We start from the raw sequence: 238,633 nt of genomic DNA, 5'->3' as shown, positions 1-238,633 counted from the left end.
TTCCTTTTTGGTTGGAAAGGGGAAAGAGTAGAGGGTGACACAGTTTTAGTATTTAGCTCTATAATAAGTATCACTAGGATCATCTTGATAGAGCTGTAGCTGTCAGTGAGTGGGGCAATTACTAAATGAGGGCATAGAAATAACCTTGAATCAAGATTCTGCAACAAACCCATATTTATGGGTACTAGAGAGAATATATTTTGTAGTAAAATATGATTTATTATATTTATGCAGATTTGGAAACTGCTGAACAGCTGGGCAGACAAGTCACAGGGTTGTGTGTGTGGGTATCTGCTTGTGCTTTATCTTCTGCAGGAATACAAGAATTCCTGCACCAACCATTTGCAGAGATGGATTCTACCAGCTGGAGAACATAATAACCTTCCTTTAGGTACACTCATCAAGCATCTGTCCAGCAGCCACCTTAAAGACCCAGCTGCTGCCACACTTACCACGTTTTTCCTCTTCACAGGTGTGTCTTACCCCCAGATTCTTAGAGTGCAGACCTAACACATCCAGACTGTTTCTGCAGTTCTGTGGTCACACAGTTTTCAATTTATTTAACCTCACCATCTTTAGAGCTGAGCTTCCTGAGCCAGATATGCAGATTCCCAGGAAAGCTCCCAGCTTGCTTGGAGAAATCTCTTCTTTGCTATTTAAGACACTGAACTTTTGCCTCTACTCAGGCTGGTGGCTGGTGGTAGCCACAAGTGCTGGCTGCAGCTGTGTGTGCTTGTTCCCAGAACACAGCAATGCATGACCAGCCTGCCTAAAGTTCTCATCAGCCAAGGCTGCTGCTGAGCTCTGCCAGCTAAGCCTGTTTGTCTCACCTATATTCCACTGTAATCCATTGTTTCTGCAGGAGTAAGTTGCTCTGGCATGCTACATAACTGCACTATTTCAATCACAGCACAGAGGATGTTAGCTAAGGGGATTTCACATTCTTTCACTGAGGTGTTACTGAAACTGGATGGCCACAGCAAAGTGGCTGTGGGGCAACTGTTTGTAGCTGTATAAAAGAGTTGCTGGGATGCACAACAGCTGCAATGATTGCCTGCTTAGCATACACCAGCATAATTCATCCTGACAACTCTGACCCATGGCCAAGGCAGGTTAAATGATGTGGCAAACACTGCTCACAGAGAGACATGGCACTGTAGTCCTCCAGCTGGGGCTGCTAGTAAGGACAAAGCCTGTGTAGAAGATGGAGGAAGAAAAGCAAAGTTTAATTGCCAACTCATCCTTTGTATTTATCTATTTCACCTGGGATCAGTATCTTCTAATGGAACAAAGATATTTTCAGAGCAGAATAAAACCAGCATGGACATGAATAGCTAAAAGGCAGGTTGAGGTTCCAGTACCATAGAAATATATTAGAGGGGGCAGAAATTGAACATTTTTTATTTCTTAGTCCCCCTACACATCCTTTATTTGCACTAGAAGAGCTTTCCACTATAGTATTATGTGGTCTGTGATTATCTGTTGAAAGAAAAAGCTACAGAACACTTAAGTCACAACATAAAATCAAGCACCAAGTACAGTGGTCATGTGTTTCTTGTTCTTTATGACTGCTTGTGGTAGTAAATGAGAAAAAAACTTGGCACTTCCAAAGAATTTTAACATAATTTGTGTGTTATAAAAACAATTAATTAAGCTTCTTCAGGAAAAACATCTGTGCCTTTTGCCTCCCACATCTTTCTCTTTTGCAGTCAAGTTTCCAAGTCTGGGAAACAGTTTGTACGAAAGAATTGGGAGAGATTCTCTGACATAGCAGATACAACTGGCAGGAAGGGCCAAAAAAGCTATTGTTGATTTTTTCATTTACATTTTGGCTATTGGATTGATCAAGATAAGGGAAGTTAGGGACTCCTCAGTTGTATGACTGACTCTACAATGATTTACTGTGGGTGGCTTTGTGGTTAAGAACAGCATTCATCACTGCAAATGCAGCTCCAGATCTGCCAGCCCTGAGAGTCCCTGACCCTTTCTCTCTGCAGGAGGAACTGAGGAGCTTTGCTTAATCAGTCCTAAGCAATTTTATAGAGGACATTTTCCTCCTATGTGGCTGAAGTATTTTTCCAGAGAGACATGAGAGGAAGGGAGGTGGTGGACTTGCCTGGTACAGCAAAATTGTTTTTCTTAAACTTGGACAATTTATGAACAGGAAGAGTTTCTCAAGATCTCTGTAAGTGGTCAGCTGATGGTAATATCAGTATAGTTTGATTATCTAAATTAGATCCCAATTGCCCACCTTGGTTTTATAGCATCTACTTTAAAAACAAATTAAATGTGAAATGAGAGAGCAAGCAGAGTCCCAGCTGTAAGCTACAAGTAGAGATCAATTTGAACTATGTAATCTAACACGAAGGAAAGAAGAAGCCAATACATACCAAGAGAGCCAGGGAAAGGAAGCAAAAAGAACCTGACTGGAGAAAGTGACACAAATGAGTTGTTTGTGCCAAATAATCAGATTAACTCCAACTGGAGCTGGGAGATGATAGTCTGCACAGAATTAAGGCCTAGAGCTGCAGAGAGTTATTGTCTGACTTGGGCTGTAGTAAACGAGTTATATGCCAAAATACCTTTGAAAACCTGCTCCTTAAAGTGCTTCAATGTCTTTATAGAATTTGTAAACATCCCACAGTTACTAAAGAAGTGAGCAGGTAGCTCAAGACAAGTAGACTGGGTTTGCAAAACAGCTGGAGAGCAGAAGCTGTGATGGTGACAGTCACAGCTGCCCCAGGAGAGGCTGGGGGGCTCATTTGCTGCAGGCTGATGTCCAAGGATGAAGCTGTGATCCTGGGGGAGCAGCTTTTCATTCCAACAGCTTTGGACTCAGGGGACCAAGTTGAGCATTGTGCTGGCTAAGTGTGGAAGGAGTAGGATGTGCTGATAAAATGCAAATGAAGCTGGGTTGGGGAGGTGTTATTAGGAGGGTTTTTTTGTGAGATATTACGTGTGCAGTGCTGGCTTTCTACTACTAACACATTTCCAAATATCTTCACTTGTGTGGGCTATGCTGTCTCTCTAGCAGGCCTGGACTTTTATATGCATGTTCAGGATAATGAATGTATATTGTATTTATTCCCCTTTTTTGGAATTATTTTTTCTTTGTATTAGAAATCCTTTCACTTTGTTTCGAATCATTAACTAATGTAGATCTTGAAGTGGTATGAGGATTAGCTTAAATATTTTTACTGTGCTTGCTTTGAAGATGTAGAGTACTATTCAAGTGCTAAGATTTAAGTATGGGCTGTGAAGGAAGTGCTGCTGATTGAATTTTTAGAGGCAGAGTGTTAGATAACGCTGCGTTTGTTATTTAAAGGTAAAGTGAAAGCTGTGGAGAACTGCAAAGTATGAATAGCAGAGAAAACTTCTTAATGACTTTGTAGAAAACCATTGACTCTCTTTTATGGATGCTTTAAGACCTCTAGTGTTTGATATGGATTAGGATACTTAAGGGATGGTGATGGGAATGGCAGTCAAAGCCCATCTCTTGGCCTGAGACTATCTGATGTTGTTATGGATGGCAGGCATAATTTATGCTTTGTAGTTTTTTGTAGTAGTAAATTTTGATCCATATATGCAAAGCCAATGGAATAAAGACACAAGAGCTTTACTATGTGCACTACACAGCCAGAGAACAAGGAAATAGAGATGAGCAGGCCTTACATGGAAGAGTTATAATTTTTCCTCTAAATCAAATGCCATTCTGCAGAACAATATGGCACAGATATTAATGGGTTAAAGTATTCTGCTAAATATGCTGTTAAGGCTCCAGGAGAAAAAAAAAAAAAATCACAGTTTAATTCCAGTTCTCTTCAGGGGGTACAAGTATATGGATTGTGGTGTTGTATTCTATGCAGCAGATATAAAACCCATGTGGCAATTTTTCATTCATTATTAAAAATTTGAATGGAAACTTAATAATGTGCATATGCATGTGTTTCTAGTTTTTCTCTTTAAACAGAGAACATTTTAAAGTCTGCCTGAAAACCATTAATGACTCTTTTGGAGAATATGCAATAAACATTTAAAGTGTTTCCTCTGTTAGTGTCTTTTGCAGCCATATTGCAGAAGGTTAAAAACTTCAAGTATAAAATTCTGCCTTCTGTTTTGAGCAGGGATTTTTTGTTTTCTCCCCCAAGAACTGAGAATACTTTTGACTGATTGGAAATGAGTTTTTGTGCTCCCCAAGCAACCTGCAATATAAATTATTTGCATAGCCTTAGTCTTACTGTGTATCACCTGCTATTGTGTGTTCTCAGAAAGACAGTACTTCTTGGATGTGCTGGAACATTTCCAAACAGCCTAAGTGGTAGCTTATCTCAGTTTGATTCTGTGATTTACAAAAATCAGCATAAAGATGGAAGAAATTCTATTTTCTCTTTGTTTCAGCGAGCAGCTTTGTTTCACATAACAGCATGTTACCACATTTCATCAGACATAGAATAATCCTTGTAACACATTCTGAGTAGGATGCAGGAAGGATGTTCTAAAAGAAAGGGAAAATATGTTCTCAGAGGGACCAGCACTTCTGAAGAGAATGAAAGGCCAATGAATAGTTGTTTAGTATTTCTGCTGCCTTTTCCTTCACCTTTCTCCTGAGACTTTGCAAATATATTTTGACAGATTTCAGCTGTCAGCACTGTAGAACATTGAATGCTTGTATCTTGCCAAAAATGTGATGTCACAGTGCAGAAACTATCAATAGTAAGATGTATTTTCTATTTTAAAGGGCTCCCTAAATCATGAAATGGAGTGGAAAAAAATCTAAATTCTTGATTCCCTGATTGCCTAGGCAGAATTTAAGCACTATTTTTGCTGACTAGCTAAAGAAACTGATGCATTATGTGAGAGTGTGCTGGATTTGGAGAACTTGTAACTGAGGTAAAAGTTGCAGCATGAAAACATCCATGTCTGAGGCTTTGCTTTCAGGTCACAGTCACTTGACTTCTGAGAAGAATAAGAGCTATAATAGGTGAAGGCTGTAATCTTTCTAAAGAAATAAATTCTCTCAAAAACTTCCCTATGAGGTTCTGAGTGTTAATCTTGGGGAAAGAAATTCTGGAATTAATTAGTTATATAAGCATATGAGTATTTTTTCCTACATGGAGTATGCTATAAATGGAGTCAATCCAGAATGGCTCAAGGGCTTTTTGGTTTGTTTTGCTTTTATCAGCTTGTAAGGGTCACTTGTGAACTCACAGCTTCAGAGAACAATCACATGGAGGGTCTCTGGCAAACATTGGGAAGACACAAAGCACAAATCTGAAAATGCTCATCAATGGCAGCTTATTTCTCATCTGTTCCTTAGAAGGACAAGAATTTTCAACTGATTTGAAATTTCAGTCATCAGGGTTTGTGAGGATCATCTATGGGGCAAACAAAGAGACAGTATTTTTCTCATAAAACCTTCCCAGGGAGGATCACAAAAAGATAATTAATTCCAAAGGACAACAATTCCAGTGAGATAATTAACTTTTCTCATATGTATGTTATGAACTGCTGCCACAGCAGGACTGAGTGATATAAAGTCCAAATGACACAATAGATTAACTTAGGGGAATTTTGAAAAATGAAATGGAAAACATATGGAGGCAACATGAATGTCTCCTTAGTGTGAGAATCAGACTAGGCCATTACAAAGGGGTGGTACCTCCTTCCTGTAATCTTGCATCATATTTGGTTGGTCACAGACAGGAGTATTGCCATGATTTATATCCCCCAGCTCTGCAGAAAAGACAGTAATTCTTCAGAAACTGAAGGATCCAATTTGAATCATGACTCTGACTATTGAAAGCTTATTTGTTTTAATCACAGCATTTTTCTGTGTTTTATCTCCTAACAACTGTGAATACTTTAGTGGAAAACATCAGTAGTTTAAAACAGTCAATTAAAGTGGAAAATCCAGATAGACAAGCCCAGTCTATTATTCCATTCCAACAAGAAATGGTAGATTGTCTCTTGGTCCATATTAAATATGCTACAGGCATTTGCTCTAGGATGCCCAATGTCTATCAATCCTTTATTACTCTTCTGCTTGAGACTGATTTCAAAGTAAGACAAGACAGGCCCAGGTGATCCTGGTCACCTCAATGTGTCCCTGACAGTTTTTGCTTTATAATCTAACTGGTGATGTGGTCCATACCATTGAATGCTAATATTTTTAAGAATTATTTTTATGTTTGGAGTTTTTTGCATAAAAATAATTTGGTTGTGCCACAAGTAACATGGGAATATGAATGCAATATCTGATTCAATGTATTATCTAGATTGGTGGAACTATTTGAAAATGTAAAAATACATAATGTCTGGCTAAATCAGGTTGAGTTCAGCTATTCTGTGCTATCAGAATGCTGCACTTGAGACTACTGAAAAGGAGAGGAGAGCAGCAAGGTCAGAGAGGGCAAGTTAGAAAGCTCTGACTTGGAAAAGTAATTCAATCTTCTCACCTGGACAGTCACTGTTAAGTACAAGCCCTGAATTGCACAGTTGTAGCTCTGAATGGCATTTAAGAACTGCAGTGAGCTGTTGTGCCAACCAAATACCATGAAGGGGAATGGAGGTCAGTGTATGTGCTTGGGTGCCTTTTGAATTTGTCACTTTAAAGTGTACATTCTCTGAACGCTGCTGTGTGCATGCCCCCAGGCAAAAGCATTCCGTGAGAATGGGAGGGCTCAGTGCTAACATGTTTATTCTCCTATGTTATTTTATGTTTCGTTGCCCTCTGCTGAAGTCTTGACCAAAATGTCGCTTTTCTCCCACGGCAGTGGTTTGCCTTTGAGCCCCCGGGAGGAAGGACGTGGCTACAGAAACCTGAGCCCTCTGTCTGATAGCACAGCCCAGCCCCATCACAAATAATCTGCCTTGGAGGTTGCTAGTGCCAGGCTCTACCACTGTTCTTGTGGTCTATTATTGCCAGGGTGCTGTTTGACTACAAATGCTGTTTATTATCCTTTTGGGAAGGTTTCTTCTCTCTTAGTTTCCAAAACAAATCCAAGTGTTCACTATTTAAATTCTTACTTCATTAGGTAACTAAGCCATTAAACTCTGACAGACAAATACCATGAAACAATTTTGAGGGCTAGTGTGAAGAAACTGAAATGTGTTCACAGCCAAAGAAAATCAGCTAATTGTATGAGGACTTTATATACATACACCCCCAGACATACATGTGTGCACAAAACCAGACATATATATGTACCCATGCTGGTGGCTAATTATGTTGTAGATCATTTAATAAACTCAACTCTTTTGGATCCTTCTCTTCTGGGTTGCAGTGTCCATACAGGAATATCTGATGTGAAATTTGCTAATGAAAGGTGAAGAGAGAAACCCTTCTAGTTTGTTGTGACATGCATCTAGGAATATTTCTGTTGTATGATTCTTATCAGTACTTCAAATACCAATATATTTTTAATTAAAAATAAAACATGTTTATAGCATGTTTTCTCCCATGGCTTTCTTACTGCCTGCAGAACAACACTGGCTGAAGAGGAAAATACTTTTGTTTTTCTTTAAAATTAACAGTTCTATTTATAACTGGTTGTTGGTAATACTATGTGCAAGAAAAAGAAGCAAGCATCCTGTTAAGTGTGGGTATCATGGATAATCCCAAAGAATAATACTGCATGAAAACGAGAGTACACTTGAGGCTAAAGCAGAATAATCTCCTAACAGGGTATTTGCTGCTCAAGACAAGTGGCTCTCCTGATGATAATATAATTAAGAGCTTTTTTTAATAACCAACCCTGCCAGCTATACACTTAGTGGAACTACTGGCCCTTACATAAAAGGTGCTTTGATGTCTGTGTAAGTAGTTGCCACCATCCCTTGAATTGCTTTATGTGCTGTGCAGGTAACCAGTTTGCAGCTCAGCCAGTGCTGCTTTTCAGCCATGTCTTGAACACTCAGTCACAAGTAACAGGCAACAGCACAAATTTGGCATAGAAGATGTTTAAATAACCTTTTCTTAGGAAAGAATTCTGTTCCAGCAAACTGTTCTTTGAGCAAACTGTTAGATTTGCTTGCACTTACCTCACTAAAAATGCAAGTACTTACTGTGAAAGGGGTGGGTGACATGACCACCTAGTGGGGCTTGTTTTTTCAATGTGTAAATAATTTGCTTTTGAAATAAGATGTTCCAGTACTTCCACTTTGTCCTGAAGTGAGAACTGAAAGAGCCAATATAAACCTGGGCTCAAAGAGATTGGGGTGTTTTTTGTACTTTCATCACATGCTGTATAATCAGCCACTGTAGTTAGTGTTCTAAGTTCCTAAACTGTTCAAGAGCAGATTCTGACTTCTGTGAATTACTTTATAGCAGATTTAGGAAATTCCTAAGCAGTTCTTGGTGTTTTCTTTCTCAGTGGGCTAAATCACAATACTGTTTACTTGCATTTCAGTCACAATAAGGAAACTTTCTGACTAATCTTGGAATAGGTGAATTTAGACCTTTCCTGTAAATAGATTCATGTTTTGTTTGAGAATACTTTCCAGTGATTTTCATTGAAAATTCCTTTGTAGTTTTAGAAAGAAACTGCAAATGTGTGCTAAATGCTTGAGCAAATGCCTTCTTGAAATAGTAATTAAATTAATATAGAAAATAAATTAAAACTTTTAAAACTTTATATTTCCATCTGTATCATGGTGAGATGTGTGTGTTAACAGCCTTGTCTCATGCTCTTCTCTCTCTCAGGTTCTTCTGTGCAGACTTGCAGAGCTCTGACCTAGTTTTGTTTTCCTCATGGAAGTTTAGTCATTATTTTTGTCAACTGCAGCAAGAAACAGTTAAACAGAAATGCTGTTTTTTTTGTAAAATGTTGATTGCTCCCCAGCTGATATTATTTCCTCTAATAACCCATCTTCCCTTGCTGTACCAATTTTTTTTCCCCCAGCATTTTCCTGGGTTAATTTAGCTGTGGTCAGCATCCTTGCTGCTGCTTTGAGCTGGCTTGGAGACAGGGAAGTAAGGATGAAGAAGAGCAGGATGGGGAAGGTGGACTGTTGGGGAGAATCCCACATATTTCTACAGCTATTCTCAAGGAGAGACAGGATACTGTGATAAAACTCCAAAAGCTTTGTTCAGAGTACAGCAGAGCTCCTGTTTGAAATCTATTTGGAGCTAAATTATCCTGCCCCTCCAGTGAACTTACTTTGTGTAGCAGTGTGTGTTTTGACTGTGCAAAAGAAAAGCTTCAAGTGATGCAAATAATGGCCTTCTGAAACCTGGATAGAAATAAACTGGGCACACTCTAGAAATGTAAATGTCAGTAAAATCTCAAGTGGGTTTAAGAAACTGCTTTGAAAATTCACAGGTTTGCTCTCACTTAGCCAGGCCTTCTGTTGGGGAAGTTATGTTAAGGAAGAGATTTTCACATTAGCAAAACAGTCTCCATCTCTGTGAAAAAAGAGCTAAACACAAATCTGTCAGCTCTTCACCTAGCCCTGATGCCCATCTGTGGAACTATGGCAGTCAGTGGCCTGGTGCCTTTACCCTTCTAGTATAAATCTTCTGTCATCTTGGAGGAATTCTTGATGCTTCACTTTTGGGATTTAAAAATACTAACCAGGGGAAGGAAGGAAGGAAATGCTCTTGAAGTTGCAATAGGGTGATTTTCTGATTGTCATTTTTCTTTATCACCCCACCATCTATTAAATATACCAAGACCTTTAGTCCCAGCTGAAACCTCACTAATGTTACAGCCCTTAGAACCCTATAGCAAAAGCAGCAAAATGCATGGCTCACAGAAGGAGAGTGTAATGGCAAAGCCTGGGCTCTTCCCAGGCAAATAAAGGGTTCTTCCAAAAGAATTTTTGGAAATTCTTTACTGGTTGCTATTATATTAGACTAAGATTTTACAGGACCACAGCAGTGTGCAGTTCTCTTTATTCTTATCAGGAAAAGATATAGAAATGTTAAATTGCAAAGTAAATTTCCAAGAATATAAAGACTATGTCAGAGCTATGAGCTGAAAGGGCTGTCCCTCCTTCCTCCCACTTAACTTCTGACCCAGTTGCCTCTCAGTTGTTCATGACTTCACCTAACAGTCAGGTTTATTTCTTCCTCCTAATGAAAACTCTCAAAAGATTTTGATTTATTCCAAGGAGGATGTAAATATCATCCTGGACAAAGTTCAGTGGATCTGGCCATGCCATCTGCTTCTGGAATGATAGTTCATTAAGGGAATTACAGGAGAGGATTAGTCCAGTATAATTAAATCTCCTTCTATCCCAACTCCAAAGCTATGCAAATCTATTTCAAGGGCCTTTAACTGCAAAAGATAACTTAATTTCTGATTAATAAAATGGAGGAACTGTGTTTGTAGATAGGTGTTGCATTTGGTGTGTCACAAAAAAATCTAGGCAACCCATATGCTCTGACACTTTCTGGTGCTAGCAGCCATCCTGCTTGAATCTGAACCCCTAAATTTAAATTAAACCACTCTTTAAAATCCTTCATTGACCTTGTCCTGACAGCTTCCTTCCATGACTGTTGCACAAAATGCCAAAACAGGTGTAAGGTAAATCTTAGCTACTAATATGTGGTTTTTTCAGTCAATGAAATCTGGTACTGCAATTTCTCCAAATGTTGTTCTAAATTTTATTAAAATGGAAAGCCAGACACAGTGAATTTATCTCCAACTATAAAGTATTTTCTTTATCATGTACTGCAGCATTATGAAGAAACAACAGAACTATGGGAAGAATTATGTCACATCTTGGTAAGGAAAATCCTAGAAGGTCTCAAAAACAATAAAAATGTTATAAAACTGTCTTATGCTGTGCATAATAAATTACAAGCTCTTTTTAAATTTGATGCTTTCTGGTGGTTTAACTGAAATACTGAAGTTTTATTGAGATTAACACTAATTCTAGTAATATGTCTCTGGGGGAAAATGAAATGAGAAGTGTTACCCACCTGAGGATGATTACAATTATTTTCTTTCCAAAATGTTTACTATTTAAAAGATGTTTCTCTATGCTTATTTTTCCCTGTTCTGAATGGCAACATGCAACATTACTTTTAGTGCAAAAGAAATAGGTTGTTATGTGACCTGCTAACACTGATGGTATGTTCTCAATACTAAGAACAGACATAGAAAAATGAGATGCTGATAATCCTCTTGAAAATGTAGGGACAGGAAGATCTTTACTTGTCATGCACATAAATTTAAAAGATCTGCATTATGAAAACATTTCACTTAGATGTTCTCAAATTGGTTGGATTCAAATTCTGATTCGTGTGCTCTTGAGAATTAGGCTGAAATGATAGAGCAATATTAATAAACTTCTGGAGATATGGAATCTGCAGTGAAAACTTTGCAAAACCTGGTATTTTACACTGTGTCCATAAAGTCTCTTACTTGGCTTAGAGTGATCTTTGGCAGGATTGCATTGCTCATAAAAAGGGTTTTTTAAAGATAGTCAGACTACCAAATCTTAGTGTTTTGTCACTATAGTGGATGCCTGAATCTTCAACTTTTAGTTTGGGGAAGCTGTTAACAGAGGGCTTAATGGCTTTTTGGAAATTCAAAACCAACTTTGAGCAAAACATCAGGGTCACCAAAAGTCATAAAATATCAAAATTAACAAATATCACTTTTGTAATTTTCCAAGGACCGCTGTATGAACTTAATTCGGACTTAAATGGACTTGCCTGAGTCTTTCTGTTTCTTACATTATCAGGAACCTCAAAATAATGTGAAGGCTTTAGGTTGTTTGGGTTTTTCTCTTCTCAAAGTTAGCATAGCAATGGCATACATTCTTTCCTGGTTTCTAACTGAGAAAGAATTCAGTGATAGGGATGGCTGAAGCTGTAGCCTGTTCAGTGGCTGTGTTGGTGGATCCAGCACTCAGTATTAACTAGACTGGAGTGAGGCACAAGACAGGGTCTTCCTTTCTTTGCTGCTCCCACCTGTCAGGGAAAGGATGTGCCCTGTACTGTAGGTCTGGAAGTGGCTGCTTTTGTGTGAGTTGGTTTCTCAGCAGTGAGAGTTCTGGATGATTCTGGAAGTTAGAAAACTTTACAGTGGTATATGACAAGGTTGCCAGTAACAGCAGGGGATGGAATTTGTGCCTCTGACTTCTGGGATACAAAACCAGCATTAAATAAGAAATCTAAGCATTCAAAATTGAAAATGCCAATGGGATTACCTTGGCAGTCCTAGTTATTTTAAGTTATTTAATATCTTAATTGTTGGTCTAATTACCTTCTAAACATAGTTTTAAATTTTATGATTAATAATGTGATTTTTGTTCTGGTGGTTCTGCCTTGTTTATGTTCATGGGCTGGCCAGTTGCAGGTGGAGAGCAGCTATTTAATATTCTGTTTGCTCCACCATGCCCCAGTGTGGCTCTGTGCCACATGTTACTTCATGACAGTGAAAGCACTTCCTGAAGATAGGTTGCCTAATTTCCTAATGGACACTCTTATGCCATTCACTGCAATATGACACCTTGACATTAAAAATTATCACTGCTTTATATGAAAGAAAGTGAGTCACAGGGAAAAGAATTAATGTGTCCTTTTATGCTGCTGTCCAATATTGGGTGCCCAAGATTTTTTTTTTTTTGTTCAGAGCACTCAGCATTTTGTATTAATTAATATGATTAAAATGTAACTCCTATTACCTTCAATTGAAGCTGCAAGTACCCAGTGCATTGGTAAATAAGCCCTTATGGTTACAAATTCCAAGTCTAGAAAAGGAGGGAAAAATAATATCAGTGCCTAGATATTAAATCAGAGACCATTGCAGTGGATTTCTGTTAGAGACAAGCTTAAAATCCACCTCTTCATAGCTGCTTTCAATGATTTAAATCATCAGATTTCTGCAGCTTTTTTTAAAAACCATTTCTCATGCACTGTATAATTTTTTCCAGTAAATGAAGCAGTAATCCTGTAGGAAACAGCATATTCATGTAATGCTGATTTAAACTCATATTTTGCAAGTTTCATCTTTTGAACAAGAAGAGGGTGGACAAACAGAAAAAAAAACCCCAAAACTCACTCCTCACTCCAACTAAAAAAATCCCAAACAAACCTAAAACCCAACAGCAACTCACAATCCCAAATCTTCTTTTGGGGAAAAGAATGGTGTGATCGTGTAATTAAACAATTCTGAGATCTGTATACTCAGATCTATATTTATTCTGTCTTGTGTTCAGTGCTGCAGCTTTGACTTCAAGGCTGCTGTTTGGTCCAACAAGGCAATATTCACATGTTCTTTAATTTAGCAAATACCTAAAGATCCCCTTATACATGCAACTTTTTATTTTCTAGTTCACTGTTACACTGCAGTGTAGACAAATGTTGAAGGCAAGGCTGTTGTCAGCTGTAAACTTGTAAAATTGTTAATTAAAACAATTACATAGGATAGATTTTGTTAAAAATTTGTATGAGAGCAGTCAGATGTTTCAAAATATGCAAAGCTGTTTTCTTGAGTATACACATTAATAAGTTGAGATGGACTGTTCAAAGTATGGAAATGCTTTGCTGCTGGCAACTTCTATGGGTGAAAATAACTTCAATAACAAGATATTTCCTTCACTTTATACCTGGTGAAGTCTGTTAGCATAGGGCACAGCATGAGGGCTGGTTAGAGCCTCTGAAGGCTCCAAGGAGGGCAATAAGGTAGCAGTTTATTTGGATTCTGAGAAGTAAACTCATGATTCCAGAGCTATAAGCAGCTTTTGCTCCTGCTCATGCCATGGCTAGGTAAGACATTACATTTGCCAAGAACAGAATTTCACAGAGAGAATCTTAATGGAAGGAGTAGAGCTGGATTTCAGTATAGTTCAGTTGGTTTCATAACTTAGGAATCAAGTACAGAATGAGGTTTAAAAACAGGAATGGGTTTTTTTGTGACTTTCTGACCATCTTCTGTAAATATCCCCATATGACACCTCTGCTACCAAGAAAATGTTGCTTACTTTTGTGGTTGCACAAATTAAATTATTTTCTGCATGTCTAAACATTGTGGCCATAACTGAACAAAATATATCCAAGACATGAAAAAAAAAATCTGTGAAAACAATTTTTTATTCCTAAAATTATGATAATTATGTTAAAGATCTATTTATAGCATGCTGAACTAATGCTGATTCATATCATTTCCTGAAACAAGACAGTTACACTTGGGGCTAGTTTATATCCTGTTTTGTGATTGTGTGAGCAGGATGTTGCTGAACAAGGTGGCTCAGATCTGACACTGCTGGGGTTGAGACCTTCTAGGTGTTACTTGAGAGTGATGTAAAAATCCACCCTTCCCTTCCCTGCACTGCACCAAAATTAATTCATTCCTGAATTAAAGAATATAAAACCTTTATAGTGGAGAAACTAAACACATCCTTTACTGAAGAACATACAAGAAATGCCTATTGACCAACCACATCCTCTATTTATTCAGCAGTTACCTGCAAGTGACAGAGCATTTTCAAACACATCATTCAGCTTTTAAATGCCCTTGAGAATATTATCTTCTCCTGGAGACTGCAGCAAGTTATAAATTTGTTTATCATACTATTTTTATACAAGCAAAACATCTGGTGGCATAAACAGACACAGCACTCTTCAAAGTTGCTTAGTCTGTTTTAATTAGAGGAAAGCTGTCTGGGACAGACACTGTTCTCTAAGCATGTGGGGATTTTAGTTTTTGTTTTGTTCTGAGTTTTTTTCCCCTGCATTTAAAAAAATCCATTGTTTCTGTTAAAACCCATTTAATTAAAAAATTGCAAATAACAGATGATACACACATTTTCATTTATATAAAAAGAGCCCAACAATCTGTAGTTCAGTGTACAATGATCACTGGTTAATAATCATCTTTGGAAACAGAAATCTGAAGCTCTCAGATGAGCATGCATTGAAAAATAAAATGTCAACACTCTGAAAAGATTACTGATTTGTAGGGTTTACTTTTTTCCTTCTTCCAGGAACTTCTACAGATCTTTGTGTTTTAATCTCTGAATATTCATGCATTGTTAGGTGTGACAACACTTGATTTTTTTTTTTGTTTGTTTTTTGTTTGTTTTTTAGGAATGTTTAGTTGAAAGAAAATTGGGAGGCCTTGATGAGTGTGTTTGTGTGCTTGCATTAGAATGGGGCTGGGGGAACAGCAGAACACGCAAGGGCTGCGAGTGCCGTGTGGTTGTGCTAAATTGTTTCCATGACACTGAGTAATAGTGAGGTGATGAGCTGAATTTCGAGTAGCAGGAATGGTGCTGAGCAATCCCTGTCTCCTGCCAGTGAGACATGCAGAAGTATTCCATGACTAAAGCTTTTTTTATTTTTTTAAATGCATCTGGGTTGTCCTGCAGCTGGATAAGGTTCAGATGAATTGTGCTGAGAAGGAAACTGGGCAGGGCAATATACACTGGCTCTTTCAATAACATGCCCATGGCAAGCTTGCTTTAAGCTGTAAGGATATTCTGAAAAGCAACAGTGGCATTTAGGCAGTAACAAGCCTCACCTGTTCTTCTCATCTTCTGCATTCCAGAATGTAGCAGAGGTTCACCTCTAAAATGAATTACTCAGGCTTTATTAAGCCTTTTTTCTTACCTGGAAAATCAGCATCATTAAGAGTTTTAAATTAAAATTCCATGTAGCATTTGGATATCCCGGTAAGATTTCCTGCTGAAATCATAATCTGCTGTTTTTTTAATCATCTCATCCTCTACCTCTGCCATGGCATTGGGCTGCTGGGCACTTTACATTTGTTACTTATAGTGGTGACTTACAGGAGGTAAGGAGAACTTGATACAGAAGGTTGGGAAGATGAGATCTCTGGATAACAGATCTGTTACTCTGCCACTGGCTCAGGTTGCACCTGAAGGGTGAAAAATGCCACCTTGTGTCATCCTTGTCTGATAAAATTTTGTAGTGGCAGCAAGTGTAAGAATAGGTTATTCCTTTTAGGCACATTTTCCCTACATGAACCAATGATCAGTGACATGACAGCTTTCAGACTTTCTCTAAGCCTGCACTTTTAAAACACAGATGTGCAACTGAAAAATTAACTTGCTGTTTAAATCCGTGAGGTTTTGGCTTTGAAGTTCTTACTGTAGGTGAAAGTGCAGCTTCATCAGTGCCATGGTGCCCCAAACCAAATAAACCAATTGTTGATGGCACAGCCTGCCCAGCAGAGCTACCCACACTGGCAGTACAAACTCCTGCTTGGATGCTGGGATTAATGCTGTATTAATCTCTGCAAATTAAGGCTTAACCAGCCTTTTCAACAGAGGATTTATTTCCTATGACGAAATTAGTTTTTAAGAATTAGGACTGGAAAGGGCTGCTGCCCACACAACCATATTTTCCCCAGGGTTAGTCGCCATAGGGATGTATTGCAAGGGTTGGGGCTAGATGGAAAATGTGAAAGGTCTTTGTCCTCAAAACTGGAAGTAGTGACTTTGTGTGGCCGGCCACAATGACTCAGACTCCAGGCAGATTCACACTGCCTTTGACATCCCTACTAGGCAACAACAACCGTGTTAATTTTGGATAGAAAGTTGCAAGCATGACAGAAATGTATGTGAGCTATGTTTGGCCTAAAGCTCATTTTAAGAGTGTCATAAGTTCAGGAAGCACTTCATGGGACTCATGGAATGATGTGCTAACAGGGGCTCTTTGCTTTTATAATTTGGTAGATGCCTTTCTTCAATTAGCTCAGCCTAAGGCTGGACTTTCTGTTGCTCTTTGTGGTGATCTCAGCTCAAGTTACACCTTCAGTTTTGTCCCAAGGAGAAGGAAAAGTAAAATCTCATATCCCTCCTGAAAGAGAGAGGGAAGGATGGCTGTTGCTGATGTCTAGTAATGATGAAGTATTTTAAAGATAACTTTTAGACCTTTTGTAAATGGATATTTAAATTTCACCACATTTTGCCTGATGTAATGTTTACAATCAAGGCATGTCAGGGATGCTTAAAACAAGAAAACTAGTCATGCCTCTGCCTTTCCTTAAGGAATACAATCCACTGGAAATCCCTCAATGCTTTGGACATGTTGAAATGGTTGACCTTTCCAGGACAGTTTCTCTCCAGTCTCATTCCTTTTATTCTTTACAGCACTCGTAAGGTGGAGAGTGGGAAGGGGGTGGAACATTCTTCATTTTCCTCAGATGAAAAATTCTTTCACGCCCATCACACAGGTGAAAGGAATAGTTTCACTCCAAGGAAAACTAGATTCTTGACTGCTGGAGAGAAAAATAGACAATTATTTTTATATTCAGGAAAGAATGAATTATTTATTTATCTTATTCACTAAGAAACAGAGCTTTGTTACGAAACTCCTTATGAATAACTAGTACTTAAAGACACATAAACTGCTATCCAGTTGGTGGTAACCTCAAATAAAAAAAAGGTTATGCCTCCATTACTTCCACTGTCTTGTCATTTAGATATTTCCCTAAGTTAGTCAACACAGTTAGAAACTTCACTAAGTTCTTTTCCATTATTTTTCCCAGCAATACTACAATTTTCAGCTTAAGACTGTAATTGAACAAGGAAGTGGTGAGAGGTGCTGAGGAGTTTGCAGGACCTGTGTAAGAGTTCAGCACTTTGGATCCTGATGCAAAGGCCAAAACGCTTTGGCATCTTCTCTGGAAATGCACAGGAAGGCAGCTAAGGAGTGTGAGCAGGAGAAATGCCCCCAGGCCCTTCCTGGGGGAGGATTTGTCGCTGCATACAGATGAGGACATCTAGTTCCTTTAGTTTCAATCTACTTACTGCCTTGAGGATTGCACCTGCCTAGGAGAGGCTTGCCAGGCAGGGAACAGTGTTGGCTGTTAAATGTTAACAGGTTGTTAAATGTGCAGCACAGCACTAACCCCTTCTGGCTCCCACACCTTGAGGAGCTCTGTGGTAAATGTTCCTTAACATGAACTGCAGGGTATTGCCTGCCTGTAAACAGGTACCCTGAGCTGCTGCAGGGAGGATGAAGGAATTTATTAAGGAACTACAGGGAATTTATTAAGGGAGCCAGAGAGCCTTTGGTACCAAAGCAGCAGGAGTGAAGCAATGTGGCACAAAAGGAATACAGGGAAGGTGCCAAGTACAGAAAATGCAAAGGGTTCCAAGATGAAGTAATGAGAAGTATTGAGAAAGTGTAAAAAGGGGAGACAGAGACTGCAGGAAAAGTGACAAATATGAAGTAAAACGTTTATGATATACAGAGTATGTTATGTAAGAGAAGAATTTTAATTTGATGAGATTATGTAAAGTGACTTCTTCAACAGCTGAATTTATTCATCTGCACTTTACCCCATTTTCTTATCTTAAAGTCCAAAGAAAGTTGCACAAGCAAAACACCTCATGATCGAACCCAAGTTTTCCATTCCCTGTGATGGATGCCAGCTCTGCTCCAAAAGGCGTGCACAGCACAATGCAAACACCTCTGGTGGGATATTTGGGCTGGTTGCTAATAATGATTATTTCTCATAGGGCAGCAATTTAGACGAAGGGAAGCCCGCTGTACAGCGAAAAGGGCCGCACATAAAACAATACTGCGCTCTAACAAGCAGCGAAAGCATTTTTAAGCCCCAATAAGAGAGAGTTTGGACTCTTCTGCCCAGCTGCGAGCAGCCGCGTCCTGAGAGCAGCGAGAGGGCTGCGCGGGGATTGACGGCAAACACACCGCTCCATGTGCGGGCACACAGAGAGCCCCGGCAGGGCACAGAGAGCCCCGGCAGGGCACACAGCGCCCCGGTAAAGCACAGGCAGCCCCGGCCGTGCCCCGGCGCCCGCCGGAGCCGTGAATCAAGGCCGGTCATGTGACGGAGGCGGCGCCGCGCTGGCCCCCAGCCAGTGGCAGGAGCGATGGGCGGGACGAGCCGGGCAGAAAAAGACTAATATGACTAACGGAGCCTGGATGCGTGGTACCTTTATTTGGATCTACAGGAATGTAGGCTCCAGCAGTTCTGCAGCTCTGCCAGCCTCTTGCCTGACACTGGAACTGCTGCTCACAAAGTAGAATCCTGCTGCTCTTGGGTAGGAAGGATAGAGAAAGAACATGGCCTGCATTTTGAAGGTAAATCTCTATCTGTTGCTTGAATGCATTGTTAGAGAGCCCCTCGCTGCTCAGAGGCATGGATTTGGTATAGCTCTATTGCATCTCGTTGTCTTTTTGAGTACTGGCTTTGTTTTTTAAATGAATATGGAGTGATTCTGCAAGCACAGCTGTGCTCTGCTTCCCTCTGCCATTCTTTCTCATTTTCCCTGCATTGTCAGGACTGTGAGCTAGCGGGAAGAGAAGTGTGTACCGAATAATGGGAGGGGGGAGAGGGGCTCTGGTTTGTCTCAGCTGACTTTGTCTACACTGAATTCCTTCAGGAGAAATAGCACTTGGGCAAGACTTCCAGTACAAAGGACAAAACGGGCAACTTATTTTCTTCTTCTAACCCTGCAGCATTTACTGCTCTTAAAGCAACGGCTGCAGATGTCCACAGCTGTCCCACTGCTCCCTGAGCACACATTCCCCTGCTGAATCTGCTCCAGATCCACATGCTCCACGCATTATAGCTAGTATTTAACCGCATTTTCTAATTAAGCAACCTATTTGATAGCGGGTTTCCCCTCTTCGTGCCAGCGAATACAAGCATAAACTTACCGTGTGGTCACATGCTTTCTCCAGCCTGCTTCCCTCGCCGAGGCAAACGTGTTCGGAGCCCGCATGCCATGGAGCTGGAGTGAGCATCAGTGGCTGGGATTGAATGGGAGGGGAGGAGGCGGAAGTGCGGTCGGGGAGAACAAGCGGCGCTTGTTTCCTCGCAGCGCTGTCACTCGCGGGGCTCTCTGTGCCCGCCCTCGGAGCGCCCCGTTTCGGATCCATTTGTTGCCTGATCGGTTTCAGATACATTTGTTACCTGGTCCGTTTCGGATCCAATTGTTATCTGCCTTGCTGCTTTCTGAGTATATTTCTTTTTTGAGTATATTTGCACTTTGTTTCTTTTAGCGGCTAAAACTGGTCTGCGAATTCTTTGTTGTTTGCAATCTGATCTTCTGGCATAAAGTTGATTATCTCAAACTTTGGGATGGCCTGTCATAGAAGTTGCTTTCAATGTATTAACAAAGTGGATATATTGCAAAACTTTAAAACAGCTTCTGTATAATGAACATTTAGGTGTCTCCGTGAATCCAACCCCTAGCACTACTTTTGAGCATTTAACTTTGGAAAAAGCTTGTTATTTTGCTGCATTCTTTTACTCATTCATTCATTCATTCATTTATTCTCAGCTAGTGGGTCTGTGGTACATGGATGTTTTTTGAGTTGTCTGTCTTGTAGGTTGTGGTAGCTTACGTTAATAAATATGGCAAAGTCTGCTGCAAGTGCAGAAACTTCTCTGAACTAGCAGGTTCTGCGTGGAGCTAGATGGTAACAAACTCCTTTAGTCAGACAGCAGTAATGCAGAGGAGAGTTGTGACTTAAGATAAGATGTGAGCTATGTGCACTCCTGTTTAAACACTCCCTAAATGACTTAGGTTGGATCTGCCAGTGAACTGGAAAACAGAATTTCCTTTTTTTTTTTTTTTTAAATCTGTGGCAAGATGAATGCAAAACTTTCCTTTTGGCCCTGAGAGTTAAGTAAGAATCTTTTACAAGAAAACTCCAGTGTCTCTTTTGCCCTCCTAATTGTTTCCTCTGCAGCCTGCTGACATAGCCTGCCACAAGCATGACTTACAGTTTGAATGGTAATGTAATAAAAACCTCCTGTTTGCCTGGGCCAGGAACTCCATTTGGTTGTTAGTCTGATGGTTAAATCAATAGTTTAATTGGTATTCCTTGACAGACAGCCCTCTTCCAGTTTAATTCCTAATCTTGTTAATACAGGCAGGTGCAAGGATAAAAAGTGAAACAGATCTGAGAAGATTAGCATTGCCATAAGGCAAGCTGGATTTTCTCAGACAAACATCCTACAGGAGTAATTTAAATGTCTAGCTCAAGATACTTACTTGTATGTAAGTCTTTAATGTAATGTCTACAGCTTTTTTCCTAACAAGGAAGTTCAAAATAATATGTATATTTTGACATGACACTAGGCTCATTCCTTCCTGGAAATATCAACTTGCTAGCTGCACCCTTCTCCTTTCTCTAGGGTTTGCCCTGAGTTTGTGTGGAAACAGGAAAAAAACCCAGAAATCTGTAATATAGAGTTGAAGTAAGTGGTGGCACAGTAGATGATGGAAAGCCAGAACAACTGTGCATCCTTTCCACTTCAGCCCTGAGTGTCTCTCTGACTCTGCCTTGTGGCTTGCCCTCCTCTTTTCCTAGATTTTTAACCCCCTGACAATGATGTTGAGACTTGTTGAATATTGAAGTTCCATATGAGTGAGAGTTTAATATAAATGCAGTTGGGTAGAGGTGTCTGTAAAGTGCAAAGAACAGGGGTGGCAGTTAATAATTAACTGAAATTACTTAGAGTGGTTAGGAGTGTGTTAGAAGAGGTGTATCACCTTTAGATCTGAACATCTGCTCATGCTATGACTACTGCATGAAATAATCTCTGTGTGCAGCCTGTGCAAAAATGCTTTGGAAGGGGATTCTCCCTAAGAGTATCTGCTGTCTCCCTGCTGTTTGTTGTGCACTCTTTCTAGGTAAGAGTGATGGGGCTGTTACTGATCATGGCTCCAGAAGCTTTGTCTTCTAGTCAGTACAGGGGCATTCTTAGTAAAGCCAGTCAAGTTATTATTTTGAGGCATTCTCTCATATGTTAAAGAAAAGTAGGAAAGATGCAAGTTCTAAAGTGCATGATGTGTTTTCATTTTCTCTGTCAAGACTTTAAAAATCACTGCAAATAGCTGAGTGAAGTGTAGGCATTTTTTGGAAGCAAACAGTTCTGCTTTTTACTATGGTAGCTGCATGTCACCTTGCCAGCTACTAGATTAGCAGTGATTACTAGTTATGTAGTTACTCTTGTCCCTAATGATATTGAAGTCCCTAATTTCCACTGTATCAGCCAGTGACTCTTGAAAATGAGGACAGATTTCACTCAGTAAATTACTTCCTACTCCACTTCCTGCATAATTGAAAAATAGTACTTCAAAGCATGTGTCATTTTATGATAAACTCAACATGAATTATATCCCCCAGTGAAGACTGGCCCATGATATTTTAAAGCAAACAAGACAGGTAACTTAGTTTGCACATGCTGCAGTTTGCAGGAGATTGTATCTTACCCTGTTCCCAAACTCTTTTTTTCTGAGTGGAAGTTTTGAAGAAGATGATGGAGATGGATTATGTTGTCACCCAAGTACAATTTTAACTGTGTAGGCTTAATGTGGTAGAACTTAATAAACAAAATCTGTGTGTGATGGGCCTGTACTGTGAGGATTAAGCATGAAATCTGGGAAGACACTTCCTTCTGGTTTGTGTGCTGTGTGTTTACTGTGCTGTGAACAATGGAGGTTTCATGTGCCAGGGGCTGGATGTGACCTTCTATCAACAGGGGTCACAAACTTTCACTGAAACTCTGTGGTTTGAATATTATTTGCATAATTTGAGGCGATCGTCTTATCAACACAGCTGATTGAGGGTCCTCTCAAAGTAAGCAGGTGGCCAATTAAAATTCATAGCCTCTTTAATATTTTCAAAATCTAATTTAAACATTGGAAGAACTGTTTTGCAAAGCACGATTTACAGGTTTCAAACAAACAAAACTCTTCAGCACAAGCCTTCAGGCTTGTGACTCTTCTGCAGGATGCTGTCAAAGCTGACAGTACCTGTGTGTTCATTTACAGTTTTTACATGCTTCCTCTCCATGGTTATCTCCACTGGTTTAACTAAATTCACAGGTTGCATTTTTCCCTTCGTGCACATAGTGAACTGTTTTTGGCAGGAATTTTCTTTGAGAGTTTTTTTCCTGAGTGTTTAATGGCCTATGTCTGATTGGGGTCTTCAGACACTGCAATAATACAGATAACATTACTATCTACAGGCATGTGCTCCATCTGCACTTTTGAGACTAAAATAGCAAAGCTGATCTCATTACATTGAATTTTTCACCCTAGCAAGTAGCAGTTCTGAAGGGAGAGGCAGAAGGTCTGAAAGGATCTGAACCCAATGTTTGGATGCTTGTAATCTTGGATTTTTAGTTATTAATTGGACTTTTTTTGACCTCTAGGTACATGACAATAAGTGTAGATATTTCCTCTCAAGTTTCTCTACCATCAAAAGCATGTTCTCTGTTGCTGTCTGCTCTGTTGTGCAGGGTAGGCTGGGTCTCACCATAATTCCATTCTCTACCAGAGATTTGCAGGTTGCAGGCATTTCCATAGAGTTGACCTCTACATCCTGCTTGAATCAGGTCCAAGATAATTCACATTCTGCCTTGACTGTTAAATTGCCTGCAGCAATGTTTATGCATGGCATCCATCCGTTTTCCTGTGCTGAGAGTTGTACTTGGATCCTGTTTGATTCTCATGCTGTGCTCTTTCTTCTGAAGTGACAAGAGATGGAGAGCTCCTTGGAAAAGGAACAAGGGTGACCTCCCCTCCATGTGGGAGGGTGCTGCACTCATGGGTCATTTCCCAGCATTTGCTGCAGGTCTGCTGTAATGTGAGCTCTCTCCTCAGCCTGTCTTAACCTGGTCAACAGTTCTGTGGGCTGCAGCATTTCTCTTGCAACTGGAATCACTCCTAGGATTGTATGGTTCTATCTCTAGGGAGAGAAGTTGTAAATATGCAAAGGTGTGCATAAATGAGCTAGAAAGTGCTAGGTGGATGCACAAGGAGTTACAGAGAAGAGTCAGGATTTCTGAGGTAATGACCAGGTGTTTTTTGTGGATCACTCCATCCTTATTCGTTATGGGTTAATGTTCCCATCCTTTCTCACCCCACCCAACAAAACTGGCTAACTTCATTTTTAATTCTTTCTAATGCTCCTTCTTCATTGGATATTTCTATTTTAAATAAATTTCTTAGAATTATTCTGTTTCTAAATAAAATACTTTTTTTTTTGTTTTGTTTTTTTTTTTTTTTTTTTTTGTTCTACATTGTTTACCTCTAAATTGCTCCAAAGTAAATGAAGCTGCATTAATGAACCTCCCAATGTGCAGGGCTAGGATCTAGGATTTACTGTATCATGGTCCAGTGGTGCTTAATTACCATGTAATGTTTTATGGAGTGCAGTACATGGAATTTTATAATTTGTTTTTTATGTTCGCTTCTTGAAAATTTAAGGGAAATCAAATTCTGAGAAGTATAAAACCACTTTTCAGTCTCACTTGCAATGACCTTAAACTAATCATATTTTAAGGATAATATATTAGCTCCCTCCCAGAAACAGACAGACAGCATCCAGTCAGTCTAGTTGTACATGAGGACTTGCTTTGGTTGAATGAATTTGATTTTGATGCCCATATAGCTGAATCAAGAAAACCTCCAATTTTCAGCACACTTCAAGTGGTTTAAAACTGAAAATTTGTGTCTGACTGGAGGTGTGAAAACTAAAACCACCAAACCAGCATGAAATTATGGTGTGTCTTATACATTTAAGTAGTTATTTGATAAAGCAATAATGGGGAAAGGTTTTCTGTCTAGCAGTTCATCTTTAAACAATGAAGCATGTGTCACCCAGATGTTTTAGGCTCCCCCCCTACCAGGGGCACACTGTCTTTGTGTGCTGTTGGAGCAGCCTGGTTTAAGGAAAGGTGCCCCTGCCCAAATTGATTGGGCCAAATTGCCCAGTTGATTCTGTGCTTCTGTGATTATCAGGGCTATGGAATCACATATTAAAGGGAATTGTCTCAAAATTCAGCCATTTGTGGACTTGTGCATGAGCTTCAATGATTTATATCTTGTTTATTTTTTTCAATTTCAGTTTTGAAGTCCTGAATGCCAGATAACTTGGCATGCCAGAGTATGATATAAACCATCACAGAAAGCAGCAAATTGCTGTACTTTGACATAACATATTGAAATTCCTTGAGATACAGGACAGATGTGCTATTGCCTATTTCTAGTGATATGGCAGCCAAAAGAAAAGCACATCTTGTTTTCTTGCCAAACACTGATGATTAACTTAAGAGAGTGTGAAATGCAGCTAAAAGACCCCATATTTTAGGCTATAATCACATCTATCACAACATCTGTGTGGTTAATTAAAAAAGGCAGAGCTTTTAGCATTTTGTCTGTTCCTTTGCCATGTTTCATTCCAGCAGTATCTTATGTGCATTCCAGAAGTGTAATACTGGACATGGTGATCTTTCCAGGATTTGTTCTCTCATCTTTTCCCATGAATGCAGTATCTATGCAGCAGATTTACTTTTCTTTAAGTGGATTTTTTTCCTGTGGTTTAAAAAGGAAAAAAAGTTTTCTATGTATTTTCCAGGAAAGAAAAGGTCAAATGCTTACACATGAAATGGAAAATTAATTTCTTTATCTTCCTGGTAGCTAATGGATAAATATAATTTTTGGACCAATCTACTTCTATCATAATATAAAGAGCTATTTTGTGTAAGAAAAGATATTGATTCTAAATTTATTTTTGATTTTTAGTTTTACTTTCAGATATTAAACAGATAATTTATTTTGTGGTTGTTATCCATGACACTTTCCCAGCACTTTCTTCTGCCTATCAGCTACTCTCCATCCACATTTGGATTCATAGCACAGAGAGTTGGAAGTGTGCACATACATAACAAGAGGTGGAGGTGTATTTTATCTTACTAGTGATTGAGACTTCTGTGAGACCTCTGACCAGGAGCTGGGAGAAATTGATCTTAGTGGAGATCTGTAAACAAGGTGGGTAAAGGCAGCTCCATTTACTGGATATATTCTCAATAAATAAGGCAAAGCTCTGTCTTGGGTCTGTCATCTCTTAAAGCTGAGGGAGCAGTTGCTTTGCTGTTGTCAGCATCAAATACTCATATGGAATTAATTTGCTGTTGCTTTGGAGGAAAAGTTGCATCTGCTGCATATTTTTGTGGTGGTTCTTGTAAATAATCTGCAGACTGCTGAGAGAAGAATGGCCACTGCTTTTCCAGTGGTTTCTGTGAATGGGAAGTATAAAGGACAATGTGTGACTGTAATCTGTGTTGTGTTCCTGGATCTGTGGACAGAATAAATTATGGCTGGATGAGGTGAGAGTTGCTTTGTGTGATCTCAGGAAATGTTAAATATTGAGCTGCCTGTTCTCTCTACTCCACCCTGCCCCTTCAGAAACGTCCAGTGTTTATGCAAATATTGCCTGTGCACAGTTACATACCTGCTTTTGATTGCAGTGTTCCAAGTTATATTGAGTAAGATATCCTTATGCTGGTGTATTCATATGCTTTCTGGGAACTGTGCAGGTATACTAATTAAAAAAAAAAAAGTGAGCCAACTAACTAAAATTATGTTGTGAGTATGAAATTCATATAAATGGGATTTGTATTTAAAATAATGACAGTATTTTGGTTCTGATTATTTTACCAGAAGCACCTGAAAAACGTGACAGTTTTTGGTTTATGTATTTGAAAGTGGATAAAATATAGTGCTGGATATTCTTTTTCATATTTACCATATTTTGGTTGAGAAGACCAAAGGTGAGGCAGGAACTGAGCTGGAAGGGTTTATGAGGTGAGATCCTGTGAGTGGTGCTGTTCAGGAGCAATGGTTCATATGATGTAAAAGCAGTCCTGTTAAGCAGTTCTTGTTTACCTGCACAGCATATATGGCATGTAAAATTAACATGGGAGCCCTGCACGTGCTAATAATTAAATGAAGCAGTAGCTTCTTATGAAAGATATATTTTCAGCAATTTGCATTAACAATAGGCAGAGGAATGCTGACCTAGGCAGGTAGGACTGCAGGTGTGGAGTTTGGAAGTAATCAGAAAGAACATGTTTATTTCACAGAGCAGCAATTTGTACAGAAGATGTGCAAATGAATTATTTATAGTTCCTGTCTCTTCTAATGATGTGTTCCTTGCAGTGTTCATTTGCAGTGTAGGATTGGGTATCTTATGTCTCTTTCTTCAATTCTTTTTCTTAAAATTCTATGTAATCTCAATACCAGGAAAAGTTTGGCAAGGGAATGTCCCCCTGAGCATGTAACAACATGAAACTTTGTTCCATGAGGTTTGTTGATTTAATTCTAGATAGGAAATGCCAGAAACCAAATACCAACTAATTTTTTTCTTCTAAGTTTCACAGCCTTATGTTAGGCATCAGTCTCCTGTTTCCTCCAAATCTATTGCTTAGCCAGATTTGAACATAATTATTTTCTTGGGATGATGGGCTGCCATTACATTTCAGAAAAAACAATGTGTATTTATTAACCCTTTAATATACAGTGGTACTCTTACTAAACTGTTGAGGCCTGTAGAGTGCTTCTTGGTGTACTTTCATTAATTATTATTACATTATTTTACATTATATCATAAAATTATGTGCTTGTGGTGTATGTATGTATATACTCATCAAAATTACTATGGTCTGGCCTTCCCCGAAAGTGGAAATCACTTTATCTTTTAGATTAATTCAAAAAGATCAGAAGGCTTTTGTGTTTTGTTGTGTTGTGTTCTGCTATGGGATGCAGTTACATCAGAATAAAGTTCCTGTAAAATTTTGTTTGGTTTGATTTGTCAGGGGGCTAAATATTTTAATTCCAGGTTATGTGTGTCCACAATGGGGCTTATGTGGTTATTGAAATTCCTTCTAGTTTTACTAAATTTTCCTACCTCAGTCCTCTGAGCCATGTGGATAAGTTATTTACAAGTTACTTCATGTCAGCTGCTCTGTTATAGTTGTCCTGTGTTTGCATTCAACTCTGACAAGCTAGTCAGGTTAAAATCAGCTGTTAACAGAAAAGAGCTTTCTATTTGTACTTCTGACGTGGAAACAAAAAACCTCAACATTTTAAAAAATGGAATGGAGAATGAGACTGAGTCATTCTGTGGGATCCTTGGAATGTGTAATGTGGGGAAAAAACTAGTGGAAGACACATCTTTAGTAACTGGGGAATGGAAATTCTGCCAAAAGGAAAGCTTTTGTAATTTTTTCCCGTATGATTACAGAAAGAATGTCAGACAGTTGTCTCTGTGTGTCCCTATTCATTTTCTGTCTTTTTTTTCATTTTCTTCAATGGGATATAAAAATATTTTTACAGAAAAAATAGTTTTACCCTACTAAATGTTTTTCTTGAGAATGGCAGTGGGAAGAGAAAAGAATATTTCAAACCAGAGAGAAGAAATGGCACCTTTTGGGGATATTTCTTAAACAGCATCCTTGCTTTATTATTCATGTTCTCTTGGGCAGCATTAAGTTCTCTGTTCATGTTAAAGGGACCTGGAAGTCTGTCTCTGCAGTTCACAACTCTTACTATGAAATGAAGTTTTTGCTGTGTTTTTACTTTGTGCCACTTGCCTGTTCATATTTCATTAAACCAATTAAAGTATCTTAGTGGTTTTACCAGGTCAGTTAAGGTGAAAACAGAGAGCTGAGGACCTGGAAATACCATTGAAGTTCTCCCCATTCTAACCACGCTTCCTCTTGGGAACCCTAAATATGGAGGCTCAGTCGCCTTGGCTGTGACTGCTGCCTTAACCACGAGAACAGGAGAGCCAAGTGTGCAATCCAAGAGTCAGACAGTGAGCACGTGGGCTCTGTCCTGGGGAGCAGCACATCTCACATCTCACCCTCTCCTCAGTTCAGCTTCATGGACTGGCACCTCTGCAGGCCACCTACAGCTGCTCACTCTGCCTCAGCACAGCTCTTGCATAAACTGAAAACACAACTGGATCACAAGAACTCTCTTTGCTTTCTTGACTGTTATTTTTAAGATGAATTAGTTTCCTTAGTATTGCAGGGTTGCATTTGGCCCAGTTGAGAAGGTGGTGCAAGTGTGAGAGAGTAGCCTAGAAAGGGTCAGGAAATCTTTGAGGCTCCTACTACCAAAATACTCCTGCAAGAGTAGGAGCTCATACTATTAATAGAGATTGTTTGCCAGTGTAGGCAATAAGCCCAGGCAGGATCTAGCCACTGTTTAAATGGGACATTATGTAGCAGAAATTCAGCTTTAATCTATGTAGGCCCTGCTGCCCTGAGTTACACAGGAGGCAACTCTGCACAGTTGGATAAATTGGTATCTGCTGAGTGCTGGAATATGGTTTTAGTGTGCTTAGAATGGAAAAAAAGGACATGGAAATAGTGTTCCCTATTTCATGTGATCCTGGTGGAGGTAATTGTTTGTCCTGGGCTTGTAGTACCTGTGTAACCTTTCCCAGCTGGGCTGGTTCCACACTGTCCATCTTTGCTATCTCTGGACAATGCCACTGGGCCATCTCCCATGTCCATAGGTGCCACCACCTCCTGACCTGCAGCCCTGCACAAGCTCCAGGTACCACAGAGTATTTGCATTCTTAACTTCCACACTTGACTGAATGTGGGCCTCATTTACTTAGGAAGCAGTAATGTGTTCTAATAGCACAAATGCTGTAGTTTTAGATAGTAATTGTACCTAAGCAGCCTAACAGACAGTTAGTGACTCTGTCTGTTGAATCTACACTTTTAGGCCCTTTATTTCTTCAGATACAGTCTCTTACTCAGCAAATGAGTGTATATATATCTGTATCCTTAAAATGTTATTTGTTCTTTTATGCTTCCTATTTCTGCAGATCATAGATTTTATTTCTATCACTGTGTTCCCCAAGCAGATTTTTTTAATTAAGAGAATGATCACCCATTATTGTGTCAGTCAGTGATCTTGGAGAAGTTATTTGAAGTCCACTGTACTTCAATAATGTGGCCAAACAAGACTAGACTTGTTGGATCCTGTAAGAGCAAGAGACAACAGTGACTGCACTGTAGGTGGTCTTTATTGAAAGAGTGATGCTTGTCTGACAAATAAAAAATCCTGAATTTGCTTGTGATCTTGTACCATGCTGGATTCTGAAGACATTTTGTTTCCTTTTTTGTTTTCCCAAATGCCAATGATATTCCAGGTTTGACCACTTGTTGGAAAGGCCATGTATTTGTTCCTCTGCTATGTCCCATGGGTGCTTGTGCTTTTGAGACACACGAGATGAAGCTCAGCTGGCATTTTGTTAAAGCTTTACTTCCACAGTATTCTTTGCCTCTTGGTGAGGCTTGTAAAATGAGTATTTCTGAAAATTCAGCTTTTGATATTTGCTGAAACTAATGTTACACTTGGTGGCACTTAGGAATTAACAAGAAGATTGGCTGTGCTTTTTTCCCCACTGAAATCTTGCATAAGACCTTATTACCACTCCCCATTCATTGATTCCAGGGGGAGAAGCTGACTTTGGTGTACTTGTTCTGAATGCAAACTGTGAGAGCTGTTAGAACTCCTCTATTCTGCTTTTTACTTCAGATCCTCAGTTTCAAATCTGCCTGAGGCCATTGCAGTGAGGAACAATTGTACAGTGAAAAGCACATCCCCCAAAAGGCAGATATCATGCAGGTCACAGATACTGTGGAAATGGATTATAACTTGTTTTTACCTTTAAAATCTGCAGGAAAACATTATCAGTGACACTGAAAAGAAAATGGGATTTGTCAGTGTTGCTCCTTTTTAGTTTTTTTTTATTTCTGTCACATCTTTCTCTCAACGGGAAGTCCTAAGCCCCTCGTGAATGAGGGCAGAGAGTTGAATTTCTCTCTGGATCTCAAGGCAAGGTACCATGGCTTGTCAGGATGTTGCTAATGGCACCATTAAGCAACCCTTGTGCTTGCAAGGTGTCTTGTGAAGCATTGCATGAAAGTGCTCTAAAACCAGCTATGGAAAAAAGTCATCCATTTATGGAAATAAACATTCTTGAAAGAAAGAAAATGGAAAACTCATCAGTATGTTAGATAAAACTGTGGGAAGTCTGCTTGGAGGGGTGTCTGTGTGGAACTACAATAAAACAAAAACCTGAATGTTCAATTGAATTTGAAAATATTTACTGGGTGGAAACATTTATTTTCATGTGCTAAATGAAAATGACTTTTGAAATTGTTCAGCCTCCAAGCTCTATGACTCTAGCAGCCTGAGGTGTGTGATTACTAGCCATATATTTCTTCAATCAGTAAAGTGTTCTGTAAACAACTGTGCAGTTTATTAATTTTTAGTTTTATTGTTTATCAGTATTTTATTACTAACTACAAAAAAATTGCTGTTTTCGTAGGATCATAGAACAGTTTGGGTTGGAAAGGACCATTAAAGGTTATCTCATTGCTTGGATCAGAAATGTTTCCCTTTAGTGGACATAGGATTGTTTTGGTTCAAAACAGTGATTAATCATTTTATATAAAGGAGTTATACTTTGTTTTTCAAGTCAACACTTGTGACCTTTCATCCAAGCAAAATGGGAAAAATTGCTTTACTTACATGGCACTAGCATTGCTTTACTTCATCTTTCCTACCATCTGTAGTTGGGAAAAAAGTGAGATTATGGGATCCGTATTGAATCATGGGTGTGGTATTCCAGGCAACTGGGAAAACTAAACTATTTTGCATACTGCTGTGACTACTAGACAGGCAGAGCACAGAGGAATGTAATTGGTAACCAGCTCACTGTCTAGATGATGTTCTTTAATATGCCCCAGAGTAAAAAGCATAAATTATTTTTGTGCTTTAATAGGCATATTTTCTTTCAGGAATTTGAAAATAAATTATAAATTCAGTAAGAAAGGTATTAAAAACTTCAGGGAATGAATCAGGTTTTTACTGATCTTCTGTGAAAAATTCCTTCCTAATATTCCATTTATATGATTGCAGACTATGATAATAATTTAATTAGAATGATACATGTACAGTATTGTTATGTATATGTAATAAACTTGCTTAATAATTTCACTGGTTTTGTACTTCTATTAGGCATCTATTTCCCATGCAGTCCATGAGGAAAGGTAATGAAGTATCATAAAGGCTGTATCCAAAGCAGTGCAAGGAAGTAATTAAACCTAATTGAAGTAATTTCTTTGAACTATAATAGCAGATGCAAAGGATTAATTCAAAGCAGATTAAGGCCAATGCATGCTTTTAATTGCCAGCCTGCAGATAGATAAGTATTACTGTTATTTAAATGAAGTTATATGAAAGTATCCTCTGAAAACTGAGTATGGGAATCAGGTCTAAAAATAGATAGTTGGGTTAGGTTTTGATAAGGAATGTCATTTCTGTTTCCTAATTATTATACTCTGCCAGTCAGAAATGAAGTCTTAGAAATGCTATGTGCATTTTATCAAACAATTGCAATAGAACTGGAAATTAGCCTGGGCTATCCCTGAAGGTATTCTCTGAATGGCAACTTAATCATCAGCTGTGACAAGCCCTTTGTTGGAAATTATAGGAAAAACTACTTTAATGATTTGGAAGTAAAATTACATTACATTTAGAAATGTTACTTGAGAAGCTATACATTTTCTTCTGTCTTAATACTGTAACATTCTAGTGGATTTCACAGTCAATTTTACATTAGAATCTTAAATTTGGCTTATTTGTAAGATAAACAGGAAAACATGGGCTAATATTGCACAGGGGACTGAATATGAAAATTTATATGAAAAGAGGTGAGATAGTTTTTACAGCACATGTTTTACTTTTTTGCAGAACTGATGCAAGCAAAGAACCTTAAACATAAATCTGAAGTTTTGGTTTCTTACTCTTTAGAGCCTTAGAATTGGTGATTTCTTTTCACCTGCAGAGGGATGTCATATATCTTGACTGACTAACTGATCTGTCAAAGTTCTAAGCAGCTAGATGTGAGTACATCCTTTTCTCCCCAGACCCACAATGTGGGGAAAAATAGAGGAGGGAGAGCTGTGAAAGACAATCACCCCTCTCTGAATTTGGCTCATGGGCTGAGTGTGGTGGTAGGAACATAGGGGCAGTCTCTGGCTGCATATGGATGGGAGACAGGTTTTTTACAGCTCTGAAGTGGGAAAATGAGATCAGCCATACACAGACTGGAAGATGCCAACCATTAGGAAGAAATAACTGAATTGTAGTCTTCTTTTGTTTCCTGTTTTATTGTTGCTGTTGAAGCACTAAACAAGTGTGGGCAGCTACAGTAAGATTTACTGCAGAACTGTGAGAGGGACTGCACTTTGAGTGTTTTCTTTGCTCATTTGTAGCTTAGGCTGTTGCTAATTGATGGCACAGGTGGCATTGCACGACACTGAAAGCATAATGCCATAGACAGCATCAGCAGGGTTCCAGGACTCTTCATTGTGAGAGCAAAGAAGAGTTGGCTTCTCCTTTATGTGTTACAACAGGGTTTGCTCTATGTGCGTAGGTTGAAAAAACAGGGCTCCAAATGGTTTGTTTTGTTTTGTTTTGCCTGTGGCTGTGCGGAGACCAGGCTGCTCCGTGTGCAGCCGTGCCCCCAGGCCGTGCCGGGCCTCGGCCTCTCTGAGAGCCAACGGGGGGCACCTGGGGAGCCTCATAAACAGGCTGCCCAAGGCAGTTCTTGCAATGACAGCCTGTCATCTGGCTTAATTAAGGCCTCTCTTCAAAAGAGAGGCGTTTAACTATGGATTTTTAGAGCTTGCCTCTTCCCTGGTAAGTGTAGGCACCCGGTGGAGATCAGAGCTTGCACCTGTTCTTTTCCTTGCCACAGGCCAGGACTAATCCTGAAGTGTGGCAAAACAAATGGAGCAGACTTGTTGGATCCACTTTGTGTCCAATTCTGGGCTTCTCAGTTTGGCAAGGATGTTGAGATGCTCAAACACGTCCAGAGGAGGGCAAGAAGGCTGGTGAGGGGTTTGGAAGACAAGGCCTGTGAGGAATGGCTGAGGGAGCTGGGCTTGTTCAGCCTGGGGAAAAGGAGGCTCAGGGCAGACCTTATCACTCTCTACAGGTGCCTGAAAGCTTGTTCTCTTCTTCCAGGCAACAACTGACAGAATAAGAGGACACAGTCTTAAACTGCACCAGGGAAAGTTTAGGTTAGATGTCAAGAAAAAAATTCTTCACTGCAAGAGTGCCTGGGCACTGGAATCATCTGCCCAGGGAGGCGGTGGAGTCACTGTCTCTGGACATCTTTAAAAGAAGATGGATGTGGCACTCAGTGCCATGGTTTAGTTGATGAGGAGGTATTAGGTCATAGGTTGGACTTGATGACCTTAAAGGTCTTTTCCAGCCTGGTTCATTCTGTGAACTGCTGTGGAAGTCTGTCTGCTGCCCCCATTCCCTAGAGCCAAAAGGAGTCATGTCTGAGTGTATGGGAAGTTGGGATGTGTGTGCCTTCTTTTAATAGGAACTAAAATTAAAAGTGAAAAATCCCCAAAGTCTGAGGTTTCTCCTTTGCAAAGGATAGTGGGAGGCAGATAACCACCCACTAATGTCCTAGATGTTAGAAAAGAAAAATCTTGTGAGTCTGATGTGACTGGGTTTGCCTAGTCAGGAGAACTTAAGACCTGGGGAGTAGATTTTGGCAGAGTGTTACCTCTGGAAAGATTAGAAGAGATGGAAGCAGGTTTTTCTCACAGAAATATAATGGGAAGCATCACAAGCTGCAACAAGGAAAATTCCAACTGACTGTAAGGAGAAAAATACTCAGCAAGACTGGAATATTACTGGTATAGGAGCCTGGCAAAAACAGCCTTGGAAATACTCTAAACTCAACATGACACGGCCCTGAGCAATCTGATGTGACTTTGAAATTAGGCCTGCTTTAGGCAGGAGGTTTGGCAGGATGATCTCCAGAGGTCTCCCAGTCTTAATTATTCCTCAGTTTTATGATTTCTTCAATGCTGCTGCTGCCATTCATACGTTAATTGTAGTTTACCATATGTAGTGGGTTTATTGAAGCATATCTAATAGCTGTGTTAACAGAATCACCCCCACCTGTGCGCAGGCCAAGAATTTTTGGTTCTTTCATTAATCTTGCTGAGATATAGTGTTACCTCCAGAAGGTAAAAACACTGTAAGTTTAATTTACATGTAGAGGGGAGATTGAAAAAGTGGAAGCAGTGGCCCCTCAGTCATTAGTAGAGAAACCATTTGCCAATTGGCTTAGGACACAAATAAATTGCTGTCTGGCTATCATGACTGTGGCATTCTTGATCTTTTTTTAAGGTCTCTACAATTAAATGCAGGCTTCTTCTGAAAGGAATTACAATTTGCATTACTCTTGAGAATGCTTGAAGGATTGTGTTTGGCAGAAAATTTTAATGTGACAAGGTTTTTTGTCCTAGAGCCTAAATTTAATTTGTTCATGCATAATGCACTCAGTTGAGAGTTTTCTGAAGTGGTGGAGTGTAACTCTTCTTTTTCTGCCTGTGTTCAACAAGACAGGAAAATCTAGCTAAACTGATGAGCCTCTAGTAATTTGATGATTTGTCAGAGTGAGTGCAAACTCAGTCCTTTTCTTTTCAGCTTCTCTTTCTGCAGTTCATTGTCTCATCCTGCTCCATTTTTCCCACAAGACCCTATTTAAAACCTGTATTCAGGGTTATTAACTTTTTCACCAAGAAGGTTAAGCTTGCTGTAATTACACAAGAGAGGCTACCTGCAAAGAGGTTTATAGCTTATTACTGGCATGAAAATTCTGTAGAGGTTTTTTTTTTTTTTTGGTATTAGGGAGAAGTGAGGGAATGCTTGATACGTATGCCTTTAATAGATACGAGTGTGATGAACAGGAGTGATTTATTCCAGCTGTCTGTTTCTGCTGAAATCCATACCTTTCCTTGTTTCTCAGGGGTTGTTTTGCAGGCTCAGGAAACTTTGAGTTCTGCTCAAGCCAAGCTGTGCATGACAAGACTGTGTTATTTGAATTTCACAACATTATTGTATTTACTGGTAGAATGTACAATGTTGTTCATGGATTATGACTGCTAGATGTGCCCAAACAAAGTCTTGTGGGTTTCAGAGGAGCTAGAGAAATGCTTTTGTTCTCATGTTACATTTTTCTTGAGGGTTATGATGCAAATATATTGTCGACTTTTTTTTTTTTTTTTTTTTTTTTCTTACCTTAAAATCAACTGTCTGCTTAAGTGCTTACTGGTAAAGTTGTAGAATGTTTGTTGGAATGAAAGGTCAATCACCTGGTGTCTGACGAGTGAATTCATTCTAACATGATGGTCACAATTATTTGTTTCAATGCGATCTTGGCTCTCCTGTAAGCAGCTGTCATTTGTCATCTGGAAGGGTTCAGATGACCATCCTGTGACTAATATGGTGCCATGTTTCATCTGTTTGGATTGAAAGCTAAACTTAGTCCAGGTTCTCAGGCAAAGCGTGGAAATGGTGGGAGTTGTATGCTTTGCACCCTTTGATTCTGGAAGGAAATGATTTATTTTTGTTTTGGCACAAAGACAGAAATCAAATATGCAAGTTCTAGAATTTATTACAAGCATCTCACAGCCACAGAATCAATTTTATTACAATATTTTTGCAGACTCGCTATCAGTGGCCAATATGCACAGTTTAAAGTAGATTTGTTTGTAAGACTGGCCTATAATGTGTGTTTGCATGCATGTCCACATTCTAGTGGACAAGATAGGAAGGGCCAATGTCACTACAGACTTTGTCTCTCATATCTCCCATCTTTCCAGGATATAGTTTCTGGCTTCTCAATGCTTTGTTCAGTTCTTAAACTTTTCTTTTTCTTCTCAGAGATTCTCTAATACAGATACACTATTCTTAATATTTTCTGCATTAGATTGGAGGCCCTAAGTGGATTACTACACTTGACTAGAATAAAGATTCATTTTTAGCAGTTCAGGCCTTCATATTCAACAGCAACAAAATATTCCAGATTTTTAAACTGAAAGGTTGGCATTCCACCTTAGAGAAGCTGTAAATAAACACTACTTTCTGTCAGTTTGTTGGTTTTGCTGCTATTCTGTGCTTAATGGATCAGCATTTTTTCTTCTGTGGCTTAAGGCAAAACTCCTTGTTAGATTTTTCTCCTCTGGAGCAATAGTCAGAGATTTTTCTAGTCCTTTTCCTCACTCCAAAACCTTTTCAGACCTTTTAGTAAAGGAGATAAACTAAAGGAGAAGTGAAACTGTTGCCTTTACTGACGCCTAGATTGAACAATACTGTTATCTCCTGCAGCTCTCTCTGGTATTTTAAGAAATACTTACTAAAAAAAAATCTGACAAAATAATAAACAGACAAGTCAGAATAATGTTTTGTAGTTTGTCTCTCATTTGGTTTTCACCTAAGCAAACAAGGGTTTGATTCAATTTGCCAAGTGGTTGTATTATGTGCAAGTCTTACTTGCCTGCCAAGAACAGGATCTCAAAAGGGTCTTTTTGAATAATATGTTATTTTCTGAGCCATCTACTTAAATTTAGAATCTAGGAAATAGGAGACTGCAGATAATTTATTTACATTTTTATTTTCTAATGGGACAAGGTATTTTTTTTACTGCAAATTGTTTAAGAGCAACAGAAATTTCTGATCAGCTACAAGAATTTGAAGTTTTAGTCTCTTAGATTGAATTCTTATTGTCTAGGCTTTTGCATATTTCTAGGAAAGTTGTGCAAGGTCAGCTCTGACTCTACTCAGATGGGATTAATTAGCCTGCTTTCTGTGAGGCTTGACCTATACTGCCCAGAAGAAAGAATCTCACTTGATTCTTAAGCTCTGCCTTTTAAAGGAGTATCATAACAGAGCAGTATAGTAAGCTAAAAAATATTAAAAATTTGTGTTCTAATGATTTATTCACAGTTTTTGGTTCATCAGGATTGTCTTTCCTGCAGATACATGCAGGATTCTTCAGTTTCAATAATGAGACTAGTGGTTGTCTTGACATAGGGATTTGAGTTTGCCTTAAGCATTTAAAAAATTTTTTTTTAGCCATTCAAGAATTTGAAGGCATTTTATATATTTTGTTGCTTTTGAATCAAACTATGCACTCCAGAGGACAGGGTGGAAAAAAAAATTTAAGATAGGAAAATGATAGGGAGGGAAGACTACTGGGACAGAGGAATAAATACAGTGAGTATTTTGAGCAGTACTGAGTCACCCTACAGAGGTGTTGACAACAGGCTTGCATGCTTCTGTAAGTCAGGACACATTTCCATGATATAAAAGATGCAGCACAGAGCTCCTTAAAAATGAATATTATGGCTTTGCATATTTTATTTCCTACCAATAACCAGATTTGTGGGTAAATAGGCACAACTTCATTAACAACAGCAAGGGTTCACTGGAGTAAGAATGAACAGAATTGAATTCTGCAGCACTTCTGCTCTTATTGAAGCTTCAAGGTAGCAGCTAATGCTCTGCAGAGTGTTTCCAAGAAAAAAAAGCAAGCTTAACTGAAATCAGATGCAGTGACAAAGCTGTGTCCCAAGGTCAAGGTGGGTGGTGGTCATTTGCCAGGAAATGTAGCAGTGGTTGCACCTGCATCTTTTATTTGGGGGCATGACTCATGTTTGAATAATGAAAAATCAAATTATTGCATGCAAATCATAATTTAACAAAACAAACAAAAAAAGGTGTTTAATACCACCTTACTTGATGATTTTTTTTTTCTTGTTGACTTTTTAATCTGCTTGAAAGTGCTGGGGTCTTGATCCTTTACCTGTGTCATATCAAAGGTACTGCACCAGCTTTCTTTCTTGACCTGAGTCCAAAGCACTGCTCACTTCTAAGGCATAAATAGGCTATAGAAACAGAAGGTAAGCTTTGAAAATCTGCAAGGGAAACTAGCAAGTCTTAAGGTAGTTGCAAGAGTTCAATGACAAATAAGAACCAGACCCCTGTTTTAGAGGATCGTTCCAGGACCAGAGAAAACAGGGATTTTACTCTGGAAGTCCCCCAGGGCATGGTGTTCATGTGGTGTTTCTCTACCCTGCTGTTCAGTCCTGCTGGGTATCCAAAGGAATGTCTTCTGTCTGAAGTCAGGGTAGCCTATAAATTGTTAATACATTCATCATAAGCTATGAAGTAGTTACTGCAGAGAAGACTGGTGCTGTTTCAACTGCTGTGAAAATGTGTTTGTTTTGAGGGCTGCATAACTTGGAATAAATGTTTCATTAAATGTGTTATGAATGATGTATTTAACAACTAGAGCAGGTCAATAATATTCAGAATTAAATTTAGAGGGCTTTTATTAAAGGTTGCCTATTTCAGTGGTGAATAGTTTGGTAAGCATGTGGTGCTATAAACAAATGCTTCATATGGTCTGTTATGAGTGCTTTATTAAATGGTTAGTCAATAGCTGCATTTACCAAATGAACTTAATTTATTGTATTTATTTTTTCCTAAGGGTTTCACAGTTCATTATAAATGATTTATTGAACATATGTAAAGCAGTTAGTAAGCTGTGTTCTGCTTCTTAAAATGAATGCATTGCTAGTAGGGCTTGGTATTGCTAACACTGTCATTGTTTGAACAGTGTTTATAAGTTACTAAAACATCATCAGAAAACACAGGTTTGTTTGTGTTTTTTTTTTTTTTCCTTTTTTTTCAGTTCCTTGGAAGTCATTGTAGATGACGTTTAAAACATTTAGTCTGTAGTGTGGTGTTTTCTGTAGTTCACACTTACTGGTAAAAACAGTTGTGGAGAATCATCTGTATGCGTTTCTTAGGCAGCAAGAATGAATTCAACATTGCACATGGAAAAGATGACACTAAAACCTACTTCATAGGAAACCTTCATCTAGGAAAACAATGCATTTTGAAAGTTATCCTGCCTTACATTCCAGCCAAAGATGGTGCTTGATATATTTGAAGATGGATTATTACCTTTCTCTGAGAATAATTTCCTTTCCTTTTTTTTTGTATAGCAAAGAAAACAGCTTTTCTGCTTGAGAGGCCAGAGCAGTCTTCAGTTAGAATAAATAAGGCATATTCTCATATTCAAGCTGATCTTCATGGTTGTGACTAATATTATTGCTAGCTGGGCTGTGAATTTCCAAAAGAACTAATTTGTCTGGTGGAGTAACATTGGTGAAGGAAACAAGAACCTGAAGCAGAGTCAGAAATCCAAGGACAAGGTGGGGCTGGGAGCTGCACAGTCTCTGCTTTGGGGCAAGGTCCTCATCCCATTCTAGCAGTCATGTCTTTTTGTTTCCTTTTCCAGCAGTGCCATGAATTAGCAGGTTTAATTATTCCATTTCTTGGCTGACCCTCAAACTATTTTGAACCTCAGCCAGTTGGTCTCATCACCCTGCCAGTGTGCCCTTACCTTGTGGAAACTAAAGGAGTCTGATTAGAGCTCTGTGAATGGGATTTGTATGTGGGGGTGGCATCTGAGACAGCTTTTAAGCATGCAAAAAGTATTTTTGTTGACATCATAAAACCTACTAAAGGCTTTGTCCGTGGCCAGAATATGGGACTACTGAGCTGAGTATGGATATTTATAAGCAGCCTACGAAGTAGAAAAAACCCCACACTTCATTTTGATTGCTATTCTGTGAAATGGTGTATATCACACATGAATAATTCATAATTTAAAAGCTTAGCTGAAAGTACCTTTAGAAAGTGCAGCTTTGTGTGGATTGTGCCCCTGGTTGTTTAGTTTTTTTTTTCTTTTTCTTTTTTTTTAAACAATATATGATGAAAATTAATTTGGAGTTGTAGTATGGAAGCAGAAACAAATGTAAAAATATTTTTTCAAGGACTATATCTGGAGTGAGCATACAAAATTCTAAATGTAATACCACATGCATGACAGAAGAAATAAGAGTAAACATGAAAAATGCTTTCTCTATAACTATGTCCTCGAAGCAGAGGCAGCAGATAGTGAGAGTGTTGGAAGCATCATGTAGTGCACTGTTATCATTACTGAGAGAGTGCATGGAAAAGCAGGAGGTTGTTCACTCCTTCAGATAAAAATGAACATGCTTGTATGGGCAGTATATGTTGGACTGCAAAGTGTAGATGAGCAGGATTAATTTCTGCTCATGGCATTTCTGCATGCCATTCCATGTTCAAAAAGTGGTCTACAGCCCATAAATTTAAGCTGCTTGATGAGGTATTAGAGATCTTTGCCTCTGTCTTGTAGTTTCTTAAAAAGCTCCAAAACAAAAAAAACCTGTGTGTTTGTAGAACATCTTTCTGTAACTTTTCTCTCCTTTCAGTTTTCCTTCATTTTTGCATTTCCCACAAGTAGTTGCTGCACAGTGTTGCTTGTACAAATTATCTGCACCCTTTGTGAACTAATGACTTGAGTGTGTTGTCCTGAAATCTATGTATAGAAAAGTGCTTGAAGTAAAGGAACATTGTGAAAGATTGGATTTTTTTCAGTTAGTGAGTTCACAGAATCACAGAGTAAACTGGGTTGGAAGGTGCCCACAAGGATCGACTTCTGACCCTGACTGTCCCCCAAATTCACATCCTGTGCCTGAGAGCATTGCCCAAACACTTCTTGAACTCTGTCAGGTTGGTGCCATGACCACTGCCCTGGAAAGCCTGTTCCAGGCTTCACCCTTTGGGTGAAGAAACTTCTTCTAATATCTGACCTAAACCTCCCCTGACACAGCTCAGGCCATTCCCTTGGGTTGTCTCACTGGGCACCATGGAGAAAAGATCAGGTAGCTCAAGCATGGAGGAGAAATACTCTCTCTCTCCTGTTCAGACCTTTGAATTCTAGTTTGACTGTACTGTGATGATATCTTATGGGTATTGTGAGCACACAGGAAATTATCACACCTGTTGTCATTTGTATTGGTCATAATTTGAATTAATCCAGGATGTCCTGTTCAGTTTTTTGTACACTAAAACAAAATGTCCAGCCTGACAGACAGTTTGATACTGGGTCAGGTTGTACATGTACAAGTCTGGCTTCTTCTGTCCTGATTCTTTTCTCTCTTCCCCTCCCATTGGAATGTAAAGGCTGTTCAGGTGATTTCAGTGAATTCAGTCTTTAGGACTCCTTATTATATTTTTTAATTTTGTCTCCTCTCCTCTTAGCTATTTTCTACTGCTGTTAGCAAAATCTGCTTTCTTTCTGATTCAGCAAATGGATATGCAAAACCCTGAAATAACTTTCTCTTTGGATGGTGACAAGACAAGTGCTGCACATGTATTGGCCATGACACATAAGGACTTGAGCCCAGAGCTCGTGAAAGTCAATGGGAAGAAGCTCATTGACTAGATTGGATCTTAACTCAATCCTCTTGCTGGCAGAAAAGGAAGCTCAATGGTGTAAGAAATCTTGCATGTCTGATCTTGCATGAGAAAGCATTTGTGCCTGATACATTAAAAGATTCATCATCTTCTCAGCAGTGTCAACACAACTGTGTGCAGTTCTTCTCAAGACATTGACATTATTTGGGTTAGATTTCAACTTGCACCTTTTATTAATTTCTTCTATGAGTATTCTAATAGCCCATCTCAGAAGCTTTGTATCTTTTTGTATCTGTTTTATGCTCCTGCCTTGCTTTCTCCCCTTTTTAAGACGGTGTGGTATTGACAGATGTTACAATGAGACTCCTGTTTGCTACAGATTTGTCTTGTAGCTGTTCTCACTCTCCATTTGATTTTTCAGCCACCTTGCTCTTTTCCTTAGATCTGGTTTGTCTATTGCTCTCCGTGTTTCTACCACAAACAGAATCTTGCTTTTTTACAATATGGGAATTAAGGTTGGTGATGAACTGCAGGAAAGGCTCTTTGCTTCCTGGTGGCAGAGACCACACAGAAGCATGGTGAGATGTGTGAAAGGTACACACAGCACAATGATAAAATCTGCATTGTCCCAGTCTCTGCAATCTCTGGTAGATGTGTGTTTGTGCCACATTCTGCCACAGAGTGTCCCAGAAAATGGCTGGGAGTGGTGTCAATCTTTTTGGATTATTCAGGGCACATTTCATAGCAACTGCAGTCTCTGGATTTTGTTGTTTGGCTTTTTTTTTTTTTTTTCTCTCCAGTAATCTGTTGGGCATTTTTGCCAGACAGTCTTGATACCAGAGCATGAATGGAAGAAGCTATGGGGAATGTGGGGGAAACAGGTTTGGGGTTTTTTCCTCTTTGTGAACCTGCTTCTGCCAGTCACACATCTACTGCTGTTAGAAGAACTGAAATCTAGGTCCTGAATCTTATAAATTAGGAGTATTAACTAAAAATACTTATCAGTTGCAGAGCCTGCTCTATGAATATGAGGGTTTTTTTTGTGGTTTGTTGCTGTCCTTCCCCAGGGAGCCTGGTGAGAGCTGTAAGGGGTGTCAGAGATAATGGGTATCCAAGCCCAGCATGCGCTGTTAATCAGGCAGCTGAAGAGAAGCCACATTCAGATTGCTGCCAGATGTTTTTCTCTGCACAGATTTTCAAGCTGTGAAGCCAGGGCCCTGCCAGGACTGATAAGGCTAGGCATAAAGTATTAGAGATGGCAGCATGTTGGCCCAAAGGGTAACAATACAAAAGGCTGTCCCACTTGGGGTTTAAAAAAATTTGCAGGATTGCTGGGACTCAGTCTCATTTTTGAACAGAGGTTTAAGCATTTAGGCAGACAATAAGAAATATCCTTGGTGCCTGATTTCTATTTCTCTGATATCAGTGAGAATTTAGGTCATAGGAGCCTGTGTGTAATATGTAAGGCTCCCAAGGCCTCCGAGTTGCTTTTCAAGTATCTTACCTGAAGTGCTGTTTATTTTTGAAGGAGATGGTTTAAACAGGTACTTGTAGATATGACTGAGCATTTTACAGCCGCTGTGTGAGGTGCTCTGAGCAGTGAGATGTGGAGATCTGAGTTTTCTGTTCCCATTTCTGTGCAGGTGCTTTAGGGCAACCAGCAAGGCATCGATGCCTTTCGTGCCATAAGCAGCTCTAGCCCTGTGCTCATGGAGTTTGATGCTCCAGTCATCATGAAGACTATTGTAATAATAAGGAGGGAAATCACACTAATGCACATGCAAGCCTGGCTGTGAAAGGTGAGACCAAAGGTCTACTTGGCAGAAATAAAAGACCAAAGCAAGCATCAGATAGTTTTTCCCCTGCAGTGTTCCAGCTCTCAACAATCCAGGAGGGCAGATGCGGGGGACTCCTGGATTCTTTGTATCAGGGTGGACGCGAGGAACAAGACTCAGACGCTCTGTAAATGCTAAAAGCTACAGTTGCAGTTTATTATAAGGGAGTCTGCAAGGAGCTGCCCGGCACAGCCACGTGCAGATTAAAGAGATAAAAAGGGGGAGAGAAAGAGAGAAGAAGGAGGGTAAAGAGAGGAAGAGAAGAGGAAAAGAAAAAGAAAGAGCGACTTCCCGTTTGTAACACAATAAATCCACTTCCATCATGAATATTCTAATTCCTAAAAACCAATCTAATTCAAAATACTAATTCTATAGCATTTACATACAGCCTATAGGAAATCTTACATTAGCATAGCATGTGACATTCTAAACTCTAAGATCTAATCTTTGGGTGCAGGTCAGTCTTTTGTGTCTTTTGGCCTTGCCCTCTGGCCAAAAGCATTGTTTAGTTAAGAGTGGATTGGCTTCGGTGAGCCATCCCATTGTATACCTGGTTATTCAGTAACTAGGGCTTGGTATCTCAAACGTGGCTTTCATTTCAATTTCATCCATGGTTTCTATATTCCCAGAATCTGAGCATTCATATTTGCAAGATTCCTCAGTTTCATCTTCTCCAACAGGCAGACCTCCTGAGTCAGCAGTGGTTTCTGTTTATTCCCTTAAATGAGCTGAGTGAACTTGCACAGTCTGCTTGTGAGCCCACAGAGTTTTATTGTGTCCTATGTCAACGACTGCCACATGCACAGGGAACACCTCTAAATTCACTTGGTGCACCCTGTTTCAGTTCTTGAAATGGACACTGAAAAACTATCCCTCCTTAGCCTCTTCATACCACTCTGAATATTTTTCCCCAGCTACCTGGAGCACTGGGGAAGGAAGACACTCAGCATAGTTTCTCTGTGCAGTCTAGAGAAGTCTACCATTACCTGAAGAGAAGCTTCTCTTTCAAAGACAGTTGTTTGCAAACTTTTAGTGTAGAAAATAGTACTGTAGCGTTCCATCTGATTAAATATGCCACTCACCTGGGTAACATCTCTAGATATTATGTAGCTCCTGTTGTATTTAAAGAGGTTGATGCACTTTAAAGCCCCAAATGTGGCTCCTGGAGACGGGAAGTTTGTTGTATGTAAGTAATCCATGTTCTCAGTACCTGACCAAAAGGCTGGGAGATGGGAAGTCCTGCATTTTAGTCCTTATTCAGGTCATTTTCTTAAATGTAAGACAATCTGCTTGTATTCACATTTCTCAATCAATATCCCCCCCACCAAATTGTTTCTTTTATCATGAGAATCCACCAAGCAGCATTTTGTAAACACAGAAGGGTGTTCTTTAAGTAATTTTGATATTGCTGATTCTTTGGTTTTTTTTTAATGTTAATATTTTTGATAATACTGATGTTAAACTATCTTCATGTGTATCTGCATTAAGACCTTGTAGTAAATAGGAGAGCACTGCAAAGGCCATATATTATATTTAAATATTAGAGATTTTTTTTGAAAGTTATTATTCTGTTGAAAACTTGCAAATAGTGTCTGTAACCTTCAAGCTGTCTTTTCAAGTCACATTTTGGCTAGGAAGATGAAATTGTGGCATCTAATGGATATAAATGCTTCAATACTGGGCAAATTAAATAAAGAGATAAACATCAAGATCTGTTGCTTGTGAGCAGTGGTTTATAGCCTCCCATTGTCTAGAAAATATATTTTCTTAACTCTTAAAATCTGACTTTTTGATCCTTTTCTAGGTATTCCAAAATCTTAAGCTTTCCAGACAGCAACTTAGATATTCTTGGGCATATAAGGAAAATTAAACTCTGCTGTGAAACCACTTTTTATTACTATACCCACTGGTACTAGATCATATCCCTGGTAGAAGAGTTTTGTTGATGAAAAATACAGTCCAGAAACAGGAATGATAGGAGTGCTTTTGAAATAATGAAGAAGGGTTGTAGTTAATAGATCCATCTATATATGTTTTGAAGCTCCCTTGTCCACAAAAAATAGTCTCCATTTCAGTTCAATAACACTGTATAGCTGTGCATTTATTTTAATGCCATGGCAAGTCTAGATTTATTAAAATAAAACTCTGGATCAAGGAAAGGCATCTTTCATTCCAGTCTCTGTGGATGGGGTCAAGTGACTTGACCTTTTTTGTTCTTAAATTTTATCTTCTGTCCTTACTCGAGGACAATGCTGAGCTGAAAAAAACCCCACACAAAATAGGAAAAAATTTCTCCCAAAACACTACCACCAACATAAAAGCCCCCAAAGCCCTACCCCCAAACAAGTGTCTGAGAAGTTTTGAGAAAATAGTAGAAAATAAGTGTAAAATAATTGGTTTTTTACATCCTGTTTGTGAGCAAGTTGAAGATTTTTTCACAGGAGTCCATACAGAATGGCATTATTTAAAATAGTATGGAATGCATCAAAGTCTTTCTATCCCTTAAATGCCTATGTTTTTCATTGCAAGGTGTGACCTAAATTCCTCACTTCTTCCCTAAAGCAAAGCTTTTCTCTGTGCCACATAAAATGAGGGTTTAAGAAAAGCTGCCTGTAACCTGTCCTTGCAGTGCAGATCCCTTTTGGAGGAATTCTGGAAGTGTCAGGCTTTCTAATTGCTTTCAGCCATTTGTAAGGCCAAGGGAGACCTGTTTGTAACAGCAGCTATTTTCTATCCTAGTAGAAAGTTGCTAACTCAGTAAAATATTGGATCTAATTCTATTAATCTTGGAATAATATCAGAGGTGGTCTTGGTGAAGCCTGTGATCACTGCAATAAATATTTACTTACAGCTCCAAGATGGCAATGCATATTTATTTTTTTTTCATTTACCTTGCAGTCTTCCACAAATTCTCAAAGGCATTTGTTGCATGTAGAATTTGGAAGGAGGTTTCTTTCCAGATAACTCTTGTATTTCTATTTGGCAGCTTTACTATGACCTTTGTCCTAACCAGCTTTTTCCATGATTGTTAACAATTGAATGTTTCATTCTTTGAAGCTCTCTGACTTCCATTTCACTGACCTAGATTTTGGTGGTTGGGATTGATTGCTGGGATGATCTAACTGCTGTCTACTAAAGCCTTAAATACTTTGCTTTGTAGAAAGAGAAGATTATTTCTTAGCTTCTTGTTTAGAGTATAGTCAGATGCTTTTTTAGCTTCAATGTTCGTGCCTGGGGAAGTGACCCAGCTTGGATTTTGCTTGGAAAAGAAACAAAAGTGTAAACTGGATTTACTGAGGCAGCAGACCTATGAGAGATGAGACAGCTCTGTGCCTCGTGCTGTGGGACACCCAAGGCCAGGGGAATTGTTCTTCAGGCAGCTGCTGACAGTGACACTGATGAGCTTTGAAAATCTTTGAGGAAAAAGTGATGGGTGCTGCTCATAATGTGCTGAAGTCCTGGAGGAATGTTACTGTGGCTTTGGAGGCAGTCCAGGAGGGCTGTGTGTTTACATTTGTTTTGCCTTTTTCACTTATTTTCTTTACTTTTTTATTATCCCACCTTAATTTTTTTTTTTTCCTTTTGCTTCTTGGTGTGGTTTGGGTTTTTTCATAGTTATTTTTTTCCCATGTCTTTTGTCCCAAATTGTAAGCAAAACTAGGAAGGCATTATAGAGGTGTATGAAAATATTTCTGTGGCTCTCAGGTGACTAAATACTTCTGCAAATAAAATCTGAAAGTTCGGAGGACATAATTTACAGTTTGGTAAATGGGTTGGAAAAGAGCAAGATGATAAACTTGCTAATAAAAAATGAAGCTTCATTGTTTTTTGACAGAAATAATTTACATATGCTGTTATCTGTCTCTCAGTGTTCACACAGGGAGCACTAAATGTAAATATTACCAAGGTCTGGAAGAGAACATGTAATAATGGAGGATGGATGTGTGTATGAGACAAAGGGAGATAAATATTTGTACTGATCCCAGCCCACTTCTGGTTTTCTTACAACACTGAGGGTATGGACAGAGAGGAAAGGTTTTTGATGGGTTAACAACTGCACACGTGTTCCATTAGGATTCAGTCCTTTGTGGGATGAGAGTACTGTCTTAGTGTCTTGGCTTATGGCCAGCAGTTATCTGAAGATTTAATGAAATTTCATGTTATTAAAGTAGGAATCTGGAAAGGCAGTGAGTGGGTCTGGTATATGGAGGCACTCATAAAATAGATAACAGTTCATGTTATAAATAGCTCTGAACACACCTTGCTGTTTATGTGTAGTATTTTCTCTCTGGGAATCCCCCTGGTGACAGACATGCCCATATCACAAAATATTGTGATGAAGTTGTGCATTATTTTTCATTAGATCCAGCCCGTGTGCACTGGTGGCTGTAGCTGATCATTATTCTCCATATTCATTCTGATGTAGAAGAGCCCATATTGAGTTGCAGTTGTCTTTCTTCTAATTTTTGTGGTTAGCCTCTTGCATGAAAGGGTATCTGCAGTAATTTTGTTTCAAGGTTTGGTTTCATTGCCGTTTTACAAAAGTGAATGTCAAAGATGACAGAACTTGTATTTTTTGTTAGCCTTTCTTTAACCCTTTGCCAGTGCTCTGCAGCATGACATCCCATTTAATTCTGTTGAGGATAATTAATGTAGAGTTAGATGCTTCTTTATATTTGTTTTTATGAGCAGTTTTGCCTTTTAAAAGCTTTGTCCTGAAGTATAAGGCAGAAATAAATGTAGTTGTCATTCAGTAGGACAATGTAGTATTCTAGCTTGTGTGTCTTAAGATTTTTCTTTAAGATATGAGGAATGATTGTTTGTCACTTCTCTTTCACTTGTAATGAATGGTAACATTTCTAATAAATGTAGATTCTCAGTCACATCAAGGGGTTTTAGTAGTTTTGTCAACATAAATGCAGATCTAATTACATGAAGATTCACTTTTTGATACCTTTGAAGAGAGAACCACGAGACAAAAAGCATATATTTTTAGGAATAAGAATTTATTAAGGGTGCTGGAAGCATCTTAACCTGACTTCAGGTTCCTTTATTAAGTGTCTGCAAAGGAAAAGAGGTTGCCAGCACTATGAAGTCTCTTCGACCAAACCTGAAGTCTTGTGGTGCAATTTAGAGACTGTTGTTAGTGGTATTTCATGTAATGGTATGGTGGTAAGTATACTTTTGAATGACATCTGTTGCTAAAGATTCTGTAATTTTAGACTTAAATGTTTGCTGGGTCCTAATTTAGCTGCATTTTCAATTGTTTCTCTATTCATATGATAATCAGGCTGCTCAAGAGTTGCTAATTATTACCACTGTTGTTTAAAGAATACAGTGAGCAAAAGCATTTCTGCGACCAGATGCTTTTAGAGATGTAAGCATTAAGATGATGAAGCTCACATAATTCACAGCCCATCATGTGCCGGGAAATGATTAGAAAGCAGCTAAGCCTGTCTTATCAACCTTCTGGCTAAGAGGAAAAAAAGTCTGTATTTGTAAGCAACATGATAACATTTTAACCAAGAGATGAATGTCAGCATTTCCATAAATCTCCAATTTAGAAAATTAAAATACTTTGGGGGACCATAAAGGGCTGAAGCTGACGTGTAGTTTCAGTTCTGTGCTGCTACAGAAGACAGGCTGTCAAGGACGTTCAGTTTAATTGCTAGGAGGAGGCAAGCACAGAATTAAAAGAATGAGTAACTCTAGTGATGAGGATTTCATGTTCTGTGTGGATTCAACTTGTAGACTCCTTTAGTCTCCCTGTCTTCTTTTATCTTTCTACCTTCACTTCAGGTCCTTCCATCTGCCTCCTTCCCAATTTGTTTTTACCACTCTTCCTCAGTAGCTGTGAGTCTGCTCTACTTCTTGTGCTGACAGCAGCTCTAACAGGCAGCATGTGCGTTTTCCCTGGTAAATCTGGTTTTGCTCTGGCTGCTCGCATTTGGGGCTTTTAGTGAGCACCTGCCAGTTTGCAGTCTGTGGCTTTAGTCAGTATGTTACCTTCAGGCAAGTGTCTGAGATGCCTTTCAGTCTTCATCTTCCTCTGTGACAAAAGATAACTCTGCTACTGACATTCCAGTGAAAATAGACCATTATTTTCTGGAAATTTCCAATTGCTGACTGTCTGATTTGAAGATGGACAATGAAAAGCAAGCTGCCTCTCAATTCGGCTTCCCTTTTTTCAGTTTTCTCCTATCAGCTTCAAAGTGTTGGCTGATATTTTCTTGTTATTTTTATTAGGGTCTGGTATGTGCCAGTTCTGCAGCCTGGAGGAAGTATCACTTCTGCAGAGCTGAGTAGGGAAACACTGGAGGAAACTATTTAGGAGACAAGATAATAAGGAATAGATTATTTTGCACTGATTTGGCTTTGACTTTGCCTGCTCATGTGTCCGTGAGAATAGAAATCCAGTGAAACAGGTTGAAAAAAAAGAATTGCCTGTCAGAAACGGGCAAAGTTACAGGGTGATAAGAGGGAATGTAATTACGTTGTTGCACTTTTGGAACTCCATCATGTTTCAGCATTGCGCACAGTCTGACAGTTCTCACACAAGAGGGCGCTCCGGGAATTTTAAAAGAAATATTAGGCTCTGTTAGGACTCTTGACATGCGTGTGTATTTTAATGTGCCGTTTTCAAAGCTCTTTTGCTTTTACTAAGATTCAGTCTCTGAGCTTTAGAAAGCAGTGTCTCCCTTTTATATTTACCCACACAGTAATTAATAGAAATAACTGTTCTACTATGACTTTTAGCCACTAAATCCACTCAGTGAGAAGGAATGACTGGCAATGAATCTGAACAGCATAACCATGCAGATTTTAAGGGCTCTGTAAATAGTGGGTGTTTACTCTCATGTAAGATGTAGTATTTGAGTAATGTCAGTCAGAAACATGGACTAGTTTTCATTTTTTGACAAAGCAAATCCTTGTATTGGGAAAACACTGTTATATTTCTAGTACCTGGAGAAAAACACCTACTTTTAGGCTAATGCAGTAAAAAGACATTGAAAAGCCAGAATCTCCACAGAAAATCACAGTGGGAAGGTGGTGCTGTGAGGAGTTTTGTTTGTTGCTGTTACAGTGTAGGTCAATTAGCATCACCCATTTCTTACCAATTTCTATGCTAAGTGTTGGTGAGAGACCATTGACTTTCTGGGAAGACAAATGTGTTTAAATCTGGTTCTGATTTTTTTGGAGCTCATGGTAGCAGACTCTTCTCCAGAAATGCACACCCTTTTGCATGAGTTTGTTACCTCCAACCTCCACTGTTTTTAACGGGAGAACACTTGCTTAGCAGAGCACAAGCCATAGTTAAGCACAAGTGTTAATGCATTAGTTTGGTAATGTGGTGTTCTCCTAAGCCTTTTGTGAGTATTGAGACAGGCAATGTTTTTCTCCTAATGTCTGGGCATGCAGATTTTTTCTCTGTCTTTCAGGACAGGAACTGTGGAGGGAATCTGTCTCACCCTCACTTACCTTCCCAGTGAACTATTCTTTGTTTTGCAAAATTAACATGTAAACAACCATAAATGATCCCACTACTAGTGCTACAGCTGTACAGTCCTGGTAAGTTCGAGGATATTTTTCAGTATCTATTAATGTGGGTGATTGCTTTTAGGAGGGTATTTAACATTCAACCTCTATTTTTCCCTGATAATGAGTTTGGTGGCCTAGTAAGCTAATGTGTTAAAGAGTATTTGCTGTTAATTCACTGCTTTTGCATCTTATCTTCTGTCTTTCAGATTCAGTGACTGGCCTTGTTCTTCACCTGTTGATAGGCTTACAGGCCTGGACAGGACCTCTGTCATCACCCCTGTGATCTTGCCTGAAGGCAGGATCAGCTGCATTTGGTCCTTTGGGCTGCTGATTGTCTAACACCTTCCATGAGCCAGACCTTGCAGGCTAAACTGCTCTATTTCATTACAGTCTGAAAATGTCCTTATCGGTCTTGCTGAAACTTAATCCCTTTATTACTTGTACTTTTATGTATTTGAAGCATATCTCATTGTCATCTCTCCTTCGAATTAATGGAAGCATTCACCCTAGCCTTTCCCAAAATTTTTTTAGAATCTCTGATCTTTCTCATTGCTTATCGTTTTTTGGATTCCCCATTTAGTTTCCATTTTTTTGATGTGTGATGCTCAGAAGTGAAAATGATATTTTAACTGATATTTTACAGTCTTGCAGTAGAACAAAAGTATTTGCAGAAGTTTCTGTATAGAGGTCCTATGTGACACTTACTCAATTTCCTTTTTCAGGGCAGACAGAGACACTTAAAGTTGCAAATTGCTCATAGAGTCTTTAATAGAAGTATATTTCAGTTTTGCTATTTTCATGCTCTTAATCAATGAGTTCAGTCTTATGTTTTGTTTGTAAGCAGGCTAACTCCAGATTTTTCAATTGGTTACATGTGCTACTGTCATAGAAATCCAATTCTTCTGTTTCCTCTAAAATGAGGATATCAGAACCGACTTTGTATCATCTGCTGTCAGTTTAATAATATCTTAATACTTTCAGTAGTTGCCACCCCTTCACAATGTAAATCAATTGCTTTATTTATCTTCAGTCTTTAATCCACCATGAGCAGGAATGGTAAAATCTAGGATTTTGTTTTTTCATTTTTTTTCTCTGTTTTTTCTCTTGTAGTTAGCCTGGAAACTAGCAATAATAGTTTGAATTTCTCTCTTCTACATATATTAAACTCCTCAAAGTTTCCCTTTATCTTGACTGGCAAGAATTGAGTTTGTGATTGAAATTTCTCTAGTACCTAGCCATCTTCTTGTCTTAACCTAAGTAATTAGATGTTATGTTCACATGTTGTTGTTCTACTCTTAGACTAGTGTTTTTCCCTTTTCAATGCATTTTTGAGCATAGCAGTAAGCACAAAGCATAGGTTTTTTTCTTGTGTTGTTTTTTGGTGCTTTTTTTGTTTTGTTTTTTTTTTGAGGAGGTGGAATAGATTGAAGGTTTTCCAGCTTCTTGATCTGTCAGATCGAAGTGAGTCTTGTTAAAAAACAGCTTGCCTTTTCCTATTTGTTTTACATTATGTGCTTTTCACCATGAATTGTACCAGTTCTTTTTTGATTCACGTTTCCTAAATCTCTATTTTATATTTTCTGATCTGAGGCCCAGGCAAGCTCAACACATGAGAAACAATCAAAATGTTAATGTAATTTTCAATTACTTTAAGCCCAGCCCTAGTGCTCTCTTCCTAGAGAATGACCTTCATTTTTGTCCCTGCAGGGAAGAAATCTTCCTTAGGCAACTGTAGGCCATAATATGCTACTGTTTTTCAAGCAGAATTCCCCATTGATTTCTTCAGGGATTTCCACTTAAAATGCGACATCACGGCAGAGCTCAGTCTAGTTACATATATCAAATGGAAGGATGCAGTTCACATACATTTTTGAGTCCTGTGTCTAAGCTGCAGTGGCCACTAGAGGGAATGAGAGATCTCAGATGTTTGCATTTCAAAAGAAACATTTTTTTCTCTGGTTGTTTTTAGGTTAATCTCTAAGAAATAGCTGCTAATCTATATTAGCTCTTTTTTTTTTTTTTTTTTTTTTTTTAGTTGGAAGAGAATTATGCATATGCATAAATGTTCATGATTTTTATCTGCTGTGTGTTCTCTAGCTCTTCAACAGAAATCAGGTTGGTCCTAGAAAAATATTTGCAAATCATCAGTAAAAAAATTTAAAAATGATGTGATTAATGGGATTGTGATTCAAGAGATGTGTTTCTTTTCCCCCTCTCAGAGAGCTCTAGAGCTACTGGCAAAATACTGGATTAGTGTTGCAGACTGTTGGGTCCTTCACTTTCAATACTGTCAGACTGTTTATGCCAGCTACTAATGACTATAGAAGAGCAGGCATTTTATGTTACTGAAAAATCTAAATTGCATTCCAGACAGGTTGACACTGATGCTTCAAATTGTGAGTTTGCAAGATGATAATTCCTAATCTCAATAGAAAAAAGGTGTCAGATTCAGTTTTATTAAGGGACTGATTGTGCTTTGCATTTTAACTCTAGAATGCTACAGAAACAATCCACTTCTTTTGGCTCTAAAAGAAATTTCCCTTCACTTTTTTTTTCTGACTGTAAGTAAACATAGTGTTCATAAGCAAATGTGTTCCTCTAAGTTTCAAGTTACCCATTTTCTATAAGCATGACTTAATCTTACATAACCTTAATATTTTCTCTATCTTAGCTGTCATTAATCCTGAAAATGCATCAGAAATTGAGCATGAGGATGTTTGAAGGAGATTGCTGCTCCAAGAAATGAGAACTTCCTTTGGGGGGACGGCATTTTCTGGATTACCATAAGATTCACTCAAACTTTTGTGTTTCTTTGTTTGAAGAAACTGGGGGAAAAACTAGGAATGCTAGAGTAATTTAGTGTTTTCCATGTATTTCCATATAAGGTAACAGAAGCACATATGTGAGTAGAAATGGCAAGATAGTGTGAAGTTTGTCCTTCACATATGCAGAATGCAAAAAAAATCTGATGTTATGTTCTATAACATTTGTTGAGGTTCATATGGATTCTAGTCCCATGTGATTCAAAGGATAGACATCCTGAGTGTGTAATACAGCTAACAAAACAAGCCAAATTGTTTAAATACCCCTTTTAAAGAGGAGGAGGATTGATATTGGTGAGAAAATCCGAATAATGAAAGCTTTTGGGGTGTTTTGATAGCAGCTAGTATAATCATGAAAAGTGGTGATCATGCTGTTATAGCCTTTTCAAGATGAATAATGTTACACTTAAAAAGAGGCTTAGGATGAATTTACTGATAAAGCAAGCTTTTATAAGGTCTTCCATATATAGAATGGTTACTGGCACTCTACCAAATTATCTAAAAGAAATATGTGCATGCCCTAAATTAAATAACTTTAGGCTGTCTTATGACTTTCAAAATACAAACTAATTTAAGAAGAATAAATCTCAGTATCCTTTGTCCTGAAATAACTCACCTAACCTCAGTATTTGTACAGTGTATATTTGGATTGCTTGTGAATATTAACATGATCCAAATTGTTACCCTGTGCAAACATGTACTAAGGCAGAGTGAGGTATAGTCTGTAGTCTGATGGAACTTAAAATGCCAATTAAAAATGATGACTTATTTAATGCCAACAGGCCATACCCTGCAGTGCTTACTCAAGCAAAATTCTAATTGACTCCAGTGGGAGGTTTGCTGAAGTGAGAATGGCAGAGAGAGGAAGAGGCATAAGCAAAGGCATGACCTCAAGTATTACTCCAGGCATCATAAGGGGCAGCATTTTCTATTCCCTGGCACCATCGAGGAGCCTCTCTTGCTTACAGACAAAGATTGAAAGAACAGGAATTTCTCTGCCTATCTGGAGCTCCCTGCAATTGTAGCTCACTTTAGGAAATGTTTTTGGTGAAAGCTGGCTGTTCATTGAAAATTGCAGATTTAATGACAACTCATCATCATAACTTGTATTTGTTTTCACAAATGGACATGGGATGATGAAATGGGGGGTATGACATTAAAGGGAGATGACATTAAAAAGTACCCACGAAAGTAAAACTTTGCAAGAATCTGTTTATTTTTTAAAATTATCTAGAAACAAGATACCTCAAGAAAACAAAGTTGCAAACAAACAAAAGAAGTGATTTCCATCTCTCTTGGGCTGTATTTGTACTATTCTGGTTCTCCATGTCCTGGTCCCAGCAGCCAGAAAAGCCTCTGCATTTCATTGTGAGTTAGTAAGGTATAAGGAATGTCATCCAAGTGATGTTCTGTTTGCTGTCCTCTGTCCATTGTTTGACAAGTACTTTGATGTGCTTTTTGAACTGCAAATAAACTATCTGTTGGAGATTTTGCTTGCTACTACTTTAGATGTGCTCACTAGACAGAGAAGTTGGAAGGTTTTTCTCTGGCTTTGTCACAGGAGTTTTTCCTAAATGTTTTTGACAGTACCAAAAACCCTAGAGAGCAGACCTGATTGATTACTATTGACTGACAGATTAGTTGGTTTGTTTGGGTTTTTGCAGGTAGTAAGTTACTCTCTATTCAGTGTGCACCTATAAATTACAGTGGTTTAGTTACCTTTATTTTTAATAATGCTTTAATTTAGTATGCTTCTTGCACAACTTTACTACTGCTGCATTTAAGTCAGCAGAACAACTTTATTGCAGACTGGTACACATTAAGAGGTCTGTGGTGAGATGTTAAAATTAGTAAAGCCATACTTCTAGAAGTTCTGAAAGCCATGACAGGATAATTTGGTAGACTTGACTTTTTATATCTACATATTTTTAAATGAAAGAAGCTTAAATGTGGGCATTTGTAATGGATTCTATACCTCTCTAGTAGTCTTTGTTTTACCTTCTCCACTTTGTTCTCAGAAAACAGAAATGGCTTAAGTATAAGGGAGCAATGAAAGTTGAATATATATGGTCCTCTTGAACCTCTTTGCCATTTATTGCCAGAAATGCTGGGTATTTCTCCTAATTTACCGTATCATCGTGAGCAAATGATGACTTGCTCAGATTTAGCATCTTTGTGACTTTATTTTTAAATTTCTTGAATTTTGCTAATTATCCTGTGAGATAAGCAGATGATCTATTTCGGGAATAAAAACCTGCTATTTAAATGCAGCTGCTGTTCCAGCAGTGGGGATGTCAGCTGTTGCCTCGGTGGTAGAGGATTTAACCACTGGGCATGGGCATGTCAAAGGCACAGGAAGGGCCCGTGCTCACTTGCAGGTTTGTTTTTTTTATCCTTTTCTGATCTCCATACAAGAGGAGAAATGGCAACTCTGCATTGGAATGCTGAGCCTTAAGTTCAGATAAAGAGCAAATATAAATAACATCTCTGTTTTTACAGATGACATCTCCACCTCTGTGGTATCTTTCTAGCACAGAGTGTTGAAGCTATCTGAAACTCATTTACCTTTGATAAATGTTGGGGGTTTTCTCCTCTTTGTGATCTTGTTTCTTAAATGACAGATATTTAAGAGGAGTGTTTAGTTGATTTAGAGCTCTTTACTCAATGCCATCTAAAACTATGCTTAAATCACTGGAAATTTTTGTAATAGATTTTGACATCAGCAGTACTGTATTTTGCAAGAATTATACTCTAGTAAGATCACTGCCAGATCACTGCTACATATGAGAAAAGAGCAGTTACTGTAAATTGGTTTTTTTGGTAGTAGTGTGACACTCCATTGTCATACTCCATTGTGACTGCAACAGTTGTTACACTGCCATAGATCACAGTTACAGTAGTAAATAAACTGGACAATACCCTGCATAGATTGTGCTTAAAATACAATTCTCATACTGATGAACTCCTGCTCCCAGACAGCTGCTTTAAATGGTGCCACATATTATGCAATTATGCAGTTATTTACCTGGCTACGTTTAGATTTTAGTATTTAATATGATTAAAAACTAGTAATTTTTAAAAGTATGTCTAATCCTGTGATTATTATTAGCTAATTGCTAATTAATAATTTTTTTTTTTGTCAAGAGGATTTTGTAAATAAAGGTGGTAGTTTGGTCCTGTTGTTTTTTTTTTTTTTTTTTAACTTGTGATAGGAAATTTTCATGGACTATTGAGAATATTCTCCAAGTCATGAGATACACTCCTTATGTTCTTTCCTGGAGTTTCTTTCATCAATATACTGCACAAAAATACAGTGCCTTGCTGATCACTGAAAACAAAAAATCCCAACCCACGTGGGCATTTAAGTTCATTTCAACATGTGAACAGACTCTCACCAACAGTTATTAGTACTTACTCAGTGTTTCCTTATCAAGTGCCTTCTACTGAATAATTGCATATCTTCTAGAGGAAAGGGAATGGCAAGGCAGTAATTGCATATAGGCCTTGGATTTAAAGTGATGGTGGTGTTTTGTTCTGTCATAAGTGTGTGTCTTTTAACATGGAGTTGTTAGGAGACCTGACAGCTATTTAGGTGGCTCATAATAAGGGAATGTTTTATGTAACAGCTCTGGTTTTGTAGATCAATTTTTCTATTGAATTTTTGCATTCTGTATCTGAAAATTTAATTTATTGTATCAAAAACTGATTTAAATAGATTTGCAATTCAGGGCTGACTTTGATCTGTCTCACTAAAAAACCGAACAGCTTTATCTTTTCATCATTTTATTTTGCAGATGTATGATAGCTTCAAGTGCTTAAAATCCACAGTGATTTAAATATTCTCTTTATCCTAATCTTTTTTGGTGATTCCTGTAATTTAACAGTGCAGGTGAAATGATGAAAACTGTGCAGACTTTTAAAATATTTTTTTAATGGTTGACTTCATTGTAAACTGTATGAGATTTTTTTGCCTTTGGCTATAGCCTTTAGTTTCAGCTGACTTCCACTCGTGTTTTTTGTGGAGATTGTGCTTTGAATGCATATTTAAATACTTAGCAATGTACATGGGTGTCTGCAGGGCAGGTGACTGCTGCAGTCCTTCTGCTGACATGAGAGGCCTCTAGGGATCCTAAAATCAAGGCCATTTAGAGCTGTATTCCAGGTCAGGAGCAGATGTTTCTAGGGGCTAAAATGTACTCACTTAAAGCATGATGAGTGGCCAATATTTTATAAACATTTTTTTTCCCTTAAGGTTTGCTTCTTGCTAAATATCTTGTGTGTGGTCCTTATAAAGACATATTGTTAACAAAAATGAGTTTATTCTCCTGAAAGGCAGCCTGTTTCCAAGACCTATGCCAACTGAAACATGTCCTACTAATTATGACTGTGGGGAGACCAAGCAAATAAAAGACTGAACTGTGCTTGTGGCAGTCATTCATTGCACAAGAGGACACACATGGAATTATTCTCATTTTTGCTTTCATAGCCTGGGCACTGGTGATTGTTCTCTTTTGCTCTGGTTGTGCACTCTTGCTGTCTGAACTGTCCTGTTGAGCATCCTTTTGTTTCTTAGAGATTGTAAATATTTATTTTCTAGATTTGCTCAGTCTAAAGAATAATAATTATATTTGCTTTGTAGTAACTGTGCCAGCTAATCCATATTAAACAGTGCAACTATACATGTAGACTAGTTTCCAAGGAAACATCATCCCCTCTCCTGCCTCTGAACCCCTCCTGGAACTTTAGAAAGTGAAATGTCTTACTTTAATCACACCCTGTTTTTGCCATCCTAATCCTAAACTCATATTTCCAACAAAATTACAGCTTTTTAAATGTTTGCAGTGCTGTTGTGAAGTTTATCATGCACCAAATGATTTAAGATACTTAAATGGTATTGGAACAAATTAGTGCCTTCATTATGACAGACAACAGATGAGAACATTACACTACTTAGTCTCAGCTTTTTAAACTAAAATACTGTGATTGTTTTCCATCCAGTAGTTCTGTAATTACTCTTTATTTATGTTCACTGTAAGAAGTAAGTTGGCATTTTTTAGTCTCTTTAAATAGCACAATCAATATAAATCTTGCACATTGTTGGGAAGATGATCAATTTCACTTATGTACCCATCTGAGTAGTTGGGTAAAATTTGGCAAGGATACTTTTTTATTGTTTTGATTCTATTGCAAGATTTCATGAGGTAGATTTCCAGAAGTTGAGCATATTTACCAGAGTGCTGATAGGATCTAAGCTTGTAATTTGAGTAGTGTCAAATTACATCCATCCAAATTATGGGTTAAGGAAAAGAAAAGCTGATGACTCACTTAAAGATAGGATTGACCAAGGTTTGCATGTGTTGATGTGGAATTCTGCCTCCAAGATTTACAAAGACCAGAACCTGCTGCTGCAGTTCCACACCTTCCAGAAGAGTGTCTGTCCATTGTTGTTCACCCTGCTTCCTCTTTCCAGGTTTTCCAACTGTGTTGTTTTGCTGCATCTGCTGAGTGGATTTTTCTGGTGGTCAGATGAAATGAGGGAGGTGGTCTGGTCTTTGCTATGGTCTGTTCATTGCTATGGTGACCAAATTCAGATTAATTTCATATCAACTGCAAATATATCAGAAAGTTTTTCTACTGTACTGCCATCTAAGAGAGACAGTAAAGACATGGTGTCCAGGCAGCTTCTATATTTCATTGGTTTAAAAAAAAGCATAAAGTTACTGTATTGATAAAAGATGATGCTTAAGAAAACTGCATTCTGAATTGGAAACTGTGAAATAAAGAATTAGGAAAGAAGATTTTTCAGATATTTTCATATTTCTAACAAGGTGTTTGGAGTTACCCACATGTGGCAAAATGTCAGAATTTTATACATGAGGCATCAGATACTTCATGCAGATGATTATTTAATGATCTACTGCTGGTATTTTTTATTTTATCAGTGCTTTGCTTTTGAAGGGGCTCTCAGTGAAGTTGCACATCTGCAGAGAGATGCAGGCAGAGGCTGCCTGAAGCAGTTGAATCTGTGACCGACTGCTTGTGCCCCTTGGTGCATGGGCTGTGCTGGGCTGAGTTCTGCTGGAGCCAGCTTCTGGGGGTGGAGGTGGGGAGGATCTGGGGAGGAGGGGGATGCTGTTCTCCTGGGATGCTGAAATGATCCCGTGCCATCAAAAGAAAAGTGTTTTCATAGAAGTATTGCTGAGGAGTGAAACTGGTACTTAATGTAAGCACATCCTGTACAGACCAGAGAATGTCTCTGAGAAATGTCACATCTTTGCTCACAGAAGTTTTCAGAAGTCTGGTAAAGTCAAACACACTTCTCCGAGGACTCTTTGCCATTGCTTTGAATTACTCCTGAGGAAATTACTTGAAGGGCTTGGAGAGCTGAGATGGTAAGGAATGTAGTACAGAAATAATTGATTCTTTTGGTTTATTAGGTTGTGTCCCTGTTGTGGAAGTTTTGTCAATAACAATAACACTGTAGAGATGTCTGTCTGCAGTTAGTCTGTAGCTAGATCAAACATTTCATGGGGTTCTAGCTACCTGATTTCTCCTTGAAGAAGGTGATGTATTATTTAATTTGTAACTAAGTCCTGGGACATCTTTAAGAACAGTGTTGTTATTTATCTTTGCTATTCCAGGCAAAAGTCCACTGGTTACATACCACTGGTCAAGCACTAGTTTGAGTTTGTGAAAATCTGGCTTGCTTACAGTTGATAATGATTTTGGAATATTTTCAGAGCAGAATTAAACAATTAACTTTTAAATTTGATTTTAAAGTGTAGTGTGTTTGAAGGAAACCTTTGAGTTTTATGGTGTTTGCTGAGTTTTTGCTTGAGTTCTTACAGAGTAATTTGATTTGTATTTTAAAAATGCATTTACTCTTAGAACCAGCCTACCACAAGAAAAATATTTCCTCAGTTGCTACTCCTGCTTTTTTCTCTAGGGGTAATAAAGATCTGTTTGCCTGGAATCAGTGCTGAGGTGACCACACAGTTAGCAAGCAGACTTACTCAGGGTTGCCCTTTACAGCTGTTTGGATGCTGGAGAATGAAACTGATTCTGTGTTGACATTTTAAATATTTCAGCCCCCCCATACAAAAATCTGTTGCTGCAATTGGTAAGCTGGCTTTTCTGCATTAGTCACATTGTGCAAAGTAGTTTCTGATGGTTTCCTTCAGTCACCTTTATATGGTAAATTAAACTTTCAGTTCTGAGTATCTGATTGTACTGACCTTCACTTCAAGGAGGTTTTTTATTTAAGCTTCCAGCCTTCCATCAGACAGAAACACGATCTCCAATAAAAATAAAATAAACACCTAGTCTTGCACCCTCTGCTTACTTGAACAGAAGTGTTCATAAACATATAGCTCTTGGTTGGGCAAATACAGGCAGCCTGCCGACTACATTTACATTTTAAAATCTACTGCAGTGAGGGTCATTCCAATTCAAAAGAGAGTATTTGGTAAATGAGTTGGCAAGCAGAATGACTTTGTAGTGTTTAAAGGAGCTCTGCCAAGAATTGGCTGAAAAATGCTTGTCTGGTTGCACCTATTGAAATGAGATGGGATTTGGATTTAGTAGAATAAAATACATGAAACTCCCTTAGTCAGTGAAGGAGCTGCCATATTCTAGCATGTAATTCTTTGTGATCTCTGCCTTGAAAATGCCAATGAAGAGGGAAGAAATTTGATAACCAATAGCAGTCAACAAGAAAGTGTCTCATGAATGATGTAGCCCTTAATTCCAGTTACTTTTATAGTTACTCTGTGGAAATTCCAAAACTCTTGTCCTAAAATGCCAGTTTAGAGTAGGCTATGTAGCATATTCAAAATGTGCTGTGAATAGGTCAGGACAATATGAAGGAAAATCACCCTGGAAATAGGGAGATCTAAACCTAGTGAGAGTTGGGAGTTTTTCTCTCACTGTCAATCATGCAGTCATGGGATGCCAGTGTTTGTATCCAAGTGTTTATCTCTTCATCTTGTCTTCTGGCAAGTGGGCTTCAGTGAGCAGCACATTCTCAGTGTTAAGAGCAGCACATTCTCAGTATAGCTGGTTCTTCATTAGAGCAGTTGAGGAATGGGGCCTCTGGCCCAATATTTGTATGACACTTGTAACAAGAACACAATGAAACCCTTTGAACTGTTTGCAGTTCAGATCTTACTTGTAGGAAGTAGAGACTGGAGGTAATTATTGACATTTGTTTCAGATTACCTGTCTCCTGCCCTTCCTAAAAGAAATTCTTTCTCCATTTTTTTTTTTTTTTTTACATCTATTTTACTTGTTCTTCCACTTGCTGAAAGGAACAGAACAGTAGGAAAGAAAAAAACTTTGATTTTTGAATGGAAACCTGCATGACATGGCTAAGAAGTGCACTCCCTTCTTGTAACTCATGGTCTACATCCAGATTAATCAAAGGGACCCTGGAGGTATAAACTCAAGGCTCTTCTGGACTACAGAAGATGGTGTGGTCCAGAGGTGAAAAGCCTCTCCAGAAATTTCCCTGCCACAGTCCTCTGCCACTTACAGTAAAGGAGATTTCGTTCTAATCTGCCACTGCATGATTTGTTTTGTTCTTAATGAGAATTTAGCCTCACGTTTTGCCCTGGTTCAGAGATAGTTCTATGGTCATACTGGCAAAATATGTAGCGCAGTATTAAACTTTTAGTCAGTAGGATTTTTTTTTTTTTCATTAGTTAAAACAAGGTAGGACATCTTTGTGAAAAGATTTGATAAAAAACATGTTTTCTTAGCTGTATTGTCCAGTCCTCAGGATTTTTATGCTTGAAACAGTTGCAAGTTAATACCTGGCAGTAAATACTAAATCCTTGTGTGGTGACTGGCAGATTAAGCACCAGGGATTCCAGTGGAGATTAGACCACACGTTTTGAAAGTGCAGATGTCAGTACTATTTTATGTCACGGTGCTGAGTTTAGCTGTCTTATGTTTTGCATATAAACAGGGGCTATTATATCATCCTTTCCTTTTTTTTTCTTTTTTTTTCTTTTCTTTTTTTTTGGTGTCCCATTTTCTTATTTTAGTTGCTTCATAGTGGTGCTTTTGGCACTGTTCATCCTCACAGAGATCAAGTGATAACTGGTGCAGCACAAACATGAAAGGCAGTAAAAGGCTGTGAGCCCACTACATGAGTTAGACAGGTGGCCTGGTTGAATCTGAGAGGGGAGAAGAAGGAGCTGGAGGATTCAAGAGGGAGTTGAAGTCAGGCAATTTAGTGACAGAATGAAAGTAGGGAAGCAGAGATTAAAAATCTAAATGAGACATGGCTTTGGGAAAGTAGTGTCATATGTGATACTTTTCAGAGCTGCCACCTTTCACCTGGGTTGCTCACAGTTTGCTAGATAATGTGTTTATATATTCATATCAGGTGCACTGCATGAGTATGCTTATGAATCCATGTAAAGTAAGTAAAAGTCCTAAAAGAAGTGGTTTTGGCCTTGAAGCCTTAAAATCAGTGTGGGGAGAAGTTGTGTGCATAAACCCAGCAAAGTGAGAGAATGGATTCTCTTTCACCAGCTAAAAGTAAGATGCAGCCAATTCTAAACAGAACTATCCATATGTAACTGATCACCACCACTCACTGGTGTTGCAGGATCTGCTGAACAGGAACAAATGGTGCTAATAAGTCCAGTGATACTATCAACAGACCTATTGTGTTGCATATGTGTCATTAGTGACTCTTGTTACCTTTCACTGCACCCAAGATGGAACAGTGCCCTAGGGAGACAGTGGCCTTGCATCACTGTGTTTAAGGAGAAATTGTCTCCTTCCCTCAAAATAACTATTTTCTCAGGTTTTGTCAGATGTTCTTTCATCTGTATATACTGGAAGTGTGCACTTAAAGGTTCCTTGGCCTGTTTCTTTCCTCCAGTGAACCCTGAAAGAAACTAGCTTTTATTATGTAGGACTCTGCATTAATATGATGATTATATTATATTTCATACATCAGGGTTTCTGCTAATTGCCTGCCAGGAATGAATTCCTCTTCTGCACTCTGCCTGTTCTTCTTATGTATTTTGACTTTGGTGAAATTAGGGTTCCTTGGGAGCATCAAAACCAGGTTGTAGCTGACATCTGGATATGAAATAGGTCAGGTCAGTGTAATCTCCAGGAAGCTGATGCAGAGAATTCTCTTGCCTCTCTCAGCAGTGATTTGCTTTCAGACCTGTGATCATTCAGGTTTTTCCTCTGGCTTAGCCAGGCTGGAGCTCTGGGAGTGTTTTATCTTTGTGCTGCAGAGGTGTGGTTTGGCTTTTGGAATTTTCTGGAGTTCCTTTTGCTCATTAGCTCCTGACCATTCCAAAGGCTTTGTGTAACACTGGTGCTTTGGCTTTTTCTGTTCTGTAGTTACAGAAGGCTAAGTATTTCACTCCTAAATTGAAGTACATGACTTTCAGCTTAATGGAAGTTATTTGGGTGAGACACAGATGTGATAGAGAGCTCAGACTGGAGCAGACATCAGAAAGGATGTGTGCTTTGCTGTGCAAAAGAAATTTAACATTTTGCAAGTCTGAATCTCAACCTTCAGGTAGCTGAAATTAGGATTAGTCTCCCTCAAGTGGTCCCTTTTGCTCAATCCTTAACATGATTTTGAGGACAAAGTTAATGTTTTGCCTGTGTTTTCTCCAGACTGACTTGTCTTTAAAGAATTATTCTTTTCTCCCTGACTGCAAAGGAGAACAACTCTTCCAGCTACTTAGCCAAAAATATCTGCCAACCGAAGGAATAAGGAACCAAAGAGTTTTAAAAAGCTATTTAACCTTTTCAAGCAGAAGACCATGTCTTGCTTATTCCATATTGCTTCTGAAGTTGGACTTTTTTTTTCTTCTAGCACTGCAGAAACAATTTTAAATGCATAAAACCCAAATTGTTTCAAAGGGAGGTGGATCCTCCAACATTGCAATAATGTTGAAGAGATAGAAACACAATAATTGCAAGTTCTGCTATGCTAAAGCTCTCAGACCTAGTCATCTCTTGCAGTTGTGCCACTTGCAGGAGCTGGAGGGCTTCTTGAAATCTACTCTGCTTAAGCTCATGTTCTGCCTAAACTAGTTTGCTTGGGTTCATTTGGGAAGTGTGGTAAGGGGATTCTTTTTCGCTGCTTGGCCTTCACAGACTCAAGGTTTCTTGCATAAAAAACTATACTTTAATATTATAAAACAGCTCTGAAAAAAGACTCTACATTTCTCCATTTGTGGGATGCAGTATTTATTTAATCTATTACTTAAAAAGTGATATTTTACACTAGATAGCTCTAGTGCTATGAGCACATTCTTGGTACACAGCCAGACTTCCTGGTTTCCCCACAACATTTACAAATGCACAGAGGGGATCTTTGCGTGATTAATACTGGTTTTATCCAAGGCAGTGAAGTCCATTTTCATGTAAATCTTCTGTATTAGTATTCTTCAATAATTAGTCAGAGATGTGAATGGAGCTGTGCTGACTGATGAGTAATAAGCTGTAGCTGCTTAAGGAAAAGACAGGTGAGTCAGCAGGGTCTGAAATGGGACTTCAGGCATGTAAAGCATCCTCTGTGCAGTTCATGGGAGGGGGAGGCAGCAGCAGTGAGCTGTGACCACCAACTCCTGCCAGCAGCAGAGGATACCACCAAATCTAATTGTGCCTTGTGCCATTACCTCATAGCTCACAGGGAAGGAAAGAAGGAAGTCTTTCTGTTCTTGGGAACTTGTATTATCAGGAGAGCCTCATCTTTCCCAATAAAGAAGGAGCTGGATGTAAGACCAAGCAGCTCAGTTGTACTGGATGGCAAGTCAGTTGTGTATAGCTCAGTCTTTTTTTCCTGATGTTACTTTTTTTTTTTTTTTTTTTCTCCAAGCAGCTCTCTGTGATTTATGATCTTTTCACTAGAGTGGTTTCCTGTCCTTGAACCAAACTTTTCACATGCAAACACTACTTTAAGACATTGCTTTTCAATCAGGTGTGTATTTTTTCTCTGGTGATGGTGACCTTCACACACAAAGTACTGACTGTCCCTTTTATAGGAATGATCCTTCAAGCACCATCTCACTGTCCTCATGTTATGTGATTTTCTTTTCATTCACGTACTACTTCAAGGTGGGATGATTGGTAATAAGCTTCGTGCTACCTCTGATGGCTGTATCAAGTTAAAAGAGAGATATTCAGTCTGCATCTTTATTTTGCATCAGCCTCATCTCTCATAAGAGCACTTTGCTGATTGTGTTGTCTCTATGTTCTGAAACTTCATTCTGAGTTTCTGCTTTAGTGCTTTTGTATATAATTATAATCTGTGTACTTCAGTTTTATGACCATTTAATTCAGTTTGTCTCACAGTGGCTTTACAGTATTTTCTTGTGTAATTCTGAGGAAATTTGCATGATGCAGTATATTTAATTGTTTGAACTTCGTGCACGTCTCCTTCTCTATACCTAGTGTTTGCTCTGCAAACAGGGCACTGCATGAATGTTACTCATGCAAAATGTCTCCCAAGCCACTGATTCCTGTTGCTGCCTGCCTCAGTACAGTGCATCTTTTGCTTTTCTGGAAGCTGTGATATAATTATTCTCTGTACCTCAGTGCAAATGACCCCTTATAATAACCATTGCTTTAATGTTTTGAATATTGCTCTTCTGGTTTCCAGGAATACTTCTTTGTATTATGTTCATCCATGTTTTGTACTTTAGCATTTGCTTTTTCCTTGTTTTCTTACTTTCTGAGGTACTGCATGAGTGGACTCCAAGCCTGTACCACACATCATCTCTGTTTGGATGTGATATTGCTCACTGGTTTTGCATCTATCTGTACATCTTTATAATAGAGTTCCTGAGTATTCTTGCTTGTTTCCTGTATTTGTATTTCCCCTTACTAATCTATTGCATGTTAGTTTATAAGATTTCATAATAGCATGACTTGCCATTTCACACAGCTTGACAACTGACCAATCTGCTTTTTCTCCAAATGCATTATTATGCTTTCTTGGTATATGACAGAAATTGTGGATTGAAAATGCTTCTAGAATTCTATATAGGTGCTCCTGCTTTGTGCTGAAAACTCCAAATGCTGTTTGTTGCCTGTGGCAGCCATTGCCCATTACAGATGACAATGTGACTGCTTTTATTTGAGTTCTCTCTGTCAAACTTCACTGCAATTTTTCGTTGTGATCAGAAGAGTTTCCATTTTCTAACTAAATTCCTTTCATGTCAGTCTGCTCAGGGACAGGTCTCTGGTCCATTGTCATGATCACTGTTTGTTCTTTGTGTGTGTGTGCAGGAGGGAGATTCAGTATTTTTAGCTTCTGATATCAGATGTCTGAAGGGGCTAATTCCTTTCTGTCACCAAGTTCACAGCAGGAGAATAAGTGAGGATGGAGCCAAGGAGTCTAATGTGAACTTTTTGCCTGTTTCTGTATTTCTCCCTCTCCTCAAGCACTTTGAAAAGGGAAAGCTGTCTAGATGTTGCCTCATGTATGAATATGCTATAAAATCATAGCAGTGTAATCATAAAACAACAAGCTTGAGACACTATTATCTTTCCTGTTGGGTTTGGCCTTTTTTTTCTTTTTAGTTAATTAGTCTGAAAATGAGTTGAACAGAGACTGGTTACCTCATTAATGAACACTTGTATAATCCTTGGAAACTTGTGAATGAGAAACTTGATTGAACTCCAAAATTGGTGGTAGTGATGGCCATCTTTGTTCATGCTCATTTTCATTTTTGCAACTGCATGTGCTTTTCCCTCCTCACCTGTACTTCAGCACTTTCTTTGCACATAACAGTCTCAAGAGCTTGGATTAAAAAAAAAAAATTGCTTGATTAGACCAATTGTCCATGTAGCTCTGTTCCCATAGCAGCAGCAATCCCCAGCTCCACCATCACTGACTTTGGGACCTTGGAGATACATTCCTGCCCCTTTATCATGTGTTAATGGACAGATTTTGCAAGAATTGCTTCTTTTTTGCTGTATGACCTAGTGGTTGAAGCTTATCACTATTGAACTGCTGTTAGCCCTGAGCACCTTCTCTTAAATGATCTGCTTTCTTTTGCATTTGATAAAATTTGCAGTGCTCACATATTGATGACCACTGATTTATTTTAAAAGTCAAGTCTTCTTCTGCTCTTACTGGTTTTCTGTAATGCTGACATCCCACTTGAAAACACTGATCATAATTCCACAGAAGTGCTGGAACATGGTGTATGTGTAGTCATCTCCAGAAAGGTTTCCCAAGGAATTCACCTTGTGAGTGAAAAGCTCTTTAGGTGTCTCCTTACTGCCAACCTTGCTCTGTTGCCCGATCCCCACTGTGTCCCACTGAGAGGGCTGAGTCTGCTTGTGGTCATGGGCAGAAATAGAAACAGAAGAGATGTTGTTTTTAATAAAAGTTTACTTTGTAACCTTTGGCTTGTTTTGAAATTTAAAAGTTAGTTATTCCTGAAAATAATTTCCTGTCTAATTAAGCTCTCACCTCAGAGTTCACCTCAGAGATGGTTCTTCTTTTTTCTGTTAAAAAAGAATTGGTTGAATTACTCTGTGATTTTCATCTTGGCAGTATCCTCAAAGATTCTTAATTGATCAGAGATGAGCTTTTTTTTTCCCCCCCTTCTGGAAATAGATCAAATTTGTTTTAATCAAGTAAATTCAATCTCGTTGTTCCTCTTTTTGATCTTAAGAGAGCAGTTTCCATTTATTCAAGTTTGTCTAAACTCTGTGGTTCCCTAGGGCACATACATGACCTTCAGTATTAAAATTTGTGCTTGTGACTGGCCCTAGACTGAACCTGTTTATGGAAAAAGTCTCTTTTGTATTCTGTGAGTGATTTGGGTATCATGATTTTCTGCCCTCCTAGGTAGATATACCTCTCATTTTAAATAATATCTTCAATACTGTGTTGGATATAAACTGAAGTTGTCTTTTTTCTCACTGAAGATACTAGCTTTAACCTAAATTTTTAAAGTAAATATCTGTGCTTTGAAAAGATGTCTCAGTTAAAAAGCCTTATGGATGTGGCTGCAAAGTTTGCAGATAGGTGGAAGCATGTAAATGTCATGCATAATTCTACATTTGTCCTGCTACATGTATATGAAGAACTGTATTTTAAATATATTATTGTAATGCTCTGGGTTGTAAAGTGGAGCTTTCTAGTAATCTCATTATGCTAAGGCTTTATCCATCTAAACTAAGGTGGTGGTAAAAACCTAACAACCTTAAGCAGCTAATTAAGGACAAGAACCTCTTGGTCTTGAAATAAAGGAGAAGGAGCACAGTGCTTGTTCCAGGGAGCTTAACAGCAAACTTTATATACATAATTCCATAAAAAATGGATGTGCATTGTAAAGTCACTATATGACTTAGAAAAATTCTCTTCAGAGATATACAAATAGCTTTGTTTTGCTTAATAGAGAAAAAAATATTTTATGCCTGCTAAAGAATATTCCCTGGACTTAATCACTTGGTCCTGTGCAAGTATTTAATATTGAAGACATTATTTTCAGGTTTGGTCTGTAGCTTGCTTATGTTGTAGACGAGTTGCTCTCACATGCCAAAGCATGTTGGCATAGGCAGGGTTTGGTTTGCAGAAATGCCATTGTGTGCAACATTAAAAACTGCAGGTTTGGATGTTTTTTTGTTAAAATTTCTGTGAATGAAGATAATCTCTGAAATTCTGACAGAAAGCAGAAGAGCCAAAGAGGAGGCCAAGCATGGCCAAAATGACCTTATTATAATTGAAAGCTGCAAAGATCTGGCTTTAATTACTGGGGCAAGGCATGGGTTGGGGTGGTTGAAGGGTGATGTTTTTTGGTGTTTTACCTCAAAGCAATTAAAATTTTGGGAGCATTTGAAATCAACAAATTTTTAGCAGCTGTTTGAGGGGGAAAATCATCAAAACTGAAATAGTAGGGACCCAAATTAGTTTGCAGTGATGTGCACACAATAGAGAAATGTGCTTTGGAAATGTTGCTTAGGAAGTAGATAGCTTTGGGACACCTAAGCTTTCATTCTTGAGAGGGAAGAGTCAAAGATGATCCCTCCACCTGTTGGCCCAAGGATTACAGCTGCAGTGATTATTTGCAGAAATATTCTGCAGTAGCAACCAAGATCTATTGATTATTTCTCACACATGTACTGTGGATTCAGAGAGCAAGATGAGCAAATCCTTGTTTTCCTTCTCAGCAGAAATGTCAGGGAACAAACATTGGCTACCTTTACCAGAATTTCTGCTAGCTAATATAAAAAGCTTTAAGGGAATTGGAAAGCTTTATAAACTAACTAAAAGGAAATGTTAGTGGGTTTGTTTGTTTTAAATGAGGCTTGTTTTATAGTTATTATATATGCCCATGCACCAGTATAATTTTTTTTGAGAATTGCACATAGAAAAGTTGGAAATTGTGTTCAAACAACATTATTCTGGTTGTACATTTTATTGCCCTTCCATTTTCCTCTACTGTTACTCACTGCAAACAAAGAGATATTAATTAGTTGATGGTATGTAACACAGGTATTCATGGTGTAGATGTTAAAGGTAATCCTAGAACTGATTTTTAGATCATCATCTTTATTATTTCAAGCAGTTTGTCTACAGTAATGGACAATAACACATTAGAAAATGATGCTTAATTTTTCTTCAAAGTTTTAAAAAAGTATGTAGTGCCTTTTCACTAATTAGCAGCAGGAGAGCAAATTATAGTTATATTAAACTGTGCATGCTATATAAATCACAAATCTTGTTAGCAAATAATTAATATCATAACTGGTAATTTAAAAATTGCCTTAAGCTCTGAATAAGGATTGGCTGTGCACATATTTTAATGGTATTGAAGAAGTAAAAATAGATCTCTCTGGAAGAGAACCTTTCTGGTGGTAGTTAAATTAACTATCTGCTCTTTTATGAAGTAGCAGTGTCTGTTTTAGTTGTGTAATGGTAATGTGCTATAGAAAAGACTGGCTGTCTTTTCCTTGATTCATGGCACTGATTCTAGATTAAAAAAAAAAATATATATCCTTTTTAGAATAATGGAAAGACTGGATTCTATCACCAATGGATGTAGACATCTAGTTCTCTCACTTTTTTTGGCTATTGAGGTACAGATGCATGAAAACTGCATGACTTCTCAGATGTGGATTAATAATAAGGAAGTCAAGGAGATTTTTTTTTTTTTTTTTCCTCCAGCATATCAAATATGTTTGGTATGTATCTGAGACAACAGACAAATTGCTGAGTTGCACGCTCCAAGACTTTCCTCCTGCTGGCTAATGAAGTAGAGCAAGACATAGAAGAAAAATACACCTTTTTTATTGGTTTGCTGTATCTCATTAATTATTTTGTAGATCCTTTCAGTGTACTGACAACCTCAAAATGGAGCCTATGCAAACAGTGAAATGTGGTTTGCAGTGTATGTTGTGTTCTGGGGGTTTTGGTTTTGTTTTTTTTTATTTCTTTGTTTGTTTGTTTTTCCTGGGAGTGTAGAATCATGCATATCATTAATACAAATTACAAACAGCCCACTTACAGTGATGATGTTCCCTTTCAGTATTCCCTTTATGGTTAAAGTCAGTCAGTCTTACTTTCTTGTTGGCCTCATATCCATCCTTGTCTGCTGCTCACAATAGATGGAAAATACTATATGAAGAGCACCTTTATCTTCAAAAATGGTTTATTTTAGTATGAGTCTTAGCATGTTGTACCCTGTTTTATCCAGGCCAGTTCATGCTCTTTTAGTTCAGTCAATTCCTGCTCTCATATACTTTGAGGTCTTCAGAAAAGCATTTTAAGACTGTCCTTACTCACTACTGGTGGCTTTGGTCCAAGAAAAGTATGTTATGCACATATTTTGCTGCTCTTTTGTAATAATGCTGATAATTAATTAAAGACTCTTCCCACTTTGTTGCAGTTAGACTTGATCAAAGACTGATATAAACAGACGTTATGGCTGGGCACTTGTGTTTATTAATCTCTCATAGCTTAGAGGACCCAATTAGAAGAGAAGAACACATAATGATTGTGTGCAATACAGAAGAATAAACCAAATAATTTCTACAACCTCTTTAATTTTTAAGATACTTTCCATTTGGTTAACAGATGTGTTCTGTGTTCTTCAAGCTATTCTCCATTCTGTTTATACATTTTTAATGTTTCTGTAAGCCACAGTGTGTAGGCATTAGATGCAAAATTCGAATTCATGTTCTGGATGGCTTTAAAGGAAGAACTGCTATTTTTCATGTCTCTCTTTCTTTGTTGTTTTCACTCTACCTGTTTGTTTTGTCATTTGGAAGGTGTTTAATGCAGCCTTTGGAGGGATGAGAGATAGCTGTGAAGAAAGATTAACCTTACAGCGACTTGGACCTGTTTTCTTTGTCAGCGATAAAGAGGTCCATAACACAGACTATTCCTGCTAGAATTTGTGAGATTTAGTGGGGGACAATGAAAGGAAAAAAAAATCTCCCTGATGTTGTATCAATCCCAGACAGAACAGGGTGTATGGTATTCCAGAGCAGAAACCATATTCTTAATATATCCTTAATAGACAGAGGAAAAAAACAGATATTTAAAATACCTTGTTATGTTATGCCACACATTTTCCTGTATACATGACTATGATTTAACAAGTCAGCTCTTTGTATGAACTTGTGGGATTCAGTAGAGCTTTCCTGAAGCAGAATACAAGAAAAAAGCAGTAGTGTTGGAAAAGACATTGATTCTTAAACATCTAAAGTGGATTTTGAATACTAAACCAGGTTGGAACAGGGTTAGCCTAATACAATTTTGACATATTCTGTAAAAAAGTTTAAAAATCTGTTTTCAGTTGGGGAAGTAGTATTTAAACTTACCTTTTTCTGTTGTTACCTATTGTTGTGCTAGTTCATGTTCTCTGGGGCCACTGTGCTTTTCCCTGCAGTAGGATTTCAGTGTTCTGTCCACAACTTCCCTGGGCTGAGCACCAAGGTGGGCTGTGTAGGAGACAGTTACATCTTCTGCAAAATAATGTTGGGGGGCTTATTGTTTGTTTTTGGGGGTAGGCAGAGGAGGGGGACAATTAGTATAAAACTATTCTGGCCTGTGCTGTACTTGTTTTGTATGGATTTATCATCTTTGCTATCTGTTACATTAGACACAAAGGTATGTCTACTACACAATTTGAGATCCCCACCAAGAATCCCACCAGCACCACTGCTCCTAGAATATATTGGACTGTGATTATCAGGCTGTTTAATAGTAAACACTTTCAACCAAAAATGCAAAGTTGTCCAACTCACAGAGACATAAACAGAACTTTAGTATTAAAACATCTTTCTGGGTCAGGGTGCATTTCCTTGCTAGACAGCAAGTGTATAACTTCTATTTTTGTTATTTTTTTACTTGCAAATGTCAGAGCAAATGTTGATAAAGGATCCTCATTCACACCACAGATACTTTTTCCTCAATTTTTCCCCAGCTCTAGGTTTTCTAAAATATCATCAGTGTTGCATTCCCACTGAGTGCCTCATTTTTTGGTTCACCTCTTGTATTTTGTTTCCAGTTGATAACAAGACCCAAAACTGGCAATAGGACATGGCCCTGCATCCCTCCTCAGGCAGAGCTGCCCAGGGCTTGCAGGTCTGTGGTGTCTGCTGCAGGTCAGGTTCCAGTGTGCAGCCTGTGAATGAGAGGGCTGCCTGGGGTCTGTCCTGCACAGCATGAGCTCCACATTGCACTCAGGCTTCTCAATCACACTGCTCTCAGAAGTGGCCACATCACGTTGATTTTCTTTTTTAAGTTCCCCACCTTTCAGTGTGTGACTGTTCCTAGAACATCTAATGATGTGGAGCATGATTGATGAGCCCTCGCTAGAGCCACATTCCTGTGATGTAGCTGATGAGAGTAGATTTCTTTATTGCTTTCTAACTTCATCTATGAACTCATCCCACAGTGCTACACTTTTGGGGTATGGTCTGTTTTCTTGAGATGGTTGAATAAGTTGAATAAAGGGATTTAAGAACTGCTAGAAAACATGGAGGAAGTGAGTGTCTTTTGCTTCTTTGTGGGTCATCTGTTCTCCCAAGACACATGTGGCTATGTGTGTTTCTTCAGACATATGATTTGTTTTGAAATACTTTATAACTAAAATTACTGATAGCAGCAGCCACAAGAATAAGTTGGCCTTGTAAATCAATGTTATTTTATAATCCTTCAATAAGAAACTGAGGCAAGGAAGTTTAAATGATACTGGTGAGGACAACTGGCATTGGCAGTTTTTGGTTACTGCTCTGCAGCTTGGGCTCATTGTCCCTTCTGAAGAACACTTGGTAGTTACCAGTGATCCTCTGTTTTAAACAACCTTGCTCTATTCTACTGAAGGTTAATAAAGCCTTTTCTGTTTGCTGATATAAAAAAAAAAAAAAGGAAAAAAATAGAAAAGAAGGCTTAACAGATGACTTTATTGGTAGACATATATTGTAGTTGCTTTGACATTTATGTTTTCCATACTGATAGATGAATGATTTCTGTGCAAGTAAATCAATTGCACCAGAAGTAGTAACACCAGGGTTGGTCTGAAACAACAGAGGTGTTGAAATATTTTGAAATACAATTTAACATGTTTCTCTTCTAGAAGAGTTCAGTGGAGTTTTTGGCTCCTGAAAAACAACAATTTTGCAATCTGGTATTTAATGTAAAAATTCATTCAAATTTCAAGGACCTGCCAACCTTTTTTCTGAAGAGTAAAGTAAGAAATTCACAGATTTTCTTTCCACGTATTTACTGTTCTTTTCTTTTCTAATCCTACTTTCTTCTGCCTGATTTGGATTATTGTAATCCAGAGTTCACTTCAAAATTCAGTCAAATTGTATCTTGTAATTTTTTGTTGCCAGCAGATAGAAATAATTCTTAATTAAAATTATTCTTATCATAGTTATTTTCTTAAGTAATGCATATTTAAAAATGCATTATTGTCTTGAATATTTTTTTAAAATAAATTACAAAATGAAAAGAGAAATAGTGTAGAAAGAATGTTCTAGGAATCGTAGAGATCTTAGAAATAATTAGTAATTCAGCGATTAATTTCATGATTGGCAGTAAGGAAAAAACATTAGTATGTGTTATGACAGGGTTTGTAGGAAAGGTATTTAAAGAGATTTTGAAAAATCTGTACCAGTACTTCTGATGAAAAATTTTGCTTTCACACCACAATTTGAATAGCAAAACATTTACTTGTTTTTGCTGGCCCCCTGTGGATTCCCAAATGATTATTCCATCTTCCCTAACTGTGAAACCGTATGAAATGCTATTATTATAACAATCTACTGTTACAAAATAGCAGTGACTAATATGTAAACTCAAGTGTACAGTGAATTTATAGAATACACCAGTCTTTAAGCTCCATGTGGGCTTTAGGGAATCTGTCCTTTGAGATGACTGTGGAATTAAACTGTGTGTAAAAATACCTAAAGCTCTGAGGTTCCTCCTCTTCATCTGTCTTGACTCAGGTGCTGAGTTTGAAATAGATCTCATTAGACTGATGTAATATTTCTGCTTTGGGAAGGTCTGTACTGAATGGGATTAATTTGCTTCAATTGCTTTGATATAGGTGTCTAATGCCATTTCTGGGACAGAAAAAAATGTGTAGGCATGACACAGCCTTCTTGGAAACACAGCCAGAGACCAAGGCTTGGAAAATGGTGGCAGACACATGTGTTCAGGTAGCTGATGTTCAGCTGTTTTGTCCAGAGTGTTAGTTAGAACAAAGATTGTTAAGGGGAAGTAGCTGACCAAAAAATCAAAGCTGATCAGTTGTAAAAACAGGCAGTGCTGATCTGAGAAGATGAAAACCAGATTTTGGTGCCTTCTCTGGAGGTGGAAAGGAAAGGGTAAAATGGCAAAGAAGGGCCTATAATAATTGTTTTTAAAAAGAGGCATTTTCCTCATTGAAGTGGTTTTTTATTCACCTTTACTTAAGGTTTCCTGTGTCAAAAGATAGCTATGGGAAGGAAAATGCATGGAAATCAGGAGTTCTGCTGATGTCAAGGGAGAAAGCTTTGATCACTAGATTAACTATCCACCTAGAAGAATTCTGTCCCTTGCTCTAACTCGTGTGCCCTCATGAGGTGTCATTCATTGCCTCTGTTCCTGTAAAACTGGAGGCTTTCAGATGAGACATTTCCAAGTATATCTTTCTCTATATAGAACTGACATATCTATGACACCTTTCTTTCAGGTAATGTTTGTTTTGGCACCTTTTTGCTCTGTTTTCTCCCACAGTGTGCTGGTTTGGGGTCTGGGAGGTTAGTTTTTCTGTTCCAGAGATGGCTGGATTTCAGTAGGCTGGGAGAATATAGACACTAAAGCAGTCGAGGTAAAGATAAATAAATCATAAATTAATGTATATTATTCATGTTGTTCTCTTGGAAGACTGCTCAATGATGCAGAGTTCTACTAGTAAGAATCTGCAGTGTTGAAGATTATGAGAATATCTGAATATCTCTCTTACACATTTAAATATGGGTTTTTAAATAACTATTTTTCACATTAGCTAAATGTTACAAATCAGAGAAGTGACATAAAATAATGATTCTTAAGCTAATGCTCTTTACAGTTTTCCAATGCATTCTGTATCACAGAAATTTCTTCAAAATAAGTTCTGCAGCTTTCAAAAGTTCTTGTTTACAGACACATTATATTCTGAATTAGCTTTCTGCAAAATCTTTTGTCTCCTGAAAAGCAAATGCAGTGCAGCTTTTTGTGTGCCCTGTTGTTCCAAGTGTGGCCTCACAGGCAGCCATAAGGCAGTTTCTGAAGGGAGCTGACACCAAAAGCAATGAGCTGCCATGTGTTGTTCCTGTTGTTTACAACCTTTAATTCAAGGTATTGCAGTAAGAAAGTGATACCATCAGCTCAAATAGAATTTTGCTTTTTCTGTCCTTAGAAGTGTCATCAACCTGTGGGGAAACTATGGGATGCCCAGGAAGTTGCAATACAACACACTCAAAGGCCAGAGTAGTAAAACATATTATTAAATGTCAATGAATACATTTAAGCATTGGGATGCAAAAAAGGTGCCTTGTTTTCCAGGCTCAGATTGAAGAGAACAGAAGGCAGCACACAGATCTGTGGCAGAGACACAGATCAATGAAGGACACTTTTAAAAAATGTATACACCTGGAAATCCTTTAAAATGTCTTTTGGAGGACTGGAAGAGATAGTAATTAATTTTGCATTGACTGCTTGTAAAATATACACAATTAAACAAGTGTCTTCAGCCCCCAGGTGATTAAGATTGAGGAACTGGAACAGGTATGAATACAGGGCCATTATCCTGGCAAAGGTGTCCACATCAACACTGAGCTTGTGGGAGGAAATTACCAGTTACAGAACTGGAGCACAGTTCCATTTTTGCTGAAACCTCCCAGGGGATTATATTTTGCCTCCTAAGGGATGAGTCTGGGCTTACAGATACGAGGCAGTTTTATTAATTGAACAGTAGCAAAAATAGTCTACCATTCTTTCTTTGGGTAAGATTTCAGTAAAAGGGCTTATTTTGTATATTATCTGGTGCCCAAAACATGCGAAGTGCAATGGTAAAAATAACTAGCAGTCAAAGATTTATAATGATGCTAGATCTGACACAGTAGGTAAGAATAGCTCCAGCAGAAGAGAGAATAACAGAGAATAAGGTTTTCAAACTACTCATTGGTGCATGAATTTTTTTTAGGGTTGGAAGGATGAATGGTTTATATGTTATGTGGTGAACCAAGCCTTGGGATTTTAATGAGACCCAGACTTTCTCAGACAGAGGAAGAGCAAAAGTTCTGCTTTTGGTGTTATTTCTGGATTGCTATCAATAGTGCAACATCCTAGTTAAAGGCAAGACTAACTTCTAACAATGCTGCTGCTTTATTAGTAAAAAAGTTTGTAGTTTCACAGTAGTGAATGATAGCCAAATTTTGCTGGTCAAGGTCTTAAATGCTATTTTCTCTGTTCTAACTCAACTTCTTTCTTAGTTTCATGAACGTCATGCCAACTTCTTTCTTCAACTCTAATTTCTTCTTGATTTTTTTCCAAGGAGCACACTTGAATAGGAACAGATGGCACCTGATACTGTCAAATGTGAGGGCTTTTCTATAAGTGATTTATAGCTGTGACTCCTTCTGTATTTTGAGCATGCAGCTTTGCAATTTAGATATTATATAGATTAAGTGCTTTGCCTCAGGATCTGCTGCATGACCACACTCTCTAACCACTGTGCAAGGATACAGTTGCTCTTTTGAAGTTTAAAAGTCTTTTGTTATACAAAGCTTGTTTCAGCAGAATGGAACATCGTATGTCATGTAACACATAGGTGAATATTTGTCTTGGTTTATGCTGTTTTCACAGCTTTTGTAATCTTTTCACAGTTTAATTTTACCTTTACTGTCTAAAGTCATGCAGCTCAGTAACAGTTGTGCCTGCACTAAATGGCTGAGTTAAAAGGCAGTATTAATGCTTGGGCAACTCACAGGGGTATATGCACATGTTCTTCTATTTGGATTGCATTAAATGAGTTTTCAGAACCATATGGCAACGTACCTTAACTATTCTTTCTGAAAGAGTCTAACTGTTGCAGCCTTCTGTTCTAATTAGTTACATCTTCTGAGCTTTACCAATTCGCTGGAAAAACTCCACGCTTAATATTGCTTAAATTTTACCCAAATGCCTTTTGTTCATGTGGGTGTATTTTAATATTGTGCCTGTGAAATGCAGATAGCTTCTTAGTTACTTGTTTTACTTTTAATATCTCCCCAGACAATACATCACTATTTGGAAACAGTTACCGTTGTTTATTACAGTGAGAAGTATTTCTCCTAAATAGCTGGGATTTGATGAGCTGTAGAAGTCATACAAATATTCCTTCTTAGAAACAAGGAGGAGATTGCAGAGCTGCAGTGAAATATGTTATCTATGTTCATTCCACCCTCTTGGTGACAGGGAAAAGTGTAACACGTGGGTTTCAAATGGGAATGTGCTAGCCCATCATTTCCAGATGTTGGAATATTCTTCTGGAATATGTTCTTTATAAAGTACTTAATATTATATAAAGGATTTATCATTTATATAACTTCTTTGTAAAACAGTAAAATAATTCTCACTACATTGGAAACATAGCAGCATGTTCTTGACCACTGAGCTGAACTGCTGTATGCACTTTTCATTAGCAACTGGGATAATATTGTACTATCCAGTCTGTTAAAGGTGGAACTATGTCTGCAGTGTGTGCAAATTTGAACTTGCATCTTAAATGGGAGTATAAATTTATTCATTTTGTTATCCAAAACAGTTCAGGAAATGGAAGAAGCATTAAAAGTTGGTTACCATGAACATATGAAGATACATAACTATTTTTTAGAAATCTGTAGGCTCTTTGTGTGTAGAAAAGGGAAAATACCTTTTCATCAGTAAAATGATCAGTTTCATTCTCTTGTTCCCAAAGGCACTATGCAAGTAAGAATAATATAAGATGTAATATCAAATCAATCACATTTACATTTCAAAAGCTTTCTTTGTAAAAGTCCCCCAGAGGGCTAAATTCTGCTAATAAAAACACAAATAAAATAAAATATTTAACAAGCTATATCAAGCACAGGTAGGTTGTGCATATTTTGCAATTCTGACATTAAAGATGAACAGGAAATCAAAAATTTTCAAAAAAAGTTTAAAAAATCTGGTGTCTAAAGATAGGGACCTAAGAATACAAACAGAGCATGGAATCCATAATATCTACTCATGATCAGAGAGGAAAGCCACTGAGACTGAACAGAGATATTGGCCTGAACAAGAGAGAAAAAGTGCTTATGTGGGTGTGAAATTCCACAATACTGCATTGAAGAATAGAAGTGTTGCCTGAAAAAAAAATAAATAGAGCCTTCTTAATTGATTGCTTGATATAAGACTAAAGTTGTAGGATCAGACAGTCAGAATTCAAACATTTTCTTAAATTTATTCCCACATTATCACAACTGCGTTGTATTTTCAGTCAGGCTTTGAAAGGGAATGAATAAAGAGTGGAGATTTATGTTTAAAATGCCTTGCAAGGGCAGGTGGCCTTTGATCCAAGGACATTATAAGCTGGCCTTTTATCATAATAATTTTCCTGCTTTTCTTTAGTATTAAAATGGTTCTTTTTAAAGGGTTTAAACCAGGACAGACCCCCATGTATACACTCGTGTATAATGTTACTGTCACTCCTAAACTTCTTCAGAGCCTTTTGGGTTACTCTTCAGGTGACTTTATTTAAAGATATATTTTTTTTCCCTTTTAATGTTGGAATGCAGTATTTTTTGCCCTGTATTTTTGCTAATAGATATTGTTCTGAATTGGACTAAAACTGTTGCTGCCAGTGGGGAAGCAGAAGATGCCCTTTGTCTGGGAATACCGTTATGAAACAGAGATGCTCTTTTACAGAACAGATGGCAGAGTGACAGCAGCTTCCACTTCAAACAGGAGCAGGCACAGGGTGCATGTGGGCAGGAGATTTCATTGCAAATGATTTTATGAAGCCCTGGATATACAGGTTAGAGAAAGTAGATGGGGTACTGGAGCAGTAAGAGAGGCCTGTATTTAAATGATCAAATATTGTCACAAAATCCCTGGCATTCAAGTTCAGAATAAAAGCCAAAAAATCCTTCTGAACTAAGTGTCAGCTAGAAAGAAGTTTGGTACTCTCTGAGTAAAGAAATTTACCTCCTTTAATTTCTGTTGCATTCAAGGCAAATCTGTGTGTGGAGGGGAGTGGGGTTTGTTTTGTTTTATTGACTGGGAGGATCCTTGGGTTTTTTGCTGCCTTTTTTTTTTTTTTTTTTTTTTTTTTTCTTTTTTAATTATCAGACAGAATTGCATGAGATACTTGGTTCTGTCATAAATTTCTCATCCTAATCAGAATAAACTGCAGCACTCCTGAGCTGGCTGATGAATTCTGTTAAAAAGGATTATCAGAAATATGAATTCTGTTAATTTGCTGTTGTATCTCAGTTGTTGCTGTAAACAAAACCCTTACACTTTCTCCACAGAAGCATTTGATTCCTGATAACAGGAAATGTATTTATGTAAAAGTCTTTGTAGTGGCTTCTGACTTGTGCTGGTCCATGATAAGGCTTGGACTTGGTGGCTGTATGGTGCCCCTGCTAACAGAGTCTGAGCACTTTAATTGTGACCTTTGCAGACATTCAAACACCCTTACATTGACTCATTTGTCCCATGGACATATTGCTACCTGACCCTCTTAATGAATCTCTCTGTTCTGGAAACAATGAGAGCAGACATCAACAGACTATCTAAAGTGAGTTTCTTAATGAGTAAAAAGTCATTCCATCAGTAATGGAATTCACACAATGTGCTTGCCTCAGGATGGGACTCTTGTGTCATTGTATGTTTCCCTCCTTCCACACCACAATATTTCTTTCTTTTCTGGCTGTTTTCTCATAACCTTTCCAAAAGAGCATCTCCTTGCCATACTTCTGACATTTTCCTTGGTGTTGTCTAGTTCTTTTCCTTTGTAGCAGGGCTTTCTCAAATCAGTGCTGTGAGAGATCCTGAGCTCTGGGATGCCTGGGTATCTAACTAGTCTGTGTGTATTGGTGTGCACCAGAAGTGCAGTGGGTGTACATAACTTCTGAGTGTACCCTGACAAGATTTTAATGAAACTTGCAAGGAGATCTGACTGCTGAGAGTGGTGAATAGACAGGCAGGTTAGAGGCATCTGTGACTTCTTTTCTTAGACCAGCAAGCCAAAATAACAAATGAGAGGGACAATGCTGGAAAAATACTGGAATGCTGCTCACTAGTGGCCCTTCAGCTGAATCTCATGTTAGTACAGACTCAATTAGTTCTATTTGTTTCATGCAAGTATTAAGTGCCTTCTGTACTAGTCAAGGCTTTACTGGCAGACCTGTTTTGGCAACTGATGGCTTCCTTGCAAGGACAGTGGTAGGTAGAGCTCACAAGTTTTCTTTGTGTTGAGACCGACAGATCGGGTGTGAATGGAATGGCACACAGGGTCACAACAGCCCCATGCAGTGCTCCAGGCTCAGGGAGGAGAGGCTGGAAGGGTCCCTGGTGTGAAAGGACCTGGGCATGTTGATTGTCAGCCAGCTGAGCATGAGCCAGTGTGGCCAAAGAGGCCAATGGCATCCTGGCCTGTGTCAGCAGTAGCGTGGCCAGCAGGACCAGGGCAGGAATTTCCCCCTGTACTCAGCGCTGGTGAGACCAGACCTCAAATCCTGTGTCTGGTTTTGGGTCTTTCACTACCAGAAACACATTGAAGGGCTGGAGAGGGTCCAGAGAAGGGATGAAGCTGGTGAAGGGCCTAGAGAGTGAGTCCTGTGAAGAGTGGCTGGGGTGACTGGGCATTTTCAAAAGTCCTGGTTGTTGCACTAAGGGGCATGATTTAATGGCAGGCGTGATGGAGTCAGATAAGTGGCTGGATCTGATGATCTTAAAAGGCTTTTCCAAGAGACATTGATGTGATTCTATAAACCAATTGGCAAATAATGGTTGTCCTTCTCTCCAGGCATCCCTTCCTTCTCCCTGCTGCATGCATGTATTTCCTTCCATTTTTTGATTATATGCTAAATTCACATGTCAGCTTCTTCATTCCTCAAGCTAACTTTCAGCCTGGTTTGTTTTTTACCCTTTCTTTTATTTGCATGTATGTGCACAAATTCACAATAGACATGACCAGCAAATCTGTGTCCCCTCCTTCTGAAGATGATATTTCATTTGTATCATGACTTTGCCCCCAGGAGTTCTCACCCTGTGCGTTTGTGTCACTGCTGTCAGCTCACAGACCATTTGCAGCAGGGGGCTTTTTACCCTGGAGTGCTCTTTTGGTGTCCCACAGTACTCTGAATATCAGCCTGTAGTTTGTCTGTCTGTTTGGGTCTGTGGAATATGAAATGTTAAGGTCCATTAAGTTTTTGCAGCAATTGGATTTTTTGCTGGAAGTGGTCTTGGGTATTTTAAGCAATATAAGGATGAGTATAAATTGAGTGGCATTTCAAAGTTTTTTTCACTTGAACTCTTATCTCAATTGAATTGCAGTGAAGTTGTAGCAAAACATTTCATCTAATTGTTAAATAGTTCAGTGGCAGAGCTTGGTTTTAAATGAAATTTGCAGGATATGGCAGCTCATAAAACAGTCTTGGTAGGGGTGAGGCATAGATTTCATTGGCAATCTTTCTGTGGTTTGTAAAAAATTCAGTCATTGGTTTTGAAACAATTAGAACCAATTGATCAGAAGTTATTGTCCAGAAAAGACAGGGTTTTCTCTGAAATTAATAAGAAAATAAAAAAGTGTCAGAGGATAGTGTTTCTTTCAATTTATCTTGCTTTATAGGAATATTATAGCCTTTCCCACTTCCCCTGCAATTTCTGTCTTGTAGTATGTATTTTCAAACCAATGAAATTTTGGAACAGCTTTTGAAACTACAGTGATGAAAAGTGATTTTGTGAGGTTGGAAGGGATGCCCAACTGAGTCAACTCATTTCAGGGTGACATCTTCAGAGTCAGCCTGCTGTGCTCCCTTCATATTTGTAGATTAAATACATCCATACCAAAAATACTCACTATCAATTAGCAGAGCATTTCAGTCATGAAAGTTTCTACAAGGAAGGTGAATTGGTCTTTGACTTCTGAAATAAATGAGTTTGTTTGCTTGCTGGATGGTGTTTTTACTGCAAAACTCAAGCCTTTTTGAGGGAGAGCTGTCTTGAAGTACAATCTGAAATATGTACACTTTTTAATAGTGTGTTTTGCCCACAGGTTACTTTCTTTTTGCTTGAACTATTTTGTTAATGTGCATTAACTTGACATTTGCATCTAAATAGTTTGTAACTCTGGAGAAAATAGGATCAAATGGATGGTGAAAAAGCAAGATACATAGATTTGGCCCAAATCTTGTCCTTGTTTTGCACTTTTCTGTATACCATAGGCTTTTCTTGAAGGCAGGATACAGAAGAAAAAACACTGGCACTATGTGCATCTTTAAGAAAATTGGAAGAAATTGAAATGGAGAATCTGTATGTTTTAAGGGGATGAAAACATATCCTTACTTTTTCAATAAGGGATGCATTTGAGGTAATTTACTCTTATCTCAAGTAATGTGAAGTATGTGAAAGAAATGAAAGGATATTAATTTCAGAACTTACCTTTTATCTGCTGACAATATCCAAGGGTTTCTGTGAACAGTTGAAGTGTTAAGCAGTTCAGGAGCTTGCCTTGCTCTGTCTTTGCTAGGTAAATATAATTTGAGTATTTATGAAAGTAATATTATCCTGCATGGTGTATTTTTACCCTCCTCTTTTCTGTTTATTTACCAGTTATTACAAAGTTATTACAAAGCCAGGAATTCTTGGCCTTGAAAAGTATAAGTTGTGTTTTACATTTTTTGTCATCTTGCTGATAAAAACTAGGGGGTATTTCCCAGCAAATTTATAACAGGATGCTGTTTGAATTTAGTAATTTCAGACTCTGGGCAAAACTAGGTTTTAGTGAAGTGGGTACAGCTTTGACAGAAGTGTATAGGTCCATGATGGTTATGGCACATTCAGTTATTCTGAATATGGTATAGATAGAACTTAGGAACAGTTCCTCACTCCAGATCAGCATTCAGATTCTAAACAGTCACTGCTTTGGCCCGAATCCAAGCCACAGAATTTGAGAAACTGAGGACCCTGGATCCCTCATGTATGGTTCATTTGTGATGGTTTAAATTCTCTAATAGTTGTGGTGCAGAGGCAATTTGCCAGGCTCAGTTTGGAGAACAGGACTAACAGGTACAGCAGAGTTGTGGGCAGGTCTGCAGCCTTTCTCTTGCATTTGAACACAGATCAGTCTCCAATTTCTGTGATGTGCAGATGTACTTTAGAAAATTTATTATTTGCCCTTTGAGTGCTCCCGTTTTTGAGATGCTGGGAAAAAAGAAACCTCAGTCATACAGATTTAGTTTAAAAGCAGCATGTGTCTACAAATATCTGATTCTAGCTGTTCTGGGAAGAGTGCATGAGGTGCCTTTTGTGATTAAATCCAGCATAAACACTGGAGAATGCTGAAACAAGGCTTATGGTAGCTATAACTGGGCTGCAGGAGAGCGTGTGGGAGTTGGAATATGTTGCTAATGTGGAAGCTTTTGCTATGAGAGCAGATCATTCCCAAAGACAGACTATGATAGTTCATCTTAAGGCATCTAAATGGTTTTGAAATTTCTAATCCCAGCCTGTTTGCCACAGTTTAGTGCTGTGTCAGGTTCAGCAGCAAAGACAGCTAATAAGGGCTTTTATGCAGAGCAGTGAACAGTTATTGAAATGTTAGTGGGACTTGTGTGTCAAGGGGGTGCAGTCTAGTCCCATTTCTATTTAAATTACAAGATAGGAAGCTAAGTGATGTGGAGAGGGGTCTGGTTTGCAGGAATGGAGATGGTCTTTCTTATCAGCAGTGCAGATGAATCATCTTTGCTGTGGGACTTATTGTGGTAATGTGATTAATACTATTTCATCTGGAGAAATTTGTGCAGATGCATCTGTTTAAAGAAAAAAAGAAGCTTGCCTCACCATCAGTACATTTCTGAGTAATTTCTTTATTTTCTTTTTCACTCATCATTGGTTTGATGAATCTGAGAATCTGATACTGGTCTAAGAACACAGAATTGATGCACAGCAAGTTGGTATCTGGTTCACAGAGCTGCAGTTTTTAGTATGTCCACAGGATTTAAATACAGCAAATAATTCTGCATGGCTGCATGCCTTTGCATTTTATGTTGCCCTGCCCCATATCTCTGTATGCATTATATCCCTTTGATTTCTTAGCTTTCAGTAGTAAATTGATCAGGGTGCCAGCATGCCTAGCCCACAGTGCATGGCACACCATTTGCTTCCTCTTCAGTTTTCAGAAGCTTAAGCAGAAATCATTGCCTTGATAGTCTGCACTGCTGTTTATATAGAGTACTGCCTGCTTTTGATTTTTAAGACTAAAGAACCAGAAGCTACGAGGGAGTTCTGTGACCAAAAACAAACATGAAAATTTCTGAGATGCAATAGAGAGTCTGTGTTCTGAAAGTAACTAACAGAAGGTTGTTTCTTGCACCTTGGCAATAATGATCTTTAAAGGAATGCTGAATCACTTTGCACAGATTCTTCTTACAGGTTGTGAGAAGGACATGACACTTTATCCTCTTTGTGATTCACCAAATTTTAATTTACCAAAGGCAATTTACAACTTTGTTCACCTCCAGTGGAAGCACACACAGAAAATACTGCACAGGAACTAATTCCCCGCTGAGGAACAGACAGCCCCAGCAAGCAATATTCATCCCTGACACCCCACCTTCCTTCCAAATACAAGATGCTTCATCTGTGCTTTCTCTAACCTAAGTGCTGTGGCATTAAAGGAAACTCAAATGCTTATAGCTTGTCTTTCAGACAGCTGATGACAGTAAAAAAGGCCAAGTTTATTTAATATGTCTCTTGGCAAATAAAATATCAGTTTGAGCTCTCACCATAAATCTTGTAAAGCTCCTTTTGCTGGTGCCTTTGGAAGCAGAATTCTCTATCCATAAGCATAGTGGAGAAAACTTATGACTGCAAGACCTCCCTTTTAATTTGAAAAACATCTGAAAAACAACCTGAAGGGGTGGTGAGACAATATTCTCCTCCTTCTTATAGTCAGTGACAATGAGATCATCCAGTTGTGTTTTCTATTCCTATAAAAATAAACATCCTATTGAAGTATCAGTATATGCCAAACATCTCCTTCAGATCAGCCCCCTGTCTCAGCAATGCATTCTTTGTCTTGCCTCAGGTTCTGGTACATAAAATAAATGAGGCAAATAACTGAGGTCCCCTGGCTTTCACTCAGGGCGATTTCCAGTGGGTGCTTACTAGTCCCTAGGACACTTGGAATCCTGATAGTACAGGGAGCTCTTTAAAGGATTAGGAGACCAGCTAGATGAAGCCCATCAATAACACTATTTCCACCTTAGCCCCAGTGAAGCACACAAAAGCTCTCATTTTCCCCCTGAAGTGTCTCACAGCCAGCCTGCATAGTGCACACACAGCTGATTCCCTGGGGAGGAGCTGAGACACAGGGAGCTGCAGGTAACACTGACTGTGCCTGTTAAAGTGCATCAGGAGAGGATTTACTGTGGTGAACACACTGGGACAACCTGCAAGGAGCAGAGGGAAGGCAGGGCTTGTGTGTCACCTTCTCTCTGTACTAACTGGAGGGAACCTAATGGCTTGTGGAGAATGCTGGGAGAAAGTAATGAACTTTAAAAGCAGTGTCCTTGCTCTTAAACTAGGAGATTTGATTCTAGGGCATGTTGTAGTAGCTGAGATGCAGAGCTTATGCTGTATAAATATGTAGATTAGTGGCTGCTCAAAGACCAAAGGAGCTGATTTGAACCTGGTTCCTTCTGCATGGCAATATCTAACAATAAACTAGCTCCACAGCATGCTGAAATCTGGTAACCTTAAACAAAAGCTAAGTGTATACCTTTTGAGAGAATAAGCAGAAAGAAATGGAGGCCTTGACAGGAGAAAAATAAGTAAAAAAGCAAAAATAAGACACAAGAGAATAAAAGCAGAAAGCATGAAACAAAGGCAAAACCAAATCCACTAATAAGAGAATTGTCAGACAGGAAAAAGAAATAGAGAACAAACAGAGAGCAAGACAGAAGTAATGAGACAGGGGGGAAATCGGATTCAAAATGAAATCTGGTAATAAAAGAACTGTCAGACATAAAACGAGCCAATATATGACAAAGGAAGAAAAAGCCAAAGAGACGGAGCAAGGCAATCTTTGAAGAATTAAGCTAACCAGATGTGGCCTCCAAAGGTAATTTGTACTAAAGTTGATGTTACTCCTGATTTCTAATGAAAGCAGACTCTAAGAAACACATTTCTTTTATGCTCTAAGAAAAAAGGTGTTTGGCTTTTTTTAAAAATAAGAAACTATGCAAGGGAGATCAGAGAGTTTTGTATTACTTTTACAAAATGGTTTTGTAGGTAAGGCTGTGCTGAAAAACAATATGAAACAAATAAACTGTAATGGATCTTGTGGTTTGTGTGTTGAATCTGGTGTGCTTAGTCGCCCACCCTAATGCAGGTTCCTTGACCTAGCTGCATTGCCTTAGTTTCCCTCATTTCAAAGTATACACTGTAATAGAAACACACACATCACTAAAAGTGGAATGAAATATAATTCAATATAATTTGGTTGTGGGAAGCATTTTCTACCTTGCCAGATAGAATCTAAGCTTTTCTTTGAAGACAAAGATGAAAAGAAACCAGTGGAGGATGTGAACCATTTTACTGGGGCAGAATAAACTCATTGACATCAAGGGACCTAGGATTGAAAGAAGGACCACTGATTTGATAGCCTAGCTCAAGAAACCCAAAAGCCCACCTAAAATGCTTGTAATATTGGAATTCTTAAAACTTCTTGTGTCCAAAGGAGTTGGTACAACAAAAAATTAAATACACACGCTGGCAGTGCATGTCCCAGGTATGTGCTGCCTGCTTCACAACCACACCCTCCTTACCAGCAGCACTGGCTGCCTGTGGGAACTTCATGAGAGAGCTTCATGCCCTCTGGGAGCTCATTGTGTCCTTTGCTTACTGAATTTTGGGTCAGATACTAAAATGGGTCCAGCTGAGATGTTAGCAGGGTTTTCATTCTTGAATCTTGCAATGTTTGCTTGCTTTTTTTCCTCCTAAGACATCTGAGGATGGTTTCAGAAAGATACTTACATCTTGTGGTTGCTTTCTTTAACTTGTACAAAATACAAAGCTTTTTCTTCCCATTATGGGCAAACAGTGAATTCTGGTCTGTGCTGATTTATCAGGTGGCACTTACCAGGAGCTTAGCCAAAATTTTCTTGATGTTCAGTATTCCACTTGAAAACTGCTTATTTTATCTCGTTTCTTTTTCTCAGATGACTAAAACCTCTCAAGTAGAAATAAAAACTAGTAATTAAGAATGAATATACATATTTCCTCATGTACTAGAATGTAGATATTTGCAGAAAGTGTTGCTACTTGTCTGATATTTGGATAGAAATACCAGGAATAGCGACTGAATCACTAATACAGACAAACTAAGCAGAAACTAATGGATTGAATGTAAGGTCAGGACTGGTGCAGAAATAAGTCAACCCATGCCTTCCTGTGAACTTCAGTGACCTTTGGAGGATGCTCTTCAGAGCTTTTAACATCCAGTGATGTTAAACATAGTGATTCATCCTACTTTTAGTTTTGAGGATAGCATAGAAGAAGGTACCAGCTCTGTGGACATGACTTCTGGATTTTTGCTTGGATTGGTTTCTGTTTTTTTTTTTTTTTTTTTTTTCTTCTATTTAATTTTTTTTAAAGAGAAAACTAATGCATTTTCTGTGTCTGTGGAAACGGAACACTTACACTGGGATATACTTGAAGCAGTATTTCTAGCCACATGTATGTAGCTATGTGAAAGTTAGTGGGAAGGTGACATTTGGAGAACTCTTCTGAGAGCACTCAGGGTGACAGTAGGGAATGAATAATAGAAGTGGTACTTGCAGAGTTTTCTCTTGTGAGATTTGCCATGTCCTAGGTTATCATGTTTGATGCTCTCAAAGTAGTAGGTTACCTCAAGGTACCTTAGAATTGGCCAAATTGTAGGTTAATCTGCTTGGGGTTCAGAGGAAAGGAGTGGTGGTGGTGGTGGAGTGTTTGTATTTAGTTAGTTGGAGTGAAAAATTTAGAAATGTAGGTCAGAATATGATTCTTATAGGTAAATATTTAGTTTTGAAGAGATACTTCTTTGGACCTGCTTGCAGTTTACAAGATGGTCCTTGTTTGCATTATTGCCTTCAATTGAAAGATTGTTTCACAGATCCCTTGTAAAAGCTTGAATACAGGAAATTTCAGAAGTTCTAGATCTCAGACAATTTCTCAGATGAAATTCATATCATATTTGGAGATGAAGTTAATAATTTATGTAACTGTATTGGAATTAAGCTACTTAGGGTTTCATGTGCTTATAAAGAGACTGCATGCAGAATGATGCCTTAAGGATTAAACTCTTCGTGGTGGCAATAAATAATGCAAAAAATTCAAATATTGAATGCAGAGGAGACTTCAATCAGGCAGAGCCTTGCTGACATTTCTTTTCACACTACTCTGTTCACATTTTTTCTACTGTTGTTCCTGAAACCAGTGGCCTCCTCTTGAGAATTTTATCACGAGTCATATGTACGCTTTGGTGTGATTTAAAAATGAATACTCAACTTGAAGGCAAATTGAAAAAGTAGGAGGGTGGAACCCAACAGGATCAGGTCCCAAGTGAATCTCTGTGCATTTCACTGAACAATTTCTACCCTGAGTTATCATGTAAATGATAATAAAATAGTGGAAGTCCTGTGGGATTTGAAATCAATAGCCAAGAGTAGAGCTACACATCTGTTGCATTTATTTTTAATTGTGTTAAAGAGGGAACTCTTTTATTAGATTTTTTTTTTTTAATCCAGCAAATGACACAGCTGCTTTAATAAACAGTCCAGCAAGAAAGTCGTATAAAAGCATTAAGAAGAATGTGCAAAGACAAGAGTTCAAAAGCTGAAACATCAAGCAGTGACAGAGTTGGTGAGCTGTGAAACCTTTAACTCTGTATTCTTTTGGGTTTCCTATATAATGGAGCTGCTGTAACCTCCATCTACCTGTCAGCCATTATTATTAGCAACAAAAACTGAGCTCAAAGTCTGGAGTGTCTGTGTAGAAACATGAAATAGGGTTATTTTGTGTTCCTAATGAGTAACCTGGGAAAAGCTTGGGCTTGCATGATGGGTGATGCTCCCCCACTCACACACAGAGACCTTGGTAGCACAGTTTCTGACTTTTTAATAAGTATATGTCTTCAGAACCTCTTTACTCTGTACCTGCAGGGGTAAAACTGTTGTTGAGGATTTAGAAAACACTCTAAAAAAGTGAATTATTGCATCAGGGGATGGCAGCCATTGGAATGTAGAAGCCAGACATCCCTTCCCTGGTGTCCCAGGCTTGTCAGTGCCCTCAGGGGATGTAAGGTCTTTTTTCTTCCACCATGTGGCATGCCTCAGGGGAAGCCCTGTGCTTCTGTGCAGGATGTGAAGAGGCAAGCTGCAAGTGGACCAGAGCATTTTGTATGTGATGGGAAATGCTTGAACAGGTAGTCAATTAACAGGCTGGAGCTGTCTGCAGCTGCCATGGAAGATTCTGTCTGGCTGCAAAAGGACTAATGGCTTTAATTTGTGGAGGGAAGGATTTCTGCTCTCTCTGAAGAGTGACAGTGGCAGAAAATCCAAGGGACAGATTTTAGGCACTTCACAGTAAAACACTATTTGACTCTATTTATTTTATAGATTAAAAACCAGTATTTTTTTCAGTGGTGGAAGTTGAGGAGACTGGGTGCTGTTAGAGTTTTAAAACATATATTTTGCACAGGAATGCTAAAGCAACAAGTAAAACCAAGACAATTCAGAAGCAGTGTTATGAACAAAATGTCTGAAATAAAACTGCAGGAAAGCAGAAAGGAAATTAATTGCCAGTTTTTTGTGAAAGATGGACTATTCCCACTCCTGGGAATATAATTTTTAAGGTTTCTAAAATTATAGACTGACAATTCCTTATAGAAAGAAGACAATTTAAAAATTTTAATCATAAAATTGGAAATGAGATTTGCATGGCGAATAGCTAGGAAGTTCTTCATCTTAATGTGAATTGGAGGATTCTTTGCAGGAGTTAGTCATAGCAGAAACTATTTTGAACAGGTCAGTGTACAAGCAGATTCCCAGGCTGTATTACTGGGAAAGATATGTAGCTGGCATTTTATCAGCTACAATCAAAAGTAGCAGGGGGTAAAAAGATGCCTTGGTGGTATAATTGAAGCTCTGTATTTGAGTTGAAGCACTGTTTGTTTTTCAAGAACCAAAATATGATCTAGACTTGGAATAAGGATGCTGTTCCATCCAGTGCAGGTGGGCTTACTGAATGACAGCACTCAAAGAGCAGAACAGCCTTTTAAACAAATAATTGTGATGATGATGAGACCACTTTGAGAGCCTTAGAGCTGTTGTAAACCAGTGGAAATTGTGCCATGGGGTTCAAGCAATACAGTGTGCTGTGAAATTGCTGTGCACAGAGCATGGGCTGATCAATGGAGCTGTGGCATTTCTTCCCAAGGGAAAGAACTCTCCAAAGGCAAGCCACTGAGAATGGAATGAAATGCCACTGACATGAAAGGTGTGAGAGCTGGAATCAAAGCAGGCTTTTCAGACAGAGCACAGACAGTGCACAGGTAGAGGGAGAAGGTTTGCAGCTGGTTCTGTGCACGTTCCAAGAATGCTGACAGTGGAAATGCTTTTAGGGTTCTGTGGGCAGAGGGAGTGTGTGGGAAACCTGAAGAGGCAATGGAGGATAAACCTTCAATATAAACACTGCCAGGCAGACTCCAGTGCCTCCGAGGTCCATGCTATTCAGGAAAACTGTAAGATTCATGGGAGAAGGTTACTACACCATCTGAGTTATAAGGATCAAGTTAATTTTTTTATTTGCCTGCCAAGTAACAAACCCAGACTAGCTGTGTAAGTTAGTCTAGTGTTCCATCACTGCAGTGGTCACTGCCCAAGTCCAGAGAGATGTGAGAATCCAGGTGTGCCGATTCTTGTGTCGATGGCTAGATAGTGATTTCACCTGTTGGCAAAAAGAGTCAGGAAATTGAAATTTGTCCTGATATAACTTTGTCTTATGTTGGATATTATAGAGGAAAAAGGAAGAGCTGCTTATTAGACAAATAGGAATAAAAACTCTTTTTAAAGCATAAGGGTTATTTATTCAGTTTGCAGAAAGCTGTCTGAGATCCAGTGTGGTGCATGTTTTGAAGGCCCATTATTGTCAGTGTTTCCAGTTATATATTACAGAACACTCACATACATCCTTACAGTCCACGGTGCACCTGCAGATTGAGGGTCTACTCTGTGCTTATCCATCCTGTGGTCAGTGTATTTGATAAAAACTTGTGAAACATTGAGAGATAACTGCAGTTGAGTAGCTTGGATCATAGAAATGCTGTATTTGATATTTTCCCCTTCAGTCTACCTAATCCTTAAGTGTGTTAAATGTGGTTGGCTTATGTCTAGATTTAGATGCCTCACCCTACCAATCAACTCTAAATTTAATTAACTCCAGCTATTCTAGTTGGGCTCCAAGTAGCAGGACACCAGGACATTGCATGACCCAGCTAGTGTAGTACCATGTGAAGATAGCACAAAGTGATTATGTGACCACACCCTCAGTGCTACAGAACTCCAAGCATCTCATATCAGTCAGTTGTAGTTCAGTATTATTTATGCCTGTTTTCCTCCCTTTTGCTTTCCCATATTTTCACTTCCTTATCACTGTCAAAATCTGACATTAACCCACATGTGCACTCAGAATCACCAGGGCAGAAATATTTGACATGCTGATTGTAGAACACATTCCAGCATTACAGCAGAGACATGGATGCCAGGATAATCGAAATTTGAGACATGCAAGTACAGAATTCCTTCTCTACTTAAATTTAAAAAAAAAAATCTTCTTTAGTGATTTTTGTTGGAAATTATTGACTACTATGTTGGCTGAAAGCTTGATTCAGTGTTCTTTGCTGAGAAAATTACAGCAAGTTATCTCACCATCTGTGATACTCATGTGGATTCTTCAGAGGAATGGCACAGTTGTTATCAATCAAACTGCTTTATCAAACAGACCTCTGCACTCTGCACTATCTGAAGAGTGTGTTCACAGGACAAAATAGAGAAAAATTATATAATATATTACTCTCCTCTATTTCTTTTTAAGATGCTTGGCTGCTTGATTTACTGCTGTCCAGGAAGGCAGGTTTGCTGAATTCATGTGTGTACAACACTTGAGATGCACATTCTGTACAATACCCTCAGAAAATGCTTTCACTCTGCAATGCCCTCCAGCAGTTGTACAAATCAGAAATGTAAGTCTGTAGGTTGTAATCCTTTAAGACAGCTTTCTCAATCTTCTGGGCTGAGGTATAATCAGACAGCATTTCTGGAACATGCCAAACCAAACAGGAACAGACATTTTCCTACATATTAAATGAGCTTTTTCAATATGCTATCATTAAAATCTTATACCAAGATGTTAATTGAACAACAGATTCTTGCATGCCTGCATCTCTTTTCCTTTCTAAAAATTGAATTTAGGAATAGAAATTACTCTCAAGCCAGCTAGCCAATGTCTGGGAATACAGAACAGTTGTCTCTAGTGAATTTTCTCTGTTTTTCTTTCATTAATTAAATATTCGACATTGTAGCATCCTCATTTCTCACTTGTTTGAACTGGATCAGCTTCCATTCTCAGAACATTTCGTTGCACCAATTCATTCTAATCACACTGCTGCCTTGAGCATGTATTTAATCACATCCCTGGGAATAGAAGCTGTGCAGTTCGATCCACATGTGTTGTACAACCCCAGATTTCAGAACTTTGTTGTTTTGTTTTGTGGGTTTTGTTTTGTTTTTTTCACCTCCACCCCATCCCAGGCTTTTTGTATAAGCCTCCCATGCACCTGAACCTCGTGGAGTGTATTTTGCTCTTCATCTCTAGTGTGATGCCAACATAGCAAGATTGTCTGACAAAATACATTTTTGTCTGCTTATCAGTTTGTAATTTTTACTGTTGATATAAAAATAACACAGTCCAATTAAGATCTGTGACTTGCTGTAGTATGTGCATCTTTCAGCCTCTTGTTTAATTAATAGGATTTAAAAACCTCAGTTTTTTCTTACTCTTGAACTGATTTATTTTAAGTGATGAAAATCAGGAATAGTTCAATTGGCTGGAGTGTGTGAGAGAAAATCAGACTCAGTGCAGTGTGGTTGTGGAACTATTGTTATACATGATTTAACAAATATTTGCATTTTCCAGCTTGGTTGCATTAAAGCATCCTCTGAAGTGAATTTGAGGTAAATGTGAATAGTGGCACTTGGGGTTCTTATGATTTTAGCTGGTCATGTCTGATGAGCTGCTGAAAGAATTTTAGAATTTCTTTACAGCACCGCTGATATTTGAGTAAGCAAGTTTTTCTCCATGTGTGGTGATCTCATGTGCCCTTTATCCTTTTTATACTCTCCTGCTCCCCTGCTCTCTCTTTCTGTACTCTGGACATGCAAGATGGCAAACGATCTGTCAAGTCTGGAGCTACGTGCATGTGCTGGCCAGCCAGCAAAATGTCAAATAGAATGTTGAATAGCTGAGTTGTGCCTATCTGACCTCAAGTGTGGGTGCTGCTGGTTTTTTCTTTTGAGAATTTAATTAAGTCTGAGATAAAAGGCCAGCCTAGCACTCCTGATCATTTTGTCAAAATTTGCAGGTGCGTATTAACTATGGGGAGAAAGAAGGGATAGCAGACAGATAAGTTGCATCCAAATTATGACAAGAAAACCATTCTGTCCACAACAAATAACAAGCCCCCCACTACCCCAAATCCCCAGTATTAGCATATTTTCAATAGTGAGTTCTTATATTAAAGATGTTTACTGCCTGTAGTTTTTACTTTTCATCTAACAGTGAGTTACTTAATGCTTATATGCTTCCAACAAATGGAATGAAAATTGTGTAACATGCACTCATTTTTGGCAACAGTTCAAGAAAAATTCTTTTTGCCTTGGAAGGATTAAATTCTCTCTTACTTGCTTTAAAATGTTCTGCTGGCCATGTTGCTCAATATAGTTACAACTGTGAATCCCCACATGGTCCTGGATTTGTTATAGAATTTACTAAAGCAAGCAGGATCCAGAATTAGAGTGTTTCAGCCTACTTTATTAAATAAGTCCCTAAGAGTCTTTGCAGTTACATTGTACTTAAGTGCTACCAAAAAAAAAATCATTTGACACTCTGAGTTGGATCCTGTCTTAATGTTCCTGTGAAATTAAGAATGTCAAGAAATGCCTGGAAAGAACAGGTGGAGTTATGATAGAGCAAGGATGTTCTTTGTTATCCTCAAGTTTGAAGGTAAATAAGAAAAATCTATACTTTCCAGGCTGTTCAGTCTGTCCTTACTTACAACATATTTTAAAATTGTGCTGTGCAAGCCCATAAGGAAATAACTGGAGGAACAGTCACAGTTGAAGTTTATACAGCCATGCTTATGTGCCTGTTCATCTGTCTGCCCAGTCCTCTGCTCCAAATAACTTCCACATTTCCTGGTTGTCTCAGAGCTACTCACATTCCTTTAAGTTTTCTTTGTGAGAAAGGACCTTTTTCTCACTAAAACTCCCAATGGAAGTTGAGGATCCAAAGCAAGCTCCCAGGCTGAGGAAAGGCAGGCAAAGCTGAGCTGCACCACACACTCTACATACTCTGCCTGGCAGCAGCTGCCAGTTAATCAATGCATATATAATTAGTTAATAACTGCAGTGTATGTGATCTCTGGCTTGGGGAGAGTGTCTTAGAGGACATATTTTCATTATTTCCATTATTCATGGAACATCTTGTAGTGCTAAATGATATACAAGCAGCAGGAAGATGGAAAACTCATCTCTGTTTGATCATAAACTGCAGAAACCTCCAGGGACTAATGAGTGTATTGCTGCTTCGTGCACTCACCAAGCCCAATGACAAACAGAACGTCCACAGCCAGATGCAGATGAGAACTCATCCATCTGTACTCTGCCTATCTTTGATCTGACATTACTATTGGGTAATTGCAAAGGGTGAGCAGTGTATGTGGGCACTAATGTGCACATGCATACAAGGGTATCTCAGCTCTGGTACTTGTTTCTTTAATTTACAATCCTCAGGAAACTGTGAGGATGTCTTACTTCCATTAGTAACATTATCATTGCCGTTACATTCTGGACAAATGCACTGTTTGTAGTGATATGGAATCTTTCCTCTGAGACTCTCCTGTTTAAATATCCTCCTTTTGTTTGAAATAAGACACTTAAAGTTTCATTTTTCCTTTACTTCTGCCTCCTTCAGATGTTAAAGAATAAGGTATCATATTCATTCTGCTTGTAGGAATTCATTCCACTCTCATAGGACCATAAATGCATTGTAAACTGCATGTGTTGGGGGCGGGGGTATCCTCCTTTGTTCTCTTTGTGTGCCAAACGGTTCTACTCCCAGAGAATGGAACATTATGCTTACAATATTTTTATCACGCTATCTATAAAAGACAAGCCATGAAAACAGTGCACCAGAAGGTACAAGATCAGAATAAGGGCCAGTTGTTTTACAGCAGCAGTGTGCTGCTATCCTACACCTTTTAGGTGTGTTTTCCAGCTCTCCTACCACTTATGCTTCTGTTGAAAAATGACCTAGGGAACAAATCCGTATGGTCAGCTCTGGGTGATCAAAGCAGGAGAAAAATCAAAGAAAAGGCAATGAGGACATATGTTTTAAAAAAAAAGGATGAAAAGGGGGGAGGTATGGATAATGAGTTTCTTAACCTCATCTGCAAGCCCCAGTTTCAAATTTCTTTATACTGAGCAGTAGAAGTGGGCTATCAGCAATATGTGACTTTTACTGGAGCAGTCTCTAGTGAGCTCAGATGTCTGTCAGAACTTTGGAGAAATTTTCTGGTTCTTTTGACAAATTTAGGATCAGATTTCTGTAGTGGCTGCTTACTGCACCTGCAGGTTCCTACGTTCAAGCAGGCTCCTGGAGTCACTTTGTGCTGCCAGCAGAGCCTGGACAGAGACTGCTCTTGCCCCCCTGCAGGTAGTGAAGACAACAGCTTCACTAATGAATGATGTGGACACAGGACTGGAAGGATGCTAAGCAAGTCTGCAGATGAAACAAAACTGGGAGGAGTTGTTGACTCCCTTGAAGGCAGGGAGGCCCTGCAGAGAGACCATAATAAATTAGAGGACTGGGCAATCACTGACCATATGAGGTTCAACAAGGAAAGGTGCCAGATTCTGCACCTGGGATGGGGCAACTCTGGATGTACGGACAGACTGGGCAATGAGAGGCTGGAGAGAAGTGCCATGGAAAGGGCCCTGGGGCTGATGGCAAGCTGAACATGAATCAGCAGTGCCCTGGGAGCCAGGAGGGCCAAGAGTGTCCTGGGGGCATCAGCAGCAGCATCACCAGCCAGGCAAGGGAGGGGTTGTCCCGCTCTGCTCTGTGCTGAAGCAGTCTCACCTCAAGTGATGGGAGCAGTTTTGGGTGCCAGAGTGTAAAAAAGACATTAAACTATTAGAGACTGTCCAAAGGAAGGCACAAGGATGTTGAAGGGCCTTGAGGGGAGCTGTATAAGTGGTGGCTGTGGTCACTTTGTTCAGCTTGGAGGAGACTGAGGGGAGACCTCACTGCAGTTACAGCTTCCTTGTGGAGGGAAGAGAAGGGACAGACACTGATCTCTGCAATGTGGTGACAGTGACAGGACCCGAGGGAATGGCCTGAAGTTGTGCCAGGGGAGGTTTAGGTTGGATGTTAGAAAAAAGTTCTTTGCCCAGAGGATGGTTGGGCAGTGGAACAGCTCCCCAGGGCAGTGGTCACAGCACCAAGCCTGACAGAGTTCAAGAAGTATTTGGACATATGGTGTGTGACTCTTGGAGATGGTTTTGTGCAGTGCCAGCAGTTGGACTTAATGATCTTTCTGGGTTGTTTCCACCTTGACATACTCTCTGATTTTGTGATTTCTTCTCAAAAAGAAATCGTGCACCAAATAAAAGGCATTTTCAGACATTTTTGTTCTCTTTATGTTGCTTGCTCTCCATTCATCTCTTGGTGCCTCATGCTTAATAGCCTTGCTAATAAAAAAAGAAAATCAATTTCACTTCACTAGATTTCCCAGAGAGATAGCAGAAAGTATTATTGGTGGAATTTATTCTTGAAACTTTGTTATAAAAGAACTCCAGGCCTTGCTGAGTGCTGCACCAAATATCTCTTACAGGGGATCAAGAGCCATGCTGTGAGGTCCTTCCTGTGACCCTCTGGTGCAAACATTTCATTTTAATTCAGCACATTTAGCATCTGCTAAATAGTTCATCAGAAATACACAGTATTTCCTTGAGAAAAAGTGTTCTTGCTTGGTGCTGTAAAATGTCATAAAATTATAGCTAAGGCAGTGGTGTTATCATGTAGTGTTACTCAGTGTGTGCCATGTAGGAGTTTAACTAGGGATCCAAGGAATGGGGAAAAGGTTCTTTTCCTTTGTTCCAGCCTTTCCTTGTTTAGTCACAATATTGTAAATGTACATCTAGACAGTTTGATCTTTCCTGAAGCCTTGGGAAGCATGGTTTTAGGTTTTTCAGTTCAGTGATCTGCTTTTGTTCTGCACAGTGTCGGTGTTAAAAGCTTAGATGTTATAAAACAACACGTACAGCAGAGCAGCACTTCCCATCCACCCCTGCTTACAGGGTGTTCTGGGAGTCTCTGTGCATGGGGAAACTGTTCTGTGCTCCCCTCAGTTTTTGAAACACAGCATTTGGTAGTCTCTCAATATGTTCTAAAGAGCTTTTACAGGTAAGAGCTCCATCCATCAACATGGAAAACATTTTACAATTTATTAGATGGCTCAGTCTGACATAGTTTATCAGAAAACATAGGGACTAATTACTGTTGAAAATTTACATGTAAATACAAGATTCTAATCTAGGTTACTTCCCCTTCATTGTTTGGTGGATGCTATTTTGCCATAAAGACTTTATAATTAAATTTTTAAACCTAGGACGCGGGAATCAGATATATGTTTAGAAGAGATCTAATCCAATATCTGTAGAAATTGATTTGTCATGACAGAAGGGTGAAGAAAAAGAGCAAAATCATGCTGAAGTTTTGTATTCATCTTCCTTACTGTATGTATTTTCTGCTAGCTACTGCTTGGGGTTAAATATTTGCCCAAGGCCATACAGTTTTCCAGCAGAATAGGTGACAAATTAAATGGCTTGTAAGATATGCTCTTTAAACAAGGCTCCATTATTGGAGTGGCACAGTCCTTCTCGCCTTGAACTTTTAAAATTCAGAATTTTTTACTCATATCCCCTTCTAGCTTGTGGTCATGTTAAGCAATAATACAGGCTATATATAACAATAGCAATCTACTTCAATCTTTTTTTCTTCTCTCCCTTCTTGCAACCCTCCAGAGTGTTGCAGTTTCCATAAGATGATGTATTTCTAGTTAGAATTTAAGTCTAGTGACTGAAAGTTCAAGGTTCACATCTGCTCAGAATAATATTCCTGGACTATTGCCTATTAATTATTCTCTTACAAAAGCTTTGCAAGCAAGTATCACAGGTCAGGATGATTTAAACTTCCTTGAAATTAATCTAATTAATAGATAATTTTACCATTGTACTTTCAAAAAGATGATAAAGTTCAACAATAATGGACTCTACTATGGATTTTTTTATCTATTAATATCATTATAGATCAAATTTGGTGATCAAATTAAATCATAGATGGGTATTAAAAACCTTTGATGAAATAGTAATTTTTTAAAATCTCATTCCAATACTGTTATAATGTGCTGCTTAGGAGGAATGAATTAAATGAATCAAACCTATCTTATTCATTATTAGACAACAGCATAATAAAAAAAGAAAAAAAAAATAATTTTGCTTTCTCAGTTGTGTCACTACCTTACCTGGTTTGATTCTAAGATAGAGTAATTGACAAATTTTGAACTACTTTGCATTTTGAATTTGTGCCTTAGTGGAGTATTACTGTATCATTTCTTTCCCTCTGATGCTATTTTTAGTGGGCTTTTAGTTCAGCTTATTGAGCAAATCATTTACCCCTATATAATAGAGTAACAACACTTTCCCCTAGTCAGTAGTGTTGCCTGCTGTGGTCTGCTTTTGTTGCAGGTAGCAAGGGGGATCTTTTAAGGTCTTTACTTTTTTCATGGTGCAGACTTGATTCTCTAACTTAGCTTGTGTACCATGACAGGGCTTGGGGGGTTTTTGCATCACAGTTGATTTGTCCAAACTTCTCTGGTATTCCTCCCTTCTTGGTCTCTGTGCAGTAACATAGTCCAGCAACTTATCCATTATTTTTCTATATATTCATATCACCTATCTATATCTATCCTGTGTTCAGGGAAGACAGAGAAAACTCAGAGAACTTTAACCAGTGCAGAGCTTTGCTGTAAGTTTTGGTATTCTTTGGTCACCAAAGGGAAACACTTTGGGTGTATGAGAGAAGCTGCATTACTTCTTCTGTGAGTGTACAATAACAACAAGAAAAGACAGAAGTGAAAGATGAGCAGCAAATATCTTGCTGTACTTACTGTTATTTTATTGCCCCCAGTTTTATGATATCACAAAATCTCTTTTTCCTTTCACTTTAAAGGATTGTGTCAGCTGCTGTCTCTTTGAGGTGGCAGTACGAGGCTTTTAGGAGATGACAGCTTTAGTGTAGAAAGGCAGAAGGGTGAAATAAAATGTTTTTAACCCTAGTAGCTTACTTCATCCTCTAATGCTTTGTACACTTCTGCTCTTCACTGGACAACATATGACATGGTTGGTACAACCTCGGTCAAACTTTGAGAGGCTAAATCATTTAGTGTCAGAAACTTCTCTTCTTTTTAAAACCATAGTGAGTATTCCTCTGTAAAGTGACCTGGCTGTGGCAGGTTTCCTGTCATGGTAGAGCCTGGGCACAGTGTGTTTCCTTGAGGCACTTCCAAATATTTGAGTTAAGGCTGACCATTGCAAACTGTTTTTAAAGAAGTACCTAAAGGCTTAAAAATAGATTGAGATGCTATTTTCAAGATCCATTTCTGTAACTTCCCTGTCAGAAAGTGGAGAGTGCTTTCCAAAAATCTGACCCTGAGCCCAGCAGCTCCTGTTATTATAGCTGCTGCAGCCTTTTCTGTCCTGCCTGGCATGACAAAGACCACTTCTGAAAGTTGTTTTGTAAAAGCTTTCTGGAGGTCATTTCTCTCCTACAGCTGATGCCAAAGTTAAAGTAACAGAAGACTGTATGGCTGTTCTGAATGTAAAAAAAAAAAAAAAAAAAAAAAAAAGTCAATTAGACAAGACCTAAAAAAACAGGATCAAGCAACCATGGTGCTTGACATACTGACAGCTCATTAGCTAGAAGCAAATGACTTAGGACTCATTATGGGCATGCTGATCACTCACCAAATTATCAGGAATCAAAATAAAATTGAACCATGAAATACCTTCAGTCAGGGAGGTTTTGCAGCTGAGCACACAGAGTGAGGTCCCTTTTGAAAGACTGAGTTTACTACCTGTGGTCAAGGAGGATGACCTGAAAGCAGAAGAGCAGAGGTTGAGAAGCTGATGTATCTGGAGAATGGGGGACCTACTTTCTGGAAGATTGAAGAGTTTGGTTTAATTGGGTTGAGAGAAGGTGTATCAAAGGTCTGTTTCTGAGAATGGACAGGACCAATTAGATACATTAAATGCAGTCTGTTGTTTAGAAAATTGCTTCTAATCTCTTCATTTAAATTAGTACTTTCTAGGTAAATACTTCCAAAAAGGTGGTGCCCCCAGTAACCCCCTAAAGCACCTTCTTCTACTGTAGTGTTGTAAACTTCCAGCTGTGCTTCTTGTCACAGATGGCACTTTGCACTGCCTGAGTGGAGCAGTACTTTGCTTTTCTTAATACAACTCCTATCAGAACATCTGGATCTGGACCAAAGTCTTAAAACTATTAACAGGGATGAGATACAGCAGCACATGACCATTACAGCAACCATAGGAGTGGTGTCATACCAGAGAAATGAAAGCCAAAAACTACAGCAAAAAGGGGCACCTACACCTGCTGCTCTGCAGAGGACTCTCCTTCCAGAAGGAGAAAGGCTGTTTATTAGGATAAAAAGAAGAATTATTATGAGGTGAAAGATCTAGTCAGCTAGACAGAGGACTATGTATAAATGAAGAATAGTAAGGACAAGATTCTTGAAAACAGTTAGAAAGGAGAAACTGGCAGGGAGGTTTGACTTAAATGGGAAATTGGAGTGTAACTGCGAAAAAGAAGGGATTAAAGAATTAAATATTGCACTCCTTAAGGTAAGAAAAAGAGGAAAATTTGACAACAACAGTATTGTGGGGTAGTAAGAAGCTGCTGAAGTAGAGTCAATAGCTGGCAAAATAAGGAGTACTGTGTGAGTTTTTGGAGGATTAGAGTAACTAAGCATAGTCAGAGTACCAAATTAGATGTTGTGGTACTCAGTGAGGTAGTGGCTTTCAGACAACAGGAAATGGAGTAAGGCAGGCTAAAATTTGCCCAGCAACATTTGTGGAGAATCCTGAATAACTGAGAATAAGAAATTGAAAATACCAAGATTTAATGTCTTGAGCATTAACATCTGAAGTTGGATCTTCCAGGCATTAAGTTGTGGGAGTCCCAACAGACCTGAGGTTTCAACCAATTAAATCTATTTTCCACCACTCTGGAATTAGTTACATGTGCAGAAGCAAGGAAATTGCAGGTAAATATTCTGAAAACTCACAGATTCTGTTTTTGATTTAATAAAAAAAGTACAAAAAAATCTAATGGAAAAGGGCGTCATTAATTTTGGCACCTGAAATCAAATTATAAATGATCAGCTGATTACTGATGTGCATTTTATTCTTTTAACTTCTTCAGTAATGTGTGAATGTCACACTATGTAAAACTTAAAATGAATAAACCTGGAAATGAAATATGTTAGAATGCATCTTTGTATTCCTCCCCTGACTGGTGGACAACTTGTCTCATTAATCTGTATAGTGGTGTTAATTTAAACAAACAGCATTATTTGTTGAGATTTATGGCTAGAAGACTTAGAGGTTCACTGAGAAAATCTTATGCTGTTTTATTTCCAGAGCACTGTGATAGATTTTATGACTTTTAGTGACTGGAACATATCATAAACTCTCATAAGTTGTAATGACTGTACAAACTACTACAGACCCAAGTATTCTGACAGAGAATGTGGGCACAATGAAAGATGGCCAGTAACATGTGGGCACAGGGCAGGTGGGGTATTATGTCCTGTGCAAATTCCTTCTTGTGTTGGTAACTGCTGCCTAACCAGCACTGGGGTAAAGGCTGAGATAAAAACCGATAAAAGTGAAGACCTTTGAGAGGAAAAATTGGAAGCACTGAAAACAGTAAATTACTCTTAAGTAACAGTTACTTACTCTTAAGTAACATTCCTTCATTCATTATACATGCTTTTTGAATATCATAGTTGTTGAAGTGTCTGGGATCTATTTTTAGTGTGATTCTGGTTCTAAATGAACTTTAGGAAAACTCATCTTTGCCTAGTACTTCCAAAAGGTCGTGGGATGCATTATTTAATCTCACCAGTGTCTCTGGCAGCTTCCCTGCTGGAAAGGAGAAAACCCTTCTGTAACCTCTGGGACACTGTGATGAGTTCATTAAGGTTTTGGTGGCCTTATTCTACTGCTTTAGACCAGACTGGTGTTTAAGATAATTGAAAATAGATGGCCTCAGGACTGTTAGTGTGTGGGAGAGATTCATCTCCTGCAGAAGGGCTGTGGGCAGAGCCTGCTTCCTGCATCAGCTGTAAAAATGGAGATGAGAACTTGTTCATATCCAGGTCAAGGCTTGCACAGCTGGCACCTTGGGAAGTTCCCCTGTGGGTGTAAGCTACAGAGGTGCAGATTGGGTCCCACAGACGTCAGCAAGAACATTCACAAGCTGAGTTTGGTGACACCAGACTTGGCTCAAGTGGGAGTTGAGGGATCCTGAGTTTGCAAATTGAGTAACCCATACAATGGCCCTGGGAAAGAATTTTAAAAAATTATGTTTTTCTTGCTGTTCCTGTTCAAATTTTATTGTACTTCTGGCTTTCTCTTGCTCTCCTTTAATCAATTAGAGATATCTTTATATGGAGAGGTAGAATTCCACAGTTGGCTTTTTTCGGTGCAAGTAGCTGGATATAGAACCAAGCACCTGGACAGCAGATTATGTCTTTATTATGTCTTACACAAAAATTAAACTCCATTTGAATATTTTGGGGGTTTGTACTACTTTTGTTTTTTCTTTCATGCAAATGAATAGAACGTGGATGCAGGGAACCAGGGGTTTGAAATAATTTCTGACACATGACAATCTCTCTGTGTTTGATGGACTGAAGGATGGAAAACTGCTGGGTGCCCAATTGTATTGCATTTCTTCCATCAAAATGTACTAGATCAGCTCTGATAGAGTGGCTAGGAGTGGTTTCTTTTAAGTTTAAGAAAGCCACAAATAGGATGTATTTGCATTTCCACATGTAGCTCTTTTAGTTTTTAATATAGAATTGTGTCCAAATGTGTTTTTCTCTAAGCCTTATTAGACAGAGATTGATAATCTTCTGTATGAATTTTTCATGGGGTTTTTCTTGTGCATATGCTGGTTCAATGATGCATTTTCATATGAAACACATAAAGCTTTTTTAAGCAAAAATAAAAGCATAGAAAATCCAAATCAGTTCAATTACACTTGCAGATTAAAATAAAGCTGTAATATATATTTATTGTATTGAAATGCTAACTCTATGAATTTTTGATCTGCTTTAAAAATGTAAAACTTGGATTTGATTAGATTAGCTGTGGAGTAATCTACACTGAATAAATCTGTCTTGCTTTCATGTGATTTGTCAGTGTTTGTAGTGGGTTTGTACACACAGCTTTCACCATTATTTTCCAGGCAATAAAAGCGGCCATGCAGAAAAGCCACCCATAAATGTCAGAAAACAGAGATATTTTGTTGCATTCCAAGGGCTTTGAAGGTCAAGTTCAACTCAGTTAGCTCACCCAGCGTGATACAATGATGGAATGTGTGTTTGGGTAGGATATATCTGTTACTGTCCCTGTACTATTCTATCAGGATAACAGATCAGTGAGAGATTAAACTTTACTGCTTGGAAGAATTTCTTTTGGAAAACTATCAATTTTTATGATTTTCTCTAGCTCCTATTGAGATGCTGTGCAGAAATAATGAATCCAAAGAATTTACAGCTTTTATCACAATGGAGATTGACTCCTGATTGTGGCTTTTGGGTGCTGTTCCACTGCAGGTATCCCATTCAACTGCATGTATTCACAAAATAAGTCTCAGATCATAGATTTTATTGTAAACTTGAAATTGTATTTTGCCTCCTTCTGATGAAAAGAGGTTTGTATAAAAACAGTTTCCTAATTCCTAGAAGTGAGAGGTCAGCACAAAAGGCAAAGTTTTCCCACTCCAAGGAATCTGTTCTGCCAAGTCTCAGTGCTCAGTGCTTTGTGGTTGCCATGAACCATTTTTTTTCTTTTTATAAAGAGAAGACACGATCAATAAAGCTCATAATTTAGTTGAAGGCACTACCTTGATCAGTGCTTTTATTGAGTGTCAGTGCCCTGATTTAAGGAGCTCCCCAATGAATGGAGGGATATGTCATCAGCTGCTTGAGCAGTACATGAGCATTTGTTGTATTTTGTAACTGCAATGCTGCATGTTCTTTGCTATCTAGAGAGTCTCCTTTGTGGTGGCTTCTGATAACCTCTTTCTCATGTTATCCAAAGATGAATAATGAACAGACTGCTACCTGTACAAGGAATACAATTGTATTAAATGGGCAAGAAATTTTCTTTAAGTTCCTGCTGCTTTGCAACATCTTCACATGATTGTATGAACAGAAGTGAGTAAAGATCACATCAGTGAAAGAAATCTCTCTGCCAAAAATGTGCAGGTCATTTGCCCCTCTGTGTTGGCACCAACACTGCATTGCTCAGTGCAGCCCCTCCTAAAAAAAAAGATTTTAAATGTAGGCCTGCCTCCTATTTTTCATTTGGATTATAAAATAGTTGGATGTGCTGCTAGGAGCTTGCAGTGTTTAATGCAGTTGCTGTGCATCCTAGATGAAAAGCTCTGTTCTGTAGTGCTGTGATAATAATATGATCGTCAGTGTTTCCAATAAAAGTGCCTGGCTGGGTTCTGCATGCCTTCATCCAAACACACCCCTAAATCCCCTCCCTGTTCCATGTGTGTCCTATGGCATATTGCTCTGGTGCTGGAACATGCACTCCTTAGAGTGGACCCTAATGTGACCATCCCAGCAAATCCCACATCCTCCATGTGCTTCCATTTGCTCAAAGATTTGGTGCCCTGAAGGTTTGTAAGCCACAGGAATAGTTTAAAGTCTCTCTTCAGAGAGGATTCTGCCATGCTGGTGTCCTGATTTTGGCTTATTTTTTTTGTTTCCCCAACCCCTTTTTCTAAGCTTCCAATAAAGAAAACAGCATACAGAAAAGAACAAGAATTTAGCTGGGAAGGTATTGTTTCCCCTCTCTAAAAGTAGCATGCTCCCAGCTATATGGCAGGAAATTTCAAATTCCCATTACAAAATAGCTGATCTCAGCTGAGACTTCTCTGTAATTAGGTCGTGCTTTTTATTGGCTGTAAATGGTTAAGCCTGTTGGAATGATACTCAACATGCCAGAAGCAGACAATGCTTGGAGGCATTGAATAATACATTTTGCTCTTCTGATGACGTATGTGGCAGTTATGTATGGATGAAATAGGCTGGAACAGGTTTATCCGAAGTAAACAGAGAGATTTCCATGTCTGATGGAAAACAGATGGCAAAAAAAATTGCCAAAAGAATTCAGAGCCCAAGGTTTCCTTGCTCTTTGTAAAAAGCCATCCATAGAAGCTGCTCTTGCCTCCTGCCAATCTAGGACAACATTCCTACAGCTGTGCTGGAGAGTCTCTTGGTCAAATGTGAAAGGAAAAAAAAAAGAAAAAGATAAAAAAGAGAAGAGACTACAAAAGATCCTCCTGCAGCCTGGCTGAAGTGCATCATCTGTGCTTAAGAACAGCTTCTTTCTAATTCACAGTTACCCTCTTTTTTTTTTTTTTTTTTTTTTTTTTCTAAGAAAACCAGTGTGTAAAAACTTCTTTTTCTTCTTTCTAAACTTGGACCTTTGCCTAGTGAAGGAACTGTCTATCACTTGAATATTTTTATATTTCAGAGCAAAGCCAGCCTTTCATTCAGCCAGACCTTAAAGAGCCCATATGGCTCCTGACACTAAACCAGGTTTGTATCCCTGCCTCTGGAACAAGACATTCACCTGCACTGTTAGGGTGGCCTGGCTGGCTGAGGGTGCAAGACTAAAATCAGTAATGATCCTCTGCTTCTGTTTTTCTTTTTGTGCTTATAAACAGCAGGTGCATTGCATAGACTGGCAGTGAGAACACCCAGAAGAACTTTCCAAAAGTGCTGTCCTCCCAAAGAATAGTGTGGGATGAAGCTGGTGTAAAGAGTCCTGCCAAGTAACAGGCTGGGCAAGATCTCCTTTGTCTTCCAATGTTAAATGGCTTTTAGAAGGAAACAGAGGCATGGTGTCAATTTTTTGTTAATTTGAAGTCCAGCATGGCAGTCAGGGATCTTTACAGAAGAAAATTCAATGGAGAAAGTCTGGGCTTATCCAGATGGTGGTAGGCAATTACAATTCATTTGTGTGAATTTCTGGTTATGCAGTTTTTGCTCTGTAGCATAAACTTTCCCCCACAGGCAGAAGTGAGCTGCAGGCAAGTGAAGGTTTCCAGCAAAAGGCATTTTCTTCACAGATGTGCAGCCTGAGAATATGGGGTTGTTACAACATTTTATTTACTTTCATTTCTTCTGCCTCTGGGCTGCTGTCAAGTGTTTAATTTTATTTGTCTGATTATTTTCTTTCTTTTCTAGAAGTTAGTACTTCCAGAGGTTACATCCCAGTGTAGTATTTACTAAACATATAGGTATGTGATTAACATCCATTCCTCCTGCTGCATACCAATCACACTAATGATTTTACTGCTGAGAGCAAAAATTGAATTTATCTCACTTTCACTTTAAAAGCCATCACATTAAATTTCCTGTGAGTTTTTTAAACACGAAATTGAGTATTTCTGGTATTTCATTCAAAATAGCAAAGAAATGTAAAAGATTTTAATAACTACATTTTTTTTTTTTTTTTTCAAATATAAAGATTTGCTGACCAGAAGTCTGCTGGTATTTTATTCCAAGAATCTTTCTTGATATATTTGTGGGGCTTTTTGTTGTTGTTTTTCTATAGGTTTATACATTTTTAGTCTATTTCTGGTGGAAAGAAATAACTTTTTGAAAGGGATTGTCATGAAAATGGCAGCTATAGAGTGCCTTTCAGAGAGTTTGTGAAAATCCCTCTGTTACAGATTCAGTCTTAGGATGTTGCCAATCGTGAGTCTTTACAAATTTCTGTGGAGGAGAAAGAGAGGTCGTCTAAGTGAGGTATATCTGGCAGGATAAGAGTTAATACTCACATATGGGTGGTTTTTTTCCTTTGAACTTTTCTCAGCAGGTGAAAAATAGCTACAATCAGGTACTACTTCAATAAGTAGTAACAACCAACTGCCAGGTTGAAAGATCACAAATTCTTGTACCAGCAGTTCTATTATAGGGAAGCGTATGTCAGCCTGTGTGTGTCAGAAAGCTTGCCAAGGTATTGATAAGAGGAGCTGGGCAATAATCCAGCACCAGAAAAAAAAATAAAAATCACCATTTGAGAGCTGTACTGCAGAGGCTTTTCTTTTTTTCTCCTTTTTAATTCTACTTTATCATGCAGTGACTACATTAGTGTTTATATAATATGCATCTACATCTACTGATGAAGTTCACCCTAGGTTGTGAAGGACATCAGTGAATCAGTAACTGGAGTTTTAGATTAAATATTCTTAACAGATCTTATAGAATGAAAAATCAACAACCTTATTTAAAGTGTGCTTTGCTGCCATGGGGATTTTATGGGGATAGATCTTTTAAATTACTGGGCAGCTTTCAGCTGCAGTATAAAATCAAGTAGCAGACTAGCCAAAGGCAGGCCTTGCTCAGAAGTTTAGGTTGCTTTGGTGGTAGTGTGACCTTGTGCTGTGCTAATGATGTGTTTGTGCCTGGTGGAGTGGGGCTGTTTGCATAGGGAACCCTGGGCTAGGAGTAGACTGCTGAGGGAAGTACAGATCCAGCTTTGAGTGAGCATGAAATGAATAGCAGGAACTGTAGGATATGGGGAGCTCAAAGTGCTGGAAAGCCTGAAGGGATAAGAATATCTCCAGAAAAATAAATGCTCCTACTTATCAGGCTTTGAGTTTAGGGCAAGAAGGAATAGTGACACAAAATAATTCCTGAAATCTGGCAATGCTTTGCAATTCGAAGGGCTCAGAGTCACTGGGGCTTTTCAAATGTGGTAGCTTCTTTTGCATGACAGCATAGGGAAGGTCTTCAAAATACTTCAACAATTACCCCTTGAAACTTGAAAGTTCTTCACCTTACATTATTTCCTAAATAAGTGTGTTCTTTCTGATGGGAATGCTGCATGTAATAAAGTTGTGCAGTTACCTGAAACTAATAAAAGGAGTTTACATGTAGGAGGATTATCTCATATAAGGTTTTTAATACAGACTGCTGCTGTTTCATCAGCTATGAACCTAGACACACCACCTGTGAATTATGAATCATCATAAAAACTGAATTATGTAACAAATGACAACAACACAAGAGGTACAATGAGCTGTGTTTTGAGAGCCCTCAAGCTGTCTTAGCCATAGAGAAGGCCAGAGCTCCTGCAGAGAAGGTGTGCAGGAAGTAATGTGTCTTCTATTCATGCCTGTTTAAACAGCACAGTCCTCAGACACAGTTCTGATTCAGGGTGCCTTCTTACTTGAAACACTTTTCAGGATAAAACTCACATGTTTCTTTCATTGTGACCACCTATTTTTAGGTACCCTGCATTTTCTGTGTTACTTCTTCATCACTGAACTTCATTTTTGCTCTTATTTTCAGCTTCCTGGCTGCTTGCATTCCAGTTTAGCAAAGATGTCCTTTTCCAGAAACAAAACAACAAAAAACCCCGTTGCTTTAATCTTAATTTTAATCTGGTTTTTTAACTCAAACTAGATCTTACTGGTGATATAACCCCTACCAGCTTTGTTCTTCTCTCCTCCTGAGAGAGAAACACTGACAGCAATCTCCTGTGGAGTCTTTGAACATATTCAGGTTAACTTTCACATCTGGAAGAGAAGAAAGTAAATCTTCAGCTGCTGATTTTATGCAAATGATGTTTGACATATGACTGTTTCTAGAAGGATCTTTGCTATATAATCTTACTCAGTTTGAAAACTCTAGGACCTGTGCTTGACTATCTATTCAGCAGCCCTGTTAGAGGGAGTTTCAGGAAAAAAGAAGTAGCTGAAGGCACCTTTTTTTCCAATACCAGGGAAATCAGTAAGGTATACTGAACTAGAGTGCTGAAAGAATTTCATTTAATGCTCTGTTGTAATAGAAAGTAGCTTTTAAATGGGATGCTCAAGACTATAAAAGAGAAAATTAAATAAAACTATTTTTTACATATAGTGGTCTACACAATGAAACAAATTCAGTAAGTGTAGCCATTATTGTTTTCAAATGCTGTTATACTTGAGTAAAAACTGAAACCCTGCATCGGTCCTATAATGAAAGTAGTATGATGTGCAGAGATATTAAAAAAGTGATTGAGTTACTGGCTGTGCCCATAAAGGTAGGTATTGTGAAAATAATACAATATTACTGCATATTGTGTCATCTAAGAGACCCAAAGCCATCACACAAGTCTTTACCTTTCATTTGTCCTTCCAAGCTTGGTGCTGTCAAGTATTTATAAAATAAAAGAGAGAATGAGTATTGAAGAAAATCAATTTATGAAAAAAGGCTTATTTGCAGTTACTGTTTGGGGCATGGTTCCTAGGGTTCTTTACTGGAATCTTCCATAATATCATGTTCAATTTTGTCTTTTAACAAATTCAGGCAGTTACTTGCGATAGAAACAATAAGCCTGAAATCAAAGCAGTTTTGGAATGAAAGTTTAGGAGTTGAGTAAAAATCATCTTCTGTTGAGTTCTTTGTGATCTTAGGGAAGTTGGTTTCAACCTCAGTTTATGCACCTGTGAAATGGGTTTTACTGTGAAACTCACTAGGATGGGGATTTATTCTGCTTGTGAAGTGGTTTGATAGTCTTTGCCATATAATGCATGCCAAGTGGCAGGGTGTTGTGCTCTGGCTAGAAAGCAGAATAAAGATACTTAATACAGATCTCAGTAAAATTTACAACTTAAGAAATTATCTTCCTATGCTGGAAATACTTCCTCTCTCCCTCCCTCCTAGACAACTGTATACAGTACAAAAAATGTTTGTGTCTTATTATTCTGTCAGGCATTATTGAACTATAAAGAAAAGATCTTGTCATCTCACACTTCTTAACAGATGATGAAAGAAAAATATGACTAAAACTTGTTCAGACTATCAAGATCCTGCCAAACTGAAACTAATGAATCACCCAGGCACTGGTAATTAGCCAAAACTAGATAATAAGAAGCATATAAATTGTGCTAGAGACCATGTTTCCAAATACATATATGTCTACCCTTGAAAGTAGTTATTGTTGTATTCCCATGAAGTTTCTAATTAAATTCTATCCAGCAGAGTAGTATGACACTCCTGTTTTTATTTCAATTCTTTAACAACCTAGATAAAATTGAATGTGATTCATGCCTACTAGTTATTGATTTTGATATACATACTAGACAGAATGAGCTTGGTGTCTGAGAAATAACTGACACCAAAAGTGGGAAGATGCTGTTGTAGGGATGGAGTAAAAAGAATTGAAGAAACTCTTTAGTCCTAGTGAATGCTTCTGACCCGATGGGGTCTGAGGTATTGCAGTTCTTGTACTCTGATCTGAAGTTGTTCCTATTCTACCACGTTTTTTTTGTTTTGTTTTTGTTGTTTTTTTTTTTTTTTTGTTTGTTTGTTTGTTTTTTTGTTTTGTTTTTTTTTTTTTTTTTAACTAGGAATGAACCTGTGGGTAGACTTAGTCTCATTAACAAAAGGTGAACTTCTTCACTCTTTTGCTATAGGACCCTGTATTCATGAGAAAGGTAATTTTGTTCTTGCCACTGCCATCTAGGCTAGGTACTATAGTGACTGAAATAAAATGTAACAGAAGCTGATATACCATGCAAGTCATCCAGCTAAGAAACTCTTTAACATGTCCTACTGTGTACTCCTCACTGAGTATGTGAAAAATGGGAAACATTTAAAAGATGTTTATAACTGAATATACATTTCTTATGTAAATGTTGTCAATATTAAAATGTCTACATTAGATTAGTTAAAAAAACAAAAAGGATTGATTGAGATTTATGCACAGGATATGTCCATGTTAGAGAAACATTTCTTTTGTTAAGAGACAATTTGCATTCATGAGAACTGAAAATTAAGAAGGAATAAGATTTGTTTCTCTGTAGATTTACTAATTAGTGTTGGTTTAGCTCTCCCAAATGGTAGGATGTGTGAGTATTTAAAATGTTGATGCAGACAAATTTCGAGACAAATGACAATTTGGTATTCATCCCTGTGTATAGCTTCAGACTTCTCTGTCATATCCTAATGACATGTAGAATTTCTGAATTCTCAAATGCTAAATTTTAAGTTTTATCAGAGGACCAATAACAAAATCCATTTATCTGCAGTAAAGGAGATTTTACAAGAAGCAGTTAATGACAAATAGCACCTGGGGTTGGTTGTTTTGTTGTTGTTTTGTTTGTGTTTTTAATAGCAGGTAAAGAATGTAGGGACTTAAGGGAACCAAATTACTTTTAGAAGTGCCTTGTAGAATACTCATGGCCACTGAGCAGATTTCTTTACTTGGTGCTTTAAGAAGGCGAAAATTATGTTTGCTGTGGTGTTTTTCAGTATTCTTACAGTGAAATTTACAGAGCCACTGAAATGCTAATTTGTAGTAGTCTTTCCCACAGAGAATTCCTATTGTTGGATCTCATGCCTTCAACAAAAATTTCAGGGGGACTGAATACTTAATACAAACATCCTTCATACAAGTTGGTACTTAACCATTATGTTTGCATATGGCTAGATTTTTTTTTTTCCAAAACAATTTCAACAGATGCCTTAATTCTATTCTGTTGTAAAAATTCCTTTCTCTCATTTGAATGTTTTTGTTAGTGCAGATTCTTTCTGGCTAAGCACAGAGAAAAATCTGTGCTGTTTTCCTTTTCAAACAATATTTTCTTACATAAAAAAAACAAAAGGCCTGAATTTTTGTTTCCTCTGGTAATACAGTGCATTTAAAGAAAAGAAATATGAAAATCAAGTGGCTTCCTAATGAAAGCCAAGAAATTCAGCTACAAAATCTGAATTCTTCTCAGGGCAAGCGCTTTTTAGAACAACTCTGTGTGAGAAGCACATAAAGCTGATTGCACTGTTTTCAAGTTCAGAATAGATCTGCACAAAATAAAGGAAGTAAAAAGTGGTATTCAATAAAGCAGGAAGATAGGATATGTGGAAATCAGGTAGTAGCATCATACAAGCAATCTTGCTTCCTGCTGTGGATATTTTGATTGAAACATGCTTATGTAGTGGAACAAGATCTCAATTCCCCTTTAAATATTTGCAATACTCTGATTCTGATTTGCAATAAATAATATGACTAATCCATGCTCCCTCTCATTGCTTTATGATTATCACTTGCACTGCACATCTTGGCTGCTCTTAGCACTTACAAGGCTCTGATATATAGCTAAATGTTTCTGACTCCATCTGCTACAAAGAGAAGTGACACAGAAGTGCTCCCCAGCCATTTTATTGCAATTTAATGTAAATCTGTTATAATGCAGATGATGAAAAGTGCAGTGGCTTCCATGAATTCTGAAAGCTGAGATTGGGTTGTGTGGCTGCTGTGCTGCCCTCAGAAGATTTGCTGGGTTTAATTTTACACTGCACAGCCATTAGCTGACTGAGGTTCCTCACTGAATCACACTGCCACAATACTTCTTCATCCTCCTCTTCCTTTTCTCCTCACTGTGACCTCGTTCACCCAAGCTTTCCAGCCCAGTCTCTCACTGCTTTTATCTTATAAATTGTAACCTCCCAGTACATAAGAACACAGAGCCATGCAATTGACCCTTGCAATGGATTATTTGTTGTTAACTCCTGTTTGTGGGAATATTGTAACATCCCTTCCAATTTGCTGTGGGCTCGTGATTCTCACTGTTGTGCAAACAGATTCTTCTGATCAGGTGCAATGAGAGCTTGCCTTTAACCATGGCATCTTTACCACGTGATCTTATTGCCATCATGTAAAATAAGTGGTGCTAAATCTGCTCTGTGCTGCTTAGGTGGTGGTATTTGTAGATGGGAATTGGGGTGATCACATTCTGTCATCCAGCATTAAGTGTAATTGCACACTTATGTAGAGGCCCTTAGGCAAATGATTCTTTTTGCTGTATTTTCTGTAAATGTTACTGTTTAGAATGATAGAATTACCTTCAGTAGACTAATTAAACAGTAGCAAATTAGGTAAACCTAGAATGTAATTAAAGTACAGTAGAAACACCTGTAAATGATAATTGTTTCATTCCCTCAGGGAAAATGTGAAAATAATCTTTTTGATAGGGTATCGTATCTAGAATCTTTACACACACAAACTGACATGTTTGTCCATAAGTAATTTGTCTAGAAGTAATTGATTGTGGTATTTAAAAAAATAGCTAAAAATAAGGAGAACATCCTACTTTCTAACAAGTTTTTCACCTGCAGACTGGGGGTTACCCAGGGGAAAAGCTGTGATCTGTGATTACATTCTCCAGTCCAACTGACTGGATGGGGTAGAGGCAGAAGGAAAGGACTAATTAGACACAGGCTTCAGATTGGTTGAATTGGTAACAATGGGGGTCATCTTGTCTGAAATAATAATGTTTACTTTGTAAATTCATGAACCTGGAATAAGACAGGATGTGGTGCTGACTTCATCAACAATTTATCCTATCCTAAAGTATTTAAAGTTAGAGCATGAATTCTGTTGCATGGAATGATCTGTAGTGATGGTAATCTTCCCAGTAAACTTTGTGTGGTGTCACTGCAGGAGGCATTTTCCTTTTGTGTATTGTCATCCATAGAAAACAGATGATTTTGAGTGAGGAGTTTGGCGTGGATATTTACATAAAATCTTTATTCCAAATGCAAATAAAAGTTAAAGTTGATGGATGTTTTTTGAACCTTAAAAGGTACTTTTTTTTTTTTTTTTTTTTTTGTGAGCAAAACTGACTCATTTGCAGCCAGTTCTAAAAGAAACTCTGCAAACCTCTGAAATGCAAATTTATTGAAATAAAACAATCCAGTCAGCTGTCTCCTTGTGCTCCTGCAGCAAGGTGACTACCAGAGGAATAATTTCACATAAAGCTTTCTCAAGTGTTTTTCCTTCATCCTTCAATTGAAGATATGTATTTTTTTATTAAAACTGACTCTCAATCTTAATAATTTATTTCCTTTCTTCTTTTCATTACAGAGAAAATCCATTGTTGCTGTAAGTTTCATTGCAGCATTCCTCTGTCTGATCATTGTTCGTCTCACAAATGAAGTAACTTTCCCTTTGATCCTGAACTGCTTTGGACAAACCAGAGTCAAGTGGATCCCGTTTTCTAATGGCCAAAGGCAGCCTCTGAAAACTCATTATGGATATATAAATGTAAAAACACAAGAGGTAAGACCTGGTTTTAACAGCCTGGCAAAATGGACCAAAATGGACCAGTAGATTTCTTTTTCTCTGATCCCATCTAATGCTTTTTTACAACCTGCCTTGTTCAGTGTAAAAACTGAACAATAGTGTTTCTGAGCAAAGGCTATTTTAGAAGTCTGCTACCACTTAAATGACCTTTGAAATTTTTAAAATGTCTGTCATGTCTGCAGTGGAGAGGGCAGTGAACTGGCCTCAAAATCATCCTCGACTGAGTGAAAACTTGTTTATTCAAACAAGAAAATCTTTCAGATTAATTTTGATCCTTCAATCCCTCTAATGTAAAAGGAAATTTTCTTATGTTTGTTGTAATAAGGTCCTAAAAATGTTTCATTTTGCCTGGGCTTCCTAAAGAAGAAAAGAGGCATGAAAGAGGAAAAGGGAGTGATTTGTGAAATAAGCATATGTGAGTCTAGGAAATATATAGAGCTAGAGGTTTACTGGATTTTTCTGGAAGTATTGCATTAACACTTGATAGCTATTTCAAAGCAAGGTATGTATTTGCATTCTGTACTTTAAAACTCATGGATGTGTACCTGCTTTGCAAAATAGTTACTGTGTGATAAAAATACTTGTCTGATGAAATTAGGTTTTACAGAGACTTCTGATTTAAAGTATCTTAGTTGTCAAAATTTCTACAGCCAACTGTTGGGTTTTGGTGGTGGTGGTGCATTTTCTTCAGACTTCCCCTCTCTCTCTTTGTAGTATTTGTAAAATGGAAACTTTCAAAATAAGGTAACATAAAAAATGAACTCTTTCTATAGTTTGTGATCAGTTATAGCACTGTTAGTCATGAGAAATACTATCAGACTTCCACTGCTAGTTACTTTTTCCTATAAAATTACAGTTACTAATGAGTGAAATTCATTAACATAACAGCTTTTACAGAGAATGAAAATTCTTTACCACTTCATTATATTTAGTCCTGTATTGGACAAGTTAGTTATTATGCTACTTTTAGTGGGTTAAATATGAAAATCAGAATGAGAGAGAGGCAGTTTTTAGGAGGCAACTTCTTTTAAATGCATATAGCTTTTAAGCATTGTTCCTGTAAGATGCAGCACTATTTTGGAGGCTACATTATCTATAAAGCAGAAAAAGGACAAGCACTTGAAAGGAGAACTTCAGGAGATTTCATCCCTCTAGAAATGAGAGGGCAGCATGTTCTGCATGTCCCTGGGCTGCTGCCACAGTGGCAGGTGTGGAATCTGAATGAGGCAGAGCTGCCACGGTCACTCGATCACTATCAGTCTGAACTGATAACTGCAGAGGAGAGGAGCATGCTAATCCATTTTTATTCACCAGTGCCTTCATCAGAGGTTAGAAATAGTTTGTGAGGGCCTTAATTCATTCTTAAATTTGATAACACGCTTGGAAGTTCTAACAGTAAATGGAAATGAATGTCCTGAAACTGGTGACCGATATTGATTCCTAAGACATTTGTCTCAGTTTAGCTTAGGTCATGAAGCACTCCTTAAACTTAGTAATTTTAGTTGTTTTCCCTGTTGTATTTTCAGATTACATTAATATTTGCTAATTAAAATGATAACAAAGAACCTGAGCATGGCTTGTTTGTTGTAAATGCACTAACTTTTGACTTAATTGTTCCCTGTGTGAGGGAACTTTTGTTGTGATGCTCATGTGAAAAGCTTTTGCATAGCTCATGTTCCTAACTCACACTTGTAGCTTTCTCAGACTATGTTTTTTAGAACACGTATTGCTTTGTCATATAAGCATTTGTGTACTATTTGTATTAATATAGCCAGAAATTCTCAATTATTAATTTCTTATTGTGTCAAATATGTTGAATTTCTGCTCATTTCATGAAGTTAAGATATTTTCTAGTTTTTTTCGTGCTGCTGTGGTGTGTATGATGAGCAGAAAAGTCTACTCTGTGATACAATCTAATGCCCCAAACATATATGGCCAAGTTTTTTGCAAAATTGGGCACGTGATGTCTCATCAAGGACCAAATGGTGTGAGGAAACAATACCACAATGAATTATCAGAAAATAAAGTGATGGAAGGGAAGATAGGAGAGAAGGCTTTTAAAGATGTGAATTTTGGCCTCTTCTCTTTTATTGAGGGAAACTTTTTGCACCTGTTGAATGTGCTCATATTCTCCTGAATTGTCCTTTGAATCCTGTCTCCCCACTGGTGTCTCCTGCTGTCTGCTAGCAGCACTCCCACTGTTCCTCAGCCACTTCTGGCATCCTTCTTCTTTTCTTCACGTTTGTTCTCTGTTCTCCTGTACCTGTTCCTCTCAGGCTGCACTCCAAGGTCTGGCTGCATGCCATCTCCTTTGTGTACTTAATGTACAAGGTCAACAAACCTGAGGAATTAGGGTAATTTGCCACCAACCCATCTGAAGTGACAGGGAAGCTAGAAAATCTAGAATGAACTACTTCTCTGCCTTTCCTGTCTCTCTATTGCACACTTACTTTCTGAAGAAAAGGCAAAACCAAACCAGACCAAAAAAGGTCCAACCTCACAAACTTTTCTATAGCAATAAAAGTTTGAGTTAGGAGGAGCTGTTTTTTTGGGGGTAAGGCTGAGTGGGATGAGACTTGAAAAATCTTATGGAAAATCAATTACTTGGTTAAAATGGTAGTAATCAATCATTTGTGTTAAAAAAAGATCAGGAAATACAATGATATGAACATTAGTGTTTATCTCAAGTAAAAACCAATGATGTGGTTGTTATTAGATATGATCAGAATAATGCTGTAAAGACATTTTTCAAGGTGTTGTGTATTTGACTTCACACTGTAATATTATAGATTTCCTATTATTAAAGAGTATGAAAAAAATTGAGATTCCTAGAACTAGATTGTATTGGGATATTTAATATAAAATGCAAAGAAGGACATAACTTAATCTGCAATTAAGGCTGTATATAATACAGGGTTGTTGCTATGGTTTCCTTGATTTGTAGCCATAGCAACAGCTTTGGAAAAACTGTCTTTATGTACAGTAAATATATTAGATTTGAAATACAAATAGATGTGAAGTGTTGTATATACTGGGCCATTATGTCTAGACACATTTTAGTTTCACTTTGGAGATATTTCTAAAATCAAGGATTCTTCACCTAGAAAATTTGCATCCAGAGCCCACCCTCACTCCCCTCAGTAGGAAAGGGGAACCTTGTAGTAGACTTCCATGATGTGCTCTTTTCCCTTTTCAATATCCACATCTAGGGTGACTACTTGAGATTTGTGGGAAACTGTGCCTGTTTTGCAATATTGCTGTCTCCCTCAATACATGAATTTTGACCTTTCAGTGAGAAGGAGGTGTATAAAGAAGATGACCTTTCTTTCCCTTATTTCCTCCACTTTGTGCCTATGGATTTCTGGTGAGAGGTCCCATGAAATCTGTCTTTAGGAAATGTCATGCCTATCATGTGTTAGTTGGTTTTATCCTATTTCTGGTGATTTTTTTCATAGAAAGTGTTAAATTGATACTCCACCATAGATACCCTATTGAAACTTATTGGAATAAACTTCACCCCCAGCCATGTCAAGCTGATGTAATGTCTCTTTTTGTATATCAAAAATGGGGAAGCAGGTAAAAAGAAGCAGATAGAAAAAAATATAACCTTCCTCCTTCTTTCATACCACTCCTACTCTACAAAGAGTTCTGGCAAAATTAATGAACATCATGTATTTAAATTGCAGCATTATGACATCAATTTAAAATCCATTAGCAGTTTGAAACTTTATGCTAGGCAAGTCTAATAGTGTTCTTGGATATTTGATTGTGCTTCCTGAAAGGTGAATATTGAATAGATTTTTACTCTACCGTCAGTATTAAAATAATATAGCATTTTCCTGCATACGTAAAATCTGAAATATGGCTGCAATAACACTTGAAGCATAATTATAAAAGTATATTCAAGTACTGAACAAAGATTAAAACTGTTCTTGGAAAAGGGTAAGTTCTGAGATGACCTAAAATCCCTACATTAAACTGCAACTGTGAGAGCTAATGGCTTCCTCTAAATGAATTCTGAGGGAGCAAAGAGCCTTTGTCTCATGAACACTGAAAAATCTTGCATTACAGTGATGAGCACTAGATGAAAAGAATGTGCATTGTAGCACTTAAGACTTTTTAAAAATCCTGTCATAACTGAAAATCTCATCAGTACTGTATGGATATTGAAGAAATACATTTGTATCATGTTATTCTATACCATTTTGTCCCCAGCCTGAACAGACCTGGGTACAAGCATTAATTGCTCACCATTTGTGGCACACACAGCTACAAACATTAGTGACTGGACTGCCTAAATCTGGTTCTTTTTTTTTTTCCCCTTTTTGCCAGAAGTTCTGTAGTAGAACTTGGCTGAAATGAGTGGTGGTTTCCACAAATGAAATACCCCAGATATGAATATTAACAGGAGGCTACAGACCTTATATGTGTTTGTGTTGTCCTTTTTATTATTCTTTTTCAAGCACAATAATTTAAGTGCACTTCAAACTTACCTGAAATGTAGAGAAAAACTAACATAACATGCAGAAATATGGGCTGTGATGTGGTCTCTGGCTGTAAGATAAGGCACCTACAATCTCAACAATAGCAAAACCACACTTGTCAACATGTTGTAAGTAATCATTAGATGGATCCACACCAGCCATGAGACACCACCTTCTTACAACACTTGAAAAACTAAATCAAACAATGCATAAGGAAAGCAAAGAATGGGATGTTAAAAATATTCATATGCTTTCCTCTCCCGATATGGGAAATAAAAAAAAAATTTCAAAAAGGCTGAAATTTTATAAGAAATATTATAAAAAATGTAAAGCTAGCAACCAACCTGGGGAAAGTTTGTTTTGCCTCTTTAGTAATGGACAAAGAGGACACTATGAAGTGTCAGTGGAGAATATTGGAGTGTTACTGGAGAACAGCTTTGGGTTTCATGTGAGAAGAGAAGGTACCAGACTGTGAACTTGAACAGTGTGTTCAGCTAACTCCAGAGATGCTTGTTTCATACTCTTCTTGGGAAAAAAATGTCCTAGAGAGGCTAAAAAGCTACATCAGCCAAAACTCCCTGTGCCAGAAAGCTACTGTAGTATTTAATTTCTGACACATGGATGACTTCTATCCCGTCTTTTCCTTTGGGATCTTGTTCTATGTTACAGCTTAAGAATTTATGGGATATTTTAGTAATAAAAGGTCATTTGTTTCATAGTAATTTATCAGTTATATCCCTTCTAAGGCACGTTTTTTTATCAGTTGCACAGTTAATCAGTATTTCAGCCTATTACATTCAGAAATAATGTGATGATAATGATAATGATAATGATAATAATAATAGTAATAATAATGAAAGTACAACCAAACATGCAGTATCTCCTGGATGTTTTTCTGCTTCCATTTCATAAATTTTCAGGAACAATTTTCTTTGGGAGTATTGCAGAAGGATTAGTTACATAACAGTTTAAATGACAATCATATTGTATGTTAAACTTTTGAGAGACATTCATATGGTGGGCTGATGGTTTCTGTTCCCCTGCCCTGTTTTCTGATTGTACCAGAGCTCCCATTCCTGGCTCTGGGAGCCATAGGCATGCACTCAGAAATAAAATTCCTGCCAAGGACTTCAACCACCAAATGAGCAACTCTAGGAACACATTTATTATAGCAATAGATCTCACTAAACAAATAGACCTCACCAGAATCCTCACTGCCCTCTTCCTCTTTCCAACCCTCTTTTGGCTTGGAAGAAGAGAGAATGATCCAAATAAGCTACAAGGTCCACTTGAAACCACTCAGGCCGTTATGAACCTACAGGAGAGAAGGGAGCACAGATAATGTGTGTCCTCAGTGGAGCAAATCCTGCCAGCTCAGCCATTTTCCTTCTGTATATATGGAATTAGCTTAGGTTTTTAAAGCTGCCACGAATCTCATGGTGTCTCATGAGGAAAAAGTCAAGTGCCAGGATAAATATATCAAGTATTCTATACAGAGGAATTAAATCTGCTCCACACAGAGCCTCAATGTGATGAGTCAAGCAGTGCTGCCTGTGTGGCAGCTCTGCTTTAAAAAAAAAAAAAACTAAGGGGCTTGAGAAGAGATTACTATCAGCCAGTGAGCTGTGCCTTCAAAAGTCAATCCCTAAAGAACCTGGGCTGGTAGAAATAAATGTCTACGATGCAATCGTGGGCTGGATTGATCTGTTGAATGGAGCTTATAGGTTATATTGCAGAAGGTTACTGGTATCAAAGATTTGCCATCCACCTTGGTTATATGTAATTTTCAGAGATTTCTTCCACCTTCTTGAGGATTTTATTTTTTACTGCTGCTGAAGGGTAGGGTTATAGTAGCTAATGTTAGTCTCCCTATTGTGAAGATGCCAGTTGTGTTCTCCATGTGAAAAGTGTAAACATCTCCCCAAATGAGTGACACAACCCCTAGAAAATTGACTGGAGATCATCTGGAAAACAGAAGAAAAGCTGACTTTTGCAGTTAGCTGGCTTGATAGGCACATTTCTGTAAGCAGTGTTTTGTTTTAGTTTGAATGGCAGGTGGACCAGAAAATTGAATGAAGTATTCTTTGGACTGGTAAAGAAAGAGCAGAGAGGTTTGGTGTAATGTCTTCTTGAGTGAGACCAAACCTCTGGGGAAAATAGGAAGATGTAATGAGCAGATGAGGCTTGTCAAGGGGAGGAAGGAGGAACTTACTGACTTTTCTCTGGATGAGAACTTCTGTTACTGTGACATGATTTCAGCTTTTGTCAGTAATGGTTGCCAAATGAGGGATGGGCTGTTGGGCTGGTTTGCATTAGTGGCAGGCAAGTTGTCTCCTTGGTGTTCCAGTTCATCAACTGGGAGAGCAGTGCCCTATCATTTCCTCCTGAATATTCTCCCACTACTGCTGTGCAAGAATGAGGATGCCTTCATCAAAAGAAGCCCAGTGTCACTCTCCTGAGTTTATACCTGGAGTCCATTTCTTTCAGAGATTCAAGGTGTCTGTTGCAGCAGTGTCTCTAGTTCTGGATTTAATGATGGCAGCTGAGGTACACTTTGTACTGGTGTATAAAAAACACCACGAGTAAAAAAAGTCACTAAAAATGGAATTTTGCTCTTATAATCGTTCCTACACAAGGGCTTCCTGCTGGCTGTGGCAATCAGTGAGTTTAGCTCTTTGAGCTCTTGCCCAGCACAGCTATTGTGGCAGAGATGCCCAGCACAGAGCTGACCCAAAGCTATGAATGCTTCCCTGCAGGGAGCTGCATGCCAGCCAGCACAGGCGTGTGTGGGTGCACATGGAAACACAGAACTCACTCATGAGGCACACTCCTAACTCTGACAGCCATGCCAATTACTAGCTAGCTTTAAAGCCACAGCCATCTTCCTTGAAAGCCTTTGCTTTCCAAGTTTGCTCCCATGGCCATCTGTCACAGCCTGTGTTTGGCAGCTTCAGGTTCTGCTCTGAGGCTCTGCGGATTGAGCACAGAGTTTTGTCTTTTTTATTGTTCTCTGAGTGGGTGGAAAGTTTCTATCACATGAGCCTTTCCTCTTAGGCTTTTTGTTAGGAAAAAATGTGAACCTTAAATGCTTATTTGAGCTGTTAATCTGTGCTATCTGCTCTCAAAACAGGATGGAACAGGTGGATGCTGTAAGTGCTGCATAGAGAGAAATGAGCTCAGAGACTCTCTTGGAGCAGATGCAAATTGTACCAGCAATAATTGCTTTTCTTGGGTTAGTTGCTCTTGTCTGGCTGAATACATTAGTCCATACCATCAAATATGTGTTATTTGGTCTGTAAGAGACCTGTATGAATATTGTATCAAAAATCTCATGCCCATTAATGGCATTACTATGCTGGCAGTGTGTGCATTTTAGAGCTCTGCTTAATAGACTTATGGTATCTGTTACAAGGAGCTACATTTTCTGTAAGTGAAGCTGTAAATTTTGTGTACTCCTCACAAATAATTTTGCAACTACCTCTAAACCAATAATTTGTGTTCCCACTAATGTTGGAAAGTTCATTGTAAATGGTGTCCAAACAGCTGCACCCCAGAAAGAAGACCAATTCAATGTGGGGAGGAGTGGGAGGGAGAAAAATGAAGTTCTGTGTTACTTGCAGTATTTCTTTCTTCCATCTTTATTTTTATTTCTCTCTAATTGATATATTTTCCATATTGAGCTAGTTGGAGATTACAGTAATCTTTGTTTCCTGTTACTTAGAAAAGCAGTTGGCCCATTAGATGAATAAATACAGTGTTAAATGAAAATCCCCAGATGAGAGCAGAGAAATTACTAGAGTGATTTTGGGATTGTCCTCTTAATAACAAGACTTCATCCTCTTTTTTAATCCCCAACCCCAGGGATGCCTTTACCTTTTCATACAGTCAAGTCCTCTTTCCTGCAACTAATAGCTTCATTTTTTGAAGTACCACTTCTTGAGTTTGTCTTTAAAAGTTTCTTGTAGTTAGGACCCAGAGTTTTGGATTTGAAATTGATGAAAATGCTGCCAGTCTTAGATCAATATTTCTCCACAGGACAGAACCTACTTTGTTCCATTTAGAGACTGAAAAGAGCACTCAAGGGTTTTGTATTAGTATTACACCAGCCAAAGTGCAAGTTGGTTTGGGTTGATTTTCCTGGTTCTAGTTCAGTGATGCTACCACCCTCTCTCCCTTCTGCCTGTTTCAGTGCTGGTATCTAGGATTCACATTTGTAAAGAGAAAAATATAATTTCCGGAGTGCGTCAAGTTGAAAAAACATATTTCTAAGCTTTTACACAGATGCCTTCAGACTCCTATGAAATGCCTGACTGCATGCACAGGACTCACTCCAAAGTAGTTCCAGGGCAGTACACTGAAAGCTTAGATCAGCACTGGCAAATATCCTACAACAGAAATTAAATACCAAGGTGAAGGATAAAGTCTGGCCTTTAGGTAAAAGCAACAACCCTGTATTTGATGACATACAGCATCTTATGGAATTGATCAATAAATGACAGTTTTGTTCTCAGGTGTTTTTTGTGTAATTAATTTTATTGATTTATCAACATTTTCCAGCTTACAATACAGTTTCTTGTGTCGTCTTATTCCTAAAATGTAAAAGATTTGTAATGTCGATCCTATTTCCTATTAGCTCTTCCTTTTTAGAGCCAGTCTATGCAGTCCAAAACTGCTGATTTTTCTTCAGCTTCCCCTCCAGTTTGGCTTGCCCTTTACTGCCAAAAATTTCTTTTACTAGATCATCAGATTTCCACTTCCCCCAAAATATATTACTATTTATGCTTTGAAGGCATAGATTGGAGATTTAAGAGATAAGAGGCTGTTCTTAAGCCACCTACTGCTGCATTCTGCACAAGGTTGGATTCCTGATGGTGTCAGGATGAATATATTGATCCAGTCTTCTGGTAGCAGGCTTTGGAAAAGCATCTGGAAAAAGGTTTCAAATCAGGAGAACCTGTGGCAAAATTGTGTCTCAGATGAGAGTTTTTTTAAATTTCTTTCTGGTGTCCTTACTAGAATGACTTCTTTTTCAAATGGACTGAGCCCAAAAAAAGTTTATTTGAAGCCATGTCAGTGTTCCCAGAGGCTGAGTACTGCCCTTTTCAGTGTTCCCAAGGCTGAACCAGCCAGAAAAATGCAATTTTTCTCAGACACAAAGCAGATGACGCTTCTTCATTAATTGTCTCCATTGGCAGACCTTCAGAGAGTCCCACAGGAGTGCCTTGGAGGTAGTGGGATCATCCTTTGGGATCCTCCATGCTGGTGAGGTCACTCTGGAGCTGTCGTGGTCATTTCTGCTCCAGCTGGCCCTTGGTGTGGAATGTGCCTTGTCACCATCAGTATGAGTGACAATGGATGGAACTGATGACATTATTGTAAGGCAAATAATGATGATTAGTGTTGTTCTTTTACTCAGAATGGAGTGGGCAGAGGAACAGGCTGGAACTCTTACGAGCTTGCCTCAGTTTCTCTCCCGCTGTTGATGTGGACCAAAATATTCTTCACTGCTTCAGGATCATCATGCTTGTAAAGGATTCAAGTTTATAAAGAGCAAGCAACATTTTCTGATCAACTTACTTGTGGTCATGTTCAAAAATTAAAATGTTATATTCATAAAATGATTGTGAATCTACTGTCCTGGCTAGATTTTCTCTTATTACCATTGTATTACAGTCAGAACTTTATTGTCTGAGCAACAACAAAAATAATCTTTGCAGTGCACTAATGCTTCATTCTGATTGACAAAGGATGAGGCAATCCACGTACTGTGACAGCAGTGTTGGCATGTATTATATAATGATATATAGCAACTTCCATAGACTGCCATTAATTTCTGCATGAATCCTGTCTGTCTTTGATAAGCATGTGTAACTCCTAATAAATTATTTTGGAGCTGAGCATAAGCATCAAGGAGAAAGGACTTTTGTAGGTATGGGGGCTGGTGATAACTGAAAATGAGAAGGCAAAACTGACAGATAATTGTAGATGAGAAGTCATTTTCAAGCAATAGACAGGGATGATATTGTTTCCTGTTTAAAATTAGTTGCCACCTCTGCTGGCTGCAGTGCAAGGTAAGTTCTGCTGTAAAATCTAAATCATTTGATCATTTGTTTTGTATAGGCTGTTGATAATAACATAGGAACCAGCTCCCTCCACTTGCTCTTAAATGGCTTGCTCCTATTCTGGTGGGTGTTATCCACTCTTCATTTCCTGGGGAAGAAATGGCCCTCTGTGAGGCTGTTTATCTGAATAGCACAGAAATAATTTTCTGCAAACATAACTATTACCATAACAGAACCCTTAAAAAAAATTACAGTGACACTCTGAGTTTTCTGAGATTAGTGTCTTCCTCTAAGGTCTCTATTTCCTCTGGTATTACTTCCAGTCCTGTTCACTGAAACTACAGTGCATGTCTGCCACAAATAGCATGAATAATGCATGTATTTTTCTGCTACTTTCAGTGTGTGCTAAATAGTTGCATATACAAAAAATAAAATCTAGAGCTGAAAGAAGCCAATTGGCCATTCATCATCCTGCTGTGATTGACCCATATTCCGCATTATCTCAGGTTTTAACCTGCCTGTTGCTATAACTGCAATTCATGGGCCTTTACCCACATCCCTTAGAAGATCATGTGGTACCACTTGAGTATTTTCTGAGATTGAGATATGGCAAATATTACAGCTGTTTATATCTCTTTATTTCCTGTTTTTTTTAAAGATCTTCCATGTTTTCAGTGTGTGTGGACACTTGCAGTTTCAGCTTTATCACCATGTTATCAAGCAAAATGCTTCCTTATTTTTCCTAAATCATCCATAGAAAGAGCACACTTTTTCCTCACTTCTTGCTGTTCAGTTTCCTAGAGCTCAGTATGGGATTGAGCTGTAATGGAAGAGAGGAGGTGACATAACATGGTCCCTCTGTTTCTAGATTTCAAATTAGATTTATTTTTCCTAACATGTCTTGGATCTTTTCACATGAGATGACTCACTTCATTGTTTTCCAGGATAATGCCCACCATGTTACTTTCCTCATGTTTGTGTACTCTTTCTGCAAATACCATTTATTTTCCCCTTAAGATTGTTTGTAAAATTAAGGCAGATTTAGCAAGGAAAAGATCACAAATATGGTGTCATATGAGGCCAATTAAAAAAGATATAGAACTAAAAGACAATGTCATTTTTTTGTTGGTTTTTGGTTTGTGGTTTGTTGGGGTTTTCCTCCTTAGTTAGTTTCAGTCCATATCAGAAATCTTATAGTGATTTAAATTATTCTTGAAAATAGGATTTTTGGTCATAATTTTCCCCATTCAGTCTGCAGTAGTGTTCTTGCAGTTTAATGTCCTTGTTCATTAGAGGAACAGTTTTCATAATGGAGTAACAGAATGGATCTGTTAAAAAATTGGAGCTTCATTTTATGTTCAGAATACTTAATTTATATATACATTTGTATTTCTTGTACATTCAGATTAATTGTTCAATTATCTAGGAAGCTGTATTCTGAATTCATGAAAAATCTGTCTTTTTATCAGTCTTCAGGAAATGCAAGAATGCCTCTAGTAATTTCCCTTCACTCACTAAGCATGTCGTTTTTCTTTGAAAAATCTAGTTTGTCTGGCAAGATCTTTATAAACATAAATATAATTTTAGCAACTACATATCACTGAGAGGCATTTCTATGTTAGATGCAAGTGAGTAGATACTATTGCATAATGCATCTTAAAATCTGTCTGAATTTTCAAATTGCTAGAGGACTCATGAATGTAGGTTTTTTGTTCCTTTCCAGTATGAGTATATATCTCTCTATACAGCCATCAGTTATTTCTAGGTGCAGTGAAGTATTTATCTACCTAAGGATGCCCAAGAGTTCTTCTACTGTTTTGTATTTGAGATAGCATTATTTTTAGAAGTGCTTAATACAGAGGTGGTGTTTATTATTTAATGATTGTGGTGATTTGAGAGGGCAAGGGTGTTTCTAGGTTGCATTGTTAGGTTTGCTCCCATTACAACTTGAAGTGAAACCTCAGGTTCTCATGCTTAGTGGAATCTCTGTGTGTGTCTGCAAGATTCCTTTCCTGTTGAATAGGTACCTGTTCTGTCAGGTTCTCAGCTCAAATCCTGTCAGCCTTTGCAAAGCACAGGTCACAGCTCCATGGAGGAATTGTAAGAGCAAAGGAGACTGGACAAGGTGAGGAAACATCTGTTTATATTCAGCTTATCAGCTTACCCATGGGCTCAGTGGCATTTAAAGCCCCCATGTTTTGCCCTCCATAACAGAACTGTACATGGTAATCAGTAGTTTTTTTGCTGTACTATAAATTCTATTGTGAAAGGATGCCCAGTTTGTCTTTGCAGCAGAAAATTGACTTGACATGAGCTTTGGTCCATAGGTAAGAGGTTCTTGAAGGCTCATAGTGTTCCTTTCAGCAAAATGCTAATCTGGTAAATTGGTACATTTAACAGTCATCTGGAAATGCACCCTTTTGTGTAATATGTAGTTGATTGTAACAATTATGGATGCTATTTAATGGTGCCATCCTTAAACTTTCCAGCGTGATACTACCTAGAGAATTTGTTACTGATGAAATCATTATAGTGTTATAGAAGTGAAATAGGTTGCTGCTGAAATTACTCTCAAAATCTAATTGTAACTTCACTGGAATTTTTCCCATGATGGGTGTTAAGTATATGTGTATTTCTTATTTTTATAGAAGCAGCAATTTTATTTGTATGCTTCATTTTATTCCACTATCTACTATGTATCTATTATGTTTTGCTTCTCATTTCCAGTTGTGGTCAAATACAACTTTAGTTCAATGTGAATGAATAAGGCAACATATTATCCTATAAGAGATACTGTGCATCATATTCTGTCCTTGTAGTCACAAAGCCAGGGCACAGAGTGGGTAGATGGCCACCAGCCACCACTTTTGTCACTACCCATGGAATCCACTTGACTGCTCAGAGAAAATGATTCAGAAATAGCTTTTATTTCCCATGCTCACATTTCTTGCATTTCCCCCTCTTCCTAAAGCAGCAGACTGAATGAAATGTACCTAATTTGTTAATTAGTGTTGCAAATTTTCCATCAGAAAACTGGAAATTCATGAATACATGGTTCTAAAAATGTACAAGATATGCCCCATCTGTACAAAATGTAATAATGTATATTTGAACTCTGTGCTCTCGTTGTTCTTAGAAGTAGGCTGCCCTCTCTCCTAAACAAAGAAAGCTTTGCAGAGTAAGGAGGGCAATATTGTTGGCAAGGTTTGGATAGCCTCATGGATTTCTATTATTTTGTTTAACAATTCCTTCCAAAGATTCTCAGATACCCAAAGCTATTTTTTAGAAGCAAGTATTTCTTAAAGCCCTTGTGCTTATGTCCTACTGCTGAGAAAATTGCCATGGAGCTGTTACCTTTCACCCAGGTGGTCCCCACTGATGGGCAGCAGTGACCTTGCCCTGGTGTCTCCTCTGGATGCAGACAGCTCGAGCTGTGCAGAGACATCCCAAACCTCTGCTGCAGTGTCAGCATTGGACACAAGCCCATGTCTCAGTCAGAGATGTGAATCCCTGACCTTCCAGTGGAGAGGCAATTGTGCTGCCAGCTGTGTTATGCTGACAGGCAAAGGACTTGTTTTTGAGATCCAGAAGTGATGAAATTGAGCTAAACACAGCACAAACTTCTAAATGTTGAAAAAAATGTAGCAATAAACCCAGATAATCTTACCTTCAGTTTCCAAAATATTTTGTTTTCCAGGTTGCTGGAAGTAATTTGCTTCATTAATGCAGTTCTGCAGCATGAGCTACTTAAATTTTATCCCAGAATGAGTTCTTTCAGCTGAATAAAAACCTTTTGAAAAAAATCCTGATTTATGTGACAGTCACAGCTTTAACTAGAGCAATTCTGGTTCAGTGGCAAAGCGTTGGGGTCAAGGTCTGTGGTCTGTGTTTTCTGAGTGCTGTGCATGGATTTGCATGCACACAGCTTACATTAGCACTAACACAATTTGTGCATGTGGCCCCTGTGCAGTAGTTTAGGAAAGTAGCCCTCAATAGATCAGATATTTACAGCACTGAAGCTCATGTTGGGAAATATGAACAGCTGTGCTCCAAACAGAAAACACACATCTGAAGTAAGACGAGCATACTGAAAATTATGTCCTGGCAGTTAACGTGTTTATTTATACACACTGCTAGGCAAAACTGAAAGAAAATATAGTTCTTTCAGGATTCATATGTTTTGCAGAGCTAATAAGAGAAAACACCTGTCATCAGGAAAGATTTTTCCTGATTATAATTTTTTTTGCTGTATTTCCTGTAAGCATTGGTACAAAAGAAATATAATTAATAAGTAAAAGCTATGTCACTTGCTAATTATGTTTTACTAGCATTGAGATGGCCTCTCTATACTTTTGAATACTCATTTGGAATCATTCCTCTAGAGCATCTATTTGCATAGCTTTTTAGATTTAAATATTTTGAATTTTCAATTCTAATATCTCAGCACCTGCTGTGCACAGAAAGTGAGCACCTGAGACAGGCATTATCCATCATGCTGTTATGGGAACTTTATATTTACTTGCATAATGTCTAGAGCTGACTGGTAGCTAAATCCACGGCGAGTTAAGAGGACTTTGAAAGAAGAAATTTTAATTAATTTTGAATTTGAGTGATGGGGCACATGCCAATGCCTCAGATTTCCCCCGCTGGGCTTCCCTGGGGTTGATCTGCCTGCCTGTTCCCAGTCCCTGCTGGGTCACACTGGAGGGCTGGGGCCTCATTGCACTGATCCCCATGTTCAGGGAGCAAATAGGGCTCTTGCAGGAGGCACCATAATTCTGTAACTAAATGGACCATGCTGAATACATCACCTTCACATACAGTTACCCATGGAGAGGTTTGAGCTGGGGAGGCTTTTTTCCAATAACACTGACGTAGCAAAGCAGTTCTGGTTTGCTGATTGGCAGTGAGACCTTGAGGTTGCCATTTACCTGAGACATAAAGCAGGTCAGGAGCAGGGCAGACCACAGCTCAGGATTCCTGAGTCCAAAACTCCAGACTTTTATTTTGCCTTCTTTCTGAGGTGGTGGGCTTGTATGTCCAGGAAATAATTTGTATTGCCAAATGGAAGACTGGTGGATGAATGACACAAAAAGCAGTTTAGAACACAGTCTTGATAAATATCACTTAATTAGTTTACATAATAAATTTTGGTACATGACTATCTGTTAGACTAAAGATTTTGGATGCTTCTTTAATATGAGTATTTTATTTCTTAATGTCATATTAGTTGGTCAGGGGGAAATATTTTCACTAGAGCTAGTTGGAAAAATATTTTCCCAATAACAATTATGGAAAAATAGTGTGGCTACTGAAGTAAAGAGTGGTGTTCTGCTGCTGCCATTACTGCTGAGTTAATTGAGATGACTGAAATCTGTGTGGAGGAGAGGCAGGCGCTGGCCCTGCTGGACAGCACAGGTGTCACTCTCATGCTGTGAACAGATTTCTTGGCATTTTTTGTATCCTTTTGTACCTTTGAGGCTGTCATAATACTAGTAGGATTGCAAAGTCAATGTTCAGGAGGTGGGGAATGCCATAAATAAAATCACTTGTCCACTTTTGATTCAGAATTCTTTGTATTCATGGCTCTGCAGAGTGGGCCAACTTCAGCCTCATTCATTGTCCAGATGTTACCATTCTTGGTGCTGGGTGGAAATGTCTAAAGACATTGCTAGGACTACTGCCTCATTTGCTGGAGAAATGAACAGGTGTGAAGGAGTCAGGATGCTGCAGGAATGGGAGGCAAGGCTGTCACAGTCAGGTGTTAATGCTAACTGCTGTATTCTATTCTTGCCTGTGTTACAGAATTTCCATGTGATTCCAATCTAATCAAGCCATGTTTTTACTAATTGTGTGTGTTTACTTTCTGAATGCTTAGTTTGAGACCCTTGGGTCTGATTTATGAAGCACAGAGCTCAAGTCAATGAAAACCATTTGAACATATAAATTACCAAAGAATTCTAATTGCTTCAGATTCTGTATGCCAGTGTATTCTTCTTAATTTAAATTATAAATTTCACTTAAATTTCTCAGGCTCCTTTAGTTGAAGAGGACTAATGCAATCTTTTCCTGTCTCTCTTTAGAATGGTATTTGAGAAGGGAGGAGCTAATGAGGGCGCTGAATGGCAGCCCAAGCAGAAATTAATAAGTCTCAGAGCAGGGTGAATAATGCTCGATAAATGAGGCATGGGGACACATTGACTAATAACAAGAAAACAAAGGCATTGAGTAGCTGCTCATTATGTCAGTCAGTGCAGGCAGGGGTCCAGTGGAAATAATAGTAGGTGGTCGGGTAATTAAAGATAGTATCATAATGCATGCACACAAGGTTGCCCAATTAGGGCTGCACAGCAACTCTAATTCTGACACTTCCCTAAATTTTCAGTGCTTGATTTTACACATTTAATGTTCCCTAGCATATTTTTGGTGTATTTACATATATACGCTCCCCCATTGCCTCCTTCATTGCCAAACTGTTAATTAGGTAGAACTGCTGAGAAATGCAGCTGGATAAACAGGGCTTTGCAATGAACCTTGGATATCATGCTGCAGAGCAGGAAACCTCAGAATGCCAGGGCTTTGAAGGGCTTACATCAGTGGTAATGAATTTGTTTTCTTTGCTTAATTATTTTTGGAAGTTATGTTTTCAGTATATTTTCTTACTTTGTTATGTTATTTCTAGGCCTTTGTGGCTGATGATGGTCTGGATGAAGCAACTTTTAATGAGACTTGTGTTCATAAGACTCTCCTCCTGTGGGTGTGAGTAGTCTGTAACTATGGCCCTCATTTAAAACAATAATTTTATTTCAGCCACTTCTTTTGGAAAATTGTGATCTGCAGCTAGACACTTTGATTTTCAAGTGCAGCTTTCTACTTGGCATTACCTGCCTGTGTGAGGTGGAACTTTCCAGAAAATCACGGAAGAGCAATAAACACAGAAATGGAAAAATTGAGAGTCTAGGAAGGGAGAATGAGGGACAGGAGAGTAAATAAGCTTTATTGAGACTTTTTGTCTTGTGCATACAAATAAATTATTTCAGTGCTTCAGTGATGCTGTTCTCCTGAGCTGTCCCACCACGATTGCAATGTAAGTGCTCTACCTGATGTAGGACTCCAGTGTTCTGAAATGTGGCCTCACTTGAGTGTGAGTGTGGCCAAGGGTTGAGCAAGGGCTGTGTTCCCTGTGCTTCCTGGCTGAGGAGAGATGTCTGGATGTCTCAGTGGCTGTTGTCAGGCTCCAGGTCCCCTTCACCCACCTGACAGAGCCCAGGGGCAGAAGGAGGGAGACAGGATGAGTGGGAGCCACCCTTGCCAGCCTGCGTTCCTGAAGGCACCTCATTGCACCAGCACCTGTCCAGCTGCATGGGCTGGCCCTGAGAACTTGCAGGGTTAAAGCAGTTTTGTTTCCTGCTGAAACTGCATTCTTACATTTCTATTCATGCTAGATCTGTCTTCGTACCAAAGGGACCATGGATGTTTTTGGGAAATCTTCAGCATTAGTAATAGCATCAAAATACAAACCCTGGCGATAGATTCAGGACTAGAAAGCCTGAAAAGCTGAGTCTCTTTTCACCTTTTCCTGTCTAGATACTCATAACTCAATTAGTTTCTTTCCCTTTTCTAAGATTTTACCTGAAATAAAAAGGTATCATTATGGTGACAAGAAGTCACAAAGGAGGTGTCTGCATTATGCATCAAGCCATGCAGACATCATCTTTAGAGCACTGTTTGTATTTTTTTGCGGAACTAGTTCTTGGACTTAGAGTCAAATGTGCTATAATTAAACATTGATTCACAGGAATGAAGGGATTTTTTTTTTCTCCTTTAAGGAAATGGATTTTAGGCAAGTAATGGAACAAAGGAGTGTAGTATAACTTTGATTTTCTGTGAAAAAATAAGCTGCAAGTAATATTTTACTTTCACCCAGAACTTAATTTTTCTTTTTCTTTTCCATCCATATTGTCTTTAGTTGTACCTTTTCCTTTGATTGTTTAGTATTCAGGAATTCTAGCATTTCACAAAATATCTAAAGTTGCTGTGAAAATAGATGGCTGATTCTGAAATTGTATTTACTCTTTTATTGCAGTTTTCATATCAATTTTACCAGACTTTTACTTCCTATTCTTATAAACCTTGTTCTTTTAAGAACTGTATGGAAATAATTTGGCAATGACTTACATTATAGCATAGCTTCATACTGTGAAGCCTTTTGGAATATTTTGTTGAGACTTAGGTTGGTATGGGCTCTGACAGTGATGGCATTTATGTAAACTACAAATATTTTTCAGAACCATTGTTAATTTGAGCTCCATGGCTGAATGTTGTGACCCATATTTTCTAGTTGAGGATTTGTAGAGTCACATTTTCCTGTTACTCTCTGTTCACGTGAATTAAAATCAGAAGCACAGAGAACACAGTCAGATGATAACAAGCAAGAATTATGGATCAAGCCCAGTACTTACCTAGAACTTACAATATGATCTGCTGCTACATTTAGGATTCCTCATTTGTAGTGTCCAAATGCTTCCCCCTTAGATTGTTTAAAATCCACTGTCTCAGATGGATTAGTAGCATTTAAGTGAGTAGACAGACAGAAATGACCCCTGTGAAATCTTTATTTCTCTCTGATACTTGTATAGCAAAACACCTCAGCTCATGCTTAGCCCCAGCTATATTTAACAGGGGCCCTATCCCAAACCAGATAAAACCATTGATTTTTCATGTGTTTTGGAATGGATCCCAAAGCATTTAAGCACATGCTAAATTCTATATTGGCTGAATTACCTCCAATTTGTAATAGATAAAAATTTTAAAGGGAGATAGTCAATGCATGTACACTGAAGTTAGTGAAGCTAGGAGACATTTACACTACATGAGTAGTCCCTCTTTCCTGTCTTCCTTTTTTTTTTTCCTAACAATTTGTTTGTATCACAGAAACCTGTGATTTCCTGCTGTATTTTTCATCCACAGTAAGCTTCCTTCTTGCAAATAGCAGCTCAGGATGCTCACTCAAGTATTTGTAACATGGTCCTGCTCTGTGATGGTTTCAGAAAGTGACACCAATTGAAAGTACACTGTACAGTTGGCTTTAGTGTATAATTTATTGTAACCTTCAAATCCTTTCCTTTTTCTGGATATCATACTGTTCACTCCTTCCCTTTATGATTTAGTCTATGTGATTTTTACTACCATTCCATCTCAGAAGCTTGCACTTCACCATACCATTCTTTCTGAACCCCTTTGGAAAACATGGTTTTAATCTTTAAAAATGAACCTGGGTATGTGTGGTATTTACACATTTTGATTCCTTGGTTAGTTTCCCAGAACATGAGCTGATATGCATAATTTAAAAAACAAAAAAACAACAAAACCAGAGCAGCCAAACAAAATAACAGAAGTCAATCTGAATGAACTGCTGTCCCTCATTCTTCCTTGTTGTGGTGCAATTTGGTGTAATTATCTACACTGTGGAGTTTTTGCAGTATAATACTTTGCTACTCTTGTGTACTGACTGCCCAGAGCTTGCTGGTATTTAGTCCCAAAGCTGTGATTTCAGCTCTCTGTAGTCTTGCATTTAAAAGCAGCCAACTGAGATCAGCTCCTGTAGACCTGAATCTTTCTCTTCAACTATCTGTGCAGATACAGCTTATAACTACTGTACTACTATACTACTTCTTATTACTACTATAAAAAGCAAAAAAATGCCTTTTAGCAGAAATGAAAATATGTAATGAAGGCCTTTTAAAAAAATCTTCTGCATATCTAAGATATATATTGTCTGTCATTGGCAGAAAATACATGTTATGCTGGAAATTACTCCATTAGGTGTAAGCAGGGCCCACTGGCTAGCATGGAAGGCTACAAGTTCATTTCTTTCTCCTTAGCAGAAAATTTTTACTATCCATTTCTATTTTTATGTTTTACTTATGTTAGGTGCCCTGATTTATTTTCTTTGTAATGGCAAAAAATGGTACTGAAAAAGCTCAAGTGGTTCTAGTAGGTACACATATGGCACTACACATTGTCTACAGTAAAACCTTGGAATGTTCTGTTTATAGACATCCTTGTTTCCTTGTCTGTGGAAAGATTTATAACCAGCTCTGTTTTTTGTCTTTTTCAATGCCATGATTTCCTACTTTAGACATCAATCTGTTAGATGAATCAGTTTTTGAGATCCAGAAAAAATACGTCTAGCCTTACACCTTTTTCTTTGCTGACAGCAAGAGGGTTTTTTTTACACATGGTCCTCCTCTTTAAAACAAACACACAGAAACTCTCATGAGTGATCTTTCCTGTGAACACAGCTTAGCTGGGATTGATTGTTGTATTTGCCTCTGGGTTTGGAGACTCTGGAGATCATCTAGTCCAACCTTCATCCCCAAAGCAGAGTCAGCTAGAGCAGATTGCTCAAGGCTCTCTCCAGTTGAATGTCTCCATGGATGGTGACTCCCCAGCATCTTTGGGCAACCTTTTCCAAAGCTACCTTCACAATAGGAAAGTTTTTTGTATTTTTGTCTGGAATTTCCTGTATTTTTGTTCATGCACATTGTATCTTGGTCTGTTGCTGGGTATTACTGAGAAGAGTTTGTTTTTTTTAACTCTCACCCACCCCAGTCAGGTATTTATACCAAATCTTTGAACAGGACAAAGTCTTTCTCTTGGCATTTAATGTTGTCAATTCAGACTTTCTCCACTGAGCCAGAATCCACTAGGTAAACATTCCTATATATTGCTAACTGTCTTTGAGACTTTGGCCCCTTATGCTCCCTGTTGTCCCTGCCTACCTTCTGCCTTATTAAACTTCTATTCCCATTCCTTCCTCCCTGCATCTGTCTGTGGATTCTCCCCATAGGAGAGAGCAAATGTTACACAGCACAAATAAAACAGCATAAAAATGAATGTTGCCTCAGACTGCAGTATTTTGGGATTGAGTGAACATAAGCAATAGCTCACTCCAAGGATAATGCTACTGATTGTGAGAGGCCTATTCAGAAGGAAGTGCTATTTAAGGTGACACTATTAGGCTTAGAGTCCAAGAGAGTGTGAGTTACATGTCATTTGTTATCCATTTGCTCCAAGACTAGAAAAATTTATGTTTCTTTGAGAAATAACTTGATATCAGAAGTAACCCCTATGGCCACTCCACCAGTTCAGAAATGGATATAGTTGCCAAAGTTCAGACTCCTAAAATTGAAAATGCACCCACAGACAGACCTTTTCTGCTCTGTGCTGTTTATTGCTCCTTCATGGGGGTTGTTTCATTTCCCTGCTAATTACCCTTCATCTGTACTTTTAAATAGCCCTTTAATAATATCACCTGTTTATGGTAAAAGTGTTCTTAAAAAATCCATCATGGTTTGAAGGATATCTGTATTCATTATTATTTCTCATGTATTGTGATTTGGGGAACAGAATTGGTATTTGTGTGCTCAGCAAAAAGGACAAGAGTAAAAAGTAGAGTTATATCCCAGAAGCAGTATCTCCCTTCAGCACAGCAGTTTTTCAGCAGAAACTTGTGCAGTCTCTCACCTTCCTTTGTTCAGATCTCTCTGTAGTGGTTTACAATTCACAGTGAAGGTTTCTTATTTCTGCCACTGGCATAAATAACTTAACCCAGAACTTAACTTATATTGGTGTTAAAGGAGAATGAATTCCTCTCTTCCTTTTCCTTTGTCTGCCTTATCAGACTCATACAAACTTGGGTATGGGTTTTGGACATTATTTAATTTTTTTTTTAATTGTCAGTGTTATAGATTCCAGTCATATGAATAGTGCTGCTGAAGATATAAGTAAATAAATAAAATAGTGGTGTAAAGGTTGCATCTTAGAGAACATCTCACCACAGATGTGCAGAATAGACCGACCTTGTTGTGCTATTACATTTAATGTTAGCAAAGTCAAAGACAGCACACACACACACAAAAGAGAATCTGATTCTCACATCCCAATGCCAATAATTGATCACATCCCAATAACTGAAGCACATCAGCATTTACAGTCTGTCTTTCTGAAGTCTGCAGTAGTTATTTTGCCTTATAACCTCTTCTTCCCATTGTAGCTGAGCCCTAGCTGGGTAGCTGTGTGCATGTGGTTGTTTCTCAGTGCAGTGTTTGATTCCCATGCAGGAACTGTTGTGAACAGACTGATCTCTGTCACAGGGAGTCATTCAGTACTGTTGTTGACTGGTTTGCAAATGTTGAGGCCAGCCTGGAGTTCTCTGGACAAGTTCAGCTGTAGTGATGGATGTGGAAATCTGCTGTAGCACGATCTCTACGTGTGCATTTCCACAAGTGGTGGGTTTTGTTTCATGGTACACTGAAAGCCATGAATCACAAGAACTCTGTGATGCAAGGCAGCATGCAAGGGATTCCACACAATCAATACATTTGTGTTTTATCAAGCGTTGTTGCCTATTGAACCCCATGTCTGTTTTCACAAGTTACTTGGTTAGCATACAAACTTGCAACAGCTTGGAACCAAGTAACACATTAAATGCAAATTTAACCTGTTGGGCTTCCCTAGGCCAGCAGGGTCATTAACCTAGCAGTAGCCTTAAGACATTCATAAGTGCTTTTCTGTTGTCTACATTGTCAGAGGTAGTAGCCACAAAATGGCATTTCTTTACCATAGGACTCATAGGGTGTCTCTGCAGTAAACAAACATATGTTTGCCTTCACAGGAGAATTCCACCAAGGAACTTTAGAGCACAGCAGGCTCATACTCTGTAGTTAGAAACTTTCTGCAGAAAGTTCCTTTAGGGCTTCATTGCCCTTGAGTAATTTGTGGCATCTGATTCATTTTCCCCTGGCAGCTATATATGAAGATGATGCTAACAATATGGCAAAGACTTTGGAAAAGTGTCAGGAAAGAGCTGATCAGAAACATGTGAAAATGCACACCCTCAGACTGACTTTAAACACAACGGGTTTTTTGCACATATAGAAATTCTTATTCTTTAAATACACATTTGACATCACAGCTAGTGTAGATGTATCACTGTTCCAGGCTGTGATATGTACATCAGGCTTTTTGAAAAGTAATTCATACAAAATATTATTTACTTAAGCAACCTTGAAAGCAGGGTCTAATTGCTTATCATTTGACAGAACTTACAATAGAAAAGAATTTGACATCCTTACTCACAATGAGTGGTACTTTATTCCACAATTGCTCCTATTCTTTGTGCTGGAAAAAAAAGGGATGGAGAGTCTAGAGCTATCATAAACTATGAAGAAATACAGCTTTTACACAAAGACAGCTTCATATCTACTGTTGTCAAGAAACAGGGTTTTTCTAGGAATGCTTCAGGTAACATTTTAATAGATTTACAGGAAAGAAGGGTTGATTTCAATCCTTCTATTGCATTTAAGCAGGATTTCAGCATAAATCATGAAAGATGATGGGCTAGTGAATATTTGTATTTCAGTTTCATTTTGCTGTAGCTTGAACTTAAAAATCAGGTGTGCATGACACTGTACTAAAACAACTGTTAATAATTAGAAAAATATTATTGTCTTTCTAAAATGTTTGAAGCTGTTACTTTTGCTGCTGCTGCATTATGGATAACCTGATCTGTTCTCATTCTACTGTTTTCTTTGTCTGACAATCAAGGTTTGTCAAATTGCAAGTTGCTTTAACAGAACATGGGTTCCATCCACACACACACATGTGCCCTGGTACCTTTTTGCTAAAGGATACCTGGGTAGCTGCTTTCCTGTGTAGTGCAAGGCACAGTGCTGAGCACAGAACATTGCCTTCTCTCTTTAGTGTCACCCAGGAAGGCTAAGTTGTGAAGTGCTGTGTGCACATCAACTTACTAAAATTCACAGAATTACAGAAAATAGGATAAGAAAGGACTTTTGGAAATAGCAAGTTTGTAATTGTGCCCCTGGTAAGAATGTTTATAACTGTTTTCATATAGAAAGCTGCTTAAAGCCTAGCTGAATCTAGCTACCCCCCTGCTAATGTAAAACAGACGTGAAGAATCCTCTGCAGCATATTTTATATATTTGGAAACATTTATCACAGCTCCTCCATTTTCTCTTCTCTTCTCTTCTCTGCCCTAACCCAGTTCTTCCATTGCTGGTTAATTTTTCTATGGCATGGATTATTCTTTTTGCTTTTTCTGGCCTTTCAGCAGCAGATCCAAATCTGTGCTGAAGTCGAATGCCCAGACTGAATTTACTATCAGTGCTTCTGAATAGAGTGAAAAGATAATTTCAAAACCCTTTATGTATGTCTCAGGATTATGTTTGCTTTTTCAGTTGCTAAAACCAGTATTGATGATTTTGCTGCCACTGAGCACACATTTGTGACTTGTAGCTCTGGAGATGACTGCCATTGTCACTGAAGGCTGCCCCACTTTAGGAAGTTAAAGCATCAATTAAATCAGCTAAACATTTATATTGCTGACATCTGGCCAGCAGAATGGATGTATCTTTGTTGGGATAGAAACCCACAGAAATCAAAGGTTATGCTCAGAATGAGATTATAGCATCATAATCTCATTACTTGAATTGGGAGGGGGATGTTGAGATTAAAAAGAGAGAGAAATGGAAGGCAGTATGAACCAAAACTGATATTTGTTACAGAGAAAATGCAAATGGAAGAAATTAGAGGAGACATGCCTGATTTGAACTTCAAAACAGTGAAAATAGCATTTTGTTTCTATTTTTATTTCAAACCACATCCAAGAAAAGGAATAATGTAGATGGAGACAAAAAGAGGCTTCTAAGTGCTTTTCTTTTCAAATTTTTTCCTAGTGAGAGATGGATGGCAGGGGATTTTATGCCCCAAACAGCACTTAAAAGTGCTTTTGCTTTTTTAATACTGTCCTTCGACTGAGAAAGGGAGAGAAAGAAGCAGACAAGGTGCCCTGACACATCACTTCTAAGTGATTTCCCTCCCAAAAGTATTCAAAAGACTGATAAAAGATTTTTTTTCTATTGGATATTTATTTTGTTCTGTGACTTGGCAGAAATGAAATGGGAAGATGAAGGGAGAGAGCTCCTGCTTATGGAGCAGTATTAAATACCTGACTGTAGCTTTAGTTGTGAGGGTGATTGGAAGGATAACCTTCTCTATTTGGCATGGCATGCTACAGAGTTTTATTGTTATGTCTTATGTATTTCTCATTGTGAGTCTCTTGTTCCAAAGTGTGTAGCTAAGCCTAGTGAGGGAGCAAATCCCAAGTCAAATTGTCTCATGCATAAAGAAAGACAGTTTGGAAGGCAGGAGTCATTAGAGGGAAAGGATTTTTCATTTTAGTTATGAACTTAATTTGTTTTCACTCCTTTGCATCTCTAAAATATTGATAGAGGTTATAATTTCTGACAGTGATGTTGATTGTGGCATGTAAGTAGAATCCAACAGCTGGAACCAACAGTGTAATATCCTGACAGGGCCTCTCCCATAGAGACTGAAAAAGTGTATAACTGGTATAAATGAGAGTCTTGAGTCTGAACAGGCCTAAAATTGGAGGAAGTTCATATCTGCATGCAAGTTTCACAGCTCTCATCCAAGTTCTGAATTTCAGCAATGGTGTTTCAAGTGATGGCAGAGCAGCACTGTGTGATCATAGGGAGACAGATGAGAAGCAAACCCTTCCTTAGCAATAGAGCAGAGCACCAAGCAAGCACATGGATTTTAATCCTGCCAGAAAATGGTTCTGTCTCCTGTTGCTTCATGGCAGATCCTGCCTTTCCTATTTTGGAGTGCTTTCCATCTCTGGCATTAGTGATGACTCCCATCAGACACCTGTGGTCTCAGTGCTGATGGCTGATTGATCATACATGCAAGGCAGAGAAACAGCCTTTGATCAGTGTCCTTAAGTAGAGCATGTTTTATGCATTAAATTTGACTCAAGGATTTTAGAACCATGGGCTGCTTTCTCTTTAACGAAAGTTTCAGAGTATTTGAAAACGGAGGAATTTTTTTTGTGCATGTCTGTATTTTGTCAGTTTGGGGTTTCTTTCAAAAACAGTTGTTCTCACTTTTTCTTGAAGTTTTTCCAGCTGCTGATAGTGTTCAAAATAGCTCTGTGCTGTGTGGGATCAAAACAGTTTTGGCATTAAAATAAAGCACAGCGTTAACTGTTTTGTTTCAACAATAAAATGGGAAATAAGTGAGTAATTTTGGAAAAATAATTATTTATTATCAGATAGGCAGTACTTCTGGTTATCTCAACACTTAATTGCATTTTGATTTGAGATGCATGGATGTGGAAGTAAACAGCAATGTATTTAATAGTCATTATATCTGGTCACCCCAAATGACATTTAATCCCCCACAACAAATGGTTTGTAGGTAGAAGAGTGTCCTGGGAATATCAAGGCAAGATAACAGCTCACGTTTAACTTGTTGATCAACAGGTAAGAAGAAGAAATGTCTTGTGTGTGGTCAGGTACCCATGAGCAGCAGCCAGATGCTTTGCCCTTTCCAAATGTACTCTGAAGAAGAATGGAGCTGTGCTCTTGTTTTGCCCATTAGGTAGCATTATCTCTGTGGAATGCCAATTCATATCTCCTTGTGCCGTGTGTGGTTCTCACATATGGGATTTTAATAACTTGCATGCTGTGCTATGAATTCATAAACAGGGCTTATAGAGGAAAAGCACCACAGGACTTTATTTTTTAATTATTGCTCTTTTGAAAAAAAGGGGTCTGCAGGATTTTTGCAAGGGTCTTGTGACAGAGTCAGCAATTGTTTTGCTGCTGCAGTGAGGTTATTCCAAGAGGAGGGGATAAATACAGTATTTACCTATGATACACTTTTTCAGAATTGATTTTCAGTATCCTACATTTCATAGCCACTATAATTCTGTTTTGTAGATGGAATTTTGAAGGTCTGATGGTATGGGAGTTTCCCCCATTTTTCTGGAATATAAGGAGCATTTGATTTTTTAGAACATGCTTCTCCTCCTCATCCCTCCTCCTGTCTCAACCTGTGAAGCCACAGTTTACTTCTCAGTGGACACTAGCACATGGCAGCAGTTTAGATTTCTCTTCTGAAAAAAAACCTATTTGTGTTGGATCAGTAGGTTGGTTTTTTTTTTGTTTTTTTTGCCCCTCTTGTCCCTGGAGTCCATTTGAGCCACCACTTCTTCATCTCAGCCATGTTCCAGTACTGGTGAAGAAGGCACAGCTGTTAGTTAGAAGAGCTAAAAGGAGTAACAAAAACTCCAGTACTGGTCTCCAGGTATGGTGTGGTATTTATCACCTTCTATTCACTGCTAACAGTCTTAGAAAGCAGACCTATGAGGAGGACTCAATAAACTTAGCTTTCTCTACAAGCACCTCCAAAGTAATGAGTCTGAACTGTTGGATACAGCCATTTCAGCAGTCCAGGTGCTGGTTCACACATGCCAGGAGGGAAATTGCACCATGTTGCCTGCCCATACCAGCTGCAGGGAACCTGTGGTCGTTCTGAATTCCAGTCCTGTAACTGTGTGTAATAATATTTTATCTGGAATAAGATTTATTAGGTGTAGGTTCTGTGCGAGATTCTCATAGGACATGCAGATCAAATCTTTAGCCCATTTTCATTTTAGGAATGTTTCTGTTTCCTGCTATATTTTGTATGATTTTGTGTGTGACAGGCAGTAGAAAGAACCAAGAACAGACTAGAAAAAAGAGAATATTTTTTCACTAATTGTTTAATTTTCAATATTTTGTTGTCATTTTGAGTTCTTTTATTTCTAAAAAAGTTCCCCGGGACATAGAGTAATCCTCATTATTAGAAATGTGTGCTGTCTTTTTCATTAAAATTCATTGAGCTTCCCCTTGTTTCTTCATAGTGATAGAACTATAGAATTACTAAAAATAAGTGTGTTGGAAATAACCTCTGGAGACCATCTTGTCCAATATGAACTATAAGTAAGACTAACATCAAGGTTAGGTCAGGTCTGTGCCTCTTCAAGCTTTGAAAATCTCTAGGAAAAGAGACTCTCGAATCCTTTGGGCACCTGTTTCAAAGCTTAATTGCCCTCTGTCATAAAAGTGTGTTCCTTCAAAAAAAGGATTCTTTTTTAATGGGATATATATAGCCCATCAGGTTTTTTTTTTTCCTCAGCTCATCTGCCTTGATCTTTTTTAGCCATGAGAGCACTGTGAGTGCCTGACACTGTATATGATGGGATAGCTGAGCACAGACACACACAAACTTCTTCTTGCTGCATCTATAATTCTACAGTTGTATGACTCAGAGAGAGGGGATGCCAAAACTGCACATTTGCTTTGTAAATATTTCCTTAGAGTTATATTAATGTGTAATCTAGACCCTCCATCTCTCTCACTTGCTCCTTTTGGTGTTGTTAATACATACGTACATGTATGTGCTTTTTTATGTCACTAAGCAAATGAAAACATAGAACTAACATTGAGTATGGAAAAGTCTTCCATTGTATACTGTTCATAAAAATGAAGAAATATATATAGTGGAGAAAAGACTGATAAGGTTTATTATTTTCATCTTTTTATGAGATTTTGTTTTGCAATTGCTTCTAGCATGTTTCACCTCATAACTTACCAGCTCATTTGTTTGTGTGTGTTACTTGGTACCTCAGGCCTTGGTTTAGTTCTGAGCTCTATGCTGAGGATGCACAGACCTGCACAGGGCTCTTGACTTTTGGCAAAGGCTGCTGAGCTTGGGGGCTTTTCTTCAGTAAAGACTTTTAAGTAAGGGGTAAAAATGGGGCTGATCTGGGAACAGAAGCTGCACTGTTGAGCTCCATGAGTAAGGAGAGCTGACACAGAAGGATCTTTGAATTATTCACAAATCACTTTTAACCCCAGAGGTTTCCACTTGAGTTTCTGCTTGCTGAGTTATTGCAGGTGTTGTTAGTCCATGATACAAACTGTTGTCTGCAGGAAACCTGCACTGATTAAAAGGTGATAGTGGACATATGCACCAAGGCAATGATGCAATCAGAAGAGAGTATATGTACAGTGATTTTTCCTTCTGAAATAGACTTTTAAATCAAAGTTTTAAAATAGGCAGCTATGCTTCAATAGCTTTCATTAATAACTTTAAAAAACGTTAAACACATCTCTCTAATTATTGAAGCAGAACTTTCCAATCCAGTTTAAATTTTTGTCTTAGTGCCCATTGCTATAGTGTTTGAAATTTCAGGTGCCTGACAAAATGATGATTTAACCTTGTATCTTTCTGCAACTGATATGATTTTATGATCCTAAATAAAAAAATATGTAAAGCAATTAAATTTTTGGACTAGCACTTTCTAAGTGAAATTTTACCCTGAAATTACATCTTTTAGAGAAAATTTTAAACATTTTTACAGATGATAGTCATAGGGTGTTACTGCAAATATTGCCAATGTACCAGTGAAAGTAAATGAACGTGGCCAGAAGCAATTGTGTATGCCCTTTTAGATAAAGCATCCTGCAATTAAAAACACTGGACTTAGAAAGCTTCTTAAGGCTTATTTTGTCAAATGAAAAATGCCACTGGTGTTAATGCTATTGTGATAAAACTTATTCTTATTCCTGGCATGGATATTATATACTTTTTCATTTCAGAAAAATGGATAATTAGCATTTTAGCTTATCACTTTCCTTCCATGCATACAAATAATTTGTCAGATAGACCACCAAGAGAGACAAAATTAAATAATAGGTCTAGACAGCATGGAACCCAAATAAGTTAGAGGTTCAGCTTCCAGCCTGTTAGGTGAGTTTTCATGGGAAAGAAGAGGGGAGATTAATACAAGGAAGTTTTTCTGACATTTTTTGTTGCCTACCTTGATATTGTTTCTCCATATCAAATCCCAAATAAATTGACCTGAAATAATATGCAAACTTCATATTAGAAATCCCCTTGTTTATTTGTGAGTCTAATTTTTTCAAATGTATTTAGATTAGAGGCCTAACAGGCATTACGGCATCTGTGATTCAGCCAACTAAGTTCCTAGATAATGGTCCATGATTAATGGTGAGTGCTGATAATAGGAGGTTATTAGAGAAAGCAGACTTGGAACAAATCTGCTGTATACATTATATACTTTACCGCCATCTGTGGGTATTTATAATAAATACAAATTAAAGTCAGCGGTTAGAGAAACCCATGTTTTCCATATGTGACAGTGAATTCCTTAGATGTAGCCTTCCACTGTAGGAATTCCCATTAATTTTTTTTTGCAGAGATACTTTTACTTGCAAAGAAGAAAAAAGCTTTTGTGGATGGAGTTCATTTGGCCTTGGTTGCTGTCAAGGATGTCTTTCTAGAGTCCACTCTGTAAGGAAGGATTACGTGTTACATGGTACCTCTGCTCTGCTGCCACACACGTTATTGGGTGTGAAAAATTGTTTTTGTCCTTTTGTACTGAGGTTCATTCACTATTCAGCACATGTGCTAACAGGACATTCCTCCCTTTTATGTCTCCTTGAGTTGTGACATTTTACCTCCTTGTGGTTTGTATTGTTTGCTGAGCAAATATGTCTGTATAGAGAAGAAACTATTGTTATCTTACTTGTTGCTAAATGTAAAAAGCAGAAAAGAAATGTAATACAGCAAAGAATTGCAGAAGATAAATTAGAGTTAAATATAATGATACCAATAACCTGCTGAATCGAGTGACATATTTTGCTGGTAGCACATGTGCTGTTGCAAATACAGTTCTGCAGCAGAGTGACCAAAGGGGTGCCACTGTTAGGATCAGGTTGTGCTGTGCTCTGAGTTGTTTATGCTGCTTGATGGACAGTGCCTGGTTTACACAGTGTTTTTCCAGTAACTTTTGTGCACAGAATTCGAGAGTCATCACGTAGTACTGAGGGCAGGTGAGCAATGTGGTGGATGTTAAGATAAATGACTTACTGGATTCAGCATTCAGCAAGCAGTATTTGGTTGGAAGAATTCCCAGCTTTTGAACTATTACAAAGTCATGATATTTTAAATCCTGTGTGTTTGTAATGTGTGATAGATGAAGTGTCACAAACATTCTGGTTATTTATGGTCATCAGCTAAACCTCTGGGATGAAGTTAGGAATGCTGTAGAACTAATGTAGTTTGTTTGGTTTTCCATTTTGTACAGATGTGAAGCTAATTTTTTCATAGACTGTTTTTCAGAGTGAATGCTGTTTTAGTGCCTACTTTGTGAACTTGTTTGCGTGGGGTGTGCATGATGGAGTTTGCCTCCCTTCCATAACAATTCAGTCCTCAACAGTGTTTGACAGGAGCATTTCCACATATGTTCTTGGGTGTACTTGCACTTTTATGCTGATTTTTTTTTAATATCTATATGCCAAAGAGTATTCTGCTTTTCTTCCAGTTCAGAGGTATTCATTATGTTGATCTGAAGGTGCAGACTTCTGTCTGCCTGGGGATGTCAGGGTTTGTGGTTACCTACAAACTATAGTACTATATGCTGAATTGAACATGTCCATTTTCATCTGTTTTCTACTTGGGCAGTTGCAGTGTAAAGGACAAAAGCTTTTCTCTCTGCCTATTCATTCCTAAATTATTTGATCGACATGTCTGATGAAATTTTCTTCACAAGAATTAGTTTATAGCTTAACAAATATCTTTAGGAGTTTTGGTTCTTTTTTGCTGGATTGCATTCCCAAACATCATGGTTTATCTTCTTGGTTGTTTATCAGTATTTTGCTTTTTCCTCAAAACCTTCTTCCCCTTACATGTTTCCCTTTTAAGCACCGAACTGCATTCTACCCTTTCATAGGTATCTGAATTTTTTTCTGTTCTCTCTTCTGTGTGTTCTTTCCATTTATTTCCTCCCCCTTCTGTGACATGATCCATTCATGTAAATAAGAGCACGTCCCTTCTGCCATCCTGCCTGGGGACAGGACAGTTTGCCAAGCACCTGAGACAGGAACAAAAATGGGTCTTCTGCAGACTGACTGAGAGTTCACATGCAGGACAGGTCTTCACATCCTCCAGGAAATGCCTTAGGGCAAAACTTCCTTCACCTGCCACTCTCTCAGTGCCCAAAGTCCTCCAGAGCTGTTGGCCATCAGTCCCCCAGAGCTCTGCCTCTCCTGGGTCTTTCTGTTGTACTTGAAGCCCTGAATCTGGCAGCTTCCTTCCTTCATTAACCCTCCATGCAAAGGCAGAACAGTTGCTCCTGTTCTTATTTACTCCCTGCCACCTTTCTATTTTTAAGTCTTTTTTTACCAATAGAGCTATCAAGAGTGTTCCAATAATTTATTATTCCAGAGGAAAGTACTAGTGTAGGCTTATTTAAAATATGTCAGTTTCCATTCCATGAAGTTTTGGCTGGAAATCAGGAAAAATGGAAAAAAAAAAGTGACTGTTTTGTTAATGTGAGCTCCCATTCTTTCACCTTTTCATAATAAAGCAAAATGTTCGATTGGAGGAGCATTTAAACTCCATTTTAGAAAATTACTTAAATACAATTTTTGAACAATAGAAATTTGAAATATTTTGATCAAGCTGGACATGGCTTTTATTCAATTTTAGTAAATTTTGTTTTACGAGATTATCATGACAGGTATTATCTTTGACTTTTCAATTTTTCCCTTATAATAAACTTGTGGAAAATACCTGAAATGCATAACAGGACCTTGTATTTTATTCTTTATAGTTATATATCTGATTTTTTCTACTTGGAGTTTTCTCACTTATATTTGAGGCATTTGGTTTTTGTCTCCTGGTATCATGAGATGTACTCAATGCTTACTTTGTTTCAAAGCTGCTTATATTGCTCCCAATAGGTGCAGCAAAATCAACAACATTCTGGTGAGCTTTTGCTCTGCTTTATCTTGAAAGAGGTAGGAGCTGGCATGGAGTTGTCTGGAGTTGTCTTAAAAGTGAGAAAGATGACACTGCATCACTTTGCACTGTGGTTCGTGTTTGGAAGGTTTGAATTTCTTGTTTGGTGTTTTACTTTCCTTTCCATGAGAAAGAAAACTAAAATACACTTGTGGTTGAAAGTTTAGCTGGAGTGGGTGACTTTGGCATGCCCAGAGTCTGAGCTTCCTTTGTTTTTCTGTCTCATCACCACTGACATGAAGAATCCACAAGGTGCTTGTTCAAGCAAAGGGCCCCTTTAAGGAGCTGTAACAAGAGCTGCAAATCAAACAGTTTTGTAACAGCTGGGTCAGTGTATATAGAAAGACTTTCAAATATGGTTATTTATTCAGTCTCCTGCTGTAAGATTAGTCCCATTATGTGCCTCCTATGCATTCCCTTCCAATTCATTCAATTTAAATAAAAACTTTCTGCTAGGACTCATGTATATATCAGTGACATTCATCTAAATAAAATATCCCAGGCACTTGAGTCTTATGAAGAAGCAGATCATATTCTATTTGTTTGGAAATGTGATGCGTTGAGATGTGGGCTTATTTCAAGATAATGTCAAAATGTTAAAATCTTTATGAAATCTTAACATTAAATTTTATGAAGACAGAGATGTTTGCTGGCATGTGATTCTGAGGGCTAGGACCAAAGTCAACTACTGAAGGTAAAAACCCCACAATACTGCCATAGGGGGAAGAGGGAACAAACACAAACTCAGGGTAATCAGACCTGTCTTTTTTATAATTTTTATCATTTTTTGCATGATCTTAGCAATATAATGTAAGTTTTATACAGTGCTATGCTAATCTGGTAGTTCTTGCTGAGTGAACACACTAATACTATCTTTTTTTTCTTTTAATGTGCTGATTTTTTCCTAGAGAAGCTTGGCAAGTCTTTCCTCCCAGTCAGAGGTCTGAAGAAATTCAGGAAGTGTAGATAAAACCAGCTTGTTTAATCACTGAAACACAGGAAAAATTAAAATACATTTTTTGCTTGTAAAGTAGAGAAAAGCAATAAAAACAATGCCAGACGGTTAATGCCTCTCTTGTACCTTGCATTTCAAAGACCTCAAAAGAACATCAAGAAGAATAAAGGCAAAATCTATTCCCTATTGGCATCATTATAAATGTTGTATCCTCTAAAACTCTAAAGACATCCAAGAAGAGTAGAAGAATAAATGGCATTGAAATAAAGAAAGCCTCTCTGGAGCTTTGCTCAATCGGCTTTGTTAGAATTCACTCAAATAGGATGATTATAAGAAAAGATCTCATTTGTTTCAACATTAAAGGAGCAAATTAATATGTGGCAAGCTGCTAATAATTGCCTCATTATGTAGTGAATGGGCATTGGGTCCAATTTACAAAATTACAATCATATTGTTAAAGTAACAATTGAGAAAGTTTAGCCTGAGTTTCCTAACTATCTGCATGATTAGTTCTGGGACTCAGAGTGGAACAGAGTTGGTGGTTGGAGCGAGCACACCACCCGTCTATAGTGCTAAGAAGCCACAAGAGAAATTCAGCTTTTCATTAGAGGAAGTTCCATCTGCAGAGGTCCTGAGCTGGGTTTGGTCCAGCTGAGGAGTCTGGCAGTCTCTGCTGAGACCAGAGCTTGGTCCAGACATTATTTTGTGGTTCAGAGACCTGGCCTGAGATCATCCCCACATGGACCTCAGCAGATGTACAGGGCTGTGCCTGGGAAACTTGGTGATCCAACATCTGTGCTGTTGGGAAACCCAGCCATACAAATGGTTCTGTAGCTGGAATTTCAGTCTCCTGGTGGAGACACTGGAAGTGGTGGGAGAATGTTCAAATTTGGAAAGTAAGCAATTTTCCAAATAATGAAATCCTGTGTGGAAGAGAATCATGTTTTGCGACCTACTTTAGTTGGATTTGCTTGTGACCTTTTCTAATTCTGGCTGATTTTGTTATTTAATGATTTGACCTTTGATTCTGTGAAGCCACTTCAGTGCTAAATGCAAAGAACTGTTAGATAAGTGACCTTTATTACACAGCTATTTCTCTTTGCTAGAGAAATGGCGCTGTTTTGCGAGTTCTAATTCACAGTTTTAATTATCTTTTCTATTGTCTGTAAGCTTGCTCAGGAGATGGAAAGGTCAGACATTTCATTTTCTTTACTGATTAAAATATAAGTGTTCCTCAACAGTTATAATGTATCATTCAAGAAAAAGATGGGATTATTTGTCAGAACCATACCCAGCTGCTCTGCAGAGGACTTCTACATCCTTCTGATCAGCAGCAAAATGAGCCATTTTCTAGCAGCAGTAATAGCACAGCCCCCTTGGTGTTTAGAGGTGAAATAAATGTCTAAGTACATGAAAAGAGAAGAAAAGGTTCTTAATGTTTTTGTCTTTAACTCGTGTATCTTTGATGCAAGGGAATGCAGATCTTGTGAGAGGTGAGCCTGGTGTTCTGGCTCCACAGAGGATAAGCAGGAACAGCACAGGTTTCTGTGTGGTCCTGCCAATCTGTTTCAATCCCACTGCTGCTGGACCATCTCTGCAGATGAGAGGGCAGCCTGGACTGCCTTGCACTGTGTGTGGATTCGTGTGTGTGACTGAAAACACCCTTCTCATCTGTGACACAAACCAGCACCACAGACTGGTGGCCCGTCTCCATATGAGGTTCAATGAGTAAATATTGATGTGTGTTTTCTCATATGTTGAGGGAGATATGATGCAAAAAAAGAATGAACACAGAAGGAAAAAAAAAAAAAAAATAAATATGATTCTTTAGTCAGTAGAATATATATCATGGGTGTCAGTCAGTCTCCTAACTCTGTCTGGGATGTCTGTTGGGAAATATGCATATTGGGATATGAAAAATCTCTCTACATTGTAAAAAAATATTTATTGTGAGATAGAGCTGGGAGGGGGTTAGCCTCTGACTCTGTTCAAGAAGAGCAGATTATATGTTGACCTAGTGTAGGCATTCAGTATTATGAAAGCACTTTATAAATTGGAACAAGATAAATGAATCACAACAAAAGAGCTAGAAAACCAGGGGACACAGTTGCAGGAGTGAGTACTCAGCTTATTCAAGCAGAACAGTTGCACTCAGTGAATAAAGAATGTGCAATACATTTCTAACTAAGGTGAGAAAATCAAACAATTCCAAATTTAAGAGAGCAGCTCCATTTTAATAGAGAAGGACGAATTTCATGAAAAAAGCAGCTCTGAGGATGAGACAAATTTAAATGGAACCAGATTCTTGACCAAATTGGCTTTTCCTATCTAGCAGTTTCATATTCAGCATTTGTTAGTTTGAAAGTTCACCCTGAAAACTATAAATTAATCTACTGGGACTGTAACAATTCACTTCATGCTAGGGTATGAGTTATGTGTGTGGATTTGTTTAGGTCACCCAGCCATGTCCTCATAATGTGTCTTAGAGAGAATTTCTGTAAGTAAGCAGTAAACAGAAAGACTGCTGTGTTCAGCTGCATCTCCTGGGATTTCATCCCTGCTGTCAGAGAGCCATGCAGGACAGCTCTCTAAAACTATAACAGCTATAAAAAATGCATGGTGTTCTGTAAAGGAAACATTGACAATGCTTTTGTATTCAATCAGGAATCTTTAGCTACTGATGAAATGAGAGAAGAATGTTTACCTGAACCAGCCTCATAACAAAATCAAATCAAACACAATAGAGAAATCAAAGCTTTGAAATAGTGAGGTTTACTGCACAAGCCTTGGAGGATGCACCGTAATTCAGTACGATATTTGTCACCCAAAGATGAGATATTTTAGCTCTTACAGTTTGGCTCTCTTCAATTGTTTGTCTTTTGTCCTTGCATTATTCCTCCTTATCAAATAATTTGGTTTTTTTGTCAGGGTCACATGCTAGGGTTATAGTGGTCAAATGTAAGCAGGCTATTCATCCACATCAACTAAATGAGGTGTGATTTTGAAGAGAAATAACCACAAGTCTGATCAGAAAAGCACCTAGCATCCTGTCAGAGTAAATGTCCAAAGAAGGTGAAGGGAGCTCTCCCTAACAAAAATACTAAACTGAGTTCACTGGCTCCCAGTTCTGAGCATGACAGAGGATCAAGTCTGTGACCATAAAAAAAATTGCAGGTTATCTCTGACCTGGATGATCTTCTGTAGGAGTTTTTTTTTATGGATTTAGTTATCATTTGATTTCGATTTCTAACTGAACTCTATACAATCCAATTTAAATAGAGGGCATTTCCTTTTAGTCTGTAGGTACAAAAGAACAAAAAGACATTTACTCTTTATACTCTGACAAATATCAGATAGGTCCTTATATCTCTGTTGGAAGATTTTTTCTATTTTCAATTCATTCTGGAGTAATAGCACCCTAGAACATGGCCTGGGAGTATTGTCTTTGACTGTAGTTTTCTCAGGATTAAGTTCTTAGTTCAGATGTCACCAGTCCATGTGCCTCTCATTTTCCATGGATCATAATTGCTCTCTGTCCATATCTTCTTTCCAGCTGCAGGAACATACTCTTAGGTTGCTTTTTAGAGTTACATTTTGCATTTGACTTCTGTCAGAAATTTGGGAACTATTCATTCAGACACAAACACAGGTAATGCACAGTTAAACTTACAGCATTACTTTTTCAGCAGGTTTTTTTCGTGTTGCTGACAACACCTTGTTAAAAGAGAAGCCGTTGATCTAAATAGTGCTTTCTTTATTTCCTTGTTTTTTAGTGAAAAGAGTAACATTTAGAGAAAAAAAAAAAAAGAAATGGTTATTTATATAGTTGACTTTGCAAGGTGGGAACAAAGGCCTATTCCACTGAAAAGGTTTGCATTCAGAGCTTTGTAGTGGTAGAGTTTTCAAGTAGCTCTTAAAAAACCACATGGGGATTGTGGTTTTGTTTTTCTAAAGAGAAGCATTGCTATCAATTTGTTGTACTGTACCTGTTTTTCTTTTAACTGAGTTTCCAGTCTTTGTGTTTTACAGAGAAAAAATTTCAATATATACTATTGTTTCCTGTCTTCCAGCCTCTACAGCTTGACTGTGACCTCTGTGCCGTTGTTTCAAACTCGGGACAGATGGCTGGCCAGAGGGTGGGCACCGAGATAGACAAGTCCTCCTGCATATGGAGGATGAACAACGCTCCCACCAAGGGCTATGAGGAAGATGTTGGGAAGAGGACAACTGTAAGAGTGGTCTCTCACACAAGCGTGCCTCTCCTGCTCAAAAATCCCGAGTACTTTTTTAAAGAAACCAACAGCACCGTTTACGTGGTCTGGGGTCCTTTTCGAAACATGAGGAGGGATGGAAATGGCATTGTGTACAACATGCTGAAGAAAACTGTTGACAGCTACCCAACTGCCAAAATCTACGTGACAACGGAGAAGCGCATGAGTTACTGCGACGCCGTCTTCAAGAGGGAGACGGGAAAGGACCGGTAAGTCTTACACGTGAAGAGCAGCTGCAATGCTTGACTAAAGGTGTGTGAGAAAGCCCATGTGGGATGTCAGCTACTAAATGAGTCCCCAGATATGTTTCTAATGGATTGTTATATGGGTTTGACTGCTATAAGCACTTGATGAGGCAGCAGCTAGGCCCCATTTACCCCACCTACGCTACCTTCTGTTCATTCCATTTCTGTTGGCTTGAATCCCAAAAATATTGGATGTCTTCCTGAAATGTTTTCAAAGCTGTGTGTTGTTTTCAGCTCAATTTACTATTGATTAAATTGACATTTTATTTGAAGAGGATAATCCTACACAAACAACATTTCCAAATGCACAACCTCAGGATAATTCTGGATATTGCCTTTTCTTCTCTGTTAAGATTCACTGTAGCTTTTCTTCAAACACAGACCTCAGGGTTATGCATTATTTATGTTTCTTGGTGAGAACAGGTTCTCAGAGATACTGGAATAGATTTAGGTTTTTACCAGTATCATGCTGAAATTCTATTTTCCATGCTTGATAATGGATATTTATGCTACTCAAGTAAGGCTGTAAGAGGTGAAAGTGTGAGGACCATTGTTTGGGGCTAGCATATTCAAAGCAGAAACTGGATTTGTTCAACCAAGACCACAAATTTGAAGAATTTGTAACCAAGCTGCAAAAATTCAGGTCATCTGTGTTTTGGCATGGAAGAGCCCCTGTCACACATACTCACTCGAGCTAACTAGGAAGGAGTATCCAGATCACTGCTGTGCCTTAATATTAATGTTTAAATTTGCACATCATGAATTTGAGTTTGGGAAGGACTGTTGCTATTCTGACCAAATTAAAGATACAGATATTCAGAAACAACTTAACGTAGTCTGAAATTTTGACTTAGCTTTTGAAGTAGGAAAGCCTGTTATCTCAGATGTACTTCTTTCACTATGATAGTAAACTGTCAGAAATTGGTGACAGTTGATTTTTCCTCTTTTTCAAACTGTTGGAACATAAGGAGGAGCCTGCCCCTGTTCAGGAAGGGTTCATGTTGCTGCTGTGGTTCTGGAGTTGGAGGGAGCTCATATATCTCATAAAGGTGTCAAGGTTATCATGGCTTCTTTAGCTTAACTGAACAAACTGATGAACAGGAGCTAATAAATACACAAGATCCATTCTTCAAAAATGACCTTTAATAATCCAAGTCATCCTGTTTACATATTAATCAAGCTAAATATGATCATGGGTACATTATTGCATTGCTGTACATGAATTTGTTAATATATATGAGTCAGTCAGGTCACAGCGACTTTACAACACTTCATCAAATTCCTTATTGTGAGATTAGACCTTGAAAAAGTCTCTCTTTTTCCTATGAAAAAAAGAAAATCTCATCATTCAATGTCAAAGTATCCCCCTCTCCAGCCTAATCCATTCCTCTTCAACAAATTAGCACATCTCAAGTTTTTATACTTATGCAATTAACACAATACAAATGCTTCTTTTCATGTCAAAAGCAGATTGAACTTCTCTCAGTGCTTAAAAAAAAAGTTCTTTGTTAAGTCTTCTTCTTCATATCATAATGACAAAGTGGCCCATGTTCTTTTCTCCTTAAGTTTCACATTTCAGCAGCAATACATTTTTACAAGTCTGTCTCACGACCTATCAGGTTGTTTGTGCATGTGTGTCCCTTGGACACCAAGGGGAAAACCCACCACTTCTCACAGTGGTGACCAGGTAACAGCTTTGTATCTACTGCAACTTCCATTTTTAGTCCTACTTTTACACATCAAATACTTAGTGATGGTTTGAACATCATTTAGTGCTTTTGTCTGGCCAGAAACAAGGGAAATGATTGATGCATCACCAGCCAACACCTTCTGTATCTCCAGAAAACAACTTGCAGTTCACTACTAATCAGGGACTTCAGTTTGCAAACTGTTTCATATTTTGTAACATCTTCAATTTGCAGGACCTGTCTTCTGTTTCTGGGGAGGGTCATGAGTCTGTTGGAGGAATGTGGCATTCATGGAAGCTGTAAATGGAGAGCACAGGAGATCTGTGGGTGATGAAAATGCTTTCACACATTGTGCCAGCTATTACAATGCTGAGACAGACTTGGGTTCCTCAGCCAAATATTCCTCAGTTCCTCAGAGAAACATCAACTCTTGCCTGGAATATTAGATTGAACAGAGGTCTGGTTCGACATGTTTCCAGCAAAAAATTCTGGAAGGAAACCAAATTCAACTCATATTTTAAATTGTACTGAGTGGATTGAAACTACATCTATTTTAGTTTAATCCTAAAATACTGTCTTTCTGTACAGTGTATGCTGCTAATGCATAGTAAGATTGCAACAGATTTCTAGTCTGTCGAGCCTTTAATGAGTTTTCTGTTTCTACTCTTTGATGTGCAATCTTTTTAGGTAATTAGTGGGACTTTTCAGCAGCTTCATCCTTGTGATGCTCAGGTTTTTAAAGGATATTGTGAGAAGCAGCTAACAGGTATGTGCTGTAGCCACTTCTCTACTGCAGAAAAGCTCTGATCCTGCAGTGCTGCTGACATGGGAGCTTTATCCCTGACTCCACTGGATGCAGGTTCAAAACCCACAGCTCTGGAATTGACAAATGATTTAATACTGATGTGTGGAAGAAACAAGAATTGCCTCTAAGTAAATTCCAGCAAAGAGTGTTTTTTATTTTGTAATGCATTTTTGAATTCTACAGCAGTACAAAATACCCTCTAATATGGGCTATCTGCACTGGGTAATTAACCTTGCATGAGTGTTAAGAATCTGGGGAACATATGTTCTTTCTGAGAGCCTTTGTTAGTGAAGCAGTTGAGTTCAAGGTGGTGAATGCTCATCCACTTTGAATAATTGTTGTACATAAATAATATTCATTACCAGACATTCACAATTTTTCATTAATGCATTTTCCTTGGTACTTCCCTAGAGGGAGCGTAAAGCTGGCAGCTTCTTCCAGTACTTCACTAATGTGCTGGTGTATTATATATATTGACTCAAGAAAAAGGATTTAAAGAAATATTAGATAATTACTAAATGTGACATCTTTGTATGTACCTCAATCCAGATAAGTGATTGTAAAGCCATCTATATCTTTGCCATGCAATACAAATATAATGCAATATGATATAATAACATTTAATTGGTAATAACAGAGAAAACTGTAATCTTCATTAAAGCAGCAAAGCTAATTCTGGTCTGATAAAGTGCACTGAGCATCCCTAAATAGGTTTTAATTAGCTGGCACCAAAGCTGCACCACCCTTAGGGAGGGTAAAATTAATGAAAACTAGCAGCAAATAGATCAATGCTACTGGATGTTCTTGCCTTAGGTGAAGGTGATGAGAAAGAAAGGAGTGTCTTTTAAGGATCATTTAGAAAACAGTCTGCATTAAAAGTCACTTTCAACAAGCAATGCTAGAATAAATCTGTGCCGATATCAGTGGATCAGTGTAATGTTTTCTGGACTGCAGACTCCATTTGTGTTTATAGTACAAGCATCTCAGGCTAACTCCTGAGCAGTGCCTGGGGTACTGGTACTGCCCAAAGAACAGCTTCACTGGCTGTTTGTAGTCACTCTTCTGGTGAGTGTTGAAAACAGCCTGCTAAGCTCTGCTGATGAAATGTATTCTGAATTCCCAGTAAGAGATGTGAGATGGTGTTCTGAAACCCAGCCAGTTTGGTAGACAGAGGACTTTCCACATACACTCTCTTAACTCTGACAGTGCCCTTCCCAAACCCAATCAGTTCAATTCCACAACATTTTTTAAAGATTATTAGCAACACACACACATCTTCAGGTGGCAGGTTCACAGAGCCACATTTGCAGTCAAATTACTGTTTCTGAAAGACTACTGTCAATATCTTGGACAGTTCTGAAGAAACAAAATTGCTTTTGTGCTTCTCTTCCAGAAGTTCTTCGTTTCCTCAGTTCATGCCAGATGGTGCTATATGTTAGGTTGTGAGAAAGCTGTTTTATCATTCAAGGCAGACAGATGAATCATTCTGAGTGCTGACTTCTGCATCAAGATTCAAAATTTGGGGTTGTGTTCAAGCTGCCATTTTACTCAGTTTTGCTCACTAATTATTTATTACGTTGGTGATATATGAGATCTATATTATATCTCTGTCATTTAGAGCTAGCAAATTACATTCATCAAAATTTTGGATTGACACTGTTAAGACAACTGCAGTCATCACAGCTTCACCTCAGCTAATATGTGGTTTTTCATGTGTCTGACTAATCTACATGAAGCTATAGTCTAGTAAAAGTGTCATTGAAATGAATACATGAAATTACATTCTCTGAGGTTCAAGTAGCTGCAAGTTGTATTGTTTGGTGATATTCTCTGTGAATTGAGGTAGTCAAGCTGTCAGTCCAGAATATCAGAGTTTTATGCTGTGCTTCTGGTTGTTGGCTTGAATGAAATACTGTAGTAATGATATTTTCATTTTTGAACTTGCTTCCATATGTGTATTTCTCTATCAAAGTTATTTTCTCTATCAAAGTTATTCAGAGTTGCTTAAAATTTGCAGAAAACAGTTTTTCATTGGGCAGCTGTGAACACTGACACTTAGTTTGCCTCAGAGAGTTCAACTTTGGCACTTGGGAAGTAATGCCCCATTGGAACTTTGTATTGATGTGATTTTTCTAAAAAATATAATTTCTGGAAGATGAGTAAAAGTTCATTTCATTTTGAAAAGAAAATGAGTAGAGTTAGGGAATGTATTTAAATTGCAGAACTTTAGGAAGAAAAGGATGAAAAAACTAATTCAGACCGACAGAGGAAATGTTGGAATATTTTTAAGGACAAAGATTAATTGTAGTTTATATTTTGCTATAGTCTTTATCATGATGATGTAATTGCTGCTGCTGCACCAATAAAGTCAGCAAAAAGTTCTCAGCTGCCTGTGAGCATCTCAGCAACCCCAAAAATATGTTTGATATAGTGACTATTGTTCAACTGGATCTTTCTTGAACTATTGCTTGGCACTTCCATTCTTTCTTTCTATAATAAAGTAATTCCTCCAAAAAATGCTAATGGATTTGTCCATCCTAATTCATAAAAGGTTTAAATAGTTTCATTGTCAGTCAAGCCCGCTTTATTACCTGAAAAAACAAGTGTCTAAAGCACGAAACCTTAATGAAATAAATAGATTTTTCATTATAAAACACTTAAAACCTCAGCATCTATTGCTATTTGTGGTCAATCACCAGATGGTTAACAACTGTTTGGGGGTTTATATCCACTCTTCCATTTCCTGGTAAAACACCAGTTGTTCCTGAGTGTTCTACATTTATTCCCTGCAGCCCATTAGTAACTGCATTTATATTCTTTATGAAGATTTTCCTAATTAAGATGAACACTTTTCTCTATTAGGCAGATGGAACTCAATAGAAGAAGTCCGTTCTTTATTAACATGCCAGTAAATGCTGCTGAAAGCACCAGCACTTCTGTTAAGAAGCACAGCTCCTACTACATTACACTAATTACACAGTAAAGTGAAACTTTATTAAAAAATATCAATATTAGCTATTATTTTGTGATAAAGCTGTGGCTGCATAGATTGGTGTGAGCTTGGAGACCTATTGATTCTGCAGTGGTTGCTGACTATAGCCATGGAGTTGTTTCTTTTTAATTAATGATCAAAGACAAGGAATATATAATCAGGATCTACTCTATTGTGCATTTTCACATATTCTTTGAATTTATCCATCTTTTTCTTCTGATTTATCAATCTTCTTTGAGTGCCACTGGATCTGTTTTCTCCTCCTGATGAAATGTGTATTAAATCTTTATACAGTGTTTGGTACAGCCCTAATTACATGCACACCATTTTCATCCTGTGCTTTAAATACTTTGCAGCTTTTATTGTTATGAGGGAATTGCTGATACTCTCAGAAGGAACTGTGCATATGGATGGGATTCTGGAGTTGGTCCTTGAGGGTCCCTTCCAACTCAGCATATCCTGTGATTCTGTGATTCTCACATCCCATGATCATCCACCTTTGGAAAGGATGATGTAAGTCAGTGACTCATGCTGGCAATCCTGGTAGCATCCTGGATTGCAGGGCTTCCAGTTTTGCTGCTGATGGTAAGGATATTTTATGGTTTCAATGGAGATGAAAATTAGCTGAGGCATAGATTTTGAATTAAGCCTTTGGTGTTCATCTTCCATAGTTCAATGTTTTTCAGTTTTCAGATCACAGTATGTAAAATAGACCTTGATTTTCCTAAAGAAGATTAAAATTTTGAAGGAATAGAAACAATTTTTTAAAAATACAAGGTTTTTTTTTTAAATTCAGCGTTGCTGCCAGGTGCAGTAATTGTCTTGAAAAACACAGAGTGATTACCATTGAAGTCTGTACTTATTACCAGTTGTCACATAACAATTCTTTTCTAAGAGACATTAAACAGATTAGAAGATTGCTTAAGTGTGATGCTTGTTGGTGACTGGTAACTGTGGGGTTTCTAATGGAAGCTCCCTAAAGAGCTCTGAGCTGAATTTACAGTGCTAAGTAAGAAAAAAATACTGCAGTCAAACTGCATGAGATGCACTGGGAGGTTTGTGCTACAGATCTGCTGCTCAAGTGAGGATAGCAACTTTAGGAGACAGGAAATGACTCTACAATAATTTCTTGATTTGGATAGAGAAGAGTTTCTGTACATCTGTCCACCCACTAGCTAGTCAAATTTATTAGAAACTACTTTTATAAGAAAAGGTGTATGAGAGCTCTCATATGTATCTCACTGAATGATATTTAGAAAAGATTATCATCTCAAAGCTTTGTACAAGTAAACAACACAGCAAAAGAAAATCTGTTTGGAAGAAGAAAAAGTTTAGCCTGAACTTATGGTCGAGTATTTTATCTTAACATGCAGAAAGATTAGTAAACAAATTCTTCATGGAAAATTTAATTAGTAAGAAATCAAGCCTGTGTGAGACCTCACAGACATAGGAGGAAACCTAAGGGGAAATGGGAATTTTTGTGATTCATTATGTTAATTTAGATCTCATTGTTAGCTAGATGCTTGCTTGTACACATCTTCAATATGTATTTTTACCCAGATGAAAACAAAGCAGATGTTCTACATTTTTTTATTTCTGTATCTGTTATCCCACATTTAGGCTGCAATTTCAGAACAGTGAAACTGTTCAAAATATGGATCTATAGCACATGCCTTTGAAGGTGACTCAGGATTCATAGCAATGCTTCTCAGGGAACCTGATGTGTTATTGGGATATGCTACAACCTGTGTTTAGAAAACAATCACTCCTACACAGTTCCTGTGATACTCAACTTCTCTGAGCTTTTAACTGTGAAGCAACTCTGCATTTAAAGAGTAACATGCACAAGAGAAGCATGTACAATTTTTCTCAGAGAATCACCTCTTCAGCAGGTTTTGGAATTTTCAACATAACTGTTACAGTGGGGATTTATTATGAATCTTCAATCTTATGTCTTCTAACAGTTTGTGTGAAGTCTCAGGTATTGATCACTATTGACCGTAGAAGGTGTGCGAAAGGAAATGATTTTTTATACAGATGTTCAAAGATTCAGCCATTCTATTTTCAAGACTTTGTAAGAATTCCTGGTTGTGGGAGCATTCAGTACAGCTGGGAGCACTTACCAGACACACCACTCATCTCAGAACCTAAGCAGCCCTATCTAGTGCATTAGAACACAGTAAACATGCAATTGCAGTAGAAGAAAAGGTTTTTAACCAATCATATTTGTTCTTTAAAAGTTTCTTGTTGGTATCCCATCCTTATATTTGGAGACTTCTTTTACTTTGTCTCTATTTTTAAAATCAACTTATCCCAGCATTCATATCCTCTCTACTCTAGTCCTACAGGTTACAGAAAGGAGGCATAAACTCACTGTCTAATAACATTCTCTGCATGATTCATTGAAATTTCAAAGCACAGGATTTTCTGCAAAGCTTTAAAAATCATTGCAGATGATGTCACTAGTGTAGAAAAAGTCAGGAGACAAAGAGTTAGCAGATGAAATTCTAAAAAACAAGCAGCATGCACTTATCTTAACAATAAAAACAAAGATAAATGTCAGAAATATGTGCTCTGTGTTCAGTTTGCTCTCCATATGTCTCAGATTTTTTGTGAATAAGTTCATTAGATTTTCTAGTACTCTTGTCTCCAAAAAGCGTGCTAAACATTTTCCATGACAGCATTTCTGAAAAATGTTGCAGGTATCACTTAAGTCTCAAAATGTCTTTGTGAGGTAAAGGATATTTGTCCTCTTTTTACATCTTGACTTCTCTGAGAGAAAAGGACACTAGGGGAAAGCAGAAGCTATTGCTGTGCAGAAATTCATGCTCATAGGGCTTTTTGAACATCGTGTGTTTACCAAGAAGGCATTTCGATCTCATACAGTCCTCATTTGTGTTGGAATGGTCTGGAAGTGCAGTATGGAACAAATTTCTGCTGTTCTATAACCTGTTTTCAGCCAAACATGGTAATGTTACAGCATTTCCTTCTATATTAAATTAGAAGTAGTCTCTTGACATTTTACAATCAATCAAAACATTATGAAAAAAAATAATCTGAAGAGTATGTACAAAGCAGTATTCCTCTAAAATAAGATTTTTAGTTTCATTTTTTTTCAAGTATTATTCATATATTATCAATATTCTCTGTCCATGCATTTCAGCATTCTTTAGACACATTTCTAGTCCTTTAGGAAATGTGACGAGTGTTGGTCATGTGTAGCTTTTTCTTTTATCAAGGGAGAATTGTGTCTTTGCCAAAGCTCAGTGGTTGTGGATTTTTGCTCGCTCTGTTTGTGCTGCTCTGATTTTATATAAGTGATGACACTGTTGAAATATGTTTTGTGTTTGGAGCAGAGGCAAGCAATGGTCCTTAACTCCTCGGGGCTAATTTCATGCTCTTAAATTGCCTTTTGCCTCCCCTTCCAAGAGTGCACAGTGTTTGAATTTCAGCTCCACTGTACAGAACGTGCCAGGGATCTCGGCTGCAGTGACTTCCCAGAGCCTTCACACTCCCAGGGATATTTTTGAGTCTTGCTCATGGAGTGCCTCTTAGAAATGAAACTTTACAGAGGACATCCCCAGGGTATCCTCAAGCTTTATGTACTGCTTAGGTCTGTCTAATCTGCCAAGCTACACTGCTTTTCTTGGTTAGAAGGAAGGCAATGAATGGAGGAGTAGCTAAAGCCAGTTCAGTATTTATCAGTGAGCAATGTAGGATTTCAGGCACTATTTCTGGATATGGTTTAGGATGGTACTTGGAAATGATACATTGAGGGAAGGCATATTCCAATTTCCCTTCCAAGCTCCTAATTTTGAATCACTTGGTGGTTTTCCCTATTAATTTTTGAAATAATAACCCCTGGTATCATATAAATTTGACCAGTTTCAGGGTAGCACAAGCAAGAGAAGCTCCACATGTTTTCCTTAAACTTCTTCAGTTTGCATTCCAGGCCTGAGACTGGTGTGCAATAGAAACATTTTTTTTATTATCACTTTACGTTTTTCCTTGAGGCTATCATACTGATTTCAAAACCACGGTCATCATTACTCTGAAATGGTGGCATTAATACATTGGTCTTTGTGGGTAGATTATAATATGGAGTTTCAAAATAATTGCCCACTAATATGAGAGGTGGATGTATAGTATTCTATTGCTTGTAATGCAACCATTAAAATAACAATTACGTGATAATGAAAGGACTCATTATGCTTTAGTTTATCTTTGCATAAAGTTAATAGCTAATGAAAACAGGAAAGATTATATCTAATTACATTTTACAATACTTTTGCTTTTCCCATTAAGAGAACACTTTGCACAGAATTGTAGATTGGCATGCCTCAGTAAAGTCTATGTCCACTCTCTGTGTGCTTCAAATTGCAACTGTTTTTAGACCAATGGTTGCATGTTCTTTTCTATCAAATGGTATACATATTTTTCACAAAGATCACTTGAAGCTTGAAACTAAGTTATCAGAGGGAGTCAAATTTGCAACATGACTGTGCTGAACATAAAAATAAATGTTGTTTCTTCAGCTTTGAAGTGTTAGGAAAATGAGGGCAGCTTGACACTGAGTCAGTCAGTAGAATACTGTTTCTCTTTGAGTGAACGAGAAACACCAAACAGGTACATTACCCACCATCGTGGCAATTTCGTTTCAGTATTGTCTACAAGGCATTGTCAGGCAGAGGAGCAAGTTCTTTCCTATTGTATCTAGGGATGGAACATGCAAGAACAAATAGCAAAGCGGGGCTTTGGCATGGATAGAGAAATCTCTCATTTTGTATATGGGATACTAAGCTTTGAGTGAAGAGTGTTTAGTTCTGGAATGCAGAGATAGAGCTCCCAAATTATCTTAATGGCAAGACTAATTAGGATTAAGGCATTTTGGTATTTTTATATACAGATCATACTGCACTGATTTTTAAAGATGCAGCAGGTTTATCTCCCACTTTTCAATATTTTGCGTATTTTTTAAACATAATGATTTATTTGAGTGTTACCTTTAAATGCCAAAATCGTGGAAGTGGGAGTTATATAATCTAATCCATTTCACTCCAAAACAGAATTAAGAGATACGAATTAAGCATTTACAAATGAACTCAGCATTAAAAGTATAATTGTATTGATTTTACAAGGTATATATGAAATTACATCAGTGGGAGATGTCTTTGGTCTAATTGCATGATATTTAATTAATTTATGTTCCAGTGAGCTAAATGGTGAGTTGAGTTTGTGATCCCCAGTGTACGTGGTTTTAGGGTGTTCAGAGCTTGGTTAGTGGCTGAGGCTGTGTTTGGATGCCAGGACAGCTCAGTACACACTAAGGCACTCATTATCTGTGAGTCTGGAGGCCTGGTCCCAAGTAATTCCTGAAGCATTCCTCATCATCTTTGTGGCCTCTGCTGGACCTTCTCCAGTAGCTCCTTGTCTTTCTTATCCTGAGGAGCCCAGAACTGGACATAGTATCCAGATGTGGCATCACTAGGGCTAAGAGGGGGAGGATCACTTCCCTCAAATTGATGGCCACACTCTTCCCAATGGGATACTTGTTTCTATATTACATATTCCTTGCTTTTCTTGAAATATTTTTTCCTTCTCTGACATTTTTTATGGATATTTTGGGCATTTTTTCCTCTTTTATTTCCTGCCTCATTGTTTGTAACTGTGTCATCTATATAGCTTTCTACTCTCAGCCTTTTGTCCTTTTATTGTGAAACATATTGCCTCAAACACACCTCCTCTTTTTGACAGAATCTGTTTTAAAACAGCTCACAGACCTGCAAGGTATTTGATGAAGAGCAGCTTTTCCCTTTGTGCCCTTGTCCTTGCCCTTGTCCTTGTGATTCCTCATTCACTTGAATCCTGGTGCAGAACACCTGAAAGTCTGCAGGTCCAGAACTGCAGATCTCAACTCAGCACATCCAGTTCTTGAAACAAAAACAAAATATCACAGTGGGGTGTAGAAGCTGTGCACGATTATTTATTGATGATTGTTGGTTACAGGAATTAAAACAGCAGGGAGCCCAGATTTTGATCAGAAACCAAGTGATTTTTCTGTACACTTTTTATTGTAAAATGTGAACATAATATAAACCCATTGTGCTCCTGCTGATAATGCTAAGCCCTGGCCTGACCTGCTGCATGAACAGTGCATGTTCCTGTCACACAGGCATGTAACTGTGTATGTGAGCATTGATTAAGGCTTGAAGCTGTTGCAAGGCAATTTTTATATTTGTGAATATAGGAGCTTTCACAATTGCTTTGGAGCTCTCCAGTGTGCAAACCACCCAGCACAGTGTGATCTCCAAGTGAAAAGCAAAGGGATCTGGGGCTGGGCAGCCTTTCTGTGGGCTCCCAGCATGGGAGTGTTCACTGACTCAGTTCACGTGCTGGCAATGAGCAGAGTGCATGTGCTTTGCTTTTTGTAAGCAATTTTCTATTGTAACAGTACAAGATAGCCAGCCTGGCAGTGACTTTTAGCTCTACAGTTATAATTTATTTGCTTTTAGTTTTTGTAACATCACCAACTGCTAAGGGAATTGATGCTTAATACATTTCTAAATAAGTAAAACCAAAGTATAAATAAATTATGCCTGGTTTATTAGTCCAGGTGTTTTCAGCATTGCTGAAAGTGATTTGATGACAGCCACCAGCAATAACAGTGGAAAAAAACTTGATTTCACAGTGATTATTATCATTATAATAAACCATAATTGAAAGATTACAAAATTGATTCTTTTAAAAATTAATGTAGCAAGAGTGAGCAGGCTCTGTGGCATTCAGATTTTTTTAAGTGTTACTTGGAAGGAAAGTGGCTTATTTTATTTCCTGGCAGAAAACTGCTGATTTTCAAACAATCACATTAGAGAAAACAGTCCCAGAGGGTTACAGGAGGCAACAGACCTGTGTCATTATGCTTTACCCTTTCCTGATGGGTTCGGAGAAGAGCCAGAAACAAAAGAAAGTTACATTCATTATTGAGAGAGCCTTGGGAAAATCTGTTTGGCCAAGCAATTTTGCATGAAACGAGTGAGGAAATATTTGACTGGAAAGAACATAAACTCCTTCCATCAATATGCAATTTTCTGGATCCATTTGTCCAAGTGATTATTAAGAACAGTTTCTAAATTTGCAGTGCTGTACAACTTCAAAGGGCTGTGAAAGCATCACCTAGTTAAATGGATGGAAGTGTTTTTTAATAAAAAAAAAAAAAAAGACCAAAGTCGGTTGTAAGACAGTTTAAAGTGCAAAGTATTGAAAACAGCAGGAAACCTGGGGACCTGCAATAGCAATCATCTGCTCCAATCAGGAACATGGAAACCACAAATTTATCTTTGATGATTTCCTGTAAATATGCCCTTTGAGGACAGATTGCCCTGCCCAGTCTTGTGGAAAATGCTCAGAGCTACAGCTCTTCTCACTGCAACATATGGATCTCAGCAAGCTCTGCTTCTCCATTTCCGAAGTCATTCTTCAGAAGGAAAAGTCTGAGCAAAAATGTAGTGCTGTAAAAATGCTGGTTAGCATCTTTCAAGCCTGGTCAGCCTGACTGGAAAACATCTTTCTGAGTTGTTGCTTTTCTTCTTGGCCATTTTCTTCAGCAAGGTCTGCCCAGTTTTCCAGACCAGTTATCCTAGTGGAAATGGTTTTATTGATGTTTTCATTCATTTCAGAATGTCTCATATAGTGTCTAGGACACTGCAGTATAAATACTTTTCCCCCAGATATGTAGCAGTGTGTGCAGAGGGCTGGGGAAGGCACATTTGGGTGTCTCTGAGTGTCCCCAGGGCCCCTCTCTCCAAAGGACCCCCCTGCAGTGTGGCAGCACAGACAGGGTGGCTGTTCTGTGGTGGTGACTATGCACATGGGGTTCTGGTCTTTGTTTCTTAATCTCTCTGTGGCACTTCACTCCTGATGTGTTACTAGGTCTGAGCTCCTGGAATCTGGGCTGCAGCCTGGTAGCTTGGGGTTTCCAGTCAGTGCCACATCTCACAATTATGACACAGACATCAAAGAAGCCCAAGAAATTGAGGCTAGATGTGGCTTATTGTTTCCCCATATATATTCTGAAGAGAGAACATGCTATTCCATTTTAAAGCTGATGTTTATGCACCATTTGAGATTGTCCAGATAGTTTGCAGTCTCTGAAGAAGTCTTCTATGCTTGAATTTACAGTAGACATATAATCTACCACATTTGGTATGTATGCTCTTACTTGATGACAACCTCCTAGTGGCCCTATGTAATCTTTTATTAAATAGAGGGACAGTTCCCAAGCCCATCTTTCGTCCCAAGATTGAAGTCAGTGTTAAGTTTCATTAATGTTATTTAGCATTTCATAGTGCATATCATCCACAGACCTTAAAGCACTGCAGGACATTAAATCAGCTTTAATTTTCCCATTTTCCTGATTGTAAAACTCATGCAGGGAGTCATTTGTCAAGTTGCATAGAGGTATCATCCTGTAAGTCTGTGGCTATGAAAATACCCTTCATCCAGAGTTCCCAGTTGTCTCTGTTGCACTAACCAGACATTCAGAAGGCACAAGTGCAAGTTCATGCTTCACTGGGTGACCAAGTGATGACCAAGCACATTTTTATAGGCAGGAAGAAATGAACTGGGATTTCTTAGAAGAATTCACTAGAAATTCCATGTTTCCTAAAATTTTGTATGAATAGACCCAGCTCTTGTGCCTTGGCCTCTGAGCCAAGATAGGCTTGTATTGCTCAGCAGAGCCTTGTTTAAAGGAAACATGTGGCAGGAGGGAGGAGTGATCATTAGGTTTGGAAAGGAATATTACCAGACATGTTGAAGCACTCCATATTCAAGAAGTTGCTTTCCTGCCACTTCCCAGCAGTTAGCATTGCCCATCAAAGAAAATTGCTAAATAGCTCTGCTACATCATTCTTCATTTGCATTAGAAATGGCTCTAAGCAATAACAGGATTACAGCCAAAAAGTGCCAGCACTTTATCATTCATTTATTTGATTTAATATATAGAGGTACCTATTTGAAACAGCATTTACTTTTCTTGAGCTCATCATAAAGCCCACTCTGAATGGAAGTGTTTAAGGTAATGATGACTCAGATTAATTGTCTTAGAACAGCATGACTGGAATCAGGTACACTACTTCTCTTTTTCTGAGCTGCTATGAGTGATCTTATAGCATGAAAGAAATTAGCTGTGTAAATCCCCATGTAAATAATCCACAAAATGCTGCTATTCTTCTCACTCAACCTGCTGAACTGTAAGCTCAGCCTTTGTGGTGGTGTCCAGTTGGCATTAATAGAACCTAATGCAAACTTTTTGTTTTAAAAGAGGCAGAAAAGCCATGTGCTTGCTGTGTGCTGCAGATTGCTCTTCACCTGCACTGTGAATTGAGCAGTGTTACAGCTTTCTCAGCCAGCCATTACCACCTTCTTCCCCTCTTCTCACTGCTACCAAATCCCTGTAAATCCAAGCCTGGCCTGAACAGCAGATCTCTAATCTGTTTTTCAGCATGCACATCCCCCACCAAAGTCAGGAGGTCAGACGTTGTGTTGCACTTTTGTTCACAGACAGGATTGATACATGGGATGCTGCATCAGGAACTCTCTTCTAAGCGAGAAAGATGCTTCTCATTCTAGGAAATTTGAGAGCTGACAGCTAAGTTTTGGCAGTGTTTTATTTCTGTATATATTTCCTGATCACCAATAACTACTATTTATTATCAATGAACATAGCACAGATAATAGGGAAAAACATTTTCCAAAGCACCTCCCAGACCAAATAGCCTGTATTACATCTGAAAAGGAAACAATTCCTTGAGTAATTTAGGCGTCTTTTTTTTCCCAACCAAAGTATCTAAAAATTTCCATTTTCTTCTGAAAGAAGAACTGGAAACACTACTGTAGTATGTTTACATTAGTTGAAGAAGCAGAGATTTTCTGGTAACATTTGTCTAAATTTCTTGTGCTGCTTTTTCTAACATAATTATGAAGTTCTGCATGATTGCTGGTGTTGCAGGTGTCTTAGCATTATAATAAGGTAGTAGCAGTAACTAAAAGAAAGGAGTGGGTAGGCAGGCAATGTGATCGAGAATCTCAGTGAAGAATTTTCTGAACAAATACTTTTTAAAGTCAGAGTTACAAAGTGCATGCTTTACTGCTGGGGACCAAATCTATTGGTTCCAAATTAAAGGTTTGCATGAAAGTTTTATCTGCTGTGCCTAATCTGCAGTAATTGATTCTTCTAATTCCTAGAGGAGCCTTCTCCACTTAAAGTACAATTGAACTCCACATTACCTTAAAATGTTAGAGTTTAAGTTGTATCAGCCCAGCACTGAGCAGTACCAAGTGGGCTGCAGGTGCATGCAGAAATTTTAGACCTTTTTCACTTTGTTTTTGTGCCCTTTTAATGCTAAACAGTTGGATCAGCAGCGTTCCTACCCTTTATTTCACACATGCTTTAATTTCTTACATGTCTGTGCCTGGCAACAGAAGAGGAGAATTCAAAATGGTATGGTGTGTTTTCGTTCAGATTGGCTTATGGGCTGCATTTTCTTTTCTGCTTTCTCATCTGATTCTAAAAAAAAATCACCTGTAATCACATGTAATATCTGGGCTAATAGAACAGCCTGATCTTCATTATTGTTTGAATAAATTTTTAGGAGAAAGATAGAATTCTGCTGAACCATTGCCTTATCTATCAAAGGAAAATGTATTTATAAGCCACTATGTGGAAGATTATATGAAGATAAGTTCTATTTTATCAGGTGATCTGAACCATTATGGATTATAGAAGTACTGGCTTTCCAGAATCAGTTTTTAACATTTTTAGTGGCGATAAATGTAGTCATCAGTTCTACAAAAGTCTGGCTGTAACTAACAAACTGTGTATATCTGTATTTGTAATGACTGTCTTGATAGTTTCACATATCAATTCAATAAAACATCTTCCACTCAGGGGAGGCATTTGGGCAGGAATATCTCATGACATCCTTGCCATTCCCATTACCATCACTACACACTCAGAGTAATATATGTTTTAAAAATTGATTGAGTGTGTATTTACAACATAGATCATAGGACATGTTTTTTTAATGGTGAGAAACTCCCAATGAAGCATTCTGTGATCTGTAGCATTGATTTGGGTTCTTTGATTTTAATGCTACAGAATACAGTCATAAAACTTTTAGATCCTTTATGTCATAGAGTGCAGTTTCTTGACACAGAATGGTGATGTAAGGGCAATGGCTACTGCAGGTAGGAGCTGATGAAAACCAAAGGCTTGCATTAAACATAGCTAACAAATGAATTTGAATTCTTAACACATTAAATATAAAATCTGGAGAAGTGTATTGAGGTGGCATAAGTCTGAGATGAAAAATCTCTTAAGGCAGGTAGACTTTCAGTGGAAAACCTTGGAAGTGTGGAGGATAAGCATTTGGTTTAAAGAGTTTACTCTCCCTTCAGGCAGTTTTCAGTAAGTATCTCTAAAAGGTATTTTTCTGAAAGAGCCATCTAAAGATGGGTGAAGCAAATTTTCCACCCCTTCCTAGTTGACTAAAGAGGATCTAGATGAGTCACCTAGACATGTAGCTCTTGGTTAGCAAAGAAAGGTAAGGTAAGTAGTGGTTAAATATCTTGTTATGTGTTGTCTCATCTAACAGGTATTTGCTGTTGTATTTAGTTCAAGGTTTTGGTAAAGGCATGACAGAGGTGATTTGTTCTTATCACAGCAGAAAGTTCAAATGTTTTATCATACTCTTTTCAGTCTGGTTGCCATCCTGGTTCTTAAGAATTTCTAGTTTCTAGCAACATAAAACTAGGTCTGAAATTTAATTCCACTCTGGGTCAGAGGTAAAAGGTGACAGGGAAAAATGAGTGAGAGAGGTACCAAAAAAAGTTTTGCCAGATAGCAAGTGTTGGAATAGCTGTGAGGGCATTTCCATAGATTTTCACAGATGTTATAGTGAACAATGTTGGGAAGCTTTTAATTGTTACACAGAAGTCCTACAACCATCCAAGGTGTATTAGCGCTCACTTGGATATAGAAAAGTTTTGACATTTCTCAATGCAGTGAGATTACTGTCCAAAGTTATCTGGAATCTTTCCAGTGCAAGAATTGAGTTTAGAAAAGGCTGTAATTGCTTTGTTCTAGTTCTGTATTACTAAACTCAGATGGAGCAGTCAAGACAACAGAGCTGTGGACTAAAGTGTGTGAGTGTGGCTGGCAGTTTTAGTTGAGTGCCTTTTTTTACGAATTTCATTCCTCCCATTGGCACATTAACACTTGGTCTTCTAAATTCTTAGGACATTGTTTGGACACAGACTATTTTTCACTAAATTTTAATTTTCTTTTTTTTAGAGAAAGGGGAAAAGCTAATTGTGGGAATGCCTTTTCTTTGTTACAGGTGTCTGCACTGAGAGGTGTTTTTTTAAGAACACACATTGTAAGCCTTTAGCCCGCCAGTAGGTTGGTAATTTGGCAGTATTGGTGAGGACAGGGCTTACTTTCTCTGCAGCACTCTCTTCTGGCACTGTAATCTCACCCACTGGGACATGCAGAGCTGCAGCTGGGTCAGACTTGCCCATGGGCTGTTGTGTTGTTACCTGGTTCCCCATGAGATGAGGGATAAAGGGCAGAGCAGTGAACTCACTGGAGGAAATGACAGAAGAGAAACTGTTTTTGCAAAGGAATAAGATACCTTAAGCTGCTGCTGGATTGTATTTACAGTGCCTGTTCAGACCTATGTCTCTGTGACTAACCTTTTGTGGCACCTGCTGTCCAGGAGTAAATCACCTTTCCCGTCGGTCCTGAGCAGATTTTAGTTCTGGATGTGACTGTTCCAAATGTTTCCTGCTGCTGTTAACAAGAGTGCTCCCCCTGGCCAGGCTGGGCCTCAGGAAAGGCAGTAAATCCTTGTGAGGTTGCTGCCTTGGGCCACACATGCCCATCCCCTCACCAGGCAGAGCCAGTGCTGGGGATACAGCCAAGGGGAGAGCAGCTGCCCCACACTGGTGTGTTGGGAAGGAATTAAAACACTGGTGGGGAATACTTGAATCTCCATCCCCTTCCTGTGCTTTGCAGAGCCAGGTGCTGCCACAGTGGTAGGATACTTGGATGGAGAGGATCCAGCTCTGGCAGGCTGCTCTTCATTGTTCCAGCTGTTCACAGCTGCTCATGGCTGATTGAAAAGGCATTTACTCCCCTCGTGTGAATAACCTTGAGGGATCAGAAAGTCAATTGTGCAAAGCACCTACAGTCAGTGCCAGGTCCTGTCTGGGAGCCACTGCAAAGGCAGCTGACATTTAGTAGAGCTTTTTGGTGGTGGTTTAGGGACTGACAGGTGGCTACAGCAACTCAGGAGAATTTATTGCTGGTGAGAGAGGTTACTTAGCACACAACTATTGGTATTTAAAAGCTCTCTTTGCACCTTCTTTTCAGAGCAATACTGAGCATAGATCCCCTGTAGTTTCCAGTCTGTTAGTTCATCTGTGAATGAAGCAAATGTTACATTAATTGTAGTTCATTAGTTCCATCTGGTGCCAGGGTGGGGAATGGAGACCCTTCCTTACCTTACAAAACATTATATACCTTTCCTGCCAAGCTGCTCTACTAAATAATAGTTAGAGCCTGAGGCTAACTAAATGCAAAGATTTGGAATTGTTTCTCCACTGGTTCTCCCATAGATACACACTTAGCTCCTAGATCTGGCTGCTGTCTAAAGAAATTAAGACCAACAGTATTTTAGTTAAAGCAGTAGTATGCCATATGCAAGGCCAGAGATGCTCTGTGTGATACCCACAAAATTTGGTACCTGTCTGCTTTTTTTTGTTCCCTTTAATCGATAAAAATACGATTTCACTCTAGTTCAAAGGAAATTGAATTTTCACATAGCAGGGGAAAACAAATACCCTCCAGTATTGCTATCAGTGAATTGGGGCACCAGATGTCTTTTAAACGGGTCCAGCATATTGTCTCTCCATTTCCAAGACACTCTTTTATGCTTCTATTTATTGTAGGCAATTATGCTTTGACCCAAAGACATAATCCTAGTGGAATTAAAAATCATGTGACCTCTTTTTATAAAAAAGCTGAGTCTGATTTTATGAAAAAGAAATGTAGAGAATGAATCTAGTGGGAAATTAGACAGTAGTATTTGATGACTGTAAATGTATTTATTTATAACAGCTAATCTTGGTGGAAATGAAGAAATAAGAAATAATTAACTTTACTATTTATAAAAGAGCCTCTTTTATCCACTGTGTAATGCAGTCACCTCCAGGATGAAATGCAATGTTTGCTAAGGAGCATACAGACATTTAAGAGAGAAAGAAAAGAGCAAATGTATGTTTGACAGTGGAGAAAATGTGGCATGAAAGGAAAATGTTTGCATGAAAATGTTGCCCCTTTTTGTTGAAGACATATTTTTAACCTGTTCTTGTAATTATTCAAACTGGAACTTGGTCACAAAAGTAGAATGTTTCTGGCCTTAAAAAATGCATTCCGACATTTTTAATATCTTCAATACAGAAAACAGCACTTACTTTACAGTAAAAAAGAACACTTACTTTCAGAAAGATAAAGGGCTTCATTTTCTTTTCACAAAGACTGGTTTTACTGAGGATGTCACTGGAGTTATTGCAGACTTAGAGCAGTGCAAGTGTGGGAGAAATCTGGATGATCACTCCAGCAGCACTGGGACAGAGGTGAGAGTGCTGCTCACTGAATTAACAGCTCTTTTCATAAGCCAGAGAATGAAGCAGTAACAAAGAGGCTCCCTGGCTGTTGATGAATTCCTGGCCGTGTGCAGTGTATCCTGGAGCTCCAGTTAAACCTTTACAGACCTCAGGAGAGAGAGAGAATGAATGATATGGTAAAGAGCACTTTGCCAAACAAAACAGAAAGATCCACGGGATTGCTGCACTATCACAAGTGTCAGCACACAATTAGGAGTCAGTTGATATATGCAAAATGTTTTACTGAGCTAGAGTGAAATTTACAGTTTTTAACAGGAGACCTATTGAAATATACCACACCATCTGTGATACGTGTACTCAAAAATTCTACTGCTCATGCTTGCTAAACTTAAATTCAATATATGCTATTTTACATGTAACTATTGCTCTCAAATTAATCCACATTCAGCCAGTAATATCTAACTTACATGCTGACTGAAAGTCAGAGGGACACTGAAAAAAAGCAGCTAATGATTTTAGTATCTTAGTATTGTTGATTAAATGTGTGAAGCAAACTAAGAAAATAATCTGCAGGGAGAGATTTTGTGATAGTGGTCACGTTGTGTCATTGATTTGTATTAAATGTTAGGGAGGAGAGAGAGACAACTTTGAAGATTTGCTTTTCATTATGGTATGAACTGATGTTCAGCTGCTAAAATGAAATAGGTTTGCATAAGAGTTATGACTGTCAAAAACCATTTGGAATTTCATTCTGTGCAGAGAAATTAAAATTTTGAGTGATTATGTGAAAGACTCTTCTGAGACAAGATTATAAAATCACGTTTCCCTTGCTACTGGACTTTTTAGATTAGGTAAAAATTCTTAATGTTTGTTTTATCTGATCTGAAATGCTTTTTTAGTGCCTTGCTGAATTAATATTGTATTAAATTCAAGAAACTATGGTGATAGAACAGTATGCTTCAATATCTAACTGCATACAAAGATATTGAAAGTTATAGGTCATACAACTAATGCGAGTTAACCATCTGGGTGTATACATACAAGAAATATTTATTCTAGTTTCTAAAAACAGTGTAATTGAGTAGATTGGGCAGATACACCATTAATTATATGCTTCAGTACAGTCTGATCTGATATCAGGAACAGAACACTCGAAATTCAGAGTCTCTTGACATATTTCATTCATTTCCATAACAATCAACCTCTCAAACCACTCAGTTTTGAAGGAAATAATGACACTGGAAAAGCACTGAGTTTTACAGTATGCTTTCAACATCCTGGGTTCAATTAAAATGGAAGAATATATTCTGAAATTGCAAGACTTGTCCTTTGAACAAGAATCTGCAGATGAATGTGTGTGATTCCCATTGGTATAAATTTCCCAGATCAGATTACCTAAACTTTGAAAAGCAGAACAATTTTGAGGGGTCTCAAAGATACGACTCTCAGATTTCACGGTGTTTTACAGCACTTGAATATTGCAAAGTGCTTGCTGGAGTTCTGGGCCTATTATTATAACTGCACTCTAGAAATAGAGAATGTGGCCATGGCACTTTATCCTCTTAGAGATGTTAGAACAATCAGATAATAGAATTCACTGCAAGATCCTAATGGACTTTGTAACCATGGTTCTGAATGACTCACCAGTGGAGAGCTGTCAGATAGTGATGCACCACAGAAAAAACATAAGTAAACTTTTGTGCATTTAGAGCTTTTAGGCTGGTTTTGCTCTGTTTGCAGCTATCATCTGCTTTAAAGGAAACAATAAACCAACAAAATTGCTCAGTTGATGACAGAATCAATTTTTTTTTTGCATGTTGATAATCAGATGTTGAGTTAAAAGCACAAAATGAGTGCAGTCCTTTGAATGGACACCCTCTGAAATAAATGCACTTGAGTTTTCTTTTCAGAAGGGGTTTCTAGACATGTAGTAACAAGGCTGGCATTTTCTCACTGGGATACGAGGTCACAGCTTCAGTCAGCTGCCTTGCCTGCAAATCCCAAAGTGAGCTGGTTTTCTTGCCTTTTGAACTTTGTCTCTTTGGTGCAGTCAGTGCTGTTGGGAAAAAGCACCAGATGCTGTGAGAAAGTGTCTGTCTGCAGAGGTGCCTGTGCTCCTCATCACATCTGCACTGAACATGCTGGGAGCTTCTCCTCTGAGACCCTCTGTAGATTCTAGGCCAGGAACTGAAGCTTGTTAGGGGTGTCACCAGGGGTCTTAATGCCAACATTCACAGGTGTTCAAGGCTGGAGCTGAGGTGATGGGATTTAAGAGTGATAAAACTGGACTTCTATTAATTTTTGTTCTTCTTCCTGGTCTTCTTGAGTTTGTTTTACAGCTGCTCTTTGAAATCTTTGATGGCTAGGAAATTTCTTTGGTTGCAGCAAAACTGGCACATGCCATTGAGTCAATGGATTCCAAAAAGTGGGGCGCAAAGAATGGTAGATAATGTAAAATTTACAATAAAATTGTGAAATCTCACAGCCCTAGGGTCTTGCCATTAAAATGAAAGATGTGTTTGGATGAAGTTTTTCTGTATTTATGTAAAGTACTGTAGGGGGTAAGACATCCTGGAAAATAGTTTTGCTACGTTTTTAACACATCAGCCCAGATTTGATTAACTTTCCCTTTTTTTTTTTTTTTCCCTCTAGAGTCATTTGAATTAAGGTTACTGCTGGCTTTCTCCCTGGACTCTGAGCAGTGGCAATGAGTGAGGCAGCACAGTCCTGTTGAGAGATCCTTGAACTGTGCTAAAGGTTCAGCCCCCTATGCTCTTCAGGCATGACTATGCAAATAAATGTGCATTTCTTCCCCCAGGCTCACGTCCCTTTCATTGGAGCTGCAGCCTCTTGTAGGATTTGCTTTATTGGCTTGCAGCCAGTGTCATGTCCTGTAAGGCTGAGGAAGGTGTTTCAAAGACAATTCAGCAAAGGGGAGCACTTCAATCCTAACAGTGCAAACTTCCTCAGAGGAAAATGGACTTTAAGTGGCTCCTCAACGTGGTGCCCTCTCCACTCTGCCACACCAGTTACTGGTGACAGTGCATTTGAGAAGAGGCTGATAAATTTGTTCCAGCACTCACCATCCACACATTTCACCATTTCCTTGTATCAGCTTGGCTTTGTTTAATAGCTGTGTACTCATGACAGTTTAAGTGATACTGGACCATTACTTTTGGATTATAGTCCAGGCACCTGATGAAAGAGAAGCTAAAGTGTTAAACCTTAAGAAGGGCAAATGCATACATGTATGCATTGAAAAATACATTACTGCATCATATCCTGAAGACAAAAACAACCATAAACAAACATGAAATAGAACATATTATTTTTCACAGATTTTTCCAAGCAAAGCATAGAGTCTTTTAAAAAATCCTGCTATTTTTTGGAAATCTTCAAATTCTCACTCTGGTTCTGTACTGCTGAGATACTGCATTGGTGGTGTTACTCTGGCATTATTAGGAAACCTTGGGGTAATTTTCCTTTCGTACCTGCCTTTCAGGATGATTTGGTCCTTGCTGATACCATGGGAGAGCAGCTGAAACTGAAAACCAACCTCAAGTACTTTGAAAGACTACATCTCAACATCTCCCATTGTCATTATGACACTTAACTTGAATTTCAGCTAAGGCAACCTACTGTGATTTTTATGTGTCTGTTTACAGCAAGATACCTCAAAAAGGCTGTCTGAAGCTAGCATCTTAAGTCTTCATATAGAAATGTAAAATATACCCCAGTTTTTCAAAGTACACATGCAGTAGTTCCTGTATTTTAAAAATATTGTATTTTTTCCTCTTGGTGTCACTCAAAAATAAGATGAAAATTAAGATAATAATTATACAGCAAAGTGCATTGATTGCCAGTGCCTGATGCTGGGTACTAGCAGAAATACACTTTTAAATATCCAAGCAATTAATTTGGAGATAGCATTTATTGATTGTATAAGAAGTTCCTACAAGTCAATCTAAAATGTGTCATCCAAAGATGTATTGTTATAAATACAATAGTGAGCTTTGCACTGGATGTGCAATGAATGTAATGGGTTTTGAGTGCTCCCAATTGCATTATTTATGCATCAAGTCACCTTAGATTTTGCAAAGGTATTTTCCTTGGAGGATTGAAACCATGGCAAATAAAAGCCTGGTAAACCTGGTCTTTGCTGAGGTGACATAATGGGGAGGTCACTGGAGGGTTTTTTCCTGTGCAGTTCTTTCATCTCCAGGTACAGGTGATCTGGGCCCCTGTCCCCACACAGATTGGCACAGCCCTACCCCAGCTGTCTCCTCTCTTGTGTAATCTTCACTTTCAAGCCTGTCAGACCTGGTTTAGGAAAGGTTGACTGCAACTGTGGCACAAAGAGATGCTGTGCAAATACCAATTAAAGCCTTGAGGCTTTGATTGGTGCTGCTGGAGAGCTGCCACTCTGTGCATTCAGTGCACCAAAAACTTGGCATTTCCTGTTACCCCTTCCAAAGTGAGGACTCTTCTGCAGCTGGTGTTGCCACAGTAGAATTGTGATTCTTGAGTTCATTAGGAAAGTCAAGTTTAGATTCCAACCCCTTCATCCTTTCCTCCCAAAAGTATTCCAGAGTGTGAATTAATTTGACTGTGAATGTTTATTTCCCTTACTGCTGTTATAGCTCACTGCATTCATATACTGAAGAGTCTCCAGTTTGGGGAATGTCTGTGTTTAGTGCAGCCCTACTTGTCAGAGCCTTGATGCACAGCTGAGAGCAAAGTATCAGCATTAATCTCCACAATGAAAATGTGTTTTGGGACAAAAATGCACACATATGGTGAGGGTTTTTTAACCTACGTTACTGTATGTAACTTTGCAGCTTAATTAATCAATTAGGATTAGTGCATTTGTAATCAAGTCCAAGAGTGATTGATGCATGCCATATTAATTGCAACATTCACATGAAGCATGTCATATACACAGTCATTTTACAGCTGGATTTCACATTGGGCTGCTCATAAGCACTTAATGGCAGGAATATTTTAGACTTGCAATCAGGGAAATTGTATTACACAATATGCTTTATATGTTGTACACCCTGCTTAGATAATAACTCCTCCATCACTGATGTATCCTCTCGCTCCTCCCTCCTGGTTCGATCCTTGGCAAAGTAGTCCATTTTCAAAGGCTTTTCTTTGCTGTGGAACAAGAGGTATAATTAAATTGTATCCCAGTAGTGAAGGTTTCTAATGATGATGAGCCAAAACTAATTGTATTGATTTGTTTATTACTGGCTTAGGAAGCTCATCAAACAAATGGACTGAAACTATTTCCATATTCTTATCTGTTTGGTAAATGAGAAACAAATAACACTTCCATATGTCTGTTGCATGGTGTCACGGCATTAATACTAATTCTGAAGATAGACTCAAGCACAGGAAGGTGGGTTATCCCTGGTACAATTTTCTTCAGCTAAGAAATGCCACATTTTTTTTCCACATTTGTGTTCTGGCATGAGCAAAATGAGCATTTTCTTTCTTTTTCAATATGGGTGTTCTAACTGCCAGAACTGGGGAGTAACAGGCTGTGCCCAGAAAGTAGAAAGATTGGGGCAAAAGGGAGGAAACTGGTTTTATGTTCGTGTCTCCCTTTGTTCTGCACATTTGTTCCTTGGCTTCTGTGTTAAACAAAGCTGGATGAATAACGTGAGCTAAAAATGTCTATGAATATTCATTTCAATTTTTGAATTAATTTACTTCACACTCTCACATTAACTCTGCAAACAGTCAAGCAATCACATCTGGTATAAACATTTGCAGAAAGTAAATTTCGCTATTTCATATAAGAATTTTTGTAGAAGAGTTTTGATTTTGAATGTGCAAAAATGTCTTACTGCTCACCCAGACAAAAGTGTGGGACAGACAAAAGTTTCTCTGTCCTCTGTGAAAAATCCCTTTTGTTGCATGATGACTTGAAAGTGTTGGGTTTTTTGTTACTAAATATTTGTGATCAATTCTTAGAGCAACAATCTGTCCAAGTTCATTTAAAGAGTTGCTGATCTAAAATCATTGAAGCCACCAATAGTCATTCATTGGCTTCAGAGTGTTTTGGATCAGCCTCCTCATGGATGCAGTTGAGAACAACCAGAACTAGGAAAAAAAGACTAAGTTAATTGTATAAATTGTTATTTTAATTGAGTTTGGGGGACTGATTGTATTGAGGCTATGGAAATGTGGACTTCTCTACAGTGAAGTGTTGACTTGGGCTGTGTTTTGCTCTTAATGTAACACAAGTAAAATGGCCACTGATGAATTTAGAGCCTGAATCTGCTTCCCGTGGAAGCAAAAGCAAGTGTTTTATTCTTAGGAGCTGCATAGCACTAGATAAAATTGCTATTTATACATGTGGAACCATCCCATTCCTTTTCTGAAATACAGCTTCCTCTTGCACTCAACTGCGTGTTTTCATTACAAATGTTTGCCACATCTCACATCTTATATGCTGTAGCAGATGACACATTGTGGCAACTTTTGTTCAACTAGCAGGTTTTGGTCCAAAGAGGATTCAGCAAAGTTGGAGGGTGAATTACCCTTGCATCCCTTGAGAAGCTGATCCTGTCAGCTTGGCAGAGCATTGCTCGAACTGCTGCCCTGCATATTATGTGTAGACTGAGGATGAGTTAATAACACTAGAAGCAGAGCTAAAGGTAGAGGGAATTATACACCACAGTTATTAAACTTTGACCTTTATGATGCTTTAAAATCATAAACCACTGTAAAATAGGTACAGGATAGCACTTCTGTTGGGCAAACTGCCTCTCAGTATAACACACAAAATTTATTTCAGCACCTCTCATCATATTCCAGTTTCTGTACACAGCAGTTACAGACTGTAGTGTTGCCTTTCTCTGGTTATGTTTGCTGTGAAGATCTGCTCTTAGAGACAGAACCTGGTGTGCAGGGATGTGAGGCAGCACATGCTGCCTGTTCTGCCTCTCGTGCTCTCACGGCACAGCTCTGGTGCTTTACAGGCTGCAGCATTAACCTCCAGCCCTGGAGCTGTGAAAGAGAACCAAGCTGAAGCACCTGCTCTTTTTGTCAGTCACAGAATTGTAGAATTAGTATAAACAGAACTGAGAAGATTCAAAACACTACTTAGGAACTTTCATTAGGACACCTTGGCTTTCTTGCTTTCTCTGTATTCATTGAAGAGAAAGCATCTTTTCACCTGGAGTTCTTTTCAGAGTCATGTCCAAGAGGTGATTGGACATAGAGGGGTTATTAGGGGCTCTGGGTTGCCTTCTGAACCTGACTGTCTTTGGTGTCTGTAGAAAACCTGGGGCAAAGTGTCTCAGTTAAACTGTGTGAATATCCTCTCTCCTCATGCTCTGCCTTGTGCTATAAGTCAGCTTTTATTCCTTATTTGTTGCACTGATAGGCAAGGGAGGAAACACAGGTATCAGGATGCAAAAAAAATTCAAACTAGATCCATGACTTAAGCTTATTCCCCTAATAAAGGGCTCAAAGGTAAATATTTTTCAGTTAGGATTTAGATTTGGCTCATTTTAAACATTCAAGACCCTTTGCAAAATGTGAATGTTTCCTGGTTCAGGTCTCCTAAGCTGCTATCTTTCCTCATCTATGCTTGGCTTACTGACCCTGGGTGACAGAGCTCACCACCACCCTTGAAAGTTTACATTTACAGAGGCAAAAAAGGTGCTTTTTCTGTGGCAACAAACACAGTACTTTTCCCCCCAAGTTCTCTGAAAACCTGCCCATACATTTGAGTGCAAACCATTATTTTGTTTAATATTTACAAAACCTGTGGAAGTTTTTGCATTTAAAATGGAAGGTGAATCAGAGGTCTTAAGAGCACTAATGAGCCAGTCCTGAAGGAGCTATTTCCATATGTCATGTCATTTGACTGAAGTTTCAGTTCAAGAAAAACAATCTCTCAACCACTTAGTATTCAGACATTTGCATGTGCCCTCTAGTTTCTAAGTTTTGCTCCAAAAAGTCAGCTCCGTGGCTACTCCACACTTTAACAATACAAACTCTGACAATTCCATTTTTTCTTTCACCATACAGTAGTAAAAATATAGATGATGAGATTGGTCCCACAGGTATAAAGAACATGCACTGAGCACCAGAGTTCTAAAGCAATAGGGGAAGTGCTCAGCACCAGGACAGGAGCAGCCAGCACTTGCAAGGTCACATTTTCTGCACTCATTTAAAAAGGTCCAGTGGCATTTCATTGCAGAGCTATTAGAAAAGCATAAAGCAAAAACTTCAAACCCTTGAATAGCACATTTTTATTTTTTGCTTTCACTGTTTTTATGCTTTTGCATTGCTTTCATGTTGCACAGATGTGAGCATTGGAGTGCAAAGCGTTCTCAGAAGTATGTGTGGCTATTACTGTGCCCACTGTACCTCAGAACAGAAGAAAAGTACTGGCAGTGTCTCCTTATAATACAGAAGAGCAAGAGAAAGAGAAGTTTGTCACCTGTCAAGGCTGTGTAATGGTGATGACCCTCTTTGTGGTTCACTGGAGAGCAGCAGATATTCCAGGGAGAAGCCATCCTGAGCAGACATCCCCATGGCTAAGAGATCAGCTTTTTATAGTGCTTATTCCACACACATTCTGGGAAGAAAAATCTTGGAGATGGGTTTTACTATCAGCAAAGGCTGGCAGGGCTCCCATTAGGTAAGAGACTCTTTTACCTCCTGATGCACTAACAGCAAAGTAAACACTCTCCTGAATGCTTTTGAAAATCCTTTCTTTTGATGCTGGGATGTTTGTAAATATGCAAACAAAGAGGGATGAAAGAGGACCAGAAGTGTCAAGGGATTTTATTTATGAAGCTGTTGACAAATACCTTTTGCCCTGTTTACTCACCTCTTCCCTTAAGGAGAAAGTAGATAACGCCAAGGATTTTTATGAAACCACCTGAAAGTCTATTACAGCACCAAAGCCCAGAATTTTGTTGTGTTTGTTCTTTTTTTTTTGTTTTGTTTTGTTTTGTTGTTTTTTGTTTTAGTTTTTTAAATTTCACTAAGAATGATATGGTGGACGTGGGATAATGGAGGAGACATGAGAAAACAAGAGAGAGAAAAAGCCTTGAAGGGGTTCTGAGGGCCAATTAGAGATGGTAGACAAGTGTTTTCAGATTTAGATAGGTCTGAAATTAAAGCACTTCAAATTCATGGAATCCTGTGAAATGAAGGAACCTAAAGCCATTATTTTCCCATTCTTTCTAACATAAAAATGAATCTTCAACTGGGCATATTACAGCTACTGTCAGTGGGAACAATTCCAGTTCCTGTACCCTGCAGATAAAGAACCCCAAATTGCCTCTTCCTAAATATCTCCTCATGGACATCTCAAAAGCTGGATGGCCTTTGTGAGGCTCTCAGGTGCAGTTTGCACAGTCACAGCTGCTGTACCAGGACCAGCAATGTTTCAGCACGCCTGAGTGCACATTCCCAGGGGAGCACAGAGAGTCGTGGTGCAGACAGTAGTGAGGGGCTGGAGGACAAGTCTGGCTTGGAGGTGACCTGTCCTTTAGCAAACCCAGGAGGATTTGCTTGCTTTCAGAGCTGTCTGTGCAAAACTGAAACCTCACTTGCCTAGTGAATCAGTCAGTGATAATTCTTTCCCTGTTTAGCTTTCAGTGACTTTCTGAGAAAGAGGACACTCGTGCTTTACCTTCCTGTCGCAGAGGAGAAATCTTGGCCTCAAATCTCAGCTGCCTGGCTCTTTTCCTCTTTATTTTTCTTCTTGCCCAACCTCCTCCTGACTACCCAGCTTAGCTGTTGCAGGTTGAATAATTCAGATGGAATGAACTGTGAGTTGAAACAAGTGGACAGTGTTGCACCTCTTGTCCACTTAAGTTATTTGCAGACTGTCCTGAAATAGGATCTTTGCTCTGTACCTTAAATGGTTGCAGTGTTCCAGATCGAGTTATGACTGTGTGGTATAGGAAGCATCTCTGTTCAGTTTTAAATAACCAGGCATGAAATACATTAAAAAATTTTTCTAACTGAATAACTGAACACATATTCTTTCATTTTAATTTCTGTTTTGGCCTGACACTAAAGAGTCATGTCATTGCATTAGATTGCACAAAGTTTTCTTAACCTTTTTTTTAATGCTTCTTCATTGCACTTCATATGATTGGCTGCTCCTATTAATTCCACCTGCAGTTCCAGTTACCAAGTTCATGTTAAGCCAAGGTACATATTTGAGTGTCATAGACTCAATGTCTCATTTTCTAAAAATCTTAACTTCCCCCAAACTTCCATCAATAGCAACTTTGAAATCCATTTGCAATGTAAATGACTCCAAGTATCCTGCTGTGTTCCAGAACGCTTCCTTCTTATTTAATTGCCACAGACACTTTAGTTACTAATTAAGCTTTATTGTTTATGATGTTGCATTTCATTAATAGTCGTGATAAAAATTGCATGTTCCAGCAGATATTTTGCATGTTAATGCCACTGGTGGGGTAAAATTCAGAATTGATGGGAAAGAGTTCATCTCAGAGGTTGCAGGGTTGCAGTGAAACACCATCCTGAAAAAAGAGGGTTCATGTTTCAGTCTCATGTGCAGAGTCTTTCACTTCTCATATGGTGGAATGACTTAAAGGTTGTTTAATTGTAATGAAGAATACTGGAAATATCATCACAGTAGTTTACAGAAGTCTCCAGTTTACAGACATATATCTATGTTTATTTGTATTTGAACGACAAAGTGAATGGTTAGGAAAATTTGGCACATAGTTTGAACTAAGAATTTTTTAGGTTCAGGAGCTACAAAACCCAAAACCTGTAATTAAAGATATTAAGGAGAATCTAAGGCTGAAACTTCAGCTCTAGGTACAGGAAGGGAATGGAAAATGTCTTAGATGGAGAGCAGCCAAGAAGCCACTAAACAGGTAATATATTACTCAGTTCTGGGATGAGAAGGGTGCCTTAATTTCTGAAGAGATGAGTTTCGCACCTCCCAGTCTCATGGGTTCAGGGAGAGGATCATTTACATCCAGAAGCTCTGAAGTCACTCATGGGACCTGCCTGTCCCCATCATTTCACTTCCCTCTACAATACCAGAGTGGCCCATCAGCTTTAGTTCTACCATTGGTGCTCCTGAAATAGCATCTGGCATATGCTGGATCACCCAGAGAAAATGGTGCATTGCAGTATCTGCTATCTGACAGTACAGAAAGCCACATTGATCCAAGTCACTTTACACAGCACAGCATGATTACACCAGGATCTTGTCCCAGTGAAGCTTATGTTTGCTTCCCTGTGTTGAACAGAGGCTTTCTCCCTTCTCAGAGCCCTGCACAAAAACCTTCAGGGATGAGAGCAAAGAGAATTTCACTGATGCTTCCCTGGAAGAAGGAGCACAGGCAGAGGCTTCCCTGGATAACCCACCCTCAGTGTTGAATGCAATTGCAACAATTCTCTCATTTCCAAATTTCAGCTGCATCTGCGTTTGGGTAATCAAGCTTGCCAATCTCAGGCATTATTTCTTAATGGAAGCTGAGGCTTTATTGCAAGTACAACAGGTAGAGTCCTCCCATTACCTGCATGGCCCAAGTAAAGGTAAACAATGCATTTAAGTGAGACAACTAGTTTTGTAACCTCATCCACACACTGTTGCTCCACACCTCCACACCACTTGCTCACTAGTGGCACATTCAGCACCCTTAGCAAGATGCTAAACAATGCTAAACAGTTTTAAGAGGTTCCTTTGTCTGGATCCAGGGTAATTCTTCCAGGCTGAAGCTGTATTGAGCTGACCCAGTGGTGCTGGATGCTGCCAGTCTGCAGGGTGTAGAGCACAGGATTTATCCTGCAGCTCAGCAATAGCTGTCTTTCACCTCCTCATCTCTCCTGATGCAGCCCTTTCAGCTCATAGGGAAACTTTGGTCTCCTAATGACTTGCCAGACTATGTGATTAAGAATGATTTCTTTTGTGCTGTAGCAGAAAAAGATTTCAAATAGATGTGATAATGGTATTGCATTCAGCATGTAAAGATCATTGAATATAAACGTGAAACAGAATGTACTTCTGTCTCACAGAAAATTGCATTTAGAACTTGTTGCCTACTTTGCTGCTTTTGTAATAATGCTTCAACCTCAGACCTTGGATCTCAATATAAATATGTTGGCGTTTCACACAAAGGAATCAGAGAACAGCTATTATCTCCCAAAAGCTGAGAAATTCTGGAAGGTGCATTAAGACATGACAGGATCCTTCCACTTGTGCCTCCCAGAAAGTCACAAAAGATACTGTTTTGGAGGTAATAATTTTTAAAGAGCACTTTTCATAATAGGATTATGTCATGCTGGTTTTTGCACATGCTAGCAAGGCCACAGATCTGCTGTGAGAGGAAAAGATGGAGAATTGGGAAGAGAATAAATGTTGGGTTAGAAGTTCTGACTTTAGCATAGCCCAGAAGAGTTAGTAAATGTCCTCACAAATTCTTAATTACTTTTTATTTTTCAGCCATCATGTGTAAAACACAGTGAAAATAAAACTAAAATTTACACATTTTGGTACCAAAACTTAGATGTTCACTCTGGAGTTTGAAAGTGATGAGATTTCCCAAGGTGCATCTGCCATTTCTGTTCCCATGAGTGCATGTTTTCCTTGTGAAAATCTTCCACTTAATAAACAGCTTTAGTTTAAATTAATTCTGAGGTACAGCAACTCTTCACTGGTAGCTGCTGGGTAGTTATTACTTTAGAAGGTCAGGCCATTTGGATAGACGTTTCTTGAATTGTTTTATTACTGTGTAGACAGGAGATGTGGAACTTGTTTGCACTTCACTCCTCTAGCTAAAGTTAAATATATTTTGTATTGTACTGCTTTGTTCTACATAGGTGTATTCTTAATTCAGAAAAAAACCAGAAGAATACTGAGTATTAATCAGCCATGTCAGTTTTCTGAATGTAGCATGATTCTTATAGGCCATATTTGCATTAAACTCAAAATCGTGCATAACAGACATTAATACTGCTTTACTGAAAAAATAATAAATCAAAATTCAAACCTCATTTTCTAAACTGAAACTTAAGAATTAAAAATGGCCAATCACACAGCTTGTAGAGTACTGCTTTGGAAATTATATTTATTAGTTTGCAGTGAGATTGAATTTTGGACTGTCAATAATTGCCATAAAATGGAAACCACATTCAGGCCCGCTTTTTTTGTTCTAGCACAGCCTCATCACAACCAGAATGACACCTTGTGGGATATGAGCTGGTCTGACTATAGCACTTCTCTTTCTGCTGGGAATTGAGTGTTCTACATCACTCTTTATATTCCACAAAATTAGGGTGCCAGGCAGTTTGCCTTGTCAAGACTGGAATGTCACTCTGAAGTAATTTGCTGTGCTTGGCTTCTGTAGATTCCTTCAGCTTCCTGATGAACATTTAAGGGGGGAGAAAATTCCAACCCCTTTTTTCTTAATGCAGGCAGGCTTGTTGCTAGCATAAGATGTGTTTTAAAGACACTGGGACCATATATTATACACAGATTTTATAAAGTTATTTTTCAGTATAAAAAGATCCAACAACATAGAGAGCTGAAACAGAGGAAGTTTAAGCTGTGATAGCTGCATGTGGATGTCCTTATCCATGTATGTACCTAATGCTTGAAGATGTGCTCTGCACTGCCTTGAGCTGTGGCAGTTTCCCAGTCTGAAATCCTGTTCTTATCGATTCAAATCTCTTTCCAATGCACAAGCTAGTTCCAGATTCTCACACCAACCATCCTCTGCCGCGCCCCCTTGCTTGTAGTCGCACTTCCAGCCTATTCCAAAGACTTCCAGAGGATCCTGTGGGATATGGGTTGTCCTGGGTGTAGTTTCTCTCTTTAGGAAGCAAAGTGCCTGATCTCTTTCATGCCACAAGCTGCCAGTGCCCAGGGAGCAGCTCCGTGGGTCACAGCCCAGCCAGTGGACTGACAGCAGAAAGCAGAGGGGTTCAGACAGCATGAGAAGTGAGCAGTGATGCACAGTAACCTCCTGAATGCAAATACGTGTGACATTTCCATTTTTGCAGTTTTCAGGGGAAGCAGCAAGCCGGGTCATTGTAATGAATTGGTAAACATCACACTGTATTACACATGAAATTCATTTCCCAGAGCTCAGGAGCAGGGTACTAATGCAATGCTCCCCACCATGGTGTTTGCTTTGTGATATTGGTTCAATGCTGTGTTCTAAAATATTCGTATCCCAGCCAGAGTTATTAGCCTAAATCTGTGAAGACAAAAAAGATGAGGAAGAAAGGTAATTTCTCTTTTGGTTTTCAGTTCTTATGCACTGTAACAGAATGTGAATAACCTCATTACTATACAAATTTTGTGTGTCACATAATGACCTCTATACTGAGGACCAAAGTTTGCATAATTGAGGAGAGACTCACCTACAACAGTGCTGGGATTCATTAGCATAAGGCTGAAATAATGCTAAGAAAATAGCATTTGATGTCACCTATTTAAACTGAAGCACTAGGTGTTTTCTTTCCTTTGGAATTCTTAAAGGTATATGCTTATAACCTGTCCTACTGAATCTGGCAAATAATGAGATGGTTCTGTAAATCACTGGGTCTTTACATAACAAACAGCAAAGGGCTGTTCTTACATAGCTTGGCAGTTTCTTGCAAAAATCAGTGAAGTACATGTTACCTAATAGTTTATTTTTATAAGCAATGTGTTAATGTATTTCTCTTGACTTCTAAGTGTTCATCCTTCATGCTAGGTTCTCTGTGGTAATTAAAATATACCATAAATCACATCCACTGTAATTAACAAAATACACTGTAATTATCTGTTGATCTTTTGCACCTATTAAATAACTACTGGGATGTTTCAAAGTTGAGTTATTTTTGTATTCCTTGAGATAAACCTACTGCAAACTGTTGGTAATTCACTTAATATTGCAGCATAGATCAACTTTGGGGTGTTTCAGGTCTCCTCTCTCTTCTCACTGTAATGTTATGACAATTCTATTGACTATCATTCTGTTAAAAATCACATTTATGAGTGGCACCTGAATCCTGCCAGCTGATGACAGCATCCTGGGGTATGCATTTATTGAGGATCACTCTGCAGGCAGCTATTCCTTTCATCCTGCTCTTTGTCTTTACCATGACTACAGACAGAAATTTTACATGAATTGAGGGAATTCAAAACCTGAGTTGGAAAAAGGAACAACTCTTATCTGAAACCTGCAGGTGGTTAAACCTACTTCAGTGCAGCTGCTCAGAATGAGAGAGTTGTGAGCCCAATGGTAATAAGCACAAACATACAAAAACAATTCGAAAAAGGGTAAAATAGTTCTGCTTCCCTTCATTGAAGGTGTGAGTATCCAAGTATGAATAATTGTAATGTAGCCTTGGAACAAAGGCACCAAGGTCTTGTTTATTGCAACATTTCCCAAACATTTCCCTTTTCAGAAGTATTAATTCTAACTAAAACACAGACAACTTGCCAGATTTTTTAGTATTACCAACTCTGTGGTTGTATAAGAACTACGAGGATGCAATTTCTTGTAGTGTTTTATCAGAAATCAAGGTGAGCCCAAGTGGAATTATGTAGGTGTCAGGGTTAATTTTCTTACTCTTCATGGAAAAATACATTACATCAGTTTCCTGGAAACTTGAATTTCCAGTGATAGTAGTATCTTGCAGCCATGGTTGTGTGCAATGTAGCAGTGTTAAATTCTTGTCTTCAGAGATTTATGCAAGTTGTTATTTTAAAATAGAGATCTGGGAGTCACAGCTAGCTAATTAATCTCTACCAAGGAAAGCTAAGTGCTTGGCCTTTCAGGCATCCTGTGATGGCTGAGCAAGCTTGCAAGCCCATAAAATTCTCACTTCGATGTTGTTTGGCTTTTTCTTTTCTTCACTGTTTTTGTTTTGTTTTGTTTTTGGTTTTGTTTGTTTTATACATATATATATATATAAATTAGATGCTGAACCAATCAGCTTATTACAGAGACAGTTTTCAAATATTTGCATGGGTTTAGTCCAACATTTGACATGCATTAGAAATAATCAGCATACTGCTCTCCACCATGGACTGAAGATATGTCAAGCATAAGCCTGTCAGGAATGTAACCAGCCAAGTATTGCTTTCAGATTGTATAAGATATTAATTTACCACTGCAATAATTCAGCCTTCTTACCTGATATTATTGTGTTTTTCTTTTGATCTTGTCAGGATGTTTCTTGACACCTATTGCCATACTGCAGTTAATTTTAACAAACCTGTGGCCAAACCAGAAAGCTGACCAATTGTTAAAATAATACCAATAAATAAATAAATATGTAAACATTGTAGTAATTCATACTATCAGTAAACAGAAAATGTAAAACCACGTAACCATAATAGCTTGATTGGAAAAAGTAATTTTCTCATAATGACTGATAGAGTGAATAGCAGTAGTCCCCAATTCCTGTAAACAGAAGTAGTAGGTAATCAAATGGCTCCAGTCCAACCAGCAGAATCTTACTGGTTCAAGATAATCCTTTGTAGGTTAATAAGCAACTAATTATTTTTACAGTCATAACAGCATGCATGGGAATACTCCAATCTTCATTTGGCTGTAGCCTGAATGACATGTAGTTTCTGGCACAGAATGGAGAAATACAGTTCACAGGAATGACTGGATGTCATGATCTCCCTCACAGCCTCTTTATTCTGACAAGCACATTATTATCAATTATTTGTTTAGTTATTAGTAACTCTAGTGAAGAACTAAATTAATTATGTTCTTTAAGATTTATGTATCTATAAATTGATGTTATCTATCTCTGTGGAGGCAAGAATTACAGACTTGAACAAAAGATTGTGTATATAATTTTGGATATCTATGCTAAGGTTTGAATTTCTGCAACAGCTGTAGGAAGGTTTAGATCTAATTGTAGTCACATAAAGAAAGTAGGTGTGAAAAAGAGGTTCATGTCAGGCCACAGTTCCCTTCAGTGAAAGCAGGTGCCAGTCCCACAAAGGGCAATGGAGCTTGTGCTAAGAGCTGAAATGAAACTTAGGTAGCAGAGCACATGGGGCTTGTGTACAATGGTGAATCTGTGTTTAAATGTCACTGATATGATCTTACTTTTCGAGCCTCTTTGTTCTATATATTTATATAAAGTCCCCTCTTTAACCTCTTTTTTTGTCCAGCAGGACTGGGGTAACCACTGTCATATCCTGACATATTTTACATATTCGAGTACATTCACCTTCCAGGTAAAGGCAAGTACATTTGCTGGCCTCCATTCCCACAACTGTTTGGAAATACAATATTCCTGGATCAGTAGGCAAGAAACAACAAACATCTCACACCAGTCAGCCTCTATGATGCAGAAAAGATAGATGGTGATGCCCTTAATCTGTTTTATGTCTAGCAAACTCAAGTGGTAACCCCTCAATAATTGCTAATTTTTATTCCTTCATCTGAGCAGCATGTCTTGTTTTTCTCACACATTGCCAATCCTCCAGTGTAAGACTGAGATGCTGTTATCATAGTCAATTCAAATGATTTAAATTGTACAAATGGCCTGTTCTGACAATGAACTGTGTGAAGACTTCCCTACCCATGCTGTATCACTGATCAGCACTAAGTGCAAATTACAACCAACTTCCCCATTGAAAGATGATTTTTGTCAAATATTTAGATGCAATTGTTCATATATTTTTTCCGTGGTTAATGCTCAGTCTTAGTAATTTTTGTGAAGTGTATTCCATAGGGCTTCTTTCCTGTATTTGAAATAAAAAATATTGAGGTCTTTTTTTTGTTTTTATCAGCAAGATTTGCCATTTGATCCAGAGGAGGGTTCCTATTTCTTAGTGTCAAATGAAAGGAAGAAAATTGGTAAAGTTATTTATAGTCCTGTAAGGTAGAAGTGAGAATAATTCTTGTTCTTGCCGAGTTCTTTTATGAGTATTCATAGACATTGCCCTAATTACAGTGTGGCCTTAGCTGTCTGTAGGGAGGAGTGAACTGATGCAGGTGTGAGTAATGTCTTGTACCTGCTTATGGTGGTTTCAGCCCTACCTGAAAAAGTTGATGGAAGAAGACTCCATAACTCATGTGGGAATGGGATTTGGCTGTCTCTGAAATCCAAGGAAAACAACTCAAACTAGAGTGTCCTACATTAGTATTTTGGAAGATTTCATTCCCTCACCTATCCACATACCTAATCTTCTTTTCAGCTTGTCTCCTACGGCAAATTCCATGTGAATATGGGCTAATGCTGTTATCTAGGCTTATTTACTGAATTCAACTGTAATAGCACATTTTCAAAATAAACAACCTGTGGAGGCAGCTGGGATGCTTGTCTTTTCCAAAATACTAGAGGGGTACTGATACATTATACCTGCCTGATACAATATGCCTGACAACACTGGCAGGTATATTGCCTTCTTGAATAGTAAATCATATTTCTGCCTTTCTATGAAATGTAACTTTTATCTATTATAGCACGTCCAGAGTGGCCTCATAGAGAGAAATACTTAGTCCAGTAATTATGACTATGGAGACTGATCTACACTATGTACATTCCTTCCATTCTTCTCTTTTATTTCACTCTTTTCTCCTGGCCATTTATGAAAAATCTTCTGTAGCCTAATGTAAACAACTCTGAGCCAAAAAGAGCAAGAAATGACTAAATATAGTAACCAGAAAATCCTTTACAGGAGCAAATATGTGCCTAAATATTGCTTAAATTCATAAAATAAATAATGATGTCTTGATCTGCTAGTTTTAAATTATCTTGTAAACTTAAAACTTTTACATTAATCTGGAGGGAGAGAGATGCTGCAATTCCCAGAACTTTTTCCTGCCAGTGAATACAGACAGTTTAGCCTGACCTCTGGTTACATTTGTTTACTTTTTATTTGTGAGAAATGCAGGGAGGAGTGATACAAAACTCTCAGGAGTTCACTCCGTGATTAACCGTGACGTAATTGACAGAGGAAAACAGCAACAATTCATGCAACCAGTAATTAATCTCTAGCTTTATGGCCTCATTTGCCAACTGTCTCCATATTTGACAGTGAGAGTGACTTGCAGAATGTTTAATTTCCACTGTGGCAGCTAAGGTATGAAACCAGATTTGAAGATAAATATCTTCTGTGGCTTCTGCTTGCAGAAAGAGTAGCCAATTAAGTGTGCTTGCTTAGGCCTTGCAAATATTTGCCATAGGATTGACATAGGAAATAGAACATTTTCCCTGTCTGGGCAGGAGCCCCACCTCACTGCTCCCCTCTGCTGTGTGTGGAGCCTTCAGGAGCCTTCTCAGCTTCATGGACATGAACCATGCAGATATTTTAGTTTTCTCCTTTCTTTTCTTTTGCCTCTGTGTATAAAAGGGCCAAATCACACGAGATGCTGACTATCTCCCAGTAGGAACTGCATGCTCTAGCAGGACATGGGCAGTTTGACATATCCCAGGAGAGAATTTGCACCTCTTGGGATTGGTAAAATAAGTAACTCAGAGATCAGGCAGTGAGCAGCTGCAGTGAATTCTTTCCAGAAATATTTTCTCCATATTGCAGTGGGAAATATTTTTATTTTTGTGGCTTTTGTGAACAGGCAAACTTGCCTATCTGACCCACAACACATACTGCTGACCTATAGGAGAAAATTTCTCCCCTCTGCTCTGCCCTGACAATTTGAGATTCTGTCCACGTTCTGCATTCTGTGGACAAGTCAAACAATCTGCAAGCAGACAGCTGCAGCCCAGAAAGGAGAGAGAAATTTCACCATAAAAGGAGAAATTAAATTAGTGTCCTGCTCACCTGCATTTGATTTTTAAAGTAAATACATTTGATATGTTTCCTCTTTAGCACTACTGAAAGGGCAGTTTCCTGACACCACTCCTATGAAACAATCAGGAATGTGGACTCTGGCATCTCTGTATGTAACAAGACTCTGATTGTCAGAATCTTCTTTTTTATTAAGTCAGATCTGGTAAGGGCAAAAGATTTTTTTTCTTTTTGTAAGCTTTAATGTACTTTTTTTTTTTTAACTTGTCATTTTTATTTGCCTGTGAGGTTTGTTTTGATTTTTCCTCAAGATTTCTAGTAACAATAATTGCTTGCAACAGGAAGATTCATGTGAACTGACTTCCATTTTAAACATCATATCCTATGAAAAGAAAGGAGATTGCAATGTGGATGTGGGCAAAGAGGACTGATGCATCCATACAATGCACTTCTGCTCCAATGGTAAATATATTTTCATGATTAATAAAGAGACAGTAGAAGCCATTGTACTCTGTTAGGGTTTTGTTGATGGCTGCTCCCCAGAATACTGAGAAGATGCTATCAATACTCTTGACACTCTGCTTAATCAAGATGTGACCCTCCAATGAAACCAGACAGTGTGCTTGTTTCAGAGCTGGAACAGTGCTGCAGTTAAGGGAGACGTGGTTGTTGTTATTTTTGGTTGTGGGATTTTTTATAATTTCATTAAAATTTAATCAGTGCCATTAAATAATATTTAATGCCACTGAAGTGCTGTTGGATACAAATAGGAAATCAATCAACTTGTGCTCTGAGTGGCCTTCAGCTGTGGAACTGCATAGGTACCTCAGGGGGAAGGGCTGCACCTTGCACAGCAGACAAAATCAGATCAATAATAGTATGTTTAGTTCAGTTTTTAAAATTGCTCTTGCTTGGAATGTGCCAACGGGCACCTTCAGTATCAGATATGCAGGGTGGAAACAAGAAGTTTTCAAGTACACACTTAATGTTTGCAACTTGCTGAGTATTTTTGTTCCTTAGGTGCTGGACAGCAAAAGCCAAAATTATAATAGAGGTTCCCCTGGGCAAGCTGGCAAGATAGGTCAGATATCCAGCATGGTCTTAGCCTGGTGGTGGAATTGGTCAGGGCTGCTCCTGGGTGTGCTGCCCAGCCTGGGCAGTGGTCATCATTGCTGGCTCAGTGCAGTCAGCCCAGTCTGTGTGCACACATACAGTGGTACAGGGCATCCTGAGAACCTGTGTGGCAATTGAGGTAGGGCTGGAACTAAACCACACTCTGGCCTCTGTTACAGCCAGTCCCCAGTGGGTTAATGGAGTAGGATAGCTTCCTCTGAAGGATTTAGGATGATCCCATTAACTGCAGTGGATATTTGTTCACATTCCCTACCTGTGGGGGCAGGGGAAAAGGGATTACAATCAGTAGCCACTAGCAAAGGAGAGCTCTGCTGACTGTCAGTAATGTCTTTATAGGACTGGGGGAAACTGAGCAATTCTGTAAAATTTCACAGAGTCCTGACCAGAGACTTGTGTCTTCCTTCAGAAAGTCCATGTGAGGTGAGTTTTCACATAAACTCAGATTATTTCAAACACTCCCGCTGGGTCTGGCCAGAATGCATTTGACGATTCCTTGCAGCTGTTTAATTCCAACATAATTGCCTTTGAGATTTCCTTCCTGATTTTTCTCTGTAAGCTGCACTAAGCTATGTAGATAAGAAGCAATCTATACATTCTGTGTATAGGAGTAAATCCAAGACTATAACACAGATGGACAGAAGCAAGTAAAAGACTCAGTTCTTGTAATTTAAAATACATTGCAATGTGAATCCCACTGAGTTGAAATATCTAATTTCCAAGAATTTCCTGGGGCAGGAAGCATGAGGCTGCTTTATTCCATGCAGTCACATCAGTCTACAAATTAAAAACTAATGAAACATGTTTAAAACAATTACACACACCTTTTCTGAGTTCTTTCCACAATAAATTTGTGTAAGTCATGCAATGACTAGCAAGCAATTCTTGCTGACAGATAATATAATAGTTAAAATTGGTGCTACATAATTGTGCTGAAAATGTGCTTTTCCCCTCTGATCACACAAAGATGGCTTGATCAACCTTCTGTCATCCATAGGTGGCAGATGGAAGGAATTATTAAGTCTGTCCCTTTTGGATATCGTTCCCCTTGATATTGAAGCCTGTCTTGCTCTATTTGCACTCTAACACCTTGCCATACCCACAGTACCAATTTCAATTGTGTTTTTTTCACATGGATCCTAAATTCCAAATGATACATCAAAACACTTTTGCCAGGGCCTTTGGGTACTCAGCCATTAGGAGCAGAGCCATGGACTATACAAACCATTGCATTAAACATTTGGTCCCTGACAGATTAGGTGTGGGAGCAGTTGAATACAATTTGAACAAGCTAAGAGGGAAGGAAGAGAGGCAGGGTGGAAGCTCCAGTCAGAAGGAGAAGGATTGTATTAGTGAGGGGGAAGAACTGAATACCCCATCCACAGCTGAGCCATATCTAAACTGCCAGCTCCTCTAAGGAAAAGCAAGATGTTCACTGTGTGCAGCTGAAAGAGCTATTCAAACCATGCAGTACAAGCACGTTGCTCTGTTTTGTGAATTTAGCTCCTCAAACCATCTCCATCCCAGCATGAGAGGAGTCTGTAAGCTCAGTGCAATCGTATCATAATTTGGATCTCTACAGGAGACTGAACTCGCATCACCAGAATGCATCAAGCCAATGCATGTGCCAATGCACAGTTACATACACACACCACGGCTACAGGCCCATGGTGACATTTTTCAAACTAATATATTGACAGAGTGCCAGGATATTTTTTAAGCATATCCAGAAGGAAAAAGAGTATTATAATGAGGAAGAAAACCCAGCAGAATGCTGACACCCAAGTACATTACTTAGTGTGCAGTTGCATTAATGAACCATTACTTCAAATCCCAGGTTTGCCAATAGTGTCACTGTTCGTTTATCAAGGCAGAATCACCCTGGATGTGAACAGAATGCCTGTATAATAGAGAACTTCTCAATCCTCCCATACCATACATTTCCTTGAGCCCATTACAAAAGATTTATTTTTAAATTGGAAATTTTTTTTTCAGTTGGGCAGAATGAGACTGTTTGTTGAACAAATGGTTTAAAATCCCCAAGGCTCTGACTTACTTCAATAACGACCAAGACTACTGCTTGAGCCAGCTGATGCTCTTTTAATGAGTGCTGCTTGTCAGAGGATCATATCTGCAAGTTGCTGTATAAAATAACCGTTTTCCATGAGTTCATAAAGCAGCCTCTCTTTTGAAATGGATGAAGTGTTGTAACAATCTCTGCAGCACGAAACAGGCATTTGTTTGAACTGAAAGGTGAAAAAATCCTAACCCAAGGTATTTGACAGGGGTGTTTTTTCTTCTTTTTTAAAAAAATTGTTTTTCCTGTCTGTGACAGACAGCTTTGTGTTCGTACACAATAAGCAGAATTGGTTCAAGACAAAAAATGCTGGAATATGAGCTTCAAAATGAATTTCAGCTTTGGCCTGATTGAATTAATACAAGCATGACAGGTTGCTTATTTAGCAAAGTGGGTGGACAGTAAGATTAAGCCTTTTCCCGTGACTAGACATCCCAAAAAAGTCTCTTGCTGTTCCTTGTAAGGTTTTTCAAGGCAAATGAAGAAGAGACTTCTAAATAAATCCAAATGACAAGTTCAAAACATATGAGTCCTTTTTTAAAGAAATATCATCTCCATAACAAGCACAAGCTTATTAATGTTGCATTCTGACAAGCACAACCACTTTGTGATTTTGTTCAGTCCATGAACCTGATCATACCATGTAACTACTGTACTGCTACTGCTGCCACTGGATTCAAAGCTAGGATCACAAAGTTAAAGAACAGCATTTAGTGGCCCTGCCATCAACCTGTTCTTTCTAATATATGTGTTATTTATGGCTGCAGGTTAGGTTATACCCTTGAATATCACATTTCTCACCAGAAACAGCAATGAGTAATTGGGTACTGCGGGGTTTAATGTGCAATACTGAGTCATTTTGATTAGACCCATATTTTATCACTCGTGCTATTAACATCAAAGATTTTTTAAACCACAATACTCCATGCACTTGGTATTAATGTGAATTAAGGAAATCAGGTTCTAACATGCTCATGTACCTTGAGTTTTCTTTGTCTTGTGCATTTCAAATCCACTTAGGTGTGGTAAAATTCAGCTTGTACTTGTGTACAAACTAGCTCTGTCCTATGAAAATGAACCACTAAAGTTAACTCAGATTTGTTCAGGGCCTTGAACAATGTAAGTAATGAATCTTTTAGACAGTTAATTTGAGCTGAACAAAAATAGAATCCACTTAAATGTTATAACTGCTTGGATTGAATCTTACTAGCCTTGATAGGTCTGAAGATCCAAGCCTCAGTGGATGAGATCTGCAAATCCCAGCTTTGATCTCAGCAGAGATAGAGAAATGATAACTTGGTCTCTATTTATTCAATGAAATTACTGCCCTAGCTTACTTTCTGATCAGAAACATAAATATGTAATTCTATTTTGCTCTAAAAGGAATTTTTACATTTGTAAACCTTTCTCCATTTTGCAGATCTTACATCCAGGCTGATAAAATCATGAAGAAGGAATAATAATGATTTCCTGCACAGAAAAATGTGTATGTTAGAGATGTTGGTTGAATGTTTCACCTCTATTAACCTCTCTTCCAAACCAGCAGAGAAGTGGGAATATTTACTTATCATATAAATTCAAACTAAGACGCTTTTCCTGTGAGCAAAAATGCTCACCAACTTTGTTTGCAAGGGTAAAGTCTTGTGTGATTTGCTGCATATGTTAACCTCACTCTAGTTTTTCAAATTCTGTGATTCTGTGAAATTATTTGGCACTCTTAATATTGGGAATAGTAAGAAATATTCTCACTGGTATTTAATTTTAAACTTCAAACCTGGTTAAACTTCTATTCCTGTCCATCTGTCTCAAGTTGTCACAGATTTTCCAATAGTAACTAAGCTGCTGTGTTATGATTCAGGCTCTGTATGTGATATTTAGTGTGCTGTGTCTCTTTGCTGTTCCAGGCTATACAGAAAGCAGCCTCTAGCATATTAAATGCCTGTTTCACCTGAAGTAAAAATGGGGGAGCATTTTAAAAGATAAGTTTTCCTTTGTCACATTCCTTGCTTGTACTGTAGATTATCAGAGCCTTTCCCTCCTTACATGTAAGCAAAGACAGATATAGAGAAAAATGAGTTCTTTGAACCACAGGAAGATTTTTCTTTGCTGTTCTGTTAATATCTGGCTGAAATAAAAAGGAAAAATTCTGAATAAATGACTACAGGCATCTTAAAACCTGTAAAATTATTTTTTAAACAGGGCTTTTGCTTAAAAAATGGGATCTGGACATGTGCGTAATGGAGCCAGACTCACAGAGGAAAATTACAATTTCTATGTCTAGCACCTGTCAGGTTTCTTCAAGAGTCCAAAATGCATGTGTTATCACTGATAATACTCCCAAATAGGCCTATCAAAGTCTAATTTTCAGAGGTAAATCTTGGAATCCTTTTGAAGTCCAAATTTAAAACATGATCATGTGTTATCCATCAGAGGTCACTACCAACTGGATATATTTGCAACAAATGTAGCTTTGGAGCATGCTAATGGTAAGAAATAGGAGAGAACCTATCTTCCACCATTGAACAAGGAATGATAACAGCATCAGAAGTAGTGCTGGTCCTAAAACTTGCCTCTGTGCTCCAGTGGTTTCACACCAGGCATTTGGAGATGATACTCACAGCCTCACAGCAGGGATTCTGCTGAAACCTGTGCTAAGGTACTGGGAGCAGTGCTCAGAGCAGGTAGCAACCATATTGTCCTATATATCATGATTAATCCAGGACAAAGAACAGATGGCAGGTGAAGGAGATGGATTCCATGAATATGGAGTGGGTGGCAGTTGTAGCTGGTCCAGGCTTTGAGACCTGAGAGAATAATATTGGTAAATAGTGATAAATGTGAAGGGATTGTTTCCTGCCTGTTACAAGTTACAGGAAGACAGAATGGAGTTGTCAGCTACCTGACAACTAATTTTTATACATGAGGGGGTTTTTTATGGCTGCTTTTATTCTGTGATCTGTTGTTTCATTTGTTTGTTTGCTGCCAGGCACTGTGAGATTTCAGGATTCCCAGTTCATGAAGAGATGGCTTTGTGTAGGGAAAGCCTGGGAGACCAGGAGAGCTGTGGTTCCACAGTTAGAGAAGATGAATTCTCAACTGGTAGTGAATGTTTAAGCCTTGATTTTCAGGAAAATTAACATAAGCAAATACATTTAACTTGCCTTTTAGTTTTGTCCCACAAAATTAATTGTTTGATTGAATTTGCTGGATTTGTATTGATGATTCCTTTTCCATAGTGCAGTTACTTTGTCAGGAGGAGGAATGCTTTGAAAGGTAGACAGAAGAGGAAAATACTCCAAGGGAAGTTGGACTGTTGGTCTCCTGAGACACACAGTGTATAGATTTTGTTGGCATGTGAAATGCACATCAGTCACACCTCCATTTAGATCAAGTCTGGCTTGTTTGTGAGACTTAGTGTCACAGGCAGCGAGTAATACCTCTGGAGTGGAGAGGTGACATCTTTCAGAAGAGATGCCAAGGTGTAAGCATGGATTAGTTCAAGTGACCTTTTCTTGGCAGATGACTTAGAAGGTGCAAAATGGCTCAGCAAATCCCATGGGAATACATCTAGGTTTTTATTCCTTTGCCCTTATGAATGAATGAATTAATTCCTGGGTTTCATCCTTTAATTGCTGTAATACTAATTTTTATTGCAGAAGAAACCAGAATGGTAATGATACACAGTTTCAGGAATAGACTTTTTTCTTACTGTTTTCTTAGGAGAGTTTATCTCTGTACCTAATACATATTTTAGAGCATAATAATTATGCACTTCCAGAATATTTTTACTTCTTTTTGCAGGAAAAGAAAATGGGTTTCAGACTTTCTCACAGGAAAGCTATAAAATAATTTCTGCTTCATACTAAAGAAATATTTGCAATATTTACAATACTTGTGCTCTTTTTCTTCTAAATTATTTCTGTCTCTTGCTAGATTTTAGGAAAAAAAAATCAGTACTTTTTTTCTTTCAGCAAGGATTTCTTACTTCAGGTAATGAAGGCTTGAGGCATGAGGCTCATGCTCGTTAGTGGATGCCATATAGGTTAAATTTAGGTACTTTTTCTGTATGATATATAAATTCTGTAACCAAAACTGGTTGTTTTCTTTTGCCTTCACAGCTGATCCTTGGCCCTTTCTAGACCAGTTCATTTAAATTTTTGAAGATCTACTCAAACTTTTTTGTAAAGAACACCTTGTAAAATATGGAGAACAAGAACTGGCAAGTCCTTGGGCACATTAGGTCAATTTATTGACAGGAATTTTGCACCATTTTGGGAGATGGGGTTGAACAATACCTGTCTCTTTTGTATTTCTTGTTCTTAGGAGCCTCGATCCTGTGACAAGACAGTCATTTTTTTGGCTGTTCTGTGGTACAGTTTCACTGGTTAGAGGGAGGAGTATGCAGGGCTGGCTGAGAAAACAAAGCTCTGTGAGAATTTGAACCAATGAAGGATGGCACTGGGAAATCAGTTTCCCCATATTTCAAACCTATGTTCAATGAAAGGACAGTCTGCACAGCAAAAGAGGATTTACTGGGGTTTAATCCTGTTTGAAATTCTGTACTTTGAAAAGTTCTGTGTGCATTCAGTCTAGTATAAAGGTTTTTCTTGGCATACAAAAACCAAGCATACATCCCACTTAGTTATGAGATTTGGGGGCAGAAACAGACAGGGATTTTCACTTTTTAGTTGGATCTCCATTTGCTTTGCCATCACAGTTGCATATTGCTGGTGCATTGCCCACCCATAAGGGAGTCATTCAAGAACTGCTAGGACAAATCCCATACCAGCAGTCATGTTGCCAATGCCTGTGTATGCCCTGTGGGGTATCCCATAACCTGTCCCTGTAACCTGTATTTGCCAAACACGTTGTCCTCCTGTTGTCCAGTGTGTGGTGCATTGTCAGTGTAATTGGTTGAGAATTAAATTTATCTTTTGTCGATTGGCAGCTTACTCTGGGTTTGATACTATGATTCTGGAGACAGTGAGAGTACAACTGTGTTATCCATGAGCAGGCCATTTGGATATCTGACACAGCTTTCATGTGCTTCAGTTAGCAAGTCAGAATCACAGGATATTCTGAGTTGGAAGGGACTCTTAACGTGAGTGTCCCATACAGGGATCAAACCTTGGCATTACCAGCACAATGCTCTAACCAACCAATGCCTGGATTCACAGATGTGTCAATATTTTAATAATTCTGTTTGCAGAAAGTACTTGGAACAATACCCAAAAGGTTGTTGTTTATTTTGGAACACTACAAATAATTCAATACAACTTTGTGCAAATTCTAATTCTTATTTCTTGGGTAGTTGAAGCCCTCTATCCTCTATCATTTGGGTATAAGTACAGCATGATTTAGTGTCAGGCCAAAAACCAAAAGAGATCACAAAGAACATAAATAATTTTACTTCATTTTAATGGAATTTTGATAAAAATTAATTTGGATTGAATTTTTTTTTCTTCTTTTACAAAGAGGAGGAAAAAAAATTTATTTTCTAGAACATGCCTCTTCAACCTGCTGCTGCTGAATGAAAATCCATCTTAATGTAAGCCTCCACCTAACCACTTTGTCAAATATCTTTTCTGCCTCTTTTCATTATTATTTTTGAACAAAGCTAAGCACCTAAGGCAAAGTACAGAAAAGCTCACAGCATTATTTGCTTAGGGAGGAGTGCTTTACTTGTGGTCTTTTCTCAAGTTGGAAATAGTCTGTTTCATTGTATAATATTTGAATTGTGAGGGTTTATAGCCACTGTTCAGGTAAATAAAAATATAATGCCAGGTAAAAGATATAAAGAGGTGAATTGAATGGTTTAATCATAGCTGAGTCTGCTACTCAGGCTCCTGGAGTGGCAAAGAAATTACCATTACAACAGTGATCTTTGTGTATGAATATCAGGCATGCTTCAATCCAGGCTGGAAAAGATGTGGTTCCAGTAATTCTCTTTATAGGCACAGGGCCATTTTGAAGCTATTTACTTGTCCATAATCAAAAGATCAGATATTTTGCTCTCTTTTGGTGGATTTATTTTTTTCTGATTTCCTATTAATAGAAATTCTAGGAAGCTGCTTTACCAGGGCTCAGAGTGCACACTCCTGGCGGGCCAAGATTCGCATTCCTGGCCACACTGCTTCAAGACACAGCCACTTCCCAGCTGTGCTGTCCCTGCTCTTGTGCTCCCAGTGTGCAGGAGTTGGTCTAGTCTGGTTATTTTGCTCAGAGCAGGTTAGAGACCTGCACCATGTGCCCCAGAACCGTGTGGGATCAAGCACCTCCAGCTGCTTGGTGTTGACAAACAGCTGGAGCAGTAACATCCTGCCCCCGCAGCTCGTCTCAGGCAGGGTCTGACAGGCTGCTGAGCGTGAGTGAGAGTGGTGCACGAGTTCAGCATAGACAGAACTGAGCTGCACAGAGCTGGCTTTGTCCACACCAGCTGGTTGATGAAAATATTTGTCCTTCATTGCATAAAACTATGAGGACTTGTTTATGTGCAGCATCAGACTGCTTTAAAAGGAACGTGTTGCCAGTGTAGATTTCACCTCTGGATCGCAGTGTTTTTTCCTGTGGTTAACTTTCATGCATTCATGCAATTCAGAATCACATTCCATATGATTTATGCACTAGTGAAATAAGTTATCAAGAGGAGATGATCTTATATTTGTAATGCCTTCATCCCAGACTCTCTTCTTAAAGGGAAACTCAAGAAATCTGTAAGAAAGAGTTTTAAAAATTGTTCCAGGGAGAAATGAGCTTTGACTTATGTGCTTATTTACTGTGGTATTTGAGAACTGAGGGATCTATCTAGCTTCTTTTCAAACACTGCTCTGTACAAAATACTTCCACTCCAGCTTGTTTTCTTTTGCTAGCCTCTGTAAACTCTGTTTAAATATTACGTAGTCTATTATGGAGCCTAATCTACATTGTACTTTACAAGTCAGAGGTGGGGAACTCATTCCACAGTCGGGTAAAAAAAATATTATTTCAAACCAAATCTTTGCCTGCACTCAAAGAAATCAAATAAAAATACAAAGGTAAAAAAGAACAAAGCTTTTGTCAAGTTCAGAGAAGTGACAGCTCCCTGGTTGAAGAGCAGCTCTCTGGTTATACTTGTACAAGTAAATGGGAAACTTGAATTACCTCAGTTGAAGATGTTCTCTGTTCTTCCTCCACCTGTATTGTTGTTCTCAAGCTTTTGAACAATTGCTGAAATCTATAAAATAGTTTAATTCATATTCCTTCCCCCACAAGTGCATTTTTATTTCTTACATCCTCTTAGGAACAAACTGAAGGAAAACAAAGTCATAATGTCACCACTAAAATCATTGAATGTTTACAAAGTCTGGTCTTCTGGTGTATAAACGAGTGTAACTCTGCTGCTTTGCCTTGTAAGGGTGAGGAATACTCTGATGGATGAGAGTGCAGTGTGTGTCTGTGGTATCTGTAAATCAGTTGGTGTAATCTGGGTGTTACATACACATGCAGAGGCAGTGCATGACAAAATGTGTAATAATGAATACTGCACAATGGAGGACAATACTACACAGCATAAAGATAAAGGATAATGACATTGTTCTCAAATAACAAACCCCTGAGCAATGCTGGCAAACCTGTGAGGGGACATAAGACAACTTCATTGTTTCATATGGTAATAATCTGTGTGTGCACGTGGTTTTCATAATGATCCGTGGATATAGAATATTATATGAGCCGTTCAAGAAGAAACTACCTGATTATATTGAATAATTTCCATATGAATGGTTTATGGTTGTGGGTTTTCTTGCTTTGCTTTTCTGAGATCTGCAATTTCTAACACTGGCTTCTTATCACAAACTTGCAGCCATACAACCTGATCTCATCGGATCAAACAAGTTAAATGTAGTCAATACTTAGGTGAGCAATTTCCAGGGTGATTCAAGAATGCAGTGGGAAACTGCTCCATAGCAGTATTCCTCTCTTGCCAGCATTCAACAAGCATCTCCCATATTTTTGGGGAGTTCACTTGATACATGGTTCTTCATCCTCATCCTTAATTGTCCTCTATCATTGCCATGTGCAAGTGGCTGCATTTGTCAATGTGCTTGTATTCTACTAAAAACCTTTTGTGATGAAAGGTACTACATAAGCAGTCATGCCAGCTGAGATTTTATATTTTATAGTTTTATATTCTATATTAGTTTTGTGCAGCCCTGGTTTAGTAAAACCCAACAAAATATTATTTTTAAAGCACCATTTAGGTCAGCCTTTGACTGAAGAGTTCAGAGCACTGTTTCCTTGTTAGAAATACTTGTGCAGAATCAGAAGTGCTGGCATGTACCTGTCAAAAGGACAAGATTAAGCAGCATTTCTGTTACCACCTGCGAGATAAACAATAATTATCATGTTGGGGTCTTTTTCTTTCTTCATAAGATGTGATTTAATTGACTTACTGGACTTGAGGGAGAGCTGGACCTGGTCATTGCATCTTGATGTTTGCTTTCACTCTAAGCCAGCTGACGTAACATTTCTACATATTTGTGTAACACCTACCTCTCTTGGAGGTTCCACCTCTCTTGGAGAAAAATATATCTATGCATGAGAACTGTGTGTTATAATAGCTGAGAGCTATGATACAGAATGCAAACTAACTTGTTCTCATCAAGCTATAAGATAGCATCAGCAGAAAATGAAACAAGAGGCTATTGAACCTATTGCCAGGAGAAAATGCAGATTAAATACAAATGAACACAAAGTACAAATGAAATATCTGAACAGGCTTATATAATGAAAAAGAGGGAGCCCAACAAGCTTCTTTTCTGTTTAATGCCGTACTCCAAAGACAAATATTACAGCTAAGTTTTCAAGGAACAGAAAGTCATGCTTTTATTCTGTAATTTTTCCTGGCAAAGCCACAGATCAATTTCCTTAACTGAATGCAAAGAATAAGACCTACAGCAAAAATAACCAAACCACATTAGCATGATCATAATTGTCATCACGTAAACACAATTGATTTTCTTACTCTAAGGCTATCATGATCCACCATTGGAAGGAAAACCACACCAGAAGTGAATTATACTCTCTGCTATTAGTTTGGGGATTCAGTCCATATACTGTGTCAAAATGCTGATGCCTACGCTCTGAGAACTTCCAGTGAATGCATCTCTTTAGAACAAACAGTAAAATGAAGTTAGGAGTTGACCATTCCTAAATCTCTTGTATTTATATATAAAGCTGGATGTGTACATTTCTAGAAAGAGCAAAAGAATAAGTTCTCTCTTTGTTGGTGGTGTTTCTTTCAGTTTGGAAAAAATAATAGTCTCCTCAATATTCTGGATACTTTGCAATATGCACTTTTGCACTATTTCCTTCTTCTGGTCCTATATGAGGATGCTCATTTCCAAAACCTTAAAGCCTAGACAAGTTTCATTACTACTTTTAAAATTGGATTTAGGTGAAGAAGTCCAATTTATACAAGCTTGGAGAGGTTTTGTTAATACCAAGCATATCTGAATATGCCTGTCTTTGTACCTTTGCAGGATTTCACATTGCCTAATATAATGTTTGTCATGGTTTTAATTTTTTCTCAAAATGGATCCCTTTCATGTCTGCTATTTGCCATCCTTGCCAGAGTCATTGGACACAAGAAATACAGTATCTACAAGATGCAGAACTGCTTTCTTCCTTGCACTCATGTAATATGTAATGGATGGTTTTAAGAAAGGATCTTTACTCTGTGCTTTACCTATTCATGTGTAGGATTTTGATTTCATTTGAAATGAAAGGCGTAAACCTCAGGTCTGAAAACTAATAGAATTTCTGCATTTACCTGCTGATCCATAGCCTTTAGGTTAGATTGTGTGTCAGCCAGCAGTCGGCTTGTTGAATGAAGCAATACTTTAAAACTAAAATGAAAAGATTTCTGTTATATGTAGCCTGACACCAGATATGAAGGCAGATTTCTGCTGGCTTATTATTGGAAATATTTTCCAGTATGTCTGATAAGCGAGATTGAACAAGCCATAGGAAGCAGACCTAATCAGATAATGCTGACTTGCAGACCAGAAAAAAAGAGAAATGTATTTTCCTAAGTGCTGTGCCTTCACTTGACAAGACTGAGGGCAAAATGGTTGGTGTAATGGCAAAAGGCACTCAGAGAGCAGGGAGTAAACCTGCTGCTTCCTGGGGGTGGCTGTTGTGTCTGAGCCTCTTTTCTTGTGCACATTCCTTGTCTGTGTTATGGAAGGTTTGCATCTAAGTGCTTGAGTACTTTGGCACTCTGGAGATGGGGCATGTAAAAAGGACTGGGAGAATATCAGACTGGATCACCTCTTCATTTTTCAGTGAGTCTAGGTATTTTTTTGGAACTTCAGAGGAATTCAAAATAGACTTATGAGAGGGTCCCCCTGAAGGATTGAATGCTGTGTTCTGCTCACTCTCAGTGCTGCAAATCCTTTCTGGAAATACACTTGAACACTGAGGATATTGACAGGACAAGTAAATTCTCAATATGATTACAGGACCTTCATGATGTTGCAGGATGGAGGACAAAGGAGGATCTTTTAGTAATTCTTAGGAAGAGTTCCCAAAGAACTGAAGCAAAAAGATTCCTTTATTTCCATCCCTAGGTACAAAGTGGTCATTACCACAGTTTGATATTAACACAGAAAGATATTTAACACAACTTCAGATTCTTTTGTGTCTTCAGATTGCATGTAGATAATAATTATAACAAATGCAAACATAGTGCCACATTAATATTGCATGACAAATGTGCATACTTTTATTTGTTGGCCTGAAGACATTAAAAAAAAAAAAGTTGGAAGATCCTCTTTATTATAAGGGGTTTTTTTTAAAACAGCTCAGCTCTTGGTTTTGTACCTTAAATGTCTCTGCTTAGGGAAAAATTAATTTATTGCTTAAAACCTACTCTGCACTGATTTTTCCAGGGAAAAGATTAAAGTTTTAGATGGATTGAGTGTCCCTGTAAGTATATTCATATGTGTCTGGACTGAACATGCCATCTGTGGCTTCTGCTTTATTTTTCTTACTGTATATTTGGAATTCAAAATAACATTTATTTTGTGAGGAAAAAAAATCAATAAATCATTTAAATTGTCCTACACTTTGTATAACTAATTGTAATTAGTATGTCTTTGTTGGCAAGGGCTTATCAGGCACATAGCATGAAGAGTCAAAGAAAGAGCTTTATAAAGAATGATATTGTTGTGTAAAGTTAATTGTGACACTATCTCTGCTATTGCATGTGATTGAACTCCTAATTTTTAATGTGGTATTCCTCCCAGTAGTGTAGCTCCTACTGTTACCTGAGGTTCTCTGTAATGCAACCACAGAACAGATTTTAGTCAGTTCTAGATTTTACACTTTGGTGCCAAAAGGATGTAGTCTAGGCTGGAGTCAGCTAAATTGTGGCAAGTGGTTGCAGATTCTAGTTGTAGTGAATTAACTTGTTTTAATATTTGTAATGCAAATCTTGTAGGTAAGAATTTAATTAACTGTGATGTCCTGAGCTTTGGTGCCAGGGGAGCAGCCACAGGCTCCTCTGATGGATCCTGTCACGTGTGTGGCCTTCGAGGAGCTGCTTGCCTGCATCATTCCATGGCAGCATTGCCCAGTTTTAACCAGCTGGCACTGGGAATAGCTGAAAAGATGATGTTACTAAGAGCACTGTAATGTGGAAGAGAAACCAGAGCATTTGTTTATAAAGCAAAGGACCACTGTCCCACTTAATGAATGTGTTCTAATAACTTGGGTTTGCTGGAATTATCATATTCCTGATGCTAACTGAAGTTCTCACCATTCTTGATACCTAGGCATTAGTTTAGATTGACAGTGGGCTGGCTAGATGACTAGTCTTGTGTTTATTATTATCAAAAAGCTGGATTGTGAAAGACTTGGAAAATTAAGTAATTTGCTACTTCAGTTGATAGCAGAGAAGCTATAAAAATTCTGGTTTCGAGCTTTTAACTGCCATTCTAATAAGTATGGAGATTTTTCTCAAAGCTTCCATTTGTATTATTAACCTCCTGCAGACTATTCAATGAATATTGAAATAATATAGTCTGAAATTGTCCAGTGTTGAAGAAACTGTTCAGTGGGATGGTAGGAAATCAACTGTCACCCCTAGGTCTTCTTCCTGTGACCTTCTCTGTGCCAGTCTCCTGCTTTTCTGAGCTGTTTGCTGTGCCTGCTTTTTTCTAAAGAAGAACTTCTGAGAGAAGAACTTGTGCCAGTCTTTGTTCAGCCAAATAGGTCTGCCTACAATCAAGGTGCTGCCTTCAGTGTAAATATTTGAGCCAGTGGCTGCAGGACCTGGCCTTCAGAAGATCCTGCTGCATAGATGTAGTGACTCTGGGGGAGCAGAAGGGGCACAACTAAAGCTAATCCTGTGTGTCTTCAGGATTTGGGACCTTGTATTTTAAATGAGACTTTAATTTAATTTAATTTGACCTCTTCTGTCCACAATGAGCAAAAGATGCTCTCCAAAAAGCCACCTACTATGTAAGCCAAGCAGTGGAGGAGTTAGAGGAAGTTTCAGTAACTCAAATGTGAGGATTATTTGCTTCTTTTTGATATGGGGACAGAGGTGAGTTAATTAAGAAAGCAGTGAAAGACTTGATCCATTTCAATGGAATATAGGTAGTAAGAAAAACCCTAATATTGATACTAAACCATAATATACCTATATGTGTGCATATGCTTCATTAAAATATATGTCAAAAAAGAGAAAAAAAAGAAAAGGAAAGAAAAATATTTTGTTCTTTTCATTCTTTAAGGAAAAGTTAATCTGGAGAAAGTTGCAGTAGTAAAAAGGAAGGCAACATCTGTGTTAATTAGCAGTTAATCTTCAAAGCTTGACTGATGGGTTACATTATGGCCTTTTGCAATTGAATTAAAAGTCAGACCCACGCAAGTTCTATTTTTACCTCCTTTTTCCATATCAGAATAATTTGTCTGGATTTAAGATTTCATTTTTGCTAAAAATATTGATGTTCCATAATCTAAAATGAACTTCTGGTTAGTGCAAATAGGCAGTGTAGAGAAGAGCTCTGTGGCTCCAGATGCAATTCCAGAGAAGGTGGCTTTTTGGTGTGATGTGGTGTTAGGGATAAGGACAGGTGCATTCTCCAGGGAATCTTTCTCTTGGGTGTTTGACAGTTCAGCTCTTTGCTTCAGGAACTGCTGTGTGTGTGCTGTGCCTTGCACAGTGAGGATACACAGTGCTACTGTAATGTAAACAATCAGTTAGTAATTTAGCAACAAATTAGGAATTAATTTTAGAATACCTTGGAAACACTCTTCTGAATAGCACAGCTGGGGGAGACAAGTTGTTGATAGAGGAATGCAAGCTGATGAAGGTCTAATCTGTGGAGTTTGAGTTCCCTTTTTCCACTGAATATTATCTGTTCAGAAATAAAACTCAGAGTTAACATTCTGGCCCTCCATAAGCTTTTTTTTGTGCAGGCATCCATCCTGGTAAAAAGCAAAGTTCTCAGAAAAATGTGAAATGTGTGGAGAACAATGTAGCACCGCCTTCCCTTCCATGGCAGTATCAAAGAGGTAGTGCTTGAACTACCACAATGACTGCAGACTGTGGAAAATTTGAAAGGGTATCAGCTGATGTGCATCAGTGTGGGTTTTGTCAGCTGAGTATCAGGTCCAGTCTTCTCTCTTAAATGAACAGAGTTAGGGTACAATCTCATGCCAGCTATTCTTTCATTTTCACCATAGCAATAAAACAAAATGTCTTTATAAAAGCCTCTGCTCACATCCCTATGTCACAGAAATACAATGTACACCTTTACAAAGTTGTATCATATTTTCTGTTTAAATGTAAAAAAAATCCAACCTAATAGAAAATGTTTTTATGAAAAATTAAGCTGCTTTCAGACAAGGTTAGATGAACTCCTTTCAGTATCTTGTATTGAGAAGGTAAGAGCTAATCAGGAAATTTCTTCTGTATTCACTAACAATACATTTGACTAAAATATGCAGCTAGGAGTAGTGAGTGCCCTTTAATACCAAAAGAAAAGGGTGGGAAAGCCTCCTTAATTAAATCTCTTCAGGGATCCTGGATTAACTGCAGCTCTGTTTAGTTTATATCCTCCCTGTAGAAAAATGTGCAGACCCAAGACAGCAAATATTGATTTAAATGGAGATGCAGGGAAAAGGCCCTGTTGTCTTTTTTCTTCCACTTGGCACAGTTTTTCCTTTTGATTCATTTTTGGTTACAAAGGATGAAAATCTAAATCCTTCTCTACTCCCTTTCACGCTGTGTGAAAATATTGAACCAGGACTCAGCAAACTGGATGCAGCTAGTGGTGAAGAGGAGAGCACATAAAGCTGCCCAGCAGAGGACTGTGGCACCAGCCCTGAAACCTGTCCAAGGTTTCAGCTGCCACTCCCTTTGTCACAGCCACCAGGGACTGCAGTGAGTGTTCAGCCTGGCATGGGCCAATAAAAGGGAGGAGCAGTGGGACAGGGTTACGCCATGGGGCCACAACCAGGGAAATTTTGGCATTACCTCCCCATTTGCTTCAACCACTGCAAGACCACAGTTCTTACCTGAAGACTCAGTGTGACCTGTAGAAGCCCAGTAGCTGCAATAAATTCATCTACCAGTTCATGTTTTCTACAGGGAATGCCATTCATCTTGAAGAGATGAGCACAAGTTTGAGAATGCATGAGAATCACTTTGAAATAATATATATGTGCAATATATAGGCTGAAGGGCAGAGTTTACAATTATAATTCTTTAGTCTTGTTTCTCTTCTGTGTGCTTTGCAGCAAGCTGGACCTCTATGATCACCCTTGATAAACAGGAATTCTGCTTTTCTTCTCTGAGATCAGCAGCAGAGGTGTCTGAAGGAGCCCTTGCTGCCTGGGTGAAATAACTTCCTTGTCTCATTGCCTGAGCTCACGAATGAGCTGAGATGCATCAAAGTCAGGTCAAGGAATCTGAAATAAGGAAAGTACAGAAGCTTGGACAGCAGAAGTCAATTTTCTCAAGCTGCTGCCTTTCCCCCACCCCCCTTTGTTTCAGGTTTCCATGAGGGTATTGAATAGAAAAAGAAAGGAAGTAAATTAGAAAAATGTACACAACACAAAGATTGGAAATACATCCAAGCAGATGCCTCAGATATTTCAGTACTTGTAGTAACAGACTAGTTCTTATTTCTGATGTTGGTTTTGCCTGTCTTGCCCAAAATAGTAAGTAAATATAGGTCAAATAGTTTTGGTTTTAAATGTTGTTTTTTTTTTTTTTTAATTAGATGCAGTTAAATACAAACTCATCATTTCTCACTCCTTTTTGTGATCATTCCTAAGTGTCCTTCCTGTCTTTTTTTCAATGCCATTTTCACACGGGGTTTATTAATTGTTACATCTCTTTTTAAATCAGATTGTGGAGGGAGATTCTTGTGGGCCAGTTTGTGACTAGGAGTAACCTTTACTGCAGGTTTATAGCAAACTCAACTGAAATGGACACTTGTCCCTGTGTTCCATTGGTGCAGTATTGATAGAAACAGAAAGCTAATATTTCTGAAGATAAATTGAACAGTATGTCACCCAAGTGCAGTTTATTTCAGGATTCACAGTAAGGATCTACCAAGAGTTTGGGCTGGCTGAAATGCATCACTTCTCCATGCCCAGGTACATCTTGCTGGGCACAGTCACTGCCTGAATCTGGAATGTGATCTGAGCTGTTCTTAGTGCATTCCACTTGTGTAAGTTTGCATAAAACCATACGTGATGGATAATAAAACATCTGTCCACATATAAATGTTTCACTTTCCAGAATGACCTGAAGCACAGTGTGGGAGACAGTCTGCTCACTGCTAGAGAGGCATGGTTGTTTATTATTAGATGTCCTGCACTATTATGGGATGCAAAGAAAAGACGTGTGTACACTCTCACAGACACACACAAGTACAAAAGAATGAATAATTGTGATACATGGCTGCCTAACAGGTATCTTTATAATGCAGAAATAGCAACCATATTTACCAGGTAAAATCAATTCTCTGTGCTTGCATCTTTGCTCTTCTTCTGCTCTTTTTTCTGCAGAAAGTATGTATTAAAATAATCAGCAAGAGAGCACTGTGTCTTAGAGAAAACAGAAATAAATCCAGGCTAGGGCAGATATTCTTCAGGATTTGGAGTCTGGCCCTTCTCCTGTACCAAAGGTTCTTCCTTTGCTCCCCTTAAAAACCAGCTCTCTGGCAAGAGAAGTGTATGTGCTCCTCAGGAGAGAGGTGAGAGCCTTGCTATTCTCTCAGTGGTGGGTGCATTTTTCTATCAGCTCATTCCAATCTGTCATTGACATCTGATGTGAAGAGAAAGGCAGAAAGGCAAAGACCAAGGCCGTGACTAGGGGAATGTGGGTGTTTAATTTGGCAAAGCAGAAGAGTAGTTCAGCAGCTATACTCAGAGATGCTTCCTCAGGAGGAAAAAAAAAAAAAAAGACATCTCAGTCAACATAAGTACAATTTGGTTAGTATAGAATTAAGTAGTGGCTCACCAGTATGTGCTGGTAGATAAATCGATTTTCCTGTATTTTTAGTTGTAAGAAAATACACTGTGATTCAGCAATGCAAAAGCCAGAGAAGCCCAGGGAGAAGAGGAGCTGATTGTCTTTAACAAGGGAGGGCAGAGGGGACGTGTACCTTCTACCCTCCTTCCCAAGGAGCTGTCACAGATGAGGCTGACACGGGGCACTGACAGAGTGCCAGGCAAAGCCAGAGTACCCTGACCCCTCCCAGGGGTCTCCTGGTGCCCCACAGAGACAAATAAGTACCAGAGACAATTCTACCTGAACATAGTCTAAGCTAATCCTGACATATTTTTGAAAATATTTCTGTTTATTTTGAATCATTTTAACAAACTCTTTTGTTGGAAGGACATCTCACATTATAAAGCCTCTACTCTGTGTATTATAGTCTCTTAGTTTGTTTGGACCAATACTCTTATTTATACTTATTTATTAATCAAGAGGCCTGACAAGCTGCTGCAAATAAAGCTGCTGCTGATTCAGTAGTTTGGTAGGAGAGTCATCTGAGGATTAGATTCTATAAACAGCCTTTGTGAAAAGATATATATTTTTTTGTCAATTAATTTGCCTGGAGAATTTTGTCATTTCAATCTGTCATTGTTGAATTTTACTTTACTGCAATATTTTGTAATTAAGTCAGAAAGGAAAAGTGTCTATCTAATGCTTTTGGCAAGCTCTGTGTTAATTAATAGCTTTTTGAAGTACTAAATTTCCTTGGTTTTTATCTTAATTAACACTCTTAATTGACCTTCTGTGATCTCTAGTTTTTCCCAAAAGAATTTAAAAAATAGACTTCTAAGTTCTTTTCTGCAATCAGATTGACATGCAATTGCTTGTGTAGACATCTTCTCTGCCTTCACAAATGTTTTTTTAATTTTTATTTTTTACCACTGAAGTCCCCACTGGAAATTACAGTCCATTGAACCATAGAGCTAAAATTGATTGTGCACATAAAAAATCCTGGAACAATTGAATGAAGAAAAGAACTTCCTGGAATTCTGTGCTAAAATCAGAACTCAAGTGACAACAAAACTTCTACTTGACTTGAACTCACTGGCCCTGGATCATCAAGAAAATATTTTATGTTCCTCCATTTACCCCAATGACAGAAAAAATTAGTTTTTCCTTCATTTAGCCTACATCAGAGCAGGTTATAGAAGTCAAAGATGAATTTCAGTTACCAACATTTTTAGGGTGCATTCTCTATTCCATCTTCTTTGTATTCTTTTTGTGAAATAGTGGAAAGTTACAGAATCCTAATTGGTTTTATTTTAAATTAATTTTTAATTAAAGCTTTATTTGTCCCATATTACAACTCTAGCAATCCTAAAACTGCATTTTACTATTTTCTTCTGAAATATAGAATGCAAGTCTCTTTTGTGAGAAACTGTAGTCAGTTCTTTCTGCTGGAGTTTATGGAAGGCATTACTAAACATGCAAATTCTATGTTTTGAGACTTGAAACTTTCAAGTAACTATTAATCTTGGAGCTTACTTTTATATTCTGAGATTAAATAACGACATTTTAAGCACTTAAACCTTCACCAAGAGCAAGATAAGCAAGCATATACTTTGTTTCAAGCATTTTAACTAAGTTGATTCCACTGCTCTTTTCATGTCTTTAATGTTAAGCATATGCCCATGTACTTTTCTGAAATGGTGGATGGTATTTAGCAGAGTGAATTACAACCAATAACTATCATTTCTTTAAGAATACTAATAAAGTGTGAAGTATGCAAAATAAGCTTTCATTTTTAAGGTAAACAAAGTAACTTTTTGTGAGCATTGCCTTTTTATTGCTGCTTTCAACCGTAAATCATGTCTTGAACGCAAAGCCATCTTTTTAAAACTGTATTTTGGAAAATAGTACATTATTTTCTCCTGAGCTGTTGAGACAATTTCCTGTCCATATCTGGTACCCCATTAATTTTATACTATTAAAAAAAGTCTCCCTGAGCCATAGGAAACAATTTTGGAATTGTTGCACACACATACCACAATATATCTGCCTACTCTAGTTCTACAGGTGGTGGTTAACAAATTCCTGTTTACTCTATTTTGGGATTAATATCCTCCTTGCCCCAGATTTGTGCAGTTACATAGCATTATGCTACACAGAAATGGAGGATTTTTTTATTCCCTATGTGTAAAATTTGAAATTTGAGTGCAATTGCAGTAACAAGAGGAACTCTTTTCTAATGAGTCTCAAAAACCCCTGACCAAGAGACATGTAAAACTCTCCTGTAGAGAGGGAAATTGAGTGCACAGTGTTAGCATAATAGCAAGGGCTGAGACATTGCTTTGCACTGCAGTTTTATGGGATGATATTTTAAAAGGTGTTCGGAGATTTATGGCTTTTTAGGGACAGCTAAAATTGTTTTCACATTTCTAATATTGCTTTCATTAGAATTTTGAAAGTATGTTTATGGTATCAGATTGAATTCTAAAGTGTTACCAAATCACCCAGAATCTCCACTGCTCCCTCATATCCCTGTGTATCTTCAGAGGAAAAATGGGATGAATATAAGTGCTTTGGTTTAAAGTATATAATCTGTATTCTGTCATGTACTTCATCTCCCAGGGAAGGTACCTGGGAACTCACTCTGCTGTTTTTATTTATCCTGCCAGTGCAGTATATAGATGAGAAGACTAAGGTCCAATGGTATTAAAACAAGACATGAAATATTGATTAATTCTTTTTTAAAATTCCTTTTTCCTCCTGAGTATAGCAAATTTCAGATGCTACTGTCAATACAATGTTCTCCAATAAACCTCCATTATTGGAAGGGTCCTGATCTTCACCATGTTCTTATAAATGGTTATTATGATTCTGAAAAGCTTGGAAAGCTCAAGGCCAGTGTTTTCCTGGTGCAAGAGCAGAAAGCAAGTTGGAAGCAAGGCAGCCTTTTATCATGGCAGAATGTTATTTTGAAATAACATGAATTGTACTGGGGATTCTCCCTGCTAGACAGCAGCAGAACATTCTGGTTGAAGAGATGAAGATCCTGATGGGGCAGATAAACAGCTGTACATTTTTGTGGCTATAAAGGTGTCAAAAAAAGCACAATACAGTTGCTATCCACCTAATGAAGCATGGGTGTTTGACACCCTGCTTTAGTTTCCACTTGTCTTTCTTCACTTTAAGTTAACCCTTTATTTATTGTTTCCAGTGTGATCTCTACAAAAGCAGCTGAACAGGCACTTAGCTGTTTCCCCAAGGGAAAGGATATTTCAGGAAAGACAGGGATAGAAGTTCACACCAGGTCACCCATGAAGGATGACAGACACAGGCAAGGAAGAGAATATTTAACTACTTTCAGTGTCTTGTTCTCAGCTGTGGGAATTGAGGTAATTGTTTTTCACTAAAAAAACCCAATGGTTTATTTAAACTGGAGTGTACTGGAGTTTCTTTAGGAACATAAAGCTCTTGGAGCTTTTCTACTATCCATAATAAAAGGTATTACACAGAGAAGGAATTTGAATCTCTGGCCTGTATGTGCCAGGTAATTGCCATGATAAAGGTGGTACAGCTGCTTTTTCACCCATTGTCTTAAATAGTATTTAGTTCAACTTGAGCAAGGAAGTAACACAGAATCTGTGCCAAAAGCCACTGATTGGTATATTTATGCAGGAGACTGGAGTACATTCTAACTCTGAACCAGGATAAACAACCTGAGGTTGGTTCTTCTCTCTCACAGGGATGTTGGGGCTTATAGGCTGCATAAATTGCTATAGGTTTTGCTCCACATGAAAATTTCATTCCTACCCCAGGATGAAAACGTTTTCAGAAGATTTTGTTGGTGGCAATAACTGATTTGCACATAGGCTTACTTGGGAGTTCTTTTACAGCAAAACTTAATTGTGCACAAATGTTAGGCTGCTTTAGCTTAGGATGGAGAACAGACTGCTCCCTGCCATGCCCAAAGGCTAAGAGCTTACAGGTGTGGCAGAGAGCTCATATATCCCCTCCTCTCACTCACACCCAGCTCTAGTAAGGTGGTTTTGTGAGTTTCATGGTATCTTTCTTTGGAAATGGGGCATTTTAAAATAATTTAAAGATAATTGTTTTCACTGATTTCAGTAAAACTGAATGCAATACCTGCACAAAGCTGGACTTCAGCCAGTTTGTAAGCAGCAAGGGCTGAGTGTGCTCTCACCACTCATGAGGTTTGAAGGCAGTGTCTGCCATGCCCAGGATGACTCCATTGAATGCCAGACCCCCAATGGTAACATTTGTGTGAGCAGAGCCAGCAGGATTTGGTTTGTGTTTAACAATGCATGTGTTTGCTCAAACAACCAGTCTGTGAGCCAAATCCTTACATATGTAATTTTTCTCACTCATGCAGGTGATATTTCTGGGCTGATTGAATATATCCAGTCATTTGAGCAAAGACTGCCAATCTGAGCACTGTCCTCTGGTGGTTTTCTCTCAGCTCAAAGAATGATAACACATAATTATGTAAAGGGATATGCACAGAATTTTGGTTTTCAGAACCTTCTATGAGATGGTTTTGTACCAAAATATTCTTGGAAGTTTCATTACTGTGTGAACTTTCAGGTCAAGGATAGCCCATTGCAAGTTAAGATTTTGCTTGCAGAAAAAAGATGGGTGCCTGCTCAGAGGCACACACTACAAATTTTGACAGTATTTTGGTAAACTTTATCTCACTTTACAAACTCCACTAATTGCCATCTTTCAGATGTGAAAATAAATTATTTTCTGTTTTACTAGAGATGCATTGTTTGACTTCAGGTATTTAACATGGTATGTTTTTATGTGGACAATAGCTGGAGGCCCCAAGCTGGGAAGAATGAGAGCATATCTATAAATAATTCAAAGTAATTCTATGGTTTTGACAGATTGTCAAGCTGCTTAATGCCTTTTGTTCCAGGCAATAAATTGCATTTCTTTGATAAAGTGTTGATAATTTCTCATTGCAATTTGTTTTGTGTATGTTGTATTTTTACAGAGTCCAGTCAGGTTCATATCTCAGCACGGGTTGGTTTACCTTAATTTTGGCTATGGATGCTTGCTATGGAATTCACGTCTATGGGATGATAAATGACACCTACTGCAAGTAAGATCATAGAAAATTATTTTCATGCATCTACAATTCTGATGTCTTGTCAAAATTTCACAATTGATTTTAATATCATAAATCCAAAAAATGGATCAGGCAGTCATTTCCCAGTGTTTTGCATTGATATGACACTATTGTCAGCATATTCATTCCTGATATGGCATGTGCTGTTGATAAAATAAAAACATTTACAAAATCTAACATCAGATGTCATAAGGAACTATTTTTAATCAAAGATCTTTTGCAGTTTCTGAATTAGCTGGAAACAAAGTATGCTCATATTCTTTTGATAAAATGTACTTGCTTCCAATGCTGAAACAAATCTATATAGGAAAAAACTAATACATTATTTTCTGAATACCAAATACCCCTGGAAGTGAAATAAAATGATTAGCCCAGGATAGTTACCTGAAATTACATTTCACCACCATTGAGCAACCTACTTGAACTTTCTAGGTTATATATGGCTTGTTTTGAGTAGTAGGGGTTTCTAATTAGATAATAAAACAAGTCCTGTGAGCTTTATCACCATAAACTAACATAAATTCCAACCAACTACTGTTAGTGACCTTACAGTGACAGTAGAATTATTAATTAATCCTATTGTCAGAAGTATAGCTCTAAACACAATTTTTACAAGTCCAAGTTGAATACTTTACTGTGTATGGCAGAAAAATGTAAAATGAAACTAGTCCTCATTCATGCAGAAAAGCAGAAAATGTCATGAAAAACACATGTTTCTAGTACATACACATCTATTCTTCTGTACCTAAGCTGGTCCAGGTCCTGCATGTAACCAGTCCTGTGGGTTATGAGCTCCTAAAGTCAAGCCTTTGTGCAGGTTCTCACTCCACATTCTGTGTCACTCCAGTGTGACATTCCTTGCAGAACCTAAAAAATATCACAAACAACAGAATTTGAGTCACAGCTGTTTAATTAGGATATCTTAACATTAGAGGCTGACTTTTTAGAACTTGCAGATCTCACTGATTGAGTCATCCAGATGGAATGAGCAGAACGAACATATGTTGTTCTTTGTTTATGAAAACACACAGTAGGCACCCTGAGATGAGGGGTGACAGGACTAAAGTTGTCCTCAGAGAGCTCAGCCAAGCTGGCATTGCATAGCCCTGATGTAAAACCAGTCAATGAGAGCACTGTTGGCAGCAGAGAAGGACGTCTCCTCAAAGCTGTGATTCTGACTGGATTGCCTACTTATATTGGATGTTACTCTTGTAACTGCCTTGTTCAGCCAGTTCAAGAAGCATTTTCAACAGCTGGGACTATCCAGTGAGAAGTCTTTGCTTACTTTGCTTTGCTCACTCCAGCACCTCAGTGTCTGTCTTATAGTGAGAGGCACAAAACTGAACACAGGATTTGAGGTATGGCCTCGCCAATGTTGAGAACAAGGCACAATCACTGCCCTGGTCCTGCTGGTCACACTATTGTTGATCCAAGCCAGGATGCTTGTCTCTTGTATTCAGGTTATTATATGTATTTATGTTTTTCTTGAAAATAGTCCTAAAGTATATCTTTCTTCTCCCTAGGTCAGAAGGCTTTCGTAAAGTTCCCTACCACTATTACGAGCCAGGAAGAGATGAGTGTGAGGAATACTTCCTCCATGAAAATGCTCCATATGGAGGCCACAGGTTTATCACAGAAAAAAAAGTGTTTGCTAAGTGGGCCAAGAAGCAGACAATAATATTTACACATCCCAACTGGACAGTGTCTTGATAATGGTTTACTTAACTCTCCCTTAACAGCATATTACAAAAATGCCTCAGTTTACAATAGTTTTGCTTACATCTGGCTGGCCTTTCTCAGCCTAGGTAACACTAAACTAAAAACCAGAAGACAAAGAGGGTGGTGGTTCAGCTGTTAAGCAAAATTAATCATCTGTGGAAGGCAGACACATTGTTTGTTATTTCTTAGGGTTTTAATCCACACTATGCACTTTATACTTTAACTGGATTTTACTTCAAGGCAGGAGCAGTTAACAACAGGTGAGATTTCATGTATATACAGGTGCACACAAAGAACATGGTGGTCCTTTGAAAATTATCTGTCATCTCAGATATTTAAAATTATTTGTAGCTCATTTTCTGTACTGAAGTGCTAATTCCATTTGTGGTATCAGTAGAAGTTTTTGACAAGAGAAATGTGAGGAAAAATACAGATCTCTAAGGTCCATGAGTGAGTAAATTTTAAAATACACCCGAATATATTGATATACAATATATTGTGAGCATTTGCTTATATGGTGAAATTAGAGATGAGCTAAGCATGGTTCTTGAACTATACCCAACTCTTGAATGGTTCTTGAATGAGAAGATATTATCTGCTTAAGACTCCTGATTAATTCATAACTTCTGAAATGCAGCTTCCTTCCTGGTCAATCTGCACCATCTGGGACTATGTAGTTTGTGCTTTTTGAAGCTGTTGTCCCACAGTTCAGCTCCAGCAGAATGACACTTGGCAAAGATTGTGTTTTGCAGCCCATGATGAGCCTTGGCTGTTGTACCAAGCCTGCTGTCAGTACCTGAGCTGGTGAGTGCAAAGTTGTGTCATGAATATCTCAATTTACTCCAGTTGTGCATTTGACTTGCTCCAACATCCAAATAACAGTATTTTGACAGTATTTCCCATGCAGCCATCATAATTTATTTTAGATCTCCATTTTCTCCATCTTTAAAAACAAGGATAGTGTCTATCTACCTCACATGGGAGTTGTGAGGATTAATTTGATTTAATTTAAAACACTTTCCTGATGCAGAATGCTCCAGATCATTTATTCTTAACACAAAAACAATGGTACCTGTCATTTATTCTTGTCTGTTGGGTATTTGAAGAAAGTGACAGTGTGTCTGGCTCTGATGGCAAATTGATCTGTGCATCCGCTTTCCTGCTGAGGATAATTTGTAATACTGAGTTCTATCAGCTTGCATTGCTTCAGATGAAGTTGAAAGAACTCCCCATCTCACAGTATTATCTGCACATTAAAAGGCAGTTCAAGAATCTTAAAATATACTCATCTCTAGTTTAAATATGTATTTCCAAGCTTGCTGTCATGGAAAGTTTTCAACTGCAGCAGACTCATTTGTAATATGGCCATAATTCAACTACTCATGTGAGTTTTATTTAAACTGTATTTAAACTAATGCTTTAAGTTTAGAATGTGTCTTATGAATATTTTAACATCTGGAATGTCAGATTCAACACTGTAATAGCCAATACTGTGAACACTTGAAAGAATTACATGTGGAACACGTCACACAGGGTTTATTCACACTACTTAAACATTAACCAACAGGAAACTTTGTATGCTTTTGTAAATCAAGAAAAGGGGAAAGTAAAAAGCTATTTTTACATGTATTTGTATACTGACTATTTCCTATTGTATATTTGTATATATAAATCTATATTTTATATGTTCATTGCATATATATTCTCTCATCAACTGCTCCAACTCATGGATGGGGAGGAAATCTCCACTTTATTCCTCCTCCTGATCATTGGTTTCTTGTTCCTGTTGGTAGGTGATTCCAGGGTATCATCTTTGTTGCCCCTTCTATTCTCAACCATAAATGCAGCTCTCTGATTTTATTTTTTATTATAGCTCAACTTTCACTGCTTATTTTAGTACTCCTAAGTATTCATTCTGGTTGTCAGGCAAAGGCTAGGGCCATGCTTATGATCTTGGATAAACATCTGGATTCAAACATGGGCTTTGTCCCAGGTTTCTGGTAATCTCACCTCCTGTTTGGAAAAGGAGAACAATAATATTTTCCTACTCCCTTTCTTGACTGACTTTCTTGAAAGCTGTCGAGATGAATATTCCCATTTTCAACTTATTTGTATAATGCTTTGAAGAAAATGTGCCCAAAGTGTCTGAAGATTACAGGCAATGCTGTGATATACAAGTAATTAAAAGTGGCTGTTTCTTTTTCCTGGGGTTTAAAGTCTGTTGTAGGCTGATACAACATGGGATGAAATCAAAAGGGAAAAAAGGTCATGGCTGGATGAAGAGCTGTAGTAGCAAAACCAGATTTATCAGCATATGCATCTTTTCAGTTCAGATGGGTGGCTGGATATATGGAAAGCTAATAAAAAATTGTAAGGCAGGATTTGAAAATGCAGGACATGCAGAATTAGGGAGAATGTTCCCCACCTATTTTACAGGGCAGCCTGGGAAATCCTCTCATTCCTTTGAAGGAAGAGGAACTGAAATGAAGAACATCAGCCAATTGAACTTGTATTTAGAAGGTTTCTGGGTTAATAGAAAGCTGCTGTGAAAGTGCTGCACATGGAAATTGTTTGGGCTGGACAGATTTACATGGAAGTGTCCTCATGAAGCAGAGTGTTTTTCCCCAGTGAGCATAAGGATTCTGCCTGAGTTGTGTTCACCTGCAATGTGGTTTTTAAGCTTGAGAAAGTTTTTAAGAGAATTAATACCTGCCAATTCACCATAAATGTGTTGTAAAATATTTCTTCATTCTGAAGCTCTTTCAAGAGTGCCTGCATGCTGCATGAAACACTATCACAAAGGACAGCTGAGAAAAATACAACTCTAGAACATCTAAATGTACACAAAATTAAGAACACAATTAGAGTTTGGGTGTCACAGAGCAAAGTAAAAGTGTTGCTCTCTCCCTGGATTTGCACTAAGAGCAGATCCACTTCAGAAACATTGCAGCAGGCTTCATTCATATTAGAGAAAATGAACATCAGTTCTCTTATTAAATGAGCCTGTCTTTAGCATAAGTTAAATGCTTATTTACATGATTTTTATTATAGGAGTAAATAACTGTGACCACTGTGTTAAAGATGATTCTGCAAAGAAATTACTTGGTTGAAATCTGTTAAAAACCAGCTGTGGTACTAAAGAAAGAATGTCAGTACTTGGATGTGTATAAGGGATCTTGGTGATTCACCTTCTGAGAGCAGTTAAGAAATCAGCTGAGAATCACTTATTAATTCTTTAAGATAAAACTACTACAGTTTACCTGAATGTAATCATATCCTAATTGCTTATTCATTCAAGCAGTCCTATTTTAATCAGCTACTCATGAGTATAAAACAAGCAGGGAGTCTACCTGAGGTTTTCAAAATGCGTTTTCATGTTGCTGCTAATAGAGGAATGCTTAAAAATAGTTTGGCCTTTTTTTTGCCATCAGTAGCTGAGTAGTCATCAAAAGTTTCTTTTAATATGTAGGGGTGATTTAAATAAACTTTTTCTTAAAAAAAAAAGAGGGGGAGAAAAGACATAAATGGCTTTGTTTTAATAAACATTTAAATTTTAATATACTCTATGTTTTATGTTGCATTACCTTCTGATTTTTGTTTTCAAAATAGAAAGTTTTAAATAGGAGCAGAAATTTTCATTCATCTTTTTGACTGGCTAGTTACTATTCATAGGTACTTGACTGAAAAAAATAAAAAAAGTGTTGTTTTTTTCTTTCCAAACTGACATAACAGACATCCTCCCAACCTTTTCATCCCCATTAAATGTCCAGATCACATCCTTCTGCTTATCCAAGGCCTCTTCTCAGAAAGAAAAAAATTAGTCTATATATCCAGCCAAATTCCCTTTCCATCTGGGCTGGGAGGCTCCATCTGCAGACTACTCTTCATCAGTTACTTCAGCAAATGGGAAGGACTGATGGAGAACTCTACTTAGGAGCAGATGGTGTTCCAACTTCTAAAAAATGCCCCTAAAGTGCTTTAGGCAAGGAGTACCCGTTGATCTCTCTTGGAAATACTTTACTAAAGTGTTCAGTTTCTTCACATGTCTTTAGCTGCTGTGTAGAATAATTGTCCTACTCTCTCTAGTAGGAATTATCAGCAATGGGATAGCATGCCCTTTACAGGAAAAAATAGAGGCAAATTCTGTGTTGTTAAATATTTCCACATAAACACCACCAGGGATGAAGAAGTCAGTGTGACACAAATTATCTGAACACTCACTGATTTAGGAATCCCTGAGGACTCTCTTCAAAACTAATGAAAGTGGCTTTGGCAAGTTCATGAATACAGCACCTACCCCAGTAAAATCTTTGCACTCCTGGGTGCTAAGATTAGCAGTGTTTTGTCTGGGAAGTACCATGTGCACACAATGCTTTGCAGAATTAATAAAGAGAAGCCCATCTGACTCTTGGAGGGCTGATGCTGATGGTCTTCCATTATTCACCTGCTTGTGGGCTGGACTGAAGTAGGACCCCACACAGATTTAGCTGGCAACAGAGCACAGATTCTCAGCCAGGAGACATGTCCAGGTGAGTAAGAATTAAATACTTAATCCCTTGTGAATTATAACTGGATGATGCTCTTAGTAAGTGGAAAATCAGAAGCACTTTACATATTGATGCTTATAAGTTGCTGCCTTTTTTTCTGCATGTGTGTCAGAAATATTGTGTCTTTAGTTGTGCTCAAGCAAGCCTGGGGTTTGTTCATGATGAACTTTAGGGTACCCACAAGAGTGAACCTCGGTGTTAGTATCACACAAAAGCTGTCTGTGATCATGGTGATGTACTGTGAGCAACAGTCATGTATTTACTAAAAAAAGTCCTGTTTTTCCTGGCTATATTTAGTTCCTTTGGGGAAGATATGTTTCATTTTCAACAGATGTGTCTCGTTCTGTTCCCTCTTTCCTGAGAGGATGCACAGGAATGAAAGTTAACCATAGAGGAGTGATGCCAGCCACCAGATTAATTTCTGTTTTTCTGGCTGTTGCTGTGATGTATACAGCTGAAGTCCTAGGGAAGAGGAAGTTTTTTGTAAACGTTGTCTAAATCTACAGAAGTCTTGTGTGTCTGCTCTGGATTAGAGTCTCCTAGGCAAACCCTCTAAAAAGGCTGAAGGAGAAGGAAAAGTTCTCTCCATTGAAAGACAGGACTTCTGTGGAAGCCATAGTGATCTCTGTAGCACATCTGGGCCTGCTCCCCCAGCTTCTGTAAGTCCCCACCCAGCTGCAGCTCTGGGCTCTTTCCAGCCCCACTGGAGAAGAATTCTCCACCTGCTGATGCAGCCTGTGACCTACACAAACCCTGCCCATCCTCCCCTTCTGTGGGTCAGGAAAGTGCAGAATCTGCCCTGGGGGTGCAGTGTCAGAGCAGGGACACACTTTCCAGCCAGCAGGGTGATTTGCTTAGGGCACAGTCTCACCTCAGGTGCTGAACTCAGTTTCTTGGAATGTGATAGGAGGGATATCACTGGTGGTGTTATTGTTTGTATGATTAACTCACCAAGAGTTATTATTTTATGGGTGTCTTAAACAGCTGATTTCATGTCTTTTTTTGCATTGCTTGCTGCTATTTCTGGGAATTCCTCAAAATATGCAGCTGTCAACATCTGCCACTGCTGTTCTAATTTACTGGGAAGAGACTGTAAACTTGAACTAATGCATGTTCTTACCATGTATTATGCATGATAGCATGTTACACATTTTATTCTCTACTATAATAAATAATGTAAGTTTTGTGCAAACTTAGTTCAAGAAGCAGAAGTAGTACTTTTTCTCTTATAATGTGTTGCCCAGAGCACTTTGCTGGAGCTCTCTAAGTGCCATTAACAGCTGGCAGCAAATAAACTGTTGAAACCAGTCAGGAAATTATTACTAAATTTGACATTTTTCACTGAAATGTCAGAAATAGTTCAGATTGCTTTTGTGAACCTACTCTGGCACTCACAATCACAATTCTGTGTTCTGTTCTAAGGAAATCTCACATCCCAAATGTAACTTGGGAATGACATTTTTGACACAGATGTTGTTCAGAGGTTAGGAGGGCAATGATCCCAAAGTTTTTATATTTATGGGAGTATATTTTTAATGGGAATTGAACACATAGAAGATTGGCTTAGTGCAGTGTTTTCCATAATTTTGCTACTGGAAATAGTATTTCTGAAGATGGCTGAAGGAAAAACAAATTTTGTGCCCACTGCTCTTTTGGCTGATCACCTGCACCCTCCTCATACACACACACACACATCTGCAAATACAATGAGTGTCTGTAGGGAAGATCCCTTTTTATCAGGTTGGGGCAAGTAAGAACAACTAAAACTAATGTACATGGTAAATACAGCTTATAGTACTTGATTAATATTTATTCTGTGTATTTCCAAAGCCTGTGTCTGTGTTAGCAAAGAATTATCTTAGCTGGATAGGATCTGTAGCCTGAGACTGTTGGTGCTGAGGACCTGATCTCCACACTTATCTCTAGTTTGATCCCAGGGGTTGAATGCCACTAGTGACTGGAGCACATCCTTTGTTTCCATCCAAAAGAAATCTGGTGCACATCCTCAGGAACACTCCTTCATGCAAACTAAAACTCATTAATTGAGGCCACTGTACTGGACTGCCCCACAGGAAAGTGGAACTCCTGCTAAAACATCTTATGACTCAGGTTTTGCATGGGTATTTTTTTCCATGGGTATTTTTCTTTCAAATTTGAGATCTGATTCCTCCTGTCAGATCATGGGAATCAAGGGCTCCTGATTCTTCCTAAATATACCATCCAAATGTGCTCCATAAGTCAGGAGTGTGATACAGGACAGTGATCCAGCATGGGTACAGCATGGTAAGTGCTTTGTTTGATGAAGAGTTAATGTGATTCTGCTCGTGGATGTAGTTTTATCCTGAACATGCTGGGTGCTTGCTAATGCATGCATTGTTTTTATATACTGCAAGACACATTAAAAATTCCTTTTATCATTTTCCCAGGGTTATTTTGTTCTTGTGGCCTTCCAGTTGTATCTGTATATGTGTGCATATATGCATTTATATACAGTGTGCAAACATTCTTCTGTTCCTAGAACGTTTCTATTATATGCTGCTAACATAATCTTTTTTAGGCAGTTCATTTTACACAATTTATTACTTGTATTCTTTGGTTGCCTTTTTGTAATGCTGACAAGTGTATTGGTAACAGATACCACTGTAGACTAAGAAAACTTTCATACTGTTTATACTTACTTTGTATGTTTTGCCATGTGTTTTCCTGCTATATGTTACTTAGGTTTTGCTCCCATTTTGAGAATATGCTTCTATGTATTTGCAAAATTGTGCCTGGATTATTTTAAAACATGAATAAATGTATACAATTTTCCAGTTGTCTGACATAATTTATGCATGATTTTGTGCAAAACACTTTTGTTCTTGTTTATGTGTATGCCACTATAATAATATCTGACAGTTCACTGAACTCAAGGAAACAAAGATCTTTTATTCTAATAAGTGTTATAAATCAGCTGTACACTCTTTAAAGACATTTTAAGGCATCTGCCCTAGAAGTGTTCAGTAATGTTGAGTAAACTCAGCCACAAAACCTGCACTTACAATAACTCATGATTGTATTTCTGTGTGTTAAAACAATTGCAGGCACAAGTGCACTTTGTGGGAAAGGTCCATTGGATCCTGGTCATAGAGGGCACGTCCTTCCAGAGCAGTGCAATCTCAGGGGTGAGGCCACTGAAACCCCAGGAGTGGACACTGAGCATATGCTTGAAAGAGCCAAGTTTGAAGGGCTGGGGGAGAATCACATTTCAGGAAAAGGTGCAAACCTCTACGTGCAACTACAGTGTTGACAAGAGTGTGAGCAGGACCTACGTAGCTTTTGTTTCCCAGTGGACCCCATGGTGCTAAGGGAGGAAGGGAACTAGACCTCATTCAGCCTCTGGTCTCTAACTTCCCTGTTTTCCTGTTCCCAGCCAAGAACATGGTTAATAAGCAATAGCTTCGATCTGTAAATTTATGCAGTAAACATATGTAGAGTAGCTGGGCTTGTGAAAGTACTGGAGATTTTGGGTTTATTTGTCAGCTCTGGCATATGTAATGCAGCAACTGTTACCACCTAATTCTGGGCCAGATTCTGGTATATCCTGCTTAGAACTGGGCTATTTTGTCAGCTGCCAGAGTAAGGAAAATGAAAAAGTATTTCTGTGATAAGGATAAGGCTAAATAAAGGGAAAAAATGCTTCACATGCTCAGCTTTGAGGGTCCTTCAAGTCTGATATGCTGCCAAGGGGCTTGTTAAGAATTTGTGTGTTACTTTTTCAGGCATACTCTCTGCATAAACCATGATGTTCACTTCAGAACTATTACAGCGTGAGCTCTGAATGCATATTAGTAGCATATGACGTAATACAGATTCATTTCATCCTTTTTCCATGCAGGATGGTTGGATATATTACTCTTGAAGTACATCCAGACATGACAGTATTTACTGGGATGTGAGTGTGAGTTTATTTGACTATTTGTCAGAGGACCAGATAATTAAGTAAAAAATAGTTTAATTGTTGAATTAGCCCTCTTAGAGATTTCAATACCCCATAAAATGGCCAGCCTAGACTCCTGCAATTTTTGCTCCTGTGGCTTTACATTTGGATCTTATTTTATTAATTTGTACCAGATCACCCAGTAATACTTGTCAACAGTCTCAGTGATATTTTCTTTTTATTACCTATTTCTTCTGTAATGACTGAATCTTCTGTGAACATTTTTGCTTTCCTCTAAATTGCTGATAAAATTGTGAAGTAGTGTATGGCCAGAAAGCTATCCCAGCAGAATACTTGTTCTCTGATCATTCCCCATTCAAATTTCCATTTTGAAATGTCAGTTAACCAGTTTTCCATTCCTTTAATGTGAGACATGTCAATTATGTATTATCATGTTTTCTTAACTCAAATGTCACTAATACCACATCAAATGTCATATAGAATCAAAGTGTATCAACAGTGTTGTCTTTCACATGTACTCACAATTGGAAAAAAAAGCCAGCAAATGTGTTTGGCAGTATCTATTTTCCATATTGCACTAAGACTGGCATTTAGCATATTTCTCCTCTTTAATTAGTTAGTAATTGAGTCCCCTGTCAGCCATTCCATTACTTTACTCCAGATCAATTTCAGACTGACAGGACTGTAATTATCTAGGTCATTAAGTTTATCCTTCTTAAATATTAACACAACATACGTTTTCCTCCAGCTTTCTGGAACCTTCCCAACTGTTCCAAGACTTAGCAAAATGCTGTAATAATAAAAGAGATTCTGCAGTCAGCTCTTGAACAACTCTTGGAGACAAGTTATCTGAAGTTGCTCACACAAGTGTTTCTTACTTTCTTACTTCATACTTCATTAGCTTCCATTTAATTTTTTCTATTTTCTTTGTTGTTTTTTTTTTTTTTTTTGTTTTTGGTTTTTTTTTTTCTGTTTGTTTGTTTTGTTTTGCCTGGTAGTTTATCATCCTCAGAGAGTATCACCAATTGTCTGTCTTTTCCTTAAATACTTAACACAAATACTTATTGAACACTTCTTTCTTACTCTTTCATTACTCTTAACAAATCTTCCACCTCAATCTGATAAAGAACTGGTACCATTGTCAGGGTTCCTAATGATTTTGAAAAATATTGTCCTTATTCTCTGACCATAAATTTCTCCTTACAACTTGGCTACACTTACTGAAGGAGTTATATATGTAATGCCTTAGTTCTACTCTAGATTCAGTGTTATTAACCTTCTTTTATAATTTCATTGATTTATAATTAAGTAGAGGTTTTCATTAACCCTTTGAACTAGATATTTTTTGAACACATACAAATTTCTTTCCTGATTTTTCAGCTAATAAATGTTTGCATTTTCCAGTTAGTGACCTGTTTTGTCTCCTAGCTGATTCTCCTTCTCAATAATTTTCAGATTGGTAAAAGGACTGCACCATCTATATAACTGTGGGCTTCATTCTCTTTGTGCCCAAAAAGCTCTTAATTTACTTCTTTTACCAAAAGCCCCTGATAATTTTTCATTATTTCTGAGATGCTGTCTCACATAAAATTCTCATTCTTGGAGAGTTCTCCATTTTGGTTTAAGTAACGCTCATATAGAACGTTCAATAATTCAGCAGAGGTACCAGGATTGTGAAACTTCAGGCACATGTCAGGCAGGCTGCAGCCTCAGATGATTGTGCAGTCTTTTTGCTCCTACACATTACAGAGGGTGCAAAGGCATCCAGTCATCCTGCTGTCTTCTATGATTTGGTGATTTGCAGACAGCAGCTACTATCCCATCTAGTGTTTTATCTGTTAGAGTATTGATCCATTGCATTCACATCATTTGCTTCTGAGCTGCCAGTGTCCTGAAAACACACTGTGGCTCTTTTACTGTGGAGTGCCACTCTTCTTCTCCCTCTCTCTACTTGATCTTTCCAAAAATAGATTATAACCATTGATTTTAATATTTTGATTATGCAGTTCTTCCCATCTAATTTCAGTAATACCTGCTACACTGAATTTATAAATAAGCAATTTTAATTCCTTTCATTTTTTACCCAGACTATTTGGTGTTATGTTATAGAAAATCTACTACTTGTACCTTCTTCATGAATTTTGGTTTCGCCATCTTAATTTCATCCAGAAAGACTGGGAGTTTTTGGTTGGATTTGGTGGGTTTTTTATCACTTCCTCCTTTAGTACTTATTTTTACCCTCTTTCCTAGAGGGCTGTTTGCCTTTCCAGAGAACAGGAGACCACCTAAATGGTGCCATCCTTTCACCTGCATCAAAAGACAGGTGCTCCATTTTCAGAATCTTTTTTTCCTCTCTTCCTTCATTCACCAGCCAAGGATAATATCCTGGAGGATCACACAGACATTCTTAAGTAATGTTCAGGGTTCCCTGGCCATGTCTGAGGTCTGTGGGACAATCCCTATGCAGCAGAGCCACTGATGTGTACAGTCTTTCCAATTGTCTTTCATCTCCAACCTTTTCCCTGAACTGGTTGGACTACACATTACCCCTAACTGCCCTTTCCTGAAAAACACTTCTGCCTCTGGAGAATTCTGGAACTTGGGTGGTGGTGAATTGTAGATGGAGGGAAACTGTTCAAAGAGAAGTGTTTAACATCTGCTCAATCTCTTTTGTTTGTTGTTGCACAGAGCAACCAGACCTCTGTGGGCTGCTCAGTCCCTGGGCTAGCAGCTCCCATCTCTCCTCAGGACTGGCAGAATTTGGGAACTAGGGAGTCTGGGTTCTGAGACTATGTGTAAAGTGAGCAAAGGAACTGTCAAAAAAATGAAACTTAAGATTTGTCTTGTTTTGTCATAAAATTGATCAAAAGCTGCATCTTGTATGGGAAATTTAAATTACAATTAGCTAGCACTATTTGCTGGCAAAAGGAAAACATTCTACCAGAGAATTTCTGATTAACTCTTCTCCTGTCCAGAGGAGAGCTATCTAAATTAATTGTCTTTGACAGGTGAGGTCTGTCCTCATTTTGGTACAGGAGATAAGGTACTGGTTACGACACAACTGGGTAGACTTGCACAGCTTTTTAATTACAGCAAAAGTACTTATCACAAATGTCTTGTAAACTGAGTGTCAACAGTGCTTGGATTGCAGCTGCCTTGGGGTTTGATGGCTTACCTCTTTAATAGGCACAATGAAACATTATCCTGCATTGTGACCAACTTTGCCTTCAGCCTGTTATTATAGTTTATAAGTATATAGTATTTATAAGGCAGTAGTTCATCAAGCCCTACTGCATAGTCCCTAAAATAAGGCAAATCAAATCAATTTGGTCTCACGTTGCCTTTTTTTGTCAGCACTCTAGAAAAGATGCTCAGTTCATTGATCTGACACAAGCTGCATTGCTTCATCATCCTAGTGAGCTGATTGATGAAAGACACTTGATGTGTGGTGATGTCACCAAGTAAAAATTCTGATTGCTGTCTTGTCCTGTGTATTAGTTCTGCAGAACTAGGAAGGGAGCCAAGCAAATGCTTCCCCTGAACATACTGTGTAGAAACTAAAAATCTTCCAGCACCTAATTTTGCAGGATGAATCCACATGGTACAGTACAAGCCCCATGCCATGCAGAGATATTCCTCCTGGCTCTGAATGAACAAAACGTGCCTGCATACAAATGGCAAACCATTTGTTACATTTCTGCAAGGAAAAACATGAAAAAGCCTGTCAGAGCACAGCCTTGCAGCTCCTGGTTTCTCTGGCCTGTGCTGGGAACAACAGGTTGAGTTACTTGGAATTTTGAATCACTTGGTGTTGTGTTGTTTAATTCACATACTCACATACACACACAAAATGGCATGGTGAAAATGTCATACAAAAACATACACTAAAAGATCAAGTCACTGTCATGTACTCTTCTTCTACAAGTGTTGTGGAAGGAAGGGGAGACAGCAGAGTTTATACTGGCACAACTGGCTGGAAGCTGTATACAGTAAGCACCTTGAGAACACCAAGTGATTGTGAAGGGAATTATTATGAATACTGCAATTATTTTATTTTCTGTTATTTCTTCATGCTGTCTTGAAAAAGATCAGTTCTTTTCATCAGCATCTCAAAGATTCTTCTCCAAAAAAGTACAAAGCAGGCTGACAAAGAATTTCTGAACGTGGTTTCCATTAAATGAAAGAAGCAGTGGGAATTTAAGAGGGGCAGAGAAAAGAGTGAATATTTAAACTAAGGACATTGAGACCTAAAATTCCGACACTTAATGTACTGTACTTCTCACTACTATCAATGGGACCACTTACTTAAAACTTAGAACAGGAATCAGGGATTCCTTCATATCTGCAAATGACACAGAAAAAAAGAGGCCAGTCGTTTTCTGGTGAGAAACCTTTGCTTTATCTTTCATGACACTTGAAATGGCAACCAGCTTTAGTGATGGTCAAGTGTCAGAATTCACTTCCCTTCCCCTCCTCCCCCCAGTCAGGAATAAGAGGACCAGGGAGTCAAATTGCATCATTTTTTGAGGGCAGCCTTGCAGTCCTTGGGAGTTTTAAAATGTGGGAAGTATTGTATTGAGTATGTGAGTGGTGAATGGGATAATTTAACAGCACCTTCCCCTCTCAAGTATTTATTTTCTTGAATAGAATATTAGACAGCAAGGGTTGGGGATACAAACCTTGAATCATGAAAGCATGTGTACATGCTGAAGAGGTATTACAATGAATTATAAGCACTGGTAATAGTTTAGAATCCAAAGGGCTGGTGACCTTTGCTTTTAAAAACATGCCCTAAATGTTATCATTCTTCAGCACTGTCTTCTCTGCTCTGTCTCCTAAATGCTTTTGGACACACAGACCATGGGATTAATTATATACTGCAAGCAACAATTCATGAATATTTAACACACTCATTTATACTTAATGAATAAATTTGCATTTTGACAGTGTTATTTAATGCGGTTTAAGGAAAAACTGCTCATTACCTTTCAATTTTGTAGATTAGGAGAATGTAATTGGAATGATAAGGTAGGAGAGAGGCTGCATGATTGTTTCACACGGTTTGTTCCCGCAGGTTTTTTGATGCAAGCGGCTCGGTTTGGTTTGCTGGGGGGAGGTTTGTCTGTCTGGGTCACTGCGTGCCGCTGCCTTCGGGGAGGAGAAGCAGCCAGGGCAGGGTCGGGGCTGGAGCGCCGGGCGGGGGCAGAGGGTCCCGGGCAGCAGGACTCACTTATTCTGGTTTTGTTCTCTGTCACCAGTCCTGATTCCAACACTCTGTCCCGTTTAAATGTCATTTATTTTTTCCCCCGTTATTTAAATAGGCTAACTACAAAACCTTTGTACTTGGGTATCTCTGCTTTGCCTTTTAAGGATGTATTTAATCAACTCAAGTGTTTCCTTAGGCATAGAGATACTGTAAAGATTTCTTAGCTAGTGTAAATGAAAAGAATAAAAAATAATCAGAATAGAGATACTGTAAAGATTTCTTAGGTAGTACAAATGAAAAGAATAAAAAATAATCAGAAGTTTAAAAAGAATTTCCCAGGACTTAGTCTCTTATATTTCTGTATCAGAATAGCAGTAGAAGAGAATATCCCTCAGCTCCTAGTCTTTAATACCAAAGGTTAATTTTGTAAAACAGTTTTTAAAATGGGTTACAATTTGTTTCTTTAGCACAGTATATGCATTGTTTCTATTTGTCACTTTGAAGTGCCATATGGTGGCAGATACTAATCCACAATATGTTGCCATAGTTCTCACTGATCTCTCTAGAAAAAAACATAATTACACAAATGGAGACTTGACCTTTCATTTGGCTTTAATGGACTGTTTTCTGAGCACATTTCTAATCAAAGAGAATTGCATGAAATGTTATTGTCTAAGTTGGCTGCATACATCTTGTCTGGAAAGGGAAAACTCTTCAGGCCAGAACTGGGTTGTTCACCAACTCCCCATTCAGTACACAGAATAATGACATCTTGATTCTCACAAGGGGGCTCTGGAAATGTCTTTGATGTTAAGCAAAACAGAGATTTGAAATGTAAAAACTGTGTTAATATCCTTCCCCTCTGGGCAACAATGCATAAGCAAAGATAGCCCATCTTTGACATGCTCCTCATCCTGTGGGAATATCCACACAAAATATTAATACAGGGGAATGCACTGGATAAAGCTTGGATCTGAATTTTAGTGCTCTTTTCCCTTAAATTTTGTAAGACTTGAAATCTTAGATACTGTTTTGACTGTATCCAGCAAGCCAAGAGCTCATTTTTGCACTCACATTCCCAAACTGCTTGGCCCTCCATCCATCCTCTGCATCTCCAGATGAATAATTATGTTTCAGTCTCTCTGTGACTTAATCTAATTCTGATTTTAATATATCAAAAGAATCTAAGCTCCTGGGGGCAAATGGGACAAAATCTAAGTGGTCTTCCTGTACATGTCTCCTTTTTAATACAGGATGGAAAGGATTAGTGAGGGGCCAAAGCAGGTGTGTGCAGGCACAAGGTCAGTTGTTTCCCAGAGCAGGTGTGTGCCCATTGCTGTGTCTGCAGCTGGTGCTGGTGGGCTGCCACAGGCTGGGATGTGCTGGGATATCCACAAAGGACAACTGCAGCACTGCCCATTCCTCCTGACTGGGAACAGGTTCTTTTCCTGCTTGGGAGGAGAGTTTGTAGCCGTGGTTAAAGGTTTTTTTCCTGTTTTGGTCACCAAAATGGTTGATAATGTTGACAATGCACGAACAATAGAACCTAAGATTCATTATATTGCTTAATTTTTTTTGACACATGCATTATCTTTTTGGTCTGGAATTTGGTAGCCCCCAAAACAGTTTTCTGTCTGAAACACAGGATTGCTATCTTAGGATATTTCCTGAGATATTTGTTGCTGAAAGTGTGTGTTGCTTGCCACCATTTTGATAAGGAAGGAAAGCAATAGAAGTCCTATCTTTAAAACTTGTCCCACTGGGAAATCTTGAGTTTGTGAATATGGTGACTGATTATATGCATCACAAAGCAAAAATGCATAATTGAACAGCAGCAACTGTCTGAAAATAATCTACTATTTCAAACAGTTGAAGGCTCCAGTGTGACAACTCTCTTCCCATGATCAGTCTGCATGGTAGCTTGATAAAAGGTATTAGCTATGAATTCATGAAAGAATTATTTTTATTCCTCCCATGCCCTATCTTTAAGTATGCCTGGAGTCATGTTTGATGGGGCACAAAATGCACTAGATGTCATCAGATGTCATCAGGCCCCTGTAATATTAGCTATTTGGTTTGCTGCTTTTTTTTTTTTTCCCTCTCGGTATTAAAGGTTTAAAACTTCTGGGAACAAAAAGATGATTCAGGATAAATTAGGCTTTTCTTCTGACTTGGTGATTCAAATGTACTTGCATAATTTAACTCAATGATGTTTTGCTTTATAATGCATGTGAACTGGGAAATGAACAAGTAAGGAATCTATCCTTTTTCCTTAATTGTATTCCAAATTTACCTGTTTCTGTTGAACAAATTTGTCAGTTGTATTCAGATGTTGGGAAATCCATGTATGATGTTTGCTTTGGATTTTACAAAGCAAACTCACACCCAAGTTATGAAAAATTAGTACATTCATCATTTGTAATGTTTAAGGAATAGTTAACATCCAACCTGTTGGCTCTAGGAATCAAGCCTGGGGGCATATTTAATTGACTCAGAGTCAGACATATTTCTCCTGTGGGCAGAGAGGTAACTTTCTGAAACTCAGAAGTCTCTCTCATTTGTGTCTTGTGCAAAGATCCTTAAGCCTCATGAAAACCTTACCTCTCTGGAGCATTCTTCCTTCCACTACAGTATTTCCTCTTAACAAGGCATTGCTCTTGTGCTGTTAATGTTAATGAGAATACTAAAATCTCTTAATAAGAAAATGTTTAAATTAATAAAGACAGTGCCTTTGCTACTCAGGATCAGCCTGATTCCTTGTTCAGAGATTTCTATGGACAATTTTACAAATGACTGTATTTGGCCTGGCCAGGGGCTCTCTGCAACTCTACAATTTCAGGGAACAGCATAAATACTCTAGTCAGGCTATTTGGGAGGATAACACAGTAAAATTTTTACCAATGTATTATCTCAACTTAAAAATGTTGACATCTGAACAACACAAGTGCTGCTACATTCATTTATAATGAATTAACTAGGCTT

The 238,633-nt window shown here is 38.3% G+C and overlaps 1 protein-coding gene across 1 annotated transcript; it reads left to right on the top strand.

The window, feature by feature from the left end:
• Window positions 1-18,812: 18,812 nt before the first annotated feature.
• Window positions 18,813-229,318, top strand: ST6GALNAC3 (ST6 N-acetylgalactosaminide alpha-2,6-sialyltransferase 3). Its single transcript, XM_056497296.1, has 5 exons — window positions 18,813-19,027; window positions 116,471-116,665; window positions 155,022-155,431; window positions 220,105-220,212; window positions 221,763-229,318. The coding sequence occupies exons 1-5, from the start codon at window positions 19,010-19,012 to the stop codon at window positions 221,947-221,949; spliced, it is 918 nt and encodes a 305-aa protein (XP_056353271.1). The 5' UTR covers window positions 18,813-19,009; the 3' UTR covers window positions 221,950-229,318.
• The last annotated feature ends 9,315 nt before the right edge of the window (window positions 229,319-238,633 follow it).

Source organism: Oenanthe melanoleuca, chromosome 8, assembly GCF_029582105.1.
Source record: "Oenanthe melanoleuca isolate GR-GAL-2019-014 chromosome 8, OMel1.0, whole genome shotgun sequence".
NCBI lineage: Eukaryota > Metazoa > Chordata > Aves > Passeriformes > Muscicapidae > Oenanthe > Oenanthe melanoleuca.
Note: the sequence above shows the minus strand (reverse complement) of the source record. Positions and strands in the feature narration are given on the sequence as shown.

Coding starts and splice junctions, on each gene's coding strand:
- ST6GALNAC3 (XM_056497296.1), top strand. Junction 155,432..220,104: donor AGGGAGACGGGAAAGGACCG/GTAAGTCTTACA, acceptor GTATTTTTACAG/AGTCCAGTCAGGTTCATATC. Junction 220,213..221,762: donor ATAAATGACACCTACTGCAA/GTAAGATCATAG, acceptor TCTTCTCCCTAG/GTCAGAAGGCTTTCGTAAAG.